We start from the raw sequence: 288358 nt of genomic DNA on the forward strand, positions 1-288358 counted from the left end.
GTATCTGTGTGACATCAATAACAGGATCAGGTGCTGCATTATCTTTAGTTACATTGATGTTATTTATTTATGGTGAAACAGTGGTAAAATATCGCTGTTGCTTTCGTATACATGTAGCGGACATACCTGAGTGGCCGCGATCTAATCCTGTTTACATAAAGTAAACCTGCTCGGGACCTGCTTACGGCTCTGTTGCTATGGCAGCAAGTCCCGGATGAGCTTCGGGGAACCGAACGACCCAAGATCACGCGAAATCGTCAGCAATCAAATCCAGCTAACTTACTTAGCGAGGTACGAAGAACGGACCCCGGGGCCCTATTTCAGGAAGCCGGTTCAGAAAACTCAGAGTGAAAAACGATACTCAGGGTTGAGTAACACCGAACTGTCCAACTCGGAATATTCGGTTTCAGAAAGGCTGATAACAATTAGTTCAATCAACGCGGAGTTGCTTTAACCCCAAGTTAAACGCGCGCACGAGGATACATAAAGCCCTGATTAGTGGAGCACAGATTAAGCGAGTCACCATGGAGACGGAGGGAAAGAAGGCGCGGTCAATGCATCTTACAGCGCTTGAGGCTGAAATTCTGATGGCAGCATATGCCGATAACATGCAAATTTTGCAGAAAAAAAGTAACACAGCCTCAGCTGCAAAAGAAAGTGAGCATGCACGGCAAAACATAGCCGACAGAGTCAATGCGTGAGTGTTAATTTAAACATTGATCTAGGGATTTCCACCCATTTAACACGTTATTTTATTATATTTTATTTTATTTTTTATTTCATACATTTTATTTTGCAATGTGATGTGAGCGCAGGTGCAACCCAACAGGCCCCAAACGTTCCTGGCAGCAAGTAAAAATGAAATATAAAAATATAGTCCAAACAGGTAAGGTGTAATTGTATTATGAGCCACAGTGCTTGGTCTGTTTGTCCGATGTAAATCAATTGCAGTTAGAGGCTACATTAATTTCCCCTCTGTAAGCACTTATTGAAATTATCTGAGCACATTACAAGTACATATTTGCTTACTCTGTATGATCAAATGTGACCCGTTATAGCCACTAGAAAAAAAGTGGAGTCCCGAAAAACAGGTGGGGGTCCTCCACCACCACCACTCACAGAGCCTGGCCACTTGGCTTCCACATTTGTGATAATGTTGGCAGCATCACATATGATCTTCACAGTGCAGAGAACACAAATTAGCATCCATTACTATAATGAGATAATTTGTTAGTTTGAAATGCTACAGGGAACTATGTACCTGTACATTAATGCTGTGGAAAGACTTCCTGTTCACATAGTCTCCTTCATTTACTGAAGGAGCAATGATTGGAATGTGAGTGCCATCTATACAGCCAATCACGCCTGGGAACCGTGAGAATAAATGTAAAATTTAAGTAGTAGTCCAAGTATCACCACATCATGAATTAAGTTTTGTTCATCCTGATACCTGCAATTTTGTGGCATCCCTCTTTGATAAATCTTGTGGGTCTATGACCGGGGAACACCACAAACGAGTACAGGAGACGTTTCAGTGCAACTGTAACATTCCTGACTGCCCGACAGACGGTAGCCTTGGAAACGTGCTCAGCGTCACCAATATTATACAGAAAGCTCCCGTTTGCAAAAAACCGAAGTGCAATACAAATAATATGTACAGAACTGAGAGAATGTCCGCGATGTGTCACATGCGTAATATATGGCCTGAGGATGTTATTCAAATAACTTATAGATTGTGCTGAAAAACGGTAACGTTCACACAGGAAATCATCAGGAAATGATAAAATGTCCGAACGCGCTCTAATCACTCTCTCCCGGTGGAGAGCTCTGCGGAGAATTTGGGCTTCAACATCTACTGGCTCTTCAAGGAAGGAGCACGCCATGTCTGACACTTCCTACAGTCAGGTTTCTGACAAAGAGGCGGAGAAGGTCAGGGTTAGTTGAAGTAAACCTGCTAGGGGGCAGGTTAGCTTCACGGAGTGTGTCGTCATAGTAACTCACTCAGTATTAATCTAAACTCGCTTTGTGAAACCGAAAACCCAGAGTTTCCGTTAACCCAGGGTGTACTTACTCAGAGTTTGCACTAAACCAGCTTCTTGAAACAGGGCCCTGGTCTGTTCTGAAAACTGGCTTTATTTTTTCAAAGTAAGGGAATATCTGTGGTGTGATACCGCGGGCTCATGGGCTAAGGACTTGGATTGACAAGTCAAGCGCAGATGATTGTGTTGTTTCTTATAAAGGCTTGTGTGTGTGTGTCTTCCTATGTGTGTCCTTGTGTCAGTGGAACTGAATCAGTGTGTTAGAGAAAGTGCTCCTCTGCTGTGCCGTCATCGTGTGGATGCTTCTTTTAAAGTTGGAACTCATGTTTTTATGATCTGCTTCATTTCATTGAACCTTTATTTCTAACCATGAAGTCCCTTTGAGGTTACAGCCTCCTGGTTAGGTTTAGGCTGTTATTGTGCTTCAGGCTGAAACATGAGGAGTAAGGAGTGGGGCTGGTTAGCCCTCATGACCCTCACCATAACACATACGTCACAGGACAGTGTTTACCACAGAAACTCCATGAAATGATCAATGAGAACTTTAGAAACCCGTCAGTGTGATGCTTCCAGTACAACAGCACCTCTGAGTGTGTGTGTTTGCCTCTCAGACTAACTCCACCCTGACATCAAGAAGATGGAGGAAGAGGATGGAGCAGGATCTGCAGCATCCAGCTGTGTGTCTGTGAGGAGTGACCGGTCCAAAGGAGAACCTCCATCGTTCAGGAATGAACCTGCAGCAACAATGTAAGAGAGCTGCTGACTCATTTATTCAGTGTAAATAATGATTTTTGATGCAATGGAGAAGAAAAATGACAAAAACAGTTTTAAAAATAAGGATTAAAATATTACAAACTATGTTTTTGAGTTTCCTGATGTAGTACAAAAATATATGAACATAACTGTATATAGGGCAGATATTTTACGGTTCTTTTAGGCAGCACCAAAAAACAAAAAGACTATTTTTAAGCTGTCTGAGGTAGTGAGTCAACATGTCACACTGGGTCAAAGGTCAGGGAGTAAAAGTATGTTTTAAAGGAGGTTTAAAAGCAGCGAGTGAAGGAGCCTGTCGAGGTAAATCGTTCCATAACTGATCAAATTCAGTTGGTGGACCTCTGTGTGAAATCAAGCATCTGGTCCACAGAGAGGATAACCCTCACATGGGCTGTACAACATTATATAGTGAGACAAAAACAGAGATTATCGTAGCCATGGCTCTCTCGCATGGACGTGGCAGTCTTGCTGTCTGCTGCGAATCCTCCCCGTACCTCCGTGACCTCGTCTGGTATCTGCTCCCTCCTCTGTAAGAGACAGTAAAGGAAAACACGTCTCTGCCTAGTCTTGAAAATCTAATCTTATCATCCATTGTTCTTCTAGGGCCTCTTCTTCTTGTGGCCTCAGCTAACTGCTAATATTTAAATGGCTAACAATAACATGTGTGCCAGCCAGGTTAACATTTGTGATGAACTATGATTAATTAACTGATGTTGAAACTGGAGCTTTACTGACCTCTGAAATTCCTCCTAAAGTGTTATTCAGTGTTGTGACAGTCAGCTGCTTCAGCTGCTGCTGGGATGGGCTGTGGCAAAGAGAGCAGAGAAAAACTCTGATTTTCTCTGCTGATGGTTTCTGGTGTTTGGGTCTGTTTTTCTGTATTTATGCAGATAAAGTGTAAACTCAGATGAATTATACCATCAAATTTTAAAGGAAAATATCAGAATGAGCCAGTTGGGATTAGTATATTGCCCAAGGATATTTGACACGCAGACTGGAGGAGCCTGGGATCGAACCATCAACCGTCCGATCAGTAGGTGACCAGCTCTACCTCCTGAGCTACAGCCACCCTGATTCATCAGATTTGAGGTGTTACCTCCTTTGACAGTATCACAGTATCAGCTTGAAGCACTTGTTGCTGCTGAGTTTGCATCTTTTGCTGTGAAGTACAGCCAGACTTTTGACCGCTTCGCCTTGGGCATTTTTAATCTGTAGCTCTGCTCTAAAAGAACGTACGTACCTGGACCCACCTACTATCCTCGGAAACGTAAAATGATTGGCTAGAATCCAAAGTGTATGACATCTCAGGAAAAAAAGCACTGAAATGTGCGCTGCTTTTTGGTCTGGTTACTACCGTTTATGTCAGAACTGGTGCCATAATGGCACCGGATACCGGTACCCATCCCCAGTTAGGAGGCAATGGTAGAGAAGGAAAGACAGGAGAGTGGAGGTGATGTATCTAAATGCATCTGAACAAAGCAGAAGTGCACACCAAACTCAACGGATAGTCAAATGTAGAATCACAGAACAGAACTGCAGGCTGAGTTTGGATGTTTGACTTTGTCTTTCACTCCTCTCTGTGGCTCACACACACAGTGACGTCAGACACATTCACACTCACTGTTTCATCTGCTTTGTGCACAAACTCACTTTCTTCCTTCAGTGATCTACATACTACGTGCTGCCCACTGAATACTTTGCAATGTATTTCATCTCGTTCACACACAAAATAGGCACCAGTGAGAGCTCTGGCCTCCTTACATATTGGTGGAGAAACCAAACGCTCAATGCCCTCAGCGGCGGAGGAAAAACCTCCTTTCAGTGGAGAAACCATCCTTAACCCTCCTTGAAAACTGGCGAAGAAACCAGACCTCCTTATGTATGTGTGTGTATATGCATGTGCTTGAATGTGTGTGTGTATTTGTGTTTGGAGGTGCGTTTGTGTGACATCCTGCTCACCAAAAGGGTAATAAAAGCAGGAAGCTTATTAACCAAGAAAACAGAACCTTCAGATAGGATGTCCCCATAATAAAATGTGAACTATGATTCACATTGGGGATGTCCCCCACCAGCAGACTGGTTGCGGAGGAAACAAAGGAATGTCTTTGATCCTGCTGCTTGAACTAAGACTTACAAATTTAAGTAACAATGACAACATTTAACAGTTTGACTCCAACAGCTGCCAGCTGGAATTGAAATGTAATTTAAATGAAGGATTGAAGGTTACTGGGTTTTTTGAATGTAGAGATCACATGAACGTATATGAATTGTATGATATGTCTCTTCTATTGTTCTATTATCGTACTCTGTTGTTGATTGTGATTGGTTTTATTTATTTCTTCAGTGGTTGTAGTGTTTTAATATTTAGTCATTTTTTCCATTATTGTAATTGTGTATAAAGTTTAATTTGAATGAAAGTTACACTCAAATGCTTTCAGTGTTGCTGTGTTGAGTGTTTGCATGTTTAATGTTTGTATGGAAGACACAGAAAGACATGTGACTAAAGAAATCTGTGCTAGAGGGACATTTCAAAAAAATAGTAGAAAACAAAACCGATGATGAATTCTTTAGACAATTTTCTAGAAATCTTTTTCTTTCTAAACAGAATTCAGAATATTGATGTTTGAGCTGGAAGCTGTTTCTACAGGATCCTGATGGACACTCAAAGGTTTTAGAAAATGTTCTCATCATTTGTTTACAGCACAATATCAACGTATGTAAATCAAAACAACAAAAATGCACAAGTGGTGTGTGAGACTACAAATTCTAGAATCAGAACTGCTGATTTCATTACTCTTAACTTTTAAAGGCAGATTTTGTATCTGAGAGCAGGGACACTTGCTGTGTTCAGTGTGACTGTAAATTCAGGCTACCCTTGATTTAGTAGTTCGATGTTTTTAAACTGTTTCATTTATAAGGCTCATTAAAAGCCATTTGAACAGAACATTTTTGTATTTATAACGAAAAGTTTTAGAATTATTTTTGTGGTCAAAAAAGGAGGAGAAACAAACGGAGGGTGTGTTGTTCAGGAAGTACAGACTGTAGCTCAGCAGGTAGAATTACTAACTGGAAGGTTGGAGGTTTGATCCCTGGCTGCTCCAGTCAGCCACGGTATCCTTGGGCAAGATATGGAACCCCGACTTGCTCTCCGATGCATCCATCATAGTGGCATTGTTAGAAAAAGAAGTGCTTGTGTGAATGAAGCACGCTGTATAAAATGCTTTGACTGCTCATATAGAAAAGCAGCTTATAAGAATTGGTTCATTTTCCAGATAATTCCACTAGTAAGACAACAGACATTTGGGAGGCTTTCTCTGAGAGTAACACTGAAAGTCTTGCTGCTCCTCCACAAAATGAACTCTTCAGTTTAGATTTGATTAAAGACACAGCTCAGCTAAACACAACTCAAACTAATCTACACTATTTTTCTTTATTACGCAGCATTTTTTATAACTATTTCCAGATGTTTCTAAAGATGAAAACAGAATTAAACTCCAGCCTGATCCGTTTCTGAGGTTCCTGACTCTGAACGTCCCTCAAACGCCTCTCTGATCGTCTCCTTCCGTTGCTTTTACTTTGGCTTTCGTGAATGTTGTGGCGCAGTTGATCGTCTCCATGTTAAGGTAATGTTAGCAGTCGGTACTATTTTCCTGGCTAACATCAGCTGTGTGCAGCTTAGTTTCAGCATAAATCTGCTTCGTTTTATGTGAGATCAGAGTCTGGGAATGAGACAGAAACAGTTAGTTGATGATCAGCAGCTCAGAGTCGATGTTACTGTGGATCCACTGACTGATGACTGTAGGCAGCTTCTCCTGCCTCCATCAGTCTGTTATGGAAGCTCGTTTCCGCCACAAAAAAGGATCCATTCTCGAAATTTCGACTTGTAACTCGAAATTTTGAGAAAAGTAGCTCGAAATTTCGAGTTAGTTCTGCCAATCAGTAATCTACGTAGAATGCGCACTCAAAACCGGATCGCAACAAATCTGCACTTTCGAGAGTACGTTTGCTGATATTAACGCCATGTGATTCAGCTAATAACAGAAGGATTTCATCATCTCTGAAGCCACACGGAAAATTATCTGCAATTTGTGCATTTATGACTGGCTGTAATTCTGGTATCTTTAGCTGTAGCATTTGTAGCTGAGGGCTTCAGCTTCCGGGTAACAAGGAAATTACGCCATTCACGTAAATTACTGATTAACAGTTAGTTTTCTCAAAATTCCAAGTTAATAATCAAATCAAATCCATTTATTTTTACAGCACTTTTCACAGGATAAAACCACAAAGTGCTTCACAGTAATATAAAACAGAAATACATAAAATAATCAAACACACAGCACAAATCTAATTAAAAGCTAATCTAAATAAATGAGTCTTAAGCTGCTTTTTAAAAGAATAAATACAGTCAAGTCAAAGTAAAGATGGAGGGAGAGCACTCCACAGCCTGGGGGCCACCGCTCTAAACATCTGTCTCCTCTGGTCTTAAAACGAGTTCGTGGGACTACCAACAGCCTTTGATGAGAAGATCTCAGGCTGCGAGAGGGAGCGTGGGGCTCTAAAAGATCAGAAATGTAAGCAGGGGCATCACAAGTCAAAGCTTTAAAAGGAGATTTTAAAATGAATTCTGAAGTGTACTGGAAGCCAGTGTAATGAGCGTAACACTGGTGTAACGTGCTCTCCTTTTGGTGTCTTAGTTAAAAGCCTTGCAGCAGCATTCTGGACTAACTGAAGAGGCTCAAGATTCCTTTTGCTCAAACACAGAAAAAGGCTGTTACAATAATCTAAGCGAGAAGAAATTAAAGCATGAATAACCATTTCTAACTCAGATTTAGACAGCAAAGTTCGCAGTTTGGAGATGTTTCTTAGCTGAAAAAGGCAGCTCCTAATTAACTGTGAGCGTGTTGTTGTAGGGACATGGCAGAACCAAAGATCACACCGAGGTACCTGAGGCTCAGCTGAACAGATGAGCCAAGAGAACCAAGATGCTGTTTGATTAGAGATATCTGGTTGTCGGGGGCAATAATTAATGTTTCTGACTTCTCAGAGTTCAACTGTAAGTAGTTGTCACCAAGCCTCTGTTCAATGGAAGCTAAACATTTAATTAAAGAGGACAGTTTATGGACTTCCATCGGCTTAAAAGAGCAATAGAGCTGAATATCATCAGCATAGAAGTGATAAGACACCTCAGGGTACTGCCTAATTATAAGTCCTAGAGGTAACATGCACAAAAGAAATAGAATAGGACCCAGAACTGAACCCTGCGGTACCCCACATGTCAGATCTTTAGAATGTGACATAAACCGATTCGCAAAAACACTAAAAGATATGTTGGAGAGGTGTGACTGAAACTACTTCAAAGCCAGACCAGACACACAGACTACGTCCCGGAGCCTGTTAATCAGGATGGTCAATGGTGTCAAAGGCAGACCAACAAAACCGTGACTGAGGATGCTCCGGAGTCAGCTGACATCATAATGTCACTAGAGACTTTAAGTAATGCGGTTTCTGTTGAGTGACTTTTACGGAAACCTGACTGAAATTTGTCATAAATTTCATGTTTTTCTAAAAAAGTGGTAAGCTGATCTGCAACTACTTTTTCCAGAATTTTGATAATAATGGAAGCTTAGAGATAGGCCTATAATTCTTAAGCTGAGTTGGATCCAAACTGCTCTTTTTTAATATCTGCTCAACCACAGCATGCTTACAGAATGTAGGGACCACACCTGTTAAAAGAGAGGCATTGCATATCTCTACAATAGAGCGGCCAATGGCAGAGAGAGCATTTTTAAACAGCCCAGCAGGTAGAATGTCATTTGCACAAGTGGTAATTTTCATTTTATCCAGCAGGAGTGAAAGGTCATGTATGGTCATTGGGTTAAACACTGACAGTAAATGAGGGGGAGGTGGCCCAGAGACACAAACAGATGGTATTGAAGAGCCAATGCTCATACAGACATTATTAACTTTATCCAGAAAGAAATTCAGAAACTCATCACTCTCAGATATGGAGGTCACTGGTACTGGGTGGACCACGGGGGAAACAATAGAGTTTATGGAGTCAAACAGTACCTTGGAATTTCTCTTGCTTGATGATATTAACTGAGAAAAATATCCTGATCTGGCTGTTTTTATGGTTTCATGTAAGGAAACCCAAAGTTCCCTAAGGTGGAGCCTGTGAACTTTGAGTTTAGTTGATTTCCAAAGGCGTTCTACTTTCCTACAGATTCTTTTGACCTTCCTTATGTCATCATTTATCCATGGATAAGCTCTATTTGAGGCAGCAATCACAGATTTCATAGGTGACACTGAATTTAAAATCTCCAAGCAGGGATTATTAAAACACTGTGTAGCAACATCAGCATCAGTACAGTCATTGATCGCATGAGGGTCCAACAAATTAGAAAACTTCAAAGCAACATCCTGATTTATGAACCGCTTATGGAACATGAGATTAGAAGGTGGTGCGTACAGAGGGAAGACTAAAAGTAACACAGGAATGGTCACTCACTTGTACGTCTTTAACACAGACATTAGTTATGTCTAAGCCAAGAGAAAACACAAGGTCCAAGGTGTGGCCTTTAACATGGGTGGGTCCAGAGACATGCTGAATAAAACTAAAAGAGTCTGTAATGGATAAAAAGTCAGAGGCCATGCTACAGCTAAGATCATCCACGTGGAGGTTGAAATCCCCAATCATTAAGACTTTCTCCAGTTTAATAATGGAAGATAAAAAGTCCGTAAAATCTTTAATGAAAACACCAGCGAGGCCGGGAGGGCGGTAAATTAAAACACAATAAAATATATCTGAAGAACCAACCTTAAGAAGTTGTGACTCAAAGGAAGGGAAAAACTCAGAGTCCATAGTCCTGCAAGTGAAATTGTTTCGGTGAACAGCGACCAGACCACCACCACGACGGTCCAAACGCGGAGTCCCAATGAAGCGACAGCCGACCGGGCAGAGCTCATTAAGGTGGATGAATTCATTCTCCCGCTGCCAAGATTCTGTGAGAAACATGAAGTCCAGACTATTACTGCTAAAAAAGTCATTCAGTACAAATGATTTGTTGGCTATGGAACGAGCGTTCAGGAGAGCGATCTGAAGCGGAGGTGACAGGCTGACGTCATCAACAGCTGATTGACGGGGAATTGACAGCAGACACCTGGAAAGAGGACGTAGTCTCCCGGTACCTCTAGCTGTGGAATTGTGGTCTTGTAGAATGATAGGCCAAAGTGAAAACATCCCGCATCTCCAGACAAGACGCCGATCCAGGTAATCGTTCTGTTCGCCCGTGATGAAAAGCCGGCTAGGTGGTAACCGATCGGCCTTATCCGCGTCCTGGAGGGGAACCGGTACCAAATACCGGAGACGTTCTCTACCATGGAGCGGAAGAAATCCCCTCTGTCGGGCGCGTTTCCTTTTAGCCTGGACACCAGACCTACAGCCCCTTCTAGACGATCTCCTTAACCTTGTTCTTGCTCCTGGGTTATTATTTGGAGCTAAGAACAGGTACCGGTAGTCGGGAGAGGGAGGAGGGCAGACAAACGGCGGAGGGAAAGCCTGGTGGTAGCTCTGCCAGCTGTCAAAAGTTTTTTCCATACATATTTTGATACTCAACAATGTATGTGAACTGTAGATCCGAGTAGCAATTAGACCTTCATGATATATCACAGATGAGATGAGAAGATAAAAAATAATATACTGAAGCAGTCGGCAAAAACACGGAGCAGCAACAGCGGCCAAGCCGAACACAGGCGCCATGTTGCAATTCCTACGAGTTACTGATGCTCGTAGGAATGGGCGTCAGTAACCTTTTTGACTGCTAATAAGTCGAAATTACGAGAAAATAACTCGAAATTTCGAGTTATGGATCCTTTTTTTAGTGATGGAAACGGTCTTCCAGTCTGTGGATGTTCATTACCTGCTGACAGTGAGACAGGGGTGGCCTAAGAGTTGCTTTTCAGAAGTCGCTGCCAACATTTCATCTATAAAATGCATTTCTCTGCTCGTTCGCTATAGTCTGCTGTCGGATTTGTATGCAGGTTATTTTCCTTTTTCAGTTTAACTGGTGATATTCATTCGTGTATTGTAGGTGAATGTGCTGATGCTAGATCATAAATTCCGCAGAGTTAGTAAACTGTCCGTTTTTGTTCAATAATTCCTGTTTCATGTTCAAACCATCAGACAGAAACTCTGCGTTTGTTTTTATGTTCTTCAGCCTGTTGTTCTTGAGGTAATCTGTGATGTGTTTAATGACCTCTGAGGGTCATTTGAAGAGAAACAGAACTTCATCTTTAGAGCATAAGTGGGTTTTTGCCCTCTGTATGCCCGCGGTCAGGCTCTGTTTATTGTAGTATAACACTCATAGGACACGGTGTCCTGCTGCACACACACTGCACACAATGACAGCTGCAGAGTTTGTGTCTGATGTATGAAGTATGAAACACTGTTGGGCTAAAATCTGGTCAGAATGAATCCAGGTGCAGGTGTGTCAGTTTAGGACCACTGGACTAACATCCAATTGAACACAATATAAAGTGTATTCTGTAGTAACATCCTGGTGTTGCAGCAACAGTCAAACTCAAAATCTCAATTTGAACAAAGTTGGTAAAATGCTTCAGAAATTAGTAAAATACTAAAAAGTGTCTTGATGCTCAATCATGCAGTAACTCCCCAAAAAGTTGATTCTGTTCATCTGGATGTTTTCAGCAGCATGGATCAGTGTGAGGACAGAGAGGAGGGAGTGCCTCCCTCTAAAGCCACTCTGTGTGGGGAACATGAGAGCCAGACCAAAGCTCAGAGTTGAGATGACCATCTCTAACTGTCCATGACTCTTCTCCATGTCACAGCTCAGCACTCACATCACTGCTCCATCATTATTCACACTCATACCTCTGTGTGTGTTGTTTTAAAGCCCAGAGCTGTGGGGCGTACCAGGCTCAGCTGGACATAACCCTGAAACTAATCCAGAACCTGGACCTGAACCCAGCTGTGTTTCCTTAAAGAGCAACATGTCGAAGGATATCCGTGTAAACTTTAACAAAAGACTGTTATGTGACAAAGAGTGAGTACATTATTTTTATGAGATTGTTCATCATGTCTTTAATTTAATATTTCCAGTTTTTCCTTTCTGTCTCATGAAGCTGTTACATTTATTGTTTTTCTTTTAGGATCAATAAGAGGCCAGAATCTCCTGGACCTGAACCCAGCTGTGTGTCTCTAAAGAGCAACGACTCGAAGGATATTCCTGTAAACTTTAAAGGATGTTCTTCTGCTGCTGAGAGGTAATGTGTGTCTAGATGTTGTTCCTGACTCTGTATTTTTGAATAAATCCTCATGTTTAATATCAGCTCAGCTCTTTTTCACACACATTTCTTTTTTTTTTTGGGCTCAGGTGGTGTGATTTATTTATTTATTTTTCAATATATTTTTATTGATTTTATAATTGAGCAGTATACAACAATCACCTTCAAAATAACACAATAGAAGGTGGACGGCAAGTCAACAAGGTGGTAATACAGCATACATGAATGTTAAGACAGAGTATATTTCACTTAAGTTTATCCATCAGGCTAATGACTGGTTGCCAAATCTTATAAAACACTCTCTCGGTTAGACAAGGTAAACCTGATTTTCTCCAGATGGAGTACATTTCCAAATTCTCTCAACCACATTTCGAAGGTAGGAGGTTTATCAGACTTCCAGCTTTCTAGCCACAAGTGTAGTCATTGACACAACCTGCGTCTCTGTCTTGTCCCTTGCCCATCCCGGTTCAGACACCCCGAACAATGTTGCAAAGGGGAACATGGGACGTTCCTGCCAATGGCTTTGGTCAGAAAATCAAACAAATGATTCCAAAAAAGCTGTAAGAGACCTGTAAGAATTAGGTACCTTCCCCCTGGACCCACAGTAACTGTGCTTTGACAGAAAGGAATATTCTTCCTGGACAAAATTGCAACCCCTCTTGCTTTAGCTCCAAAATTAGCATTGTATGCCTGACCCAACCAATTAGCACGGAGCACAGATTGAACTTTGCGCTTAGCATGCGTCTCCTGTAAAAAAATTATGTCAGGTTGCAATAGTTAAAGGTGTGCAAGAACTTTAGCCCTTTTTACAGGATTACCCAGGCCTTTCACATTCCAACTGACCAACCTCAGTGTAGTCTTATTGAATGTGTTTAACATAAATGTTACTTATCCTAATTTGACTAGCTAACCAGTAGTTATACACTCTGTACCACCATAGAACAAAAACATCCAAACATAAAACACTAAGAACAGTCCCACCAAAAATGAGGGGCCTCCCCAATTGAAGCCCTTCTCCACCCAACATATCCAATAGGAACATAGTAGTAGCTACAATCCTACCCCTTACCCATCCCGCAACCCCACACCAGCAAAGGGAGATTTATAAGACACTTTATAAAAGAAAAAGAGAAAATTCAGATAAATGAAAAACAAAAGCCGTATAAACCATATATGTGTGAGCTTTACTAGGCTCCCATACAGCAAATCAAAGAGTAAACAAAGACCCTGAGGGCTTATACTGTCCATATTGTAGGAAGTAATAACAGCAATAATACTGACCTAAGCTGTATGAGCCCACATCAACACGCCCATAAGAACAGCAAAAATAAGGCTTATGCAGAAAAAACATATACCTGAGGAAGTAAACCGTTGTGTTAAAAAGCCCTACTCATTTGTACCCACGGCCAGTTTCTGGTCCAGGAATCTTTTGGCTGCCTCCGGCTTATCAAAAGTCTGTGTGACCCCGTCCAGCGTCACCTGAAATCGAGCCGGATGACTAAAGCCGTAGCGTAGATTGGCCGCCCTGCACCGTTTGCGGATTTCTTCAAACTTCTTGCGCCGTGCCAGCACCTCCGCGGTCAGATCTGGAAAGATGAAAACTTTCGCCCCGTCGTACTGCAGCGCAGCTTTTTGTGCTGCCAGCCTCAGGATACGCTCGCGGGTTTGATAGTAGTGCAGCCTTACAATTAAAGGACGAGGCCGGTCCCCGTCAGCTGGCTTGGGGCCCAGGGCACGGTGTGCTCTATCCACCACAACCCTGCCCGTGAAGTTCTCACTCCCCAGGAGCTTAGGAATTAGCTCAGAAGCAAAGTCCAGTGGGTTTCCTTTCTCTGTCCCCTCCGCAACTCCAAGGATCCTGATATTCTGTCGTCTTGACCGCGACTCGAGGTCATCCAATTTTTTGTGATGTAAATCGTATCCTTTCTGGAGTCAGTCGCAGAGCGCCTCTAAAACGGCAATCCTCTCGTCATGCCCATTTACAGCTTCCTCAATATCATGTATCCTCCCAGTTAACGTGGAAAGAGTGGTCTCCACAGCGTTCATCGTGGTTGAAATAGCAGTTAATTTGCTATCAACCGAAGTCTCCAATCTAGCAATTGCACTCATTATGTCGGCCGACGTCGGGTTAGCTACTTGGGAAGTCACGGGGCTAATTGCACTTGGCTCCTCAGCTAGCACGTGCTCGTTAGCCACACTCGCTGGCTCACCTTCATCTTCTCCAATTTTCTCAGTCTTTTCACGGGCTTTTGAAGCTTTAGGTTTCGTCATTGTTATAAAATATATACAAACGTCAGGAATCAACAGAAAGGTGTCATAAAAAAGGAGGTTATGAGTAAAAAATTATAGGCTGGTGCGGAGCTCTTCCAAGAAACGTTGTGTTTGCTGGATGGAGGAGGACAAATAGTTTTTCCCTTCAGTGACACTTCAGCAGCTGGGGAGATGTTTGTCTTTATGAAGGTTTATGGATTATTGTTCTTACTTTGGTTAATTTTCCATCTAACATTTAAAGTAAATTTCCAGGTGAATAAAAGATCTGCATCTGCAGCCTCTGTGATGTTTCACAGTCTGAAAGTAACAAATTCAACCAGAGTTCAAACAAAGGCTTAATATACGTGTGTATTTGATATAATGCCAACAAGTACAAATAGGTGTTCTTACAGGTCTTAATCATAGAGCTCTGATAACTCTGGTGACTTTCACAGTCAGCAGTTTTGCTGCCTTTTATTTTATATTGGCCTTTTTAAAGCCCTTCAAATGCTCCCACATTCATACAGAGCTTTTAATAGCAAACTCCTTTACTGTCCGTCTCCTCTCACACACGATCACACGACTGATTTGTCTGCAGCAGCTGTGTTACTGCTAGTATTTTATTATGTGTGTAATCTCCTCATATTGTTCCTGTGGTTTAGTTTGACTTCCTCCTGCAAACTCAGCTGCTCTGTTGCTGATACACGTCTCCATGAATATGATTGATCAGATGCTGCCAACACCACGTGTTTCATGTGAACGCTCAGCTGAAACCCTGGGTTGACTTATCGAGTTAATAACAAGCTTCACGTGACTGTGAATGCTAAAGTGAATCCAGATAAAGGGAAGAGACCCTGCTAATGTTGGACTCACTTCTTAGTGTAGATCCCAGGAGGAAGTTCAACATAGCCAGCCATTCTTTGTGCTACCTCGACCAAACCTGAGACCACAGTGCAGAATAATGATTATCATCTGTCTCTGTCAAGGACATTTAAATCCACAAATAACAAAAATAATTATATTTGATCATTAAAAATCTCTTTTCACTTAAAAAAGCATGAGCACACTGGTGGATTATAAAAACATGAAAACTCGTTAACAGTAAAGTTAATTTAGGCGTAAACAAAGAGGCAAACATACTTAAGTAGAAGGACTGATGTTGGTGTTAAAATACCCTCTTATATCTGAAATGCTGATTGAACTTTCTCCAAAAGTTAATTCTGTTCATCTGGAAAATTCCCATGACCATTGATCAACAATCACTGATCAAAGCCCACTGATCAATAACCATGAGTCCCATTCACAGAGAGTTGGGGAATGGCTGCAATCACAGCATTGTAAGATGGTGACAGATGTACCCTTAGGCCCCCTCCTCTATTCAGAGATGGTCTTTCCCTTTTCACGTAAATGGCCTCCTTGACTCCGCCCTCAAACCAGCGTTCCTCCCTGTCCAGGATGTTACATCCTCATCATTGAAAGAGTGTCCACTGGCCTGTAGGTGTAAACAGACTGCAGAGTCCTGGCCTGACGAGGTGGCTCTTCTGTGTTGTAGCCAGAGGTTGTTTGGTTTCCCCGATGTATAAATCCTGACAATCCTCCTGCACTGAACAGCGTACACTATGTTACTCTGTTTGTGTCGGGGACCCGATTTGTGGGGTGGACCAGTTTTTGGGGCAGGGTGTTTTGGGTTTAAAAGACACAGAGACCCGGTGTTAGAGCTGCACGATTAATCGTTAGAAAATCGCGATCTCAATTCATACTTATGTGCGATCTCATTTCCAAATGACAACAATTTTTAAAAAAAAGAAAAAAAAGACGATGATTGTACCGCATTTTGATCCGGGACGTACTCTGCATGAAAACAAGCGCTCACTCTTCCTGCTCAACAAATGACAAGGGCGGAGCCTTATACCACGTGATACAGAAGCTGTGCCGTGTGATGCTAAAATTAGCAGGAAAAAACAACGGAGAGCACGTCAGGGATGACGAGAAAGTGACTGGAGAAAATCTGTCCCGGTCAACCACCCAAACATCAATAACAGGAACCTTATACAGCGCTTCCCTATACCCGTCGAACTCCCGCAGGCACAAAGAAATTACGGAGGCTATCACTTATCACCTGACCAAAGATATGGCTCCCATCAACACTGTGCAAAATGAGGGATTTAGGAAAATGATCAACACCTGAAGGAAACGGTTTCCAGGGCCTAATCCGTGGATCGACTTCCTTCGAGGCGTGGACGTCTATCAGCAGAGAATGTCTCTTAGTCTGTAACACAGTCAAATATATTCTCAAGTAATATTCAAGCATGCCATTCAGCGTGTTAGTACGAGCTCGGGAGCAGCTTGGGAGAACAAGAAAACAGAGACTGCTTCAGATTGTCTTCCCAAATTGACTCAACTTTATTCACAAGTACAACAGTTTATATAGAGGGTAAAATTCATGAGACAGCAGATTATCAGTTTAAACCAGTACAGACCAAGATAAGGCAGCGTCTTCCTGCCCATGGGTGAAGAAGCATCCTTTGTGTAGTTTATTAGTTCAGCTACAATTGTGATTATCTCAGCGACATATTTTCAAGGCACAAAACAAAGAGTTCTTACATTAGTGAAATCTGAAACAAACCATTTGGCCTTCAACAGGCGTCTAAAAGATTAAGAAACTAATGTAGCTGAGGGAGTGATCTCTGTGGTATTTCAACCTTGTACCAGCCTGTGATTCTCACACATCAATTCTTGGGTCAAAGAGAAAAATAACTAAAACAAAGGGGCCTTATTGAATGACAGAGTTTTCCTGCATAATGTCACTATAAAACAATATCCAGTAAATGCTACCATGGTACTAAAATACCTAACAGTTCCCCTCTTTTATTATTTTTAAAAATAATAACTCAAATAGAAAGGAAAAATCACAAATGTAATAACATAATATAAAAAGCAAATCATAAAATGTAATAGTTCACAGCCTAATGTTCAATATACACACCAGGATCATCATTGGTAACATCTGGCACATCCTCAGGATCAATTTGTGCTAATTGCAAATACATTGAAGTAGCTGTACTAGGTGGGTGTCTTGCCAAGTGGAGCATGAGGTATTGTCAGCAAAATGTGGCTTGTAGAAATGTGAACAGGGTTGCAGTTTACAATACAAAATAGTAAATAAAAATCCTAAGGTTAATGCAGTAGATATGATTAATAATCTAAATATATAAAAAAACACAGTTCTTCAGTCGTCTCCTGGCCTGGTCCCAGGTTCGAGAGACCTAAGCGTCGTGTGATGACAATGGGCATTTCATTTTTTCCATTATCAGGATGAAATGAGTCTATCTTTATCAGGTTAGACATTGTGTGGTACTCTAGGCTTTCTGTTCCTGCTGGATGTTCGAGTACCTTGTTGTTGTTCAGGTGGGGGATCAAAGGGCTTTCTGAGTCTTGGCTCTTTCAGGCGTTGTGTGTTAATCAGTGATTGTGCGTGTGTAGGTGTATTGGATCCGGGCGCTGGCTCGCCTGAGTCGTCATCTACTTGATCTGACGCCTTAGGTGGTTTGGTGGGGCTGGTCTTAACCCTGCTGGCATGAATCCACTGAGGTTGTCCGTCTGTTAGGATGCTGGTTCTCGTCACTGCAAGTACAGTCTGGGGGCTGGAACACGCGGCCTCCCCGAGTGCCCTTGGTTTTAGTGACTTTACCAACACCGCATCTCCTGGTTTCCACGGATGGGTTGGATCTATGGAAGGGAGAGGCTGAGAGAGACAAACTTTCTGATAGTTATTATTCAGTGTTTCTACCAGGTTATGAACATAGTCAGACAATGCAGTGTCTATGTCCCCTTCCAATAGCGGTGCCCCTCTGGAGGCTGACCATGGTGTTGGAAACGGTCTTCCCATGATTATTTCAAATGGAGATAATTTGGTTGCTGCGGATGGAGTCATTCTAATCTCACAGAGGACTTGAGGAAGTAATTTGATCCAGGTCATTCCTGTTTCTATCATTGCTTTAGTCAGGCGATTTTTTATGGTCCAATTCATTCTTTCTACAACTCCTGAACTCTGAGGATGGTATGGCACATGATATTTCCAGTCTATTCCTAGAGTTTTAGCACACTTTTGAATTACTTCTGATGTGAATGAAGGTCCTCTATCACTGTTAATTTGGTGAGGTATTCCAAATCTGGGTATTATTTCATTGCACAACTTTTGACAGACTACTTCTGCAGTTTCTTTTGATGTTGGGTAAGCTTCTACCCATTTACTAAATTGGTCCACTATTACCAGTAAGTACTTGATGCTTCCTTGTGCTGGCATGTGTGTAAAATCAATTTGTAATGTATGAAATGGGAAATCTGGTTGTGGTAAATGCTGATGTTTTGCTTTTGAGCTACCTACATTAGTTCGTGCACATGTTAGACAGGTTGCTAATATGCGTTTTACTGCGTGTGATGTTTTCTCGATTACAAATCTTGATTTTATTGCTCCTATTACCCCTCTTTGTCCGACATGACTCACACCGTGAAAATGGCGGACAAGGATTGGCAGTAGTGAAGATGGGAGGGCAATCAAACCCTCAAGGTTTTTGTATAAGCCGTCTCTGTTATCTAAGGTACAATTATTACTTTCCCAGTAAGTGTAATCTAAGGCAGAGGCCTGCTCTTGTATGAATTTTAGGTCAACATTTGCTTCTAAATAGTCTGGGAGTGTGACAAGTGGCAGCTGTAAAGGCAAAGATAATACTTCCTTTCTGGGTGGTTGCTGTGAGGCAGCAGCTGCTTTCGCGGTTACGTCTGCAAGAGCATTTCCCACTGCTTCGTCTGTGTCAGCCGTGCTGTGCCCCTTCGTTTTAACAACTGCAATTGCCGATGGCAGCTGTATAGCCTGCAAAAGTCTTTGAACAAGATCAGAATTAGCAATCGATTTTCCATCAGCAGATCTAAATCCTCTTTGTCTCCACAATGTGCCAAAGTCATGCACCACACCGAATGCATAACGGCTATCAGTGTAAATTGTTACCCGCTTATCCACATGGAGCTCACAGGCGCGTATTAAAGCCATGAGCTCTGCTTTTTGTGCTGAGTGAAATGGTAATGAGTGAGCCTCTAGTATGATGTCAGGCAATGTCACCACCGAATAGCCACAAAGAAATGAGTTGTCATTTGGTTTTGAACAGGACCCGTCCACATAAACAATGACTGAGTCTGGTATTGGTGTCTGCTCTAAGTCTGGGCGTGGTGCTGTGGATTCCTGTATACGTGTCATACAATCATGATCGTCAGGGTCGTCTGAACCATCCTGTCGGTCAGAGGAACACAGCATACGAATGAGTAAGTGTGCTGGCGAATTGGGTGTGCTGCTTGCTTTTATAGTGAGATTTGCTGTTGAAGTCAGTGTAGCTTCATAACCTGAGCGACGTTGTGCGGTCATGTGTTGTGTAGTTATGTTTGCTAGAATGGTCGTGACCTGGTGATTGGTGTGTAGAATAGTGTCATGTGAGAGTGTGAGCTTCTCGCAGTCCCTTATCATGATAGAGCAAGCTGCTACTGCTCTCAGGCAGGCCGGCATCCCCTGAACTACTGCTGGCAGCACCTTTGAGTAGAAGGCTACTGGACAGTAGCCACAGCCATGCTCTTGGGCCAATACGCCTGCACAGGTTGTGCCGTTCTCTGTGACGTACAGGTGGAACGGTAAGTGGTAGTCAGGCAGACCCAAACAAGGGGCGGAGGTCAGCGCTCCCTGTAATGCATTGAAAGAGGCAGTCATTTCTGTTGACCACAGTATTCGAGGAGGCTTGTCTTTTTTGCAGCATTCACGCAGAATGTGGTCATGAAAAGAACAGTCTGGTATCCACTGTCTGCAATAGTTCACCATGCCTAGGAAAGACAGCATTTCCTTCTGTGTAGTGGGCTTAGGGACAGAGGTCACAGCTTTGACCCTGTCTGTAGTCATGGAACGTTGTCCGTGAGACAGTGTAAATCCCAAATATTGAACAGAAGTCTGACAGTACTGCATTTTCTTTGCTGATGCTTTGTGGCCAGTCTGTTGGAGGTGCTGGAGTAGCATGTGTGTGGCAGTTTGACATAGTTTTTCACTTTCAGCACAGAGGAGGAGATCATCTACATACTGGATCAGAGTACAGCCCTCTGGAGGAATGAAGCCGTCCAGGGTAGCACGTACCACCATTGAGAAAGCCGCAGGGCTGTCTACCATGCCTTGGGGTAAGCGAGTCCATGTGTACTGCTTATCTCTATGTGTAAAAGCAAATATCGGCTGTGTGTCCTCATGCACAGGTACTGAGAAAAAGGCGGAGCACAAATCCACCACAGTAAAATGTGTGGCTGTTGCTGGAATAGCTGTCAGTATGCTGGGAACGTCTGGGACGAGAGGTGGCAGAGGCATAATGACTGCATTAACTTGCCTTAAGTCTTGTGTGAAACGCCATACGCCAGGTTTGTTAGGCTTTGGCACAGGATTGACAGGAGTGTTATATGGAGATACTGTGGGCTTTATTACTCCAGCTGTCAATAAATCTCCTATGATGATGTCTAAGGCTGCGGCTTTTTCAGCGGAAATGGGATATTGCTTGACATATACCGGCTTGTTGTTTTTCAGCTGAGCATGATAAGGTGTACAGTCGATAAATCCTACATCATTCTCACCTCTTGACCATAATGTCATGTTTTGATATTCAGCTGGCAATGTGACAGCAGAGATAGTACAGTGTATGGGGTAGGTTAGATCTATGTGTCGACATGGTGCAGTAATGTCATAGCCTATGTCTGAGTTATGCGACAAAACCACTGTTTGGCCTTCACTGGTGTGAGCAGTTATCATGTTGTTGAACAGTGTGAGAGAACCAAATATGTGGCTTCCAGGCATGGGGCTACCTGGTAGTGGTGTCTGTACACGTGTTTGGCACAGTGTGTGACGTGGGGTACCAGTCAGATGGATATTGAGTTCATTCTCTGCTGAGGCGTCCAGCTGACACAGAGGCTGTTCCTTCTCCATGGTGTCGGTGCATAGGGCAGAGAAAACATAGCTGTTATCAGTATCTGCAAACATTTCACCCTTTGTGTTAAATGAAATACACAAGTTCATTTTTGCCATTAAATCTCTGCCTAATAGATTCACAGGCGAGTTTGGAATAATTATGAATGGATGATATGTAATTTCGTCTGGTTTTGGGCCCCAGCGTGTCTTTAGAGAATGAGTTTTGGGGCATTGCACTAGAGTTCCGTTTATTCCCATGGTGTTGATGCACACAGAGGAAACAGGCCCACTATAGAATTTTCCAGACAGTGAACTTTTAGTGGCTCCACTGTCAACTAAAAAGGAATAAATCTTTTCACCTATCTCTATATCTAACGTGGGCAAGCTTTCTGTGTTACGGGACAATTGCAAATTGTGTGTAGTGCTTCACACTGTCCCTCGTCTTCACCTGGGCCTCCCTATGGTTGGTCCAGTCTTTCGTTATCATATGGGTGGGGATTAAAATGTGGATTATAAGGTTGCTCCCTAAGTGCAAAGGGGCCGTTTCTTTGATGTGATTCCTGTCTGCGTTGCCAGTTACCTTGTCTGTAAGAGCTCTGCTGACGCCTAGTGGCAGGAGCTGGTCCTGTGTTTTGTGGTTGAGACCTATGTGCTGCTGATTTGCATTCCCTCCTCCAGTGTCCTATTTTTCCACAATAAAAACATGCGTCTCCACTCCTATCTCTCCTTCTGAAATCTCCCTGCTGCGCTTGTTGAGGGGGCGGGGCCCCTGCATACATCATTTTTTCACTTTCCTCTGAGCCTTCAACATCAAAATTCAACATAATCTTAACACTTTTAGCCTTCGTGCTGTTGGGGAAAAGATCTGCACCAGCTTTTGTTTTGACAAGTGTGATAAAGTTCTTTATCTTCATGTCATAGAGATTATCAGTGGCAGTCAGCTTCAATAGTTGTGAACATTCTGGATGAATATTGTTTAAGAATGTTGTTATGAAAATCTGATCATTTCCTCCTTCAGGCATGCATGCCTCATTAGTCCAGCAGTGTGTGAAACGTTTCATAAACACTAGAATGGATTCATCTGGCTTTTGCTTACACATGGTTACTGCATTTAAATCAATTTTATCTCTAGACATTGTGAGCAGAAATTTCTTTAGGTTTTGAAAAAAGGCTGTGATTTTGTCATCGTTTATCCACAAAAACGAGGTGGTGTTGGCTGCTTGGTCATTTTTAGGGTCTAGTTCCTCTACTTCTTCAATAAGCTGAGATTCAGTCACACCTGGGATTCGTTGACATAATATATATCTATAATCAGGCCCACCCAAGTGGTGGTATCTGGTACTTCTCTGTAATGCAGAAACAAAGGCTGTAGGATTTTTTAGAGGATCGGGAAGTTCTTTAATGGTTGCTGCTAACTCTGAAATTTTAGGGGGTTGAATGCAACACATGTCCCCTATTATCATGAACGGGAGGGAGGTGCTGACGTCATTAAATTGTGATCCCTGCTTTTCTTTATAACGGGTGTTTTTGTGGGGGCCCTCTTGAGTTTTTTCCTCTTTTCTCTGCTTTAAGTAGTTCCTTATTAAATTTCTGGTGTTGGTTATTGCTTTTGGCACAGTCTAACCATTCGCTACTCTAGTGTGGCGCTGAACATGATTATCTATGACGGAAACGGCTTGCTGCAGTTCAGCTTCCGTACGTTCAGTTAAAGGATCTTTCATGATTTCCTCACACTCTGCCATTAACTGTTTTGTTTGCTTTTTATGTTCCTGTAACTCTCTTTCTCGTTCAGTGTATTCTCGTTCCTGTCTTTGATCTAGGTTAAACCAGTCATCTTCTTCTGATTTAGGTGTCATTTCAGTGCCTTCCTCACTCCTTTGGGATTTTGCTGTTATATCAGGATATACGCGCTGGTGACGTGCAGCCGCCGCAGCAGCTATTAATTCTGTTTTTTCATCATAAGGCGGCGGAGCCGTAGGTTGAACGGATGGGCATATAAGGCTAGTTTTTTCTGCAGTGGATTTACTAGAGCCTACACTGGCTTGATTTAAAGCATTTACGTCTGGCTCGGGTCCTTTTTTCCATAGTGGTAGCATGCGATTGGTCACATCACGACATTCTATCATATATTTTTTACAGGACTTTTTAATCAGCCTACTTTCCTTATCACAAATAGTATTTAACATTTCTACTGACCTGTTTTCTGGCGATAATCGTTCGGGATAGGGCTCCGGAAATAAATTAGGATGCATTAAACTTACGGTTCTTAAGTTTAAGACGAAATCAGTCACGTAAGCACTTCCGCATGTTCTGGATACGTAATCATGGAAGTCTTCATTGATTCACGAGCGTGGGTTAAACGTAACCGGAAGTGGGAGTCGTACTGAGCCGCTATTTTTATATTTTATTTTTTTCGGTTTTACAGTTAATTTTGAGTTTTTATCGGACCCGTCTAAGGTCTTTGAATTATTCTGACCCATGGTCAGTGATTTCCAGAGGGGTTTAGACGCTTGAAGGATTTAAGTTAGTTTTTTTTTTTTTTGCTGTGGCACACCTGAGGTTACTTGATTTTTTTTTTTTGCTAGCAATTTTATCTTTTTAGTGAGCAACTTCTCACTTTTTAACGAGCAACTTCTCGTTTTATGACCCCAGGCAACTTCCTGTGTCCTTTCTGCTGGTGAGCAACTTCTTAGTTTATGACAGTAGGCAACTTCCTGTGTCCTTTCTGCTTTTATTTACAAAACAACAGGCAACTTCCTGTGTTTCTATGTGGGCCACTAACGAAGGCTCCTCAGCGTATCCCACTTGTTACTATGTGGGCCACTGAAGAAGGCCTCGTCAGCGTATCCCGTTTCTATGTGGATCACTGAGAAAGGCATAACACAGTCTTATAAAATAAAAGACGAGTGCCTACCTTCGTCAGGATCCCACTTCTGACACCAAAATTGAAGGAAACGGCTTCCAGGGCCTAATCCGTGGATCGGCTTCCTCCGAGGCGTGGACGTCTATCAGCAGAGAATGTCCCTTAGTCTGTAACACAGTCAAATATATTCTCAAGTAATATTCAAGCATGCCATTCAGCGTGTTAGTACGAGCAGCTCGGGAGCAGCTTGGGAGAACAAGAAAACAGAGACTGCTTCAGGTTGTCTTCCCAAATTGACTCAACTTTATTCACAAGTACAACAGTTTATATAGAGGGTAAAATTCATGAGTCAGCAGATTCTCAGTTTAAACCAGTACAGACCAAGATAAGGCAGCGTCTTCCTGCCCATGGGTGAAGAAGCATCCTTTGTATAGTGTATCAGTTCAGCTACAATTGTGATTATCTCAGCGACATATTTTCAAGGCACAAAACAAAGAGTTCTTTCATTAGTGAAATCTGAAACAAACCATTTGGCCTCAACAGGCGTCTAAAAGATTAAGAAACTAATGTAGCTGAGGGAGTGATCTCTGTGGTATTTCAACCTTGTACCAGCCTGTGATTCTCACACATCAATTCTTGGGTCAAAGAGAAAAATAACTAAAACAAAAGGGGCCTTATTGAATGACAGAGTTTTCCTGCATAATGTCACTATAAAACAATATCCAGTAAATGCTACCATGGTACTAAAATACCTAACAACACCCTAGACAAACGCTACACAGTGCCAACTATTTTTCTATTGTTGCACTACCTGCTCTGTACATGCAGCGTCGAGCAACGGTGGAGACGGAATTTCAAGCAGGACAACATTTTGCAGCAACAACAAAATGTGAGACATTTGTTGTTTTTATGTTTATTTATTGTTTTTATGTTCAGTCTCAACTGTTACGAAGTTGATGTGCAGTTAATAAGTGCAATAAATATTTATACTGGAAAAGAAAATCGTGAGAAAATCGTGATCTCAATTCTAAGCCAAAAAATCGTGATTCTCATTTTATGCTAAATCGTGCAGCCCTACCTGGTGTTTAGAAAAAATGCATCTCAACTGCTCCGATACTCCTGACACGGGATCACTACAGGTTTTCTCTTGGGCAGCGGTTGTCCTTCTCTCCTGGATCGGCTGGAGCTTTCTTTAGGAGCCTTTCCAGCTTTGACAAAAGTCCAGCTGGGATAACCACATTTATGCTACGTCCAGATGAACAGAATCAACTTTTGGAGATTTACTTTCCTGGATGATTGAGAAAGCATCAAGATGTTCCTCCTAAAGTGTTATTCAGTGTTGTGACAGTCAGCTGCTTCAGCTGCTGCTGGGATGGGCCGTGGCAAAGAGAACAGAGAAAATCAAAATCAGAGTTTCTCTCTGAATTAAAAGCAAGGAAACAGCAATATATTCTACATGGTGAAACTGATGGTTTCTGGTGTTTGGGTCTGTTTTTCTGTATTTATGCAGATAAAGTGTAAACACAGATGAATTATACCATCAAATGTTAAAGGAAAATATCAGGATGAGTGTCTGTGAGCTGAGAAGGACGTGAAGCGAGCAGTTTATCCCAGAGCTGAAGCTGCTCTGTGTGCAGAGATGAGCTCAGATTCCTGCTGTGATTGATCAACAGTCACAGAAATGCAGACTTGTAGTTATTACTGCAGTATGGTCACAGCAGATACTGATAAACATGTATTATGAGGATGGATGATCAAGTTTCTCACTCTCTCCTTTAAATCTCAGTTTTTTTCTTCTTCACAGTTTATCTGTTAATTTATTAATGAATAACACTGAAAGAGTTTCTGTTATATTTCCCCTTGAACATCACCTTATTAGGGCGGCATTAGGAAATAGCCCCCCTCCAAAGAATGAATAAATGAATGATGATAATAATAAAATGATTAAAAAGCAGAGCTCAGAGTGGTAGAATGGTCAAACATGGATCCACGGGTGGTTCAACTGCATTTGGTGACGTGACTAAAGCAAATCTTTCAAATAATCCCACCATCAACGGGATGTTGTTTCCTTTACTACGGTTACTTTACTTGGTCACCGTGTGAATTTCTTTGAAATGAACCAAATTCTTTTATTTGTTGGTTGTTGCATATTTAACCTCTACAGTCAGGAAAGGAGGAGATGAGGCCTCAACAATGTTGGGTTGTAGCTGTGGTTCAGGTTAGAGTGAGTGTCCATGGAATAAATGTAAGTCAGTGAACTGGAAACATGACTGTGTTCAAACTTTGTTTTCCTTTTTGTAATGAGTCTAATCAAAGGTGGACAGAAGTATCTCCACTTTGACTTTTCTGTGTCACCATCACAGCTTCTGCACAGTGTCATCAAATCTGGATGTTTGTCACTAACAGTCAATGTTTTTAGTGATAAAGAAATGTGTTCACAGAGGGAGGACGAGGAAAAGGAGTGGTGTCTGTGAGGAGGAGCAGCTGTCCTGCTGTGCTTTGTGTCAGGACGTCCTGAAGGATCCAGTCTCTACCAGCTGTGGACACTGGTTCTGCAGACAGTGCATCCCCTCATACTGGGACCAGTCTGCTTCATCAGGAGACTCCTCCTGTCCACAGTGTGGAGAAAGATCCAGAAGCAGAGCTGGACTGCAGACAGCCAGTCAGAGCAGCTGTGTACAAAGTAAGACTGAACATCTGTCTGCTGATGGACTCATTTCTGAGAACTGGACTTCTTGTTGTTGTTCAGACATTGAAGAGTTTTCTTTCTGTTTTTCTTTCTTTCAGCAGATGTTGGTCTGCAGGAGGTTTTAGATGAACATAAGGTCAGTCTGAGGAGGAGATGTGAACGTGTGACTGAAGGAAGTGATGCAACAGGAAGTAGAACCCTCCTCAACACCATCTACACTGAGCTCTACATCACAGAGGGACAGAGTGAAGAGGTTCATAGCCAACATGAGGTGAGGCAGCTGGAGACAGCTTCCAAGATGGACGCCCTCCATGACGCTCCAATCAGGTGCCAGGACATCTTTAAAGCCTTACCTGACCAACAGAGACCCGTCAGAGTGGTTCTGACCAACGGCGTGGCTGGTGTTGGAAAAACCTTCTCAGTGCAGAAGTTCACTCTGGACTGGGCAGAGGGCTTGGAGAACCAACATGTCAGTGTGGTGGTTCTGCTTTCATTCAGGGAGCTGAACCTGATCAGAGATGAGCAGTACAGTCTTCTGGAGCTGCTCCATGTTTTCCATCCAACATTACAGAAGGTCACAGCAGAGACGCTGGCTGTCTCTCAGCTTTTGTTCATCTTTGACGGCCTGGATGAAAGCAGACTTTCATTGGATTTCACCAACAGGAAGCTGCTGTCTGATGTCACACAGAAGTCATCAGTCAGCCAGCTGCTGACAAACCTCATCCAGGGGAATCTGCTTCCCTCGGCTCTCGTCTGGATAACTTCCCGACCTGCAGCAGCCAATCAGATCCCTCCTACATGTGTTGACAGGCTAACAGAAGTACGAGGCTTCACTGACGCCCAGAAGGAGGAGTACTTCAGGAGGAGATTCAGTGATGAAGAGCTGTCCAGCAGAATCATCTCCCACATGAAGACATCCAGGAGCCTCCACATCATGTGTAGCATCCCAGTCTTCTGCTGGATCACTGCTACAGTTCTGGAGCACATGTTGACTACAGAGCAGAGAGGAGAGCTGCCCAAGACCCTGACTGACATGTACTCACACTTCCTGCTGGTTCAGACAAAGAGGAAGAAGAACAAGTACCATGAGGGACATGAGACGAGTCCACAGGAGCTGATGGAAGCTAACAGGGAAGTTCTTCTGAAGCTGGGGAGGCTGGCGTTTGAACATCTGGAGAAAGGAAACATCATGTTCTACCAAGAAGACCTGGAGCAGTGTGGTCTGGATGTGACAGAGGCCTCGGTGTACTCAGGAGTTTGTACAGAGATCTTCAAAAGAGAGTGTGTGATCTTCCAGAAACCAGTCTACTGCTTTGTTCATCTGAGCATTCAGGAGTTTCTGGCTGCTGTCTACATGTTCCACTGTCACACCAATAGGAAGACAGAGGTGCTGAAGAACTTCCTGGAAAATAATCCAGATGATCCTTACTATTACATTTCATTTTCTGATGATTTGCTTATGAGAGTCATGGAGAAATCCCTCCAGAGTAAAAATGGCCACCTGGACCTGTTTGTCCGCTTCCTTCATGGCCTCTGTCTGGAGTCCAACCAGAGACTCTTAGCAGGTCTGCTGGGTCAGACAGAGATCAGTCCAGAAACCATCCAGAGAGTCGTCAACAACCTGAAGGAGATGAACAGTGATAAAATCTCTCCTGACAGAAGCATCAACATCTTCCACTGTCTGATGGAGATGAACGACCTCTCAGTACATCAGGAGATCCAAGAGTTCCTGAAGTTAGAGAACAGATCAGAACAGGAACTCTCTGAGATCCAGTGCTCAGCTCTGGCCTTCATGCTGCAGATGTCAGAGGAGGTTCTGGATGAGTTGGACCTGCAGAAGTACAACACATCAGAGCAGGGACGACAGAGACTGATTCCTGCTGTGAGGAACTGCAGAAAGGCTGGGTGAGTCCAGATGTGATCATTAACATCATTGATCAGTGTAGGTTAGAAGTTTAATTTTGAAAATAAAATCAGATTGTAACCACAAAGTGTTTGTGTCCGTACGCTGCAACCTTCCACACCATTCCTTTATTGTACAGACTCAGCAGCAGCTCCATGGGTCCCAAATCCAAGAGTGGAGAACAGATTTGAAGTGTGTCACATCCATGCAGTCACAGCTGTTTCCACCATGTTTCCACTGATATTGATCCTGTTCAGTGACACGTTTCATATCAGTGAATATGTTCTTTAGGACGTCCACTGACATGTTTAAGTGTCCTGCTGGAAATCACTCAAATCATCCATGAAATCCATGAAAAATCCTTTTAGTGTTTCTAACTTCACCCTCTGTCCTCTCTCTCTCTCCATCCTCCTCACTGCTTCTTTCACTGATAATCACACAAACATCGTATTCAGCTACAAAATAACACAATAATATCATCTGATGATCGTTATTATAAGAGCAGGATCCATGTTTGATATCAGAGTAACACACTGCTTGGTTATGTGCAGTCATCATCAGTGACTGTGGGTCAAACAGAAGCTCTCTGATTGGTTGCTGACCTTGGTCACCTGTCCACTCTCACCTGTTTGTGTTTGCTCTCTCTTTGCTGTCTCCATCCTCTCTCTCCTTTCTCTCCCTCTCTGTCTTTGTACGTCACTCAGGTCCAATGGAAACAGTGACATTTACAAACCAATCAAAGACAAACTGATCCATGTCAGGTTATAACAATATTCAAAGTGAATACAGGCTGCTGCTGGACACAGACAGGTAACATCATTTTGACTTGCTGTCACCTGGATCTGGACTCATAAACACTGAAGCCCTGAACAGGAATACAAATCATTTTCTGCCAACTAGCGACACAGCAGCAGATAATGGCTCAGAAAGCTCAAATGAGCCAATCATTTCTGTGTTTAGTTCCCCTGAAATCAGATGTGATATCAGCAGCTGTGAGTTCATCATTATTGTCCAGTGATGAGATTTCTGCTCCGTTTGGTAGCAGTCAGCAGGTTTTTCCTGCGTGTGGACGTGAACAGTCGTACCTGACAGCAGGTAGCAAACAGAGATCATCTTTCCAGCTGGGACTCTTCACTGAGCTGAACTCATTCAAAATGTTCTGGAGTCAAAATAGGAAACAATCCAAATGTGTGTCTTCACTCTGACTCTGGATCAGATCTCAGTGACAGACTGTGGACATTATGGAAGCCTAAATGTGACACCATCTTCCTCCTTCATCTACAGATTAAAGCCAAACAAAGATTCTCATTCAAAGTCTGCAGGTCTGAGAGAGACTCAATCACTGTGTCATGTCAAACACAGTAAGAGGAGCTGAAGCACAGATGTGAAGAGCAGATTCATCAGATTATGACCTCACTCTGTTTTGTCTTCATGTACATTCAGTCTGTGTTTATAATGCAGATTTTCTGCTTTTATAATAACACATTTTATATTTTCTATCATCACAGACTGACTCACTGTGGACTCTCAGAGACTCACTGTGAAGTTGTGGCCTCAGCTCTGAAGTCCAACCCCTCCCATCTGACAGAGCTGGACATGAGCGAGAACAAGCTGCAGGATTCAGGAGTGAAGCTTCTGTGTGCTGGACTGGAGAGTCCAAACTGTCGACTGGAGACTCTGAGGTGAGTTCACTGTCTGCAGCTGTTGTAGTTTTTCTATATTTCAGGTCTTTGATTGATGTTTGAAACTTTCTTTAGTTCCTTTTTTTTTTTTTGCCTGTCCCATTTGGTTCTTTATCCGTCAGAATTGTTGTCTGAAGACCAACAAGGAGACACAATGGATTTACTTTGCCAAATGGATCATCGTGGCATTGCCGTATTGGTCCATTTGATCGACCTTTGTTTTTATTATTTATTTTATTTTATTTTCAGTTGTTACAGACGGGACAGACATGAGTGAGGGACAGGAAAGGGAGAGAGAAAGAGGAAGGAAAAGAAAAACAGAAGGGGAGAGGGACAGTGAGAAAGGGGTGGGGGGTGGGGGTGGGGGGGAAATCTCCTGGATCACCTGTTGAGAGAAAAAGAAGAGAAAACAAGCAAAAAAAACAGCAACATACTAAACACAACACCATCACGTTAATCTAGTGTAAACAGCAGTAAATACTAAATATTGAATGTTGTTGTGCAGCAAGCAGGACCGGCAGCGCACAATGTGCTTGGAAATAGCACCAATAGAGGTGTAGTTTATGTCTATGAACAGTGAACACCCGTGTGCACACCTGTGTGGATCAGCACGCTTGTATTCAAAAGGTTTCTTCATGTAATGGTCTGCTAGAGGGTGTAGAGAGCCATAGCCCCGCCCCCCAGGGCATGAAGCAGGCATGGAGGAGATCCAGGCTCCAGACATCCAGAGGCCCCAGAGTGCGAGAGCCCAAGGAGGACCACCGGAGGGGCATCCGTGCCACCCTCCTGGAACTTTCTTTAGTTCCTAAATGTTCAGGATGTGTCTGAAGACAAATGTGAAGAAGTTTGAGTGCTTTCAGAAATGTTGAGTCTTTCCAAACGACTGAACAACAGTTTTTTCTTTTGGCTCCAAACAGAAGTGACAGGCTTGAGCAGGGTTCATTTAAAGGCTGACAGAAGTGGAGTGGTGACGGGGAGATGTTTGACAGGACAGTGTTTCAGCCTCCACAGGTTCATGTTGTGCTCCATCAGTCAGTGAAGATGAAGTCAGTGCTGATGAGGCTGTAGAGTGTGTGAGGGATGTGAATGAGGATGATGACGATCTGATGATAGCAGATAAAAACAGGCTGCAGAGACTTTGAGCCATACAGGGCACACAGTGTGTGTACAGAACAGCTGAAATCATTATGGAGGCCTCACTGGAATATGGAAGCATCACAGTACAGCTTCAGTGAAGCTTTAAAGTCTCTGATATGAGATGAGAAATGAAGCAGCCAGAGCTTTTTCATGAGTGGAAACCCACTGTGACTGTGAGCTGCTGCTACAGCCTCCAGATTAGCCAGCAGCTCATCCTGCTCAACATTTCCTCACCAACTTTAATGGAAGTGTGATGTTTTCAGCTGGAGTGATGGTCAGGGTGGCCTCCCTCTCCTCTTCTTCTCCTCTTCCTCTTTCATTTGTAAAGCCACTTCTGCTGCTTTCATTCATTTGGAAGTCCTGTAGCTGAGTTTGGGAGAGACTAACAGCCTCGGCAGCAGAGGGGAGAAAGGCTGTAACACCACCACTTTACTCTGTTCTACCTGTCACATCATTTTATCAGGAAACAAATATGCTCATGTTTTTACTATGTTTGTCTTGAAGATGTAAGAAGATCACATGGTGCTTTTTATTATTGTGTTGGTTTGTTTCCTGTCTCTTGGATGGAGCCAGCTGTGCGTGGCCCCTGGGCCTGTGGTCAGAGTGTGTGCTGGATAATCCGGCCCAGGATGAGGCCAAACTGACATGGGATGAAATGTCTGTCACATAATTGAGCTTAGTGTTGTTTCATTTCTGCACAATTTAAAACCAACCAAAACTTTGCTCTGTCTTTTCTGTGTTATACTGTAGACTTTCTTTGATACTGTGTCCAAAAGGAGCAGCTTTTACTTTGAAGGGGAGCCGTCAGTTTCCTCTTCAGGTTGGATGATGGAAGCAAATGAGTGTGTGATGTTCTTTCAGTGTTGCACTTTGTAGACGCTCCCTGAGCACTGGTCTCACAGCCAGCTGCACATAGAGACCAGTGTTGTTAGTCCAGGTCAGAAGATGACTTGTTGCAATGAAAATGAGCTTGTAGTTTGTCTGCTTTAATAATGTGACTGGAAAAAGGTGTTGGACTTCAAATATGTCCGTTTCTGTCACACTTCACCTTTAAAAGTGAAGCCATGTGGTTCCTGGAAGGAAAAACACGACTTTTTCAAGTCTTTGTCCTGTTTTTATGAGAAATGTACGACTTTAATGTGAAACATTCAGAGTTTTTTCTCTTGTTGTGTTTGTTTGAAGCTGCTTCCTGTTGGCTTCAGCTGTTTGGAGTTTCCATTTTCTAAACTTCTACATTCTGAACCTTCTTCAGCTCAGAACAGATGATGAAACATTGAATGATTTCAAGCTCTTTGTCTAATAAACTTACATCTTTCATTCTTTATACAGATTGGTGAGCTGTGGTTTGTCAGAGATCAGCTGTGATTATCTGGCAGCAGCACTGAAGTCCAACCCCTCCCATCTGAGAGAGCTGGACCTGAGCTGCAACAACAAGCTGCAGGATCCAGGAGTGAAGCATCTGTGTGGTTTCCTGGAGAGTCCACGTTGTCGATTTGAAACTCTGAGGTCAGTCAGCATGTTTTAGTTGTGCTGAGATGAATATGATTGTTGTGCTGACTCTAAACTGCAGACATCAGGCTGATATTATACTGATCCACACTGAGGATCTTCATGGTAAAGTCTGTTTTCTTCTTCTCTGGTTTAGTCCATTGACTGCAGCAGAACAATGTTCACATTTCAAACAGTGAGACTCAACGTATGGCCCGCGGCCCACACGCGGCCTGCCCACCTTTCCTGATTCAGAGAGAGGGGACCCTGATTAACTGTGTAGCTTCTTCCTCACAGTTCTAAGTATCAGACACAACAATGAATCATCCACAGCTGACTGTCTTTAGCAGGTCAAAGGTCACGGCACACAGCAGACAGTGGGAAATATTCTAACTCTGATCATTTATCAGCACATATCCATATGTATAAAAACAAAGCTGACACTTTGAGACCTGATCAGAGGTGTGATCATCACAGCAGAGGCCTTTGTGTCAAAGTCACTGAGGATCAAACAGAAACACATGAAGCAGATTTTCCTGTTCTGGCTTTTTATAGCAGATAACCTTCAAAATCTTCTGCAGTCGATGAAAAACTGAAGCAAACCATGAATCAACATGTGAACATGAGCTGATGCTGCTGAAGTGAAGCAAAGTTACAGAGGTTTGATTACAGACACAGCTGAGAGTTTGTAATCTGTCATCATTTTAAAAGGTTTAAATTTCTTCAGTATTGAACAGCAGAAATGAGGCTTTGTTTTCGGAGGCTGACAGCAGTGAACACAACAGCAGACTGGTGCGTAATAAGCAGTGAATCATGCAGGAAACAGATTTCTGAAGGTAAACTGTTCTTGAAGTACACTGAGAGAGAGAGAGCTGTGCAGGAAGTAAAGGTCAAAGTCAGAGAGAATTCATGACGATGTTCATCAAACGTAAAGCAGAGTTTGGATCTTCTTCTGCTGCTGCTTCACTCAGTTTTGGTTGGAGACAGATGAAACCTGCAGCTTCAGGATCTGTGAGCTGTCCACTGTCAGCCCCGACGGCGTGTCCGTGTACGTGCCGTCGAGTGAACGATCCACGCTCTGTGTTTCCATCTTTGTGTGTTTAGCTGCTCTCATTTACTGTTTTATCTGTTTGCTTGTTGTTGAAATACTTTTGGGAGCTTTAAGCTGAGATTCTGGCAAAATACATTAATATTAAACATCGATTCAGGATTGAATGAATCAACATCGTTTTATTCAAATTAAAACCATTTAAATGGGAACATGAATTTTTTACAGCCGCCTCTAATGCTGGGTAATGTCAGCTGGTCCATGTGCAGCTGGCTGTGAGGCTCAGGGAGCGTCTACAAAGTGCAACACTGATAGAACATCATCCATAAATATTGAGTAATAACTGGACTCTCATACAGCGAGACTCAAATGCCTTTAAACATCAGCTTATCCTGCTGATCCAAGTCCAACACTGAGTTTGTAAAAACATGTTTGTCAATCATTTTGTTTGGTTTCTGAGGAAAATGATTCAATAACTTGCTGCTAATACACAACATTTCATCATATTTCCTCATAACCCTCTTTTGTCTGACCATTTGATCCCATTTGAATTTGCAATAAAGGATCCACAGAGTTTGGTGACAATGATGACAGTAGATGTTTGTGTGAAAGTGCTGGAAGCAAATGAGTGTGTGATGTTCTTTCAGTGTTGCACTTTGTAGACGCTCCCTGAGCACTGGTCTCACAGCCAGCTGCACATAGAGACCAGTGTTGTTAGTCCAGGTCAGAAGATGACTTGTTGGAATGAAAATGAGCTTGTAGTTTGTCTGCTTTAATAATGTGACTGGAAAAAGGTGTTGGACTTCAAATATGTCCGTTTCTGTCACACTTCACCTTTAAAAGTGAAGCCATGTGGTTCCTGGAAGGAAAAACACGACTTTTTCAAGTCTTTGTCCTGTTTTTATGAGAAATGTACGACTTTAATGTGAAACATTCAGAGTTTTTTCTCTTGTTGTGTTTGTTTGAAGCTGCTTCCTGTTGGCTTCAGCTGTTTGGAGTTTCCATTTTCTAAACTTCTACATTCTGAACCTTCTTCAGCTCTGAACAGATGATGAAACACTGAATGCTTTCAAGCACTTTGTCTAATAAACTTACATCTTTCATTCTTTATACAGATTGGTGAGCTGTGGTTTGTCAGAGATCAGCTGTTATTATCTGGCAGCAGCACTGAAGTCCAACCCCTCCCATCTGAGAGAGCTGGACCTGAGCTGCAACAACAAGCTGCAGGATCCAGGAGTGAAGCATCTGTGTGGTTTCCTGGAGAGTCCACGTTGTCGATTTGAAACTCTGAGGTCAGTCAGCATGTTTTAGTTGTGCTGAGATGAATATGATTGTTGTGCTGTCTCTAAACTGCAGACATCAGGCTGATATTATACTGATCCACACTGAGGATCTTCATGGTAAAGTCTGTTTTCTTCTTCTCTGGTTTAGTCCATTGACTGCAGCAGAACAATGTTCACATTTCAAACCTTCAAAGAAGAAGAAAAATCCTCCACTGGATAATTCACTGTGAAACTCTCAAACTCTTCATTCCACCTTAAAGTCTGTGTGACACTGAAATCCAAAGCAAAATGTGCGTTTGCTTTACAGACAGCAGTCCAACACAAACATACACACATCATCCAAACACAGTCCAACATCCAAATCTCCTCCACTGCCAGCATGAATGATGGGAAAGAGGAGGAGGAACACTCTGACATTCAGGGTTAGAATGAGTTTCATGAAGCAGACTGTGAAGATCAAAGCTGCATCAGAAAGCTTACATGAATGAATGAGTGGACAGAAGTGGACAGAGATCATCTGAAGCACTTCAAAGGCTTTAAATCAGCACATTTCTCTTTATTCTTTATCAACTCTGTTAGTTTCTCTCAGTTTTCTGTGGAATGAAGCTAACAGCAGGCTAATAAGATGCTGACCAATAGGTTTCTATTAAAGGTTGTAATTTGTATATGAAAAAGTGCTTTGGCTCAGCAGGGATCAGCTTACAGGTAGAATACAGCTGCTGGATGGGATTAGCATGTCATAGCTATCTACCAAACTGCTAACTGGGGGATTTCAGGCCATCTATGGATCATTTTTGCTAACTGTTTATTCAGCTTAGGCTCACAGGGCTGCAGCCTGTGCCCTAGCTGTCATAGGGCAAGAGGCGTGGTCCACCTGCACAGGTGAGGAGTCCATCACAGGGCCAACAGAGAGCGACAGAGAAGCACTCCCTCACATCCACACCTACAGCCAATGTAGAAGCACCAATGAACCTAAGCAGCATTTCATTGGACTGTGGGAGAACATCCAACCTCCACAGAAAGGCCAACAAGCTTCAACCTACAACCTTCTTGCTTTAAGGCACTAGTGCTAACCACTTTTCCCCATTTCAGCCCAAATCCTGCATCTTCCTGTTTCTGACTCCAGGCCAGCTCCACTAACACTTTCTCATCAGACACTGCCACCTAGTGGAGGAAGTCTTAGTTCCATTTGAAGCTTCAGATTACAGTTAGTTCCTTTACAAAGAGGTGGAGGTGGTGGGGCCACAGCACCATCATCACTGAGTGCCATAGGACACTTAACCTTTGTTTCCATATGCTGGGAACTTCCTGTTGTTCCAAGGAGGACTGGAAAATGTTCCTCACAGCACACTTCAATCATCTCCCTCCCACAGCATCAGGACCAGGGCTTTTTCTCTCTTTGGTCCCACTAAGAGATTTCCACACAAACACCTCATCAGTGGGACTCTCAGAGCTACCAGCCCTTTGCTACAATCACAAAGCTCTTCATTGAAATCAATGATATCAAAGCTGGAATCAAATGAGTCCAAGTCTTCTGCTGATTCAGCATCACATTCATCTTTGCTCCTTGTTCTGCATCCCCACCATGGACTTCATTCCTTTCCAAGCCAGCCTTGAGTGTCCTTTATTCAGCTCATCCTCTGCTTTACTTTTACATCTGATTTTAGCTGCTTTATCTCTCTTTCAACAAGTTTCTGTGCCTCAATCTTTTTCTTCTCTCCCTCATAACAAGACAGCTTCTTCTGCCTGAGAACATGTTGGAGTGATTTACTAATCCAGGGCTGCTTATTGGGGAAAATACTTCCTGTTTCCAAAGTAATCCCCATTTTCCCCAGAAAGAAATCTCAGTAGAAATCGATGATCTAAGTGAGAACATGAGCCTTTAAAAAGTCCCAGTGGGTGCAGTCAGAGCAGTCCCTCAGTCCCAGTATAGAGTCTTTGGTCCAGACTGGAACAACTGTGTGCCCAGTTTGAGCTCTCTTCAGTGCTGTGACCTGACAGACCCAGAGGGGCCATCACATCACATTTAGAAGCTCCCCTGATGGAGCCACAACACATGTCCAATACTTAGTCTGTCTTGTTGGACCAACTGGAAGAAATAATTCAAGGACTTAGTCACAGAACAGAGATTCAAATCTCCAAAATCCAACTGGCTGCATCAGGACATATAGTCTGAAACTCTGCACAGTTTCCTGTTTGAAGCTGCTTCCTGTTGGCTTCAGCTGTTTGGAGTTTCCATTTTCTAAACTTCTACATTCTGAATCTTCTTCAGCTCTGAACAGATGATGAAACACTGAATGCTTTCAAGCACTTTGTCTAATAAACTTACATCTTTCATTCTTTATACAGATTGAGTTTCTGTGGTTTGTCAAAGATCAGCTGTGATTATCTGGCAGCAGCACTGAAGTCCAACCCCTCCCATCTGAGAGAGCTGGACCTGAGATACAACTACATGTTTGGAAACAACCTGAAGGATCCAGATGTGAAGCAGCTGTCTGATCTTCAGCAGAGTCCAGACTACAGACTGGAGACTCTGAGGTCAGTAGAGTGATGGAGTGAGTGGGTGGTGCTGTCAGCAGTATTGTACTAAACACAGTCAGTATGAAACAAAGATCCAGTGTTTCCTGTAAAGCTGCAGCTTCTCAGTGAAGCTGTGAGAGGAGAACGGTGACAGGCTTCAGGATTGGACACAAACACTTCCTGTTTCTCACCTTTATGGTCACCATGGTAACGGCTGACACGCTCTGATCAAACACTGTCAACAGCCAATCAGCTCTCTGAACAAAGCAGCACGCAGACGAATGACTGCATTAATTTCCGAATTTAAAGCAGTGAAGAACACAGTCTGTAGGTGAGGAAGAGTTTAGTGAGAGCAGATGTTTGGCTGGTATTCCTCCAGTTAACAGCTGGAACCGTCCATCTGGATTGTTGGGGTTCCTACAGAGCTCAGAGTGGACACACCAAGGTTCTTCTAATGAATGAAAGTCCAAACTAAAACTAGGAGTCAAAAACATTTTCATCAACTTCAATAAAAATCCAAAGATTAGAGAAAGTGAAGCAACAATGAGTCCTAGTACAGTCCCAGCACTGACGTCCCTGCTGCTCTTTATACTGGATGTGCTGCATCACTGACAGCTGATGAAGAGTCTCTGGAAACACTCGTTTATCTCCTCTGCTCTTCCTTCTTCTCTCTGCAGGTGGAGGCGATGATGGTAAACAGGACGGTGTGTGTGCTGAGAGAGGAGCAGCTGTGTCCTGATGATCCAGAGAGGTTGAAGCAGCAGCAGCTTGTGTGTAGAGACGCTCTGACTGGGCCATGTTACTGGGAGGTGGAGAGGAGAGCTTCATCCAGCAGTGACTGACAGAGGAATGAAGTGCAGATGACTGTCAGTGCTGCAGAGTGAACTGCTCTGAGAACAGCTCCACTGTCAGACACAATGTAGAGTCCAGCATCATCCCTGTGTGTCCCTCTGGATCTGACAGAGGATCATCAGTGTATCTGGACTGCTCTGCTGCTGCTCTGTCCTTCTACAGTCTCTGCACAGTCTCTGTCTCACTCTGGCTTCAGACCCTCCTGGATCAAACTCACCTGGAAAGACTTTCAAACATCACTCAATAGATTTGAATACAGAACATATTTGATATATACTGTAGATGTACTGTAGAGTTGCAGTTTGTCACTTGTAAATACAGTCTGTGAGCAGCTGTGAGCTGAAAGATCTTTCTAGAAACACGAAATGTTTTCACTCTTCTGTTGCTTTTTCATATATTTCCACAACATTAATATTGATCCCACCTGTCTCACCTGTTTCATGCTTTTAGACATAAGAACAGGACACGTGTGATCTGAGCGCTGCTGTGGTTGCTGTGCTGCACGTCTTCATTTAGATAACAGAGACATCTAGTGGTTCAGAGGGAGAACTGCAGGAGGTGGAGCTGTGTTTTAGCATGGAAAACTTTTTATCTTTTAGGCGCAGATACAAATATGACAAGTATCAGTGTGAGATACAAAAGGTCACATCAGTCAGCAGAGGGAACAGTGATCACACAGCAATGTACGAATAGAAACATAACAGTGAATCTGGACATGTATACAGATGGAAGCAAACAAACAGGATGTAACACTACATTAAAGCCACAAATGGGAAGAAAACAAACCCAAAGGAAAATATATTTGATCTCAAGAATCCAAGTCAGAGGTTGTGGCCTCGTACACATACCTCGGTATTGTGGTTGATGACAGTCCTTCCTATAAGCCACACATTGAACATCTAATAAAGACACTGAGGCTGAAGTTGGGCTTCTCTTCCAGGAACAGATCATGTTTCACAGGAAAAAGCTTGTTGCTGCCACTTTTTTTCTTTTACCCGCCCTGGATTACAGTGACATGATTTATTTGAATGAGTCTGCTTGCTCTCTTCATCTGTTGGATTTTGTCCATCATGGGGCTTGCTGTATATATATATATATATATGTATATATATATATATATATATATATATATATATATATATATATATATATATATATATATATATATATATATATATATATATATATATATATATGTGTATATGTATATATATATGTATATATATGTGTGTATATATATATATATATATATATATATATATATACATATACACATATACATATACACATATATATATATATATATATATATATATATATATATATATATATATATATATATATATATATATATATATATATATATATATATATGTGTATATGTATATGTGTGTGTATATATATATATATATATATATATATATATATATATATATATATACACACATATATATACATATATATATACATATACATATACACATATATATATATATATATATATATATATATGTGTATATGTATATGTATATATATATACATATACATATACACATATATATATATATATATATATATATATATGTGTATATGTATATGTGTATATATATATATATATATATATATATACATATATATATACATATACACATATACATATACACATATATATATATATATATATATATATATATATATATATATATATATATATATATATATATATATATATATATATATATGTAAGGTTGTGTGAATGTGAGATGGGTTATTTTGGTATGTTGTTCTGCTTTAGCCACGAGTGTTTTGTTTAAGTTGTGAGTATGTAAAGTCATTTTGAATTAGTTTGTATTTATTTTGCTTTTGAGAGAATGCTTTTTGTAGCTTTATTTTTGTTTATGAACTCTGTTATTTTATGGGAAGAATGCATTTGTGTTGTGTATATGTTGCAGAAATAAATGAGCTCCGGCCTGAGCAAGACGCTAACTTCGGTGTCCTCTCTAGTTGCTCATATTTGGCTACACAGTGCTCTCTAGCCTGTGTGCCGCTTGCTGCCGGTCCAGATTCCCCTAGGTCTGGTGTCGGTAACACAATCAAGGTGTTCGGAGAGTGTACTAAAAAAACCGTGGAAGAATGAGGGGTCATCAACATTTGGACCATATATACTTACAATACCTAGCTTTTGGTTAAGTATAGATAGTTTGACCATTAGGAATCTGCCCTCTGGATCTATAACTGCATCGAGTACTGTGAAATTAATATTTTTATGTATTAGAATTGCTACTCCTCTTTGTCTAGAATTATAACAGGCTGAGAACACATGAGGAAACTCAGGTGTTAAGTTTGTTCAAACCTGTGACAGGCATGTGGGTTTCTTGTAATAAAACAACGTCTGCCTGTAATGTTTTAAGTTGGTTAAGTATTTTTAACCTTTTTTCCCTAGAGCCAGCTCCATGCACATTCCATGTGACAAATCTTAGCATGCCCATAGTTGTGTGTTTGTGGCTAAAGATGTATGCTGTGTGTCTCACTTAGACGGGTGAGGAAAATGGAAACACAACATTTTTTTTTGTAAGTAAAGAGAAGAAAATGCGCGGCAAGAAGCTCCATAGGTCTGACTATGAGTGTGCATAATAACTAATATGAGCAAATGTGTGTGGCTGTCCTATATCTGTGTGCGCTGTGTGGCTGTTGTCAATGTGTTGCCTTTAAACGCATGTGTGTGCGTGATTGTGCAGAGTGAGCATGTAGAAATAGACCGTGTTGTTTGTGGATGGATAGGGAAACAGGTGATCGACGCAGTGATAGAAAAGAGAAGCAAATAAACCAAAGAGCAAGGTGCACGACACGAGAGAGACGGGAAAAAGAAATAAAAACGGAAACATTCCAATTAAAGCGTTGGCGGAGAGTGACAGTGACGTTATACTAAAGTAGCAAACTGAAATTACATAGTTAAGCAAAAGTTAAAACAAGAGAGTGTGAGTGAAGAGGATAGTGTAGCGGATTCTTATCTGGTGTGCGGACAATACAGCCAAGGAGTGGTGCCAGGGTCACGGTAGAGCTGTCCGTCCACGTAGAGCCGGTCCACGGCGATGACAGCTTGGGAGCCTTTCTGGATAAAACTACGTCGGACTGGGAAGAGGACCCTGCGTCGTTCCAGGATCTCTCTGGGGAACTGGTCGTTCACGCTAAAATCCCTTCCTTTCAGCTCTCTGCCGCGACTCTTCACCTGCTCCTTCTGCTTGAAGTGGCCGAATTTGGCTACAATAGGACGTGGTCTCCCGCTTCCTGTCTTCGGATCCCCGATGCGATGCACTCTTTCGAACCCTATGTTTTTCACCGTGTCCTCCGGCAGCTTCAGTTGGATTTTAATGAAGCTTCTCACGGTCGTTTCCGGGTCCTCTCCGGCAGACTCTGGAATACCAGAAAACACCAGATTATCTCTCATGCTACAGGCTTGTAAATCCATAACGGTCTCTTTTATTATTTTATTTTCTATGTTTAATTGGGTCAAATTTTCGGTTAGAGATTTGACCGAGTCCCGTAGCGTGGCATTTTCCGCAGCAAGTGTTTCCACCTGCCGCTGGCTGAACTCCAGGGATTCTCTCAGAGATTTAAATTCCCGGTGTAGGATCTCCACCAGGGACAGCCTCGCATCAAAACTGGACAATCACTTATCGATTGACTCCAGGATGTCGACGATATCTTTGCCTGCAGGCGATGTTGTGCTGGGGGAGTCTGCCGGGCGATATCTTTTAGATGACGGCGTCTCAGCTTTGGCTGGGGAGGATGCGCTCTGGGCCTTCTTCATTACTAAATCTTGGAAGCACCGGTCGATGTAATCTTGGAGAGCATCTAAACTCTCCTCGTTGTCCTCCAGGGTGTTAGAGATGATAGAACAGATGTTGTTAGTTATATGACAATTGGTTAGTTTATTTGGTAATACTGAAGCTTAAAGAAACTTTATTAAATTTTACGCTACCATCCGCTTTTTTTCCGCCAAATCTCCGGCGTCTGACGTCACCTGCAACATGGGTCGCTTACCTTTTCCCGTCACTTCCGTCACTTACCTCCACACCTAAGTGACGTGCGAAACGGCTCAAAAGCTGCAACATAAATATGGAGAGTAACACCAGAATTTCAACTAGAAGAGGTTTTATTTTCAACTATGTAACAAGTTAGCTAAAATAGCTGGTACCACAAAGACGAAGACTAGTGTGGCTACCAACACAGCTCACATTAACAGTGCAGTGAATCCTGCTTGTGCCGTGACGTTCAGGACTGCAAACCGAGCAGCATCACTGACTTTCAGCTTGTTGTGTTTGTGGATACATGACTGACTTTAATTATCCACAAAATCATCACATCTCTGTAGGATTAAGGTCGACTATTGAACGCCGTATATTTGAAAGTAAAGGCTTTAAAACCAAGTTAGTACAAACGTCACTAATGTCACATAACTCTGCCGACATGTGGCCAACAGTCATGTTTTAATGTTCTTCATTATTAAACATTCGCACATAAATAAGTGACGTCATATTCAGTACTTACTTTTTAAAGGTTTGCTCTTCGGCCGCTCCGCTTCAGCCCACACCCACTGCCGTGCTATGAAGTCTGGGATATGTTGGGCCACGAAGTCTACACCGACCCATCCTTAAAATTCAGGGAAATGAAGGACGCATTTGAGGGCCGCATTTCGAGCAGCCTTTGAATTGGGACAGCCTTCGTCGCGTCGCTGTGACGTAATCGGCCTTAAAATGCGGCCTTTAAGGCTGCAGACCCTGAATCAGGAAACAGCCTGTCTCTGTGTGTTGGCCCTGCGACAGGGTGTACTCTGCCTCTTGCCCTGTGACAACTGTGATAGGCTCCAGCCAGGATAAGCAGAAGCGAATGGATGGATGGATTTTTAAGGAATAACATCTAAAATAAATAAACAAAAATGGTACAGCAAAATATTATGTAAAATATGATCATACTTAAACCCATATCTGAAAATTTATATTTAATTAATTTTGAAAAACATTTTGTCAAAGCAATTCAATAAACACTCCACGATTCAGGCTCTAAAGCATTAACTCATCATAACTCTTGAAACACAAAATATTTGAACTATTCCTGAAAGCTCAAATATTTTGTGTTTCAAGAGTTATGATGAGTCTCTTGGAAGTGTTGAAATTCTTTCAGCTGAACAAATGGTTATGGTAGTTACAGGTGTTTAAAAAAACTTTGCAAGCTATCATAACACTATGCATAGCTTCTCCAAACCCTTTCATGTCTGCCACATGTGCTCATGTGAAAAGCACAGTTGGGCTCAGTGGTGCTGGACAGTGAGCACCGGGTCCACTGTGGAGGACGTGAGGCCCTGAGACCACCCTGATGAAGTCTGTTTCTGGTTGTTTGGTCAGAGACATTCGTGCTGTGTGGATCTGGACAAACTCATCCTGCTCCTCCTTACACAAAGGAGCAAATACAGGTCTATATATAGAAATATCTATATATAGACATAAGAGGTGTCTTATTACCAAGGAGTCGCAGAATAAACATCCCATAAAAAAACTCTCTCAAGACTGTCACAACCTTATTCTTACCAAACATTGTGACGGCACTGGTTACAGAAGCATTTTTAAACTACTGAAGGTTCCACTGAGCACCGACGGAGCCACATTACAGAAGTGAAAAGAACATCAAGAAGCTCCCTCCAAGTTTTCAAGCTGAGGAGTAAAAAAGATTTATCATAAGAGCTGTCCAAGAGCAAGGGACCACTTGTGGAGAGCTACAGAGAGACTAAGAATGAAAGGAAACAATAAGTAATGCAATCAGCTGCCATGGCCTGTATGCATGCTCACCACACAAGCGCATTTAAAGTTTGCTGAACAATTTTTAGACAAGTCTGTGAAATACTGGGAGAGTATAGTCTGGTCAGATGAGACTACTAAACTCTTTGAATGCCACACCATGTTTAAAGTTCAAAAGGAGGCGGTTGGAACATCCTATTGATGGGCTCTTTTGCAACATATTGCACTGAAACTGAGCTCCAGGAGGAGGCTGGGTCGGCTGTGTTGATGCTGGAGTAATAACCTCAGGGGGTCCAGAACAAACTATATTCTCTAAAATTGTCTATGTATTCAGCACGAGCAAAGTTTCAGTCCTGGTCCTAATGTTTCCCTGCTTCGAAGGAGCAGGAAGAAAATTCTTTTAAATCCTCTGAGTTGGAGATAACGGCTCCTTTGGCATTTCACAGGAATCTTAAGCAGTGGTCCTTCCACCACTACTGTGAGCATTTATTGGTATTTGTTTTCACAGAGAAAATGATTTACAACTATCAATAACATTTAAAGTTAGACAATAATCAGTAAAGTGTTGCTATGTAAATGTTCCCAAACATTTCCTCCTCTTTGGGTTCAGTTGTTGCCCAAGGTGCAGTCAGAGATCCAACTGCCAACACTCCCATAAGAAGACAACCCCCTGATTTCAACATTGAGCCTCGAATGAACAAATAATCTCGCTAATCTCATCACACCCATTGGTGCATCAGAGAGTAACACAGGGTTAGTATCTTCCACACGGATATTCAGGATCAAGACAGGAGCAGCACCAACCTTCCTAGTAGACCTCTTGAGCTACAGCCAAAAGCCAAAAAGACTTGTTCAGCTAGGCTATGAAGTCCAGCTCAGGGTATGGGCACTATAACACACCAGCAGGCAACATTGTATCAGCTGATATCCTTCTAGGCATCTATTTGGTGTCTAATATAGAACAGATCATTTAAGCTGTTTTAGTTCCTGTGCATTTGTAAAACACCAACAGTCCGTTTGACTTAAGTACCACCTCTTTGTCACAGGATTGTGCTGCTGTTCTCCAGCTTTTGGTGTATGGACACAGGCAGTGAGAACACAGAGCCATGCCAGCAAACATAAAGTTACAATTAATGAACAATCTCGACTGTAGTGGTCATTAAACTTCCCTTTAATTTAAACCGATTCCAGAAACTCTTCCTGTTTTCTGCACAAAGCACCACATTTATGGCCTGCCATGATCTGCCGTTGTACTGGATTCTCACAGCTCTGTGTTCATCGTGAGGAGATATTTATGTGAATATGTAAAAAAACCCCAACTCCCCTAGTTTAGTACTGAGCGCTCTGACAAGTCCCAGATGTTTGGATGCTGGAGCACAATGCCTCCGTGAGACTGGGTGTGTAAATCATGTTGTGGGGAACAGAGTAGGAATCATTTCACTCCTATTTTATGGTCTGCTGAGTCCGAGTGCTGTGTAAGGTTTAAACGTCTTCTTTCAGGAGTTCTCTTAACTGAAAGTTTTTGAGTTTCTGGATTTTATTCAAAATGCTTTTTCTGTCCTGCACAATTTTGTGGGCACTATTTGAAATCATTTACATCAGGGACATTCAGTTCAATTAAGTTTTATTTAAATAGCACCAAATCACAACAGTCATCCAAGGCAGTTTTGTATTGTAAGATAAAGACCCTACAATAATACACAATAGACATACTGAGCTGGTTAAAGGTGTCGTGAGGCGACAGGAGGAATAGAGGAAGAGACAGGACATTCGCCTATTGCAGCGCTTGCACGGAGAGAACGATCCTTCATGCTGACAAACACAGCTACAGTGCATGTGGAAAGTATTCGCAGCACTTCACTTGCTCAGCCTGCTGTCATTGTCATTCCCAGGCCTGAGCGTAAACTTAGAGGAGATCGTGCTTTTGCTGTAGCAGCTCCCAAACTGTGGCACGATCTGCCTTTAGAGATCAGGAGGCCTCTCCTCTGCCTGTTTTTAAATCACTTCTGAAAACTCGTCTCTTCACCCTGGTCTCTGACACCTTGTGAGATGCTGTTTTTTAGTTTTTATGTATTTTTATTAGTTGATTCTATGTTGTTTTCTTTTAAAAATAGGGTTGTTTAAATTTCATGTATTATGTGTTTTGTTTTTTCTTCTTTGTTCTATTCTATTATTCTTAACTGATTTACTGTACAGCACTTTGATCCTGTGCTGGTTATTTTAAAGTGCTTATAAATAAAGTTGGATTGGATTGGACGCTTTGGAAAGCCACACATTTGTCTATATAAGTTCTAATAGCTGACAATACAGCTATAAGGCGGGATTAGATCATGGCACAGATCTGGGAAAGGGTAAAGAATGATTTTGGTATCACTGAAAGTCCTAATGAGTGGCCTCCATCATCTGTAAATGGAAGAAGGTTGGAACCACCAGGACTCTTCTTAGAGGGTTAAGGACCTTCTTACCCTGAGTGATCAGGGTAAGAACGTCCTTATTCAGGGAGGTGATCAAGAACGCCATGGTCACTCTAACAAAGTCCCAGTGACTTTTCTGTTGAAAGAGGAAAATCTTCCAGAATGACAGCCATTCATGTAGCACTCCACCAACAAGGTGTGTGGCAGAGTAGCCAAACAAATGAATTAAAGTTGGCAATAACGGACTTACCAAAAACATTAGATGAATTAATGAATATGTGCATCAGGTTAGACGGCTACATGCAGGAAAGTCTGGGTGTTTTTGGGCAAAGTCTCCTCTCTGGGAGTGGAGAAGCATGAGAGCGCGCAGGCAAATGAGGAGGAGCCAGTGCAGCCTGGACGGGCCCGTCTCAGCCCGTCAGGTCAGGGAAGAAGATGTTGGGCTGGTGAGAGTTTTGCCTGTGGCCAGAAAGGTCATTTTGTTGACACGTGGCCCTCACAGGGAAAAAGGTGTAGCCCATTAATACCGTTAGGGATTCTGATGGGTGCAACTTAAAATGTTTCTCCCCACCTGATCTGCTCAGTTAAATTGTCCCATCTGTTAATCACATTTACCTCCCAAGCTCTCATTGACTTGGAATGCTACTATGCAAGTAACCCAAGCGGAAAGGGTTGCATGAATATGGTTTTGTTTTGTTTTTTATTATTATTTGACATAAATATCTTTCACTTCATCATTATGGGTGGCTGTAGCTCAGGTGGCAGAGCAGGTCAGCCACTTATCAGAAGGTCGGTGGTTCGATCCCAGGCTGCCTCCTGGCTGCATGCCAAATATCCTTGGGCAAGATACTAACCCCGTGTTTGCCTACTGGTGGTGGTCAGAGGGCCCGGTGGCACCAGTGTCCGGCAGCCTCACCTCTGTCAGTGCACCCCAGGGCAGCTGTGGCTACAATGTAGCTGCCATCGCCAGTGGGTGAATGACTGAATGTAGTGTAAAGCGCTTTGGAGTCCAATGGGCTAGAAAAGCGCTATACAAATGCAGGCCATTTACCATTTATTTACCATTATGGGATATGTAGAACGACACCATATGCCTCCATCACCTGACATAGCCTACCGCCTAGCTTACCCCTAACCCTTGCTAGCAGGAGAGAAAATCTGCCACAATCATCTGTGCCCCGGCCTATGGAGCATCAGCACCTGGTTTGTAAGGTGCTGGAAAGTGGCCGAGGCTCCGAACAAGACAAATGGAAGTGTGACAAATCGGTACAAACCATATGAACTAGAGAAGGACGTTTTTTTCTTAGACTCCAGCCAAGGAAATCTGCCAGTAGCCCTTTGTTAAATCCAAGATGTGAAAAAGCGAGCTGCGCCCAACCTGTCCAGGAGCCCAACGGTGTTGAGGCAAGGGCTAAGCATCAAACTGTGACACCTCATTCACCTTGCTGTAGTTGACACAGAACCGTATAGACCCATCCCTCTTTACCACCAGAATTATGGGGCTACACCACGTGCTGTGCGACTCTTCTATTACGCGCATTTCAGCCAATTTTCTTTTTTAATCAGTCTTTTTATTGAAAGAAGTTTTTGTACAATCACAGACAAGAAATTATTAAGAAATTATACAAGCAGTAGAGCATACTTCTTATAAACTGAAACCCCACCCTCCCACTTGCCAGGGAAGAAAACAAACAAACAAACAAACAAACAAACAAACAAACAAACAAACAAACAAGAGAGAGAAGGTGTGACAAAAAAACAAAAAACTCATTTTACCAAGGTCGTTTTACCAACAATCAATTCCACGGACCAAACTGGCTTATCAAGATCAGATACTCTTTGTTCAATATTAGACGCGTCTTAAGTATAATCCATGACCCCCCTTCAACTGATACATCTGAAGCCCTACTGTCACTTGATGCTGAGAAGGCCTTCGACCGGGTGGAGTGGGACTACCTTTTTCATACTTTGAGCAAATTTGGCTTTGGCTTTAACCCATATCATGGGTTAAAACTCTCTACAATGCACCAGTGGCAGCTGTGCGTACTAATAATACGATCTCTTCTTATTTTAAACTCCATAGGGGCACTAGGCAGGGCTGCCCCCTGTCTCCACTATTGTTTGTCATTGCTATAGAGCCCTTAGCCTCAGCCATACGACAAGATACCAGTATCACAGGAGTCATCAGAGGAGGCCAAGAATACAAAGTTTCACTTTACGCAGACGATCTATTGCTTTTCATAACTGACCCCACCCTCGCCTCAAAACTACTAAGCACGCTGCAAAGATTTGGTTCAATGTGGCTACAAAATAAATCCTCAGAAAAGTGAATTCATCCCAATCAATGGAGCTGCAAAAGATATCCCATCTAATCTAATACCATTCAAAATAAACAATAAAAAGTTTAAATGCCTCAGAATCTGGATCTCCGACTGTTACAAAGATCTTATAAAGTAAACTACCTGCCAATGTTGGAGAGTCTGAAAAGGGACATCCACTGCTGGAACTTGTTATCCCTCTCTCTCTGCGGGAGGATCAATATATTAAAATGAACCTGCTGCCAAGGCTCCTTTATCTATTCCAAAACCTCCCTATATACAGTATCTGACCAAACATTTCTTCAGCTCTCTAGACAAGCTAATATCATCATTCATTTGGAACAAGAAGAACCCACGCATCCTGCAAAGGCCACGCCCACAAGGTGGACTGGCTCTGCCTAACCTTCTGTTCTATTATTGGTCAGCCAATATCAGGGTGCTGCTCCACTGGATGCATGACACTGATCATCTAGTGGTTCCAAGCTGGCTTCTCCTGGAGAGCTCGTCCTGTGGACGGGTGTCTCTGCGAGCATTGTTATGTGCCGAGATCCCTTCAGCCAGGCCAGTCTCTCATTATACTTCTAAACTCATTTTGGCCAATTTTGTCTGAACAAAATCCTGTTACAACGTGGCAACATCCGCTCTCTGGACCTGTGTGACATGGTCAACACAATGGAGGGAGGCAGGAATGGTGGAATTTAACACCTCCAGCCCCAACTCATCTATTTCCTTCACCAGGCTCACCAGAAATGTGGTTTCAGCCTCTTTCCATGCTTTAAGGAGGTTGAGATGATATACTTGTGCGACTCCTACCCTGTCTGACCTGATCACTTCATAGTCAATATCCCCCACTTGCCACTTGTTGAGTAAATTGGAACTAGAAGAATGGAGAAACACAAGCACTCTATCTCCCAACGAAAATTGCCTGAGTGTAGCCCCTCTACTGAACAGGCGCTGTTGATGTTATTGGGCCTCGAGCAAATTCTCTTGCAATAACCTCCCCAAAATGTGCAGCTTTGCTCTAAGGTCCAGGACGTACTGAATCTTTATTTTAACCGGACTGGGACCTTCCCCCCGTGGAGGCCTGGTGCACGTTCTGCACTTCAAACAACAGAGGGTATAACCCGCGATCCCAATTGTGTTTATCCTCCCACCCAGTAATTCATACAGCTCTTTCAGTGTGCGAGACATGATGTGCCCTGGTCAGTCAGTATCTATTTTCGGATGCTGACTCAGGAGATGACCCGAAACAGTGCCTGCTTTATCGCAGATATCACGTTGCATTATCCACAAGAGCTAATGTCTTGATGCTCAATCATCCAGGAAAGCAAATCTCCAAAAAGTTGATTCTGTTCATCTGGACGTAGCGTTTTGTGGGAGAAATATTTCGTCACTCATCCAAGTGACTTCTTCAGTCTCAGCTGACTGCAGGTTTCCCCAATCTTATAAACAAGAGCTAATACAAAGCGACCACGTTTAAATGGCCTGATGAAGTGAAGCAGAGGGCCGAGGCAGAGGCAGTGCACCACCTGCTGCTCCTGCATGGTCACCATGTCGACCATCATCTGAGCCAACCCCTGCGCTGGCTGAGGGTCTGCAGGTTGGTCCACTGTAGTACTTTGGCCAGCCTTTCTACCACATCACCTCAGCACACACACCAGATGAACGTGTTTTCTCTTTTGTACTTTTTCTTTTTCTTTTGTGACTGTACATTTAATTGGAGCTGTCCACTCTGCTCAGCTCTGGCCTACCCAGCACTTTCTCTGCCTTGGACCAATCCGCCTCCTCCAGGCTCCAGCACCTACTAAAATAAACAAGTCTCTTGTGAACAAAATGGATGAGCTAAAACTACAGGTGGAAGACAGTCAAGTGCAGACCCTTTGTCCTGCACTGTGAGATAGCTATTCTAGCTATTCAAGGGCATGTTCATAGCTCCCCACATAGCAAGCAGGTCTGGCCCGGATCTGGTGTCAAGCCAGCAATGCTGGCTGACTTCCAGCATTGTAAGTGGTATGTCATCCAGATATGGGCCAGGCCTGGCATAGATGGCACTGTCTATGTGATGGCATGCCACATCTGGCTTAATTGGGGTTTGGTTTATGTGGCCCTGGCTCATAGAAAACAGGTCTGGCCCAGATCTGGCATCAAGCTGGCACTTCTGACTGACCGGTGTCATGTATGTCATGTATGTCATGTATGTATGTCTGATTCCAATTCAATTTTATTTTCTTTTTAAAGGCAATCTGTTATCTTCATAGGAACGTGTCTCAGTGTTGTTAGACAACAATGGCACACAGCGCCATACAAACTACTGGGTACCATTTTCAGTTGCTGCAAAGAAATTTGAGAAAAATGGACCATCCTGCGTCTATTGTTTTCAATTTGAGTATCAGGGTGTCTGAATTTAATAATAATAATAATAATAATAATAATAATAATAATAATAATAATAATAATAATAATAACTTTATTTATAAAGCGCTTTCAAACAAAGTGCTGTACAACTAAAGAGATAAATAAAATAAAAGCGATACATAGCAATACAGGTAAAAGACACAATACAAGTTAAAAACAATACAAATGTAAAAACTAAAAGCCACAGAATTAAGACATGTAGGATGAACAAATGTGTCTTCAACTTAGCTGTAAAAACCTCCACAGAGCAGCCTGCCGAATACAGTGGGGCAAAAAAGTATTTAGTCAGCCACCGATTGTGCAAGTTCCCCCACTTAAAATGATGACAGAGGTCAGTAATTTGCACCAGAGGTACACTTCAACTGTGAGAGACAGAATGTGAAAAAAAAAATCCATGAATCCACATGGTAGGATTTGTAAAGAATTTATTCGTAAATCAGGGTGGAAAATAAGTATTTGGTCACCTCAAACAAGGAAAATCTCTGGCTCTCACAGACCTGTAACGTCTTCTGTAAGAAGCTTTTCTGTCCCTCACTCGTTACCTGTATGAATGGCACCTGTTTGAACTCATCATCTGTATAAAAGACACCTGTCCACAGCCTCAAACAGTCAGACTCCAAACTCCGCCATGGCCAAGACCAAAGAGCTTTCGAAGGACACCAGGAAAAGTATTGTAGACCTGCACCAGACTGGGAAGAGTGAATCTACAATAGGCAAGCAGCTTGGTGTGAAAAAATCAACTGTGGGAGCAATCATCAGAAAATGGAAGACATACAAGACCACTGATAATCTCCCTCCATCTGGGGCTCCACGCAAGATCTCATCCCGTGGGGTCAAAATGATCATGAGAACGGTGAGCAAAGATCCCAGAACCACACGGGGGGACCTGGTGAATGACCTGCAGAGAGCTGGGACCAAAGTAACAAAGGTCACCATCAGTAACACACTACAACGGCAGGGAATCAAATCCCGCAGTGCCAGACGTGTTCCGCTGCTGAAGCCAGTGCATGTCCAGGCCCGTCTGAAGTTTGCCAGAGAGCACATGGATGATACAGCAGAGGATTGGGAGAATGTCATGTGGTCAGATGAAACCAAAGTAGAACTTTTTGGTATAAACTCAACTCGTCGTGTTTGGAGGACGAAGAATACTGAGTTGCATCCCAAGAACACCATACCTACTGTGAAGCATGGGGGTGGAAACATCATGCTATGGGGCTGTTTTTCTGCCAAGGGGACAGGACGACTGATCCGTGTTAAGGACAGAATGAATGGGGCCATGTATCGTGAGATTTTGAGCCAAAACCTCCTTCCATCAGTGAGAACTTTGAAGATGAAACGAGGCTGGGTCTTCCAACATGACAATGATCCAAAACACACCGCCCGGGCAACAAAGGAGTGGCTCCGTAAGAAGCATTTGAAAGTCCTGGAGTGGCCTAGCCAGTCTCCAGACCTCAACCCCATAGAAAATCTGTGGCGGGAGTTGAAAGTCCGTGTTGCTCGGCGACAGCCCCAAAACATCACTGCTCTCGAGAAGATCTGCATGGAGGAATGGGCCAAAATACCAGCTACTGTGTGTGCAAACCTGGTAAAGACCTATAGTAAACGTTTGACCTCTGTTATTGCCAACAAAGGTTATGTTACAAAGTATTGAGTTGTATTTTTGTTATTGACCAAATACTTATTTTCCACCCTGATTTACCAATAAATTCTTTACAAATCCTACCATGTGGATTCATGGATTTTTTTTTCACATTCTGTCTCTCACAGTTGAAGTGTACCTCTGGTGCAAATTACTGACCTCTGTCATCATTTTAGGTGGGGGAACTTGCACAATCGGTGGCTGACTAAATACTTTTTTGCCCCACTGTATCTTGAGGGAGGTTGTTCCACAGAAACGGGCACGAAAAGGAAAAGCTCTCCAACTGTCTTTTCTTACCCCTTGGTAAACTGATCATTTTTATTTCCATCAAACAGTGTGGCATCCTTTTGTTCCTAACACATACATATCAGTACAAATATCCAGCATGATTTTTTTCCCCATTCAAATCTGATGTGTTTGTATACTTTTATGCACTCTTTGTGTCAGTTTAGGGATAATACTTGGTGCTGTTTAGGAAAGGATCGTGATCGTGAATAGAATGATCTCGATGAACAAAGATAATCTCTATATAGGTCAAATGTGATATTTGTGGGTCCTGAACATGTGCCCTGTGGTGTTGCAGTAGCTCAGGAGGAAGAGTCATCTTCTATGTCATGTCATCTACTAATCAGAAGGTTGGTGGTTCCATGATCCCATACCTAATATCCCTGGACAAGACACTGACCCCAGTTAGTCAGACATAAATGCAGATTAAGGGTTAAAACTGTTGCGCTCGTGTTGTTTCCTGGAACAAGTTGCCCCTCCCTGAACCTAGTTTAACAGGAAGTTGTTTCCGCCCAGTTTTCAAGATATAATTGAATTCTATTCAATTATTTGTGCATCGGTGCCAAAGTCAAAGACAGAATAAATCATTTTAAGTTTTAACATTTTCATTGGATGAATTTTGGGTTTCCCCCCCACACTTTTAACTGTGTGAAAGACAAAGTGCTTAGTTAACTGGTTACCTGACTGTTATCTGCTTGATGGGAAGGTCCTCAGAGTCAAGAGCCTTTACTCTTACATAGTTATAGTTTTGTTTTGCTCTGCTCTCCCTCAGGATCTTCACATCCTGTCACTGCCTTACTCAAGTAAGCCCCCCTTTTAACATATTTCCTCCTATTTTCTCCCCCCTGCCTTTTTTTTCCTGTCCTAGAGCCAAGAGAGCCAAAAAAGTGAGCACTTAAACATAAACATTTCCTTGTGCATCTGGAGCAGAAAAACATATGTTCAGCTTCACCAGGGTTCATGCTCATACGGTCACTGACCTGCACATGAACCTTTAGAGCAGTTCCCATAAATTCTGCAGTGTAGACCGACTTACTCTGACTTTCACATGTGCTTTCCATTTCCTCCCTACTGGAATAGGATATGGTCTTATCTTTGTGCGTGTGTATGAGTGTGCGATAGAGTTGATAAGAATGGTTACAGATAAAACAAAACAAAGAGTATTTTAGTAAAAACAACAACAAAAACATTCCTCTGAATGCTTCTGTTGAAAAACATCCAGATTGAATCCAACTTTAGTCAAATGTTTAGTAGTCCCACCTCGGAGCCATAGCAGTGCAGCTTACAGTGTTTACATCACAGCTTGTGTTGCAGTCCATCATCAGGAAGAAAACCAGAGAATCATATTTGGGAGCATTTTGACTTATTACTGCAATATTCCCGTTTTTCTTTGTTTTGGTTTGATGTCATAGTTTACCACAACTCTTTAAAGAAACTGAGTTATGAAAAGTTTAGGTTTAATTTTCATATTCATATTTAGGTTAAACTTTTTACTAAAAATTCAAATCCACTTTGATTTATTTATGCAAACAGTTTTTTGTTGTTTTTCTTAATAATTTATTTTATTTCATTTTCAGTATATGTTATCATAAAACTTTAAATATGAATAAAAGGAGGAAATAAAGATCATCATTCGGTTTGATTTATTTTTATTAAATACTAGCTCACCTTGTCGAAACCAAGTCCTATTCATTTTCTTCCAGAGATTTCCATCCACAAACTACATGAATATTAACACCAAACATTTCTCTTTGAACGTCACAATCAGTGAGTGTTTTCTGCTGTGGAAATTGTGTTTTTTAAAGATACCGTATAAGTTCACAGTTGGGCTGTTGTCATAACTCTATTTGTTCCTATTTGGGTTTATCATGTGTGATCTTTCAGAGTCTTATATAAACTTTACCTCTTGACTGTGTTGTTTATACTGACTACCCTGAATCCTGCCTGCAATGATTTTTGAATATCTGGATTTTGCTCTACCTCCAAGGTTTCTGCATTTGGGTTTTTGGGTCTAGTGATTATAATTATTTTTTAGTATTCAGTGATAACTGTAACTATATCAAAGACATGCAAGCGGTAAAAAAATAAAATAAACAATGAAAGCAAATCCTTTAATTCATATAAAATCATAACTGAAAGTAGGTGAAACAAATCAGAAACTGTGCAGGCAAATAAATGTAACATTTTATAACCACACATATTCACAGTTCCATTTCGGTGGCTCTTGCTTGCAAACATTATCAGTAGAAAAGTCATGTTGAGGAATTATTTGACCAGCTGATGTAACTCGTAATACTGACATATAATGTCAAATGGTAGCATATTTAACCATTAGTAAATCATGTTACCATGTAACAAAACAAAACTGTATAACTAACATTTGCCTTATTGCAATAATAGCTAGTTAGCCAGCAAGCTGTAATTTGTAGACCAGCTTAGAATAAGACATCTGGCATTGGGAGATTCATCGTGTTAGAGTCAACTTTGTTATTATACTCGTAATTAGATATAGAGTATAGACACTGGTCTTACTGTATAGGACACGTGATCTACTGTACATGCAAAGGCCTATTACAGCCTAACAGGATAGTCTCTTATGTTTCATCACCGTTTTGCATGATGCAAGCTGCAACCAAATGCAAGCTGCAATGAATGAAGGTTGTGCAAAACTCTTTTCAATACATTTGAAAAACATGACATAAACTGGGTGGTCAGGTCTAACTCCTGGTAGATGTGTAAAAAAAAGTGACTAAATGTGTCTTTAGAGAAAAATTATGAATATTATATAAAATGCTGCCTGGTGCCTTTTTTTACCTTTAGAAACAGCTTTCTTATACACTTTAATGGCCTTCATGATTATTACTTAAGGCCAAGCACGTGTGAGTTTGTCAGGCCTCAGAAGCTCCACAACATAATGCAAAAAAATTTAAATTAAATTAAAAAAATTAAAATAAATTAAATAAAAATCAGTTCCAGTCATTAAAATTCATGACTCCATCAAAGCCATGGTAGCTGAATGGCTCCAGGTTGGGGCTGCAGGTGTCACGAGTGAGGCAAGCCATCCTGTTGTGCTCACAGCTGTCCTCGCTACCTGGCTCAAAGTACACCGAATCTGCAGAGTGGATGGATGGATCCTCATCAAAGTAGTTGTGGGGCCTCAGCAGGACCCCACCCCCATTGCCCACCGTTACAGTGTTGGGGATATCCTCGGCATGAGGGATGTGGAGGAATCCGGTGGTCACCCAGGCAACAAGGTCCTGCAGACAAATCACGATTAAGTAAATAATCGAGTGCCGTTATGTTGTGTTGGTGTTTAGTTTATCAGACATACCTCGTCTTCTATGCTTTCATTGTCTTCAATGTACTTGCTGAAGTCAACAGCTGGAGTCCAGATGTTGTTCTGATTGTACAGATTGCTGCTGGTCTGCTCTACATCCTTATGCTTGGTAACAGCAACCTTATACCTGCAGGCAAACATGCGTGGACTCCATCTTAGAAAACCCCGATATTAGCTGCATGTTCAAAGTGACATTATGTCACGTTTAGTGGCAAATCTGGACCCAAAATATGACTTGCAGGCAAAGTAACAAAAAACTATCTGGTGAAAATTCCAAACAGCAAAATAAGAAACTCCAGTGATCCACATGTGGCGATTAATACTCGGGAAAACAAACAGTATGAAAAACTGATGGCTCAAAATACACATGAGGTAATTAGGGAGAGTCCCCAGAGGAGCCAGCATGCGCCCAGCACAGCCCCAGCCAATGAAACAGATGGTATTAAACATGATTTGGCTGATGTTTCTTTGGGTAAGAGGGTCTAACAGAAGAGAGATGATACAGACACATGGCATCCTTACAAAACATGATGTCATGCAGTAGATATACTTACCCCAGAGTAGCAATAATATGCAATAGATGCGAGAATGTAGTGCTAACACTGAGCAAACAAAAAAACCGCAGACTTGGATTCAAACGTGCAAAACAGAAAAACTCAAGTTCAAAGGCCAAAGCACTGGGTCATGACACATTAACTTGGGTATATATAAAAAAATAAAATCAATACTACACACCTGTCCAAGCCCACCTGTTCCATTACTCAAATGACCTGTTTCACTAGCTTTATTTCTTTAAGATAAAGTAGACATTTACAATGAGTCAAATTTAATGTGCGTGTTTCGATTTGTTGTTTTTTAATTATGCTATCATTCAGTCCTACCTGGCCCAGGACATCGCCTTCTCCTCTGTCTCACTCTCTGGAAGGTGGTCCCCAGCAAAGCTATACACCTGCAGCCTGTATGAGCGCTGATGGCCCCACCTGTTGGTCTTGTTGCTGGCAATGTGCAGGTAGCGTGGTGTCTTGGTGTCATAACGCAAGGCAGCTTCCTGCAAAGGTGTCACGGTCATTAGTCTATTTTTAAGTGAAAGCAAGTGACTCCTGGTAATCTGCTGCATGATTAGTGGTTAAGTCTGGCGTCTTCTGACTGATCCAGTACAAAGATCTTAAAGCTTATGGTCACTTTTATTTATTGACCTGATTATGCTGGGCAGACACTGTGCGATTTTTTCAGTCGCGCGATTCAGCTCCTGCTCAAACTGTACGATTGACTCGCAGGGGTGAGAAGTTCATAGGTCACGATGCAGGTCTCACACTATACGGCCCGATGCTCTGATGCGACCTGAGTCACACTGTGCGTCCATAACATGAAGGTTATAACAGAAAATCTGTCGCGCTCCCTCTCCGTCTTTCACTCACACAGACACACCACCACCATCAACTTTGCTAAATTGCTAATGAAAAACATGATCAGCTGTGATTGAGCAGCAGTGTAAATCCAACTATTTTCACGGTTGTTGTGGTCGTGATAATTTTGTGAGGCCACATCGAAAAGGCTCGGATGAGCTTTCCAAAGTTCTACAAGTTGTGCCTCCATCGCTTGTGTCCAGATCACACGCTGCACAGCCGTGCTGCGCCGTCTTTTTCGCTGACATTTGTGTTTGCGCGTGAGCAGTGTGACAAACTGTGGTGACACCCTCACGACGGTCGCGAGGACTTCAAACCGGTTTGAAATCCTCACGACCAAGCGATTGATGATCGGGAGCTCGTCGTGAGGTGTCAATCGCTTCTCGTTACCCCACGTATACTACACGATGCACGACGCACGATGAAGGCCAAAATCGGGCCGATCGCCAAAACGGTCGCACGACTCAAAAATCGGCTCAAAATGGGCCAAAAATCGCACAGTGTGAGCCCAGCATAACATGGTTTTCTAGAAAACCATAAAAAAGAGACTAAAGGAAACACTCTGCTCTAGCCTGGTTACTGACACTTGTGCTGATACCTACTGATACACCGGTTCCTTTAGAGAACTGGCCTGAAAAATGACACAACCTTACAGTATTAAACAAAGTCAGTGGAAATGAATGAATCCAGTTCCACAGTCTAAGACTTAAAGGCAACAGGCTTAAGCTGGTTAAGACTAAAGCTTCTTCACAAAGAAAGATGCCACCTAGCTCATGCACTTGGCAGAACTTAAAGGGTTGAAAAATATGGAGAAAACATGCTCATTGCCATAGTACATTCACATGAGAGTGCAGTCACAGCCCATTTCTATCCCTATATGTGCAAACCTTATCTATTTAAGTTAAACATTCACTACATTCTGACAAGTTTGCTCTGTATGCGTCTCATGTGGATGGCACAAAAGGAAGACGGTTCTGGATTCTGGATTTGAGTCTTCCTGAAACATTGTTGACTCTATGGTGGAGGCAGACGTGGGATATAGAGTGCTTAACAAGACTAAAGGCCCATTTTCAAATTTGTAATAAACATTAAAAAAAATAAAAAGGGATAAACATATATATTGTTTAAGGAACATGTTCAGAGGTTCAAGTCTGCTCATAATTATCATTATCGTTATTATTATTATCATTATTATTATTATCATTATTATTATTATTATTATCATTATTATTATCATTATTATTATTATTATCATTATTATTATTATCATTATTATTATTATTATCATCATTATTATTATTATCATTATTATCATTATTATTATTATTATTATCATTATTATTATTATTATCATTATTATTATCATTATTATTATCATTATTATTATTATTATTATTATCATTATTATTATTATCATTATTATCATTATTATTATTATTATTATTATTATTATTATTATCATTATCATTATTATCATTATTATCATTATTATTATTATTATTATTATTATTATCATTATTATTATTATTATTATTATTATTATTATTATCATTATTATTATTATCATTATTATCATTATTATTATTATTATTATTATTATTATCATTATTATTATTATCATTATTATCATTATTATTATTATTATTATTATCATTATTATCATTATTATTATTATCATTATTATTATTATTATCATTATTATCATTATTATTATTATTATCATTATTATTATTATTATCATTATTATTATCATTATTATTATTATTATTATCATTATTATTATTATCATTATTATCATTATTATTATTATTATTATCATTATTATTATTATCATTATTATTATTATCATTATTATCATTATTATTATTATTATTATTATTATCATTATTATTATTATTATTATCATTATTATTATTATTATCATTATTATTATTATCATTATTATCATTATTATTATTATTATTATTATTATTATTATTATTATCATTATTATTATTATTATTATTATTATTATTATTATCATTATTATTATTATTATTATTATTATTATCATTATTATTATTATTATCATTATTATTATTATTATTATTATTATTATTATCATTATTATTATCATTATTATTATTATCATTATTATTATTATCGTCATTATTATTATTATTATTATTATTATCATTATTATTATTATTATCATTATCATTATTATTATCATCATTATTATTATTATTATCATTATTATTATTATTATCATTATTATTATTATTATTATTATTATCATTATTATTATCATCATTATTATTATTATTATCATTATTATTATTATTATCATTATTATTATTATTATTATTATTATCATTATTATTATTATCATTATTATTATTATCATCATTATTATTATCATTATTATTATTATCATCATTATTATTATTATTATTATTATCATTATTATTATTATCATCATTATTATTATTATTATTATTATTATTATTATTATCATTATTATTATTATCATCATTATTATTATTATCATCATTATTATTATTATTATTATTATCATTATTATTATCATTATTATTATTATCATCATTATTATTATTATTATTATTATCATTATTATTATTATCATCATTATTATTATTATTATTATTATTATTATTATCATTATTATTATTATCATCATTATTATTATTATCATCATTATTATTATTATTATTATTATCATTATTATTATTATCATTATTATTATTATCATCATTATTATTATTATTATTATTATCATTATTATTATTATTATTATTATTATTATTATTATTATTATTATTATTAGTGTCTGCTGTCTTTGTAACTGTCTGTCCAACCCTGAATGAGTCTCAATCACACCTGTGTATCCTTTTGTGTTCTTTCACCTTTCTGGATCAACCCTGCTCGTTTTACACTAAGAACTACTAAGTACCTTTTTTTCACCTGTTTATTTTGTGCATAAGTCTGGAATCAGGTTGTTCCAGTGGTCCCATCATTCATCCAGTGATTCTCCAGTGGAGACTCACTGGGGTTGGCTCAACTTCAACTTCACCGAGCAGAACAAGAGCTTGTGTTGTTAATAGCAGTATAACACAGAGTCTGTGCAGGTGATGGGAAACTGTAGCAGGATGATATTTAAGTGTGGTTACACGTCCACCATAACATTTTCTTTCATTACTGGTGTTGTCTTTCCCTCTCTTTTCTCTTTAAATGAGAAAACAAAACATTAAATCTTCTAGTTTTAAGAGCGTGGAAATGTATTTCATTTGTACTATAAAAGTGTGACATGGGTTTCTCTCAGTGTGCGGTCTACAAGCATGCTTTCATACTCAATATCCACTATTTCTGGCAATGCATCTTTGAGAACTGTTGGTAAGGAAGCTAGGCATCAGCATTTCATGCACTCTGAAAAAATGTCTTTGAATTCTAAGTGCTGTAGTCTAAAACCATATTTAGCCAATCAAATACAGTCCACCAACTGCCAATAAGGATGACCGTTTAATGTAAGAAGAATGGCGTTGGAAACCCAGAGGAAACCATGGAAAGGAAATGAGATTCTAACCCAGCACCTTGTTGCCAGCTGCATCACACTGCTGCTACATTTCCTGACCCGTGTGCGCTGCTGTTTCTATTCTCTGCAGGTTATGAAAAATGCAACTGAATAAAAATGAAGAAGACCTTTTCTGTTTTGAGCTGCTTCTCCACCAGCTTAGGGATCATGGCGTAGTGATCAGGCATCCATGGCAGTGACACATTCATGTACTCCATATCTTTGGTCTGGAATACATTCTTCACACCTGCAGAGGAAATGTGGCAAAATGTTGTTTTCTTTTCTGCATTTCTATGCTTCAGTGAATGTGTGGAAGGTGGTCTTTATGTTATTTACACTCAGCGAGATGAGTGGCTGATGAATACATAGATGAGATTAAAAAGAATTACACAGGACTGGAACTGATTTCTTTAGGTAAGGATGCCTAGAAGCTTACATTGTGCATAAAAGCATCGTGGCTCCATAAGCAGCTGTAATGCTGAACATAAGCAGTAAAACACAAATTGCCTTTGGTTGCAGTAAGAAACACCAGAGGAGATCTGTTTTCACTGTGGACTCTGTGGGCAATGTGTAAGTGCTGTGGAATGTATAGTAGGATTTGTGTCTGTGTGTGTGTTCCTGCTTGGCACACTTGTGCAAACAGCTTATTGCCTGTATGGATTTATATTTACTTTTATCAAGTGTGACATATTTATTAGGAGGCTGTAAACTAAAGGCTATAATACTATACACTGCACTATATATGATTTGATTTGGTTTATTTGTTTTTCTAAAATACAGAAAATTCTAATACGAAGTTGCTGTTTTGTTTTTGTAATTTTGGGGAATCGTCCTCCACATCTGGAATGTGACATCAGCTAAACATATAACATATAGCTTTTATTAAAAAGGACTTGTACTATTATTTCTCATATTTAAGGGGCTAACATTTACTCTGACCAGCAGAGAAAGTAAAGAGGACCGTGTGGAGTGGAAAAGGGGGACTTATATCCAAATAATTTGGCCTTTGACAACAGACTTGTTTGCTTAATTTTGCAAAGCTTTACATTTACATCGGTTTTGTCAAAAAATAAATAAATAAATCACATTTAAATGTGTACGTCACTCACCAAGTACATCCAGGTCCACTTTAAAATTAATGAAGTGCGTGTGAATGTTGCCCAGGACATTTTCAGCCACCTGGTGTCCGTGTGTTTTACTCCCGGGAAGCAGGTAGGAAGAGGAGATGTAGCCGGTTGCGTGAACTTTGACCTCCACTGATCCGCTCTGGTAAAAGATGAAATCCCACATGTAGTCATAGTTCCCGATAGCCGTGATGGTCCTGAACACTAAAGCGCTGTTTGCCATTCCTCCAAAGTTGTTGTGGAAAAAGTCGGCGAAGTGCCTGCGCAGGGGCTGACCCATGTTGTGCTCAAAGATGCAGATAGAATTTCTAAACCTGACCGGGAGTGGGGCATCAATGTAGCGGTATGTGTCCACGTAGGTCGCCTGATAAGGACAATCTACTCCACGGACGAGCTCGTGGGCAAAGCGCCCAATGCCGATACTTGAATCTAGGAACTTGGTAATAATCATCCCTGGAGTCACTGAACCGTACACCGACATAGCCTCCTGTACGCTCAGTTCATACGCGATCCTTTCACCCTTGAAACGTACATCAAACACCTTCATGCCGGTGAGAGAGCTCAGTCCGAAAGCGAAGCTCCAGTCCAGGTACAGGACATGGTTGTTGCTGACGTTGTATCGCGCCCCCTCTGAGTAAAACTGCTGCGGGCCGATCTGCAGAGGCTTGCTCCTGGGCTTGAGAGAGCCATAGTCAGGCGACTCTTTATAAACGATTTTCTTAACTGACCCATTATCATATGCGCGTTGAAGTTCTTCTACAGAGTCAAAATATTTGCCGTTATAAAACAATTTCTCTATTCTCCACTGTGACATGTTTAGGCTTTCGTGGTTAAGCAGAATTTCGAAGCCCACCGGATGGATGTACATGCCACTCATATCCCTGAAGAAAGACACCCAGGTTTTTCTGTCCCCGGACCGAACTCCGCGAGGCATCTGCTCGAACGCGTTCAGCGTCTTTTTCTTGTCTACCCCAAAGCTTTCTCGAAGGAGTTTCTCTAACTTGGAGAAGATCTCGGTTTCAAAAAAACGAAAAACCAAGACGTACTCCCCAATGGTGACCGGACGCGCATTAATGGGGACATCCACCTGATACCTCTCTTTAGTCACATCTCTGTGGTATGTTGGGTTGTCGAGAGGTCCCACTACATATTCCTTGATATAGCCTTTTGCGCCGTGGAAAACCACTGCCGTCGCCTCTCTCACCGGTTTGGTGCCTTTCTCGTCCAGGTAAGCCAGCACCTCTGCTTTCTTTGGGAGCGACAGTTCTATTAAGAAGAGAAAGTTTTCAGATGGCTTTGTGATCTGGCTGGTGGATATAGCCAGGTCTTTTTGTTTGAGTAAATACTGCTGGACCTTCATATACTCCTCCCGGGTGAGGTCAGCGAACACAAGGGTGCGGTCGTCGTGTCTGCCTCGCAGCGGGTGGATGCGTTCACGGGAACATTTGGGTGCCCTGCTGGAGTGGATGCCGATGAGGACGATGTTCAGAATAAGGGAGAGAAGCCCTAAAAGGACCAGCGCCCATTTTGCCAAAGGGTTCATCTTTCCCTCTACCATCATGCGCGCTTGGAGCGAGAGCAGAGGAATGCGCTCTGGGTAGGAAGGACTGTTCACACAATCTAGAAGAGGAGAAACGACCCTCTTCAGTTTTCCCAGCCCCCTATGCACGGATCTGATTACCTCCAGCCCCTCTTTCCTTATTTCTTTGAGCTGCAATGAAACGGTTTCATCGACCTACTGTTCAAATCCTCCTACAAACAAGACTATTTTATGCACGATGTCTGAGTATTTAAAGATTTCACCATTTTACATAAAAAAAGGTTTTGTTTGCAGGTTTTGTTCTCAGTTTAATGATGAACATTGTACATAAGCTGCTAAATATGTAATTGCACACATTGAATGTGTAAGATATGAGCAATCATGTTTGCTACAGTAATGCTGTGTTTATAATTTTGTTTTGTTTTTTTAAGAAATATGCAAAATGTGTTTGTATTGGTATATTTTATGACAGTAAACATAAGAAGACCACTGCCCACTTTTTTTTAAACACATTTAAGTCAACAATCTAATTCAGCTGCCAAATAATAGAAACCAAATACTGAATTAGCTAAAACTTAAGTGAGATTAGCCAAACTCATTATTTTACTACCCCATAAAAAAGTACTGCATATTACTTAATGTGATTAGTGTAACATTTTTACATGTAGAACTATTGTGTTCACCCAAAAATGTTTAGAAGAAAACAGGAGTAATAAGTAAATCTATAGTTTCAATTATATCTGAATGAACTAAGCAGAAATACTACACCAACTCATCAAATGTAGCTAAAAATACTGTAAACCAGACGGAAAACCTGAAAACTGTTTTTTTAACCTAATTTAATACATTTAGCAATATTCAGTTTAAAAACGAAAACTCTCGATATAACAATATGTCACAGAACATGAAAACTTCTATTTAAAACATTCCTTCATTCTAGCATATATATTTGTGTGTGTGTGTATATATATATGTATATATATATATATATATATATATATATATATATATATATATATATATATATTTACATATATACACCGGGCAGCACGGTGGTTAGCACTGTTGCCGCACAGCAAGAAGGTCCTGAGTTAAATTCCAACATCAGGCCGGGGTCTTTCTGTGTGGAGTTTGCATGTTCTCCCCGTGTTTGCGTGGGTTCCCTCCGGGTACTCCGGCTTCCTCCCACCATCCAAAGACATGCAGCTTGTGGGGATAGGTTAATTGGAAAATCCAAATTGCCATTGTGTGAATGTGCGAGTGAATGTGAGTGCGAATGGTTGTCTGTCCCTGTGTGTTGGCCCTGCGACAGACTGGCGACCTGTCCAGGGTGTACCCCGCCTCTCGCCCTATGACAGCTGGGAGAGGCTCCAGCGACCCTGAAAAAAAGGATAAGCGGAAGCGGCCATTTACCATTAGAGTGTGATTAAAGTGGTGGGTGGGTTCTTTTACATTTTGAGAGAAACCAATTGAGTCTAATAACAGATTAAATGCCATGTTGAGGCTGTCATTTTTAGCATCTACATGGATGTTAAAATCACCCACGATTATTTTATCTGAGCTCAGAACTAAATCAGATAAAAAGTCTGAGAAATCAGACAGAAACTCTGTGTAAGGCCCAGGTGGACGATAGATGATAACAAGTAAGACTGGTTTCTGAGTTTCACAGCTGGGGTGGACGAGGCTAAGCATCAGCCTTGTCCACCCCAGAGCTTCAAGAGCTTCAAATAGGCTATATTTATTATAAGTATCATTACTGCTAAAGGAGGCGAAGGAGTAAATAAACATTTGACACAATGAGCAAGATGCCATGCTGCTAGCGAGTCGGCTACAAGCTAAGCTAACGAAGCCCGATGATCCAGTGAGTGAGTACTGTGACTATAAGTAGTGAGTGAATAGTCAGTGAGTAGATGAGGCACACAACGATTATACTATGAAATAAGAAGTTATCTATAGGTTTTCAATTAATTAATTGCTATGCAGATAAGCTACACAAAAACACCACATAGTGTTGGAACAGGAACATGAAATTTTACTCTACAGCAAAGAGAATGAACACCTGTGGTAATCAACTCACCTGCTTCTTATCTGATGATCAGTCAGCTCCCTTCAAATACTGAGGGCATTTCTTTAATTGACGCTTTAGTGTTAAACCAGTCGCAGAGCCTGCCCTGTTTTCCTCAAGGAAGATTTGTGTGTGAGTTGAAAAGAGAAGTCTGTTTCGCAATCAAGTTTAAAGATGGAGTCGAATCTGGCAGAGCATCGGCTTGGATACTGTATGTAGAGACTGTGCATGTTTTCCCGTTTCTGTTTCTGTAAATATTTTTGTCATATCATTATAAATAGATTTACCAAACTGCATTCTGAGTCTGCGTTTGAGTTCTGCCTGCTCTTGGAGTATGACAAAAACCTGTTACCTTAATCATATGCCATCACTGCCTTTTATTTCACTATTAAAATTCAATAGACTAGGCTAGGACAGGAATGTCTAACAAGTCCTTGTTGGTTGTGCAACTCCTCTTGGCAGAGCTCTGCCTTTTAAATTTATCTGTGACAGCAGCTGACCCGAGAACACCCTTCTCTTGTTGTCTGGGTGGCTATCATAAATATTTAAAAGTATGTTGACAGGACCAATAGAGCTGAACACAGAAATGTTTATAGGCTGCAAGATAATTAACTATAAAGTGCTTGCATATTTGACACATAGTAGTTATACAATGGCTCAGAGGCTTGGAACTTCAGCGTACTAATAAACATCCTAAACTAGTTTAGTGCTATCCAAAATGTTTTTCTCAGACTTGATATGAAGGTCACAGTCGTTATCACAAATGATTTTATTTGCACATTTTTATAACTCACATGTTAAGGCTAGGTGTACATATCCAAATACATGTAGTATTTCTGGCCATGAAAGAGAGGCGAAATCACATGACAAATGTGCCAGTTTCACTCAGATCAGAGTGCCAAAGCCTTTGACCACTGACTCATCTAAATAACACCAGACCATGTTTGTTCAGTGGTTAGTACTTTATAATATCCATCCATCCATCCATCTTCATCCGCTTTGTCCGGGGCCGGGTCGCGGGGGCAGCAGCCTAAGCAAAGAGCAAGCAAGATATTACTTTATAATAATATCACACAATTAAGCACTATTAAGAAGCTTTGTTAAGGTATTAGTAAGGCATTGGCAAGTGCTTATTTACGTATGCACAGCATGTCTTTATCCTGTCTTCCTTCTCTCACCCCAACCAATCGCAGCAGATGGCCCCGCCCCTCCCTGAGCCTGGTTCTGCTGGAGGTTTCTTCCTGTTAAAAGGGAGTTTTTCCTTCCCACTGTCGCCAAAGTGCTTGCTCATAGGGGGTCATATGATTGTTGGGTTTTTCTCTGTATGTATTATTGTAGGGTCTACTGTACAATATAAAGCACCTTGTTGTTGTCATTTGGAGCTGTATAATTAAATTAAACTGAAATGAATTGATATTTATAAATGACATTAGGAGGAGTAATGAGGCACGCGCACGCACGTACACGCACGCACAGACTCAGAACAGACCTCTGCAAATACAGTCATGTCAGAGGAGGATGTAGAAGCCTGTGGTGCCTCAGTAAAGTTTGGGGATGATCCTCAGCAGCAGTCATGTCAGCTGAGGTAAATGTGCCTGCTGCATCAGAAGAAGCTCCAAGATACATCAGTAATGCCCATGGGATGTTTATACAAAAGATAATTCTTTTTAAATGTAGGCTGGAAGAAATTACATGGGTAGATGTATCAGGTCTACACATTAACCACACAACAGAAATGCAAATCATCCGAAGATATTGATATGTCCAAATATGATCTAACAGCTGCAACTAAACATAGCTAGACATTTAACAGTTAATCTGGAAGAATTTGAGGCAATTTAGACATATCTTTGTGTTAAAACAGCAAACTAAAAAACACTTTAATGTTACCAGAAAACATTGGGTACAAGGTAACAAAAAAGCTAGCTCTTATAAATTGTAAATGCTGTTGCAGTTCTACTTAAATTTACAAGCAAATAGCAAATTCTAATGAAAAACACATTAGCTAAAATGAATATTAAATTCATCACATTCTAGCCGCTATTTATCAGGTGAAAATTATAGTGGCTCTATTCAAATGAATTTGTTCAAAATGAAAAGCCAACTCTAAGTTGCAAAACAACAACAAAAAAACAAAACAAAAAAAAAAACAAAACATGCACACAAAAATTGGCAAGTTGTTAACAGCAGCTGGACATACTACAGCAAGGCCACGCTGCAGGCCCTCATCACATCTGTTACAGGGTCCAGAAGTCCTGCCCTGCCCACCTTTCTGGCTTTCTGCAGCATCTTTTCACTCTTAGTCTGCTGCTGGATATTTAGTTCCAGTAACAAAGAAAGCCAGGTCTATACTACAGGCTTTAAAGGTGGCAGTAATTAAGCCATTACTTAAAAAGCCATGGCTTGACCCAGTTGTCTTAGATAATTGTACGCCAATCTTAAACCTTCCCTTTATCTAGAAAATTCTTGAATTGGTAGTTGTAAAATTCTCCTATACTGGCTTCTCGTCATTGTCAGCCAGCCAGCTTAACAGCTCTCCTTGTTAAATCCAGAATCACATTTAAAATCCTTCTCCTCACATACAAGGTCTTGAATAATCAGGCCCCATCTTACCTTAACAACCTTGTAGTACCATATGACCCAAATAGAGCACTTCACTCTCAGACTGTTGGCTTACTTGTGGTTCCTAGGATATTTAAAAGTTGTATGATAGCCAGAGCCTTCAGCTTCCAGGCCCCATTTCTGCAGAACCAGCTCCAGCTTGGATTTGGGAGATAGACACCCTGCCTACTTTTTAAACTATGCTTATGTGGTGGATCATAAATTTGATTAGTTTTGAAGTTGTACATCTCTGTTCCTTATATTTCATGTGATGCCCTTATTAATGTTTTATTTGTTGCTTTGACTGTTTTCGAATAGAATATGCAGTGGGAATATAGAGGGAGATAAGCAGTGAAAGTTTTGCCTGGGTTGATTGTGCGTCGATCCATTGTTAATGCCTCAGGGCTCCAGTAGGTGGGTTCGCGCGCTTCCTCCTTCACTCAATACAGACGAGTGAGAGTGAGAGCTGCGTGTCTGTGCCGTTCTTTCACCTCTCCTCACTATTTCCCCTGTTTAAGGTAACTGTCATGCACAAATCTGTAAAAATGTGTGTTACTGTTGATTATTACATTGTCATCATTGTTCATTGTAGCGGAAGATGTGAATTGCAGACTATTTTGCTGAAAAGTTCCAGTTAAACTCTGTTGCTGCGTATGCTAGTTTTCGCTATTACTCCGCCATATTGTGTGAAGATTTTTCTGTTACTATCTGTATAAGTTAACTACTGAAAGACATGCAGTACTTAAAGTATTATTTCATTGCTGTGGAAAGTTAGTGACTGTGTCAGCTAACATGTGCGAGTTAAAAATATGTTTTTGTCTAATGCTACAGTTCATGTTATCTAAAGTATTCTCATCAGCTAATGCAGCGAACAATAGTGACTTAGTTTGGATACAGTTGTCCTGAGACTGAGTGCATCCATAAGAATATTGTTTTGGTTGTATTGCTTCTGAAACTCAATACAGACGAGTGAGAGTGAGAGCTGCGTGTCTGTGCCGTTCTTTCACCTCTCCTCACTATTTCCCCTGTTTAAGGGCACAACACTTAATACTTTTCTTTTGAAAGAAAAGACAAAGCTTATAGTTGGGCTGGATCAGGTGACCCTGAATCCAACTAGGCCAATCCAAATGACAGACTGGACCAAAAGTGAGTCTGTGACACGGCAGACCCAAGCTCAGATTCTTTAACCACCAGAATTTGGAGACATTTGACTGAGTGAGGGACAGGAGGTCACTGAACAAGCTACTCTCCATCATGGACGACTCATCATACCCACTCCACTCCAAACTACCGAGGCAGCAGATCTCTTTCAGACTCATTCAACCCTGCTGGCATTAAGAATGTTTCAGAAAATTCTTCCTACTGTTCTCTGTAAAGCAGTATAATAACTCTACATATGACTCTACATATATTTCTGTATTACATAAAACCGTTTTCATTAGATTTATAGTGTAATTATTATTTATAAATGCAATTTGCACTACTCTTAAAAAATGTAAGCCTTACTTTTAGTGTTCCATCTATCCACTCGCTTATCCTTTTTCAGGGTCGCGGGGGGCTGGAGCCTATCCCAGCTGTCTTAGGGCGAGAGGCAGGGTACACCTTGGACAGGTCACCAGTCTGTCACAGGGCGAACTCATAGACAAAGACAACTATTTGCGGTCATATTCACTCCTGCATTCAAACCTATTGGCAATTTAGAGTTTCCAATTACATGTCTTTGGACTGTGGAAGGAAGTAGGAGACACCCATGCAAACACGGGTACAAACATACAAACTCCAGAAACACAAAAAGCCCCCGGCCTGATGATGGAATTGAACTAAGGACCTTGCTGTGAGGAAACAGTGCTAACCATTATGCCACCGTGCCTTTTAACGTGTTTTTTACTTGTTTTTTATCACTATTGTGTAAATAAATATTGGCTCATAAATTGAACCAGAGGTGGGGGACTGGAGCATGGCAGCTAATGTCTAGTGATCACACTGAGGGGAGAGGAGAAAGGGGTTAGTGTGGTAATGGCTGCTAAGTCCAGGAGATGGTGAATATAACTAAACTGACTGCAGGGGGAGAGAGATGAGTTTTAAGGGGAGGTGATGTCAGTCTAGGTGAGTAGAATGGTACGACAGAGCTGACCTGAGTTTAAGCAGGGTGTCAAGGCCTGTGGCTGACATCAGCTAAAGGTTGCCAGAGCAGGAAGCCTGGAACAGCAAGAAGGGGAAGAAGTGCCTGGCAAGCCGGTGGGTCGTTGACTTATTTTGTTATTACCTCCTGGGCCATTCTTTAACCTCTGTCTGGAATGCGCCCAGCTGCAGTGGTTGCATCGTATGAAGAATACCAATGTCTGGGTCACCCGGTGGTATCTTGCTTTGCTGTGTGAGTCAAGCAGGTTAGGACCCAATATGCAAGACTCAAAGGCTGAATTGAACTCAAAAAGCAGCTTTAATGTTGGCAAATATGAAATACAAGTCCAAAAAAATCTAGCCGTTCAGGAGACTAGCCACGAGGCTAGCAGTGCACACGAAGCAGTTAAGGAGGCTGGCTGCAGGGCCAGCGGTGAGATTGAGCAGTTCAGGAGGTGGGCCGCGGGGCTAGCAGCACTTCAAGGCTGACTGCCAGAGGCAACAGTACACCTCGGTCGTCTTGGTTGGCGGCGGGAACCCTCGGGTGATGAAACACGGAAATCTAGCCCAGGAACAGGCTAGAGGGTCCATGTTGGTCTCATCTGAGCAGAGCAGCTTCTTCCACATGTTTGCTGTGTCCCCCACATGGCTTGTGGCAAACTGCAAACGGGACTTCTTCTGGTTTTCTGTTAACAATGGCTTTCTTCTTGCCACTCTTCCATAAAGGCCAACTTTGTGCAGTGCACGACTAATAGTTGTCCTATGGACAGATTCCCCCACCTGAGCTGTAGATCTCTGCAGCTCGTCCAGAGTCACCGTGGGCCTCTTGGCTGCATTTCTGATCAGCGCTCTCCTTGTTCGGCCTGTGAGTTTAGGTGGACGGCCTTGTCTTGGTAGGTTTACAGTTGTGCCATACTCCTTCCATTTCTGGATGATGGCTTGAACAGTGCTCCGTGGGATGTTCAAGGCTTGGGAAATCTTTGTGTAGCCTAAGCCTGCTTTAAATTTCTCAATAACTTTATCCCTGACCTGTCTGGTGTGGTCGTTGGACTAGTGATGTGACGTTCTGTATCGAGGCTTCAAAGCTTGTGTCGAGTAATGGAGGGGGCGTTTCCGCGATGCACGTATCGAGGCTTGCTTCATTTATGGGAGGAGCTGAAAATGATGACGTCCGAAGCCTCGCTGCCCGGCTGTACCACGTGACTGGTTCATGAAGTGGTTCGAACTTTGCTGCGAGATATGACAGCGATATAAACCCTCAGACTTCATTCAAAATGTGGGTGTTTGATGGAGAGTTGCGGTTAGTGAGAGTTTGGAGGTTTATGAGAGTGAGGAGAGAAAGTTACGTGTGTGATATTTATATTTGTGCTTTGTCTTTATTGTCTTTCCTCAGGAGAACAATCTCAAATAGATGAAGACCTGGTTACCATGGTGATTGAGCCATTTAGCATTGTGGAGGACAAAGGATTTAAAAGATTTGTTAAACCATTAAATCCTAGCTATGTTCTCCCCACTAAAAGGTCATAAAAGCAGTGAAAATTTAGTTTTTACAGAATAAAATGTGAACAGGCAGGACTGACGCCTCAGTGTGTAGCTGTCCATACCTCAACGTTACAAAAGCACAACCACTGTCCACACCCCAACCACACCTCACCTCACAGTAAATGATCATTTCCATTTTAAGCATTTCCAAATGATCATTTTCCATACTGCCAGCATAAATATACACAGTGTACTGCATCACTACAATATACATGTGTTACACACTCCTTTTGTTGTTGACATTTACAGGCTGTGTGCAAAAGGCCACACACTTCAAATTCATGCCAACTAATATTTTTACGTCCAGTAGGTGTCCTGCTAGAGCAAATGAAGCTTCAAGAAGCTTTGTGCTGCGGTGAACCAATTGGAGGAAAAGCTTCAGTGCTTCATGAAGCTTCATCTGCCCATCACTAGTTTGGACTTCATGGTGTTGTTGCTCCCAATATTCTCTTAGACAACCTCTGAGGCGTCACAGAGCAGCTGTATTTGTACTGACATTAGATTACACACAGGTGCACTCTGTTTAGTCATTAGCACTCATCAGGCAACGTCTATGTGCAACTGACTGCACTCAGACCAAAGGGGGCTGAATAATTACGCACACCCCACTTTGCAGTTATCTATTTGTAAAACATGTTTGGAATCATGTCTGATTTTGGTTCCACTTCTCACGTGTGCACCACTTTGTGTTGGTCTTTCACCTGGAATTACAATTAAATTCAAGACAAAATGTGGGAAAGTTCAAGGGGGCAAAATACTTTTGCAAGCCACTGTATACCCTCACCATAGGAAAGGTGCAGGACCCCAGCTGCTGCCACCCAAGGAACAGGTACTGGTGCAGGAGATGACTGGGTCTCAGCTGCTCTTACCCTGGGAACTGGTGCAGGGACCCACCGGACACCAGCCACCTCCACTTGAAGAACGATATGGGCACAGAAGAAAACTGCACCCTGGCAACCCTGGGAGCAGAGACAGGGACTGGCTGGTCCTAGCCACCATGACCTGGGGAACTGGAATGGATGCAGGGGAAGGCTGTGTCCGAGCTGCCCAATGAGCTGGCGTGAAACATCCACTTTCATCGCTGGAGGATCAGGCGGGGCAAAAGCAGTAGTGGGATTCGGCAGCTCCGAGGACCCCTTCAGGACAGACAGGTCCACTAGAATCAGAATCAGAATCAGAATACTTTATTGATCCCTGGGGGAAATTATTTTTTGTTACAGTGCTCCATTTTAAACCAACATTAAGACAAGACAGACAATACGCTAACTATGAATAGTACAATATATACATATATATACATACATACATACATAAGTCACTTATAAATAAATATTTGGAAAAGAAACATGTGTAGCTGTAGCAGCAAACAGTGTGTTAAGTGGATGCGTTGTACAGGGAGATGGCCACAGGCAGGAATGATTTCCTGTGTCGTTCAGTGGTGCTTTTCGGTAATCTCAGTCTTTCACTGAACGTGCTCCTGTGACTGACCAACATGTCATGGAGTGGGTGGGAGGTGTTATCCAACATTGTCTTTATCTTGGACAGCATCCGCCTCTCCGACACCACCTTGAGGGAGTCCAGCTCCATCCCCACAACATTGCTGGCCTTACGGATCAGTTTATTAAGTCTGTTGGCATCTGCGACCCTCAGCCTGCTCCCCCAGCATGCAACAGCATAGAGGATCGCACTGGCCACCACAGACTCATAGAAAATCCTCAGCATTTTCTGGCAGATGTTGAAGGACCTCAGTCGCCTCAAAAAATAGAGACGACTCTGGCCCTTCCTGTAAAGTGCTGTGGTGTTTTTAGCCCAGTCCAGTTTATTGTCAATGTGAACTCCAAGGTATTTATAGTCCTCCACAATGTCAACACTGACCCCCTGGATTGAAACAGGGGTCAAGTGTTTCCTGGTCTTCCTGAAGTCCACGATCAGTTCCTTGGTCTTTGCCACGTTGAGCTGCAGATGATTCTGCTCACACCACGTGACAAAGGAGTCGACCACAGCCCGGTACTCTGTCTCATCATCCCTGCTGATGCATCCAACCACCGCAGAGTCATCAGAAAACTTCTGAAGATGGCAGGTCTCTGTGCAGTGGCTGAAGTCTGTGGTGTAGAGGGTGAAGAGGAAGGGGGAGAGGACAGTCCCCTGTGGTGCCCCTGTGTTGCTAATCACCTTGTCAGACACACACTGTGGGAGACGTACATATTGTGGTCTTCCTGTCAGGTAATCAACAATCCAGGACACCAGAGAAGCATCCACCTGCATCGCTGCTAACTTATCACCCAGGAGGGTCGGCCTGATGGTGTTGAAAGCACTGGAAAAGTCAAAAAACATGACCCTCACAGTGCTCGCCGGCTGGTCCAGATGGGTGTAGACACGATTGAGCAGGTAGATGATGGCGTCCTCTGTTCCGAGACGAGGCTGATAAGCGAATTGAAGGGGATCCAGATGTGGTCTTACTATGGGTCGCAGCTGGTCCAGGATGAGCCTTTCCAGGGTCTTCATGATGTGGGGTAACTCGTGATCTAGGGCAGGGGTTTCAAACTCCAGTCCTCGAGAGTGGGTGTCCTGAAACTTTTCCATGTGTCCCTGCTGCAGCACACCTGAATATAATTAGTAGCTCATTAGCAAGAGTATAGAACTTGACTGCAAGCTGATGGGACAACCCCTAAACTTACTCAAGAAAATTGAAGTAAATGTAAGTGTTTGGAAAAGTCTACTTCTACTTTTATTGCACCATGTTCATTCATCATGAGCTGCTGTGATAGGAATCAAATGGCTGAATTGCCACCTCAGCTTGAAGTCAAGTTCTATAGTCTTTTGTTCCGTAGAGAGTTTTCTGGACTCCACTCAAACAGACACAAAGCAAGTGGACAGCCTTATTTCGCTCTTTTGTCCATAGCAGGCCGACACGAGTCGCACGCCAGGCCGTGAAAACCAGATGAGAGACAAACCTTTGCGCCCAGGGTGGTACAAAACTCTTTCCACACACGTGAGGTGAACTGAGGTCCCCTGTCAAAGACAATATCCTCTGGGATACCAAGGAGTCTGAACACATGTGTGGTGAGCAGGCGGGCTGTTGCCAAGGCGGTCGGAAGCTTTGAGAGGGCAATAAAGCGTGCAGCCTTGGAAAGACGATCGACAATGGTTAGTACAGTTGTGTTACCTGCAGAGGGTGGCAGCGCCATGATGAAATCCAGGGTGATGTGGGCCAGGCCGGCCAGGTGTGGGAAGTAGCTGCAGTAATCCAGACAGCAGTCGGTTGAGAAGTTTATTTCAGGCGTGAGTTGAGGGATTTCGCCAGCCGGATGTATTCCAGGTTTTTGTGGTCCCTCCAGACAATAAACAGATGCTCAGTGCCCTCCAGCCAGTGCCTCCATTCCTCTAGGGTGAGTTTTATGGCTAGCATTTCTCAATCCCTGACATCACAATTTCACTCTGTAGGGGAGAGACGCTGTGAGAAAAAGGCACTTGGGTGGAGTTCACCTTCAAACCGCCGAGACAGGACCTGATTCTCCTCCTCATTCTGACACATCCACCTCTACCACAAACTGTTGACTGAGATTAGGTTGTTGGAGGATGGGAGCTGTGGCAAACCGCTCCTTTAGACTGGAAAAAACCACCTGAGCTGGCTGGTTCCACTGGAATGACTTTAGGTGAAATTAGTTTTGTGAGAGGCAGAGCAATTCTACTGAAATCTCTGAAGCCTGCAGACCAGGACCACCCGACATAGGAACAGTTTCTTTCCCCTCGCCATCTCCCTCCTAAACAGTTGACCTGTCACACTGCTCCCACTGCCAGACTGCAGCTGCACCTTATGTACATTCTGTAGTATTCATTCCACCTCATTCATTTCTGTATTTTATGTATATAAGTTTAGATTCGTTATTTATAGTTGGTTTACACAGCTTTGTGTGTGTGTGTGTGTGTGTGTGTGTGTGTGTGTGTGTGTGTGTGTGTGTGTGTGTGTGTGTGTGTGTGTGTGTGTGTGTGTGTGTGATTTATATTGCTGTGCTTGAGAGCCACCATCTACCGGAACCAAATGTGTGTGTCTGCACATATACTTGCCAATAAACACGATTCTGATTCTGATAACTCAACGGTAAAAATGAGCAAATCTGAGGAAGCGCTGGAGTTGCTGGCAATTGGGAGGTTTGGGCCAGTCCAGCACTGCTAGAACCTTCACCAGGTCGGGTTTTAGGTTACCTTGTAAACGGATACTCAAAGTGACCTAAATGGGAGTTAAACGCTGTCTTCCACTCATGGTAAGCATTACGGAGGTCGAGTTTACTGAAGATTGTCGCCCCCTGGAGCAGCTCAAACGTAGAAGCGAGGAGAGGTGGAGGATATTTGTTCCTGATGGTGATTTTATTAAGCCCACGGTAATCAATGCTTGGTCGGAGTGTTTTATTTTTTTTCTCCACAAAGAAGAACCCTGCTGCCACTGGGGAAGATGACGGTCGGATGATGCCTGCAGCTAATTTCTCAGTAATGTATTTTCCCATTGCTTCTCTCCTGGGTTGAGGGAGGCTATACAGGCGGCCTGAGGGACTCGGCACTCCCGGGAGGTGATCTATGGCTTAATCATAGGGCCGATGAGGAAGAAGCAAACATGCCTGGTCCTTTCTAAACACCCTCTGCAGATCGTGATCGGCAGAGGGAGTTGCGTTGGCGCTCCACCTGGGAGAATGGTGAACGCCCGAGCTGCATAGGTTGCTCCCCTTCCCACCTTCACTGTACTCACGTGTTGCCCGAGGTCGGGGTGAGGTCTCCATTGGCACCATTGGCTCTCGGAGAGAGCAAATTCGCATCTTCGGTGCGCCTGCAGCCAATTATCCACCTGGATCCAAAGTGTCATAATAGCATCTAGGGAAGTAGGCAGTTCACACATAATTAGTTCATCCTTTAGTTCCTCATAAACATTATTAAACAAGGCACTCTTTAACATTTCTTGTCCCCACTCTGTTTCCTCCGCCAAGGTCCAAATCTCAATGGAAAAACTGGAAATGCTGTGCTTACCTTACTTGAGGTTAAGTAGGCGGTGACCAGCTGCTTCAGCACTGGACCCCTTATCAAACACAGCTCCGAACTTAGATAAAAAAAGGCAGCATATGAAATTACAGGATTTGAGCGCACCACAGCCTGAGCCCATGTCAGAGCATGGTCCCTCAGCAACTGAATAAAACAAGCAATTATAACTCCCTCACTCGAGAATGCATGCTCCATTGCCAGAACTGAAGCTAGCACTGCATCAGGGATCCAGCTCATTTCCCCAGCTCCCCTGAGAAAGCCTCTGGTCTAGGTAGATGTTTGTGAAACGGCACAGGAATGAAAGTAGGTGATGGTGCACTTACTGTAGCTGCTGGTGATGCTTGAGGGGTTGTGCTGGAAGGTGGTCCTTCTGCTAGCGGGGTTTGCTGTGCAGCCGCCTGAGTTAGGGCCGCAACGTCTCCACTGAGCTGAACGAGCATTTGTTCGTGGCATTGTAACAACACTTCCAGAGTGACAGGGATGAGGAAAGAGGGGGATGAGTCAGCTGAGTCCATGATTTTGGCTGGACTATTCTGTCACAGCGGAACAGGATGGACTCAAGCGCAGAATCACAAGAAACATTTCTTTACTGACACAACACCGAGTGCACTGTATACAATTGGGGGAGAGGGTGTCCAGGGATCCACTGGTGTCGGGAGAACAGAGCTTTTACTCTTGCACACAGCTCCACACACTCACTGTCGATCTGCTTGCTTCTCATGGGAAACTTTCCTCCTCGCACACACCGCACTCAAAATGCCACACTCCCTTACAGGTTCCAGGAAACAATCAGTCTTTTATTTACCATGTCCAGTTGGTCCAAAGTGCAGCTGCTCATCTGCTGACTGGTACAAAATGGAAGGTGCATGTAACCCCAGTGTTGGTCTCGTTACACTGGCTTCCTGTTCCTTACAGGATCCAATTTGTTTCTTTAGTTGTTTTTGACTTCATGAACTTCTTCACAAATAAAATTTTAATCATTAGAGAAAAAATTACCGGTAATCATCCCACAAATGTAATATTATCTACAGCTACTCTTAGTACCATTGATGTTAAGTTAGACTCTTTTTCTCCAATTGATCTTTCTGAGTTAACTTCAATAATTACTTCCTCCAAACCATCAACCTGTCTTTTAGACCCCATTCCTACAAAACTGCTCAAAGAAGTCCTGCCATTAATTAATTCTTCAATCTTAAATATGATCAACCTATCTCTAATGATCGGCTATGTACCACAGACCTTCAAGCTGGCTGTAGTTAAACCTTTACTCAAAAAGCATCTCTAGACCCAGCAGTCTTAGCTAATTATAGGCCAATCTCCAACCTTCCTTTATATCAAACATCCTTGAAAGAGTAGTTGTCAAACAGCTAACAGATCATCTGCAGAGGTTTATTTGAAGAGTTTCAGTCAGGTTTCAGAGCTCATCACAGCACAGAAACAGCTTTAGTGAAGGTTACAAATGATCTTCTTATGGCCTCTGACAGTGGACTCATCTCTGTGCTTGTCCTGCTAGACCTCAGTGCAGCGTTCGATACTGTCGACCATAATATCCTATTAGAGCGATTAGAACATGCTGTAGGTATTACAGGTACTGCACTGCAGTGGTTTGTATCATATCTATCTAATAGACTCCAGTTTGTGCATGTAAATGGAGAGTCCTCTTCACACACTGAGGTTAATTATGGAGTTCCACAGGGTTCAGTGCTAGGACCAATTCTGTTTACATTATACATGCTTCCCTTAGGCAGCATCATTAGAAGACATAGCATACATTTACACTGCTATGCAGATGACACCCAGCTCTATCTGTCCATGAAGCCAGATAACACACACCAATGAGTTAAACTGCAGGAATGTCTTAAAGACATAAAGACCTGGATGGCTGCTAACTTTCTGCTTCTTAGTTCAGATCAAACTGAGGTTATTGTACTCGGCCCTGAAAAGCTTAGAAATATGGTATCTAAGCAGATTCTTACTCTGGATGGCATTACCTTGGCCTCCAGTAACGCGGTGAGGAACCTTGGAGTCATTTTTGACCAGGACATGTGCTTCAACGCACATATTAAACAAATATGTAAGACTGCTTTCTTCCATTTGTGCAACATCTCTAAAGTTAGAAATATCCTGTCTCAGAGTGACGCTGAAAAACTAGTTCATGCATTTATTACTTCCAGGCTGGACGACTGTAATTCATTATTATCAGGAAGTCCTAAAAACTCGCTGAAAAGCCTTCAGCTGATCCAAAATGCTGCAGCAAGAGTCCTGACAGGGACTAGAAAGAGAGAGCAGATTTCTCCTGTTTTGGCTTCCTGTTAAATCCAGAATTCAAAATCCTGCTCCTCACATACAAGGTCTTAAATAATCAGGCCCCATCTTATCTTAATGACCTTGTAGTACCATATCACCCTATTAGAGCACTTCGCTCTCGCTCTGCAGGCCTACTTGTTGTTCCTAGAGTATTTAAAAGTAGAATGGGAGGCAGAGCCTTCAGTTTTCAGGCCCCTCTTCTGTGGAACCAGCTTCCAGTTTGGATTCAGGAGACAGACACTATCTCTACTTTCAAGATTAGGCTTCAAACTTTCCTTTTTGCTAAAGCATATAGTTAGGGCTGGACCAGGTGACCCTGAATCCTCCCTTAGTTATGCTGCAATAGACGTAGGCTACCGGGGTTTCCCATGATGCATTGGGTGTTTCTTCTTCAGTCACTATGTGTTAACAGACCTCTCTGCACTGAATCATATCTGTTATTAACCTCTGTCTCTCTTCCACAGCATGTCTTTATCCTGTCTTCCTTCTCTCACCCCAACCGGTCGCAGCAGATGGCCCCGCCCCTCCCTGAGCCTGGTTCTGTTGGAGGTTTCTTCCTGTTAAAAAGGAAGTTTTTCCTTCCCACTGTCGCCAAAGTGCTGCTCATAGGGGGTCATATGATTGTTGGGTTTTTCTCTGTATCTATGAAGCGCCTTGAGGCGACTTATGTTGTGATTTGGCGCTATATAAATAAAATTGAATTGAATTGAATTGAATTTTTATTGCCTGACTCTATTATTCCTTCTTAGAACTTTTTTTAGAAGTCAGAATTTTTATTGTCATTGCACAGTTGCTTGCACAGTGAAATCAGGTAGCAAGACCACAAAAGTTCAAAAGTAGAGAAAACAACATACAAAAAAGGAAAAATAATATAAGAACACTATATAGGCTATATACATGATGTTTGGGCTGTCTACAAGGGCATTGTAAAAAATATAATAAATAATAAAGAAGGAAGATAGGGATGGAAATTGAACATCTGCAGAAATATTGCACAGGGAATGGCAGCAACGTAATAAATAGCAGCAACAGAATGATTGTAAGGGAGAGGTCTGCTCACACTCTTACTGTGCATCTATGGTTCTGACAGCACACTGGAAGACGCCTTTTATAATTGCTCTGGTTCTGGAGAGACATCTGGAGCTGACAATAGAGTCCACGGAGGAGAGTGGACAGCTGACCATCTTCTCTGTTCTGATGACCCTCTGGAGTCTCTTCTTATTGGCTGTTGTGCAACCAGCGTACCACACAGCGATGGTGGGCACCAGAACACTCTTGATTGACACTGGTAGGTCAGTCTTCACTAGGGCTGATGTGTTTGTGGACCAAGAGAGGTCCTTGAAAATGTGGGTGCCGAGGAATTAAAGGAGGACACCCTCTCCACATAGTCACCGTTTATGGAGAGGTGAGGGGGATCAGTTCTTGTTTTGTGGAAGTCCATGACCACTTCCTTGGTTTTCCTGGTGTTTAGGGTGAGGTGATTGTAGTTACACCATTCTGTCAGAAGCTGGACCTCATCTCTGTAGGCTGTGTCGTTATCATTGGTGATGGCCCCATCACAGTGGTGTCATCTGCAAATTTGATGATGATGTCGCAGGGATGCGAGGGGGTGCAGTCATTGGTGTAGTCGGTGTATAGGAGAGGAGTCAGCACACACCCCTGTGGGGAGTCAGTGCTGAGTGACAGGGAGGATGATCTCCGGTTGCCAACCTTGACTGATTGTGTGTGGGGCAAATTTACCAGCTTGGGTATAAGAATGTTTGGGATGATGGTATCAAAAGCCCAGCTGAAATCAATGCAGAGTCCCAGGATTCTCCAGAGCAGAGTGGAGGGCAGTGGAAATTGCACCCTCGGTGGACCTGTTTCCCTTATAGGCAAGCTGGTGGGGGTCAAAGCTGGGTGTGAGACAGTACTTCATGTGTTTATTGTCTTTTATATTTTATTGCATCATTGTTGTGCATTTTACTTGTTTTAGCTGCATTTTAGTTTGTAAAGCACTTTGAGCTGTTGGAAATGTGCATTAATAGTAAACCTACTTGACCTTGATCTAAACTTGACCTTGATTTAACTGGCAGAAATTCAGGAATACAAACAGGAGGAACACACAGAGATCGTGACACTGGGCGGAGGGAGACACAGATATACACAACAGTGAACCAGGGCGGAGAGGAAACACCTGGGGAACACAGCTGAGCATAATCTGATGGGATAAGGGAAGAACGTATCCCTGTGATGTGCCCCTCTGTCTTGTGGTGAACAGAAACTATTTTTTGGAGTGACACAAATCATTTTTGTGGCATCTTATTGTAACACCTGATTGTTCACTCATTTTAGTTTTAGTAGTTGATTTAAATGGTTGTACAAAAAAACACCTGAGGCTTTGGCTGCAGTTTTAGGTAAACAGGTGCATATATCTTTGCTGACCGCAAGGTTTGGAAACAAGTTTTTGAATTCACAATTTGTTTTTGCATGTCAAGTTATGAAAATCATTTGTTAAACATGTTTGTGGTTTTTACAGTAAAACAACCTTTTCCTCCTTGGATTTTATGATTTTTGTGAACTGTAAATTGTGAGGTGTGCTGAAAAGAAGGAATCAAGCAAGGCAAGGTAAACAGTTTAAATGTGAAACATGAAAAGGTCGAATCAAAAGTAATGAAAAACAGCCAATAAAAGTTTGGACCTCAGATCAGTTTGCAGTGGGCACGTCCCACTACGGATGTGAAAGTTTGCACCTTGATTGAAAAAATATTTTAAAATATATTAACAATAAAAACACTGCTTCATTAAAAGTGTGTAACATGGTTAACCGTCAATATCTACATGGGAATCACAAAGTTAATGGAAATTTAATGTAAGCAATTTAATGTGTTTGCGTTTCAAACATCAGCTCCTCACGTTTGCTAAGGTGCTTAGCAAAGGAAGACTAAGCTATTCATTTTCTTTTTACTGCTACCTATGTTTCATAAAGAAGAGGGAGCTTCATAAAGTGCAGATCAAACAGTGAAAACTGTTTGTGCCTTGAACTCCAGCCACAGACCAGTGCTCGCTAAATGAACTTTGATATTTTTAGATGTTATGAAAATGAGATGAAATGAATAATGACTACACTGTTTTCCTGGAGATAAATACACAAATGCATACGTGTCCTCCTTAATGTGCTGACCTCTTTGCTGTAGTAACAAGAAAACAGGATGACCCGATGATCCATGGAGAGCAGCTGAACATACAGTACAGTTGGAGAGCACCTTATATGGCCATGGCCATGTGGACCAACGTTCACATTTTTTCTTCTCCTTCTAATAACTTCAGTGTCATAGATTCATAATGATATGGCTTTAATAGGCTCTGTGAAGTTTATCAATCTTTTTCTTTGTCATGCTAGTGTAGTTTAGGGACACAGAATGCACTCTGCAATTCTCCCTGGTGCCTTTGATGCCTATGGGCCATATCGATACTTGTATCTGACCTCACATATGTGCAACTGTTACCACCTGGATTTGCAGATGTTTCTTTTTTGTATAAGAATTTTTTTAAAGCAATAACCCGGGCAAATGTAGTTGTTGGTTGTTATGACCAGTGTTGGTGAAGTTACTTGAAAATCATAATTAGTTACTAATTACTGAATACCCATTTTTTGCCTGGTGCTGCAGGGGTGGGGTGGGGGTGGTCATTTTTTTATAACTCCAATTTTCTTGCAAGTTAGTCCACAACAGAGCAGAACAGCGGTGCCACTACATCTTCACTCGTCACAGAGTCACCAATATGGCAAAAAGACCGCACAGGCCTAAGTTTGATTCTGTGCCAGTCGTTTCCTCTTCATGCTGTCCTCCCTAGTCTCGATGGTCCTTGCCAATAAACATGTCAAAATAAAAACCTTGAACTTTTTGTAAATTTGTGTTTGGTCAAAAATCTTTTACTGACCAATCAGCACCCATTCAGAGAATACTAGGGTTTTATGAGCTAAGCCAGACTCCTTGTAAGAAAACTTCAAGTTAAATATAATATTCATGCTGTATTTCAAAAAAACTAAACTAAAAAATACACACTGTAGAAAGTAAACAACAAAAGCAGCTACATGTTCATTCTGCTGCATGCTGCTCAGGCCTCAGTGTGTTTGGATGCAGTATAATATGCAGACTCTCCTGTAGCTAGGCCAACTGAATGAAAATGTGTTTATTTTTAAAGACAGTCAAGCTGTCTCTTTTGCACAATGATTGTGTCATTTTGGTCTAGTGGGAGTCATGCAGATTGCAATTTCTGACTGCAGCTACTCCAACAACAAGTGCTGCTCCTGGTGTTTACATTGATATGGCAATGATTTACCGCGATGCATCTAAGACCTCTCTTCAACAGTCTGTGCACTGCTTGGACAAATAGTGTTTATAGCACAGTGTTTACTCTTCTGGCATTCTAGCAGATGTTTGCTGCGGGAATTTGCTCCCATTCAGCCGCAGCATTAGTTATGCTGACATGCCTTTCTCATGGTCAGCATTCCAGTTCATTTCTTCCAAAAGCTGACAAGTTTTGCTTACTTCTTCCCATATAATATGGAAATTCATATATGTTATCAGATGAAAGGCAAATAAACATTTGCTACTTCTTTTAGTATATGAACCAATATTTTATGACACTGTTGACACTATAGTATATATATATATTATGACACTATACTATGTTTTCTTCCTTTTCTTTGAGCTCAAATTGCCTTAATATCTCTACACAGCTAATAAAAGGCTCTTTCTTTCCACTTCATCACATGACCTTTCCTGTTTTTTGAGTCGAGTTAATGTTCTGACGACTGGTTTGTAAGCAGTCTTCAGTCTATCAGTTAGTGGTGATGTAAGTGTTTGGGCCCCTCACATCAAAGACCAGTCTGATTTTCAGCTGGACTGTTTGACCCTATGTCCTTGGCTCAGACTCTATCACCAACATTTAAATCTAATTACTGTCTCCTTTGCACTGGTCCTCCTCACCCTGAACCAGCAGTACAAGCACAACACATCACAACAGAAATCAGGACAAGTATAGCGTTCATCCTCTAGTTCTGAAAGCTCGTATGACTTTGCTTTAAGTCGCCTTTTAGCAGAAGTGGGTGGATGGTATTAAAGGCAGTGAAAAAATTAAAAAACATGATTATCACAGTGCCACCAATACCAGGTGAAAGTGACGTATAGATAACAGCATCAACCCCTCTAAGAAGCTGGCAAACAAACTAAACAGGGTCGAGAGCATGTTTCACCTGCGGACTAAGAACCAGTCTCTCCAGCAACTTTATGACACATGATGTGAAGTCATTAAGGTCAGTGTCTCTGTACGCATCCTGCATGTTTCCAAACTGAAAGTTCAAAAGTATATGGACGGTTTTGCAGTCCACTGCTGGAAAGTTGGCACAGCAGTCAAGACCGGTATGGTTTAAATCACCAGTGATGGTGATAGTGTCATTTGCACCTACGTGCACGTCTGACAACAGTCCAAACTGACAACGTTTGATTTGAACTGTGTTTGAGAACTTTCAGAGTGGATGACCTATTTTTAAATTAACATGGCATTCATTTGTTAACAGCCGACGTGTAGTTTTCTTTTTTCAGAATCAGAATACTAAACGATGTGGTCACAGTTGCTCCAACACAGTAAGAACAGTAACTGACTAAACTAAATGAATTAATACAAAGTATTCAATAAAAGGAGATCATTAGAAAGAAATGACCATGATTTATTAATGTACAGAATTTAGATAGAGGTACTGTCATCGAGGCCAACAGCATGAGGGACAGCTTGGTGTTCTCAGGTATGTCAGAGAAGGCAGAAGAAGATGACAATAGTGAGAGAAATCACCCAAACCCACCTAACACTCACCATCTGGGAAGCAAGCATCCAGCTGCATGGAGTCCCAGACCGATCGTGGCCAAATTTGAACACTTTAAACAAAAATAGTTGTTGACAAGCTGCGGCCATGAACCGAGAGGAACGGACTTCAGCTTCCCAAGGATATCCTGGTGCGATGCAAGGTCGTGTTCCCGTTCTGACAGAAGTTCATTGAAAGAAATTTCCGAGCTGTCATTGTGGTTGATAAGCTGTAGGTCAACAGGAAGCTTCATTGCAACCAAAACATCACGCCATGGCTGCAGTGAGTCAGGTGACCTCTATCTGCACAAATGCCTTTATTCTGATTCTATTTTTTTCACTCTTCTGTCCCACTAATAGACATGTGTACTCTAATCTGTGTAGCATGTTTCTTACATTTTCTTTTTTTCTTGTTATTTGGTCACTCTGGTTGCTTTAGTTCTCTTCTCACTTTTCATATCTCTTCTCTTTCTGTTTGTATCATGTCTGCTTTGCCTTTAGTGCTGCAATTTACCACATAAACATACCAGACTCTCTCTCTCACACACACGTCAGGTTTGCTATCCTCGTGGGCACATCCCATTGACATAATGCTGTCCCCAGCCCCTAACCCCAACCATCAACAATGAATGCTTTTTTTTTTTTATTGGCCTGTCCCGTTTGGTTCTTTTGCATCAGAATTATTGTCTAAAGGCAAAGAAAGATGCCCAACAGATTTACTTTACCAAATGGACCATCCCAGCTTTGCCATATTGGTCCATTTGATTGACCTTTGTTTTTATTGTTTATTTTATTTTATTTTCACTTGCTACACACGGGACAGACGTGATTGGGGGAAGAAAGGTAGGGAAAGAAAAAGAGCGGGGAAGAGGAACGGTGATAAAGGGCACAAAACAAAAACCAACAACACAAACAGACAAAAAATACATCTATCAATCACCTGGATCACCTGTTGAGAAAGAAAAAAGAGAAAACAAGCAGAAAAAGAGAGCAATACAATAAACAACAACATCACGATGATCTATGGGAATGTAACAGTAAATACTAAATATTAAACATTATTGTGCAGCACGTAATATCGACAGCGCACAGTGTGCTTTGAGGTAGGAGCCAAAAAGGGTGTCGTTTGTGTGTGTGATCACCCGTGTGTACACCTGTGAGCGTGGACGCGCTTGTATTTAAAAGGTTCCTTCATGTAATGATCTGCTAGAGGGTGTGGGGGAAGCAGAAGCCAGAGGGGGTTGCAGTGCCCGTGAGCTCTGCCGACATCCAGCTGTGCCAGATTGAACCAAGCCCCCCAGGCCCAGAGGCCGAGGGCACCCACCCCCGAAGAGGCTCGACCGAGCCACAAGTGCCAGGTCCTGACAAGCAGCCACCAGCAGTGAGCTGGTGCATACCTGAGCACCCAGCCCCGGACACCAAGAACCACCAACGCACCGATGTCTGAGGGCGTCTGCCACTGGCAGGGGAAGTGGTGGGGGGAGATAGGCCTCCATACCTTGGAAGGCCTGAGATGTCCCCAGAGAGGTGGCGTCTGATACCCGACCTGACATATAGACACAGACATACAGGCACACACAGATACAAACATCCATTCACACCCTCATGCAAATACTCAGCACTCACCTAACGTGGACACAGCTGTATCTTGTGATTATTTGCTCCTGCTCGGTGGAGAGGAGTGTGTTTGGTCACTAATCTCTTTTCGACGTACTTTTCAGTTTATTGACCAACGTTTGGGTTTTGGTTTTGTTTCTTTAAATGGTGATAGCAGCTTGTCCGTCTCTTTTAGTTGAGTTGTTAGTAGAAACTGTAATAAAACTCTTTAATTTAACCATTTTGCCTCTGTCTCCTTTTTCAGACCTGGACCCTTTCAGGGGAAAGTAACAGATACGACTGCTTCCATTTATTAGACACACATGTGTGACAGAAAACTTTCTCTCTCATTATTATTTTTGACTGTGGATTGTGAAACCAATTTAGACTATTCACACAGACTGGAATCAGAGGTAATCAAATACTATAAGGATAAATAAATAATATAGAAATATCTTATTCGAATGATAACTTTCGTATATATGAGAGAAAATGAGAAAGACAGCGACTGCTAGGTGAGCTCCATTAATGTTTCTGTAACTCATACACCCTGTATATACTGTGCTTATGTTGTTGTACTTCCTTCTATATTGTTGTCTGTACTTTTGTACCTTTGTGGTCTTGCTACCCAATTTCGCTGTGTAAGCAACTGCATACTGATAATAAAAGTTCTAAGTTAATTCATATCAGCAGAGAGAGAGAGAGCAGCACACTGCTATAAATTGATTAAAATATCTCTGCTTTCAAGGAGAAAATTAAACAGACGCAGATTTCAGCTCTGACTCCTTCTGCTTTTTCAACTTCCAACAGAAAATGTCATTTGCTGCATTTAAGCGACTTCATCCTCACTATAACCCCTGACTCACACACTGTGCCACCATAAAGAATACATGCATACTGTAAAAAAAACCCTAGAGCAACACATTCATTAATTAGAGGTGACCTAGTTCTTATCAATTTTCATTACACTTGAGATTTTTCCTTTTTTTTTTTTTATTCCTGCTAATGGTTCTGATACTAATATCTCAAAAACGACAAGAGTTTTGTAGCTTCAGTATGACCAAAACTCCAGACTCACAGCAGTATAACATAAAAACTGTGTGAAGATACACCCTGATTTAGTATTGTTCATTACTCTGTTACATTTATGTCATTTCAGATTTTCAGATAAAAAGAAAAGAGTGAGGAAGAGACAGAGGAGGTGAAATTAAATGTAGGGACATAAATAGGACCAGAAAGACTGAAGTAAAATGAATGGCTGCTTGTGCCATGAGCCAGCTTTTAATTGCTTTAAAATCTAAATTGTGACCTTGATTTAAAGCTAGCAACAGTGCACCAACCAAACCCAACCAAACCTTGTTTCCGAAGCAAAGGTTTTGTGAAGTTACGCGATGGTATGTTTAGATAGTATGTGGAGGTGAGTCGCATCGCATAGCACTGCTGCTTTATGTGACTGGAAGGTGTGAAAACGACGCCATTCTTCGCTGGCGGAGTGAGACCTCTTCACTGACTCCTCTTCTATGACGCCGTAGCAGCCGAGCCTCTGCCGGTTCGCTCCCCTCGCTGTGCATAGCTGGCTGCGTGCTGCAAATCGCCTTCATCGGGAGACAAAGCGAGGCAGAGGTAACACAGGAGCGAAGCTACACCTGTCTGTGGATTTAAAGAGCGACGAAGAGGATTTGAAATTGTCAGTGCTGCGACAGGGATCCGCTCCACACCGCTGGTCAGATAAGAGGTAACCAGATCCGGCGAAGCCGTCTTATTACGCACCCTAAACAGATCAAAGGGCTATCATTTTACGCACAGGGGATATGGCACGTGACGTTAAATAAAACAAGAATGCTGACCTAATTGTTATCGACATGCATTATGGCGGTCAGAATAAACAGATTTTGTCTGGGATTTGGGGGGTTGTAGATCTCCCATGTTTCTGTGCTGACGACTGTTCATTGAAATCATGCAATCTCACATTAACTGATTTAGTGCGGGTTTCATATTTGCCTGCATTTTTAAATTGAATAGTATATGGATTTTGGGATGTGTGCCGTCTCCTAGACTATAATTAGCATTTATATTATTGCTATATGTGTGCATAAGTGTTTGAAAGCAATGCAGTTTGTTGGCTCAAGTCGATGTGGTGTGGCTTTCTATGTCGCTTAGTGTCTCGGTGCAGTCTCTCTGGATGGCATTTCTCCCACTCTCTCTTTCCCCCACTCTTTCTCCCACATACATACAGACATACTTTCCTTCTGCCTTGTCTGCCCCCTTTGTTCAGTACAATGAGCTATGCTGATATTTTAGGTCTTTCAGGTACATTTTTACAGGGCAAATCCCACATTCTGCTACCATTCTCCCTGTCTTGGCTTGCATTTATGCTTCTATTTGTGGAGACACACATGGCTGGTGTGCTTCTGAAGTCTGTAGAAGAGTCTCAACAGATGTTGCAGGTGAGGCTGTGAAATGCACGTCCAGCAGCTAACACAGACAGATGCCATCGCCACCCGTGATGTTTAAACCTCTTTCCTGCATATTTACACTGCCCTCTTTTTTTATTGACTCCATATTATTTGAAAAGCAGGTGTAGCAGCCAAGCGTCTGTGCGCTCAGTGTAGGTAACTTGATGGAGTTACCCCGCTCTTCATGCTCAACACTAATGTTATGGGTGTATAGCTGTGTGTGACATATGGAACACACATGCCTCACCTTGTAACAGACCCATATTTATAATATTGAAAGTTATTCATGTCTTTCTTTATTGTATTACATAATTCAGAAACAGTCCGAGTTTCTATCTCAGGCTTAGTCCAGTTCCAGTGGCACATCGATCCAGTTCATCTTATAGATTGGCAGCATAATCCAAGAAAGATGTTAGGATATTTTGTCCCACTTATGCAGAAAATGAATCACTTCTGTACATATTTTTTTAAAATTCCCTCTGTGACAAATATATGAACATTTATGTATGCATTTGTATTTGGCCTAATCATTTGCCTCTTACTTTTTTGACCTAACAGAATTTTCTACAGATTAGAGGCAGATCCATATATTTGCCCAACAGTAACACAGTGCAGGATTTCTGTAGTTTTCTGTGTTCCACTCCCCAATTGGTCATGATTTGTTTAGCTGCACTATGTGCATGGCTGTGTGAATGATGTCCAGCAAACCATGGGGGGAAACAGTCTCTGTAAAACCCGGTGTTGTTAGGAGAGACAGCATTTAGCCTACTTTGGATGGTACAGCCCTCAGTACTAGAAATCCGGCTGAATATATTAAGCCCCCAAAAATGTGACCATCCTATTTTGGACCCAGGCTGGTTTGATTTTGGTAAATTTATTCACAGCATTCTTCCTCTAACCTGATTTCCTGGTTAATGTGTGATGTCACACTGCATCATCATCTTCATCATCATCATCATCATCATGTGACTGGAAAGGACCAAAAAGCTGGCCTGAATCAGCTTTCTATCTGCACTAGTGTGGATTTCACCATTGTTTTCTTCCTGTCACGTGTCTATCATGTAGCTTTTTCTTTTACTGATTTTATTGACAGCTCTCTGTCCAGGTGAGATGTAAAAACAGTCTAGAAAAGCTCTTCAAACTTGATCATCAGTGGAGATCTGATTTAATTGATTGATTATTCCATATGACTGGTTTATATTCCTGTACTATTACAAAAATGCTCCATTGTTCTTTTTCTTCTTTTATCTGGAAATGTTCAGTCTCATCCTGGTCCAGATTACAATTTCCACAAGTTCAGTTCAGGCAAATAGAACAGAACGCAACAAGTAACCTCGCGGACGAAGATAATAATGACCAACATGTTTCATTGCAAGCAGTGAACATATATAGGAAGGCAGCAATCCCAGTATTGCCTTATATAAAACTGTAAATGAGATTTCCTCCGACTGGCCAGAGCAGGCCATCCTACCTGAGAGTATAACTCACAGTGGTGAGTGTGAAATTTTGAAAGTGATGAACCTCAGAGAAGCACAATATGCAATCAACCGTTCGAAGACATTGAGCAGAAGCATTCATATATGGAATATCTCCATAATCCAACCCTCCATACAGGATGGCAAGATCATTTAGCTTTATACTGCCACTCTACTACACAATTTAACAATGTGCTCCAGCTTCTTCTTATTTTTCGAGCTAAGAGACCCAAACCAGCAGATTAAAGAAAAAGTTAAGACAGACTCAATAAAACAAGAACAAACCATTTTCATAAAATGTTATTCACATTAAAATCACTTAGTTTCTGGTACAAATACATACGCTGGTGAGTCTTTGCACATATGGTGTCTGTATTCAATTTAAATTTCAACTTTTCATCAGCAGTGGTGCCCAGATATTTGTATTTCTCTACCACCTCAATTTCTTGACCATGAATACAAACGGGGCAGGGATGAAAATCAGTGTTTATGAAAATCAACAACCATTCCCTTTGTTTTAAACACTTTAATGTCAAGAAAGGACTGTCCACACCATGCTACAACTGGGCCACGGTCGTGGTCTGCATCATGGAGCAGAGAGACGAAACAAGTCCCAGTCGGTACAAGGAGAAACAGTTTGGATAGACTCCACTGACCACACTGGAGCCAATATTCGACAGTAGGAAAGGAAATTGTCAGAAATGCTTACCATAGGAGTTTAAATCCATTTCAAAGGAGTGAGAGGATAACTCGTTTAGTCAGGGTGACTGTTTTGTCAGGGCTGCAGCTACCGATTATTTTAGTAATTGAGCAATCTATTTCATCAGATAAGAAATACTTTGGTCTTAGTAATGAGCATAAATATTCAAAAGAAAAAAAACACGCATCTTTCAGAATGAGCTGCTCATTGGTTTCCATTTTTAAAATGGGAATGATTTAAAGTTTAACTGAGGGCATCTCTCCAAAAAAAACCCTGACTAGATCCTTTGATTGTGCGTACGTCCCATGTTGATTTTTTTTTTAAAGAAAGTATTTTCTTAAATGCAAAAATATGCAAATAATCTTAAGTACAGACAAAGTCTAATAAGAAAGTTCTATATGCAATCTAAACCAAGGGATAATGTACCTTTACTCTTGTCTTCTTGAAAGGCTTTCTGAGGTTAATAGGAGGCAGGTTTTTGTGCTGCTGAAAACAGACTTTATGTTCTGTTTTCTTAAAGTCTGTTATGAAGAGATTGGATTTAAGACAGGCTCCCCAGATTCAAGATGCTGCGGTGGTGAAGATGAAGATGCTTCACCCAACTGACTTAGAAGATGAATGCAGTTCTAAGTCAGTTGGGTGAAGCCTGTTTCACGAATGACAGAAACACACAGAGATCAGCTTGAGACAAATTTCTAGTATCCTTGAGGCAGCTGTTGATGTTATTTGGTGTTATATAAATAAAAATTTAAAGCAAGCAAAATAGAAGCTCAAAGAAGGCAGAAGATGACTCGACTAGATTAGAAGAAAACTAGAAGAACCCCAACTTTCTTTGGTGACGAAGCTCTGTTGAGCTGAATTTTCCTTTGTTCTATTTATTATTATTTATTATATTTAATTACATGTGTGATTACTTTTAATAACTAGAAAGGGAAGTGAAAGGGTAAACTTTAACCCAAACCAAGTATTTTGGATTTAAACACCATTCCTACAAGACTGCTCAAAGAAGTCCTTCCATTAATTAATGTTTCAGTCTTAAATATATGCAACCTGTCTTTAATAATATCCCATGTACCACAGGCCTGAAAGGTGGGAGGAATTAAAACACTTTTACTTAAAACGCCTCTACTAATTGAAAAGCTGTTGGTTCAATCCCTGGCTGCTCCTGTCTGCATACCAAAGTAATTTTGGATAAGATGCTGCACCCTGAGTTGATTACATCACAGCGTGAATGTTAGAGAAAAAGCACTTAGACCTTAAAAAGGGTCTTGTATGAATGGCTATGTGGGTGGATGAAGGAGACATGTTATATAAAGCATAGAAATTAGAATAGAAAAGCACTATAAATAAACTGGTGGCTTCTTAACACACTCAAGCTAATATGGAGCTCTGTCCTTAGGACAGTTCTATTTACACTTGACATGTTTCCTTATACATTATACATATTGTTAGAAACCATAGCATACATTTGCATTAGTATGCAGGTAATACCCGACATGACACACACAGCTGGATGACCTCCAGTCACCTCCAGCCCTAACCCTAACCTCCTGATTCAGATAAAACTGCGGTTATTGCACTCATAAATACTCTGGATGGGATTACCTCTCCTCCAGTAACACTGTGGGGAATCCTGGAGTCATTCTTGGATATGTCCTTCAGTGTGCGTAATAAACAAATTATTATTCAGAACTGCTGTTATCAGGTTGTTGTAAGTTTGTTGAAAAGTAGTCAGTTGACCCAGAATGTTCCAACGAGAATACTGATGGGGATTTAAAAAGCTAGCATTAAATTAGGAGGGATAAGAAAACAGAATTCACTTGACTGCAAGCTGTAATTTATTGTAATAGTGATGGTAAATTTGATTCTTTTTACTGAATCGAGTGTTAATAAGTCACTCACCAAAGTGAATTGTTTTTTTTGAGTCATTTGAGTCACTGAGTCAGTCGACCAGAGAGTGCAAAAAATGTACATTTTCACTCAAACTTAATTTGTTTCTCTTTTCATGTAAATCCTACTGCTAAGATGAGTGATTGAAAAAGAAAACAACTATTTTATAGAGCAAAAAGAGCAAAAAAAAAAATTTATAAAGGGAACATTTATATTATTTATTTTTATTTAATTTTATTAGTATTTTCCTCAAATGTGTTAAATATATATTTTCTCATCTAAATGTCCACTGAGCTGTGAGCCAGGGGGCGGTAATGCGCCTTAACATTGGTTGTCAACCAAGAAGAAGAAGCTGTGAGCCAGGAGGGAGGGGGTGAGTAACTTAAATGTGGTGTTAGCATGTTAGCAGAGCGATGCTACTGTGAACTGAGGAGCTGTTGTCTTGATGTGAGCTTCTACTCAGGGTTTTTTCTTCCATTTCAGAGCAGAAATGTTTTTGTTAAGAAACTGTCTGTTGTTTTTTCCCTCACAATTTTAATTATAAGCTAGATATATTTCTACTAATGAAATGAGTTTGCTAACAGCAACAGGGATGAGTCAGTGAGTCAGTTGGGCTTGTGAATCATGATTCACGAGTCAGTAAAGTGATTTGTTCATGATTCGCGCATCACTATACTGTAATATAATGGTGGGATTTTACACACTGTACCTTTTAAGTCATCCAGCAGACTGTTCAAATTACAAGGGGAAATTCCATTAATAAAATTATTTTTTTTCTATGTATTGCACGTGTGTAAAGTTGCAAAGTGAATGGACTGCTTAATCTTCAGTAGATTTTATTTATTTATTTATTTTTCACATTGGGTTCTTTAATTTTTCATTTCATTATCCACAGTTCCTGTTTAATGATGGAGGGCAGGTATTTTCATAGTGACAGCAGGTACCTGATTAAGAACATATTCCTATTAAGTTTAGCATAACTTAGCGGTTTACTTTTATCAATAACTAAAATAAACTTGTGACTCTGTGGGAGCCTGCACGATACACTACTTTTATCCAAATCAGTCATTTCTGTGTACTGTGTCCACTATTTGGTATTTACATCGTTTACTTTTGAATTTCACATCGACAGCGGCTTGTATCTGTTTCTTGCATGCCTTCGTAACCTGTGTGTTTATGCCTCAAGTGGTTTTGTTGGTTTCCACCTTTAGCGTGGACTCATTTGGGCTTGTCTTGCTGTTATATGCACTAAGGAATATTCATAGTGTTGCTATATCGCTGATATATTGGCCAGAGGGGCCGATGGCGCGATATGGCGATACAGTGTGTGAATGTGAGAGTGAATGAATAGTGGAATTGTAAAGCGCTTTGGGTGACTTGAAAAGCGCTATATAAATCCAATCCATTATTATTATTATTATTATTATATAATTTTTGATTACGTGGTGTCCAGTGTTGGGTAAGTTACTTTAAATTAGTAATTTAGTTACATTACTAGTTACTTCTATCAAAAGTAACTCCATTACTTCAAGTTACTCGTTACTTTCAGAGTAACTAGTTACAAGGGAATATGTCTGTGAAGGTTCTAGGGAAAGTAACTTTTGGTTTTACTCAGAATTCTGTTAATGTGTTGCTAACTGGATACCCAGCAACTGCCAGTCTTCTAGCTTGCTTACTTGCCACAAGTGCACTGTGCCACCTACCAATAGAAAAGAAAAAATAATGTGCATATTTCCACGAGAGAAATCCCACGCCAGGACCGTCGTTGTTCGCCGCCATGATTCTAGCCTACGTCATGTGCTCTTTTTGTTGTAAGATTCAGATAATTATTTTTTAAAAGCGAGACATTGTAAATGAGAATAAGAAAGAAAAGTATTTCTTTGTGCCCCCCTTTCCCTGTTAATGCCCTACCTGCCCCCTGGCAACACTTTGCTAGACCCGCCCCTGCACAGTTACCAGCTGTCAGCTACATAAAAAAAGGATCCTGGTGTTATTTGTCTCTCAGAAACAGTTCATAACTTCAACTCATCCATGTCACCTAAAAGGTAAACCTGTTTCTCCATCACCTGTTCAGCTCTGATGATTCAGTAAGGACATCTCCTGGTTTCATCTTCATGTTTCCTTCTCACCAGATATACAAACCGACATCATGACCAGCAGCTTTACAGCTGTGGCTCCAGCAAACATCAGCTGATACTGGAAATTAATATTAAATACATTCTAACAACAGCTGATCAAGCTTAAACGTGCTGCTGTTGTTTAGCGCGACATCCGCTGGTTTCCTCTTTCTGGCGCAAAGTGGGCGATAAACAAACAAGAGAGAAAAGCCATCAGCTGATCATTGATCAGTTTCACGACTGAAGTAGAAACAGGAAAAGGGAGGGGAGAGAATGAGAGAAGAAGAGGCAGCTGTGCAGCGTAACGACAGAATAACTCCAGCTTTGTGTCTTTTCCATTCTAGCTGAAGTCCGGGACAAACTGTTCCTTTTCACCTCAATAAGAAACGAGTAATATTTTCTCTGAATACGAGACGATTCCATTTTTTACAGGACTATTAATTAACCTTTTGAACAAAATAAAGTTCACTATCAGTAACATAGCACCACCCAGCTGTATAGAAACTCCGTCATGCTAGCTAGCACGCAGTACGAAAAAGTCATCACAACGAAAATAAACTCCACCTAAACTTGGTTCATATCTGACCCAGATAGACTGCAGGTCATAACTTCTTACCTGAAGTTCAGTTCACCTGACACTCGGACCAGCGCCCGCCTCGGGTCTCTCCTCCTGCCTCCCTTTTCCTTCATCCACCTGCTGGCCTCCACCACCTGCTAATGTTACTGAATCTGAGGAAGCTCCGCGATAGCCACCACACAAAGTAACGAGTAACGAGCCTATCTAAATCCCAGTAACGAGTAACGCGTTCCTGGTTTTGGCATAATAACTAGTTACCGTGCTCGTTACCACAATAATAATGTAGTTGCTGTAAAGCATTACTTAATAGTGCGTTAGTCCCAACACTGGTGGTGTCACATAAAAATTATACCGATATAACGAATGGTATGGCACTAGCTCTCATTGCATTATATCACCTCTGTCAGTGCGCCCCAGGGCAGCTGTGGCTACAATGTAGCTGCCATCACACCAGTGTGTGAGAGTGTGTGTGAATGGGTGAATGACTGAATGTAGTGTAAAGCGCTTTGGGGGCCTTAGGGACTGAGTAAAGCGCTATACAAATGCAGGCCAGGCCATTTAACTCTCATTGCATTATATGGTGACATTTTCTGTTGAATTCAAAACATAATTCTTGAATGTTCTCATATATTACACCTGTGCAGTCAACACACCTATGTTTCATATTTCTTTTCTCTTTTGTATTTGTCTGGGTCATCAGAGTCGGTGTAGATAATTCTGTCTAATATCGAGTTTTTGTTTTTTGTTAGAAGAATTAACCTGTTTATACTAAGGCAGTGTACAGTGTGGATATGGAAACTATTTTTATCTTGATTGCACAAAAGGACAAGAGTGTAATTTTGTTTAACTCTGTAGGAAACTGATACCTTTCTTGTTAATTTGATCATATTTGTAAGAATTTTATTGTCATTTTAATTTTGCTAGTTTTTATTTTATCTGTGTTGTTCAGCACTTTGGTCTGCCTGGTGTGTTTTTAAAGTGCTATACAAATAAACGATGATGATGATGATGATGCTAAAGTGCAACTGCATTATGCTGCTAACATAACTTTGCTCCTTGCAAGAAACTGCACAGATAGCATGCTAATGCTAAGCTTAAGAAATAGGATAATATCCTGCAAAGTTTAATCTGTTTAAAAATCTGGTCTGGTTTGTTTCCCCCCCCCCCTTGGTGCGGTTCATGTGATGTCACCACAATAGTCATACTTGGGTGCCAACCCAAAAACAAACAAAAAAACAAACAAAAAAAAGCACCAAGGACCTCTAATGAGGTTCATTCATGGTGTGAATATGATTCAATCTCAATCCAACCCAGCTATCAGTTTTATGTTGCAAGTTTAAGCTAAACCCCTCCCATAGCCATGTATGCTTTCCATTCAGGGATGTGGCAAGGTACCATAGATGTGCAAATGTCAGAACAGGTTAGCAACTAGCCATGTAAAGTTACCATGAGTGTACGTTTTCCACGTTCTCCCATAGAACACAGCACCTTTTTACTGTATTTACTTTTTCCTGTCACAGACACATCTAGCCAATAAGCAGACTAATCATTTCTGCATGAAAAAGAATCCAAATCATGGAGAAAAGCTACAAGTTTATAAAATAATTAACAGTTTCAGACCAGAGTAAAACTATTGGTGTGAAAATGCACTTAAAGACCGTGAAGGCTCTGTCATGGTTTAGACTGGTGGCAGCAGATGGCCCCGCCCCTCCCTGAGCCTGGAGGTTTCTTCCTGTTAAAAGGGAGTTTTTCCTTCCCACTGTCGCCAAAGTGCTTGATCATAGGGGATCACATGATTGTTGGGTTTTTCTCTGTATGTATTATTGTAGGATCTAATGTACATTATAAAGCGCCTTGAGGCGACTGTTGTTGTGATTGGGCGCAATGCTCCCGCAAAGCACCGGCCCGCCTACCTGTGCCAAAAAAGGAAAAAACCCAAGAACGCCACATGTACGCACCAGCTCCTAATAGTCTGGCCTCTCCAGAGCCTGGAACTCAGTATTAAGCAGTGTGGGATCATCTTGACAGAGAAGAAATAAAAGGCAGAAATATCCACAGAAGAGCATAGAATGTCCTTCAGGAAGCCTGGAGAATAATTCCTGAAGATACTTAAAGAAATTACAGAACGCCACCTCAGAAAGTTCAGGCTGTGTTGAAGAATACAAGTGCCATAACAAATACTGACTTTCAATATTATTAGGAATGTACAAACTCTGATTTTGCCTACATACATGGGAAATACTGCATTTCCATGTATGCTTACACACTTTACACTTTAATAAAACATTGCACCTATTTTCTATTTCCCTCATAAAAACAAAGAAATGGATGGTTCAAGACTTTTGTACAAAACTCTTTACAAGACTAAACATATTTTTCCAAGCCATCTGAATTAGTTACCTCAGTTTGAACCTGTGCTGGTACCCGTCAGTCTTGTTCAACTTATAGCAGAAGCTTGTTTTTGAGAGTATGTGCCGTGGATGATAATTGGTGTTCATCAAGCTTCCAAAATATTTTTTGCAGGACTTCAAACATGTATTTGAGCTCTGGTGGAAAGCTTAGGGCCAGACAGCAGACCATATGCCTCTGCAGTGCTAGCCATACCATTGAGGACCACCAGAGCTTGAACACTGATATCCAACTGGGCATTTTCTGGCTCCATCATGCCTCAATGTCTGTATTCTGTGTGACTGAAAACTATTATATAAGCTACTTTTACAAGACGAAATACTTCATAAGAATAGAAACATTTCAACAAACATTTGAAGGCAAGATGAAGCTTACCTGAAGATGAATTCTCAAGAATTGAACAAATTACACATTTAACAAAATGTTAATTTGTATTTTAATATAGAACACAGTCTGAATATCTTGAGCAATATAATTAATATAAAAATTGCACTGCAATAACATCCATGTGTGCAGATGGTTGACCTAAAATTGGCTGATTTAACATGAAATGACTGAGATAACTCAAATGTATTAGACCACCACCCAGTGAAGGTGTATGTTGCAGCTGACCTAAATTAACAACAAAATCATTTCTTTTTCTTTATTGGTTAATCCACCAGTACCACCACCAGTGTGCAAGCTCTTTAGTCAACATGATATTTTTAATGTTAAAATAGAATTATTGTTGTTATTCATAAAGTTTCAAATGTATTTTTTTTTAGTAAGATGCCAAATTGCAATTATTTACTTCCATCTGTGAACAGACTGTGGGATTGTGTGCCTATGAGACTGCACCTCGGGGCTCAGTTGAGTATTGGGGTCAGTTGAGAAGGCAACATCAAAGATTTGCAAAACACATAGGCTCACAAAAATATTAATGCATGCACACATACGCAGTATCTGTTTTGGTAAATTTGACCCCTCAAGCAGTAGTGATGGGAATTCCGGCTTTTTTTAGAGAACCGGCTCTTGTTTATATATAAATATATACGGTGGCCCCTAGAGACAAAGCACGTACAATCACATTGCTAGCATTAACTGAACTTCCAAAACAGAGCTACCTAGATCACTTAAATTACAAAATTGAAAGCATGTGTGTATTGTTTGTGTATTTATACACCAACAGTAATATATATTCAAATGATTAAAAAAAATGTTCATTTACCTGTTACTACCACACACCAAATCTGGTTGTTGGTACTTCCTGGCTTGTGTAGACACTAGGTAACAAAAGCTCAACACTGCCCCCTAGCATCCTGGAGCACTTCCGTTGTGCCTTGGAATTTGTATGTGTTTTGTCTCTGGGGGCCACCATAAATATACTTTTATTTATTCTCTCCACATAAAATAGAATAAATGAATCATATAATACAAGAACCAACAATTTACAGTTCAACTTTTAAATATTAAAATTTTTAGCTTTTTCCTTTTAAACAAATTTAAAGTGAAACAACACAAAACACTGCAAACCACAACACAAATAAATTAAATTAAAATATGAAAACAAAAAGAAGATGCACATTCTCTGTCATATGGGCCCGCATGAATAAACTTTCTGAATCCCGTATCATCTGCAACTGAAAATAGTTGTGGATGGTTACTATACCTTTCTAATGTGACCTTGTTGTCCCTGCCTCTCTCTCTCTCCCTCCCGCTCTGTTCCTGTGCTACTGAGTGTAACTACCGCCCCTCCCCCCTCTGCCCAGCACAAAGCACAAGGCTCGCTGTGGAGTGAAGCGGAAAAAGGGTGAGAGAAAGGAAAAAAAAAAAAACCCACCCGGCTCGCGTCGTTCACTTCAAAGATCCGGCTCTAAGAGCCATTTCGTTTGCGACCGACACATCACTACAAAGCAGCCTGTTGGGTATTAACACCTCGTGATTTATCATTATTTAAATATATTTCTGTAATTTTAATATATTTTCCATTTTATCATATTAATGTTGTTTAAAATATGACATCTGACAAATTTACGTGTGGTACAACGGTATGGTGGTTCCCATTGTTGCCTCACAGGAAGATGGTCCTGAGTTGAACTCTACCATCTGGTGTGGAGCTTGCATGATTTAGCCCTGCGACAGGCTGGCAACCTATCCAGGGTGTACCCCACCTCTCACCCTATAGTCGCTGGCTCAAGTCCCCTGAATTGAATAAGTGGAAGACAACGGTTGGATGAAACAAATTTATAATATTGTACAGGGAGTGCAGAATTATTAGGCAAGTTGTATTTTTGAGGAATAATTTTATTATTGAACAACAACCATGTTCTCAATGAACCCAAAAAACTCATTAATATCAAAGCTGAATGTTTTTGGAAGTAGTTTGTAGTTTTAGCTATTTTAGGGGGATATCTGTGTGTGCAGGTGACTATTACTGTGCAGAATTATTAGGCAACTTAACAAAAAACAAATATATGCCCATTTCAATTATTTATTTTTACCAGTGAAACCAATATAACATCTCCACATTCACAAATATACATTTCTGACATTCAAAAACAAAACAAAAACAAATCGGCGACCAATATAGCCACCTTTCTTTGCAAGGACCCTCAAAAGCCTGCCATCCATGGATTCTGTCAGTGTTTTGATCTGTTCACCATCAACATTGCGTGCAGCAGCAACCACAGCCTCCCAGACACTGTTCAGAGAGGTGTACTGTTTTCCCTCCTTGTAAATCTCACATTTGATGATGGACCACAGGTTCTCAATGGGGTTCAGATCAGGTGAACAAGGAGGCCATGTCATTAGTTTTTCTTCTTTTATACCCTTTCTTGCCAGCCACGCTGTGGAGTACTTGGACGCGTGTGATGGAGCATTGTCCTGCATGAAAATCATGTTTTTCTTGAAGGATGCAGACTTCTTCCTGTACCACTGCTTGAAGAAGGTGTCTTCCAGAAACTGGCAGTAGGACTGGGAGTTGAGCTTGACTCCATCCTCAACCCGAAAAGGCCCCACAAGCTCATCTTTGATGATACCAGCCCAAACCAGTACTCCACCTCCACCTTGCTGGCGTCTGAGTGGGACTGGAGCTCTCTGCCCTTTACCAATCCAGCCACGGGCCCATCCATCTGGCCCATCAAGACTCACTCTCATTTCATCAGTCCATAAAACCTTAGAAAAACCAGTCTTGAGATATTTCTTGGCCCAGTCTTGACGTTTCAGCTTGTGTGTCTTGTTCAGTGGTGGTCGTCTTTCAGCCTTTCTTACCTTGGCCATGTCTCTGAGTATTGCACACCTTGTGCTTTTGGGCACTCCAGTGATGTTGCAGCTCTGAAATATGGCCAAACTGGTGGCAAGTGGCATCTTGGCAGCTGCACGCTTGACTTTTCTCAGTTCATGGGCAGTTATTTTGCCCCTTGGTTTTTCCACACGCTTCTTGCGACCCTGTTGACTATTTTGAATGAAACGCTTGATTGTTCGATGATCACGCTTCAGAAGCTTTGCAATTTTGAGACTGCTGCATCCCTCTGCAAGATATCTCACTATTTTTGACTTTTCTGAGCCTGTCAAGTCCTTCTTTTGACCCATTTTGCCAAAGGAAAGGACGTTGCCTAATAATTATGCACACCAGATATAGGGTGTTGATGTCATTAGACCACACCCCTTCTCATTACAGAGATGCACATCACCTAATATGCTTAATTGGTAGTAGGCTTTCGAGCCTATACAGCTTGGAGTAAGACAACATGCATGAAGAGGATGATGTGGACAAAATACTCATTTGCCTAATAATTCTGCACTCCCTGTATTATTATTGTTCTAGTAAATTTACCAGTGTATATAGATCTTTCTTTATTAAAATATTAAATTTTGTGCTTTAGTGTACTGTAAAACTAATATATTCGGTACCATATATTTAAAACTTTTTACCATGTACACAGTGTATATCATATAAATATATTTGCAATGTTCAGCAGGATTAAGGAATTAAAGGTCATTGTAAGATTAACTCAAAATGTTTCACATTTTTACTGAGTAAACAGCTGTGGGCCTCGCAAAACCCATCTGTGTGAAATACGTATGGATACCAAATTGTAATCCATAAAACATTTATGTAATCACAATTAAAGTAAATGATGTTTTCCTTGACAATTACTGGTTTTTGGCCTAACACCAAAACAAAGACCTGTACATCTAGAAACAACTAGGCAGGGTCCACCTCTTTACATGCTTTACGTGCAGAACAAGAAAATTAGCCTTGTTCTAGTTTTGTGGTGGAATATGTCATATATCATACACTTATATCCATGAGACACAGCCTATTCATTTATGTCTTCTGTAAGTGATATTTGTCTTTGGTCTCTGTCTTTTGACTTATTTCAGCTACCCTACTAAGTCATGATGTGCTCAATAGAGGACATCCTCGTCTGTCCACTGATTCTTATGTGTTTGCGTGCCCTCTTTTAGCTCCAAAGACAGGTGAATTTTCTGTGATTCTCTATTCATGGGACAATGTTATTCTATGTCAGGGGTCCCAATCCCAGTCCACGAGGGCCGGTGTCCCTGCAGGTTTTAGATGTGTCCTTGATCCATCACAGCAGATTTAAATGGATAAATTACCTTCTCAATCACATGATTCAGGTGTGTTGACCCAGGGTGAGATCTAAAACCTGCAGGGACACCGGCCCTCGTGGACTGGGATTGGGGACCCCTGTTCTATGTTTTAGTAAAGTTCTTCCTTTCTAGCTTTCACACGCCAATGCACCCACGGGAGTGTGACTAGGTTTGGGGTTCAGAATCTTGCCAGGGAGCAGCCAGGGATTGAACAACCAACCTTCTGACCTACTCTGCCTGAAAGTCTTAGTAGAACTGTAATCCAGGAAAATGTTACGACTTAATACTGTTTTATCTGTTTCGCTGAGATCTGTCTGAAAGTTATTGTAGGCTAAATCATTCATCCTTGCAAGAAAATGAGGCTTAACTGCTGCTTTTCTCCATGCTGGAAATGAGAAATAAACTCACTCTCTTTTTATTTTGCTCTCTTTCTCTCACCAGCAGCAGAGCTTATGTTTGAATACACAGTATGAATTATGCAGGGTGACTGGCTCTAGCTTCAGTCTATTCAGTCTGTTATGGGTGGAAAGTCTAGGAATTTCTACATTTGCATGAACCTCCCAGCTGTTTGTTTAATTCCTTCCACCTGTGCACTGCTCACTCTGTGCTCTGCTTTGCACTTGGCATCAAAATACCACACAGAAAAGCAAAGCAAGGTAGGTAAATACCAAACAGTTGGAGCACTGCTTGTTCTAACTGCCAGGAGAGTAGAACATGTACCTATGCTAAATTACTTATGTCACTCTTCAATACTCTGCTGCCTCATTTGGAAAACTCTCCAGCATCATAAGACCAGGCAGCATTAATCCATTCACATGCATCTATCTAATAATCTGACCTGATATCCAGGGCGGTAAAGACCAATCCATGCTGACAAGCTCACTGTGTCATGTTTAAAGGCACGTGAGCAGAGGGTTGACAGAGGATGAACCTGGGATTCTGCTGGCTGTCTAAGTTTTATGTCAGTTTCCCATCAAGAAAATGATGTCGAAGTCCTGCTGCTGCTTGTTGCTATGGCAAACCTCGGAAGATGCTGGTGGTCCTTTCTGTTTGGTGTAAGCAGATAAGAAAGAGGGAAGAAGGAAAGTGTGATTAAAATTTTGCATATTTGCATTTAGAATCCACTCTTCATGTTGCATGCTCTGTGAGCCTCAGTGTGTGTGTGTTTGTGTGTGAGGGAGAGAAACAACTACACCAGTCTGCATGATAATAACCTGTTAGTAGCAGACATTACCTTACACAGAAACAAACTGCATTATCTTTTCCTTCCATTCTAGTATGCATTTCTCTCTATCCCCATTTCCTCCCTCCCGGTCTTCTTTCTCTACTCCTTGTCGTTTTTCAGCCTGGCTCTTATCTTTTCTTTCTTGAAGCTTAGCCTTTTCATTTTTACAGTCAAGCGTGATACACACACGCGCACACACAGAGATGGGGAGAGAGAGACACAAATAGAAAGGGGGACTGTGCATGGCCAGTGGGTGGGCACAGATACATCAAATAAAGACTAGGCCAGTCTGACAGGATAGCATGTGCACACACAAGCACACAGTAAACAATGTGTATATTCAAGAGGAACTGTGTGTGTGTGTGTGTGTGTGTGTGCGCGCAGCTTATCAGGGTTTGTAAAAGAAGTCATGGTGACAGAAAAGGAGCACAAAAAAGAAGAGGAAAATAAATTAGACTGAAGAGGAGAGGAGAGCTAAAAATGAAAAGGGACAGGAAGAAAGGAGAGAGCAGCAGAAAGGAGAGAGGTAGCCAGCAGGCAGGATTGTGTGGTGCATGTGTGTGTGCAATGGGAGTGTTAGGATGTGAAGTCATGTGTAAAGAAGTAATCATGACAAAGCCTGGCAGTGCTTAAGCTCAGCAGTGACCACATCCATCACATGGCTATAATGTTGGTGAATGTTTTTTTTCAGTTGGTTAATAAGTGTGCTCCTCATTGAAAAAAATCAAACATCATACCTGCAACAGTTTATGTATTGCTTACATGATCACAATAAACAAACAAACAAACAAACAAACAAAGTTCATTTAGCAAAGAAAAGAAGAAAAAATGCTCTGCAAAATAAAGATAATACATTTCAATATTGCTTCACCTGTTCTGCAACAGTGATCATTGAGGCTGAGGTGAACAGGTGGGGCCAGAAAGGAATAGGACAATCACCAGTTACTGGTATTTATCTTATAGCCTCGAGCTATATAAATATATACCGTATTTTCACGACCATAAGGCGCACTTAAAAGTCTTAGATTTTCTTCAAATAGTGCGGCGCGCCCTGTGTGTTGTAAGGAGGACGTAGTAGAGAACACCATGAGAACGTTAAAGGGTGAAGTGTGGGCGTTGATCGTATATACCGGGACAATCGCACATACCTGTATAAAAAAACAGGTATGTGCATTATGTGGAACATCGTTGTTTTAACAACCCTGAAAATGGCAAAGAGACACGCTTATGAAGCACAGTTTAAACTGAAGGCCATCAGCTACGCGGAGGAACATGGAAATCGAGCAGCGGCGAGAGAATTTAAGATTAACGAATCGATGGTTCGCAAATGGAGGAAGCCGGAAAACAAGCTCCGGCAGGTCAAGAAAACGCAGCTGAGTTTCCGAGTTGGAGGAAAGACTTGAGCGGTGGATCATCGAGCAAAGAACGAGCTGGAGAAGCGTTTCGACGGTCACCATTCGGCTAAAAGCAGTTTCACTAGCTGAAGAGATGAACATTGAACATTTCCTTTTTTTTTTTTTTTTTTTTTTTTTTTTTTTCTAAATGACATCAGAAACAGCAGTATGCGACATTACGTGATGGCAGAGCTTCAGTTCATCCTTTGTCATTTTTTTTTTTTTTTTTTTTTTTTTTTAATAAATAGGACAGGGGGAATGAATGAGAGAGAGAGGGGGAGAGAAAGAAAGAAAACCAAAGGGGAGAAGAGACGGTGAGAAGGGGGGGAAGAGAGACAAAAAAAAACAAAAACTCCTGGGTCACCTGTATGGAGAGAAAAAACAAACAAACAAACAAACAAACAAACAAAAACAAACAGAGGAGACAGCAAACAACAAAGAGCAACATAATAATAGAGAAAACAAAGCACCATCACAATAAACTAGCTAGTCATAGATATCAGTATTTACTAAGTAATAAACGATATTGTGCAGCACGCAAGATAGACAGCGCACAGTGTGCTTTGAGGCAGCAGCCAAGAAAGCTTTAGTCCGCGTCTGTGAATACCCATGTGTGCATACCTGTGTGGATCAGCATGCTTGCATTCCAAAGGTTTCTCCATGTAATGATCTGCTAGGGAGTGTGGGGGGGCCACAGCCCCGTCCTCCAGGGTGTGAAGCGGGTATGGAGGAGATCAAAACTCCAGACATCCAGAGGCCCCCAGAACACAAGAGACCATGGAAGACCAACAGAGGGGCAGCCGCGCCACTGTCCCAGTAAGAGCTGAGGAGAGTCCCAGATGAGGGCTCGCCCAGCAGCCGCGGAGCAGAAGTCAGGGGGAGTTGCAGTGACGCGCCCGTGAGCTCCGCCGGCCCCCAGCTGCGCCTGAGTGACCGAGCCCTAGGCCGAGAGGCCGGGGGCACCCCACCTCCAAAGGGGCCCGAGCGAGCCCCAGGCCCCAGGCCCCGATAAGCGGCCGCCAAGGAGTGAGCCGGTGTGTACCCGGACGCCCACCCCCAGACACAAAGAACCACCAACGCACCGATGTCTGAGGGGGTCCGCCACTGGCAGGGGAAGTGGTGGTGGGGGGAGATAGGCCTCCAAACCTTGGAGGGCCTGAGATGTCCCCAGAGAGGTGGCGCCTGACACCCAACCTGACATATAGACACAGACATACAGGCACACACAGACACAAACATCCATTCCCACCCTCATGCTCTCATATGCACTTACTCCACACTCAACCAACGTGGAGACAGACATAAAGAGACGCTGTACACACGATCACACTCCCCAAGCGTACTCTACAAACCGGGTCTAGGTACCCTTGCCCCTGGAGGGGGGAATTGCACCCAGACCCAGGTGGTGTTACCCTTTTCCCTGCGGTGGGGAGAGGCAGACCACCCCGACTCCGCAGCAGCAGGGAGGCCCCACACCCCAGACCGCAGTCGGACGGCTAACTCCTCCTACTAGCCCTCCCGCTCCAGCAGGCCGCAGAGAATGGGGGTGGGAGAAGACTCCAAACCTCCCTCCACCCGCTCATTGTAGTGTTGATGCATATGTGTTCTAAGGTGCAATTAAAACCCAGGAGGGCATGGAGCTACCTGCCAAGGAGCAGCAGGTAAGCGCATAGTCCCTCCTGCTAACCCTCAATGACTAAGTGTATTTAAAATTGAGAGGTGGGCAACGACGTCAGGGGTGAGGTATACACCCTGATGGTGATTTGGACTCCGTGATTGTGCCCACCCCCAAGATCCTATATGTGTGTGTAATGAGAGTGTGAATAATGTGAATGTCTAAGTTGTGGGATAAAATTGAGGCAGAGGCAGCCAGAAGGGGACAGGGGGGGGGTAGCCTCCTCTGCACCCTGGTGACATACCCCCACTCCAAGGCCCTGCATGTGTGGGTGGTTGTGGAGGAGCGGGAAGAGGGAGGCAGCTGGAGATGGGGAGGGAAGGAAGGGAGGGGCAGGTAACCCCTCCCTGGGGCCAGCTCCCCCACTGACCCCAGTAGGCACTCCCACCCTCCGCGATCCGCCAGGGAAGGGGGGCCCAGGCCCATCAGACCGGGGCCCAGTGCAGTAGCGCCCCCCGGCTCCACAGAGCCCTGGACAGTCCACCCAACCCCACCACAGAGAAAACTGCACCCACCCCACCAACCACACATCTTCCAGACTACATAAGACGGTAAACGCCCAGGCTGAGATCTTCCTCCACCTCTCCTGTATCTCCCCCTCCTGCAGAGAGTTCCTGAGAGAAGAAAGCTCCTGCAAGATGTGACCATCCCCCCCACCAGTTGAAGAGCCCCCCAGGCGGCTCGATGCACCGGCGGCACCCTGCTCCAGGGCCGGGCCCCCATGCACCCACCCGCCCACAACCCCGGCAACACACCAACCAGGACCCGAGCCCCCGAGGCCCGGCCCGGGCCCCAGCCCAGAGACGGAGCGCCCCCAGAACCTCACGCCCATCCCGGACCCACCCAGGGGCAGCCAGGTTGCCAGGTCAGTAACCCGCGTCCGTCAGCACAGACCCTCCCCTAGCCCCGCTGCACGCAGCCGCGAGGAAACAGTCACCTGAGAGCCAACAGAGCCCTCAACCGGACGTGACCGCTACCCCGGGTTGAGCCCCCCAAGGAAGATGCCTCCGGGGAACCCCCCGACGCCCTAAGCCTGTCCCTACCCCCTCACCAATCACAACAGTGAAGGCGGGACCAAACTATGACCCCCCACCCCCACTAGGTGATGGAGCTGATAAAAGGGGCCCAGAGCAATTGATCTAATGTGGTGGCAGAGGCTGTGTCAAGACTAATGTAATCTAATAGATAATTTCTATATTGGTTAGAATTAAGATTATTTTTATTTTTCCAGTTCATGAGGACTGTTTTCTTGGCTATGCATAGGGCAGTGAAGATCATATGGGCTATATTCTTTTCTGAAGTGACATTATCTAAGCTGCCCAACAAACACACTAAGGGGGAGGTTGGAATGTTACATTTCAGACATTTTGATAAGTCTTCACATATCTCGCGCCAAAACTTTTGCACTGGTGGACAGAACCAAAGAGCGTGGATGTAATTGTCTGGTGTATTGCCTTGACAGTGTGAGCAGTTGTTGGAAGATGTAAAGCCCATCTTGAACATCCGATGACCTGTATAGTGCACTCTATGAAGTATTTTGTATTGTATTAATTGCAGACTGGGATTTTTAATTAATTTAAAAGTTTTTAAGCAAATCTGAGACCAGAAGTTTTGGTCTAGGTTGACTGATAAATCTGCTTCCCACTTTGCAGTAGGAAGGGATATTGATTCATCTAATTTAGAAAGTGTTCTGTATATTTTAGATAATAATTTGGGGGATTTAAGAGTAAGAAAATGTGCCGCACTTAGTGGTGTTTGTAATTCAACTTGACTGAGGTTAAATTTCTTTTTTACTATGGATTTAATTTGTTGATATTCTAAAAACCTTGTCTTGTTGATCCCATATTGTTCAACTAGTCTGTCAAATGGAATAAATTCTGTTCCCTCTAATATATGTTCTAAGTATTTAATTCCTTTACAACTCCATTCTGGGAAATTAATCATATTATTGTTTTGTAATATGTCAGGGTTATTCCAGATAGGTGTACGTTTGCATGGGATTAATGAAGACTCCGTTATTTTTAGAAACTCCCACCATGCTGTTAGAGAAAAGCTGATGTTGATACTTTTAAAGCATTCATGTCTTTTGATGTTTGAGCTAATAAATGGTAGGTCTGAAATCTCTAGATCCTTGCATAGTGCCTGTTCAACATCTAGCCAGGGCTCATCTAAGAAGGTATGTTTTAACCATTCTGAGATGAACTGAAGCCTGTTGGCTAAGAAGTATTGGTGAAAATTAGGCAGATCTAATCCTCCTCTATCCTTGGTTCTTTGTAGCGTTTTTAAGCTAATACGCGGGGGTTTATCTTTCCAAAGGAATTTGGAAATATATGAATCCAGAGATCTGAACCAATCTTGTGATGGTTTGTTAGGGATCATCGAAAATAAGTAATTTATTTTTGGCAAGATCATCATTTTTATAGTGGCGACCCTTCCCATGAGTGATATGGGTAAAGATTTCCATCTAGTCAGATCGCCTTCTACTTTCTTTAGAAGTGTGATGTGGTTTAATTTAGTTAAGTCTGAAAGCTTAGGAGAGATATTAATACCTAAATATTTAATATTTCCGGATTGCAGTGGGGCAGAGGAAGAATTATGGAAGGAGCAGTTAATGGGGAGAACTGTAGATTTTGGCCAGTTAATTGAATAATCTGAAACTCTTGAAAACCAGTTTATTAAAGTAATTACCTCAGAGAGGTTGGTTTGTGTGTTTTGCAGAAAAAGCAACACATCATCCGCATAGAGACTGATTTTATGTTCTATGTTCTTACATTTTATGCCCTTAATTGTTGTAGCCTGTCTAAATGCTGCTGCTAGAGGTTCGATAAAAATTGCAAAAAGTGAGGGGGAGAGTGGGCATCCCTGTCTGGTGCCCCTCAGGAGACAGAAGCTGGAGGATGTCTGGTCATTTGTTCTGATACGAGCCGTTGGGGAATTGTATAATATTCTTATCCAGTTTATGAAAGAGTTTCCAAAACCAAATTTGTGTAAAGTTGCGAATAAAAATTTCCAATTAACTCTGTCAAATGCTTTTTCTGCATCTAGAGATAATATTATGGCTTCGATGTTTTTATCGTATGAGTAGTCTATTAAATTAAGTAATCTACGAGTGTTTGTTGAGGAGTGCCGACCTTTTATGAAACCAGTTTGGTCAGGATGAATTAAGAGGGGGGTCATTTTCTCTAATCTCTTTGAGAGAGCTTTGCAGATTATTTTAAGGTCTACATTTAAAAGAGAAATTGGACGATAGCTTGAGGGAAATAAAGGGTCTTTGCCTGGTTTTAGCAGGAGACTAATGTTGGCAGAATTCATATTTGGTGGTAGTCTGCCCTTTTCCTCGATTTCCTGCAACATGCTGTGGAATACTGGTGCCAAAATTGTCCAGAATTCTTTGTAGAATTCTGCAGGGAAGCCGTCTGGACCTGGAGCCTTATTATTGGGCATACTTATCAGGGCTTCCTGGAGTTCACTTGGCGTCAGTGGCGAATCCAATTCCATTGCTTGACTGTCTAGTAATTTTGGAAGAGTTACGTTGTCAAGAAACAGATCAATTTCATTTTTAGATGGGTTTATTTGTGGTGAGTATAAAGTTTCATAGAAATCCCTAAAAATGTTGTTTATTCTTCCAGGATCATATATTGTGTTCCCCGATAAATCTTTAGCAGCACATATAGTTGTTTTTTCTTTATTTATTTTTAGCTGGTTAGCTAGAAATCGACCTGATTTGTTACTGTGTTCAAAATTCTGCAAGCGAAGTCTTTGTATAAGGAATTGTGTTTTTTTATTAATAGTTTCATTTAATTCTAGTTTTGTTTTGCATATTTTGTTCAATGTTTCCTGATCTTGGTGGGACGCGTAGGCTTCTTCTAGTGATTTGATGTTTTTTTCTAATTCCTGAATATTTTTGTTTTCTTCTTTCTTTTTGTGTGATGAGAAAGAAATTATTTTACCTCTCATCACAGCTTTCCCTGCTTCCCATAGAACAGAAGCAGATATTCCGGGAGTGTCATTAAAGTCTAAATATGAAGTCCACTCTTTTTTAAAATATTTAATAAAGTCTTCATCTTTAAGTAGTGATATATTAAATCTCCAGTTTTTTCTTGGTGTAGTGTTATTCTTGTGCATTAGTGTTAAAGATACAGGAGCATGATCGCTGACAGCTATAGGATGAATCTCAGTGTCTGAAATGTCGTTCAGCATTGAGCTGCTGACCAAAAAATAATCCAGACGAGAGTAAGAGTGATGAACATGCGAGAAAAAAGTATATTCCTTACTGGTGGGGTGAAGAGAGCGCCATGCATCGCAAAGACCAAAGTCACTCATATACTGTTTGATTATATTTGTGGACTGCCAATTACGCTGAGTTCCTGTTGTGTTGAGCCTATCCATTTCTTCATTTAGTCCAAGGTTGAGGTCACCGCCAAGAATGAGTGTGCAATCAAGGTGTTCAGAGAGTGCACTAAAAAAACCGTGGAAGAATGAGGGTTCATCAACATTTGGACCATATATACTAACAATACATAGTTTTTTGTTCAATATTGATAGTTTAATAATTAGAAATCTACCCTCTGGATCTATAACTGTATCGAGTACTGTAAAATTAACATTTTTATGTATTAAAATTGCTACTCCCCGTTGTCTAGAATTATAACCGGCTGCAAACACGTTAGGAAACTCAGGTGTTTTAAGTTCATTTAAACCTGTGACAGGTCTGTGAGTTTCTTGTAATAAAACAACATCTGCCTGTAGTTTTTTAAGCTGGTTAAATATCTTTAACCTCTTTCCTCTGGTGCCAGCTCCATTTACATTCCATGTGACAAACCTCAGCATGCCCTTAATTGTGCGTGTATGTTTAATGATGTATGCTGGGTGTTTCGTTTAGACAGGTGGAGAGAATATGGAAACATCCCTTGTTTGTAAATAGAAAGAGAAAAAGAAGTGTGGTGAGAGACTCCATAAGTCTGACTATGTGTGTGAATATTCACTAATATGAACAAGCGTGGCTTGCTTATGTGTCCTGCAAGTCTGTGCGTGCTGTGAGGCTGTTGTGAATGTGCTGCCGTTGAGCTGATGTGTTTGCGTGATCGTGTTGTGAAAATATGGAGAAATAGAGGGTGTTGTTTGTAGGTGAGTGGGGAAGTAGGTGACCACAGCAGTGAAAGACAAGAGAAAGAAAGAAACCACATGAACTGTGAGCGACAACAAAAAAAAAGAGACGAAACGGAAACATTCCAATTAAAGCAATGACGGAGGGTGACGGTGTTATATCTGCTATGACATCATATTGATATTACTAGGTTAAACACATTTTAAAGGAGAAAGTGTGAATGAATAAGAAAAGAGTGTAGCGGGTTCTTATCTGGAGTGCAGTTAATATAACCACGGTGTGGTGCCGGGGTCGCGGTACAGCTGTCCGTCCACGTAGAGCCGGTCCACAGCGATGACAGCACGGGAGCCTTTCTGGATAAAGCTACGTCGAACTGGGAACAGGACCTTGCGTCGTTCCAGGATCTCTTTGGGGAACTGGTCGTTCACGCTGAAGTCCGTTCCTTTCAGCTCTCTGCCGCGACTCTTCACCTGTTCCTTCTGTTTGAATTGACTGAATTTGGCCACAATAGGCCGTGGTCTCCCGGTCCGCGACCGCGCACCCCCCAAGCGATGTACTCTATCGAAGTCGATGTTCTTTACGGTGTCCTCCGGCAGCTTCAGGTGGATTTTAATGAAGCTTTTCACCGTTGCCTCTGCGTCCTCTCCGGCAGTTTCTGGAATACCAGAAAACACAAGATTATCTCTCATGCTACGGGCTTGTAGATCGATAACGGACTCTTTTATTTTTTTATTTTCAATGTTTAGCTGGGTCACGTTATCGGTGAGAGATTTAACCGACTCCCGTAGCGTGGCATTTTCAGCGGCAAGCGTTTCCACCTGCTGCTGGCTGAATTCCAGGGATTCTCTCAGAGATTTAAATTCCCGGTGTAAGATCTCCACCAGGGACAGCCTCGCATCGAAACTGGACAATCGCTTGTCGATTGACTCCAGGATTTCTGCGATGTCTTTGCCAGCAGGCGATGTTGTACCGGGGGAGTCTGCCTGGCGACTTCTCTTCGATGACGGCGTCTCGATTTTGGCCGGGGAAGATGCACTTTGGGCCTTATGCATTACTAAATCTTGAAAACAGCGGTCGATGTAATCTTGGAGAGCGTCTAAACTCTCCCCGTTGTCCTCCAGGGTGTTAGAGATGATAAAACAGATGTTGTTAGTTATATGACAATTGATTAGTATATTTGGTAATACTGAAGCTTGGAAAACCTTTGTTAAACTCTATGCTACCATTTGCTTTTTCTCCGCCAAAATCTCCGGCGTCTGACGTCACCTACAACATCACTTCCGTCACTTACCTCACTTCCGTCCGTCACTTACCTCCACAGGCCTCCAACATTGAACATTTCCAAGGAGGTCCGTCTTGGTAGCGCAGCAACTTCCAGCGGATTATAAGGAAAAGCTGGCCATCTTCCGCTCCTACTGCAGCAAACACATCGGCGACAAAAACATCCAGCCCAGCCACATCACAAACATGGACGAGGTCCCGCTCACTTTTGACATCCCGGTGAGTCACACTGTAGAGAAGAAGGGGACCAGCACGGTAGCGATACGCACAACGGGGTATGAAAAGTCTTCTTTTACTGTTGTGCTTGGCTGCCATGCTAATGGACAGAAACTGCCGCCTATGGTGATTTTTAAGCGAAAGACTTTGCCTAAAGAGAAGTTTCCAGCAGAAATCATCATTAAGGCAAATGAGAAGGGCTGGATGGATGAGGAAATGATGAAAGAGTGGCTGAGGGAGGTGTATGTAAGGAGACCAGGTGGTTTTTTCCACGCAGTTTCACTAAGAGTGGAAGGCAGCGCCGGGCGAGTTACGCCACAATTTGCCAATGGATTGTAGATGCTTGGGCTAACATGTCTGCTGGCACTGTTGTTTGAGCTTTCGCAAAAGCCGGCATCGTTTCCGAGGAGCCGCACGGCACGGAAAGTGACTCTGACAGTGAAGAAAGTGAACCTGGCATGTTTGATGGAGATTTAGCGCAGCTGTTCAATTCAGACACAGAGGATGAGGACTTCCATGGGTTTGATTGATGATAAAAGTGTGAGTACCAAACTTTGTTTTGCTCCTGCTTTATTTTTAAATACGCACACTTGTATGCTTGTGTGTTGTTGATGATGACGATTATTGGTAATAGAAATGTGAGTAAGGTACCGAACTCAGGTTTGCTCCCGCTTTATTTTTAAATACGCATACGGTACTTGTATGCGCCCTATGATCCAGTGCGCCTTATGTGTGTGTTAAATACAGTAATGGCACACATAACTGAGACTGCGCCTTTTAGTACAGTGCGCCTTATGTGTGTGTTAAATACAGTAATGGCACACATAACTGAGACTGCACCTTTTAGTACAGTGCGTCTTATGTGTGTGTTAAATACAGTAATGGCACACATAACTGAGACTGCGCCTTTTAGTACAGTGCGCCTTATGTGTGTGTTAAATACAGTAATGGCACACATAACTGAGACTGCACCTTTTAGTACAGTGCGTCTTATGGTCGTGAAAATACGGTACATATATAGCTCGAGGCTATAAGACCACACCAACCCATGCACTGCCTAATTGACTAAAGACAGGCATTGTGTGACTCAATGCCTCACACATGGATTCTGGAATGCCTAAAACTGTTCAAGACCAACAGGACCCTAAAGGCCTTCAATTCAGTGGGAAAGGGGAAGACAACACTAAAGGCCAATTTCAAGGCAATTGCACAAATCACCGTCAAGTGCGGGATTTGCCATGATGATGCTCTGTCCCCACTGCTGTTCAGCATAGGCCTGAACCCCCTCAACCTGATCATTAACAAGACTGGATACCAGCTATGGAAAAGAGCAAATGTCAGGCACCTCCTCTACATGGACATCACGTTGTATGTAAAGAGTCAACAAGACATTGATTCACTGATCCATATCACTAGAAAAATAAATGTTGTCACTTAAATGTTCTCTGTGCTGCTCTGCGTCCTGCATTTGAGTCCAAGCTAGTTTTCCCGCTGTCCCTGGTTCCGGCCCGATTTGCTCCCTGGTGCGCCCTTGCCAACGAGCCGGTTATATAACATCTAAGTCAGAGTGTGCCGCGATGGAAAAGTACATTAAGGAGTCACTAGCAGCTGGTATCATACGTCCGTCGTCATCTCCTGTGTGAGCTGTTTTTTTTCTTTGTAGACAAGAAGGATGGCTCTTGCCGGCGGTTCATTGATTTCAGAGGCTTAAATTACATTACTACCAAGAACAAGTATCCCTTGCCACTCATTAGCTCCGCTTTTGAATCACTACAGGGCGCTACAATATTCACTAAGTTAGATCTCCGCAACGCTTGTCACTTAGTGCGAATCCGTCAAGGAGATGAGTGGAAGACAGCTTTCAACACCCCCCTTGGTCATTTCGAGCATCTTCTCATGCCTTTTGGTTTGGCAAACACACCAGCCGTGTTACAAGCCCTAATAAACAACGTTCTGCAGGATTTCCTCGACCGGTTTGTATTTGTCTATCTAGATGACATTGTCATTATTTCTAAGACTCTGGAAGAGCATTGTTCACATGTCCGAGCTGTCCTTCAATGCCTCATGGAGAACAAACTAACGGCTACAGTGAAAGCGGTCACAGACTGGCCTGTACCCTCCACTCAGAAACGACTCGAGAGTAGGGCTGCTCAATTAATCGAATTTTAATCACGATTACGATCTGGGCTTTCAACGATCATTAAAAATGACTGAGCCGATTATTAGCCCCTCCCTCATTTATCCGCAACACCTTAAAGGCCGGTCCGTGAAAATATTGTCGGGCATAAACCGTCCGTGGCGCAAAAAAGGTTGGAGACCGCTGATTAAGAGGACCCGAGGGAAGCTCGGAAAGCTAAGCAGAAGTTATTTGGAGAGGAGAGTGACTGCCGTTGGTTGAAAAGAGAGGTAAAAAAACTTCAGTGGTGTTGCACACTATGTTATATTATTTTTTTTAAAGTCATTGTTAACCCTTTAAAGCCGGTCAGAGCAGCACGCTCCGTTTTGCGTAACTATTTTTAAATCCCTGTAGAACCGGAACCGCGTAAGCTAGCGCAATAATTTGTTTTGCATATGAAACCGGAGGAGTTGTACTTACATCTGATGCCATCAGCTTGTCCTCGGTCACGGTTTCGTTCCACATATAGCTTTGCAAAAATTGCATAAAAAGCGCTTGCAGGAACAAAAACATAATATTCCAGAAACACGCTTTACCGATCCGATCAGCTGTTCGTAACACTTCCCACAGTGAAATGATGCACCTGCTGTTTTCTTTGCAAATTTGCATCATAGGATTGTTTTTTGTTTTTCCTGCAGTATATAAAAATTGCTGTATCTCCGAAATAAAACTATGAAGACACTCAAAATAAATTTCCTGTGGTGGGAAACTATTTTTTGCAACTTTATTGTATTTAAAGTTTTGAGGGATAAGCCTCTTAAATTTCTCCAAGTAGAAATATATGTAAACAAAACAAAAACGATTTTCAATTTTTTTTGTAGTTTATTGCACTTTTTTGCAATTTATGTAATTACTATGGACTTAATGCATACATATTATTAAAATATGGGCTATAACAGTTGTATTGATGTATAGCAACTTGAAATGCTCCCACAAATGGCACTACAGCATGTAAAAAAAAAAAAATATATATATATATATATATAAGCTCTGGTGGACTTGGTTCTATAGTAGGTCTTAAAGGGTTAAATAAAGGGTGCTTCTCCAACAGCATCACCATCAACACAGGAGCACCTCAGGGATGTGTCCTCTCGCCACTGCTCTACTCCCTCTACACTTCAGACTGTGTGGCCACCCATGGCTCCAACACCATTGTGAAGTTTGCTGACGACACAGTGGTGTTGGGTGCCATCTCCAACAACGATGAGGCGGCCTACATGGATGAAGTGAAGAATCTGGCATCGTGGTGCCAGGACAACCACCTCCAGCTGAACGTCAGCAAGACCAAGGAGCTGGTGGTGGACTTCAGAAGGGGTCAGCACAGAGACTACAAGCCCATCATCATCAATGGAGCTCCAGTGGAGAGGGTGCAGTCCTTCAAGTATCTTGGTGTCCACATCTCCTCAGACCTGACATGGGCTGCCCACATTCAGGTCCAGACCAAAAAGGCTAGGCAGCGCCTGTATCACCTACGACAACTGAGGAAGTTCAGGGTTTCTCCAAAGATCCTCAGGATTTTCTATACAGGCGCTGTGGAGAGCATCCTCACACAGAACATGACATCGTGGTTTGGGAACAGCTGTGTGAAGGACCAAAAAGCTCTCCAGAGAGTGATCCGTACAGCAGAACGCTGCTGCAGGATTGCTCTCCCCCCGCTTCAGGACACCTACACCAGGAGATGCCGGACTAGAGCAGCGCAGATACTGAAGGACCCGTCCCATCCTGGCAACAAACTGTTCCAACTTCTGCAATCTGGTAGAAGGTTCCGCATCTTCCGGGCAAGGACAGAGAGACTCAAGAGGAGCTTCTATCCCCAAGCCATCCGTGCCCTAAACACACACACCCGCCCTCTCACATCATCTATAATTGACTGAGACAGGACTCTTCCAGACACTAAACCAAGGCACAATGTACATTTCAATTCCTTTAATTTTAAATATGTTTATATTGTCTATCCTGTAAAATAGTCAGATATCTATTCATATTAATGTACAGAATTCACCTGCTTGCTGCTACTACTGCACATTCACCCAGTGTATATACTATATGTCTGTATATATATATATATAATGTTCTTCCCCTACACCCCCCCCCCCCCCCCCCCAATTTTTGCACATGTCGAGGAGTGTGTCAGGCTACATTTCACTGTGTGTTATACTTGTATAACTATGCATGTGACAAATAAAGAACCTTGAACCTTGAACCTTGAAATATCGTCAAATAATCGTGATCTCAATTTCAGTGAAAATAATCGTGATTATCATTTTTGCCATAATCGAGCAGCCCTACTCGAGAGGTTTTTGGGATTCGCCAATTTCCAACGCCGATTCATAAGAAACTAGTCAGGTAGCAGCTCCACTTACACACCTCACTTCCACTAAACTTCCATTCATCTGGTCCAATGAAGCAGATAGCACGTTCACTAGACTGAAACATCTATTTGCAACAGCGCCCATCCTCATTCTGCCTGACCCAGACTTTTATTGTCGAGATGGATGCTTCTGTTGTGGGGTTGGGGCAGTACTGTCCCTCTTGTAAGCATACCGGTCGGGCACCTTTTTTTGCATCGGCTTTTGCCAGCGGAAATGAATTATGATGTAGGGACCGGGAACTGCTTGCCCTTAAGTTTGCATTGGAGGAGTGGCGATCATTTGAAGGGCGCTGAGAAACCGTTCCTAGTGTGGACGTACCACAAGAACTTAATGTACAGTACTTATGCAGTGCTAAGAGACTGAATGCATGCCAAGCTTGATGGTCACTGTTTTTCCCCCCTTTTTAACTTTTCTATTTCTTATTGCCCAGGCTCCAGAAATGTAAAACCGGATGCCCTTTCTTGGCAGTTTGACTCTGAAACAGCACAATCAGAATCTTCCCCCATACTTCCAGCCAGCTGCAAGGTTGGAGCTGTCACTGTCACGCCATTAACCAGGCTCTCCAGACAGAACTGGGGCTGCCCGACTGGCGTTTTGTTCCTGCAGCCGCTCGCTCCAAGATGCTGGAGTGGGTGCATGCTTCTAAGTTTGTGTGCCACCCAGCAGAGATAGGATGGTTTACTCTAATTAAAAGACATTTTTGATGGGACATGCTAGATAAGGACATTAGGGAGTATGTGGCTGCGTGCTCAGTATGTGCCAGGAATAAATCACATAATGAACATCCTGCAGGGCTGCTACAGCCCATGTTCCCTCTAATTTTTCATGTGTCTGAGCAAACACACAAACTCCCTGAGCATCCCTTGGACCACTGTGAGCAACAGTAGACGTGTGCACTGTGGTCACGCCAGCATCTAATCCATCCAAGTCACATGGTTTATTAAAATAATCAAATTACAGCATTTACATTTATTTATTTACTTTTAATTAACTGCTTTAGCCCACTTACAATGAAAATTTAAATAAGTCTTGTTCATGACCTGTGTAGTATGTTAAGTCTATTGGAAGTAAAAATAACTTGGAACGCCAATTTTGAAAACACAACTTTCTCATTGCCTCATTGTTCTGACACACACAACAAAACTATTGACTACACTACACACTAACTACACACTAACTACACAAGATTTATGCTAAATGTCACAAATCTCTCACATCTCAATCTCCGCCGTCACTCCTAAAACTACCCCCTTCCTAAACAACTAAATGCCATGTTGCCATATCATTTTTTGATTGGTCGACATGGTACATTTTTCCACCAATAGGAAAGGGTGGGGTTTTCTTTGGTTTTGTTTTTGTTCACAGGCTTTCGAGCGTTTTCCTTATAAGACGCCGTTTTTACCGTTTCTTCCTGCAGTAAATATAAACAACGACAGTATTCAGGAAGAAAACCAAACACGCCGCTTTGCTAGCTAAAACACCGGTGTCGGCACATTAGAGGGAACATTGGCCACGCTTCATCACCCTTGTCCCACATTGCCCTGGATTTTGTAACAGGACTCCCGGTTTCGGCAGGAAAGACTACCATACTCACAGTCATAGATCGGTTTTCTAAGGCAGCACACTTTATAGCTTTAGAGAAACTGCCCACAGCAGCAGAAACGTCTAGGCTACTAATTGAACATGTTTTCAGGCTTCATGGCATTCCAGTAGAAATAGTTTCAGACAGAGGTCCACAATTCTTGTCCCAAGTCTGGAGATCTTTTTACACCGCTTTAGGGGCCAAGCCTTGCCTGAGCTCTGGGTACCACCTGCAGACTAATGGCCAGACAGGATGTTTGAATTGGGAGCTCAAGGCCACACTCCACTGCATAACCTGTCAACTTTGGCCACTTATCTACCATGGGTGGAATATGCACACAACACGTTAACAACATCCGCTACCAGGTTGTCACCATTTGAAGCCTCATTGGGATATCAACCACCACTGTTTCCTGAGCAGGAGGCTGATCTCGCTGTCCCCAGCAGTGCTGCTGTCGGGTCTGGACTCGTAAATGGGAGGCACTATTATGTACAGTAGCCCATCAACGTCGCTATGCCAACTGGCGACGGTCACCAGCACCAACATACTCACCAGGACAGAAGGTGTGGCTGACTGCTAAGGACATCCCTCTCAGAGCGTCCTCCTGGAAAAATGTCCCCTCAATTCATTGGTCCCTATACAGTGGATAGCCCCACAGCTGTCAAGCTCTGTTTACCTCCAGCCTTACAGATTCACCCTGTTTTTCATGTCTCCCAGGTGAAACCGGTACTGTCTAGCCTCCTTTGCCCGCCTCCTGACCCCCCGCCTCCCACCTTGCTCATCGACAGACACCCAGCCTTCACCGTCTGGCGTATCCTGGATGTGCGGTGGCGGGGTAGAGGGCAGCAGTTTTTGGTGGACTGGGAGGGTTACAGGCCGGAGGAATGTTCTTGGGTACCTCGATCGTTGATACTTGACCCTGTGATGATCTCTGACTTTTTCAGGTAAGCCGCGGGGCGGATTCTGGTCGGCCGCCAGGAGGCATCCATTGGGGGGGGGCAGTTCCACCTCTGGGAGGAAGCACCATGCTCCTGCTCATTGCTGGCACCTGTGGGTAATTAAGCCGTGGATTTATAAGGCCAGCGCGCTCAACCTCTCTTCGCTAGATTCTCAGCTAACCACAGTTGCTGCAGGCCAGCTCTGTGTTTTGTACACATCTTAGCAAACTACCTTGTCTCACCTTGTATCTCTCTTTCATAGCTACACACCAGATTACCAGAAGCAAATCTCTGCCATAGAACCCCCATCCGGACGCTGGACCTCCCGACAGTCTCACAGTTTTACTCACTCCACGCACCTGCCTGCCTCCCTGCCTCAATGTCAGGAATTTCGGATTACTTACCACTCACCTGGACCACTCTCCCCTGCATGCTACTGATCCACCCGCGGCAAGTAGGCAGTGCAAAGGACTATTCAGAACAAATAGCTGCCAGTATTCCTCCGGAACCATACCTAAATAAATGTACTCTAGTTTCAGTGACTCTGACCCCTTCCCAGGACCCAGCCATCCAGTCTGACTCTCCCTTTGGCCCAAACCACAGAACTGCAGTTTCCACAGTTGAAAAATCACTGATTGTTTACATAGCTCAGGTCGCATAAGCGCCCCTTAGTTTTGGTGTTTGTTCTTAGCACAAGTTAAAGACACGACTCAGTTTTCTAGTTTTGTTCGCTTACACTTTTTGTGAATCATAAACGTTGTCACTTAAACGTTCTCTGCGTCATGCATTTCAGTTTGTTTTTTTTTAGTCAGCCTCGGCCGTGACAGGATGGAAGCCACTGACACGAAGACAAGAAAGCTCCTTACCATGCATGGAGGGTTTCACCCCAAGTCCAGCAGCCTCGGACTGTATGGTAACTGGAAGGAGGAAGCAGAGGACTACTGAGTGTCATAACCACTATGTAGGATGAAACAATAAGATCCCCAAGTACAGTAGTTTAATCTACGAATAATACATTTTTGGAATTGGTCTTTATTTTTTAAAAGCCATATGTGTTTGGATTTTTTATAAGCATTCAAACTGAACATTTTACTTCTTTGCGTCTTTAAATTAAAAGAAATTGGTACTTTTTGGGAGGTTGGTGGGGGTATATTATCATGGAGTTTCAGCCTTGTTCAGATTAAGTTTGAGAGTATTTTGACACCTGCCATGTTTGGTCTGTTTAAATCATACTTTGTTTTGTTTTACCCATTGTTGTGTTTGTTTTGGTCACCATCCATGTGTGATTATTGTTTTCACATCTGCACATAGACCTTCTGGAGGAGGTGGTCATGGCATGGTTCCAAATGATCTCCAGAGCAGTTCATTTATGGTGTGAGCGTAAGCCAACCCTGATCTAAACCAAGTAAAAGGTGTACAAACAGTTTGAGAGGGTGAGACAGGGCATGAGGAAGTGGTCTATATAGACAAAGTCTGAGGAAGAAGAGAGAAAGTGATAATGAGAGAAATGATAGAGCAGGCAGCATGATTAGGTGTTTGTAGATGCCGAGTGAAGGGAAAGGAAATGAGAGATAGAGATATACTGTTAAGTGCGACGTTGTCACCCATTTATGGTGATCATGTCAAATACTAAGCTTCTCTCTCTGTCACTCGGTCTCTGTGTGTGTGTGGTTCTTTGACTGACATGGAGGAAAACTAGAAAGCTTGTCTTTCCCTTTTACAATCACATGTTCACTCTTATCCCTCTTGTTATCTCCTTCCTGCTCAGTTCGTTCTTCTTTCTCATGCTCTTACTTCTCACTGCTCTGGTTGTTTACTCTCCTTTTTCTTTCTACTCATTGTTAATTATACCCGCCATCTTTGATTCTTGTCTTCCCTACATTCTCCACCAGCACTCCTGGTGCTGAAAATCACACATAAAATCAATGTGTGTTTTAGATTCAGTTTATATTGTTAGCCCTTGACATTGTTTCAGAAGCTAATGATATGTTTTCCCTGGTAAAAAGCCAGACTTAGTTTCCACAGTATTTGATTTTGTATTAGCTAAAAGTCAACTGAAAAACAAAATTTAGAGATAAACAAAAACCAACACCTCAATGATCCTAGGACCTTGAAAAGAAAGGCAACTGGACTTCAAGTTACTTGAAGATGTTTCACCTCTCATCCGAGAAGCTTCTTCTGTTCAATTTATTTACTTTATTTTATTTAGAAAGAGGGGCAATACATGCTAATGAACATTTTAACAAATGTAAATATCCCAGATTATAGTCTTGGACTAATTTCCACCTGCAGACACTCTGGCAGGTTGGTGTTACACACAAGTTAGTAAAAACATACAGAGACACTATTTAGTCATGTGACAAGGACAAAAACAGTGATCACACTGTACTAGAACAAACAATAACACGAAGCGTGGACACAGAGGACAATATAAATAACAATAACCAAATACTGGAGATTCCCAGATATTTAGTGGGAGCAGCAATGGGATTTGTCCCTTAAGACGGCCCTTGACATACAAGGTGTGAAAAAGGTTGTTGTCATTATCAGCAAAGCTTTCCGGTGAAGCCATTGTGAGACTTGCCTCTCTCTATCATGTGATCTATTGAGATCAACTGACACAAGCTGTGAGTGGGCGTTCAGGCGCCTGGGGAAAGATCTCAAAACTAGATTGTAGGTGGCAGACAGTTGGTGTCATAAACCGCCCCTTCTATTCAAGAATGATCGTTCACAGTAGACAGAAGTAGGCTTCTGTCACTCTTCTTTCATGCTATCTAAAATGAGAACAATGGTGTCCTCAAAAGAGTGACCTTGTGCATCTGAGTCTTGTCCCGTCGAGGTGGCTCTTCTACTACGTTGTTTAGTTTGTTTTTTGGAGTTTTGGGATAAACCAGTTTTGTCTCAGTGTGTAGCTAGGCTTGGAGTGCACTGGGATGTCATGCTTGGAGAATATTTGCCCGAGTTTCTCTGAAAAAACTTGCCCCATAAGGGATGACAGTGTTGTTTCGTTTGCCATTCTGTTTCTACTTAATTGGTGTCTCAGCTTCTTTACTGTGCATCTTTGCTAATTTGATGGAAGCCTAATTGGGATAAACATGCTTTAAGAGCTTTCTTTATGTGTTTGTTCCTTTTCCTTCCCTTCTGGATTAGAAGGAACATTTCTACCCAGTGTTGCAGATTCCTGATTACTCCACGTTCCAGAGGGTGGTTGGAAGCAAAGAGATGGTATTGGTCTGTGTATGTGGGCTTCCAGTAAACTTCACTGTTGAGGTTTCCATTTTCCTCAATGTGCACAGCACAGTCCAGAAACGGCAAACTATTATCCTTTGTATTTTCCCTGGTGAACTTTGTTTCTATCCACTGAGTTGATGTGAACAGTGAAAGCTTATATTTCTTTGGTTTTGATTTGGCCCAGGTGTTATTAACATATCTGTACCAGTGAATAGGTTCTCTCTTTGAAAGAGCCAAGAGCTTTAGTTTCCACTTTCACATTGGGAAGCCCATGGCACATCTATGTTTTTGTCTATAGAAACCCTCATTGGGTATAGGATTGGGCCTATAGGATTTTGGAGTTAGAGTTAGAGGTACATGGGAGGCCAAGCGGAATGCAACTCGGACAGTGGCTCAAAAAAAACTTTGATGTGGGATGAGTTCGGTGGGGCCATGGAAAAAGACTTTTAACTGCTTCAAGGTGATTCCAGAAAACAATCAATTCAATTCAATTTTATTTATATAGCGCCAAATCACAACAAAAGACGCCTCAAGGCGCTTCATAGATACAGAGAAAAACCCAACAATCATATGACCCCCTATGAACAAGCACTTTGGCAACAGTGGGAAGGAAAAACTCCCTTTTAACAGGAAGAAACCTCCAGCAGAACCAGGCTCAGGGAGGGGCGGGGCCAACTGCTGTGATTGGTTGGGGTGAGAGAAGGAAGACAGGATAAAGACATGCTGTGGAAGAGAGACAGAGGTTAATAACAGATATGATTCAATGCAGAGAGGTCTGTTAATACATAGTGAGTGAGAAAGGTGACTGGAAAGGAAAAACTCAGTGCATCATGGGAATCCCCAGCAGCCTACGTCTATTGCAGCATAACTAAGGGAGGATTCAGGGTCACCTGGTCCAGCCCTAACTATATGCTTTAGCAAAAAGGAAAGTTTGAAGCCTAATCTTGAAAGTAGAGATAGTGTCTGTCTCCTGAATCCAAACTGGAAGCTGGTTCCACAGAAGAGGGGCCTGAAAACTGAAGGCTCTGCCTCCCATTCTACTTTTAAATACTCTAGGAACAACAAGCTCCCTCGCACAATGCAATCTGGATTTGCCGCTTATCTGTATTCTAATTTTAATAACTGTACAGTACTCTGCTTTGGTAACTATTGTCCATGATGTAAATATGTAAAAATTGTGTTTCTGTTCTGTTTTATGTGTGGGGTTTTTTTGTTTTTGTTTTTTTTTTCTTTTTTGCTGCTGATACAACCAAATTTCCCCTTGTGGGACAATTAAAGGATTATTCTATTCTATTCTATTCTATTCTATTCTATTCTATTCTATTCTATTCTAAGTAAGCCTGCAGTGTGAGAGCTAAGTACTCTAATAGGGTGATAAGGTACTATAAATAAAGATGAATATGCATGGCAAGACATACATTATTCATTGTCTAATAAAACAATAACCATAACCTCAGAGCCAAAATAACAACGGAATAGCTTTGGGACCACTCTGTGAATGTCTTTGACAGGTCCAGCCAGAGCCAAGACTTTATCCCAATTAACCATCTCTGGAGAGCTTTGAAAATTCAGTTCAATTTTATTTATACAGCACCAAATCTCAACTGCAGTTGCCTCAAGGCACTTTATATTGTAAAGTAGACCCTGATACTTAGCTCACCCGCCACCGCTCTCTCCAACCATGTCCACCACATCTCACAGGATGGGCGAGGTGGATGACCCACAGAACCACTGCAGAACCACTGCTGCTGCTTCTGTAACTGTCATCTGGAGACAGGGAACGAGGTTTTTGAGTCATTGCCTATACTGGAGCTAGTGGTCCTTGAGCAGATGATGAGGCTCCTGGTGACTGGAGTGGATTTGGTGTGTTGGAGAGGGCCGTGACCTTTCCAGAGGACCACTTAGCAGCATGGTGGCCTGGCACAGAAGAAGAAACATCCGACCCCCACAATCTGGCATAGATGCCTCACACTAACACTCTCCCCACTGTTTTTCTCCTCAGATCTCAGTGGGAACAGGTGTTGCTCCTGACTCACGTGAATTTGTGCAAACATCCGCGCAGGAGAGCTGGAAGTGCACGCAGCCCGAACTCTTCTGCAGGGAGTGTCAGCTCATAGAGGTGGGATCCTTGTGGCCGGCCCAGACTGGAAGGACGTACAAAGTTCTGGTGAGGTGCCAGGGTGTGGTACACAATAGGCTATGGTGGACTCTACCAAACCCTGCTTCAGCCTGGGTTGTTGTTGGGTGGGAATTAGGTGTGTACATAGTGACTTTCACAAATATCCAGTGGTGTTAGGTTAAAATGTATAGAGTTGGGGCAGTGGTTAGCTCCTTTCTTGGTCACCCCTTATTTCTTGGGATGGATTGGGCTGAGTTTAATAAGCTGGTGGGGCAGCGCTTATGACTGGGAACGACTTGTGGTATCTGTGCTGAGGCTGTCCAACACTGCTACCAGGGAGGAGAAATCCACAGGGCATTTTCAGGAGACCCTGCCACTTCCTGTGATTAAATCCAAGGAATATTTTCCATTGGAGCAGTCCTTTGGTGACACTCTACACTCAACGTTGGTTTAAGAAATAAACATTAAGGGTCACATGGTGTGTGCTGAGGCAGAACAGTCCTTTGTGATAATTAGGCACAGGCTAGTATGACACACTGGAGAGAGAAACTGAGTCATTTGTGCTGAAAAGGCATCTCACAGGCAGCTTATTTTAACCTAACGGTCAGCCACATGAGGGCTGATATTATTTGTTGGTGGTACCCCTGTGCAGCAATTTTGCAGGAAGTCTGGCACAGGCACTGTTTCAGATCATCTCCCGAGTTAGCATGCGTAAAAGATATTGACCAGAACACCTTATTCAATACTTGCACATTAAAGGAGCTGCATGAATTACTGGTTCTTTAGGGAATTCAGACTAGCACCTCAGTACTAGTCTGAAAGGCATGGGAATGATTGGGGATGTGGGGATGCAAGAAGCTGTGATTGACAGCCAAGAAGTGGCAGTGTTCTGGTGACAGCCATAGTTAGAGCAACTTTGCCATAAAGCCGAGGGCCACGTCTTTGAAGCTGGGAAGTGAAGTGTGCAAAGCAAAATAAAAAACCTGTGTAAACTGAAACTGCTGTGTCAGACTGTGTATGTTGGACACACACAGTAGCTTTCGTGTTACAATGTTGTTTGACTGAGGAGACAGCTGCTTCTTTCTTGAGAGAGAAACAATGGAGTTTTATATCTGAGAGAAACCGCAAAAGGTAGCTGAAAAGTTCATATGAGTGTATTCTATTCATGGAAGGAGGATACAACATAGGACTACCTTTCCATTTAATCACTGGATTGTGGTGAAATGGAAATGGAAAGAGTTTATATTAATCTTTGCTCGTTGTGCCCCATAGAAAGCTTTCCAAAGAGCTCTGGGCCTTTCTCAGAAATTATATCTACTGAAAGTCTGTTACTGAGAAAGACATGTTGGACCAATACATGAGCTCTGGCAACACTTTGCTAGACCCGCCCCTGCACAGTTACCAGCTGTCAGCTGCTTAGAAAAGGATCCTGGTGTTATTTGTCTCTCAGAAACTGTTCATAACTTCAACTCATCCATGTCACCTAAAAGGTAAACCTGTTTCTCCATCACAGCTCTGATGGTCCAGTAAGGACATCTCCTGGTTTCATCTTCATGTTTCCCTCTCACCACATATCCAAACCGACATCATGACCAGCAGCTTTACAGCTGTGGCTCCAGCAAACATCAGCTGATACTGGAAATTAATATTAAATACATTCTAACAACAGCTGATCAAACGTGCTGCTGTTGTTTAGCGCGACATCCACTGGTTTCCTCTTTCTGGCGCAAAGTGGGCGATAAATAAACAAGAGAGCCGATCAGCTGATCATTGATCAGTTTCATGATTGAAGTAGCAACAGGAGAGGGAGGGGGAGAGAATGAGAGAAGAAGAGGCAGCTGTGCAGCAAAGACACAGAATAACTCCAGCTTTGTGTCTTTTTCATTGTAGCTAAAGTCCGGGACAAACTGTGTTCCTTTTCACCTCAACACGAAACGCGTAATATTTTCTCTGAATACGAGACGATTCCGTCTTTTTACAGGACGGTTGGAAACTCTACTAACTAACCTTGTGAATTAAATAAAGTTCACTATCAGTAACATCATAGCACCACCCAGCTGTATAGAAACTCCGTCATGCTAGCTAGCACGCAGTACGAGTTATTGTAACTGACTGTAAAAAGTCAGCACAACAAAGTCAAAGGAGCTTGTAAAGAAAAACGTTTGGACTTCTGTAAGTTGCTTGAAGACGTTTCACCTCTCATCCGAGAAGCTTCTTCAGTTCTAAGGTCAAATGGTGGAGAGTCCCAGATATAAACCTAGTGGGAGTAACCCCCCAAAGAGGGACAAAAGGACCCCCTGATGATCCTCTAATCGCCTGAGCCAAGGTGTGAAACTGGGTGTGGGTCCCAATCAGCCAGAGTTTTGGGTGAGCTCATTGTGAAAGCTGGACCCACCTTAATCATGCGAATTCCTGAGATCAGATGGCCCATGGTATGCCCAATGGCCAGTCCAGCTATGGTCGTGCCATCAGTTAACCCTTCGCGTACCAACTGTGGCACGCGTGCCTAGGGTTGCCGACCCCTGGTGTAGACGTTAACTATATTAACAATAATTCACTGTCCAACCTTAAATCCTCTCAGGTCTGTGGCTCAGAGTTTTACTGGCCCATATACATTTTTATTGGCTTGTGAAAAAAGTTGTAATTTTTATATTTTTAAATATCAATGTAATTTAATTGAGACGCCAGGCCCCCCTTTAGACTCACCCCTGTTCACTTATAAAATAGGATGACTGCTGTCAGCCATTACTAAGCTGTATAAGTTAAACATAGTATCAGACGAAGTTAAGAGTTCATCTGCATATTTTAATGCAAGTTCTGGAGACTTGCTGCAGACTTTTTGCTGGTAAAACAAACAGCAGAGTATGGAGCAACTACAAGGTTTGTTGATCAGGTGCTTTGATGAAGGACTGCCGCTAGCTTTTCCCAGTAATTATTTTAATAGTGATTAAAGGAAAGCGCTGCTGTTTTGAATGCTAGAAACACATTTTCTTTCACTTTCCCTGCACTCACCATCTGAGTAAGGGCTCTGTCTCTTCCTCTTCAGCCCCTTTTCCATTAGTACCTACTTGGATCGACTCGGCATGGTTTGCCACGGCTTTCAGGGTTTTCTATTAGGTCATACTATTATTTTACTCTGGCGCAGTTCCAAGCAGGTATTAAAATGTGAAGTCATCAGACTGCATGCCACCAGTTGGGTACCACAACGGCTGAAGTGGGGCAAATCGAATAGATTGGAAGTGGTATAGTCAAATGGACACAATCTACGGGCACTGACTGGCGAGCATCAGGAGGCAGAGTGGCCCCGACTTGGACACGGCATTTTTAGAAACTATGGTGAAGGACGGTGAGTGCTTCGTGTGTTCAAACATAATAGTACTTGTCGCGTGTTGAGTTCACTTTGAACAAGCCTGGACATTTTTTAATAACGCCATTGTCTACTTGCTGCAATAAAAACTCCATGCTCTGCATGTTGTTTTGTGCTAGCTGTGCATTAACTTCCTCTTCTGAGGGGTCATTGTAAAGCCATATGAGCAACATCTGATGAACACTACTAGTATTAATACGGGTTCATTTTTTCATTTATGTTGTAATGTCATGTCGTGTGTGTCCTTATGCTATGCATGTCTTATGTTTCAGAAATGCTTTCTACATGTGAGGGTTTTTCGTCCACCACCATTAGTCTTGACCTCCCTTGTCTGTGATTCAGTTCTGGTTGACGGCGTCGACAGCTACACCTTTTGGCATGACACAGAAACTGCTCAAATCAAATCAAATCAAATCAAATCACTTTTTATTGTCACATCACATGTGCAGGCACACTGGCACAGCACATGCGAGTGAAATTCTTGTGTGCGAGCCCCACAAGCAACAGAGATGTGCAAACACAACAACACAAACGAGCAAAATACAAGAATGGCCAACCTGAAACTAATAAATATATGTACAATATATAATAGTGTATGCATTTCTGGATGTGTATACTAAATATTTTCCCACGTGTGTGTGTGTGTGTGTGTGTGTGTGTGTGTGTGTGTGTGTGTGTGTGTGTGTGTGTGTGTGTGTATACACATTTTTACAAATTAAATAGTAAAAAAATAAAATAAAATAATAATAATAATAATAATAATAAAATATATAAAATATACAGAGTTGAATATGTGCAAAACAAGTGGCATTTATATACAGTGTGGAGTGCATAATGTTAAAGTTCCAGTAGTGAAGCTGAGGTGTCTATGACGTGTTCAGCAGTCTGATGGCCTGATGGAAAAAGCTGTCTCTCAGTCTGCTGGTACGGGACCGGATGCTGCAGAACCTCCTTCCTGATGGAAGCAGTCTGAACAGTTTATGGCTGGGGTGACTGGAGTCCTTGATGATCCTCCCCGCTTTCCTCAGGCACCGCTTCCTGTAGATGTCTTGGAGGGAGGGAAGCTCACCTCCAATTATCCGTTCAGAGCACCGCACTACTCGCTGGAGAGCTTTGCAGTTGTAGGCGGTGCTGTTGCCATACCAGGTGGTGATGCATCCAGTGAGGATGCTCTCAATGGCACAGTGATAGAAGGTCCTGAGGATGCGGGGGCTCATGCCGAATCTTTTCAGTCTCCTGAGAAAGAAGAGGCGCTGCTGCGCCTTCTTCACTGTTTTGTTTGTGTGTACTGACCACGTAAGATCCTCAGCCAGATGTACACCAAGGAACCGGAAGCTGCTCACTCTCTCCACAGCAGCGCCGTTGATGGTGATGGGGGTGTGTACTTCTCTGCACCTCCGGAAGTCCACTATCAACTCCTTTGTCTTTGCGACGTTGAGGGTGAGATGGTTGTCTTGACACCAGTGGGTCAGGGCGCTGACCTCCTCCCTGTAAGCCGTCTCATCACCGTTGGTGATAAGACCCACCACTGTAGTGTCGTCCGCAAACTTCACGATGATGTTGGAGCTGTTAGTGGCTGTGCAGTCGTAGGTGTAGAGTGAGTACAGGAGAGGGCTCAGTACACACCCCTGTGGAGCACCAGTGTTCAGTGTGATGGGGGATGAGGTGATGCTGCCCAGTCTGACCACCTGGCGTCTGTCAGACTGGAAGCTAAGGATCCAGCTGCAGAGGGAGCTGCTCAGTCCTAGATCCTGCAGTTTCCTGTCCAGCTTCGAGGGAACGATGGTATTGAATACTGAGCTGTAATCTACAAACAGCATCCTCACATACGTGTCTCTCTTCTCCAGGTGTGACAGGGCAGTGTGTAGTGTCAGGGCTATGGCATCATCAGTGGACCTGTTGTGGCGGTATGCAAACTGTAGAGGGTCCAGTGAGTCGGGTAGTGCAGAGCAGATGAAGTCCCTGACCAGCTTCTCGAAGCATTTGCTTACGATGGGGGTCAGGGCTACAGGTCGCCAGTCGTTCAATGAGGAGATGGTGGAGGATTTGGGTACAGGGACGATGGTGGCCATTTTGAAGCAGGCTGGGACTACAGACAGAGAGAGGGAAAGGTTGAAGATGTGCGTGAACACTCCAGCCAGCTGAGCCGCGCATGACCTGAGGACGCGGCCGGGAATCCCGTCCGGACCAGTAGCTTTGCGTCCGTTCACCTTCCTGAAGCACCTCCGCACATCCTCCTCAGACACAGTGTGCGCACTGACGTCATCCGCGGTGCGCACACTGTCCGGTCTCATGGTGTTCGCTGTGTCGAATCTAGCGTAGAATATGTTTAGATCCTCACACAGAGAGGCCGTGGTCTGCGGTGTGCTGGTTTTCCCTCTAAAGTCTGTGATCGTGTTTAGTCCCTGCCACATACTCCGAGGGTTGTCAAACTGTTGCTCCACCCTGTCCCTGTACTCACGTTTGGCTGCTTTGATCGTCTTCCGGAGTTGGTAATGTGCGTGTTTGTAGTCCGATGTGTTCGCGGAGGCAAAGGCGGTGTTCCGTGCCGCCAGTGCCGCGCGAACATCTCCGTTAATCCAGGGTTTTTGATTTGGGAAGGATTTGACTGTTCTGGATGGGACGACATCTCATCGCTGGTAGGACACGATGATAGGTTTCATACTATAGAGAAAGAAGTCCAAACCTGACCTCACAAGTGTTCCCATGGAGATGCAGGCAGATGGAGATGTGTTAAACCAAGATCAGTGGGAACACCACATCCAGCTGCCGCTCAATGAGGCACGGGAGCAGGAAGTTGCCCTGCGAAGGGAGGAAATGGCACAGGCCACAGTCTTCAACCAGGCATTCCTCAGTGTGCTTTGCAGCCTCACACGAGCAATGGATGGCCACTCAAGTTTCACCTCACCCCTAAACTTTCCACATTGGAGATTAAAAAAACAAATTTATACTTTATATAGGTTTGTACCCCTCTGTTCCAGGAGAGTCTTACCAAAAACTTAGCTGTTGCAAATAATAATAATCACTAATTTGTACATATTTTCAAATGTTGCTGCATTTAATAAAGTATTTCAAGCCTATAATGTGTGTGCATCACGGTTTGTTGTATTTAAGCAGTCATTACTAAATGACATTTTTCACCAAACTTTTGTTGCCCAGTAATAAACGCTGTGTCTTTGTCGTGTGATGTCACCACACAAAAATGTGGTGTGTCCATAATTCTGTAAAGTGATTTACACTACAGGAGATTTATCCCACAGCCGGACAACTGTTAGCATTTCAGTGATGTGAAAAATGTAACAGCCCACATGAAAACACAGAATAACCGCAAAAGTAAACAAACTTTATCATTTCTATTTCATTTGGCATCTAACAGCAGTATTCCTGTAAGCACATGACAAGGGGTGAGAATAATATCATTAACTGGAGCACAAGAAGTGAAGCAGAGCGTCTCGTACATGCACGTTTAGCTCCTCCTCTGTACCACCCTGTCCTACAGCTACCACAGGCTCTTGTCCTGCAGTGGCAGGTACATCCCATTGTCATCATCTTCATTCATTGTCTTTGAAAAGCAAGAGGAGATGAACAGATCCAGTAAATGCACTTTTATCTGGTATCGTTTGGTATCGTAATCTGTCTTAATCTATTTCTATTTCAATGTTGTGTTCTGTGTTTTTTTTATTTATTATATGGGGGAAAAGTTCTGTCATCCTTGTGCTGAGAGGTCTGTGGTCATCCACCTGTTTTGTTCTAGTAAACCCAACTTTCAGGAACACCCTTTAGAGCTGTTCAGTTTTAGCACCACTGAGAGTCAACAAGTCTGGTCTCAAGTCACTTTATATTGTAAGGTAAAGACCCTACAGTGTTAATTTATGACAAATGTTCACTCAGATTCATCAATGAAGTAAAACTGACTGTATGCATATACAGGATATTTGGATATTAAAGGATATTGTATCATGGGTGAACAGACCAGAATGAAAGCCACATCTTAAGCATTTGACTGAGGCACAACAATCAAAAGGCAATGATTGCAGCTTAAATGTACTCTGGATAATCTTAAATGTGCAAATATTGTTACAGTTTTGTGTTTTTCAGGTGTCCTGTTTGAAGAAAACACTTTAAAGTCACTTTAATACATGCATATTTAAAGAAAAAAGAAAAATGCTCCACCTCCATGTATTAGCTGTTAAGTAATTTTATGATGAGGATGGATGCTGTCATTGTTTTTCAGTATAGTTTTGAAAATTAAAGGATATTTAACATTAAATGTACCAATGTTGTTGTTTACTAAACACGGATTAATTTAAGTTTAAATTTAAAAACTTTTGAACAAATGGTGTACGAGGTTTTCTGTTTGTCTATGCATTTTCCTTTTTGCACTGTACAACACTTTCAGTAAGACAACAACTGTAAATCGACCCCCCCCCCCCCCCCCCCCCCGTCTAATCCATTATTGTAAAGTTAAATGCTATTAAGAAATGATCAGAAAAAAGAGGGTTTTCAAGAATTACTGTTCTGCTCCATTTTATGCCATTCGTCGGAACAAGAGCTAGAGTGTGATTAAAGTGGTGCGTAGGTTCTTTGATTATTTGTCTTGTCATATTTAGACAGTTGAGTCTAATAATAGATTAAATGCTAACTGTCAGCATTTAATAGATTAAATGCTGACAGTTAGTGTAACTCAGGGGGGTTGATTCATTTAAACTAACATAATCATCCTGTTGTAACCAAGTTTTTGTATAGCACGGTAAATTTTTTTGTTGATCAGTTATTATTCATGGATTTACAGGGTCTTAGAAGAGAGAGACCTAATGTTTAATAATCCACATTTCATTGTGTTACTCTTTGGTGCAGATGTGGATGCTGTATTGTTCTTTCTTTGTGATTTTTTTTATTGGTAATGTTTCAGTTGGGTTTTTTTTGCAGATTTTTGGTGTGTTTTGTGGTGGTTTAGAAGCAGACACAGTCCAAAGGGGATGGGTGTTGGGAACAAAAAACATGCTGTGGAAGAGAGCCAGAGAATAATAATAAGTAATGATTCAATGCAGAGAGGTGTATAAACATATGGTGAGTGAGAAAAGTGACTAAAGAAGTACTACTCAGTGTATCGTGGGAATCCCCAGCAGCCTACACCTATCGCAGCCTAACTAAGAGAGGATTCAGGGTCACCAGCCCTAACTATATGCTTTAGCAAAAGGTTTTAAGCCTAATCTTAAAAGTAGAGAAAGAACATCACAGCACAGAGTTACAAAGAGAGTTACATGTCTTTGGAATGGGTTGATTCTGTGTTCTGACTTCACTGACCTTTATTAAGTAATTCTTGGTACCAGTTTACGAAAACAGAGAACAGCTTTGGTCAGGTCCTGGCAGACGCATCATGATAGACCTATTTATTTCTTCTAGACTGAACCACTGTAATTCATTATTTTTGGGCTGTCCTAAAAACTTCCTGAAAAGCTTTTACCCCATCTGTTCAAGGATTGGCTTGTGCCACCATTTGTCTGCCACCTAAAAATCCAGTTTTAAGATCCAATCCCAGACACTTGACACAGTGGTTATCAGAGGCATCGTAACATTTTATCACTCATCCATGACACTGGAGAGTACTGAAAAAGTCACTTGGATGAGTAATCAATTGTTTTTTTAAATGTTTCTATATGTTTTGTAAAAGAATTACAAAATGAACTTGTAAATTAATTTATTAATGCAGATTTTATTTCACAATTCATTATTGAGCACAAAAGGCTTTATGTTGATGCGTGTGACTCTTCTGGTCCTCCATAACCAGCAGCCTAGGCCTATTGCTGCACAACTAAGGTCAGCTGATGCAGCCCGAACTATATGCTTTGTCAAAAGTTTTAGGCATGATCTTAAAAGTAGAAAGGGTGTCTGTCTCCTGAAACCTGATTCCACAGAAGAAGGATCTGAAAGCTGAAGGCCCGGCCTCTCATTCTAGTTTCAATCAACTACAATCAACTGAAGGCTTTTCGCAGAGTTTTAGGACAGCCAAAAAATAGTGAATTACAGTACTACAGCCTAGCCCTCCGGTTTTGTGCACCCCCACCCCCCTTACTTTAGTGTTCCCAATCAAAATTGACTGGTCCTTGTTAGCTGCTATTAAATTAGCACAAAAAACACTTTTCACCACCAAATTCTTTATTCAACATTCTTTAGCTGTGAACAATGTCTCAAAGTAGTGTTTAACTTGAATACATAGAATTAGACATAACATAACTGCAGTAAAAATACAAATAGGCACTGAAAATGTATTACAAAATGAACATGTAATGTAAAAAACAAATTAAAGACCAAACTCAACATGAAGCTGTGAGTACAGGACACATTCTGCTTGGCCTCCATTGCCTGTCTCCGAAGTCCCACAGGGTTAACCAAACCCGATAGGATTCCTTCTTCAGCCTGATTGCTCTGTTCACCTCAAGTGTCCAACGTCTGGTTCAGGGGTTACCATCAAGACAGGCAGCTCATTGCAGCAGCTCATTGCAGCAGTTTCCACAATGGAAGTGCTGAATATGCTCCATTCGGACTTAATGTCCCCAGTCTCCCTCAGAATGCTGTCAAAGTTCTGGCAAAGGTTGGAGGCCTCTGTTAGGCATTCCCAGAGTGTCCTCACAATACATTTAGTTGTGCCAGGTTTATCCAGCATTCTCCCTCACCACCTGATCCAACTCACCACCAGGTGGTGATCAGTTGATAGCTCATCCCTCTCTTCACCTGAGTGTCCAGAACAAATTGCTGCAGATCCGATGATACGATTACAAAATCAATAATCAACCTGCAGCCTAGAGTGTCCTGGTGCACTTGTAAATAACCTTATGTTCAAACATGTTGTCTGTTATGGACCAACAGTGGTTTTCACAGTAACAGAACACCCCACAGATCAGGCAAGCCATTCTTCCTAATCTCACCCCTCCAAGTATCACTGTCATTACCCGCATGAGCATTGAAGTCTCCCAGAAGGATGACAGAGTCTCCAGGGGGAACACCCTCGAGCACCCCACCTAGGGACTCGAAGAGGGCTGTGCACTATGAAAGTTCATTAAACACATAATTGTAGATGACAGTCATGGTCAGGCACAGGGAACAAATCCTCTTGTCCACTGGGAAAAACTTTAAAATACAGGAAGTGACCAAGGAGAAACTAAGATACCTACCCCAGCCCACCACCTCACACCGAGGGCCACACCAGACTGGGCCAGAGACCAGCCCCTTTACAGGAGACTGGTTCCAGAGCTCAGGCCATGCGTTGAGGTGAGCCCAGCTATATCTAATCAATACTGCTCAACCTCACGCACTATGCTAAGGCTTCTTCCCCATCACAGAGGTGACATTCTGTGTCTCAATTGCAAGCCATGATAGCTAGGCATTGGTCCACAAGGGTCTCTGGCCCTGGCCGCCGCCTGGCACACACTGCAGCCGACCCTATGGGGACTCCTGTGGGTGGTAAGGCCTACAGGAGGGTGGGTCCATGTCTCTTCTTCGTGATGATCTGGCCAGTCCCCATGGACGAAGGCCTAGCCACCAGGTGCTCTCCCTCTGGTATCTTCCCCAGGACTTGAGACACATTTTGTAGACCATCAGCTGGGACTGAACTAGCTAATATTAATTTGCACTAAGTGGCAGGATTGCTTTCTAAATGCTGATAGATTTCAACTTGTGTCTTGACTCTCTGTGCCTCTTGGACCTCTCTACTTCATTTGTTCAATACGTTTTACCTGTGTCATATCTCATGATTACAAATAACTTAATCTTTTGACATCTATGGTACGATTTCTTTGTATGTGTGTATAGGATTGGTTGTTACTGACATCTGGTGAGACTTTCATGTCAATAGCACCTTTACAAATATTACTTAGAAAATAAGTAATATGATCAATATTTATTTTCACCTGTTGCATACAAAGAAGGATTAGTTATGGTTTAAACAATGTTTAACACATTATGAATTTTTTAATAATTTAGATATTTTTTGTGTATTTTAGGACATATTGTACATGCATTTATGTACAAGAAGGTTCAATTTGATGGGACCCCCAAAATTTTAAATGAATGTTAAATGTTTTAGGGGTCTCATTTTAATCCAAACTGCCATGTGGTGCTGAAAAAGGTGTCTAGTGTCCAGTCTCATTTGAAGAGTACAGTAAAATGGAGAGGGAGTGTGTGATGATTTTTTTTTTCATTCCATCTTTTCTCAAAAAGCTTTTCAGCACATCAAAAAACCCACATTTGTTTTAACAGGAAACATTTCTCCTCACACATTCACATGCATTAATATCTTGACCAAAGATATTTAGCCTGCAGACCGGAGCAGAGGGGGATCAAACCACCATCCAGTGGATGATGAGAGTCAAACCTTAAATACTGATCTGTATGCGTAGGTTTACGGTACACATCAGCTTTTAGATGTCCCCCATTACTGATGGAAATCTCATAGTCTAAGAAGGCTAACCTGCCACTTTTCATATCCTCCCTTGTGAATTTGATGTGTTGGTCCACCGAGTTAATGTGACCCGTGAATTGTGGTAGGTCCTGAGATTAAATTTTCACCCAGGTGTCATACACATATCTGAACCAATGACTAGGTGGTATTCCAGGATAGGATAACAAAGCCCTCTTTTCCACTTCCTCCATGTACAAATTGGCCACAATGGGTGAAACTGGGGAACCCACTCCCATGTTTCTCCCTGTAGGACTGACCCTTGTATGTGAAATAGGTGGAATTAAGACACAGTTCAAACACACTTGGTCGGTGCTGATAGTGGTCTTGTTGCTGAGGTTGGGGTCATCCTGTAATCTCTTACAAACTACCTCCAACACTTCAGTGACTGGAACATGAGTGAAGACAGATGTAACATCGTACAAGACCATGGTTTCATCTGCCTCCATAATGACATCGCTCACCTTCTCAACACAATCCAAGGTGTTCTGGATGCGGTGAGTTGATCATACAGACAATTGGTCTTAAAGGTGCACTCTGTTTATGTTCTTTGGTAAACCATACAGACTTGGTATAGATTCCGCTGGGTATAGCCTGTGGTATGAGGTACGGTCAATAGCCTTGTCTTGTTCTAACTGCTTCAGACAGTCTATCACCGTCTTCCTGTAACCACTTCCTGGGTCTCGTTTCAGGGGCTCATAAGTATTTTTGTCACTGAGCAGTGACAAAATTTTTTCATCATAGCCTTTTTGGTTTAGCGACACAGAGCACCTACCCTTGCCTGCTGGAAGGATAATGATGTTGTTGTCATGACTAACTGATGGGATTGCCTTCCTCTTCTCCATGCTGATGTTGGACGCTGGGGGCTTTGCATTGCTGAGACAGGCTGAAACTTTCATCCATAGTTGCTCTGCTTCCACGTCTGCAATGTTGTTGTATCGAATTGCAGTTTCGGTGGCTGTGATCAGTTCCACTAGAGGGATTTGCCTCAGTGTCACAGCAAAATTCTATCCTTTTGCAAGGATGTTTTTCTCTGTTTTGGTAAGCTGTTTGTGAGACAAACTCTTCACCCACTTGTCCACATCCTCGGTGTGGCATCCTTCTCTCTTCTGGCCACTGAGGACACTCTCCGTATTTTGAGCTAACATTGTGAAACATTAATAACATTTTTATTTCACACTTTTTTCTTTTACTACATACTGTTCATTCATAGTTTTGATGCCTTCAGTGAGAATTTATGAAAATAAAGAAAAAACATTAAATGTGAAGGTGTGTCCAAACTTTTGATTGGTCATGTGTGTGTGTGTGTGTGTGTGTGTGTGTGTGTGTGTGTGTGTGTGTGTGTGTGTGTGTGTTACTGCTGGAGTCTCTGAGACCGTATCGTTGGGAGGTTGACTCTCGACTAGGGCATCTGTATCCAGTAAAGGTCCTAAGGCTAGTCCCCCCCCCCCCCCCCCCCCCCCCAATGCCAACCAAGCCTACCTCAGACAGGAGGTCATATAAGCTCGGATGTTGCTCGGCTTAAGAAGGTCCGCATCTGGTGTTGAGGACACACTGATGAGAAGTCAGTTACCGGAACAAGCAGGCATAAGTGGGCAAGAGATGAAAACAAGGCGCTAATGGATTGGTACAGTGCAAATATCCCAGCAGAAGGGGTTACATGAAAGGAAAGTTGTGGACCTATGGAATGTTTGATACCCAACACCCAGACTGATGGTGAAGCAACTAGTAGCGGCTGACTTGAAAGATAGGATCATGGTGAAGATGGAAACCTGGACCCTCTGTGGCCAATTACCAAGACTGCATCAAGTACCATCTGAAGGTCTACTAAAAATGTAAATGCAGCATTATGCATAATCCCTACAATTGACTACAAGACAGCCTATGACTCAATGCCCCACACATGGATCCTGGAATGCCTAGAACCATACAAGGAACTCATTAGGAACTCAATGGGGAATTAGTGAACAACAATAGAGGCCAACTTCAAGCCAATTGCACAAGTCACTTTTAAGTGCGGGATCTACTAAGGAGTTACCCTGTCCCCACTGCTGGTCTGCATAGGCCTGAAACCCCCCACAGTGAGATCACTGACATGACTGACTATGGATACAGATTACGGAATGACACAATTATCAGCCACCTCCTCTACTTGGATGACATCAAGCTGTAGTAGTAGAAATGTAGTTGGGTGGTAACAAAGAGAGGGAAGACTGTCAGAACTGAGGGGATCGCGCTAGCAGAATGCAACATTGCAGACACTGAGGATGGCTGCAATTGCCTACAAATACATTGGTACATACATAATACAAGTACATTGGTTCCCATTTGCTTAGAATCCACTTGAACACAATCATGTATGCTGCTGGGATAATAAACTGGGATAAGGAGGAGATTGAAGCCATTGGCATCAAGCCAAGGAAGGTCATCACCATGCATAGAGGGATCAACCCCAAATCGAGGACCCTGAAACTGTACACTAAGCGAAAGGTACGAGGCCAAGGACTAGTGAGTGTCAGAACCACTGTCCAGGATGGGACAACAAACATCCATGGGTACATCAGAAATATGGCCACAGTCGACCGAAAGTGCTTAGTGATTATCTAATGAAGTAGAGACTGAAGAAGGTGGAGCAAGAGGAGGAACCATCATGCAAGGACAGGCCCCTACATGATATGTACCACCGGCAGATAGAGGACGTGGCTGATACCCAGAAATCCTACCAGTGGCTGTACGCAGCTGAACCGAAAGACAGCACAGAGGCACTAATCATGGTAGCACAGGAGCAAGCTCTGAGCACAAGATCCATCGAGGTTGGGGTCTATCACACCAGGAAAGACCCCAGGTGCAGTCTGTGTGAAGATGCCTCTGAGACTGGATATGCCCCTTATAAATCTGGGCCATCATCATCTTCAGAGTTATGCTGTAACCCATATGATCATTGTTACTGTACATGCACAACAAAATTGTAGGTTCCTCACACCAACTCTGCCAGAATAAACTATAAATAGGACACAACAGGAATGAATGGCAAAGAGGAGAAATACATAGAATCACGCGGAATATATACAAAACAAGAGAAATATATGCAACAACAATAGAAAGGCACACAATAGAGAAGAAGTTGTAAAGTGCTTGGACTCAGACTGTGGCTCGATAAGTTGGTTGGGTGTGAATGGGTGGGATGTGGGGAGGTTGGTGGATGTTTGTTTACTGTCCGAATGGCCCAGGGGAATAAGCTGTTTGTGAGAATGAAGTGTAGGACCTGATTGATGTGAGGCGCTGACCAGAGGGCTGGTAGTGGGTGGGGTACAAGGGGTCACTTGCGATTTCCCAGGCTAGTCGGACTAGAGGATTAATCTTGAATCTTTTTTCAGACCTAATGATTCCTGTATTCTCCTGCAGGTGAGAGGTCAGTGAAAGCAGCAGTACCAGTGGATGGAGATGATGTCCATGCAAAGTAAGTATTCTGTCACCATAGCACCCAGCTCTGGCCTAAGTTCATTGCGGTAGTAATAGCTGTGGGAGGAAAACAGGTGGTTCTTGGAAGAAGTATCTGCATCATTAGAAGAAAAAAGTAAAAGCAGTAGCAACATGAGTTGAAATAGGAGTAGTATCTGATACAAGCAACAGTAGCAGTGATTAGTAGTAGTAGTCTTGTAATAGTACAAGCAGTATATTGCTGCTTTTGTCATTCATTTATCTATAAAGGAATGCCACTTCTTTAGTAAAAAACGTGGAATTATTAGGACTACCAGCAGCAAAAATCACAGTTACAGTACTTACAAAACAAGCATTAATGGTAGCTGTAGTGGTAGCAATACCAGAATCATTTTAGTAGTTTAGTGCAAATAGCAGTATTTTCAACAGCAGAGGAAGTAGCAGCACTGGCATTAGTTGCTGAATAAGTAGCAGTAGTAGAAGGAACACTAGTGGTAGTACTGAGTGGTAGCATTTAGTATGAAGTTCAGTGTTTAATCCTAGCAGGAAACGTAGAAGTTATAATGAGATGTGGTAATTGCATTAGAAGTAGTATATACTCTAGCAATAACACCAGTACCATCTTTAACCCTCTCAAGGCAGGCGTTGCCGATTTGCAACAGTTAAAAACTAACAACCTGATTACCCCACATACATATTTTATGAGTTTTTTTTACTCAGAAGTACCACTGCAGGACTTGGTTGTGCATTAGCAACAAAAAGTTTAATTTGAGCTTGAGAGGGTTAAAGGTAATGCTACCAATAAAAGGTTGTACTTGTCACAGAAAGATTTGAAGAATTGGTAGTAGTTTAGTAATAGTACTATTCCAAAAATGGTAGAATTAGCAGCACTACATGCAGTTAGACCATTCAGTGAGCTGTGTGAGGCTACTCACTGAAGAGTCTTAGTGCAGCTTGACCTCACCCAGGCTCTATGGCCAGCAGCCCACAAGCTCAAGCTGTGCCCAATAGAAATGGAAGAATGCAGCGACTGGGTTATTCTGTCAGAAACAAGACTTTTTTTTCTGAAGCAATGTTTGAAAAACATACTAACTAGTTATACAGAGGAAAGTTTTGCTAGACGATTGTTTAAGCCATTTAACCTTCCTGCCTTCTTGGGACCTTTTTGTGCCACTGCTATGTGTTAAATGGCTGCCATTTCCACTGTGTTCAGTGGAATATAACCAAACTTGCCACAGGATAGTTTTTACCTGTCAATGTTAATATTCCAGTGTGAATTCCTTAAATCAGCCTAAAATGGCTGAGCAGCAGAAATCCCCACACCCATCACCCTGGGGACCATTTTCTGCCCATTGACTTCCATTATAAACGCTATTTTTCAACCCCAAATTATCATCATATGATTTTATTTTTTCTTCTTTTCTTGGATGTCAATGAAGACTCAGGGCCTTGAAGTTTTAATTTTTAAATTGCAAAAAAAATGCAAAAAAAATAATGGCAGGTCAAAATGTATGTTGGTGCCAATCTTTGGTCCATCTAAAGGCCTACTTATAATGACAATCACATATTACTTCAACTGGTTTTTTGTGGAAATATTTAGTTTCGTTTTTTGGTTTTTGGGGCTTATAACACAGGGCGCTCATGTAATAACACTGGGATTTGAAGGGTTAAAACAACGAAAATATAATTAAAACTTTACATGAATATTTCAGGGAGAAGTAGTTTTACAAGGTTGGCTAATTTAAAGTGGAATAAAATATGGATATATGGTCTTTTTATGGCGTGGCTGAGAATGGTCCCTAGGGTGATGGGTGTGAGTTTTTTAAAGGATGGCAGGAGGGTTAACTACCGATTCGTCTGGTTGTATACTTTGCATTCTTAAAACTGTTTACTTTTTCAACTTTTCAGAAAGTCCTAAAAGCAAACTTCCTTGTTGAGTAAAAATGCGGATTGTGGTACAAAAAGTTGCATGTGCTGGTAATGGCATGAGAAAAATGTTGGAGTAAAGTAGGTAACATTAGCTATACCAGCTTCTAAAAACCCTTGAAAGTCAGACCTGTGTGCATCATAAACAATGACAACAAAAACAAAAAACTCTATAAAACATTTTTTGTTTTATTGTGTTAAGTCTGTGAGAAATTACTATAAGGAAAGGCTTGCACTGAGGTTAACCGCTAGGTCCAGACTTTCATTAGCTGCAGGTGTGCAACCAATGTACCACTTTACAATAGTTGCAGTAGATATTACTGGTTGCAGTAGATGTGTGTTGTTTTCTGCAGTGAGTGAGGCAGACAGCGTGGTGAAGGTGGCAGAGTGGCAGCAGACTTACTATGCCACAGACTCTGGCATCCAATCGGGAGCTACCACAGTGCAGGACGACGAGAGCAGCACTGAGTATAGTGGCAACAAGAAGTACACAAACAGTACTACAACCGGCACTGGCTCTGTACCTGTTAAGGCCACAGTGGGGGGAGGTGGAGACTCAGCATTCAGTGGAGTAGATAGCCCAACAGGTAACACTTTCTGATCAAAATCATTTGATTTTCTTTTTTGTTTGTGCTTTCTGTTTGCTTCCTTTAATAACAGCAGCTTTCGGTCTTTATTGATCTGCATTTTGTGGCTCTTTTTTGTGTCTGGTAACATCATATAATATATTGGTTCATCTTCTTTTTCATAAATGGAATTGAATGCAGGATTTGATTCACATGATTCAGTATCAAATACCACTGGACAGATCACAAGTAAACAAACAAACAAAAAAACAATTACTGCAGCTTTAATGCTAATGAAAATGGTGAAATAGCAGCACACTGACATGCACAGGTTATTGTAAGCAGCTGCAGATAACAGCTTGTTTTCCATTTCCTGTGATTCATCTGTCTTCAATATGAAATAAATCTTCATGGTGCAAGATAATGCATCATGGTAAGTATTAAGAAACTTTGTGTTTTATCTTCATTTCGCTCTGTTTTGCTCTGCTTCAGTCATCTGACAGTCAGGGGAAGAAATAAAAGTCTGCTACATTTTTTAAAAATTCACGCATCATCACACCTGTGCTGTTTGTAGACAGCTGGCCATTTCAAGCTCAGTTTGACATTGTGGTGCTTTGAAAATTCTATTCACATATGACATGTGAAGTAAAATGTCAAATGTAGACACAAGCTAGCTAAATAGAAAACTTAGCTGCAGGTTGTAAATGTACTTTTATTTCTCCACTGCATGCATGAAAGTTTAAAGTACATATCTAATAATTTAATTCGTTTTAGGCTACTTTGCAGCCCCAGCAAATTCCATGAAAATCAGAAATAAATACTTGCAGTTACTTTGGATTGTGGTTGTCCTCTGTCGCTTCATTCAGGAGCACTGCCTGTTTCCTTTGACCACTTTTCACATAATCTAGAAAATGTTTAAAATAACACTACAGGTAATTGAACTTATACACTAGTTCATCTCTGCTTTCTTTCAGCATGCCACCCAAATCTTTGTTGTTAAAGTCATTTGGTGTGCTTTCATTTGGGTTTTAAAATCACACTAATTCAATTGAGTGTTTTTCCCCCTTTCCTTTTCTTGAACACTGAACATGGCATGTTCATGGCACATGTAAACCAGCCCATCCTGCCCTCTGCATGTTTCAAACACACCTCCACCAACATACAGTCATTTGGGATTCAGGAGACTCACTAACTACATCTCATGATTCAAAAGCTCACATCCTCCTGTTTCTGTAATTCAAGGATGAAATTATTGTTTTACAATAATGTATATGTCTTTGTTTCATCCCAGCTGAATTCTTGCAGATACCTGTTAACAGATGTAAATCATTCATTTGAATTTACACAAAACTTGATATCCTTGGACAACAACCGGCTCACTAGATCAGACGGGTGTCTTTACTGCTTTATGGCACCTAACCTTTGGAATGGTCTGCCTAATCAAAAGAGATTAACTTTTTGACAAACTTCTATTACTTAAGTCTACGTAAATGTATATCATGCACAAGTATTCTTTCCTTGGGCCAACTTGCTGACTGACCTCACTAGCATGTTCTCTGTGCTTCTGTGTGTGAAGCTGACAAAGTATTTGTGTTAAAAGTGGAACACAGTTATAACACAGGATTTTCAATTCTACATTGCTTTTTCAAAAATGTTAGCATTTATAAAGGAGAACACTAGAAGTTCAAAATATCTCTTTAAGGGAAAGGTAATGATGATATTTTGTTGGGGGGGGGGGGGGGGGGGGGGGTTTGTTTGTTTGTTTTTCTTCGCCTGTCCCGTTTGGTTCTTTTGCCATCAGAATTATTGCCAAAAGGCGAAGAAAGATGCCCAACAGATTTACTTTACCAAACGGACCATCCCAGCCTTGCCGTATTGGTCCAATTGATTCACCTTTTCTTTTATTGTCTATTTTATTTTATTTTCACCAGCTAAACATGGGACAGACTTGACTGCAGAAAAGAAAAGGTAGAAAGAACGAGGGGAAGAAAAAACAATGATAAAGGGCAAAAAACAAAAACCAACAAAACAAACAGACAAAAAATACATCTATCAATCACCTGGATCACCTGTTGAGAAAGAAAAAAGAGAAAACAAGCAAAAAAAGAGAGCAATACAATAAACAACATCATTGCGATGATCTATGTGAATATAACAGTCAATACTAAATATTAAACATTATTGTGCAGCACGTAAGATCGACAGAACACAGTGTGCTTTGAGGTAGGAGCCAAAAAGGGTGTAGTTTGTGGGTGTGATCACCCGTGTGTACACCTGTGAGCATGGACGCGCTTGTTTTTAAAAGGTTCCTTCATGTAATGATCTGCTAGGGAGTGTGGGGGGGCCACAGCCCCGTCCTCCAGGGCATGAAGCAGGTATGGAGGAGATCAAGACTCCAGACATCCAGAGGCCCCCAGAACACAAGAGACCAAGGAAGACCAACAGAGGGGCAGCCGCGCCACTGTCCCAGAAAGAGCTGAGGAGAGTCCCAGATGAGGGCTCACCCAGCAGCCAGGGAGCAGAAGCCGGGGGGGGGAGGGTTGCAGTGACGCGCCCGTGAGCTCCGCCAGCAGCCAACTGTGCCAGAGTGACCGAGCCCCAGGCCGAGAGGCCGAGGGCACCCCAGCCTCGAATTGGCCCAAGTGAACCCCAGGCTCCAGGCCCCGACAAGCAGCCACCAGGAGTGAGCCGGTGGGTACCTGGACGCCCATCCCCAGACACAAAGAACCACCAATGCAGGGTGGGTGTCTGCCACCGGCAGGGGGAGTGGTGGGGGTGGATAGGCCTCCATACCTTGGAGGGCCTGAGATGTCCCTAAAGAGGTGGCGTCTGATACTCGACCTGACATATAGACACAGACATACAGGCACACACAGATACAAACATCCATTCCCACCCTCATGCTCTCATATGCACTTACTCCACACTCACCCAACGTGGAGACAGACATAGAGAGACACTGTACACACGATCACACTCCCCAAGCGTACTCTACGAAACGGGTCTAGGTACCCTTGCCCCTGGAGGGGGGAACTGCACCCAGACCCAGGTGGTGTTACCCTTTTCCCTGCAGTGGGGAGAGGCAGACCGCCCCGACTCCACAGCAGCAGGGAGGCCCCACATTCCAGACCGCAGTCGGACAGCCAACTCCTCCTCCCAGCCCCCCACCCCAACAGGCAACAGAGAATGGGGGTGTGTGAAGACTCCAAACCTCCCTCCACCCGCTCATTGTAGTGTTGATGCATGTGTGTTCTAAGGTGCATTTAAAACCCAGGAGGGCATGGAGCTACCTGCCAGAGAGCAGCAGGTAAGCACATAGCCCCTCCTGATAGCCCTCAATGTAATGGGGAGGGAAGGAAGGCAGGGGCAAGTGGCCCCTCCCTGGGGCCAGCTCCCCCGCTGACCCCAGTAGGCACCCCCATATCCTGCAACCCACCAGGGAAAGGGGGCCCAGGCCCATCCAGACCGGGGCCCAGTTCAGCAGCCCCACCGGGCCCCACAGATTCCGGGACAGCCCACCAGAACCCACCACAGAGAAAACTGCACCCACCCCGTCATCCACTCATCTCCCAGACAACACAAGACAATAGACACCCAGGCTGAGTTCTTTCTCCACCTCTCTTATATCTCCCCCACCTGCAGAGTGAGTTCCTGGAGAGAGGAGACCTCCTGCAAGATGTAACAGCCTCCCCCACCAGTTGAAGAGCCCCCCAGGTGGCTCGATGCACTGGCGGCACCCTGCGCCAGGGCTGGGCCTCCATACACCCACCTGCCCACGACCCCGGCGACACACCAACCAAGACCCAAGCCCCCAAGGCTCAGCCAGGGCCCCAGCCCAGAGACGGTGCACCCCCAGAACCCCCCCCCCCCCCCCCCCCCCCCCCCCGATCCACCCAGGGGCAGCAAGGCTACCAGGTCAGTAACCCACGTCCATCAGCACAGACCCTCCCCTAGCCCCGCTGCACGCAGCCACGAGGAAACCGTCACCTAAGAGCCAACAGAGCCCTTAACAGGCCATGACCGCTACCCCGGGTTGAGTCCTCCAAGGAAGATGCCTCCGGGGAATCCCCCAACGCCCCAAGCCTGTCCCTACCCCCACACCAATCACAACAGCAAAGGTGGGACCAAACTATGACCCCCCACCCCCACTAGGTGATGGATGATCTGATGTGGTGGCAGAGGCTGTATCAAGACTAATGTCATCTAATAGATAATTTCTATATTGGTTAGAATTAAGATTGTTTTTATTTTTCCAGTTCATGAGGACTGTTTTCTTGGCTATGCATAGGGCAGTGAAAACCATGTGGGCGATATTCTTTTCTGTAGTGACATTATCTAAGCTGCCCAACAAACACACTAAGGGGGAAGTTGGAATGTTACATTTCAGACACTTTGATAAGTCTTCACATATCTTGACATATCTGTCAGTGCGCCCCAGGGCAGCTGTGGCTACAATGTAGCTGCCATCACCAGTGTGTGAATGTGTGTGTGAATGGGTGAATGACTGAATGTAGTGTGAAGCACTTTGGGGTCCTTAGGGACTAGAAAAGCGATATACAAATGCAGGCCATTTACCATTTACCATATCTCGCGCCAAAACTCCTGAACTGGTGGACAGAACCAAAGAGCGTGGATATAATTGTCCGGTGAATTGGTTTGGCAGTGTGAGCAGTTGTTGGTAGACCTAAAGCCCATCTTGAACATCCGATGACCTGTATAGTGCGCTCTATGTAATATTTTGTATTGAATTAATTGAAGACTGGGATTTCTAATTAGATGAAAGGTTTTTAAGCAAATCTGAGACCAGAAGTTTAGGTCTAAGTTAACTGATAAATCCGCTTCCCATTTTGCAATAGGAAGTGATGTTGATTCATCTGTTTTAGAAAGCATTCTGTATATTTTGGATAGTAATTTGGGGGTTTTAAGAGTAAGAAATTGACCCACACTTGGTGGTGTTTGTAGTTCAACTTGACCCGGTTTAAATTTCTTTTTTACTATGGATTTAATTTGTTGATATTCTAAAAATCTTTTCTTGTTGATCCCATATTGTGTAACTAGTCCGTCAAATGAAATAAATTCTGTTCCTTCTAGTATATGTTCTAAATATTTGATTCCTTTATCACTCCAATCTGAAAAGTTTATCATATTATTGTTTTGTAATATGTCAGGGTTGTTCCAGATAGGTGTACGTTTGCATGGGATTAATGAAGACGCCGTCAATTTTAGAAACTCCCACCATGCTGTCAGAGAAGAGCTGATGTTGATGCTTTTAAAGCATTCATGTCGTTGGGTGTTTGAGCTGATAAATGGTAGGTCTGAGATCTCTAGATTATTGCAGAGTGCTTGTTCTACATCTAGCCAAGGTTCATCTAAGAGGGTGTGTTTTAGCCATCCTGAGATAAACTGAAGCCTGTTGGCTAAGAAGTAGTGCTGAAAGTTAGGCAGTTCTAGTCCTCCTTTATCCTTGGTCTTTTGTAGTGTTTTTAAGCTTATACGTGGGGGTTTATTTTTCCAAAGGAATTTGGACATACATGAATCTAGAGATCTGAACCAATCTTGTGGCGGTTTAGTTGGGATCATTGAGAATAAATAATTTATTTTTGGTAAGACCATCATTTTTATAGCGGCAACCCTTCCCATGAGTGATATGGGTAGACATTTCCATCTAGCCAGATCATCTTCTACACCTTCTTTAAAAGTGGGATATGGTTTAATTTAGTTAGATCTGCAAGCTTGGGAGAAACATTAATACCTAAATATTTTATATTTCCCGATTGCAGTGGTGTAGAAGAGGAATTATGGAGGGAACAATTAATCGGTAGGACTGTAGATTTTGACCAGTTAATTGAGTAATCTGATATTCTTGCAAAAGAGTTTATCAATGCAATCACCCCAGAGATATTGGTTTGTGAATTTTGGAGAAAGAGTAACACATCATCCGCATAAAGGCTGATTTTATGTTCCACGTTCTTGCATTTTATGCCCTTAATTACTGAATTCTGTCTAATTGCTGCTGCTAGTGGTTCAATAAAAATTGCAAACAGTGAAGGGGAGAGTGGGCGTCCCTGCCTGGTGCCCCTCAGGAGGCAGAAGCTGGAGGATGTTTGGTCATTTGTTCTAACACAAGCTGTTGGGGAATTATATAATATTTTTAACCAGTTTATGAAAGAGGATCCAAAACCAAATTTGTGTAAAGTTGCAAATAGAAATTTCCAGTTAACTCTGTCAAATGCTTTTTCTGCGTCTAAAGAGAATATTGTAGTTTCTAGGTTTTTACTGTATGAGTAGTCCATCAAATTAAGTAATCTACGTGTATTTGTTGATGAGTGCCTACCTTTTATGAAACCAGTTTGGTCAGGATGAATTAAGAGGGGGGTTATTTTCTCCAGTCTCTTTGAGAGAGCTTTGCAGATTATTTTAAGGTCTACATTTATAAGGGATATTGGACGATAGCTTGAGGGATATACAGGGTCTTTGCCTGGTTTTAGCAGGAGATTAATGTTTGCGGAACTCATATTTGATGGAAGTCTGCCATTTTCTTTAATTTCCAACAACGTTCTGTAGAAAACTGGTGCTAGAATCGACCAGAATTCTTTGTAGAATTCTGCAGGAAAGCCGTCTGGACCTGGAGCCTTATTATTGGGCATACTTATCAGGGCTTCCTGGAGTTCACCTGATGTCAGTGCCATTGCTTGAGTGTCCAATAATTTTGGAAGAGTTATGTTGTCCAAAAACTGATCAATTTCTTTTTTAGATGGGTTTATTTGTGGTGAACACAACGTTTTATAGAAATCCCTGAAAATGTTGTTTATTTGTTTTGGGTCATATATTGTGTTCCCAGATGAATCTTGAACAGCACATATAGTTGTTTTTTCTTTATTTATTTTTAGCTGGTTTGCTAGAAATTGACTGGATTTATTACCATGTTCATAATTTTGTAGGCGTAGTCTTTGTACTAAGAATTTTGTTTTTTTTATCAATTATCTCATTTAATTCTAGTTTCATTATATAATTTTTCAAGGGATCTTATATGTGTTTTCACTCTTGTATGCTTTTCATACAAGTTTCATACAAGACAGATAAAAACTTTATAAGATTTATATATATCTTTTCCATATGGGTTGTCTTGTATGGTGTATTGATAGTCATGTGCTTTTTGTATGCGCTGAGGTGTTTTTTTCTGTTCTCAAACTGATCTCCCTGTCGGAGCTCAGTCTGGGGGGAGTTCTTTTTTCTCCTCTTCTTTCCTCATGTTGTGTATTTTCCATTGTTATACCTCTTACCTGTCTTCCCCATGTGATGTTTGTGTAATGTATCTATGGTCGGAAGGGTAAGATGGCGCTGGCACGGCTGACAGCCTTAACCCAATTTCCCTCGGGATGAATAAAGTATGATCAATCAATCAATCAATCAATCAATCAATCAATCAATCAATCAATCAATCAATCAATCAATTAAATCTCCAGTTTTTACTTGGTGTAGTATTATTCTTGTGTATTAGTTTTAAAGATACAGGAGCATGATCGCTGACTAGTGATGGGTTGGTCCTCACATACAAGGTCTTAAATAATCAGGCCCCATCTTATCTTAATGACCTTGTAGTACCATATCACCCTATTAGAGCACTTCGCTCTCGCTCTGCAGGCCTACTTGTTGTTCCTAGAGTATTTAAAAGTAGAATGGGAGGCAGAGCCTTCAGTTTTCAGGCCCCTCTTCTGTGGAACCAGCTTCCAGTTTGGATTCAGGAGACACTGGAAGCTGGTTCCACAGAAGCTGGTTCCTAATCTTAAAAAACATTTTAAGATTAGGCTTCAAACTTTCCTCTTTGCTAAAGCATATAGTTAGGGCTGGTGACCCTGAATCCTCCCTTAGTTATGCTGCAATAGGTGTAGGCTGCTAGGGGATTCCCATGATGCACTGGGTGTTTCTTCTTCAGTCATTCCTTTTCACTCACTGTGTGTGTAAATTATTAGTTCTTATTCATCTTTGGCTCGCTTCCACAGCGTGTCTTTATCCTGTCATCCTCCCAACCGGTCACGGCAGATGGCTGCCCCTGCCTTAACCTGCTTGAGGTACTTACAATGAATGGCATTGCTTGCAGTAACACTGTAAAGAATCTTGGAATAATTTTTGACCAGGAAATATCCTTCAGTTTGGATATTAAACAAATATGTGGGACTGCTTTCTTGCAATTACACAGTATATCTAAAATTAAAAATATCATGTCTCAGAGTGATGCTGACAAACTAGTTAATGTTTTTATTACTTTATTACTAGGCTGAACTACTGTAATTCATTATTATCGGGTTGTTCTTAAAGCTTATTCTGAGTTTGACTCCACTATTTGGCTGGGGGAGTTCTGTGTGTCGTGTGCATGCTATTCCCAAGTCTGTCTCTCCAGGTCACAGTCCAAAGACATGCAGTTAGGAGGGCTAGGTTATTTGGTAATTCTAAATTGCTCATAGGTGTGAATGTAAGTGCAAATGGTTGTCTGTCTCTCTGTGTTTGCACTGCAACAGACAGGATGTATCCTGCCTCTGCCCTATGGTAGCTGGGATGGGTTCCCAGTCCATGTATGCTCGTAAAGTTGTAATTTTCAAAGTAGTGACTGATTACTAGGTAGGCAGAACACTATGCTACCATGCACTGTGCCAATAACCTATATATATATATGTGTGTTGATTAAGATGACTAGCTCATCAGGAAAATGTTCTCAAATGTAACAAAGTGTTGAGTAAGTAAGTATTAAGTAAGTATGAATTGTGTTTAAGTACTCATGTTGCAGGGAAATGATTAAGGTTTCTATGGAGTTAGTGAGTTAATTTGTTGGGTACAACTTTCAAAACCATTACAGTGTTGCATATACTAAGGATTTCTTGCGTATTACCTTCCAAAGCTGAGATGGCTGTGTCATCTGTTTTATGATTATTAAGTAATCTATCTAGCAATTATTCCTTTTCCTTGACTACAAAGTACCTTTAATGATGATGCAACCTGAGGCTCCATAATTAATATCATCTACCACCCATTTAGGGCATTTTAAAAATTGGTCTCCAGCTTCAGCAGCAGATGCTTCTATTCTACTTAGTTAATCGCAGCATTTATTCTGCCGTAAAGAGTTTAAATAAACGCATGCGTACTTATAATCCTAATGACTGCATGAACTTCTGGAAATGAAGGTATCAAATTGCATTTTAGGGGTTCAGTTCTTAAATCATCCGGATGGTGAGCAGTGGAACAGCAACAAGTGTTTGTTTGACAGTTGAAAAAGTGCAGGCTGTACACAGTAATCTCTGCGCAGAATAGCTGACTACTTTAGTGGGATCTGCATCCTTAATCACATATTTTCTTTCTAACCTGTGCACAGTAAGTCAGGTGGTGGAGGCACAATTGAGCTGATTTGTGTGTTTGTGTGTTGGACCATCATTTTCTTTTTTTACTGTCAGTTTTGCTATTTTTATTTTGATCAGTTTTTAAACACAGAATAATATGGTTAAGATTCAAAAAGATCACAAATTGGCTTTTCTTTTTATAAGATTAACAATGTGAGAAGCTTTTTTCGGGATTGCCACCACGACAAATCCTACTATATCGAATATGACTGTTTAAAAACTAGCAAAAGTAGGGAAAACTACTTTTCTATAACTGGCAAAGATACACTAATTGCATAACTATTTGTTAAAAACAAGAAACAAATGTAAGCCAGGAGAAAACAAGTTACATGACAAGGGAAATTAATTCCCAAGTACAGTTTTAGATTCAAAGGTTTCTAGACAATGTTGCCAATATCAGTGGCATACACTAAGGTTAAATTAAATGTGGATTTTTACACATTGGCTTGTTCTCTAAGTCCCTGTTTGTAAATTATATTAGGCTCAATCAACATATTATTCTGCCTTACACAAAATGTTAGTTTAAATGAATCAATACCAGTCACACTGACTGTCAGAATTCTCACCTTTGACACCTTTATACATCTTAACTGGAGCTAAACTCTACTCCCACAGCTGATTATCCTGTTAATAGTGTTGAATTATTATGTAGCTCCTCTGAAAAATAAATCCTCGAATCACTTCAGTCAAGTACTTGACCTCATAGTATAATTCTCAAACGCACATCTTAAAGTACATGACACGTGACCTGGAGAGGAAATAGCTTCTTATTTAGAGGGTCTTCATTTGACTTGGAAAATACTTTGTTACCCTATTAACCAAAGGCTGTCCATAAAGCAGGAGCATTTTATTACTTGTCACTGATTGAGGAAAACAGGAACAACCCCGGGTTTCTTCTCAACAGTACCACCAGGCTGCAAAAGAGTCAGAGCTCTGTTAAGTATTCCTTTAACATGACTTTGTGAATTTCTTGACAGAAAAAATTGTAACTATTAGAGTTTTGTTTTTGTTTTGTTTTTACATCTGTGCCACAGATTAAGTACAACAACTCTAATAGCTGCTGATATTTACTTAAATTATTTCTCTCTGATTGATCTTTCTGAATTGACTTTAATTGAATTGACTTTACTTTATTGACTCTTATGGCCTCTGACAGTGCACTCATCTCTGTGCTTGTTCTGTTAAACAGTATTCAATACCAGTGAGTGAAAAATTTGACCACATAGATCAGATTACACCATGGGCATCAACAGAACTGCACTGCAGTGGTTTGGATCATATTCATCTAAAATATTCCTGTTGGTGCATGTAAATGAAAGTACTTTGTACATTATATACAGTATGCTTTCCTAAGACATTATCATTAGAAACACTCCGTACATTTTCAGTGCTATGCAGATGACACCCAGCGTTATTTATCGATTCAGGCAGATGACACAAATTAATTAATTAAACTACAGGAAGGTCCTAAATATATAAAGGCCTGGAAATCTGTAATTTCCTACTAAGGTTATTGAACTCAGTCCTAAAAAAATCTTAGACATTTTGGTAAAAATTATTATGTTAGAGTGGGTCATACAGTCACATTTTCCACCTTATATTTATAAATATAACAATTTGATAAATTTTTTGTGGCATTTTTCTTGTTTGATTATAGAGTCACAAATCCAGAAATAAGATTGGGATGCAGTGTAAGATAGATATGCTAATACACTCAGATGAACTCCAAAGCTCATGAACCCATATTTTATACAGAGGACAATAGAGACCTTCAGAGGCTTCGTTAACACTCTTTAGTATGCCTTCTTTCTTCTTCTTTATTAACAGACTTTTAGGAGAGGAATGCCATCCCCTTGTTTTATTATTTTAATTCATTCCAAATGTTTATAGATGGTGAAAGGTCTGGATTGCAGGTTGTTAGGTTCAGCACATGGACTCTTTTACTATGAAGCCATGGTGTAACAGCTATAGTGTGGCTCGGGAGGTAGAGCAGGTCATCTTTTTGATCGGAAGGTTAGTGGTTTGATTCCTGGCTCCCGCAGGTTGCATGTCAAGTATCCTTGGGCAAGATACTAACCCCCAAGTTGCTCTCTGATGCATCCATCAGAATATGAATGTTAGTTAGAATTCAACTTTATTGTCATTGCACATGTCACAGGTACAAGGCAACGAAATGCAGTTTGCATCCATTAGCTATATCTACCATTAGATATAGATATATTACAAATATATATTAACAATAATATAGATATGTAAGTATATTACAGAAATGGGTCTATTATGGTATGTTATAATGTACACGGTATGAAGTATGTTGTGAATATTCTATAACTATAAGTATGTACAGGCTGTAGTGAGTACAAGCTATGTACAGGATATGAACAGGATATAAATATGAAAAACTATACAGAATATGAAATAAAAAACTTTACAGAATCTGAGATATACAGCTATACAGAAATGGGAACTATGCAAGTTGTAAACAGTTGTAGGGTTAAAAATTATCGTATGTACAGAATGATTATTTACACAGAGCTATACAGTAGTGCACATGTTCTTCACGCCACACTGTGCCATCTTTCGCTGTCTCAGTCCCCAAACAAGCTCTCTTTTTCAGTGTGCCCCGCTGGGCACTGGGTGTGCCCCGCTAAGCGGGGTACTGTGACGGGGCACACCCAGTGCTCTATGATTGGTGCACAATCATCTCTATGATTGTGCACCAATCAGAGCACTGGGTGTTTTTTGTACTGGGTATATATATGACACAATCTCACTGCACTTAGCCTAACCCTTCATTGCCCTGAAGAATTCTGTGGTGTACGGACCTCCTCTCCAAGGAAAGAAAATGCAGAGAAGACTCACTACTCAGCAGGCGTTGGAAATGATCCTGACGGAAGTCGACCCTTGTGACTCGGATGGAGAAGACCTAGAAGTTCAGCCGGATTCGGACTCAGAGCTGTCTGATCAGTCTTCCGGTTAGTTTCATTTCATGTTATTTCCTTTTTCATTTCAAACAAGTAAGTGGATGTAGTTAGTAAGTTTGTTTGACCTTCCCATTGCTCACAATTTGAATTTGTTCACACTGCAGATGAGGAGACTGCTTCTCCACCGAAAAAGAGAGCTTGTTTGGGAACTGAGACAGCGAAAGATGGCACAGTGTGGCGTGAAGAACATGTGGGGACCCGTCTCCCTTTCACCCCAATAGAAGCGTACGCTGCAGATGGAGAGCCAACGGCTAAGGCCAGGAGAAGTATCTCGAGTCGCCTTCAGAGCTTCCTGTGTTTCATCACTCTTGACATGCTTCATAGCATTCAAGAATGGACTATTCAACATGCACAGCAAACGGAGCATGTTCATTGGTTCATGGACCTCCCTGAACTAATGGCATTTATTGCAATTGTCATCTTGCGGGGGGTTTACAGGATTCCATCGGTAAATGACTGCTGGTCAGCAAACCTGGGAAACCCACAGATAATTGGAACTATGGCACGAAACCGCTTCCAAGACATCATGCAACACCTACGCTTTGATGACAAGTCCACCCGCAGTGATCGAGCAAAGACTGATAAGTTCGCTGCAATTTCCAGTGTATGGGGATCATTTGTCACCAACTGCATCATTTGCTACAACCCTGGTCTACATATCACCGTTGATGAACAGCTTTTCCCATCAAAGACTCGGTGCTGTTTCCTGCAGTATATTGCAAGTAAACCGGACAAGTTTGGGATCAAGTTTTGGGTGGCCTGCGACCTAAAATCCAAGTACATTTGCAATGTCTTCCCATATCTTGGCAAGGACCCCAATCGTCCCACTGGGGAGAGACTTTCTGAAAATGTAGTAATGAGGCTGATGGAACCATTCCTAGACAAGGGCAGAAATGTTACCACGGACAATTTCTTCACATCGCTTTCACTTGCGCAAAAACTTCTTGGACGGAAAACCACCATCCTCGGCACAGTCAACAAGATTCGCAGGGAAATTCCTCAATCCACTAGACAGACAGATCGCAATGAATTCACCACTCAGGTATGTTGCAGGTCTTTTGTGGTTCTATGTTTATGTGTTTCATTGTGTGTAAAAGGGCTATGGAAATAACAATTTATCTTATTTCTTAGGTGTTTTCAACCTCTGCTGCCACGCTGACGGCGTATGCGGCCAAACGGAAGAAGACAGTCTATATTCTTAGCAGCATGCACAGCGTGGTTCAGACTGATAACACTACCAAAAGGAAGCCAAACACTGTCACCCTTTACAACAAAACAAAGTGTGGCGTGGATGTGATGGACCAGATGGTTCGGGAGTACACTGTCCGCAAAGGAACACGGCGCTGGCCAGTCGCCGTGTTTTATAACATGATTGACATGGCAGCACTGAATGCACATGTGCTGTATCAAGCATGCACCGGGACGAAGGAAAGACGGGTGGACTTCCTGGTGGAGCTTGCAAGGGAGTTGGCTCGCTCTCATGTAGCTGCGAAGAAGGCAAGAAAAGATCAGTTGCTTCGGACACAACCCTCCACACCGAGCCCTGGAAAAAGGGCCACGTGTCAGGTCAAACACAGATGCAAAAAAAATCAGGCCACTGTGCGATGTGTTCACTGCTACAGGTACACATGTGGTAAATGCAGACGACAGATACCGTGGCAGTGCCAGGATTGTGAGTGATTGCTGAAAATGTTGAAATAAAATAAAGCATATAGAAATAAATTGACTGATATTATAAGAACGAGCAAACAACTTTATTATAGAAGAAGATTATATGAAAATAAAAACAATATAAAAGGAACTTGGGATGTGTTAAACAACTTAATTAAACAAGGATCTTCTGGAACATCATATCCTGAATATTTTACTGATGCAAATGGTGAAAATCACAACATGAGTAATATTGTCGATGGGTTCAATAAATTCTTCATAAATGTTGGCCCCGAACTAGCAGCAGACATCCCGTGTCATAAAAATGAAAATATCAGTAATATAAAATCAAATCCCTTTTCACTGTTCCTCTCAGCTACAAATGAGCAAGAAGTAATAAATATCACATTAAAATGTAAAAGTAAGTCTTCAATGGATTATCATGACATAAATATGTCTGTAGTTAAACAGGTTATTCTGAATATTGCTAGTCCCTTAACATATATCTGTAATTTATCATTTCAGTCCGGTTGTTTTCCAAAAAAAATGAAAATTGCGAAAGTAATACCACTATATAAAAGTAATGACAAACACAGTTTTACCAATTATAGGCCTATTTCTCTACTGCCTCAATTCTCAAAAATTCTAGAAAAACTTTTTAATTCAAGATTAGAAAAATTCCTTGAAAAACATCAAATAATTAATGTTGGTCAGTATGGTTTCAGAACGCAAAGAACCACTTCAATGGCGATAATTGAGGCAGTAGAAGAAATTACTGATACACTGGATAAAAATAAATATGCAGTTGGTATTTTTGTTGACCTCAAAAAGGCCTTCGACACAATCAATCACTCAATTTTACTGGATAAATTGGAAAGATATGGTATTCGAGGGAAAGCTGGTAACTGGTTAAAAAGTTACCTAACAGGTCGGGAACAATATGTTAGCATAGGGCATTACCATTCAGAGAAACTTGGTATTACATGTGGTGTTCCCCAAGGGTCAGTGTTGGGACCAAAACTTTTCAATGTATACATAAATGATATTTTTGATGTTTCTCAAGTACTTAAACTCATACTGTTCGCAGATGACACCAACATATTTTTCAGTAGCGATGATTATACTGATCTTGTAATGACTGTAAACAGGGAGCTAAAATTAATAAAAAAATGGATGGACATAAATAAATTATCATTAAATATAAATAAAACTAAAGCAATGTTTTTTGGTAATTTAAAATATAATATAGAATTACCAATTATCATTGAAGGTGTACCAATTGATAATGTGAGTGAAAACAAATTTTTGGGAGTCATAATTGATAACAAAATTTCATGGAAACCCCACGTCAGACACATAAAAACCAAAATTTCCAGAAGCCTCGCAGTTTTGAACAAAGTGAAGCAATTCCTTGATAAAGATGCACTTCGTACTCTGTACTGTACCCTGGTTCTTCCATATCTTACATATTGTGTGGAAGTGTGGGGAAACACATATAAAAATACAACTAATCCATTAGTCACAGTACAGAAACGAGCACTGCGTATTATTCACAAGGCTGGTTATCTAGATCATACTCACAAACTCTTTCTTCAGGCAAAGTTACTTAAATTCCAGGATCTGGTTAATTACAATACATCCATAATTTTGTATAAAGCTTTTACTAAACTTTTACCGGCAAATTTACAAACTAGATTTGAAATTCGAGAAAAGGTTTATAATGTGAGAGGCTTTGGAGAATTCAAATTACCCAGAACTCGAACAACCCGTAAAGGTTTTTGTGTGTCTGTATGTGGTGTGAGAATCTGGAACAGTCTGAGTTTACAATTGAAACAATGCAAAAATATTCATAGATTTAAATTTCTCTACAAACAGTTGGTCTGGTCACAGTATACTCAATGATGCTTTTAGTGTGCTCTGTAATGTCTGTTCTCTTACCATTGCTGGTATGGATTCCAAAATAAAAAATAAAAAATAAAGTGTGCGTATGTATGTACATATATGTACTTGTGTGTGTAGATATATATGTATGTATATGTATGTGTGTCTGTTACTTGTAGTTATTACTGCCTGTTACCTGTGGTAATGCAATTTATAATTTATATATTCTGTATTCAGTTATGAAGGCTCTAATTGTTGGTTGCGAGCTGCCGCTTAGATGCTTGTATCTGCCCGGGGCTGTTGATGGGTCTGTATGCAATGATGGGCGTAGCTGCGGGAAGTTTATTGTTTTTTTTTGTTGATGAGTGAGTATAGGGGTGGGATTTAATAAGTTTTCTTCGTCCCACTCCTTTTTCAGGCAAGTTTTGTTTTTTGTTTTGTGTATTTTATGTTCAATATAGGTATTTGTTGTGCCTGAAAATGAATAAATAAATGAATGAATGAAATGAAATGTACTCACTCACTTTTTATCATTATTTGTAAATATGTGTACAAATGGTTGGTTTTTTGTACTGTTTTCATCAATAAATGTCAGCAACAAAGGACATACAAAGGACATGTGTTGATTTCTCCCTAAGATGGCAAACTGAAACACTCCACTCCCCCACCCCCTCAATCACTCACCCCCACTCCCCTCCCTCCAGAATTCCTAGGTAACGACCTAATCTACATATGAATGACTAGCCAATTTAGCTTCCACTTCCAGCATTTGACTGCTCTCCGGCTTTTAAAGGTAGAACGGTAGAAGCCTGGCAATCCCAGTGTTAAGATAAATGAGGGTGTGGATAGTTTCTACAGAGGCTGTATAAAGTGCTGGTGGTTGTGAGTGGTGTTTCAGTCCATGTTATTATTGTGTGTTTGAGGGTACAGTTGTCCAGTGTGTGTGTGTGTGTGTGTGTGTGTGTGTGTGTGTGTGTGTGTGTGTGTGTGTGTAGGTGGTTGTGGGTTTTTGTATCTCCAGTCCATGAGTTTAACGTGGGTCAGATGTCAGGAGGCAGAGTTCAGGAGTCTGACAGCTGTGGGGAAGAAGCTGTTCCGGTACCTGGAGGTCTTAGTCCGGAGGCTCCTGTAGCGCCTCCCAGAGGGCAGGAGGGTGAAGAGTCCATGTGATGGGTGACTGGGGTCTTTGATGATTTTCCCAGCTCTTTTCAGACACCGCTTCCTGTAGATGTCTTTTATGGCAGGAAGTGGTGCTCTGGCGATGCGCTGGGCAGTTTTCACGACCCTCTGCAACGCCTTCCGGTCCGAGGCAGAGCAGTTCCCGTACCAGACTGTTATACAGTTGGTCAGGATGCTCTCGATGGTGCAGCGATAGAAGTTCACCAGGATGTCTGAGGACAGGTGGTTCTTCCTCAGAGTCCTCAAGAAGAAGAGGCGCTGGTGAGCCTTCTTGACCAGCTTGGAGCAGTTGGTCGTCCAGGTGAGATCCTCGGAGATGTGGACTCCCAGGAACTTGAAGCTGCTCACACGCTCCACAGCCGTCCCCTTAATGTGGATGGGTGGATGTGGGTCAGCATTCCTCCTGTAGTCCACGATGAGCTCCTTGGTCTTCTCGGTGTTAAGCAGCAGGTTGTTTGTGTCACACCACTCAGCCAGACGATCCACCTCCTCCCTGTAGGCGGCCTCATCGTTGTCACTGAGGAGGCCAATCACCGTGGTGTCATCTGCAAACTTAATGATGGTGTTGGAACCATCAGCAGGTCTGCAGTCGTGGGTGAAGAGGGAGTAGAGGAAAGGGCTCATCACACAGCCTTGTGGTACACCGGTGTTCATTGTGATTGTAGATGAGCAGCGGTTATCCAGCCGGACATGTTGGGGGCGGTTGGTCAGGAAGTCCAGTAACCATTTGCAGATGAGGGAACTGATGCCCAGGTCTGTCAGTTTCCTGATGAGTTGTGAGGGGTGGATTGTATTGAATGCTGAACTGAAGTCTATAAACAGCATTCTGGCGTAGGTGTTGTTGTTGTCCAGGTGTGAGAGGACAGAGTGCAGTGCGATGGAGACTGCATCCTCTGTGCTCCTGTTCTGGCGGTATGCGAATTGGTGGGGGTCCAGGGTGGGGGGGAGACAGGATTTGAAGTGTGCTAGGACCAGCTGCTCTAAGCACTTAGTGATGATGGGGGTGAGTGCTACTGGGCGGTAGTCATTGAGGCAAGATGGGTTGGCGTTTTTGGGTATCGGGACGATGGAGGTGGATTTGAAGCAGGCCGGTACCACAGCATGGGCCAAGGACAGATTGAATATGTCTGTCAGCACTCCTGCAAGCTCCCCAGAACACGCTCTGAGAACACGCCCGGGGATGCCATCAGGACCTGCAGCCTTGTGGACATTGATCCTGCTCAGCACCGCTCCTACATCGGTGGGGGAGAGAGTCAGAGGTTGGTGGTCTGGCGTCACGTCTGCTTTGGTTGTGGTTGTGGGGTTCCCTCGCTCAAAACGAGCATAAAAGTTGTTGAGCTCGTTGAGGAAGGAGACATCAGAGGATGCGGGGGAGGGTTTGGTGGTCCTGTAGTCTGTGATGGTCTGGAGTCCTTGCCACATGCGTCGGGGGTTGGAGTTGGAGAAGTGTTCTTCTACCTTCTTTTTGTAATGTGTTTGGCTTTTTTGATGCCCTTCTTTAGCTTAGCTTTGGCTGTACTGTAGGCGTGTGCATCTCCTGACCTAAAGGCAATGTTGCGGGCCTTCAGGAGGAGACGAACATCCCGGTTCATCCAAGGCTTCTGGTTGGGGTACATGGATCCGTTTCTGGGTGGTGACACTGTCTGTGGTTTCGGAGATGTACTCCAGTACAGATGAGGCGTACTGGTCCAGGTCTGTGTGGGTGAACATATTCCAGTCTGTGTTTTTAAATCTGTCCTGGAGCACTGCGTCTGTCCCCTCTGGCCACACTTTAATTGTCCTCACAGCAGGTTTCACACGTTGGATGAGTGGTGAATAGGGCTTTGGAGTTGACGTCACACCGCAATGCATTATGGGAGCGCAGCGCCATTTTCGGGGTCTACGAATCAAACCAAACACACTGTGTTGGAACAACGACTACAAGAAAGATGCTTAAAAGCAGCTCAAAAGAGAATGAACTGTATAGAGACCGATTTCATTCAGAGGCGAAGCAGCGGTACTTGCAGAAAATAGCGTGCATTGGAAATGTGAACCCGTATGAAATAAGGCCGTGGAGTAGAAACCCTGAAGACCAACCGCTATTGACGTAGCCTGACATATTCTCGTACCTTGTCTGTGGAGTCAGCGCGTACAAGTCGTCATTCAAGCAAAGGTAAGTCAGCTCGAGTACTGCGAGTGAAATGCGTTTGATTTCCCTGCAAACATTCAGATTAGTGCAGCATAAATTCATTCATGAGGGGAAATGACAGTGAGAACATGTGGAGGCTGTTAGGTGGATAACATAATGAGTTCAGTGCACTGATGTGACACTGTCCTGAAGGATTGTTATTCTTTATGGTTAAAGAAATTGCACTAATTTATTAATGTTTATTATAAATAATCCTTATTATACATCTTGCTTCCATGTTTGTATCTTGTGTCACTAAAAATACATTTTATTTTAATTTTATATATTGATCAATGACCTGCAGAATCTCCTTATCATATTAAGTGATTCATAATTGTCACTTTATGCTTTCTCCATCTCTAAAGTGATGACATCCTTGCATTACATCCTTTAGGTTCATTTTCTGCAGGCAGGTTTCTGACAGAGAACAGGCAGATTTAGAATATAACATGCAGCGTTCTATAGATGGACACATAAAAAAATGAAAAATTACATGTATGTGCTAACTTTCTAAACACTTTGTTACATTTATGATAAAGTAGATTAAACACATTTACGTCGGCCTTGGCTCATTAGTTCTTGTCTTTAAATGAACTTTGTCTGTGTGTGTTTCAGGTCCTGCACTCTCAAAGACTGAATGAACCAGCATTGCAGCCATGGGTCACTGTGAGCATCACAGGGAAGGTTGAAGCCGCCCGCTGCACCTGTAAGGCCGGAGTCGCAGAGACCTGCAGCCATGTCGCTGCTCTTCTGTTTAATGTAGAAGCAACAGTGTTGATCTGTGGCACAAGGACTGTTACAGATGAACCTGCATACTGGGTTTTTCTGGGTAATATGACCAAGATACAGCCAGAGGTTGGCCATAAGATAGACTTCTCCTCTTCAGCTGCCCAAAAAAAAGGCTCTTGATCAAAACATAAACAGACCATCTGTAGTGACAGGTAAAAGGAGGGGTCCTCAAAACAGAAAAATCCCACCTGCTACTTTGGAGGAGTTGTCACTGCTATTGGATACTTTGCTGGAACACAGTAAAGCTGTGGGTTGTGGGAATGACCCATAATGTTTTATCTAGGGGTCTAGATTTATGCCTGTAGTGCACTGTCATGTAAATAATTTGCATTTACTGAATATATACTGACTGAGTCCCACTGTTCAAAAGTTGAATAAAGAAACAAACTAATTTTTGCCTCTTTTTTTTTTTTATTGAAACCACCTTATAGAACATCACATCAGTTACAATGTAGAATCCATGTCATTTATAGTTTACAAATGACAAAATGTTTACACAAAATCATGAGTGTTTACATGACATCACCCACTACTAACATTATTTACTGTATCTTTTGAAAAAATACAGCAATTTTAACAGCACAATACTTAAGAATATTTAACAGGAGCAGGTTTCATTCTTCCCTGGTTTTATTATCACACTGTTCATCAAAACGGCAGCAAACCTTCACCATCTTATCATATATATCATATTTCATATTTCACCATCTTATCCAGAAGGGTCACCTCTTCACCCTCACATGGAAGAAGTAATCTGATTGGCATGGTGGTATGTTTGCAGCAGGTCTGTTCTGCCCTCGCACTTAACTAGGCAGACAGACAACCATCATCCCATGTAGAAAAACCACACCGTTGTTCCTTTCTGGTGGATTTATTTGATTGGATGCATAGCATGGCTTTGTCGAAATACATGAATGGATGAATGGTAAAAAGACTGTGCTGGCTTAAGAGGTAGCATAGGCAGGCACAGGAGTAGCAAACTGTCCTTCTCCCGTTAGACAGGAAGTAATGAGAAGTAGCACTTCCGGTAGAATGTCAAAATAAAATGAACAGTGTGCCAGAAACGAATAAAGATTGCATGAACTTGTATAACACTACATAACATGAGTGGTGACTCTTAAGGAGCCAGAACACTCCCCGCCTGACATCGGTAAGATGTCACACTTGTACCCAAACTAAACTTGTTGCACAGCAGCTGATACAAGAAGAACAACGTCTGTGACTGGCCTAAAGTAAACTTTGGCTTTACCATCTTTCACCACCTTGACTTCTACCTTCCTGACAAGTCCGTCACTACTAGGATGAACCTTTGCAATCACCCCCATGGGCCACTGATTTCTCTTCACGAGAGGATCTTTCAGGAGGACCACATCCCCCTGCTGCAGGTTTGGTCTGGTGGAATGCCACTTGCGGCGGCATTGCAGTGTTGATAAGTACTCCTTACGCCAGCGATGGCAGAAAGAGTTGGCCAGACTCTGAACTCTTTTCCACTGTTGCCTGTAGAGGTCCTTCTCCCCGAAGTCACCTAAGGGTGTTGGAGGTGCACCAACTTTTTGCGTGAGGAGTGTGGCGGGAGTAAGGATGCACGGAACATCGGGATCACTTGACACTGGAACCAGCGGCCGTGCGTTGATGATGGCGGCCACCTCTGCCATGAAGGTGATCAGGACGTCGTGCGTGAGGGGCCTGGAACCAAGTTGAGCGAGCTGGGAGTCTAATATCTTACGTGCCACTCCTATCATCCGCTCCCAACTGCCCCCCATGTGAGAAGAGTAGGGAGGGTTGAAGACCCAACTACATCCATGATCATTTAAGAAGGATTTAACACGTGGGTCACAAGGAATCCTTTTGTCAAACCCTAGCTCCCTGGAGGCTCCTGTGAAGTTAGTTCCACAATCCGATCTCAATTGCTTTGCAGGTCCTCTGACTGAAAAGAACCTGCGGAGAGCGTTAATGAAGCTAGACGTGTCCATCCCCTCTATGATCTCAAGGTGAACTGCCCTTGTGCTCATGCAGGTGAACATCACTGCCCATCGTTTGCTGCTGGCAAGTCCGCCCCGAGTACGACGAGAGGCAACCGACCATGGCCCGAACACATCTATGCCTACGTAAGAGAATGGAGGCTCAGCACTAAGGCGTTCTGCAGGAAGATCTGACATTTTTTGGAACTGTGTTACTCCCCTTAGCTTGCGACAAACTACGCATGAGTAAATGAGGCTGCTGATCTGGCGTTTACCTCCTAAGACCCAGTAACCTGCGGATCTTAAAGCACCCTCTGTAAGATGACGCCCCTGGTGCCTGACCCTTTCATGGTAATAGCGGACTAACAGGTTAGTTACATGGTGTTTGTGCGGCATAATCAAGGGGTGTTTTTCTGCGGACTCAAGGTCAGAATGAAGAAGGCGTCCGCCAAGCCTCAGGAGGCCTGATTTGTCAAGGTAGGGAGAAAGCTTTAAGAGAGGGCTTTTCTTTGGGATGTCCTTCCTTGACTCTATTTGTTTGAGCTCCTCTGGGAAGCTTTCTTGTTGGACTGCTTTTATAACCGTCTCTCTTGCTTGCTCAAAATCTGAGGTAGTGAGTTCATGACATATATGCCATCCCTTACATTGTCCGCCTGATTGCTTTACCTCAAAGGTGCGTGCAATGTGTGCCAAACGTGCAACTGCCCTGGTAAGGGACTGCCAGCTGGAGAAAGATTCTAAGTTTGCAGTCTTTAAACAGGGGTATGATGTTTGAATGGTGGCAGTGATCAAGGGACGAACTTCAATGTCTGAGTCGGGGTTTTGAAGTTGGAATGTACCTGATGAGTTGCTCTGTAAGGGCTTTAAGGGAAACTCCGGCCCTTTCAACCATGTGCTGGACAACAGTTTTTCGGCAGGTAGAGATCTGGATCCGTGATCGGCCGGGTTGTGCACCGAGGGTACATAGCCCCACTGAGTTGGTACTGTTGCTCGTCTGATGCGTTGCACCCGGTTGTTCACGAAAACGTGAAATCTTCTTGCCTCATTGTAGATATAGCCAAGAACGACTTTGCTGTCGGAGAAGAAGCGCATGTTACTAATCTGAATGTCCATTTCATCTCTGATTAGTTCCCCAACTTCCACCGCTAACACCGATGCACACAGCTCGAGCCTGGGAATGGTAAGATCGGGCTTGGGGGCAAGTTTGGCTTTCCCGAATATGAACGCAAACTCTGTCTCACCATTTTTGTTCGTTAACTTCAGGTAAGCCACGGCTGCAATAGCCTGGGTTGATGCATCACAGAAGACACAGATTTCTCTGTGCTTCGCACCAAGAAAGGAGAAGGAGCAGTATGGCCTTGGGATACGGATTTGCTCGAGTTGTTTGAGAGCATTCTTCCATTCTGACCACTCCTTAAACATGCCCTCTGGAAGAGTCTCATCCCACCCACAAGTCTCTTTTGTCAGCTCCCGCAACAGTGCCCTCCCCTTGATGCTCACTGGCACTGCAAACCCCAGCGGGTCAAAAAAGCTGTTGATAGTGGACAGAACACCTCTTTTCGTGTAAGGCTTTTCGGCTTGAGAGACTCTGAATGTGAAGGTGTCGCCTTCAATGTCCCAACATACTCCTAAGCTTCTCTGCATTGGAGGAAACTCTGTGTTGAAATCTATGTCCTTGAGCCCGCTTGCCAAGTCTACAGTAGAGAATGCTTTCATGACATTTGGGCTGTTTGAAGCTATTTTGTGGAGCCTCAGGTTGGACGCAGCGAGCAGCTCCTGTGTGTCTTTGAGGAGCTTAATTGCCTCTGACTCAGTAGGGAGGGATTTGAGTCCATCGTCGACATAGAAATGTCTTTGAACAAACTGTTTGGCCTCAGAATAGTGCTGTGTGTCGAACAGGTGTGCTGCCTTTCTCAGACCGAAAATTGCCACCGCTGGAGAGGGGCTGTTGCCGAACACGTGCACTTTCATTCTGTACTCGACAACTGGCTCTCTTGGGTCATTGTTGCGGTACCAAAGGAACCGGAGGAAGTTCCTGTGGTCTTCTCGCACCTGAAAGCAGTGGAACATTTGTTGTATGTCCGCTGTGACAGACACCGTTTCTTCTCTGAAACGGATGAGCACCCCAATCAGACTGTTATTCATATTTGGACCTTTGAGCAGCACATCATTTAAGGACACTCCCTGAAACTTAGCACTTGAGTCAAATACCACCCTGATGTTCCCGGGCTTCTGCGGGTGATAAACGCCAAAGAAGGGCAGATACCAGCATTCTTCTCCTTCTTCGAGAGCTGGTGCTGGTTCGGCGTGATCCCTGTCAAACAACCCCTGCATAAAATCCATAAAATGTCTCTCCATCTCAGGGCGTTTATTTAATGTGCGGCGCAACGACTCTAAGCGGCTGAGTGCTTGGTTTCTGTTGTTTGGGAGGTGGGTTCTCGGTGTACGGAAAGGAAGTGGAGCTGTCCAGCTATTTGCATCGTCTTGGTAAAAGTCTCTTTCCATAATTTCCAGAAAGGCTTGGTCCTCAAAGGAAGGGGCTAGCTCTTCGTCCTTTTCACTTTGCTGGAATATGTGTTTCCCTATTTGACATGAACTGTGAGTGTTCCAGGATTTGTTGTGTGACTGCTCTTTGACATGAAAGCTGTTTTGACAGGGTGTTAGGAGACTTGGACGCCCGTTCTCTAGAACACTCGTTCTGTATGTGCCTATGATGGCTGGCTTATGGGCTCCTCCTAGGCATACATCACCTACAATAACCCACCCAAGTGCAAGTCTCTGGGCAAATGGAGCATTGACTGATCCATTCACTCGTTCATACACTTTGTGCACTTGTATTATGTCTCGGCCTAACAGCAACATAATGTCAGCCTCAGGGTCTAGGGGCTGCATATGATCTGCTAGGTGTTTGAGGTGTTGATGGGCTAGGGCAATCTCTTGCGTTGGTATTTCATTCTTGTTGTCTGGGAGTCACACTCGAGCAAAGAAGGCAGAGGAGAGCTGAACTGGCCATCAACAGACTGTATAAAGAGGTTCTCAGCTAAGCGGCCATTTGTAGTGGAAACCCCTGTACATGTCTTAAGTGTGTATGGCGCTAGGTTGCTCATTGGGATGCCAAAGGTGTCGAAAAGATTTGACTTCGCTAATGACCTATTGCTCTGGTCATCTATGATAGCGTAAACCTTGACCTTTTTGTCTGGATGCCCCTTTGGATAAATGTAGGCTTGACATATTTTGGAGCAGGAACGCCCCCCACCTAAGTCCCCACAAACTTGAGTGCATGCTGAGCTAGTCTCCAAGTCTAGGCTACTCTCCCCGCCATGCTCCTCCCTGTCCTGGTCTGGGGCAATGTTTTGAGCTTTTGTGTTTTGTGTCCATGGAGCTGGACCTGCATGCAGCGCTGCAACGTGTTTGTTGCTGTTGCACTCTAGGCAAGTAATCTCTTCCTTACAGTCTTTAGCTTGGTGAGCTGAGGAATTGCAGCACCTAAAACAGATGTTGTGTTCCCTGAGGTATGCCTTACGCTCATCTAGTGTCTTTTCCCTGAAACCTCTACACTTCTTTAACGGGTGCGGTTTCTTGTGGATGGGACACAGTTTGTTTGTGAACTCACTCGTGCTGCCTAAGTTTGGTTTGTGAGTTTTGTTTACCTCTGTTTTGTGGACGGCAACAGGCGGTCTTGACTTGGCAAATCTTGTATAGTGGTTGTCGTGAGTTGTTGGATAGGATGTGGGACCTGATACAGTAGACTTAAAACTGGGGTCGTTTCTCATTTTCGCTTCATCTTGTATGAAGCGACAGAAGAATGAGAATGGAGGGAAATATACATCATGTCTCTGCTTGTATTTAGTCCCCTCTGACATCCACCTGTCTTGAAGATTTGTTGGCAACTTATCAACTATCGGGGCAATGCCACGTGATGTGTCCAAATACACTAGCCCAGGTAAAGAGCCGTCTGATTTGGCTGCATCAATTTCAGAAAGTAGGTCGCCAAGTTCTCTGAGATTCTGAGGGTCTTTGTTTGACACTCTAGGAAAGCGTTCAAGTCTGTCAAGGAGCGACTTCTCAATAGCCTCTGGGGTGCCATAACATTCTTGTAGCCGTGTCCAAACTCTGCTGGATTGTTGAGATTGACAGAGCGTATACGTTTGGCATGCTTAGACGACTCTTCTCCAAGCCACCGGGTGAGCAAATCTAACTGTTCGCTAGGCTTTAAGCTTAACCCTTCAATAGCGTTACAGAAAGAAGCTCTCCATGCCCAGTAGTCCTCTGCTCTGTTCGTAAACTTTGTCAGACCGTCTGCCACCAATTCTCTTTTTGCCAGAAACTTAGCGAGATTAGCAAAGTCACTGTTCCCGTTGTTGATTTGCGTTGGCTGGAAAGGTGGAGTGTAAGGGGAAAAGCTCATAGGTTGCGGTGTGGTACTTACATACCTTTGGCCACATTTTTCTTGGGTATCAGCAGCTGGTGTCAGATGGCTGCCAATCTCATATTTGATGTCCTGTTGATTTACCTGTGGGACATATTGAGGTGAAGTGGCTGGATCGGGGATTGGACTGATGTCACATTGTTTTATCGGCGTAAAGTGTTTGGGGTCCGGCAAGTCTTCTCTGCGATGCTCTGGTGAAGAATATCCAAGATAACTCTGTAGTCTGTATGACTGGGTTGAAGCTGGAAGCTGGAGTAGAGCGTGAGAGTTCAGCGCTGGTTGTGAGTTCTCTTGACCCTGTCGTGATTCCCCATATTGTTTTTCTGACACACGAGATGACCACATTTCCCCGCTTACCTCCTCTGCTATTGCTGCTTCAAATACATTGGCTTCAGCGAGCGCAGCTTCTGCTTCCTTTTCTTCTTTTAGTGCTTTTAATGTAGCACTTAACTCTGCTTGCCTCATTTTCACCTCAATCTCCCGTCGTGTAAACTCTGCTCTGGCGCGTGCTGCTTCGGCCTTTGCCCGTGCTTCGACTGCTGCTTTGGCGAGTGAGCTGCGGGATCTGGATGTAGATCCAGAGCAGGTGGACCGTACCTCCAGCTGCTCCTCCTCTGCTGACAGCATAGTGGCGTCTGGGTCAGATGTCTGGAAGACTGCCTCCTGAAGTAGCCGTTTCGCCACTCTTTTTACTGTTCTGCCCTCGCACTTAACTAGGCAGACAGACAACCATCATCCCATGTAGAAAAACCACACCGTTGTTCCTTTCTGGTGGATTTATTTGATTGGATGCATAGCATGGCTTTGTCGAAATACATGAATGGATGAATGGTAAAAAGACTGTGCTGGCTTAAGAGGTAGCATAGGCAGGCACAGGAGTAGCAAACTGTCCTTCTCCCGTTAGACAGGAAGTAATGAGAAGTAGCACTTCCGGTAGAATGTCAAAATAAAATGAACAGTGTGCCAGAAACGAATAAAGATTGCATGAACTTGTATAACACTACATAACATGAGTGGTGACTCTTAAGGAGCCAGAACAAGGTCCCTTGTGTAGCACTGGAACCCAGTCACGATGTTTCATCCATTTCATAGGCTGGTTTGCTGCAATAATGCCAAATAATTAGCATCTGTATAGATAGAAGATAGTTCTGCAAAATCACTCAGTAGGATGTTTGTTCTAATTTGCTATGACCTCAGAGCGCATCGAAAATAAAACTAATAGGCTATAAAGAGTGATATGAACATATTTAGAACTTACCGGAATGAAAATGTCTGGAGCACCAACAGATATCTGGAGATGGAAGAGAACTGGATATCAGCTCGTCTCACAGCTGCTATCCAGGCTAGACGCCTTCGTTTGGTAACATCAATACACGAGCTGCCTCATGTTGCTTCCAGGTTGGGAAAGAATGAAAAGATAAACCATTTTCAACCTTATTCTCTTGCCGGTGTTGTGTGTGACTTCGCTCCCTTTTCACTTGCGCTAGACCCCCAAAATGGCGGATCGGGCCAAAATCCTTTCCACGCCCACCCCCCGTGACATCACGCTCCAAAGCCCTATACCTAGGTGTGAGGAACAGGGAGAGATGGTCCGATTGTCCAATGTGGGGGAGGGGTGTGGCTTTGTAGGCTCCAGCCAGGTTGGAATAAACATGGTCTAAAGTCTTGTCCCCTCTGGTGTGGCAGGAGACATGTTGGTGGAATCTGGGGAGGACTGTCTTTAAGTTGGTGTGGTTGAAGTCGCCAGCAACAATAAAAGCAGCCTCGGGGTGTTTATTCTGGTGTTTGTTAATGGCTGCAGAAAGTTCTTTCATGGCCAACCTAGCATTAGCGTCGGGGGGGATATACACGGCAGTGAGTATGATAGAAGTGAGTTCTCTGGGGAGATAATAAGGTCTGCATTTGACCATTAAAAACTCCGCATTAGGTGAGCAGTGACTCTCAGTAGTAGTGGAGTTCATGCACCAAGCATTGTTAATATAAATGCACAAACCTCCACCTCTGGTCTTGCCGGAGTCATCTGCTAGCCGGTCGGCTCGGTGTGTGTGGCGTCCTACTAACTCGATAGCATTGTCCGGACAGCTTTTGTTCAGCCATGTTTCGGTGAAAAACATGACATTTGAGTCCATAATCCGTCTGTTGTTAGTGATGGAGAGCCGTATCTCATCCATTTTGTTTGCCAGAGAACGGACGTTGGTGAGGAAAATACTGGGTAAAGGCAGCCGGTGTGGTGTTAGCTTTAGCTTAGCCCGTAGCCCTCCGCGCCTACCTCGCCTTTGTTTACGATCTCGGTGCCGTCTGTGTGCACTTCCACCCGGCCGGGGAGAGTGGGCAGCCTCCGGTGTTCTGGAGATCTCTGGGATGAGTCAGAGATCGGCGATAAAACTGTTGGAGTTATGAGTCCAGATGTCCAGAAGCTCTTGTCTGCTGTAGGTCAGCAATTCTGGATGAATAATCTGATGAAAAGTAGATAAAAAACCGCTAAATAGCAGATTCTGGAGAGACACTGAGCCTCACGTTGTTCACGCGCCACCATCTTGGTCACCAGTAGTTAGTGAGCACTTAAAAGCATAGAAGGAAGTGCTTGTGTGAATGGGTTTTCATGGGTGAATGTGGTGAATTGCTCTTCGAGTGCTCCAGGAAAGTAGAAAAGCACTATACAAAAATCAGTCCAGTTGCCATTTAGTCCAGTATGTGGTTTAGCATTGTCCTGCTCTAATATGTCTTGATGAAAGCATATGGTGTTCTAAAATTTATATATACCTTTAAATAATATAATAATATATATAATATAATAATTTTATATATACCTTTGAGCATCGATGGTGCCTTTCCAAACAAACTGGTAATTGCATATACACTAATGCAACCCCTTACCACAATGGAGGCAGACTTTGAACTGATTGCTGATGGACCTTCTCTTCTTTAGTCCAGAGGATCTTTTCCATAAAATAATTACAATTTTTGATTCGTCTGACCATAGAAAAGTTTTTGAAGAGCAAGGAGGTCCTGTGTTAAACTCTTTTTTAAAATCCTGTAAATGCGATAAGTTGATTGATACCACAGGCACGTCTGCTAGAAGGGTAAGGGGTAACACAGGCGGTTGCCAGTATTTTCCAGCCTTCTGTTGTGCCTGTGCCAACTTCTTTGAGATGTGTTCTTGTCACCAAGTTCAAAATGAGCTCATGTTTTTCCTGAAATAAAATGTTGTAGCTTGAGCATTTGATTTGCTTTTTTAAATTCTTCTACTGATGGCATATGGGTTTATGAGATTTGCAGTTTACACACACTGTACCATAACTCTTGTTGCCATCTCCCTCCAACAGATTTAGAAGCTCAGTACTCTCTTACCCGGGCTCAGCGGGTCAGGGCTGCCATGTTTCCAGAGACTCTGGTAGAAGGGGAGGCAGCCATGCCTGTCCAGTCAGATCCCTCACAGCAGAGCAATGTGCAACGACTGGCTGAACCTTCTCGGCTGCTAAAGACAGCTCTCGTCCACCTGATAAACTACCAAGATGATGCTGAACTGGCCACCAGGGCAGTGCCAGAACTCACCAAGTTGTTGGGAGACGAGGATCCGGTACAGAGCTCACACAATCAATTACTAAGGATTAGCTTGTTGAACACCAAGGAAACAGTGTTTTTTTAGATGGCTAGCTTCTTTATTTTCTAGGTTGTCGTGAACAAGGCGGCCATGATTGTCAACCAGCTAACCCGTAAGGAGGCCAGTCTCCGCGTGCTGGTGCAGTCTCCAGCCATGGTGGCATCCGTGGTGTGTGCCATGACGACAACAACTGACATGGAGACGGCACGTTGCACAGCCAGTGTGCTTCACAGCCTATCGCACCAGAGGGAGGGACTGCTGGCCATATTCAAGGCTGGAGGGATACCAGCACTGGTCCGAATGCTAAGGTACAAATACTTAGATTGTTGTTATTAGAATTATGTTCAATGATTTTGCCTTGTCAGCACTTAGGCTAAAACATTATGCCAAACTGCCTTCTATACACCAGAGGCTTTGCTATACTTGGTAGCAGAATCTGGCAAATTGTGTCCTGTTATCTGGACGTAGTGATTATGCTCATTGTCAACGTGGTTTGGCAACGTTACCTTGAATCTAAACCTTGTACATCTGTTGCAAGCAGGACTTTAAAGTATTGAACATTTCAGTGCTTGAAATATGTTTTAAGGGCTTTGCAGAAAAAATGGCTGGGAATGACGTTCATGAAATGAAGTACATAAAGATGAAATAATAATGAACATTTCTAGTACTATAATTGATACAAATAAAAAATAACAATTTGTACAATTATAAATAAGGCAAGCATATGGCAACTTAAAATACTTACATACTGAAAAGCAAAACACAGAGGAAGGCCATTACAAATGCTCTAAATATGAATCTTTGACTTATTAATGTCCAGTCCAAGATGTAAAAAAAAACCCAAACAAACTGCTGGTCATTTTGAATACAGCACTTACTAAGAATGCAACCACCAACTTTCTTTTACACTTTTCACTGATTGTCTATTTGTCTCTAAACAGAAAATAGTTAAGAAAAAGGCAACATCAATGCTAAACCCCAACACCGTACAAAATATGGGACAGCCAGGAGCAAGGAAAGAAAAAACTAAGGAAAAACAAAGCTCAGACACACACATGCATGAGGAATGGGGGAGGCCAGAGCAAAGAACTCAGACAAACTGAGGGAATAAATAAACAAACTGCTGAGGGCAACAGGAGAGGACATTTGTACCTAACTGGGATGTAAAATTAAATAAAAAGCACAAGAGACAAAGGTCTAACAAAATAAAACAGGAAGTAAGTGAACTTGGAACAGTAATGTGGACTTGAGAACAAAGGTAGAGCAGGCATGCACACGTTCGGACAACAATGTTAATTGTACTAGACCGTCCTTTCTGTAGAAATACAAGTAAAGTTTTCTGGCAGAAATCAGACGTCTAGATGTTTGAAAGGCTGACAAAGTCCACACACAGCCAGGTCCTGTACTGTACTGTCATTTGAAAGACTGAGGTTTGTGTCTTTTATGAAACTATTGAAATATAATTGCTAGATTCATTTGAGTGGTTTTCATTTAATTACATTTAGCTAGACAGCAGAAATATCTGCTCAAGTTAAATATTCAGTTTAACATTATCCACCTTAACGTGGCTATGGTTATGGGAAGATCAGTCACTGTGCAACCGCAGTGAGAGCTTGGTCCCCATTTAGGCAATACGTTGGACCCATTCCACCCATTCACAACAACAGTCACCTCTAGCTGAACCAGGTTTAGGGAGGGGCAGCCATCTGCCGCTACCGGTTCAGGGTAATTGGAAGAAGGCAGATTAAAGCTCTGACTGTTGAGGAGAGTCAGAGATTAATTATAATTAAGTATTAAGCATTAAATACAGAGTGGTGTATAAATACAAAGTGAAAAACAACACTCGGTGCATCATGGAAAGCTCACAGCAGCTTAAACCTATTGCACCAAAATTAACGGTGATTCACGGTCCACTGATCTGCTCCTAAACTATATGCTTTATCAAAAATGATAGTTTTAAGCCTAATCATAAAAGAAGAAAGGGTCCCTGTCTTCCAAATCCAAACTGGAAGCTGGTTCGGCAGAAGAGGGACTCTGAAGCTGAAGGCTCTGCCTCCCATTCGATATTTACAGTAAATATGCTAGGAACCACAAGTGAACAGCAGTCTGAGAGCAAAGTGCTCTATTGGAGTGTTATGGCACTATGAGGTCTTTAAAATAAGCATGGGAGGAACAGGGGAAGAACACATGCTGCTAGTGATTTCACTATGAGCTAAGTTTTTGTAGCAAATCCCTAATGACAAAGTTAGTATTATGATTCAGCAGGGTGTAGAAGATTATTCCATGAAATGAGTTATTATAAAAGGAAAAAAATAGATAAGCTACACAAAAAAACTTTTGGCCAGTGGAACAGGAACAGGAAATAATACCACACCACAGAGAGAGCCAACACCAAGTAGGGGCGGAACCACCAATTCCTGTGGTTTGGCATCATCAGTTGGAGACCTCCAGCTTGCAATGGGGCATTTTGCTGCTGAGTGTAATACAGCGGGAATGAGAAACAATTGTTCCAAGTCGGATGCCAAGATTCTCAGGTGAAAAAGGGTAGAGTGCTAACGTCAAGGCAGAAATGAGTTGCTGCCCCAAACGAAGGAATTCAAGTATCTCGGGTTCTTGTTTACGTGCAAGGTGCAAGTGAAGCGGGAGACCGACAAATGAGTTGTTGTGGCATCAGCAGTGATGGACCTCTGTATCGCTCTGTGGAAATGAAGAGAGAGCTGAGTGTGGAAGTGCCCTGTTTTACTTAGGGTCACAAGCCCTGGGTAGTAAGAATAAGATTGCAGATACAAACGGCAGAAGTAAGTATATATACACTTTAATAATGAAGTGCATTCATGAATAATATAAAGTTTGCAAAAAATTGTTTCCAGGGGTTAAAGGGATAGTACTTATTTAAAAGTCCTTAGAGTACTTATATGCTTAAGATTTTCTCCACCTTCTTTACATTTTTATATGTGAGTGTTTACTGCATGTTGCCTCCTTGATATAGATACCCTGTAGCCCATATCCTCTTTACCAACATACCCAGTGGAACAAGGAGCTTAACAAAGTTTATCAACAGACAATTGTAGCAGATGTTGCTAACAGGCTAGCAGTACTGATTATGGGAACTATTCCAACCTTCAGGAAGGGCTGCTAAATAATTCCATACACTCAGGCTTAACAGAAGAGGATATTTCACACTCATAATTGATGTGGGAGCTTAATTTGTACAGAAAATGAAAGAAAATTGAATTTAAAGAAGAGAAAATGAAAAAGAGCTTGACAGAGAGAGCCCTGTTTGGTGCATCAATGCTATCAACATGCAGATTTCCTTTCTATGTCCTCTTTACTTCTGCCTTTTAATACAAACTCAACCAACATTACCCTCGCTCCATTCTTTCCCATGCAAATCTGACCTATTCATATGTATTATATAAGTTTTTCAAAAACTATTTTAGATATTTTGGACAGTATTGTGATCCACGATAAAATAGCATGCATTATTTTCAAGCTAACTTTTGATTCATCTTTTACACATGTTTATTACATTTTTAGCATTAACAACATATTTTTTTAGGTGTTTTGCACGAGTGTTTCCAGGTCATCATCACATTTCTTGAACCTTTCTTTGATCAATGATTGTATTAAATAGAAATAATAATAATAATAATAAAATAATAATTACACACTTTTAAAGTTTGCTTTAATATGTTATTAATGTGTTATTGAATAGAAGCAGGCAGTTTTGCATTTTGCAGCGCTGACTCCTGCTTATTACCCAGAAACTGCCAAACATACATAATTGCATTTAACAAGCCTGAACAATAAACACAATATTTACATCATTGATTTTAAGCAAAGCAGAATGCTGGAAACCTAAGTTAGGATTAATTTAATCACTTTATTATTATGCTAAAACATCAGCAAATGTAACCTCATTATTATGAGGCTATTACCATTTAAAGCCTTCTTACAAAAAAACAAAGAAAAGAAAAGTCTAATGCACAGATATTACCTTTTTATTGCTAGCAGGTTATCATATTGTTACCAATGTATTCTGCAACTATTACTAACTGGTTTTGCCTCATTGCCGAAGCTTTTTTCCACATTATTACCCCGTGTTGTTGGACCCTTTTTGTCCAATTAAATTAATTTCAGACTAGCAACTGCAAAAACGTCTGCTTGAGCAAAGCGGCCATACTGTCATGGTCCTGGGTCGTGTGACCCAGTGTGTTATGCTTAACCTATTTTGATGTTTATTGTTTGCTTAGGTTCTTTAAGGTAGTCCAGCCCTTTTTGTAATTATGTTACCCTTGCATTACGTCTCCCTTGCCCTTCGTGTGTTTATGTCTGTGTGTCTTGTACTGTCAAGTTCATGCTGTCAGTTATGTCACCTCCCCCTGTACTACGTCTCCCCGGTTCATGTCTCATGTTTCTTGTTTTACTTTGAAGGCCTGCATTCACTGTCTGTGTATTCAGTTTCACTCCTCCTGTCCTGTCGTTAAGTTCATGTGTGTCAGCTGCGTTCCCATGTGTGGCCACTTCCCCTGATCATCCCTCATGTGTATTTAGTCTCTGTGTTTCTTACAGTCTGTGTCGCGTCGTCTGTGTTATCTCCCCTACCCCTTGTCATAGTTCCCCAGCCTTAACTAGTCCTAGTTTGTACTTTGTTTAGCCATAGTTTTCCCAGTCTATGTTCAGGTTTTCCCTCAGCCTTGTTCCTTAAGTTTTCGGCCCTAAATAAAGGCTCGCCTTCTGTTAAGTCCGGTTTTGTGTCCTCACCTCTGTTTGCTCTTGGGTCCTCCACTCACTCCACACGGTCTGCCCTGGCGGTCCGTGACAGTACGACGCGACCAGTATGGACCCAGCGACACAGAGAAGGGAGGTCGTTCAGGCAGTGGAAGCACTATGCTGTCAGTGGATGCAGCGTTCCGGGGAGGAGGATACGGAGGAGTTGCTTCACCCATTGCGGGTGAGCGTAACCGTGTTCCCCTGGCTATGGGAGGCGCTACCCCCCCTGATTTCTGGTTACCTCCGCACCATCCTCCAACCCCATCCTCAGGAGCAGGCGCCCAGCGCACGGGCTGCGTCACCACCGTTCCGCTGTCACGCAACTTCCCCATCACCGCCTCCACCATCTTGCGGCTCCGGGGTGATTAAGGTTGGCTCACTGAGACTCGGGCGCAACCTGGGGTCGCTACCATCCATTCCTTCGTACACGAGCCGCTCACCCTCGCCGTTTCGTTCGGACTTCGCTTCTCCAGCCTCCTTTCTGGCACGGATGTGGTCGGAGGATGAGGAGCCAGCCGTCACAGCTATCAATGTTGTGTCAACAGTCGCTGCTAGGAGGAAGCGGCGCCCTCGTCGCCGCCGCACGTCAGCGCAGCCAGAGTCCGGGGTGTCGTCAGAGCAGTCGCCTGGGCTGGAACCGCTGGCCGAAGTCGCCTCCGAGTCCGTGTCAGCAGTGATTTTCGGCTCTGAGGAGATGTCCCCACAAATCACTGCCCAGGACATTGCTGAACGGGAGCAGGTGGTTCTCGCGGAGCTGGAGGAGAAGCTCCGGTGGAAGCCGTGGCTGACCCCCGACTATGAGCAAGTCTTTCGGGGAACGCGCCTGGCTCTTGGGGGCCCGCGGAGCTGCCAGGGCCTGCCCCCTTTCACTTCCCCTGCAACCGGAGCTTCCGTCACCGCGTCGCCTTCAGGGAAGAGGCGACGGCGACGTCACCGTGGCGCCGCTCGGCAGCTGGAGGTTGGGGAGGGTCTCGTTTCATCTCGTGCCCCTTCCGAAATGGAGGTGAGTGACTGTGCTTTTGCTCCACGTGTCTTTTCCATGGGCGAGATTATGCCCACTACTGAACTGCTGCCTTGCGGGCTCAGCCATAAGAGAGGCGATCGTATCAAAGAGCCAGAGTCCGTGCAAACATCTGTTTTACCGGCCAAGACTAAAGAGACTGTAAATGGACCAGCTGATAGTAATACTACGAGCAGCACGACTGAAATTAAACAGCTAGAGAGGCCCCCCAAGGGTTGTAGAGTGTCTCAACATGAATGTTTAGCGTTTCCATGTGTGACCTGTGTTAACCACCACTCAATCACTGATGATGAGTCTGGGGGCATTCTTGTTGCTGGAAATGTGAGCAACACTGAGCGTGAACCATTAAGTGGGGTTTCCAGGAATTTTGATGTAGAAGCTCTTCATGTGGCCGTACAAGCGCCAACAGAAACCCTGCCAGTGTCATGTAGCGAGGATGGCAGGGCTGTGTCTACCTGTTCTGAGGGAGCAGATAAGGAAATTCGATACCATGTTAATGATTTAGAGAAACCAGAGACTGTTTCCTGTGTGGCTTATATAACTGAGCCTTTTGACTCCCAGTTGAATGCGTCTGAGAATTGTGACCATGAACCCACTCTAGTTGGTGAGGACGCCACTGTGAATTCTAGGCATGGGAACTTAGACCCAGTAATTAACCCTCCTCCATTCCGTGAGGGCAGGGCACCTGTTTCCACCTCTGCCAGGAATAATTCAGTCCAGGACCTGAGACCAGGTGGCGAACTGATAAACAGTGAGTACATGGGCACGTTAGCCAAGAAGGTGTATTGTGTGTCTGAACATGCTCGGCCTGAGAAAGTCATGACTCATGCTAGAGGGTCTATGGATAACCTGGACTGTGTTCTGGATGCTGTGAGAGATGAGCAAACTGTGTTAGCTGACCTGACTTTTTCCCTGAGCGACACTCTGTCGAAGTCATGTTATGAGTCAGAAGAAACTGTGTTTAGCTCCACAGCGAGGGCAGCCAAGGGCAGCAGAAGCCACGTTAATGGCTTAAAAGGACAAGGTTCTGTTTCAGGTGTTGCTCCCTCAGCCACACCCCATGAAGCTAATGTTCCCAAGGCTGAGATTGAAGTGCAGTCTACTTTGGTTTTCTGTGACATGACGAATAACATTGTATGTGTTACTGATCTTGACACTGGAAACGTACCCCTAGGCAATATTTCCACTAGCAGCCATGTGAATGTCGTCCATGTGACCAAGTTTTCTCACATCAAGCCTGAGACAATGAACTCTGAGTTTAAAGATTCTAAGACTGTTGACTCAGGAGACATCGTGTTCTCAGAGTCTAACGCCGGTACTGTGAACATTAAAAGCGTTCACTTTCTTGACCCCTGTTTGAAGATTGCGGGTGCTAAGGACAGTTCTTCACCTGCCCTCTCAGAGCGTGGAGTTATGTCCCAGCGGTCTGTTTCGCCACAGGCTTCAGCCCGGCTACCTGCTCAGCTTCCAGGCCGGCACCCCGCAGCGACTCCGCTGCTTCCTGCCACGTCAGCTGGGGGTTCAGGAGAACCGCACCAGCCCCATGCCACGTCAGCTGGAGGGCCCGAGGAGCCCATCCGGCCTCACGCCACGTCGGCTGGAGGGCCCGAGGAGCCCATCCGGCCTCACGCCACGTCGGCTGGAGGGCCCGAGGAGCCCATCCGGCCTCAAGCCACGTCAGCTGGAGGGCCCGAGGAGCCCGTCCAGCAACCTTCCTTGTCAGCTGGGGGTTCAGGAGAACCGCACCAGCCTCATGCCACGTCAGCTGGAGGGCCCGAGGAGCCCGTCCAGCACCATGCCACGTCTGCTGGGGGGCCCGAGCCGCCCATCCAGCCATCTTCTGCTTCTGCTTCGCCTGATCCGGCTTTGGCTTCTGCTTCTGCTTCGCCTGATCCGGCTTCTGCTCCTGCTTCGCCTGGTCCAGCTTCAGCTCCTGCTTCGCCGTTGCCTGGTCCAACCTCTGCGTCAGCTCCTGCTTCGCCGTCGTCTGGTCCTGCCTCGACTGGTCCTGTGCCCACCGGGCCTCGGCCAGTGCGCCTGACACTGGAGAGCCACCGCTGCCTTCCGCGCGGTCGGCCCCCTGAGCTGCTCCGCCGTCCCCTTCGCCGCCGCCGTTGCCACCCACACGGCTGGCCTCCTGACCGGCTCTGTCACCTGTGGCGCCCGCCTGGTCGGCCCCCCGACCGTATGACCCTTGAACTCTTGTGCCCGCGGGCTCCGGGTCGGCCTCCCGAACCGCACTGCCACTGCCTCTCACATGGACGGCCTCCTGATGGGAGATGGCGTGGCCTGTTGGGTTGCCAACCCCCGGGTCGGCCGCCTGAACTCGTAAACTGTGGGCTGGTGTGTTGCCGCCCTCCGGGCCGACCCCCTGAACTATGTCTGGCCTATTGTCACGTGCTCCAGTGTTTTCTGTTGGCTTTTTTTTTTCTCTTGTTCTGGTCCCTCCGTCCTGGTCCCCCGCCGCCCGCCCGGGCTCGGTGGTCTGTTTCTTTTGGTTTGGGCTGTCTGGAGCCAGCCCTTGGTGGGGGGGTGGTGTCATGGTCCTGGGTCGTGTGACCCAGTGTGTTATGCTTAACCTATTTTGATGTTTATTGTTTGCTTAGGTTCTTTAAGGTAGTCCAGCCCTTTTTGTAATTATGTTACCCTTGCATTACGTCTCCCTTGCCCTTCGTGTGTTTATGTCTGTGTGTCTTGTACTGTCAAGTTCATGCTGTCAGTTATGTCACCTCCCCCTGTACTACGTCTCCCCGGTTCATGTCTCATGTTTCTTGTTTTACTTTGAAGGCCTGCATTCACTGTCTGTGTATTCAGCTCACTCCTCCTGTCCTGTCGTTAAGTTCATGTGTGTCAGCTGCGTTCCCATGTGTGGCCACTTCCCCTGATCATCCCTCATGTGTATTTAGTCTCTGTGTTTCTTACAGTCTGTGTCGCGTCGTCTGTGTTATCTCCCCTACCCCTTGTCATAGTTCCCCAGCCTTAACTAGTCCTAGTTTGTACTTTGTTTAGCCATAGTTTTCCCAGTCTATGTTCAGGTTTTCCCTCAGTTGCTTTGCTGCCTTGTTCCTTAAGTTTTCGGCCCTAAATAAAGGCTCGCCTTCTGTTAAGTCCGGTTTTGTGTCCTCACCTCTGTTTGCTCTTGGGTCCTCCGTGACACATACTTTGTGCTGCTGATGGTTCTGAAGTCTTGGTGGATTTAGATATTTACATTCAACAGTATAAAAACAGATATCAAAGTAGCCATCAGGGCTGTTTTTATATGCATGTACTATAAAGTTAGAACATGCAAGTGTGGCACCTAAAGAACATCATCAGTTAATTTCTAGAAGCTTCTAGAAACAAGGCCTGATACTCAGCAGCCATATTAACACATCTGAGCACCTTTACGCACAGAGTTTTTCGGGGCACTACCTTATTTTGCATTTTCATCCAAAAGTGGTATTCTACCATCGTTTTTGCTGTTGCAGAATTCACCAATAGCAGATGCTTCATGAAGGGAGTGGTGCTGCTATCAAGTCATGGACACTGGAAAAAAAGTCTTGAACTCAAGTCTCAGGGATTTCTTTTGAATGAGTTATCTGTGTCTGATAGAAGTCAGTTAAGGTCATAAACTGTCTAATGTGCCTTGAAATCTATTAATTTTATGGGATCTCTATCCTTTTCCATTTTTCATTGTGCAGTTCACCAGTAGAATCAGTCCTATTTTACGGAATTACCACTCTTCACAACCTGCTGCTGCATCAAGAGGGAGCAAAGATGGCTGTGCGTCTTGCTGATGGCCTGCAGAGAATAGTTCCCTTATTGAAAAAGAGCAACCCAAAGTTTTTAGCCATTACTACAGATTGTCTGCAACTCCTGTCCTACGGAAACCAGGAAAGCAAGGTGAGAAGAGGACCCTGGAGCTGGAAAGGAGACTATTGGTCTACTTATTTTCTTTAATACCTAATCAACACTTCCTACTTCCTGTTTCTTGTCAGCTGATTATTCTAGCCAATGGGGGTCCAGAGTGTTTGGTTTTCATCATGAGAAACTATAACTATGAGAAGCTGCTTTGGACGACAAGCCGTGTCCTTAAAGTGCTGTCTGTCTGCCCCAGCAACAAACCAGCTATAGTCGAAGCTGGTATGTAACTACTGCTGAATATACTGTGGGCTTAGCGCAACATGCTACATGTTCTGTAACCATATGTTCACATGTGTGCTCAGGAGGCATGCAGGCTTTGGGGCAGCATCTTACAGGGTCTAGCCAGCGTCTGATCCAGAACTGTCTGTGGACACTCCGTAATCTGTCAGACGCAGCAACCAAACAGGTACAGTGATGACATGAAGTCACTCGTGTGTATGTAAAGATAAAGAAGCCAAAACAAATGATCGCTGGTCATTAGTTATACTGATGACTTTATATAAGCTGGTTCATGCAATATCAAGCGCATAGACAAAATATCCCATCAACACATCCCCTTAAAACCCAGAACCCTAAATGGTGCAATCTTGGCCTTGTGGATGATTTTCATTTTTTACAAAATCCTAACGGTAACTTCTAGATATGCAACACTTTGAGTGCTCAGAATAGAAAAGGTATGTAAGTATCATTTCATTTGCAAGTCACTTCAGTTAGTGCAGTTCAACAGTTGCTCTTAACTTGCTAGCTATGACATTCACACCACTGACACACAATCCTCAAGCACCATGTAATAAATTTCCATCAAAATATCAGTTAGCAAACTAGCTCATTCAGCGGATTGGAACAGGAAAAGTACTTTGATGTTCCACAATTGCCTTCACAACTGCTTCATGGAGCAATAATCATGATGATCAACAATTAGGAGAAAAATAATCCATTTGGATTTTCAGAATATACTAAATATGACATGAGAAGGAGGAGAAGATTACTATATTTATATAAGTTTTAATAACATCACGACTGTCAACTGATGCCTAGAAAAAAACCTAGTGATACTTGTTTGGTTAGACATCCTGCTCCATAAAATGTATAGAAATGTATTTATCCCAGGACATTTTGTACTTTAACTTTGTTCCAATACATCTCTGCTGTGATTGATCCTTTCTTTATCTCTATTGGTTCTGCTCTGTAGGAGGGATTAGATGGTCTGCTGCAGATACTGGTCACTCAGCTGGGCTCAGATGATGTGAACATGTTAACCTGTGCCACCGGCATTCTGTCCAACCTGACATGCAATAACTCACGCAACAAGGTAACCATGATGAGATGGCAGACACACAACTTTCAAGACTACATGGAACTAACATGTAAACAAGTACAATTTTAATGTCTTAAGGTACACAAACACTCACATACACATCCAGTATGTTGGCCTGTCCAGATTGTAAGCTGGACAGGCTCTAGCCCTAACGCAACGCTGAACTGGAGTAAAAGAAAAATCTATGATGTCACCATTTCTGTCAGGAGTACTTTCCACCACTTACAAGTGTTGTAACAGTAAAGGATTTCTAGAACGCTGCAAGTTCCAACAAAAAGGTGCGATCCTGTGTAAAATGTAAATAAAAACAGAATGCATGAACTCATATTTTTTATTATAACCACAACACAGAAAACATATCAAATGTTTAAACTGGGACATTTCACTATTTCTTAAAAAGTATTGGCTAATTTTGAATTTGATGGCAACAACATCTCTCAAAAGTTGGGACAGGGCAACAAAAGACTGGGGTGGTAAGAAACAGCAAGAAAAATGTTTTGAAAATAATTATGTTATTTGAGAAGAGGTTAGTAACACAAGTGTAAACCAATAAATAAAAATGTGCAGCGTTTTCCCTTCCCACTGTTGCCAAAGCGCTAGCTCATAGGCAGAGATGGGAAGTAGCAAAGTACAAATACTTTATACTTAACTGTACAGATACCTGAAAACTGTATCTGTAATTTACTTGAGTAGTTTTTTCCTGGCTACTTTTTACTTTTACTTCCTACATTTTTAAACAAATATCTGCACTTTCTACTTCTTACATTTTCAAAACAGGCTTGTTACTTTTGCTTTAGCACATTTGGGGAAAGTTATTATTTTGTTACTGTGAGCCTCCAAACATCAACACGATTTAGGACTAAACAGATGAAGAGCAATTCAGTTTGTTTATTAATCACCAGAGGATGTCACACAAAAAGAGATGGTGTGTGCTAAAGTCATGGGTTAAAAGTGGTGTTTTTTTTTTTTTTTTTGCCACAACACCAGAATGTGGTACTTCGGCATCTAGCAAGTCCAACTAAAGAGGAGTGATCATAAAGGGAGTGACTTTTTTGCAATGTTTCTATCAGCTCAACAGACATCAGCAAACACACAAACTGTCTTTAAGTAAATAAAAGTACGTGTGACTGGTGCACAGTGGCTGTGGTTTCATGAGTCAGAGTGAGGTTACATCAAATATAGGAGAGATTCATATGAATTTGATGATCCTTAGATCCACTGACTAATTCCACCTTCATACCAACTTTATACCATCTGGGAAAAAGACATCATAAACAGCGTAGTGTCAGTATAGAGGATGGAAATCACCCAGGAGAACTCGTGAAACATCTGCTGACATCTTGTTGAATTCAGTTCCCATCTGATATTATTTAATTTTATTTTATTTAATGTTAATATAGCACAAGGTTCAGTTAGCTTTGCACAAAAATGTCTCCAAATGTCTTTGAGTACATTTCAGAGCCTCTACTTTGTAACTTTTACTTGAGTATTCTTACTTCAGTACAGAATATCTGTACCTTTTCCAACTCTGCTAATAGTGGCTTATATGATTGTTAGAGTTTTCTCTATTTTCTTTGTGTTGTTGTAGGGTCTATCGTACAATATGAAGCACCTTGAGGCAACTGTTGTGATTTGGTGCTGTATAAATGAGTGAATTGAATTGGATAGGCTGTCCACACTAGTCTACACTAGTGTGGACAGCCTATCCAATTCACTTCACTTATTAAACAAGACTACTCTTGTTTAACAGAAGTTTAACAGAAGTTACCAACTGGCTCTCTAGGAATGATCTTGTTTTAAACACCAACAACATTGAGACCATGGTTGTAGCTCCTCCTGAAATATATCTTAGAAACATTCAGGCTCTTGCTTTTGTTTGTTCAACTAAGTTCAGCATTCGAAGTCTTGGTGTAATACGACTCACATCTTTCAGTTAGGAACATTTCTAAGTTGTGACATATGGTCTCATCAGCCAACCTGGAAAAAATTATCCATGCATTTATGTCATTGCATTTAAATAATGGTAATGCCCGGCTTGGACTAATCGTTTCTTTCACGCCTTCAAGCTATAGAAAGTGCTGCAGCCAGACTATTAACACGTTGTAGCAAGCTCACATTACTTCTTTTTTATATTCTTTACACTGGCTCCAAATAGTTTTTAGGATTTGTTTTAAAATTCAGTATACAGAACAAGCTCCAGATTTCATTTCTCAACTTCTTAAAAAAGACACTGCTGTCTTTGTTCACAGGCTCAGAGTTTATTAGTTGTTCTCCGTATTGTGGGGCGGCGCAATGATTGGTGATTAGCACTGTTACCTCACAGTAGGAAGGTTCTGAGTTCCAACATTAGACCAGGGTCTTTCTGTGTGGAGTTTGCATGTTCTCCCTGTGTTTGCGTGGGTTGATCTCTCCGGATACTCCGGCTTCCTCCCACAGTCCACAGACATGCAGTCAAGTTTTAAAATACACAAAACACACTGCTGGCAAATATCATTTTCTAAATGAGCAGAAGCTTGTGCATATTGTACAATATACACAAGCTTAGGTGCGATGTTCTGGGCTTTTATAAATCCATTTTTACGCATGCTGGCGTAGTATGAAGACATACTACTATGAATATTTCCTGAAATTCTTAAGTTCTTATTGCCAACCAAAGTCATTAAAAATATCAGATTAAATAAACGGCCAACAGATTTTATTTGTTCATGTGTGATTGTGTCACAGTGGTCATGAACACCTCAGCTGTGTACACATTTCAATTCTAAAGAACGTCAGTTTAACAAAGCGATGTAACTTAATGTTTACTTGTCTTTGTTTTGATGTGTGGATTCACATTTGTATTTCATGGTGAAAAACCCAGATTTCTGTTCCCCATGTGTTCCTACAGACGCTGGTGACTCAGTATGGTGGAGTGGAGGCATTGATCCATGCTGTGCTTCGTGCTGGCGAGAAGGAGGATGTTGCTGAACCTGCGGTCTGCGCCCTGCGGCATCTCACCTCCCGCCACCAAGATGCCGAGCTAGCCCAGAATGCCGTGCGTCTGCACTATGGTGTCCCAGCTATTGTTAAACTACTGGGCCAGCCCCACTACTGGCCTGTAGTAAAGGTAAGGACAGACAGTGATGTATACTATTAGAGATAACATGCATTGGAGCTGGTAACTAAATTAGCCTCTGTGGGTCAAAAGAATTGGAAGAAAGGAAAGAAAAGGACGGGAACAGAAAGGAAAAGAGAAAAGCACCTTTGATACTTAACCAACCCTTCATTGGTCCAGCTTTCCATTCATAAAACTTCATGTTACTGCATATGTTGAACGCATTCATGATGTTCAACATATTAAAACGGAAGCCAGCCTGAGGCAGGTAAGCCAAGGGTATTGCAGTGTCTCCTCAGCATAGCAGAAAATGCAACAGCTTCCTTCCTTTTTGGATTTATATGTGCCGTGTCTTTTTGTATCAACAGTCCCTTGCACCATTGTCCTCTGGAGAGCTGCACTACATATCTTTATGAGAGGTTTACACAGGGTCCTTCTCCACCCCTAGTAATGACCTTTATCCCAACACAAAAAACTACCTTTACTCCTGGATATGGGCCAAACATGCTTTGGCCCATGCTTGCTTGTGGTTTCCTCTGGTATAAAGAAGTAGAATGGCAAGCACAGCTTTTAGCTTTCAACATAGTCTTTTACAGAACATATTCCCAGTTTGTATTCAGGAGTCACCCCCTCTACTTTTAAGATTAGGCTTAAAACTTTCCTGTTTGATAAAGCTTATAGTAAGGATTGGATCACGTGACCCTGAGCCATGCATTAATTAGCTGCAATAGGCCTAGGCTGCTGGGGGCTTTCCATGATGCTGGAGCGTTTCTTCTTCACCTCTTTTCACTCTCAGTTTATACATCACTCTGCATTTCATCATTAGTTAACTTTCATCTCTGGCTCTCTTCCCCAGTGTTTTTTTTTTCGCTGTTTCCCTCCCCTTAACCTCATTCCAGAGTCTAGTTCTTCCAGAAATTGCTTCCCATTGTTGCCAAATGCTTGCTCCTAAGCTACAGGAGGTAGAGCAGGTCCCAGCTGGTAATGGTAAAACCATCATATTTTACATTTTGGCCAGTGGACCTTTGTGGAAGAAGCTGAAGCATCAGTACATCAGTATATGTTGACAAGTTCACTGTGCTTTTAATTGCTTCTGGAAAAGTTCAACCTGTGAGACCCAAAGGCAAGCAGAGGAAATTACTTTTCCAAGTCATTATGCAAGAAGATGGAGCAGGATTGATACATAAATGAAGTCTGGAGGGAATAATGGACAATGTGGGTAAGAATGTTGTTGTAGAAAGCTAGTTGGCCCTTCATCTGATCATTTAAACCCTGGAGAAATACTCCTTGTAATGCATTATCTGGCCAGCTCGCTGTGGCGGCCACAGTTTGAAACTTAACTAAGAACTCAGCTATGCTGCGGATGCCCTGGCATAGATCAAACAATCTTTTAGCTAAACTGCCCTCAGATATAGGTGAGCAAATTTCTTTCTCAGCTCATTCATATGGGAAGGTAGAAATGGAATGATAAATGAAAAAACCTCAGCCCACGCCAGCGCTTTCCCCCTGATTGCATTGGACAGCTTAGTGGCATCATTAGGGAAAGAGCAGGACGAGCAACCCAAAGCTAGCGCACATTGTAACAAAAAACCCCAGCTAGGTGAGTTCTCCAACTCCTTTTAGATTTCCCGTAGCCTGTGGGTTCGCATCAGCAGCAGGAAACAGGTGAATAGCAATAGGTTGCAGACCAGCTCCTGAAATCTGAGTAATGAGCAGAACATGCTACGTTCAGTACGTTCAGTTTGGTGGGTGTGTGGGTGTGCAAAGAGTCTGACAGTTTAGTGGCCCGGCTCAGTTTAAAATGTGTAACAGACTACGAGTCACTGGTACCTCTCGTTAACAAACACAGCTTGGACAATGTGCCACTATGGTACCAACATCTTCTCATGAGGCTCCTGGGATTCAGTCCAGTATTGGAGCATGTCCTGGGAAATACTCTTATCATTGCAGACACCCTGTCACATAGCCCGTAGCTAACACTTTCACAGAGACTGGAACACACAGTGATGTGGCATGCTATGTTGCTAGTGGTAGATTCCTGTGTCCACCAGCAAATCAGAATGGCAACAGAGCCAACACGGAACTGCAGTCTTTCATGAAACTCCCCAAAACAGCATAGACTTAACACATAAGCAAAGTACTGTCATATACTGGGTTGCCTGAGTCGAGCGGGTGGGCGTTGCGGCTTTACGTCACCATGACATGCTTTGCGGCAGGGCTGTCTATGTGCAGTTCTTCTCTTAGCTGCCACACCCATTGTTGTGCTGTTATAACCCATGCTGGATACACCTTCAATAAAGCAGCATCATAAGAAAGCTACCGAGTGCTCATTCTACATGATGTCAGAAGTGACCCGGACCATCGCCGGAATAACGCCATAAGGGAGAAAACAACAGAATGGCTAAGTTTAATCCCCCGTCAAGCTTCCCTTTCGATAAGCCGACGGAATGGCCCGACTGGAAACAGCGTTTCGAGCGCTACAGGATCGCAACGAAACTCCACAAAGACGAAGGACAAGTACAGGTGAGCTGCCTAATCTATGTGATGGGAAATGAAGCAGAGAACATTTACAAGTCACTCACCTTCGCCGCCGATGAAAGACGTGACGACTTCGCTGTCGTAATGAGGAAGTTCGACGAGTATTTTTTCCCGCAGAGGAACATTATACATGAGAGAGCATGTTTTCACCAGCGTGTCCAGCGGCCAGGTGAAACGGCGGAGAGTTTTATCCGAGCCCTGTATGACCTCTCAGAGCACTGTGAGTTTGGTGCATGTAAAGAGGAAAATATCCGCGATCGTATTGTGGTCGGGATACAAGACAAGGACCTCTCCCGCAGGCTACAGCTGATGAAGGACCTCACGTTGGCGCAAACGACCCAGATTGTCAGACAGTCAGAGGAGGTCGCAGCGCAGGTCAGCTTGCAGGGAGATGCGGGAGGCTCAGTACAGGAGGAGAGCTGTTATGTCTCGGCTACTTCAAATTCAAATTTTATTTGTCACGTACACAGTCATACACAGTACGATATGTAGTGAAATGCTTGGACAACTGCTCGTGACCTACTTAAAGGCCACAATAAGTTATGAAGGCAAAGACTACCTATCCAAGGTGTATGTGGTTCGTGGACGCAGAGTTAGCAACCTTCTCAGCCGCTCCTTGTCAGTGCAGATGAACCTGGTGAGAAGAATTGATGAAGCAACGATCACACCCACCAGGAACCAACCACTTTACGGTGAACACGGAACACTAAAAACTGAGCCAGTCAAAATTCAGTTAAGGGACGATGCTGTGCCATACGCAGTGTATACGGCACGCCGTGTGCCTTTCCCCATGCTGCAGAAAGTGAAGGAGGAACTACAAAGAATGGTGTCATTGAGAGGGTGACCCAACCTACCGAATGGTGTGCCCCAATGGTGCCTGTCTTGAAGAAGAACACAGCAAGGGCCAGGATCTGCGTCGATCTGACAAAACTGAATAAGTCTGTCAAAAGAGAGCGCTATATCTTGCCTACCCCTGAGGCAACCATGTCCAGGTTGAGTGGGGCAACGGTCTTCTCCTCGCTGGATGCAGCCAGTGGATTTTGGCAGCTCCCATTGCATCACGAGAGTTGCAAACTAACGACATTCATCATGCCATTTGGCAGGTATTGCCAAATAGGCTGCCCTTTGGGATAACAAGTGCACCAGAGATCTTTCAGCGAAAGATGTTGGAGACCTTAGAGGGGCTAGAAGGTGTGGAGGTCTTTATGGATGACATCCTGGTCTATGGGGCCACCATGGAACAACACGACACCCGACTTGAGAAGGTGCTGCAGCGCATTGAGTTAGCCGGATTGAAGCTCTCAAGGAGAGAAGTGCTCCTTCAGACAGAGCCAGCTTCGCTTCCTAGGGCACCTGATCGACTATTCTGGGGTCAGGCCAGACCCTAAGAAAGTGAACGCCATTCTTCAGCTGCCGTCACCAGAAAATGTGCAAGAGCTTAAACGGATCCTAGGAATGGTTAATTACCTGGGCAGATATATTCCTGCTCTTGCCACAGTATGCCAGCCACTGTACGAGTTGCTTAAAAGCAAAAACAGTTGGACCTGGGATCACCCACAGCAGGCAGCCTTCGAGAACATAAAGAGAGCGCTTACATCAGCACCTGTTCTTGCCTTCTATGACGTCAACAGACTCACAGCCGTATCTGCCGATGCCAGTAGCTACGGGCTTGGGGCTGTGCTGCTTCAGCTTCATGGTGCAGAGTGGAAACCTGTTGCCTACTGCTCTAGACGCCTCACGGAGGCTGAAACACGCTACGCACAAATCGAAAAGGAGTGTTTGGCAAGTGTTTGGGCCTGTGAGAAGTTTGATAAGTATCTATGTGGCTTAGATCGCTTCAGGCTTGAGACCGACCATAGACCTTTGGTGCCCCTGGTCAATAGCCGGGACCTTGACAATGTTCCATTGAGGTGTCAACGCCTCCTGATGAGGCTCATGAGGTACAAGCCGGAGGCCATCTATGTCCCTGGCAAAACGCTTGTCATCGCCGATACGTTGTCACGAAGTCCACAGACTCGGGCTGAGGATGACACTAGCACTCACAGTGAAGTGGACTGCTACATAGCCACCGTGTTACAGGGCATTCCAGCGTCCCCAAGCCGAATGGAAAGCATTAAAGCAGCCACTGCAACGGATGTTGAACTACAGACTGTCATTACGTACATACGCAGGGGTTGGCCTGCATACGGAGCTAGTGTGCCATTGAACATTAAAGCGTACATGAAAGTGAAAAACGAGCTATTAGAGGCTGACGGCCTGGTTATACGAGGCTGCAGAATCGTCATTCCAAAGTCACAGAGAACAGCCATTCTACACAAACTACATGAAGGGCACCAAGGCCTCGCCAAGTGTAGGGATAGGGCTAATTCATCTGTGTGGTGGCCGGGGCTCTCCACTGAGCTAAAGAATGCAGTGCTGCAGTGCCACACATGTCTGGCACAGAGGCCAACACAGACAAGGGAGCCGCTCATCTCCACACCTTTGCCGGATCGTCCATGGCAAAGGATAGCCCTGGATCTCTGTGAACACAAGCGGAATAATTACCTTGTTGTGTCGGACTACTACTCACGTTTTCTGGAAATACTGCACCTACCAGTGGCCAAGTTGTTCAGAAACTGAAGTCGACCTTTGCTAGGTTTGGGATCCCTGACGAGGTGGTGAGTGACAATGGCCCTCAGTTCTCCAGCTCTGAGTTCCAGGCCTTCGCGAGAGAGATGGATTTTGCCCACAGAATGTCTAGTCCCCACCACCCACAGGGAAATGGTCACGCGGAGAGGGCAGTACAGACTGCAAAGAAAATCCTCTGGCACAATGACCCACTGATAGTACTAATGTGCTTTAGGTCTACTCCCTATACCACTACAGGCTTCAGCCCAGCGGAACTTATTATGGGGAGGAAGATCAGGACAACCCTGCCTACCTTGGAGAAGAATCTTCAACCTAAATGGCCCAACAAAAGAGAGGTTAAACGAAGGGATGCTGGTCAGAAGGCCAAGCAGGCGTTCTACTACGACCGCCGCCATGGTACTAAGCCCCTACCTCCACTCCATCCAGGGGATGCTGTCCTAACTAAGCTGGACCAGGAGAAGGCTTGGGCAATGCCGGCCATCATCTCCTAGGAGAGCGTCTCTCCGACATCCTATCTCGTTGCCACACCCCAAGGTGCGGTGCTGCGATGGAACCGCCGCCATCTTCGCCTCGAACCATCTCCACGGGCTATGCCACAGCCCCTTCCAACACCCACTGTGGACACTGAGGAGCTGCCTTCTCAGTGCGCTGGTGTGTCCACTCCAGAGACCCCACCTTTGGCCCCTAGTCTGGCCCCAACGCTTGCACCCACTCACGGCGACGTACCGGATCAGTTACGCAGGAGGTGCGGCCGGGTACGCAAGCCAGTCAACAGGCTGGATCTGTAGACACTGGGGTAATGGGAGAGAAGGAAGGACCGGGGAGTGGGAATGCTGTATTGTTGCTGTTTTGCACTTGTGTTTTGAGCTGCAACCAATACTGCTGCTACCTGGTTGAGTTAATTACCTTAAAGGTTTACCATGTTTAATAAGTCCTGTTTTGTGGACACTGCCCTTCAGGCCGACAGTAAGCCAATTGTGCTCGGGTCCTTAAGAGAACCGCCCAGAGGCTATTATAGTGTCACATGTTATCATTGTGTCGTTGCTGTTCTATTTGGGGTTTGTTATTGGAAATAACATGAAAAGGGGGGGAGATGTCATATACTGGGTTGCCTGTGTCGAGCGGGTGGGCGTTGCGGCTTTACGCCACCATGACATGCTTTGCGGCAGGGCTGTCTATGTGCAGTTCTTCTCTTAGCTGCCACACCCATTGTTGTGCTGTTATAACCCATGCTGGATACACGTTCAACAAAGCAGCATCATAAGAAAGCTACCGAGTGCTCATTCTACAAGTACCAGTGGAAGTGAGTGCTTTTGTTTTGTTCAAGTGAAATCAGAGCCGTCTGAATGTGATGGACATGTCCTAAGTAGCGCCAAGGTCAGTAGGAGTTGAAATCATTCATCATTTCATGAGACACAATTGCCTGACTAAATGCAGAGACATATCCACGGCCTTATTGAGCAATAGGACTACTCCCTGCTCAACCACAAGTGTTAGCTCAGCACAAGCGAATAGAATAGCTACTTTATTCTCATTTATAACACACACCAGTTAGTGCACATCAGAATGTGATTTTGTGCATTGATTTGCCATCTGAGTAATACAATATAAATAAATTAATCTAAATCTAAAAGTAAAAAATCTAAAAAAGAAATTAAATATATATGTAAGTATATAAAAGGAGGTCATGGTTGATGGCAGCAGTTGTCCCAGAAGAGGGCGTCTCTTCAAGGTCCATCACAACACAGCAAAGGACTCTGCTATGTCTGAATTGTCGTCACCTGCAACCTGGGCAGATACTCCAGGCCTGCAGCAACTGATGAGAATACAATGACTGAGACTCTGACAAAACAGCTATATCAGAGACTGTCACTCAGAGTGGGACTTCTATCATGACTAGTGTTGGTCAAGTTACTTGAAAAAAGTAATCAGTAACTAATTACTGATTACTTCCCCCCAAAAGTAATCCTGTTACTTTACTGATTAGTTATTTTCAAAAGTAATTAATTACTTAGTTACTTAGTTACTTTTTAAAAACATGATTTACAACCTGAATAGGTGATAAAGCGATAGATCTTTCAGACCAATTCTATTTTTTCTGCATAATCCATCATACAAATTTTTTTTGCCATAGTAAACCCTTACTTTACTCGTTACTTGAAAAAAGTAATCAGATTACGCGTTACTGTAACGCGTTACTGCCCATCTCTGATCATGACCCCACTTTATAAACAGCTTGTGATCAGATCTGGATGCCTGTAGACTGGTGCTGCACCTCTGGAATGAGAGAAGCAGAAGGAAGACAAAAGTGAGTTGAAAAATAAAATGTTTTTATTTGTTATTATTTTTTAACCTGTCCTGTCCAGCAAGCAGAATTATGGTCTGAATTCTTTGTAGTGTACACTTTTATTTATTTACTGTATTTTATTATTTATATTATTGTGTAGTGGATAGCAGATGGGGTAAAGGCCAGATTGGCAAAAAATAAGAAGAAAGTGAGAAATAGGAAAAAGAGAGAGAAAAGAATGGAGGTGGGGGGAAAGTCGAGGGTGAAGTAAACAGACATGCTGGGTCTCCATCTGCTGCCTTGTAATAAAGTGCACTCAAATGATATACAGCACCAAAAAGACAAATTATAGAGCGCTACACAAGCAGATATACAATTTTGGTGTGTGTGTGTGTGTGTGTGTGTGTGTGTGTGTGTGTGTGTGTGTGTGTGTGTGTGTGTGTGAGAGAGAGAAAGTATTTGTCATAGAATGTAATATGGACAGGCATACAAGACCACATAACATGCATATCGTTCTCAATGGAATTGCCCGTGCGGTGGGTGCATATTTTTGTGTCTGCAAGACCCATTAGGAGCATCCTTTGTCCTGTATCGTGTATTCTGTGGAGATTTTTGTATTGTATGAGTTGTAAGTTGGGGTTCTAAGTCATTTTGAAACTACTCAAACATTTGTGTCTAGAAGTTTTGATCTGGATTGATGGAAAGATTTCACTCCCACTTTGTGGTTTGGAGGGAGAATTATTGATTTTTAATAATAACTTTTACATTTTGATAACAACTTAGGGGTGCTGAAATTTAAAAACTCTGTTACCCTAGTAGGTATTTCCAAAGTTCAGTTCACTGAGATTCACTGTCTTCACTGTCTAGAAATTTTGGTTTGATCATTTTTGAAACATGTAGCAATCTTTAGATAAGAAATAGGAATGAAAATTTGGTAGTCCATAAAAATGGACTGTAATACTGTACTGCTATGGTAGCCAACGTTTCAAATGGTCAGAGGGCCCGGTGGCGCCAGTGTCCGGCAGCCTCGCCTCTGTCAGTGCACCCCAGGGCAGCTGTGGCTACAACGTAGCTGCCATCACCAGTGTGTGAATGTGTGTGTGAATGGGTGGATGACTGAATGTAGTGTAAAGTGCTTTGGGGTCCTTAGGGACTGAGTAAAGCGCTATACAAATGCAGGCCATTTACCAAATGCAGGTTTGACAGGTTTGTAAGTGTACACTTTATATAGATATAGATAGATATTTTAAGCCAAAATAAAAGAGAAGAAAAGAGAGATGATGGGAGAGATTAAAGCAAAGAAAAGATGCGAGAGGTAAAGAACAGAGAAGGAGCACAGGAGTGGTAAGAAAAAAGGTTAAGGATGTAAATGACACCCCTCTTTACATAGTGTCAGGTTGAGTTTTTGATAGACATAAGGTAATAGTACTACCACCACCTTTGTAGCTACACCACAAGCAAACACACACATCATGACATACACCTCCCATTACCCACTTCCCTAAAATAGTTCATCTGTGACAACTCCTAGTGGTGCATAATGTCCCTGGAAGACAGACAGCTGGATAAGAGAAAGAGAGACACTAAAAGCTCGAGCAAGAAGGCTGTTTGCTTTGTTTCTTAGTGAGGAAAAGACAAAGGGAAGGATTGATTCTTAAAAAGTGGGAGAGAGAGCACTCATTGTACCAGGGTCCTATTTACTGAAGTAAAAATTGAAAAGAAAGACAATTTAAAAGCCTGCAAGGTGATTCATCAGTGAACAGAGGTGCACAAGAACAACATATTGATATGTGTTCTTGACTTGGTATTGACTTGGTATTTGCAGAGGCCTTTTGCCTGCATAATAATTGCAGTAATCATTCAGTAAACTGGTAACATTGGTAAAACTACCTGTTCAGTTCAGTTTAGTTATTATAAGTATATACATGCACTGTATTTAGCAGGAAGATCTTCACCTTCTTTTAGAATCCTGAATATAACACAGTTCAGTAATGCAACCTCTTCATGTTGCTTCTTTTTGTCTGAACAGCAATAGTATACACAGCATAGCAACATGCATTAGACATTGCTGTGTTGTACTATGTAAGACTACTATTATTCCAATCTAGACTTCCCTGCTGTTTTGAGCTTACATTGTACTTATTGTTTTTCACATAATTGTTTCACTCCACAGGTAGAGCAGGTCATCTACTGATTGGAAGGTTGGTAGTTCGATCCCCGGCTACCCCTAGATATCCCCAAGGATATCCTGCCAAATATCTTGTATAAGTTGTATAGTTTTAATGTTTTATTTGGGAACAGAATGGTGTGTATGTGTAAGTTTGGTGATGGAGTTTTTATTATGAATGAATGATGAATTTTTATGAATTATTATGTCTATTTTTATGCTTAAGGACAACAGATGGAAATTAGCCCTTGGCTATAATCTGGTATGTTTACATTCATGTAATTTTTTTTTTTTACATTTATGTTCGTTAACATGCACTGTCCTAAATAAATAAATAAATGAATCTATGGGCAAGATACTAACCCCCAGTTGCTCTCTGATGCATCCATTTGAATATGAATGTGTATGAATGGTAGTTAGAAAGCACTTAAAAGCATAGAAGACAGTGCTTGTGTGAATGTGGATGTGGCATGTTGTATAGAGTACTCCAGGAGAGTAGAAAAGCGCTTTATATAAGAATCAGTCCATTTACCATTAAACTGAAACACACACATTTCATCACAAGGTGACTATTTGTGTTTAAAAAAGCTCTATTGTGACTGTTTATATTCTCATTGCAGAATCTTTAAGGTTTTTTGTTCTATATATAAATAAATCATTTCAAACACCCATAGAGTTTAAAGACCCGTGTCCTATGTCAGTTGTTTTTTTCTTGGTACAAAGACCAGACCTACACCAAACTACACTGCTTTGTTGATCCATGCCCCACTTCTCTACCAAATTACATTAAATTTGGCCATCTATTTTTTTTGTTTTTTGTTTTGTTTCTTTATTTCTTAGTTTTATTAATCCCCTTGACAGGCTAAACACACTGACATTTCTAAGCCCATTTCTAAGCTAAGTACTTTTCTTGATATAAAAATAAATGTAAGTTACTGTTGAAGCAGATACCAATAAGAAAATTCTGGAACAATAAAAATAGTTGTTTAAATATCACATCCAAAAGAAAATGAATTTATTAATTAATAATTATATCATAATTATATGGTTCTCAGCCATATGGAATGTGGTCAATGCAGTGAGCTAAACTGATGCCACTATTTTCCCTCTCCTAGTTACCATGCAACTGTACTTCTGCAGTCCGAAGGACATTCTGATGTCGTTGCTGTAGATCCCAGTGGTATGGACCAGTGAATCGATGTGATTCACTCATGGCATACAGCTTGATGTAGAGGAGGTGGCTGACAATTGCTCCAGTAGCCAAGTTGTTAATTTGGCTGTGGGGGTTCAGACCTATAACAGCAGCGGGGACAGAGCATCTTCTTGGTAAATCCCGCATTTGATAGTAATTTGTGCTGTTGGCCTTCAGTTAGTCTCTAATGTTGTTTGCCACATCCCCATTGAATTCCTGATGTATGGTCTTGGGGTCCTGTTGATCCTGTACAGTTATCCCAGGATTCCTGAGCAGCTAGGAAAACAGGATGGTTGAGTAAGGGTGCAGAGAAAGCCCCCAGCAAACTACCATCCAATTGACATCTGTAATTATTTTTCCATACCTACTGAGGAACAAACTATGATTATTGGCAATTATGTTTTAAGACATGTGAAGCACCTGCAGACCACTTATGTGCACCCCTGACTATAGTCCTTACATTCCACAACTTCCTCTGGCAGGGAATCCTCTCCACAAGTCTGATGTTGCTACCTACATGTGTCTCTGTAGGCACATAATCATGTTCTTCTCACAAAACCTTCATCATCTTCTTCCTGTCTTTTTCCCCAAACAATTTTATACCAGGAGATTCTATTTTTAGAAACACTCCCTTTCTTAAATGCAGTCATATGCTGTTTCTCAGGCGTCAGGGGCCATCTCCTGGATAAGCTCCCCAGCCTTCGCCAATGACTTCCATTCAAACAGGAGTCCTGTTTGAGCTTCCTTTAATGGTTGTTAACTTTAAAGTTGATTAAAAGTCAAAAATACAAATCTTACAAGTGTAGATCTTCTTTTACTGTATGCCTTTGGATTGAACCTGAGGTCCATAAGTCGTCTCTGATTGTCTGATAGTTTTGTTTTTTTTAGCCAAGGGTGGCAACCCTTGCATGCCTTGTCATTTCTCTGACTTGCTTATCGAGTTTGAGCAAGCTATCCAGCAATACACCTAAGTTACTGACATAGTCACAGGAAGAGCTAGCAAAGGGACCCAAAGCAGCACGAAGTTGGACACGAGGGATTTTACTGTCGAACACCACAATCTCAGTCTTCTTATCGTTTAAGACAAGGGAATTACTCAGGAACCATTCTTTGACCTCACGCATGCATTCTCGAAAGTAATGCAGAGACACAGCAAGCTCATTAGTAAGTTCAAAATAGATCTGTATGTCATCTGCGTAACAGTGAAAGGCAATATTGTATTTTTCAAAGATTGCGCCTAGAGGGAGCAAATACAATGAGAAAAGAATAGGGCCTAAAACTGATCCTTGAGGATCAGTTTTCTCATGTTTTATATGATCCCTTTACCTTTCTCAATCTGACATTGAGTTCCACTTGTATGTAAGAGGCAGTGCTGCGCAAGTTACTTTGAAAAAGTAATTAATTATAGTTACTAGTTACTTCTTCACAAAAGTAACTGAGTTACAAGATTCTAAAAGTAATTAATTACTTGAAAAGTAACTATTGTGTTACTTTAAAAAAAAAAGTTTAACCATGGGGTCCAGGGTATAATTGGCCATTTTTAACTACTTTTGATTTTCCCTCTGCATTTCACCTTTAAAAACTATTTACTTTGCCTTGTTTGGCATCATCCTTTTCAGCACAACCTCACGTGTCTGAATTTACAGTTATGTTTTCATTTTGACAGACTGTATTAACACAATTGATCTAAAATCAGACAAAAAAACATAAAATCCGAGTACAAAAAAATATTTTTTTTACTGTAACAGCCACAAACATGTTTATTGAATCATATTTATAACTTTAAATGCAAATATAAATTGTTGATTTTAATATCATATGCACAAGTTTTGCAAACAACAAAGTTATTTGCAGCCATTTACCTTTTACCTTGATTTTTTAAATAACCATTTCAAACTATTTAGATAACAATCAGGTGTTCTGCATTCAATAAGATGCCACACAAATTATTTGTTCCTCTCCAAAAAAATTATTTCTGTCTACTATAAACGAGAACATCACAGCCTGATACCTGCGGGCCTGACAGCATCACTCCTGTTTTCATTCAGCAGTCGCCTCATTGTTCTGACACACAACACACACTAACTACACAAGACAACACACTCCAAAAACTTCCCCCTCTTCTTAAACAACCAAATGTCATGTTGCCGTATCATTTTTTGATTGGTCGGCATGTTGCATTTTTCCACCAACACAAACGGGCTGGTTTTTGTTTTGTTTTTGTTTTGTTTTGCTCATAAGCAGAGAGGTCTCGCTGAAAAAATGTCGCGTATATATTGTTTATCATGACTCTGGTTTTACGTGGCCTATCAACACAATTTAAAAACTGGCACCTTGTTGCTTTGTCATCTTAAAGTGGTCGTGTGATTGGCTTACCACAACTACTTTATTCTTCCTCAGTTAAACAGCAGCACTCGTGCGATCGTTTTGCCCCCTTAGCTCCAGGTGTTGTGCCAGAAAGTGATCGTCTGTGATTGCCGTCCACGCGAGCGCGCGCAGCTGCTTAAAGCTGTAGTGTCCAGATTACTTACATAAACAGCTACTTCCATACAACTGATATAAGATGCGGTAAGCGGAAGACGGCTTCTGTTTGTTGAAAAATAGTAATGCGACCGCACCACATTTTCTTCTTGGTAATGGTAACGGCGTTGTAACAATAGAAATAGTAATTAGTTCGATTACTCGTTATTGAAGAAAGTAACGCCGTTATTAACGCCGTTATTCCCATCACTGGTAAGAGGTCACACTGGATTGCAAAATTGCTTTCTACTGCAACACAACACAAATGCCCACTGATTATAAATGCTGCAACAGCAGACTGAGCATTTTTAGGTGTATCTAAAGAAGGTGCCAGTCAAAAAGTGAAAACAAAAAAAAATTGTAACCAATTGAAAATCAGTGTGGAGTCCTAATACGTGATAAAAACAGTAAGTTATAACAGTGAACAGTAACAGTGAAGTATATTTTACTATTAGATTTTCATCTATGCCACCAGTGGGAATGCTGATATTAGAATTGATCTCAAATCACCACTGCACCTGAACACACACTCAAAGATCAATATTTTCAGGAATTCCATAAAACAGTCGGATATAAGAATACAAATAAATAAACAAGGTAATATATTGCATAACTGTTCACGGCACTATTTGGACTGTTTTCTACAATCAATCCACATTTCACGTGATAGTGAGTATTTCCGGTAGCAAGCACACTCACAGTGCAGCAGTGGGGCTTTTGGATGTCACAGCTTTAATACCCAAATAATAGTGGTACACACATTATTCGGTACACAGAGAAACACACACATACACACAAGCAAAGAAGTGCTGGTTGCACTTCTGATGCTCAGTCAGACAGCATTGCCAACTCAATTCAGGCTTATTTTTAGGAAGTGAGGTATGTGATCTGTGTCTGGATACTGGAAGTCTAGATCGGCTCCCTGTGTAAAAAGTGCATTCTCTGATCCTGAGTACTGCCCAATAAGCAGTGGAGAGCTCTAACTGACCGAATTCAAAATGCTGTGATTCTCCAAATTTCAGCTACTGCCTACTATGATAAAATATGAAGGTAAATATGTTGCAAAATTTTAGACTGCCAAGTAAAAGAAATCAACTTATCTTAAATGCATGTATTCATTCATATAAACAAAATTTCTATTTTTGTTTGGTGTAATAAGGCTATATACCATGACAATACAATTGAACCTAATATTAACTGTCAAATGTTTATCAATAAATAATTTTGTCAACATTTAAATAATTAATAATGACAGGGGAACAACTGTTTTTAAACGGTTTTTATTCAGGAACAAAATGTGTTCAACTGTCCTGGGGTTTCTTTCAGAGGAGTACAGATGAGGCATAAGAACTCCACAGCAAGTTTGTACAAGTTGGCATAAATCTTATGTTGCCCCTTCCAAACTGAAGTGGGTCCTCCATTCTGGGAATGTTTGCTTCTGCCAACTATCTTTGGACTTCCACTGTGGTATCAGCAATGATGTGGTTTCTCTGGGTCTCCTTTACTGTGGCATCTAAATAACCAAAGTTTGTTTCCTGAGAAGCATAAACAGATTGTGTAAGGCACATAAGTAATCTAGACTGGCTGCAAAACAAAGTAAAAATAATTACCAGGTCTGTCAGCTACGGCATCCTGTAATAATGTTGATGCTGACGCTGCTGCTGGAGTTGACCGGGACATCAAAACAGTAGTACATTCAGATGTTAGTCCTTTGACAGCCTCACTGGCCATTCTGGGGCTAAAGAAACCAATTTGTTTAAAGCGAGGATCCAGCGAGGTGGCCAGCAGCATGATGATCGTGCTTTGCAGGTTTTGAAACTTTTCTCTTAGGAGCCTGATGAAGTGCTCACCCAGTTCCTGTGTCAGTAGGACTGTTGACTGCTTTGCCTACTCCAGCATCTGCTCTACCATTTGTCATAATACTTGATACCTGATATGCTTTTTTCCTCTGACAACTCCACAGTGGCTTCATTAAAGGGTGAGAGAATGGACTAGAGACAGGCAAGTATAAATGGGCAGGTAACAGGTAGACATCACTGTTAACGGATGTCCACATATCTGCCTTAATCTAACTGCTGCTACATTGTTGACCGCAGTTTTACAATAGCTAACAATGGGTGTCTGTGAAAATTGACTAGATTTTGGGATGACCCTCAAGTGACAACTCCAGCAGTGCACTTTTTGGCATCATATTGGCTGAACCTGAAGTTCCACCACACAAAAATTGACACACACACACACACACACACACACACACACATATATATATATATATATGGTTTGCAAAGATTGCTATGGTCCTGGGGATGATTGGACCTAATAGTAGTGTGGTGGACTGGGAACTTTGAACGTTCATATAAATATAACATGTATCTACTTTTGAAGGAGGAAATACTCCCTCTGAAATATCAGCAAGCCTGCATGTAGTGCTTGAAAACTACAGAGCGTTAATAGTGGTAGCAAAACAGAACTGAGCTGTCACTGATGTCAGGATGCTTAACCTCAGCCCAACTTTATCAATGAGCAGCAGCAGAAAACTTTTTCTCTCATCCTTGTGGTTTCCTTAGATATGTAGCACCACACTCTGGTCAGCAAACTTTAGTGCAGATGAGTGAATGCTCAAACAGTAACAGGATGTACCATTTGGATTTGCTACATGTATAACCTTCAGAAACAAGTCTTGATCTCTCTTCTGTGTCCAGGCCACAGTTGGACTCATCCGGAATCTCGCACTGTGCCCAGCTAATCAGGCATCACTGAGAGAGGCAGGTGCAATTCCACGACTGGTGAACCTGCTGCTCAAAGCTCACCAGGATACACAAAGACATGCCTCCTCTACACAGCACACATACCAGGTATGGAGAGCGCACACACACACACACACACACACACATGGAAATTCAGCCACCAATCTTCACATAAGTAAGGAAATGAGGGTAGGTAGAAAGAAGATAACAGGAATGCATTGACAGGTTTCATCTGTGATGCGGGGTTGGAATTTAGACATGCATGAGTAGTACAAGTACAAAGACACATTCGCTGTGTGCGCACAAACAGAGCAGAGTATAAAATGTGAAATAAAGCAGAAATGTTGAACCTGGAGTGAGCCGCTCTCTTTGGTATCATTTAGTACTGCAGGACCCACTACTGATGCACAAACATTGAATCTCAACAAGTTATTTAATGTTTATTGCTCACAGGTGAGCTGTGACATTGATTTAATAATCTAAGTTTAGATTTCAGTTTTTTTGAGCCTAGACTTCTGCAGTTGATGGTGACGGTTTAAGGCAAGGCCAGTTCAGAGCTATTCTAAACATATATGAGGACTAGATGGTTCATCTTCTGTTTTTCATATTAATCTTTGTTTTATTCCATTAGGTTTATAATTTGTGACTTTTTTGTCAGTGAAAGTTATAAAAGCTGTTTTATTATAATAATATTAACAATAATAATAATACATTTTATTTATAGGTGCCTTTAAAGACCCTCAAGGTCACCTCGCATTAGTACGAAAAAATAAAAAAAAATAAGGTATATGAAAAATAAAAAACAAGTACGAAAGTATAAAAGCTAAAAAAGGTAATAAAAAATTGACTAAAACGGAATCATGATGAAGGGTATGCAATTTTGAATAGATGGGTTTTGAGATGTGATTTAAAAGTAGAGAGAGAGTTTGCAGTCCGGGGATCTGGGGGAAGTGCATCCAAAATCTTGGGGGAGAACAGCTAAAGGTTCTGAGTCCCATGGAAGTCAGGTGAGCAGGTGGAAGAGACAGAAGGGAAGCTGAAGAAGAGCGGAGTGCACGAGGGCAGCTTTAAGTTGCTGAAGTTCAGATGAAAACTACGGGGCAGAGAGAGAAGCAAACGTTCTAAAAGTAATTGTGCAGTTTTGCTTATTTTTGTACAGTGGGAGACTAACGCTGAATAAAACTACAACAGCATGTTGATGTTTGAGATCAACTATTTGATCATGAGCAGTGACATTGTTGGAACCCTCTGACACTTGGCTGGGAATCCTTGGCATCACAGTATTTATGTTGCTTTTCTCCAAGCACCTACTAACAATGATGTGTCAAAAAATAAAATAAAACAAAAGGTCTAATAATAATTCTTCTACTGTATTTAGAGGTCCTCTGCTTTGTTTCTTTGCTTGATGGTTGTATGCATGACTTTCTTCACTTTTCCTGGTTTCAGGATGGCGTTCGCATGGAGGAAATAGTAGAGGGCTGCACAGGAGCGCTTCATATTTTGGCCAGAGACCCTATAAACAGAGGAGAGATTGCCAGCATGCAGACCATACCACTGTTTGTACAGGTACATTCACATGCATGCATATTCAATTCAATTTTATTTATAAACTGCCAAATGGTGGTGGCTGTAGCTCAGGTGGTAGAGCAGGTCCGATGGTTCGATCCATGCATGCCAAATATCCTTGGGCAAGACACTAACCCCATGTTGCTCTCCGATGCATCCATCGGAGTGTGAATGTGTGTGAATGTCAGACAGTAAGCACTAAACAGTTTTAAAAAGGTGCTTGTGTGAATGGATGTGATTGGGTGAATGAGTTCGTTGTATAAAGCACTTTGAGTGCTCAAGTAGAGTAGAAAAGCGCTATATAAGAACCACTCCATTTACCAAATCACAACAATAGTCACATCAAGGCAGACATGTCATTAAGATTACAGGCTCCTACAGAAACTGCTGACTTTCTTGCTAAAAACATTTGGTTCCCATACCACTAAATACACACTGTGGAGTTTAAAGCCAGTAGGATTTCATATATTTCCATCCTAAATATAAATGTCCAGCTAAAGTTGTTCTAGTAGATTTGAACATCAGTTTTTCTGTGACAGACTGATGTTTCTAGACAAAGTATTTCAACTTCATCTTTCATGAATATTAAATGACTAAATGCAAAAGATTATACAAGTACCTAAAACTACTAGATAAAACAGAGATAATGTGAGTCCTGCTCAGAGCCCTCATAGCTGAGTTCTTCGTCTTTCATTCAATGAATACCTCTAGGATGATAGTGTCATTCCAAAAATTAAAGTGAACATGTGTAACTGTGGAGCATAGACCACAGTTGGTAGGGCCATCCACATGGCCTTCCTGGCTGTGATGTGCAGCCATCTGTCCCTCCTTTTTATTACACTACAGTCATTACATTTCATGACACATAACCATACACAAAGGACCTTTGGGGGCAGGTTTGTTACCCAGTGGTTAATGGGCAGAGCTGCCAAGGCAGTCCTAATCACGTCTTCACTGGTATCTGCCTCTCAATTTTACATGCACCTTAGACATGGAGGGTTTGGGGGGAGACGTGTAGATGAGCACTCTTGACCAGGGTCTCATGCTTGTGTCCCCTCAGTTTTAATAGCACTCGAGTTATACTATAAGTCATACTCACTATTTACAGCTCATATACTCACGTACACCAACACATGCACCCAAGAGGCCAATTTAATTAGAAGGCTGGTAATTGGAATGGCTGCTCCAGTCCACATGACAGATATCCTTGAAGGGCACACATTTAAGGGATATTTTCCTGTTAAATAACCTAAAAAATGACTGACTGTTCCTTTAAAACATTCAAATGTGTCAGAAAAAATAATACCCAAGTACAGTACAGATACTTAAAAATTATACTTCATTACAGTGACAAAATATTTGTACTTAGTTGCTTCTCACCTCTGAAACTCACACAGGGAAAACATGCAACCCAAAAAAGAATGCTACTAGCTAGCCAGTAGATTCAAACTCAGAACCTTCGTTTTGTGATCCAACAGTAACCACAACATCACTGTCTTGTGTCAAAAAACACTCTAGTCGGGCAAACAGAACTTGCTGGCATGGCAAACATGAATTAAGTGCATCTTGTCTTCTTTGTGATTTAGTAAGACTTGCAAAAACACACAAAGTATACTCAGTAAAGAAAACACCTCTGACGGTGAACGTTTCCTGCTGTGTGCGTCACACAAAAAAGCCAACTTTAAAAATTCTGACAATTCAGATTCGGATTCTCACGACACTGGCATCAGTGTGTAAGTGGACTCTTACTTATATAGAGCTTTTCTAATGTAACTTAGCACTAAAATGATTTTTACTACAAGCCTCAATCACCTATACAAAGCATCTGCACTGATTTAGGTACTAATGTTTTTGGTAATAAGGATAGCCAAAAAAGTAATGTGTGTTGGGAAATGTCAGGATTTATGTATCTATGTGTCTGTGTGTGTCTGTCCAGCTGCTGTATTCGTATGTGGAGAATGTGAAAAGAGTGTCTGCAGGAGTACTGTGTGAGCTAGCCCTGGACAAACACTCTGCAGAGCTCATAGATGCAGAAGGAGCATCAGCACCACTCATGGAGCTGCTGCACTCAAACAACGAGGGAATTGGTAGGTTCTGAAAATTTAGCAGGAGAAAAACTTGTTGCTTGAAACAACAAAATTCATCCGACACCAAAGACGTTATGTTCAATTTTTATTTCCACTATGGCTTTTTATTCTTTTGTAAGTTAAGAAAAAAGAAGCTCAAGGCTTTTTGATAGTAAAACGATGAATGTGGGAAAAACCTGTCAGTGTATCATGAGTGCTATTTGCTGCATTTAATAATGGGTGAAACTGGAAATGTAGCTTATGAGTCATTTAGTAGGCCATGCCAATTGTGCCCGTTAAAATACCTCAGATATATCTATAGCTCCCTCCCACCACTTTGACTATTTTGGACTTACCTTCCACATCTGCTACAGATATTCCTTCAGCCCCTTGTTCTTCTGGATTATTTTATGCTCCTTAAAATAATAATAAAAAAGGAAAAGAAAGAAAAGAAAAGGTAAAGTGGAATTGTAAATGAGGCAGCATGGTGGTGCTGGTTAGCACTGTTGCCTCACATCAAGAATGTTCTGCTGAATGGATGCAAAGACAGGAACGTTGATGCAGACTAAATGGGTGGATTTGTAAAGGGAAAGAACAGCAGACATACAGGATAACTACAAATACCTGGGTCTCCCACATGCCAATATGAACTATGATGACAATGTGCAAATCTCAGTAACAGCCAAATGGCTCCAGAAGATGAGACAGGTTTTGAGAACCCAGATAAATGCTATGAAGAAAATCCAAGCCATGAATACATAGACCCTACTAGTCATCACATACTCAGCAGGAATAATTAGATGACCATAGGAGGTGCATTGAGGTCTCCACCCAAAGTCCAGCACCTTGAGCCATGAGGATTAGTGAACGTCAGAGCCAGGATGAGTCCAGGATGAAACATTTAGAATCCACCAATCTGCTCCAAAAATGCCTCAGGCAGCTGAAAACAGAAGGTGAGGAAGAGCAGCAGTTATGGACGGCCAAGCACCTACATGCTATGGGTCATTGACAGAGTAAGTAGCAGACATCAAGAAATCCTACCAGCGGTTATTAAAGCCTGAACTAAAAGCAAAAAGGTTCCGATCATGGCAGCACAAGAACAGGTCATAAGCACCAGATGCACAGAGTTGGAGTCTAACACACCTGTTAGGACCCAGGCTGTGCATAGGTGCCCTGGAGGCTATCCAACTAATGGTAGCATGATGTAACACTCAAGCTGGGACCTTATACACTGAGAAGCACAACCAAATGTCTGGGGTAGTATATAGGAACACTTGTGCAGCATATGGACAAGAACACACCAAGATACTACCAATGGTTGCTGAGATGAACAGGATTAAGGTCCTGTGGGATTACAAGTTCCAGACAAAAAAGCAGCTGTAGGCCAATGAACTAGACAAGGAGCAGAAAACCACAGTTGTGATAGATGTGGCAATCCTATCCAACAACAGCTGGACTAGTTCTGGTAAATGGACTGGTTCTTGTGTAGTGCTGTTCTACTCTACCTGAGCACTCAAAGCACTTTATTCATACAGAACTTCTATACATTCCTAAGTGCTTTCTATCTAACATTCACACACATTAAAGCTCCAATAGATGGATCGGAGAGCAACCTGGGGTTAGCATCTTGCCCAAGGATATCTGGCGTGCAGACTGGAACAGTCATCGATTTAAACACTAAACTTCCACTAAACATTACACCAACTACCACGAAATCCAAAAGTGCCCTCTGCTGAAGGAATATCTGGAGCAGATGTGGAAGGTAAAGTCCAAAGTGGTCCCAGTGGTAGACTTGAAGAGTGGCTCCGGCAGATTTAAGGAACAAGATTGGAGGTCTGTATCCAAAAGAGTGCAGTCAAGATATTGTGCAGAGCTCTCAACATCCCAGGCCCCATCCAGAGGTTTAGGAACACAGTCCATCATGGATCTATATGCATATACACTTCTGTAACACAGAAGCTTCCTTACACTCAAAATATGTTCATTCGTGAAAGGACTTGATAATTAATTCTGTTTGTAAATAACTGATGCTGCCATCTCCCTGCAGCTACCTATGCCGCAGCAGTGTTGTTCCGCATTTCAGAAGACAAGAGTTCCGACTACAGGAAGAGAGTGTCAGTGGAGCTTACACATTCGCTGTTCAAGCATGACCCTGCTGCCTGGGAAATGGTAAAATACCTATGTTTGTGGATGTCTGTGTGCTTTTGTGTGCAGAGGTGTTGGCACAAAAGCCACACCCACTCTTAAAGAGTGTTAACCTCATTTCGGTTTGTCTTAATCATCTGCGGACTAACTTCCAACCTGCTCTTTCTTAAAATTTGGCAAAGGCAGATAATTACTAGTTGACTTGACAGATTCAGAAACTTAGCATGCCTGTCTCCTTTTAGATCTACTAATATTATTTACTTGCTGTGGTATAACTGGAAGTCATCAGGTTCAATTATTAATTAATTTTATTATTTGACTGTGGCCTAAGGTTTATACTGTTAAAGGCTAATTATGTGATAATACATCTCAGGCCATATTATGCAGTGATTCCTCTGGGGAATAACTAAGTGATGTAATGTATTACATTTAAATAATAGGTAATGTTTTACTTTTTTCGAGTAAAATGTATTATTGTATTTATGTCTAACAATGTCTTCACAGGCCCATACTGCAGTTCCTTTGGAGCCTACGTATCTTCCAGATGGTAAGTACTTTGGTAAGTAAATTGTGTTTCAGAGCACATTGTGTTTTCCAAAACTTCAAAGTAGGATTTTGTATCTTACACTGTTTGTTTACTTTTGGTGATAAAATATCGATTGGTGTGAACTGAGATGCAAGCTCTTGTTCTATTAAAATCCAGTCTATATCAGTCTTCCCTGCCCAATGTTTGCCTAATCAAGCCATTTCAACTCAATTCAATTTTATTTATATAGCGCCAAATCACAACTGCCGGCTGCCCCAGGCTGCTGTGGGCCCCGGTCCAGATGAGCCTGGGCCCCATAGCCTTGATGGGGCCCAGGCCTGCTGGGGTCAGCGGGGAAGCTGGCCCCTATCAAAAGCCTTCTGTGCATCTAAAGATATAGCCAACACAGGATTTGTGTTATTTCTGTTTAGCCACAGCAGGAGTAGTAATCTCCTCATATTATCCTTATATTATATTCTTGACAAACCCTACTTGATCTTTATGAATATTTTTTGGTAGTACAACCTCCAGCCTTGCTGCTAATACTTTGGATAGAATTGTGCAATCCACATTGGTTAAACCTATCACTCTGTAAATACCTGGATCAGTTAAATCGCCTTTTGGAGTTAGTGATATTACTGCCTAAATACAACTTACAGGAAGCAGTCCATATCCAAAAGCTTCATGTTATACTTAAGTTAAAAATTAACATAGCAAATCTATAAATTTGTGATAAAACTGCTGAGAAGCTGAGCTGAGATTCCCGGTGTCCTTCTGGTTTTCATTGCATGGATAGCTTCCTTTACATCTGTCTCTGTTAGGGGAATTTCCCATGTGTCCCTACCCCCTGTGAAATTTGTGGTATTGTCATTTTATCAAAGAACGTGTTCAGCAGGTCCATACTTACTTTGTTATCAGACGTGTATAAGTCTTGATAAAATATTTTAAAAAATCATGCTGATCTCCAAAGAGGATATAACTAATTTATCATCCTTTTTAATTGCCGTGATAACATTCTGGTTGTCTATTTGCTTAAGTTGTCTGGCTAATAGTCTGCCTGTCTTCTCACCATTCGCATACAAATTTGTTTTAAGATGAAAGATTGCATGCTCCGCATTTCTGTTATAAATTTCATGAAGGTTACCCTTAAGCCAACAAATCTCTTTAAATGTATTATCATCAAATTTCCCTGCTAATTGTCTTTCCATTTACCTATCTTTTCCTCCAAAATGTGCATCTTTTGCTTATTTTCTTTATTTTTCTTAGTGCTATAACACTTTCCACTAATAAATACCTTCAGTGGCCGACCTGTCCGTAGATCCAACATTCACCTCTGTTTCTCTCAAATGTGCTGTAGTCACACCACCACTCAAAAGAAAGGACATAGATCACAGGAGCCAACAATGTGACTTCAATACTGGGGGAATATGGTCAGATTTTTGCATACAAGAACTCTGACTGCTACGTATTGAATGAACATCAGGATTTGGATAATCCTGCAAACAGACCTGCTTGATATGAATACATGGACCAATATCTTATAGTCAGTTTGAGACTAGAATTTTCTAACCTTTCTAACCTAACCATATATTTGTAAGTGAAGGAGAGTAATTGTGGTGACCTTTTTTGATGTAACTATTAAAACTCTCCAAAATGATGCCAAGGTTGTTGACTTGTTTCAGAGACAGGGGTAGTATATATGAGCAGTTTGTCAGTCTCTAACATTTTGGACCAACAGCAAATATTTCTGTCTCTGTTTAATTCCCAAAAGTTTTGAGGCATCCAACAAATTAATGTCATCGGCGCACCTCATTAGTTTGTGAACAGAGGTTCAATCATCAGAAGAAAAAAAATATTAGCACAATTGTATATCATCAACATAAGATTGGCTAGATGATTGTTTGTGAGAGTAGTAAGAAGAAGCATGTAAAGGTTAAAGAATAATAAACAAAAAATAGACCCTTGAGGAACCACTGAGAAAATATTTATATATAGGTCTAAAACTGCTAATTAAAACAGAGATTTTGATATGATATGATTCGATGTGATATGATGAAAAACAACTGAGAACTGGACCTGTTAAACCAACTGAGTCACGAAGTCTTTGAATGAAATTGTCATGATCAACAGTGTTGAAGGCAGCAGTGAAATAGTAGAACTAAAACTGAAAGTCTCTGTGAGTCACTGATGACTTTAGTGAGAGCTGTTTCTGTGCTCTTTATCACTACGGCCGTCTTCAGGGGATGATGAAGAGGGGATGGTTGAAAAAATATGATTGCTAAGAAAAGCAGGGGGGAAATGGAAGCTAAAAAAGTTTCCTCTGTCTATATCAGGGGTCAGCAACCCTGAGCACACGTGCCACAGCTGGCACGCGAAGGGTTAACTGATGACACGACCATAGCTGGACTGGCCATCAGGCATACCGGTGGGTCGATGGTGATTTTTATGGGCCGATGTTATTAAATTTATTGCTAATGCAATCATATGGCACACTGACTTCTGAGGAAATTTTAGATGGCACTTATTAAATCCAGTTCTTTGTATTCTTCACGGCAAAGAAAGACACGGCTCAAAGTGGTCAAAGCTCAAACAAATGATCTTTATTTTACATTCCCGGGAACGGAGACCTGAACACACGAACACACAAGCTCAGGTCTGAAAGCAGCAGTGCCAGCCTGGTTATATATATATGTCCGCTGCACGTCACACACATTTTAAGTTTTGATCAAAACACTGCTTACTTTCACTTTCTGTCTTCACCTCATAAGCTCTGCAAAAGCATGCAGTTTCCTGTCAGCCTGCGACCTGGTTTACACTCAAAGTTGGCCCTCTCCTATTAAAATACATAAAACAATATAATCAAATAAGCACTAAGTATATATATTTAAATTCCAACACACTCATCATCAGAAAGGTTGCCTACCCCTGGTCTATATACTTCCCTCCATCATACAATCTGATACAATGAAACTGTAACAGTATGTATCCATGTTTGTGTGGGGATGGCATTTAAAATTTCCAAAACAAATTTAAAATTAAGAGCCATAATGGAGGTGAACTGAAGGTTTTAATTTGATAGTGCTGACAGAAAATCCTCATTGTAACTCTAGGAGCAGTGTTTTTAATTTTGAATAGTTTGAAAAATACAAACCACCAGTCACTCAGGTTATGTCTGTCTGCATCTCAGAGTTAGATGGCTCTTACCCCCCATATGGCTATGCTGATCTGCCACTGGACACCCTGCCGCTAGACCCCGACCTCCATGAGCCCTACATTCCTGACATGACTTATGATCCAAGACAGACCTACCCTGAGCCACTCTAACAGGTAATCATACCGATGATGTTTACTTTCTGTCCAGGTTAAAGTGTTATTGTGAATGCACACACAGTTGCTAGTGGTCAGACCAAATATATAGCCATATAAGAAGCTCACTGTAAATGAGAAGAAGGTTATGCCCAGTATGTGTTCACCCACTGGTTTCTGGATTTTGCATTTTGAGACCTCAGTGTTATCATGTTAGACTGCCATGTTGTTGTCTTTTTAACCAGAAATTAGCGGATAACTTCCATAACTAACATCCATAAATTGTACAACCCAAATGAACCCAAATGCAGACACAGGAAGGCAGGTGGAAGTTAACAAAAGGCTAGCCCTTTATTCAGCCGATGCAAAAAGCCATAGGCCAACAGGATTATAAGGACAAAACTAACTCAACTAACTCTTGGCAAGGAACCACACGGAAACTAAGACCAGGGAACTGAACAGTATGCACTGACCAAGGGGAGACAAAGATATATTGCAGTATTTAGAAAATCCCCTCTCACCCCTGCAGGGTACCCTTTATCCTTCAAGCTTGCATTGTCTGCCAGAGGCCTTGGAGCTTGAAGGTCCTGTGCAGTATCTTTGCTGTGCCAGGACTGCGCTCTTCTGGACAGAGATCTCAGATGTTGCTCCTGGGTTCTGCCGGAGCCACTCAACTCCACATCTTCTTGAGTACTTCTCTGAGCCCTTAGTTCTTCTCAGTGAGAGCAGTTTTTTCTTCTGAATGTTGGAACACTGAGCTACTGGTTGTTTTGCAATCAATCTGGATGCTGGGTAGCGAAGAATCCATAGGTCCCTCATCCTATTTATGTAACCCCTTCCGCTGGGGTTACTTGCATAGTAGCATTCCAACAATTCCAAAAGCGCCCTATTTTAATCTCTTGCCCACCTGTGCCTTCTTGTTCCAGTAGCCCACTTCTCATCAGTGTGTTTCAACAACCCCAAACACACCTCCAAAAAGACCAGTGCCTTGCTAAATAAAGTAACTTGAGTGGCCAAGCATGTCTACAGACTTAAACCCTATTGAGCAGCTGTGGGGCATCCTCAAATGGAAGGTGCAGGAGCACAAGGTCTCTAACATCCACCAGCTCCATGACGTCATCAAGGAGGAGTGGAAGAGGACTCCAGTGACAGCCTGTGACGCTCTAGTGAACTCCATGGCCAACAGAGGCAGAGTTGGAAAATAATGGCTGACACACAAAATTGACACTCTGGGCACAAGTTAGGCGTGGACTCACTTTTGTTGCCAGCAGTTTAGACATTAATGACTGTATGCTGAGTTATTTTGAGGTCACAGCAAATTTACACTGTTATACAAGCTGTACACTGACTACTTTGCATTGTATTAAAGTGTCATATCTTCAGTGTTGTCCCATAAAAAGATATAATAAAATATTTACAGAAATGTGAGGTCGTGTATATACGTTAGGATATCATATATGGACAATCTAAATATCACATTATAGTTTGCATCAATATATCCAATATATCGTGTCACATTTAACCTCTGATCTCACTTTTACATTTCACATGTGCCATTTTTCAAATTGGCACACGGTAACTAAATGAATATATACAAAATACAATAGTATCACCTTAAAATTACATACTGCCCATAAAGTGAGCTGCACTGCTGGAGATTTGCACTCCTAGTACTTCTCATTACTGTACCTTTTACTGTATTATGATAATACAGATAATATATTTTTTGTAATAATAACACTCAGTTTATCATTCTTGAACATTTGCTCTTTTGTGTTGCAGAAAAAAACACGCTGACAGAAAAAGAGAGCACTAATAAATCACAGGAAGAAAGCCTGAGCGTTGGATGGAAGATTGGAGGTTTTCATCACAAAAGGAATCAACCTTTTCCAGCACGGGAAAAAATCCCATTTGGAAATCAAGAACTATTGAAATTGGTTGGTTATCTAAACAATGTTTATTGTTGTTGTAAATGAAATAAATCTAACTTTATTATAATGTTTTACTGTTGGGGCAACATGGAGGATATCTGATGTTTTCAGGCATTGTTACTTGGGTAACTTTTTGAAGCTCTTAGATAGGTCAAAGTGCTTTACAATGACAGTTGAGACATGTGAGACAACCTCAGCTGAGAATCCTTACCAAATGGTTTCATCTGCAAAGATCTAGAAACAAGTCAGAAAACTTTAATCGGCTGAACTTTATCACATGAGTGCTAAAATGTGATGCAATGTCTGACAGCTCATTGCTTTAGATTTCTCTCCCCATGTGTATTGCATAAGAAAAATATATGTTCCATTCGCCTCTTCAAAATAACAAAACAACATGCTGCTAGGGTAAGGGTTAGGTTCTATGCTTGTATAGTGACTATGCACTTATTTCGGACATCCAAATTAAAATCATATCACAGATGAAGTGTTGGTCAAAAATTCATATGCAGTGGAGATAAAGTCCGGTTATTGAAAGTATGCTAGTTTACGTCTTAAATCTAACTTAACCCTAACCATACCATACATGGTTCACTGGTGAAACTGCAGGTGGTTCAAATTTATACTTAACTCTGACCCAGAATACTGATTCAACAGCATTACTCATCATGAAAAATTTGAGGTCTTGTGAATACCAAACATTTAATAGAAAACATTTTCCTCCTGTTGGCGGTATTGCTGCCAAATGCTACCCGTGTATCCTAGCCCTAAGCTGCTGTCCAGTAGATGTCTCCTGCGTGTATTTGAACAGTGCACATGTCTAAGGGTGTCCATGTGTGGTTGTTGCATGGTAATATATTGTGTACTCATTGAAACAGTCCTCACCTTTACAAACAGTGATTTGAAAAACAAACAACACACACACACACACATCTGGGTTTAACAAACAATTTTGACCACGCCAACAATTTGCAAAACTTGTGAAGGACAAAACCAACCATGGTCCCAGCTTTACTTTCAGTAAGAAGATACTCTTGTCAGGTATCTACAGGAAGTTAATTGCAAATTCCCTCCGCTTCAGTGTCAGACAACAAAGCTCACTTTTACAAATTACCTTTGTAGCAAGGGGCATGTCCAATATTTCAGTGTTTTCAATATGAAACTTGTCTAAGTGTATGTCTTTGGAAATGGCGACAGGTGGTGGTGGTGTTGCAGAGTGTGATCATACAGTTGTAGGTAGAATTTTACATTTCTTCATCATTTTTGGCTTGATTTCTTTGAACTGTTTTTTTTTTTCAAGTTTGGAATGAATTGTAAATTTTTCTTTCCAAGCTCCTTAGACAATAAATTGTAAAGCATAAATCTTTAATGACTTTAAAGAAGAAGAATTGGATGAGCAGGTTTGAATTTATTTTTTTATTTTCTCTAATCCACAACAGGGTTAAAGGTACACAAGCAGGGCAAAAATATACATACATTCACTTAAATCTTTTAATAATTTGGAAGTTTCTTGTTGCCCATATAAAACGATTTTTTTGACATTGAACTGACCAGTACTCAGAAAAATGGGAGCTCAGTAACTACCTTAGAAAGAGAATTGTAGATTTACATAAAACATGTACATGTAACTGGAAAGGTTTCTGACGTGTCATCACTTTGCCATGGTCTGGGAAATTACCCAAAGTTTCACCCTTGGATCACACAAAATTGTTCAGACGTTCAAAAATAACTCAGGAACCACCAAAGCTGAAGCCTGCCATGAACAGGGAACTATTGGCTTTACATTGCTATGGACAGAGAATGCTGACCAAGACCCCTGCTCCAAAATCAGCACCTTCAAGCTCAACTGAAATTTGAAGCAGCCTACATGGACAGACCGAATGCATCTGATCATAAAAGTTATGATCAGATGAGATGCAGATTGAGCTTTTTGGCTGCAATGATAAGTGGTAGAGTTCTGTTCAAAAATTTGCATACACTAATTATAGGAATGAAGGTCATGGTAATTTGAGGTTTTTAATTACATCTTTGAACTACCCTTTTTCTAAAGTGGAATGATTGTTCAGCATGAATCTTTAATGAATTCAAAAAGCAAGAAAAGTTTGACTTTATTTTTGATTCGTCTTTAATCCATCAACAGTTAGGTCCAGTTTGGACAGAGATGAATTTTACATGAAACAACTCAACAATGAAACACAACAGCAGGTGAAGTGCAGACTTTCAGCTTTAATTTAGTGGGTTGAACAAAAACATTGTGTAAAAATGTCAGGAACTAAAACATTTTTAACACAACCCCTTCATTTCAGGGGCTCAAAAGTAATTGGACAAACTAAATAACTGAAAATAAACTCTTCATTTCTGCCACTTGGATGAAACCCCTGTTTTGGCAATGACAGCCTGAAGTCTATAGACTTTGATATGAATACTCCTACCTCCTGGAAAGTGTTGGTTGGCTGTTTTGAAGGAGTTTCTCGTCACTGTGGAAACCATTCTGCAATCATCCACCACTTTCTTTCTTTCTTTCTCAGGATGTGCCAAACTCTAGATTTTGCCACTCCTAATATTGCAGGACTTTCTCGGATAGTTTTTTTTTTCTGCTTTCACAGCTTAAGGACGGCATGTTTCACCTGCATAGAGAGCTACTTTGACCGCATGTTTTCTGTCCACAGCAAAATCTTCTCAATTCTCTCTTACATTTTGATTACATTTTTTGATCAAGAATTTAATTATTAGATTTACTATTAGCAAACCCATACAATTAAACTCTGTTTTAGCACTCCTTATCACTTTTAACATAAAAAGCTAGATGTAAAGTCCTTTAACCCTCTCTCAGATGTAATGAGACATAAGCCAGGGGACAATCTTTTTTCTCTAATTCCACCTCTCTCAACAGGCTCAAATATATAAACAGACTCCCACTTTAACTGTTTTAATAAGTGATACTGGAGTTTGTACAATGTCTTTTAACTCTGCAAGACCAGGGCCTATAAACTTCTCATTAATTATGAGTTACTGGTAATTTTTCTTTGTCAGCAAAAAAGAAAAACTTTTTAAAAGCACTTACGGGTTTGACAGTACTCAGAACAATGTGAAAGTCCAAGAGCTCCATGAGGATCTAAGTAGAGAAACTTGAAGCCATTTCTAAACGACAGAATATTTCAAGATCATGAGTTAAAACAAGTGCTGTAAGCGTTAATCTCGATAAAATGACGTTAATGCCATAACCACATTAACGCGTCAAATCTCCGTTACTGAGCTACCGCGGATCACCCCATGCGTAGGGCTGCACGGCGCTAACGCATTAACAAGCTAACCGTGCTAATGCCTTGACGCCATGAAGCCCCACGCACGTCATTTTAACGAGATTAACGCTGAGAACACTAGTTAAAACACTAAAATTAACTAGTCAAATGTGTTACCACTTTGCCAGCATATCGAAGATGTCTGAAATTGTCACACTCAGATAACAGACATATTTAGAGTCATCAAGTTTCTCTTTGCTACATAATTCCATATCTTTGCTTCATATATTTGATGTCTTCAGTTTGTATCTACAATGTAGAAAGTAGTAAAAATAAAGAAAAACTTTGAATGAGAAGGTGTGTCCAAACGCTTGACTGGTAGTGTGTTTTTTATCCTGTTTGCATCAGAGATAATACAAAATTTGTATTATCCCTTGTGCACCCAATACTGTTTTTTTAAGTCATTAAAGAAATATGGTGTACAATCATTCCACCCTGGAAAAGAAACAGTTCCAAGAAAACAGTTAAAGCCTGAAATTAGCCTGACATTCATGTTCATATCGGTGTATATAAACGCGGGACCATTACCAGGAGTGGTAATGGTTTCAAACCCAAGAACACTGTACAAATCTTTAGCATGGTGGTGGTAGCATCATGCTCCGGGGTCATTTTGCTGCCAGTGGTAGTGGTAAATGGAAGACTGTTAGTGGATGGAATAATGGAGGAGGATTAATTCCAAAGTTCCAAACACATATCAGAAGTTGTTTTGAAATGGATGAACCAGGTTAAAGTAAGCTTCTGGAATACCCTTGCCACAGACTGGCACCCTGTTGAGTGTCTGTCCTATGAAGGCTGGGTTAGTCCCCCGCCTACCACCCAACCTTGAATTGGATAAGTGGAAGAGTGTAGGATGGATGGATGGATGAAGGAGCCTTCCCACAGCCCCCACCTTAACTATATTGAAAATTTGTGGATTATGTTTAAAAGCCAGGTCCGTACCTGGAAACCAACCAATTTACATGAACTCTACTAATTTGGCCAAGAATATTGGTCAATTATTCAGCCAGAATTATGCCAGAAGCTTGTTGATGACTAGCATCTTGTCAACTTCCTAAGGGATATTTCACCAAATATTAGTGGGGTACATGTATATATTTGAGCATATGTGTATACTTTTTATCCTGTGTGGATTAAAGAAAATCCAAAATAAATTCAAACTTGTGTACCCAATTCTTGTTTTGTGAAGTCATTAAATATTTATTTTGTACAATCTTGCCACCCTGGAGAAAGTCAGGAGCATGTTAAGAGTTTTGGTTTACAGCCAGCTGGAGAAGAGACATTTCAACATATTTACAACATGTTTTAAGCACACTCAGTAATAAAATGATTAGGCTGAATTAAAATTGTTATTTTTACAGCTCTGTGTGCTGAACCCCAAAATTAATGCATTAATACACTCAACAAAAATATAAACGCAACACCTTTGTTACTGCTCCCATTCCCCATGGGATGGACGTAGAGACCTAAAATTCATTCCAGATACACAATATAACCATCCCTCCCAAACAGTGGTCACAAATCAGTCCAAATGTGTGGTAGTGGGCACATCTGCTATATTGAGATAATCCATCCCACCTCACAGGTGTGCCACATCAGGATGCTGATCTGACATCATGAGTAGTGCACAGGTGTACCTCAGACTGCCCACAACAAAAGGCCACCCTGGAATGTGCAGTTTTGTCTCACAGCAAAATGCCACAGATGCCACAAGCAATGAGGGAGCGTGCAATTGGCATGCTGACAGCAGGAATGTCAACCAGATCTGTCGCCCGTGCATTGAATGTTCATTTCTCAACCATAAGCCGTCTCCACAGGCGTGTCAGAGAATATGGCAGCACATCCAACCGGCCTCACAACCGCAGACCTCGTGTAACCACACCAGCCCAGGACCTCCACATCCAGCAGGTTCACCTCCAAGATCGTCTGAGACCAGCCACCCAGACAGCTGCTGGAACAATTGGTTTGCACAACCAAACGATTTCTGCACAAACTGTCAGAAACCGTCTCAGGGACGCTCAACTGCATGCCCGTCATCCTCATCGGGGTCTTGACCTGACTCCAGCTCGTCGCCGTAACAGACTTGTGTGGGCAAATGCTCACATTCGATGGCGTCTGGCACGTTGGAGAGGTGTGCGCTTCACGGATGAATCATGGTTCACATTGTTCAGGGCAGATGGCAGCTGAGAATGTCCCAGTTCTTGCATGGCCAGCATACTCACCGGACATGTCACCCATTGAGCATGTTCGGGATGTGCTTGACCGGCGTATACGACAGCGTGTACCAGTTCCCACGAATACCCAACAACCTCGCACAGCCATTGAAGTGGAGTGGACCAACGTTCCACAGGCCACAATTGACAATCTGATAGACTCCATGCGACGATGTGTTGCACTGCATGAGGCAAATGGTGGTCACACCAGATACTGACCGGTTCTGGGTCCCCAGACCCCCAATAGCGCAAAAAACTGCACATTCCAGGGTGGCCTTTTGTTGTGGGCAGTCTGAGGTACACCTGTGCACTACTCATGATGTCAGATCAGCATCCTGATGTGGCACACCTGTGAGGTGGGATGGATTATCTCAATATAGCAGATGTGCCCACTACCACACATTTGGACTGATTTGTGACCACTGTTTGGGAGGGATGGTTATATTGTGTATCTGGAATGAATTTTAGGTCTCTACGTCCATCCCATGGGGAATGGGAGCAGTAACAAAGGTGTTGCGTTTATATTTTTGTTGAGTGTATGTTATCTTATTTGAAACAGTGATTTACTCTATAAACTTTTTAACAATATCACCTGATTTAAGACAGTCTTTGATTTGAGTAAGCAAAACTCACAGGGATCATTTTGTGCGGCTGGAGGGTGTGACAAGAATGACGACCCCCCACACACACGCACTTTGCTATGGGTTGTATTGCTTATAGGTTTTTACAAACTCTCTGTCTGAGCAGCTTTCCAGCTGCCACACCACACTCCCTTTGGTCCCGGCAACATCCTTTACAGGGGAGACGGGATTGGATGATGGAGGTCACCACACCCTGAAACATCTGCTCCAACACAAACCACACCCTGCCACTGAGGGATATGATCATGACTTTTCTTTCGCAAAACTTGAAATATCCCTTTTTATATGTGCGTGTGTGCAACAGAACCAGAAGGTCCACCTTATCAGAGAAATTATTCTTTACTAACTCTCAAACCGTTAAAACACCCCAGGGGTGCAAATGACAAAAACGCTAAAACTATCATTATTGAACCTTGGTGAATTTATCAGACTATAATGTGTTTTAATGACAGATCTGTAAGAAGGTTGTAAACGTACAACATCAGGGTTTTTCCATCTTTCCTTCCTGGCTTTACATAATCTAAAAACTGGTTGTGTTTTTACACTAAATGCAGGATTTAAAACCTAGGTTAAGCCAAAGAGCACAGAATGTAAGGAATATAAGAGCTCAGAAGCCATAGGCCTCATAAATCACAGTAAAACAAGCCCAGAAAAACCATTCAATTCTAATAGCAATAGAAAGTGGAAGTCCAAGATCCAGGACCATGATACAACCACCTTCGTGTGACCACTTACCCTGACTGATTAGAGTAAGGAGTAAGGAAAAGAATAAGGAACGAGGGGAAAATACTCTGTGTTTGATGAACTTGCTTCAACTACTGAAGTGTTTACTGCAGTGACGAGAGCAAGCGAGCCAAGGGATGTGTCTGTTTAGGTTCTCAGTCATCCAGGTCATGGTAGTCTTAAGAGCTTGAAAAGAAGGTAAATTGACTTCTTTAAATGTTATTAAAGGCTTCTCATCTAGGAGGCTTCTTATTATGTGTTAATTTCATTTGTTCTGGTCTGCATTTATTCCACTTGCATGGAGGATCATCAGGTTTTATGAAACATCTAGAATTCCAAGAAAGAACAAAACTGAAAAAAGGCATGATATTGTTTGTTTTCCTTTTTCATGTGTGCATTAATGTCCTGATTAAAAGAAAACTTTACCTGAAAGGCCAGCTATTTATAATCTTTACAGATTCTTTGAAGTGCTTTGCATTTAGTTTGGGTAAGTCTATGATGCCCTGAAATGCACTCTTTCTTTTTGTTTTCTATGATATCTTTTCATTTTAATGTGGTGTGGAACATTGTCGGCATGTTGACCAAGAGTGACATGTTTAGCCACATTCTCCTTGCTGGCTGCCTGAGTGGTGTCCAAAAAACGATGTTGACCTCTGTCAGGTAGGACAAATCAACAGGTGGATGCCATCTCTGACCTTCACTGACTTCTGTCTGGTGCTTTTCGTTACCTAGCTGAACTGAACACACTTTTACATTTATATGGGCTGATGACCCTGCGTCAGCAGAGAGATACTTGACAGGTTTTACTTCAGTCACCTCTTCCAATGTACCTAAGACTGTTCTTTTGGAGAGAAAAATGTCATGTTTGGTAGGATTCTGAATGGGAATCTTAACAATTTTTGTCAACCCACTGGGGACATCTACCAAAGCTGGGAACAACTCCAAACCCTCAGGGCAGCTGCTCTCTAGATCTGGTTGGAAGAGTCGTGGGCCACCTCTTGGCCATTCTCTGACTCTACACTTTACTTCACAAATCTGTCCTGCAGGAATCATTACACCTTTTTTTCCTGTTCTCACACTGCACTCAGGATCTATTTCATCAGGGGTGAGCATCTGAAGTGCTGAAACTAGAGCATCTACTGCACTGCTGCTGACACTTAACGCTTCTTTGAGGAGCGCAGAAAGGTCAGCCCCACCTTTCTGTTCTTTATTGGTTTTTAGGATTTCAGCTATTACATTGCTGCCTAAAATAGGACAGTTAAGGTTGTGCTGACTGATAAGCACTGGCACTTGTATGGCGACATGCCCATAGTTCACACTCTGAATTTGAAGTTCCGTGTCTGCCCAACCATCAAATGGAACGTCTGTACCATTAGCTGCCGCTATTTCCAGGGGCTTGTCTGAAAGGAGGGACTCGAGTGGCTTGATCTTAATGTGGGGGATGTTTTTCTCTATCCACGCTCTTGATACCATAGTCACTTGGGCCCCTGAATCAAGCAGCATCTTAAGTGGTACTCCATTGATGGCACATGAGACCATACATCTGTTCCCAATAAGCTGTGCAGTGGGTTTCGCTGGTGGTGCAGGACTGGGTGCATTTGATCTCACCACACTTGAAGTCTTAGCAAAACTGGTGTGTGCTGGGGACTCCTCGGATTGTTCGGTCACTGGCAGCCCCTCTCCAGTGACCTCACCCCGTTTCCCGACACCTTACGCCGCAGGCAGCCAATAGCCCGGTCTCCTGGCTGGCTACGCGCAAAGCAGTGGGGGCAGCTCACTTTGCCTTGCTGTACACAATCACCACATCTGCCCCGGTTCTCAGCTGGAGGTGTTGGAGGGTGGTTCAGGGGTGAGCAGGAGTCTCCAGATGTCACACTATCAGTCTGGCTCACCACTTTAGTTAGCTGTCTGGTCAGTGAAGACACTTGGGCAGTCAGTTCTCTAATAGCTGCACGGTTAGCCTGTAGCTCAGTGTCAACCTTCGCTTGCTCAGTCAAGTCCGTGTTAGCAAGCTGAGCGGCTAACACTGACTGAGCTTACAGTCACAGGTCTGATTTTAGATGCTGTACCCAGTCGCCTCAGTCTCTCAGCTTCCTCACTGGTGGACTTTGTAATCTGTTCAAGCAAAAAGTCGTCACTAACCTGCAAGTCATTAAGAAAAGGTTTGAGGTCTTGTCTCACATAGTTGTTTTTTTTTTCATTGAACCCTTGATAAAGTGTGTGAAGAAATGTGCCCTGCACAAGCTTTTTGTCATAGCTAAAGTCTGCACCAGGCTGTCGTGACTCAAATAGTACACGCTGTTTTAACCCTATAATTCTGTACAAAAACTGCTGTGCACTCTCTTTGTCTTGCTGCTTAGCATTACTTAGCTCTTGAAAGAGTTCAGCGCTATTCTTGTCTCGAATATGAGAGCGGAGAAGTTTCTTCAAACCATCAACTGTCAAATCATCTTTGTTGGTTAACATTTCCTTGAGAGTACCAGGCTTCATTATCTTTAGCACGGTTCTGATTATTTCACACTCAGTAAACCCTTCTTGTAACCCCTCATCAATTTGTTTGCACAGACTACTGTAGGACATATCCGAGCCAAGATCTGAAATTTGTCCACCATGCAACTTGAATTCTCTGCGTGGAAACAAAGCTGCCACATCACTGAGACTCAAAACTTGGTCATATCCTCTGGACGGACGACTCGTCCTGCCAGGGGAAACCCCAGCGACACTAGGCGCCGGTGACACTGAAGCTGGGATGTTGAAGTTCTTGGTGGGCGTATCAGTGTCTCTTAGCATGGATGAGGGAAAGGTGGAGATGTCTCTGTCCTGTGGTAGAATGGGCTGTGTGTGAGAGTCTGTGTTAGGGTGTGATGGTGGAGTGGGGATGTGGTCAGCTGGCATAGCCTCATTTATTTCTCCACATATACACAATACAAATCACACTAGACCAGGCATGGGCGAACTACGGCCCGGGGGCCATGTGCGGCCCGTTAAACGTTTTGATCCGGCCCGCCAAACTTGAAAAAAATTTAATAAATTAACCTTGTTAATGTTTTATTTCCCCTGCAATTCTGATGTTTCCTCACTAGATGGCGCACTCTAGATATATTGGCTTTGTTGAGGTGAAGCGGCGTAGGCCTATTACTCCACGTTTGCACTTTACCCTGTGACCTACCGCCCCTCTATGAAGATGAGCGGACCCAAGAAAAGGAAAGTGGACAGAGAATGTCGAGTGTTCAAAAAGGAGTGGACAACTAAATATTTTTTCACTGAACACCGATCATCTGCTGTTTGCCTGATATGCCAAGAAACTGTGGCGGTTTTTAAAGAGTATAATATTAGCCGTCACTTTGCCACAAAGCACGCAAATTATGCTAGCAAGCTCTCAACAAAAGAACGGGAATCTGCTGCTGAGAAGTTGGCAGCTAATTTGAAGGCTCAGCAAAGTTTTTTTCACCGTCAAACTGCCATTCAAGAGTCAAGTACCAAGGCCAGTTTTATGCTTTCATTCAAAATAGCAAAGGCCAGCAAACCACTGTCAGAGGGCGAGTTTTTAAAAGAATGTATGGTAGAGACAGCAGGTATTTTGTGCCCGGAGACCAAAGACAAATTTGAGAAAATCAGTTTATCACGGCGGACAGTGACTCGCCGTGTAGAACTAATAGATGAAGATATCACCAGCATATTAAACAAAAAGGCGAAGTCATTCACTTTTTATTCTTTAGCACTGGATGAAAGCAACGATGTCAAAGACACTGCTCAGCTCCTCATTTTTATCCGAGGAATCAACGAAACCTTTGAAATAACGGAGGAGTTTTTGACAATGGAGTCTCTGAAAGGACAAACACGGGGAGAGGACTTGTTTGAACGAGTGTCTGCTGCCATCGAAAACATGAAGCTTCCCTGGAGTAAGCTTGTTAACGTCACCACAGATGGATCTCCAAATTTAACGGGAAAAAACGTTGGCCTGCTGAGGAGAATCCAGAATAAAGTGAAAGATGAAAACCCTGACCAGGATGTGATTTTCCTCCACTGCATCATCCACCAGGAATCTCTATGTAAATTGGTGTTACAGCTGAATCATGTTGTGAATCCTGTGGTGAAACTTGTCAACTTCATACGCGCACGGGGACTTCAGCACCGTCAGTTCATTGAGTTCCTGGAGGAAACTGATGCGGATCACCAGGACCTGCTTTATCACTCCCGTGTCCGCTGGTTGAGTTTGGGCAAAGTGTTTCAACGAGTGTGGGAGCTCAAAGAGGAGATTGGCGTGTTTTTGGAGCGGCAGGGGAAGACTGATGAATTTCCTGAGCTGAGCAACAAGAGCTGGATGTGTGACTTTGCGTTTGCTACAGACGTATTTTCACACTTGAATGAGCTCAATGTGAAACTGCAGGGGAAGGAGCTGTTTGTGCATGACATGCACACAAACGTGAAAGCCTTCAAATCCAAGCTGGCTTTATTCTCCAGGCAGATTTTGAACAAGTCATTCACTCATTTTCCTACACTAGCCACGCTGAAAGAGGCCGGAGCAAAAGTAAAGAAATACAGTAAGTCACTGGATGCACTGCACGGAGAATTCTGCCGTCGGTTTTTGGATTTCGATAAAATTGACAAGTCACTTCAATTGGTGGCCTTTCCTCTGTCACAAGACCCCGAAACAGCTCCAGAGGAGCTTCAGCTCGAACTCATCGACCTTCAGTCCGACCCTGCCTTAAAAGAGAAGTTCAGCTCTCTGAAACTAAATGACTTCTATGCTTCACTCAATGATGCCGCGTTTCCAAATCTAAGGCGAAAAGCGCAGATGATGTTGGCTTTGTTCGGCTCTACCTTCGTGTGTGAACAGACATTCAGCGTCATGAACATCAACAAAGCCAGCCACAGATCCAAGTTAACAGACCTACACCTCAGATCAATCCTGAGAATCGCCACAACAAAACTAACTCCAGACTTTAATGCGCTGGCTAAAAAAGGAGACCAACAACACTGCTCCCATTAAAATGTGTGTCTCTCCGTGATACGCACGTTGTTAAAATGAACAGTGCGCGCAGATCAAATATAACGCTTCACAGACTGACTTGCTGCAACTTGCACTGGTCGTTGTTGACTTTTGGCACCGGGGAAACAAATTGAACAGGACAAGTACATCTGCATCTCCTACCGTTTTTGGAAAAAAAAAAAAAAGAGTTAGGAGGAGAGTGATGTGATATCCTGAAGGATAACAGAACTTTCAGTGCTTTAAAATAAAATATTCATTTATTTGATTTTCAGTGTTTAAAGACTCATTTCGAAGTCAGAGATTTTATTGTAATGCTTTTCTTCATTTTCATTGGAAATTAAAGCACATGTTTTCTCCATATCCCAAGATGTGTATTTTTCCCCCAATGAGGTGATGTTTTCAAAGCATGCCATCTATCTACTCCTGTTCCGGCCCCTTTGTCAAATGTTAGAACTCAATGTGGCCCACGAATCAAAAAGTTTGCCCACCCCTGCACTAGACCATGCATTCTTCCCATAAAATAACAGAGTTCATAAACAAAAATAAAGTTACAAAAAGCATTCTCTCAAAAGCAAAATAAATACAAACTAATTCAAAATGACTTTACATACAACTTAAACAAAACACTCGTGGCTATAGCCGCGAGTGTGAGATGTTAGATGGAAATAACCCATCTCACATTCACACAACCTTTCCCCACATTCGCGCCATATACGCTATTACTTTTGAACATGGCGTCCCCTGAACGCAACACAACATGGCGGCAGACGACTGCAAACGTTGTTTCACCAACAAAAAGCTTTCCCCTTAATACATGTACTCAGTACTGCTTGGCTAACACTAAAACAAACACAACACATTTTCTGAAGTCGCAGGTTGCCACTGTCATAGCATATACTTATAGTGCTACGTAGCATTATAGCATTATGCCGATGATACACTAATACTCATTACAAAATACCACAAAACAACATCATCACGCTCATCTCAAAATATAGCCGAACAGTTGTTACTCAACTTCCATGACATTTAGAACCAGTTCGGTAACATAAAAGTTTGTTTGTCAGTACCTGTGGATTAATAGAGAGGACACCGAAGTTAGCGTCTTGCTCAGGACGGAACTCATTTATTTCTGAGCTGCGCATGGGCAGAGCCTATAGCTAGTCTCTCTGGTAGTTCCACAGCAGTGCAAGAGCACCATCTATTGGCATAATGAAATATAACCATGGTCTGGCAACACATAACAATGTCAAAATAAGTCACAATACTAAACAAAAAATAAGGGGGTAATTGGTTTTCTTACAAAGATAAACATGTAGCTTTTTCAACCTGCTACATACAGCTTCAGGTGAATAGACTATAGTGGGGTTTTTTGTGTGGTTTTCTTTTGGTCCACCGCTGCTGGTAAGTCGTTAATATTTGAGCCGGCCTCAGTGTGCATCCCTGAACCTGTGCAAACGTTGTTGTTTTAATTACATTTCAATTCTAAAGTTCATATTTTCTGGGGGCTAGAAATCCCCCCCCAGGTGGCGTTGTCATTTTATTACTTCTTTTATAACACCGCCAACCACTTGGTCACATACTTGGCGTTGGTCAACAGGATGCACATTTGAGGTAGACGTTTGGTCTTGTAAATTGTTTTATTTTTGTAGAGAACATAGTTTACCTGTTTGAAGGTTCTATTTTTTTTTAAGTGTGATTATAGACAAGACAGCAGTATCCAGGTTTAGGAGGAAGAGTAATAGGATTTTAGCACCTTGCTGATTTAATTTTCCCTGTTTTTTGGTCTAAATTTATTATGGAGGAAGAATTGCAGCAACTTAGAGACTTGGTAGCAGGCCCCATTCACTCCCAGCTTTACTCTGCGCACCCCTACCACCTCTAGTTAATAATGTTAAAGATAACATAATTGTTACTCAATCGCTACGCATTGTAAATCAGTTTAAAAAACATCTGGGTATTCAGAGTATTTCTATTCACTCTCCAATAATACGTAACCATCTGTTTCAACCATCCTTAGTGGACAATGGCTTCAAAATTTGGTAGACAGGGGCATTCACAGTATTGAGGATTTGTATATTAATGATATGTTTGCTAGCTTTGAACATCTATCTTGAAAATTTGGTCTGACTAATAACCATTTCTTGCGATACTTGCCAATCAGAGATTTTATACGTAAAAAGGTTGCTAATTTTCCTACTCTCCCCCCTCCTTCCTGTTTGGATTCTATACTAAGGGTCAATGAGATGAAAAAAGGCAGAATATCATTTATTTACTCACATATTATGGATAGTTGTAACCTGTCTATTTCATACATTCGAAAACAGTGGGAGAATGATTTGGGTGCCCAGCTGTCTGACGAAGAGTGGGGTATGGCTCTTACCAGGGTCCATTCGTCTTCTGTGTGTTCAAGACACTCCCTGATACAATAGTGTTACACAGGTTACATTTTTCAAAAGCTAAATTAGCAAAAATATTTCCGAACATAGACCCATCGTGTGATAGATGCAAACAGACTCCTGCTACTTCCCTTCATATGTTTTGGTCCTGTCTGAAAATTATTCCTTTCTGGTCATCATTTTTTGAAGTCATCTCTAAAGCCTATGCCTATAACATCTCGCCTTGCCCCTTTTTTTGGTTGTTTCTCTGGTATCGTGACTTCTGTTCCCCCTGCCCATTTACAGAGCAGTCATTGCCTTTTTGTCATTATTAGCGAGACGCCTGATTTTATTTAAATGGAAGTCTACTACTGCTCCATCACACCACCACTGGATAAGGGATGTTATGCAAAATGTCAAACTGGAAAAAATCAGATGTACTCTCAACGGATCCATCAGCAAATTCCACACAACATGGGACCCTCTGTTAACATACGTCAACAATCTACCTGGTCGGGAACTGGAATCTTGAATGTTTTTGTTTGCCCTGGAACAGTCCTGTAAAAACAATTGAGAGGTGCACCGCCCCCTTTTTCTTTCTCCCCTGTTGTTGTTGTGGTTTTTTTTGTTTTGTTTTGTTTTTTGTTGTTTGTTTGTTTCCCTTTCCCTATCTTGGTATTATCTGTCTTTGTTATCTGTGGGGATTGTTGTTTTGTGGTTATCTGTAAAATAATAAGAATGCTATGTATGATAATTGAAAAACTACAAATAAAGTGTTAAAAAAAAACTTACTACCGGTTAAGTTTAACCTGCAGGCAAGGGTTTACTGGTAGTTTCCCTGATTCCTGTCTATACCAGAACCATTTGTGGTATCTAGGCGGTAACGAACTTAACACCCCGCCTAGGGGGTCCAATCTGAGGTAAGTGGGTTTAGACTCAGTATAACGGGTGGGGTGCTACATTTGCATCATAGATTGTTTAGAAATATTTCTAGAGAAACCGAGTAGATTGCTACAATTTGACCTCAAGGTTCTATTTGTTTCATCTCCTCTGGATGGGGAGGTCGCACAAGTGGCAAGTTTATTACAGAACAAAGAAATTTTTTATCTCATTTGCTCCCAGGTGATGTAGTTTTAGCAGACAGGGGTTTCCTGGTCAAAGATTCCATTCGGAGATGCCAAGCAGAATTAAAGATTCCAGCATTTACTTGTGGAAAGAAACAGTTAGATCCTGTTGATTTGGAGAATCAACTAGGATACCCACCCCAGCCCGCCGCCTCCCACCAAGGGCAACTCCAGACTTAAACAGAGTCCAGCCCCTCTCCAGGAGACTGGTTCCAGAGCCCAAACCGTGCGTTCAGGTGAGCTCGACTATATATATATATATATAGCCGGTACCTCTAAGCCTCATACAATAACTCAGGTTCCTTACCCACCAAAGAGGTGACATTCCATGTCCCAATTGCTCGTTTAGATAGCAGGGGATCACCTCTGCTCCTGGCCGTCACCTGGTATACCTTGCACCCAAACCCCACAGCGCCTCTAGTGGGTGGTGGGCCTGCAGGAGGATGGTTCCGTGTCCCTTTTTCTGGCTGTGCCCGGCCGGGCCCATGGACTAAAGTCCAGCCATCAGATTCCCGCCCTCAGACACCCTCCTATCCCGGGCAGTGGAAACTGTTCACTTGAGCTTGAACTCATACGGGTCATAAGAATCCAGTTAAGGAAGTTAAATGGAAAACAGTGGACCTGGTTTTGGAATTGGGAAAATGGACCAGTATTGCATATACATATATGACACAGGATGGTAAGCCAAACAAAGACCAAGAATCTCAGCTGTGCACAAAAAAAACAAGCTATGGATCTGATCTGAGGCACCCATTCAGGTCGCATTGGCCAGGGGGCCAGTCAGCTGAGCAAAGTTTAGCGTGAACCTGTACCGAGCCAGCCCCAAGAATTCACTCACCTCTGTTTTTGTTATTAAAACCCCTGGGGGGTCTTAGAAAAATGCATACACTATCGGACCTAGAGCCACAAATCGACCACGCCCAAAAAAGTGCTATAAAAAAATTATATATTAATATTTTATTCCACTTTAAATTAGCCAATCTTTTAGACCTACTTCTCCTTGAAATATTCATGTCAAGTTTTAATTACATTTCGCGGATTTTAACCCTTTATATCCCGGTTTCGTCACATGAGCGCACTGCTTTTTTTGCCCCAAAAACATAAAACATAAAACATAAAATATTTTCCAAAAAAAAACATTTGAAGTAATATTTTATTGTTATTATAATTAGGCCTTTAGATGGACAAAAGATTGGCACCAACATTCATTTCGATCCGTTTTTAATTTTTTTTGCAGAAGCCGAAAATGTCCCCAGGCGGCGCTGCTGCTCCTGCTCCCCCGGGGAGGAGTGCCTCTGCCGCGGGTGTGTTTCGCGCAGCGCCGGAGCATATGGTTCGGTTCCCGTGTCTGCAGCACACACTTCCGCTACCACGTGAAAACAAATACGTCATTTCCTGTTGATTAAAAAAAATAAATGCACCCTCAAACGGTCCTAGGGACCAAAAATGGTCCCGCCCGATCAGCGGGCGAAGCCGCTGCTGCACGCCGGAAATGAGGCTTCATTTCCCGCAGGTCTGTCAAAGCAGCCCGCTGTTGCTCTTGCTGTTTTCCAGCCCCGGGTCAAATGTGGAGCAAGGGCGCCACCCGGTGGACAAATAAAAAAATTACAATTCTAAGGCCCTGAGTCCAGAATGAAAGTGAAACTTAAGCCATCGCCACTACGTTAATGGTAATAATTGTACAGTGAAAAATAGCGTTTATAATGGGTTTCAATGGGGCACAAATCGACCACTAGGACCGATAGTGTAAGTTTGTCTGTAGCTTAGCCACTGAAGCTAATTGAAGGAAGTCAGACTTGAATTTTGAAATAAAATCATATCAAACTTTTTTTTGGAGAATTTGGCTATAGTCCATTCAACACTGTGCAAATGGCATGTAATCAAAATTTGAAAATAGCCACAAATCGACCCAAGACCCCCCAGGGGTTTTAATAATAAGACTTTCATTTTCACTGTGGCCTTGTCACAGAGGTATATGACTTTACACAATTATAATTTGTCAGTCTATTTTCACTGTTCAGTGAACTGCAGATATAAAGATATATGATAAACTGATCTTGACAAATCTTTGCTATTTGAATGTGATATTTCAGCCCTTAGTTTGCACAGCTCTTCTGCTACTAGCTAGTGTGGGGTTTTAATTCCCTCTGCATTAAGTATGAATCTTAACAGAAGGTTCATTCTGGTAGCAGTATTGTGCTGTCTCACAAACATTTATTTCTGTCTCAGAAAGTAGCTAACGTGCATCCACAACACCAACGAGACGCATAGTTCAAAAATAGGCTAGAGAGAGTGGTATGAAGAAAATGGTGTTTGGCTTGTTGTTATTAAAAACCACTTTTGTGTTCATTTGCACATTTTAGCTGTTTTTATAATGACTCAGAGTACTTAGACCAAAGAATAAAAGTATAAAATCAACAGATGCTGCCTTCACTGTTTGTCTGTCAGGACGGTGGATAAGAGGTCACAATCATGGACTGTATGAAAGAAAAATATGCACTGCTTGTTAGGATGCCTGGGTCGTCGACCCAGGGTTTTTGAGTTTATGATATTATTTATACTTTCTAGTTTTTGGTTTCTTTGAGTTCTGTCTTATGGTTTATGTCTCTGTCTTCTTTAGTTGCTCTGTCTCCCCTATCACCTGCATCCCCTTGTCTAGTTCGCGTCTATGTGTATCTTAAGTTCCTATATCCCCGTGTTCAGTCAGTGTTTGTGTCTGCCCTGTTCCCACGTCTCTGTTCCCTCTGTAGTGCCTGCATGTGAGTCTGTGTTATGCGTTTCCTGTTTTACTTTGAAGGTCTGTGTCTTATCTCAGTGTGTTCAGTTTACGCTTCTTTGGTCTCGTCAGCTCTGATTTGTCCCAGCTGTGTTTCCCTCCTGTTACTCATTCCCTGATTGCTCCCTCTGTGTATTTAAGCCCAGTGTTTCTCTGTGTCTGTGTCGTGATCTACTGTTTATTTTGCTGTGTGTTTTGCCTGTCCACTGGTGTTAGTTTATTTTTGACATTTTCCAGTTATGTCATGTTTGCGTTCAGCATTAAAGCTGTTTTTGTTTAAGTTCTGTCTCTGGAGTCTGCACCTTGGGTCCTATTCCTGTCTGCACACAGCCACACCTAACACTGCTAATGTTAGAGTATGGGCAGTCTGGATGTTACATTGGCTGACTATACCATCTTGTGGTATAAAGAGGCATTACAATTACAAGAGGAACTTACAGTGAGGTAAAGTGATACAGCGGTTGGACTGATTAAATAAAGTCACCATATCTGTCTTTATACTAGTCTAAATAAACTGGAACAAACATGGACTAAAAGACAGGCAAACCTTTTGGAAACTGAAATCATGATGCAGTCTTAGAATTTCTTTTCCTTTTTGACATCCTAGCTTTGTGTCTCTGTTTTGCAGGAAGCACCACGTTTGCTTATTTTTAATTTGACACAACATTGTTGGAAGATTAGTAAATTACTGCATCTTCTCACGCATTTAGCTGATTAAACTTGTCATATCGTTCAGAAAACTCATGCATGGTTCACCACCAGTCTTGATGCATGTGTCCAAACTGCTAAACCACCAGCCACCAGAAAAATCATGTCTTGATCAGTCTAGTCCTTGTTCAGGTTTTGGGGTTTTAGCTCTTCTTCCTGTGTGGCTGGTTGTGGGGTCACCACAACAAATGCTTTACTTCTGTCTCCAACATCCTGCCTCACACCAACCAGCTGCATGTCCTACATCCATGAATCTTCCTGGAAGATGGCAGCTACTTCTTTAACATCCTTTGTCTTTGTTTGCCACTATCCCTCCTCTACACATGTCCTAATCATCTCAGCCTTACCTCTCTAACATTTATCTCTAAACCTCAAACCTGAGCTGTCCCTCTGATGTACTTTTTAGTCCTGCTCACTCCGAATGAAAAACGCAGCCTCTTGTCAGTGTCAACCATACATCACAGCAAGTTTCACAACCATCTTGTAAACTTTCTCTTTTACTCTTGTTGCTATCGTATCACAAATCGCCCCTAACATTCATCCACCCTGCCTGCACTCTCTTCATCTATTTTTGTGCACTGTCTGCTGCTTTGGACCTTTGAAATTCGAAGTCGTATGCCTTCACTATCTCTACCTCTTGCATGTTGACTTTTAAACCTGTCACCTTCACATTCACACACATATCCTGACTTGCTCATACTAAATTTCATTGCTCTACTCTCCAGAGCATACCTCCACCTTTCCAGGCTCTCTTCCAACTGCTCCACGCTCTCACTAGATCACAAATCACAATGTGGCCTGCAGTCATCGTAGTCCACAGAGACTCCTGCACGACTTCATGGATGAATCCATCATTACTGCAAATATGAGCCATTCCTGATGTAATCCCACTCCCACCTTGGACCCATCTGTCACTCCTACCGCATACCTCACCACTTTGTCGTCCTCATACAGGTCCTGCACCACAGATACAAACACAGTAAAGTTCCTTCTGACCTTTTCTATGCTTCTCTATCAACGTTCTCAAGGCAAATATCACAACAGTAATACTCTCAGCACAAAGTCAAACCGCTGCTTGCTGATTGTCACTTTTATTCTTACCCTAGCTTCAACAACTCTCTTCCATATCTTCATGTTATGAATCTTCATGTTAATCCATCTGTGCTACTACAGCTCTGCACATCACGCTTGTTCTTGGAAATTGGTACCAGTACACTACTGCATTCCTCAGGCATCCTCTCTCTCGCCAAGATTCTCTGCATTCTCGCCTACGCATCTTCATACTTTCACAGCTCATCTACGTCACCTTTCCATTCTTGTTTTTGCAACTGCATAACTTTATTTCCTGACATCAAAGTCAAATACCTCAAGTCTGGGAATGTTAACTGTAATGTCTGAACAAGCACAAAGTAGTAACTTACTGAACAGAGACATTCACTGAAATTCATCATGTTCCTCTGTATGATTCACCTCATTGACTCAATATCAACTCAATTTATTTGAATCTTTATATGTGGATCTGATCTGATATTTCCAAATAGCATAATTTTTATTCAAATATAATCATAATTTGTTTATATTAAGCCAAATCTTCAATTTAATTATTTCTGTAACCATCTCTAGGGCTGCAGTGATGGATTATTTTAGTAATCGAGTATTCTGTTGATTATTCCATCAATTAATACAGTAATTGGATAAGAAATGCTTTAATACTTTAATGAACGCCTCATTTGTTTGCATTTTAGAAATTGCAAGCTGTTTAAAGTAAAAGATGGAAAACTATTACACAAGTTCATTACCAGTTAAAAGCAAGTCTCTAACTAACTGTGTGTGCGCAAAATCAAGGAACGGCTATAAATAAATGTTACTGACACTGACATACTGCCGCCCTTAAATTATGGCTCAGTGCAGAGACAGTATAATCAGCTTAGAAAGGTCTGTCCTGGCAGGGACCACAAATTCTCTCTACCCCTCCCTTGTATGTATGTATGTATGTATGTATGTGTGTGTATATATATATATATATATATATATGTATATATATATATATATATATAAAACACCCAGCACGCCCCTGCGGGCGGTTTATCCTTCAAGCTCGGGTCCTCTACCAGAGGCCTGGGAGCTTGAGGGTCCTGCGCAGTATCTTAGCTGTTCCCAGGACTGCGCTCTTCTGGACAGAGATCTCCGATGTTATTCCCGGGATCTGCTGGAGCCACTCGCCTAGCTTGGGAGTCACCGCACCTAGTGCTCCGATTACCACGGGGACCACCGTTACCTTCACCCTCCACATCCTCTCGAGCTCTTCTCTGAGCCCTTGGTATTTCTCCAGCTTCTCGTGTTCCTTCTTCCTGATATTGCTGTCATTCGGAACCGCTACATCGATCACTACGGCCGTCTTCTTCTGTTTGTCTACCACCACTATGTCCGGTTGGTTAGCCACCACCATTTTGTCCGTCTGTATCTGGAAGTCCCACAGGATCTTAGCTCGGTCATTCTCCACCACCCTTGGGGGCATCTCCCATTTTGACCTCGGGACTTCCAGGTTATACTCGGCACAGATGTTCCTGTACACTATGCCGGCCACTTGGTTATGGCGTTCCATGTATGCCTTGCCTGCTAGCATCTTGCACCCTGCTGTTATGTGCTGGATTGTCTCTGGGGCATCTTTACACAGCCTGCACCTGGGGTCTTGCCTGGTGTGATAGACCCCAGCCTCTATGGATCTTGTACTCAGAGCTTGTTCTTGTGCTGCCATGATTAGTGCCTCTGTGCTGTCTTTCAGTCCAGCTTTGTCCAGCCACTGGTAGGATTTCTGGATATCAGCCACCTCCTCTATCTGCCGGTGGTACATACCGTGCAGGGGCCTGTCCTTCCATGATGGTTCCTCGTCTCCCTCCTCTTTCTTGGGTTTCTGCTGCCTGAGGTATTCACTGAGCACTCGGTCAGTTGGGGCCATCTTCCCAATGTATTCTTGGATGTTCGTTGTCTCATCCTGGACTGTGGTGCTGACACTCACCAGTCCCCGGCCCCCTTCCTTCCGCTTAGCGTACAGCCTCAAGGTGCTGGACTTGGGGTGAAACCCTCCATGCATGGTAAGGAGCTTTCTTGTCTTTATGTCAGTGGCTTCTATCTCCTCCTTTGGCCAGCCTATTACCCCAGCAGGGTACCTGATCACGGGCAGGGCGTACCTGTTGATGGCCCGGATCTTGTTCTTACCATTCAGCTGACTCCTCAGGACTTGCCTGACCCTCTGCAGGTACTTGGTGGTTGCAGCCTTTCTAGCGGCCTCTTCATGTTTCCCATTTGCCTGCGGGATCCCCAGGTACTTGTAACTGTCCTCTATGTCTGCAATGTTGCCTTCTGGTAGTTCAATCCCCTCAGTTCTGACTACCTTCCCTCTCTTTGTTACCATCCGACTACACTTCTCCAGTCCGAACGACATTCCAATGTCATTGCTGTATAGCCTGGTAGTGTGGATCAGTGAATCGATGTCTCGTTCACTCTTGGCATACAGCTTGATGTCATCCATGTACAGGAGGTGGCTGACAACTGCTCCGTTCCGTAGTCGGTATCCGTAGCCAGTCTTGTTAATGATCTCACTGAGGGGGTTCAGGCCTATGCAGAACAGCAGTGGGGACAGAGCATCTCCTTGGTAGATCCCGCACTTGATGGTGACTTGTGCTACGGGCTTGGAGTTGGCCTCTAGTGTTGTACGCCACATCCCCATTGAGTTCCTGATGAAGGCTCTTAGGGTCCCATTGATCTTGTACAATTCTAGGCATTCCAGTATCCAGCTGTGGGGCATTGAGTCATAGGCCTTCTTGTAATCAATCCAGGCAGTGCACAGGTTGGTCAGTCTGGTCTTGCAGTCTCGGCTGATTGTTCTGTCTACCAGTAGCTGGTGTTTTGCACCTCTGGTATTCTTGCCAATTCCTTTCTGTGTCCCGCTCATGTATTGAGCCATGTGCCTGTTCATCTTAGCCGATATGATGCCTGACAGGAGCTTCCATGTAGTACTGAGGCAGGTTATTGGTCGGTAGTTGGAGGGGACCGGTCCCTTCTTGGGGTCCTTGGGGATCAGGACCGTCCGACCTTCGGTTAGCCATTCCGGGTGTCTCTCGTTAACTAGCAGCTGGTTTATTTGTGCTGCCAGACGCTCGTGGAGTGCAGTCAGCTTCTTTAGCCAGTAAGAAGATGGCTGAGTATCAAAATAATCCAGCACTCCTGCAAAGTCCCATATTTGAGCACACATTAAAAAAAAAAACATCAAATTACAAAAACCTTATTGTGCAAATATCACACATGTTACCCCAAAACTTTTTTAAAGAATATATATATGTGTTATGAAACATATTTGATATATGAAGCCACCATTTCATTATAAATATCCAGATTCTGGGCCTTCATGCAAAGATGGTGTGCAACTCACCCTCTCAGAATAAAATGCTGCAGCCTGAAGCCCTCGAACCAAAATGAACAGACAGCTGCTTTTTACTCTATTAAAACTAATGAGTGTGTCAGTGGTAGAAGATATGGCTCGGGTAAATAAGCATTTCCAGCGTACCAGTGCTGTACTATGGGTTTCATAGGTTTGGAAAAGGACGTTGTGTGGCTTAACATATGTACTGGTATTTATAGAGCACATTTCTAGTCCAACTGGCCACTGAAAGCACTTTAGACTTTAAGCCACACTTACCCATACGGGGCTTTATTCCATTCAGCACTTTATCTTACTTACACACATGGCCAGTCTAGGTTAATCACTAATGCTTATCTTTGGACTGTGTAAGGAGCCGGAGCAGAGAAAACCCATGCAGGCGGAGGAAGAACATACAAACTCCAGACAGAGAAGCTACCTGCGGTGTCTAACATCAACATGGTAACAGCACTTCCTGTTTCCTGGATAAAATGTGCACATGTTTGAGAGTGTGAACCACAGCCCACAGCAAACATGCTTACTGTACAGCTGGGTTTAGTTGGGGGTTAGTGGGTGTAAGATCATGTAACACAGCTTATAGTCAAAGAGAACTTTGTGGCATATTTTGGAGCATTGTTCTCCTGAAAAACTAATCTTTTGATACTTTTTAAAGTCAGTCAAAACTCCATTGTTTAACAAGGCTGACGTCGCAGGAATGTGGTTCACTTACTACCAACACTGTGCATCAAGGTAAACACAGGCTGCTAAATTTAAAATATGAATCGTGATTTACTTTGTTACCGATTTATTTTCTCACAACAGGAATGTGTAGATTCATAGTTTAGATTTGTTTAAGCCGCTTCGTGAACAAACTCTTGCTGTTTATCCTTTGACTTGTTCGGCATGTTTCCTCTCATAACATTACAGGCTTCTGAATAAACTGACTGAACTCACTGGGCCATCTGTTGCTCACACACACATATACATATGAAGATCCAATTCACGTCTACTGTTTTTGTCATTACATCATCACCCAGAGTCCTGAACAGCTGGTTCCCACATGGGAAATATTGACTGAGCATAATCCCGACCATCTTTTTCTGGACAGCTGGTGAGCAGAGAGTCAGCTCTCACAGAACTGCTCTGCAGACTCTTCCACTCAGTGTGCAGGGGATGAGCAGTGGTTTTAAATGCTTAAATGGACTGCTACTTATATAGCACTACTCTCCCGGAGTGCTCAAAGCGCTGTCTCTCTCCTCGATTTGAGCACTTGAAGCATCGACTTGACTACAAGTCTCAATAACCTCTCTCTCACACACACAGTGCTTTTACATATATATATAGTCATATTAGTAAGCAGCCCCCCTCCTGTGGTACCACCTGAACCACATGTCCTGTTTCAAACCACATTTTTAGGCATCTGTTTTCTGATCCTTAAAACAACAATGATCCAGGCTCACATGCAGTAGAATAAGTTACTTGAGTTGCAAGTGTCATCATGTAGATATGTGAAGGTTCTCAGTGATCCAGCTCATCGTAGTCTGAGGAGCTTTGAAAGAAAAGCATCAGGACTTCTTTAAGTTTCTTGAAAACGTTTCATCCAAGAAGCTTCTTCATTTCTAAGGTCAAATGGAGGAGAGTCCCAGATTTTTTTTAACCCTTATAGGAGTGTCCCCCAAGGGGGTCATGGACCCCCTGTTGATCCTCACACGAGCCTAATTTATTACCTAATCACACGAGCCAAGGTGTGAAAATGGGTGTAGGTCACAATCAGCCAAGGTTTCGTGTGAATCCATAATTAAACCTAGCCCCACCCTATCACGTGATTGCCTGAGGTCAAATGGCCCAGGATGTGAGTGGGCGTTAAAGCTCCGCCCTCTGTTCAAGGATGGTTGTTCACAGTGGACATAGGCTGTATCCCGATTCAGGGTCTGCAGCCTTAAAGGCTGCATTTTAAGGCCGACTACGTCACAGCGACGCGACGAAGGCTGTCCCAATACAAAGGCTGCTCGAAATGCGTCCTTTATTTCCCTGAATTTTAAGGATGTGGCAGTGTAGACTTCATGGCCCAACATATCCCAGAATGCATAGTAAACTTTTAACAGTAAGTACTGAATATGATGTCAGTTATTTATGTGCGAATGTTTAATAACGAAGAACATTAAAACATTAATGTTGGCCACATGTCGGCAAAGTTATGTGACATTAGTGATGTGTACAACTAACTTAGTTTTAAAGCCTTTACTTTAAAATATATATATATAGTCGACCTTAATCTGACAGAGATTGTGATGATTTTGTGGATAATTAAAGTCAGTCATATATCCACAAACACAACAAGCTGAAAGTCAGTGATGCTGCTCGGTTTGCAGTCCTGAACATCACGGCACAAGCAGGATTCACTGCACTGTTAATGTTAGCTGTGTTATATTGCTGCCTCTGTTCGGTGGTGTCGAGCCAAACGCACTTTAACGTGTGTTTGAACGAGCTGACGGTTCACTCGTTAAGCTGAAAGAAAGATGCTTTAATCACAGCAGTCACACATGTGTCCACTGCACCATCTGGAACTCTTCTTGTTTACACTCGTAATAACACAAACACTAAATCCTGCTTCTCTGTGCTGTTGTGTAGCAGTGTGTACACCTGAGACTGTCACCTGTCTGTCTGTCCTGCACTCTCTCTCTGTTTCTTTCTCTCTGATTGTGGAATAAAAGTATGAACATGTGTTTATAAGTTACACTTGTGTTTGAATCCTGCAGCTTATCACACATTTGATTTCCATGTGTGACGACTGCAAGTGTCCAGAGTGAGGACAGACTGAGGGACCCACTGCTGCACATCATCTGTGAGGCTTTGCAGCCCTGATGATCCACCAGGACAAACTCAGCAGTGTGTGAGGAAGAGGAGGAGGAAGAGCCAGCAGCAGCTGACAGATGGAGAGAATAGACAGACTGTTCCCTGTTTGTGAAGGACTGCTAGGAAAGTTTAACATAACTGTCTGTGCTGAATCAGTCTTATTAGGTAATGTTCAAATAATGTGATCATCCCAGTGTTTCCAGTGTGGGAGAAAGTACTCAGGGCCTTCAAGTTACACACCATGAAAGGCAGCAACAAGTTTAATGTTCAGAAACCTAAAGTCTGTATCAGCAGCAGAATGGAGCTAAAATAAATGTTGGTTTCAGTTCTATGAAGCTTTGAGTATTTTGGATCAGTAGCTGCTGTGTTTGTTGCATCATATTGCTGTAACTGTTTATATATGATCTATATGTAACGCGCGGCGACACTAAAGCGGTCGCGCCAGAATGTCACGCTAAAAAGAAAGATTCTTTAAAATACAAGGGGGTACAAGCGAGTCAGATACCACGGGCACAGAGAGGAAGCAGGTCGGATCAGAAACAGTTTATTACTGGGCCAGGGAGCACAAATAAAAACACCCTTAAAATGTACGTAATAAAATGTTGTCAATCTACTAAAACAATTCTAAAACCTGTAAAACTACCATTTTCTACATTCACTAAACAACAGTAGACAACAGTAGAGGCCCTGCTCACAAATGCAGGCAGAGGTAAACCTCTGCCCTGCTGCCAATCACAGCGTCGTCTCTTACTGTTGCCGTTCCATGAGGTCAGGACTGGGTCGCCGCGTCACGCTGGCCATCTCGCATTAACCTTCCAGTCTGGGGCCTCCCTCCTTCAGTGCTCAGCTAGCCTGTTTTTAAAAGGTCTTTACACAGCTGATAGGCCACCTCTGGACACACCCCTGCCTCAGCAGGTGGTCCCTATCAGCTAATTTGTCCCATGTGCAGCCAGTCCACAGTGGATAAAAACCATGTTACATAAAACATTAAAAACCATGCAATAGAAACAGAATAAAACCATGCAAATAAAACGACACTCATAAATAAACACTAAAAATCAGAATAAAAACAATATACAAGATAAATACAAATTTCCACTGTGTGACATATATGTTACATCATATTCTATAAGGATGTTATGTGTTTGTAGACTTTCTGCCCAGTTTGACCCATTTAGCAGACGTCAGCCTGTTTAAGGCTCTGATGTCTATTCTGTGTGACTTACAGCAGTTATGACATGGTCTGATTTTCTCACCCAATAAAGGAATATTTCATATATCAGTCTACTCTTCATTCTATCAGACACAGTTATCACAGCTCCTACATTTGCTTTTTACACATGTATGTAAGCATTGAGCCACATTTAGTAATGACAACATATTAAACGAACAATATTTGTCTCTTATATATAATACATCTGTATACACACTGTCACAGATACTTGTCTTTAAGTGAAGATTTAAGGTGATAGGAAATATAAATAAATGCAACTTGAATCTTTACTGAGGCTCAGTATTTGACACAGAGTTCATGTTCACTGCTGTAATAACTGATAATGATTAATATAATAACTATAATATTGGCCATATTATATTTACATCACCACAGTGAGATGACTTTAGTCTCATGAACAACATCTAATTGTTATTTACTAACTGATCTTAAAATGACTGTTCAGCACAGAAATGAAGCCCAACAATCATGTTTTACAGTCCTGTGGTCTCAGCCTCAGATACTTATCAAATCACACAGAGCTCATGTAGAAACAAACAAACAAATGAACAAAATATGTTCTCCTTCATTTCTGTCAAACAAAGCTGTATGAAACGTTTCCAGCTGTTAGTATCATGGTTGCTAGGCAACCTGGGCGGCACGACGGAGGCCAGACCGTCACATTTCACGAGCCTACAAGCCTCGCACTTCCAGCCTCTTTGAGTGCGGCCCTTGAGGACCGGTAAGGCTGCAGACCCTGAATTGGGATACAGCCACTGATGCTCTTTGAAACCATCTGTCTTCTCTGTCCAAAATGTGAATGCTGGCATCCTCAAAGAGTGACCTTTGACCTTTAGATGCAGATGGACAGCTGAGGTGGGTCTTGCATATAGATGGCAGCATTTTTGTGTGTGTTTGTTTGTTATTGTCTGTCTGCGAAGAAACCCGATGCTGTGATCCTCGGGCTTTAATGTATCCAATTCTTCATCTAAGTGTTGACTTGTCTCCCTGCCCGTGAAACAGTAGCAACACTAGTGCAGCTGCAGTGTTTGTCATGGTTGCATTGCCTGCAGGGAATGTGCCAGGTATCTAGACCAGCCTGTTTGTGACACCTGATGGCTGGGTGTGGACCAGCACGTTTACGTCAGTGCAGCTGCTCTTCCTGCTATGACTGTGTACACAGACAGCTGGCAGCAGGGAATACAAACCATAGAATGGGAGTGCTGGTGTACCAGTTTCTGTCATATGTACACAAGAAGTCATCTTGTGTGCTTGCTTGTGTTCAGCTAACAAAACCTCCAGATAAGCCAACGTGAATTTCATTTGAAATTCTGATTGAGTGGGCACAGCAGGTTTGATCAGGGATTTAAATGCCAGGGGCTGGGGGTTTGAATTTCATTTGAAATTCACGTTCACTTTGGGAAGTTGGAGCGCATGGAGGAAACCCACGCAGGCAAAGGAGGACATGCAAACTGCACACAGCAGATAACAAGGTTTGAACCAGGAAACGACCGGGTCCCTGTGCCAGCTACAAACCAAATCCATTATTTGATACCCAAGCAGCAGCTCACTTTATTTGTTCAATAAAGATGCCAAAGAAGGTGTGAGCAGCCTTGTAGGATAAGCTGACTCCCCATGGGCATGCAGTTCGATCAGTAGCCTGAAGTATGCACATCCTCCTCATGTTTCACATTCAAGAAGAGCTTGTAACACTGAGGTGATTTCTTTGAATAGCATTTCCTTTTTCAACCTGTGGATTAACCTTGCAAGTCACACCTGAAGTCACACACGCCCTGTGCACACGCATACATGAAGTATGCGTGTGCACAGGGAATCATGCTATTTACTTTTTGCTCCGACAGCTGAGGTGCAGCAGGGGGGAGCCTCCAATCAGGATAATTGCATTGACTGAGGAGCTGACTGAGTGGGCACAGCAGGCTTTTAATACCAGGGGGGTTAAGCTTTGTCTAAACTCCTCGTGGGATGGCTGAAGAATGCCTTTCCACTTTGGAATATCTGTATGGACTATTGTTAGTAATTCATCAGTGATGATAATAACTCATGGTCATTCACACCCAGAGGATCTGCTGCCAACCATCCCTAGCTGGGGCCTTCCTGGGTGGAGTCTGCATGGGTTCCTTCCCACAGTCCAAAGACATGCACAGTATATATGGTGAGTCCCTGGCTTCCATTCAGACGTGCTCGTATGTATTCACTGGTCTTGAAATCAGAGCCAGAATAATGGTGTTAAACAGGAATGAGTGTTTGGTATTTAGACAGCTATGTGGGTGTGTTTCACATTCCTGTGTGAAGCTTCGCTGCGTGAATTTCAGAGGCTGCCAACAGAATCGTAAAACACCGAGTCCATCCATCACAGCAAAAAGCACAAGTTTTATTAGGATTCAGTTCAACTCAGCTTTAGTTATAGAGTACCAAATCACACGTGTGTGTTCAATCTGTAGTACTGTAAAGCTCAAAGATGGCACCACACCTCCGCTGTGTGCACATCGCATTGGTGTTTTCATGCAACTCATTTTACACAACTTCAGGAGAATTAAGTTTATACATATCGAGCTGTACAGGGTGTGACAGCCGAGAAAGACTTCAGCAAACCATGAGCCTGATTTAAATAATTACAAGACAAAAAACAGAACATCATTAAATTAATATGGCATTAAATAAACATCTTAATATTCACTGAGGAGATGCAGACATGTGTTAGGGTTAGGCTAACAACATCAGCAGACTCCCGCGTCTGCATGGATACTACTGAGGTTAGTGGGGCTGGGTGAACTGGTGACCCGTCCAGGTGTACCCCGCTTCTGTGGCAGCTGGGACAGGCTCCCAGGGCACGATGAATAAAACAATGTTCTCAGGGAAACAATGCTAACGTTGCTCAATTTATTCATATTTTACAAAACAGTATGAAGCCATTGTAAAAACTTGTCTGAACTTAACAATCCAGAAACATCCAGCTGTGAGGAGCAAAGCCCGGTGAGAGTGACAGCGATATGCTCGGGCAGATTCAAACACAGGAAGTTCCTGTGGGTGCACAGAAGTGTTGCTCAGTCTGAGGCAGGGTGAAGATTTAGGTGATCGGGTGTAACACGGGCCGTCTGCACCAGTAACCGAACATCCTTCGGCGTTAGTGCGTGCTTCAGTGAGTGTTTGCCAGCAGCGCGGTCACTCCCTCCGCAGAGCTCTGTGGTCCTCTGAGAGTTAAAGACAATGAGAAGCAGTTTCAAAGGTCCAAATGTCTCCAGGAACAGAGTCTACACTTGGTTGGAAACACTGCACCTGATCCACAGGACTGACCAGCTTCTTTCTGGTTTCCCACATTCACCAAGTTCCCCGAGTGTCACAGACACAAGTGCTCACAAATTGACCTGCACCCCTTTATTTCCATCAGCTTTTCTTCTTGCTTTGTCGGAGCATCCTCTTCCTCTTCACAATCATCTCATAGAGTTTCTCCAGGCCGGGCTGCAGACCCTGACCATTCAGTGCTGAGCAGCCCTCCGTGTGGTGCAGGGTGGAGGAGCTCAGCTCGTGGAGGCCCAGCACCTTTTCCACCTTAAACGAGAAAAGTGAGGTTAGTCCCAACAGCGTCATAGGAAGCAATAAGCTACGAACTCTGAGTGTGAAAGTCGCTTTCAGAAGCAGGTCCTAAAGGATGACGTACGCATGTTTCTGCAGGAGTGATGAGGCTAAACAAAGCACACACCATTAACCGCACTATCCTCTAAACAAAAGGACAGACCAACAAAAACAACATTTTTTCACTTTACAGTTGTGCTGATGCTGCAGTTTACGGAGGTCACCCTGCAGCGACGGCACATCTGTCGCTTCATGTGTGACTCTGTGCTGTTGCCATCTCTGCTGGCTCAGGTGTAGGGCGAAGAAAATAATGTGTTCATCCACAAAACTGGAACTTCATGCACATGATGCACCCACATCATGCTGAACTCCTGCTACATGCAAACCTGTTGCTCCAGCCCACTCAGTGCCTCCCACAGCTACACTGTGTTTGTGCTGGCAGGGTAGCCTCAAATGTGCACATCCATGTATTCTTTTAATAACAAACATCACAATGTATGTGCGTCTGCCCTCTGAGGGCTCAGCGAGGCTGAAACACAAACTGTTATGACCCATGTCATCATTTTGTGAGCTGTTTTTGCTCCTCCAGCCTGAGAGTGGTGGTGTTCTTTTTCTCTCCTGTTTTTGCTAATGCAAGTTCCAGGTGGAGGCTGACGGCTGCAAGACTGAATGGGGCTGGCTATAAACTGGGACACATCAAGACTGGCATGGCCCTGCCTACTTCCTGCTTCCAAATACGTTTAACCCTGTACTTTGTATTAAGTTGTGTACTGTGTGTGGTGAGGTTCCTGTGGCTAGATGAGCTAGACTCGTTGTTTTTGTATATACTTTATAGACCTTTGTTGACTGACCTGGCAGCTGTAGGGTGTTTAGGTTAGAGACAGGTCGGAGGCTTTATCACTCCCACCCCGACATTTCCTTTCTCTAACCATAAATATAATATTCAGTTGTTGGCAGCGTTGGACGTTCCTATCTTTCTCGTGTTGCGCTCTGTAGGCTGGGCCAGAAAAATACAAATACATAATCAGCTGCTGCTCCAGCACTGAGAAGTACTCGCCCACCCGGTGACTTCTGCCTTGGCCCGACACTGCCTACGGTCCCTGCTCTACTCTGCCACCTCTGTGAGCACAGCCGAGGACAGCGACACATCTAACCAGCCTTTCACACAGAGCATTACTCTATGCACTTTAAAGGATTTTACTGACCTCACATCCAAAGCCAGCCTAAAATCACCAACCTACCTAACATGCTACGAAGGAAGTCCCCACGCAAACTGATGGGTGGAAGTGTACTGCAAGTGTAGAGTGACTATACCTCCAACCACAGCCACAGAGCTAAAAAAGAACAATAAGAAGTAGATGCTGTGCCCAGAGCAATAATGCCGGCCATTCATATTTGATAATTACCTCTGTAGATGACAGCGCTCCATCCAGGTCTTGTTTGTTTGCCAGAACCAGCACAGGAATCCCCTGGTTTTCAGCTGACCGGGTGATCCGGTGGAGCTCCACCTTGGCCTCCTCCATGCGCTCCATCTCCGCTGCGTCCACCACGAACACCAGCCCGTCCATCCTCCGAGTGTACGACTTCCAGAGGGGCCTCAGCTTTTCCTGACCACCAACGTCCCACACTTGGAAAGTTGTGGTGTTGGCTTTGGAGTGTCCGATTTGCACTTTAATCCTTTCCATGTTGAATCCCTTGGTGGGGCTGGTCTCAACAAACTCCCTCAGCTTGAGTCTGTAGAGCAGGGAGGTCTTCCCTGCAGAGTCCAAACCAATCACCACCACATGCAGTGACTGAAAGTTGGGGAGGAATGGGCTGTTAGGGGCCGTGCCTGTTAGCTGGTTCCCCATGTTTGTGCCCTGTGATGGAGTGGCCGCTCTTAATGAATAAAGCAGATCTGGTTATCTCCTCTGGCTTGTTACTATTCTGCTTTTTACTTGTGTCCAGGGTCAGCTTGCTTTCTGCATCCTTGGCAGCGAGAGTGTGTGTCAGGGGGCTCTGAAGGTGTTTGAAGAGTTTACTTGGTTGGAAAATACTTCACACCCTGGCCTCACTTCAAAGGTTACGGGGGAGGGCAGGCTGCCTGGCTGCAGTCACTGAGGACCTGAAGACAAAAGAACAGACAGATGAAAACTCGAGTCAGCGTTTAACAAACGGCCCTGCCTCCGTGAGCATCTTCAGCAACACCAGTGGAGTTTCTATTTCCAGTCTTTTCCAGCTGTGCCCAAAACAGAGCTGGAAAAACCAGGCTCGGGAAGGGAAACCGGAGGAATCCTGCACTACCTGTTCTGGTTTCTGCGCACTTAGTATCATGTCTCACAGTTGGCCCTCTGAAGCAGTGCTACAGACAAAGTAACGACAACAGAATCAAACAAACTATGTTTATATCAAAGCACAAACTAGTGTCAACTGTGACTTCCCCAATAAAAGCTCTTATTTACTTTGAAGACTCGCATATTCCACACAAAAAGGTCACAGTCACGCGCGCACACACAAGCCTTTGTCTCTAGAGAACGAGGAGGAGCCGGAATCCCAGAGGAGGACTAAGCCGACAGCCGCCGTGTGCGCTCCCGGCACACACGGCGGCTGTCGGCGCAGCTCTCGGGTCAGCCAGCGCGCTTCTGCTGGTGGACAAAGATGAACATGTCTCACCTGCCGGTCTTTCCATGCCTGTTCCCGCAGTCAGCGCAGTCATCCTGGGACAAGTCCACCACACAGGGAATCCTCGTAGCTTCGTTTCAAAGGCGCTCCGCGAAGACGTGACCGGTTCGATCCTGAACCGGAGAAGAGTGAACGTGAGAGAGGAGCTCCGGAAACACCCCGCAATCCCGCTGCTGACGTATCAACGGAGGGAGGAGGAGCCTCCTCCTTTTCCCCCCTCCCTCTTCGGCTGTTGCTACTGCTCCTTTAGGAGTCGCTACAGCGGCTCATCCGCCCACAGCATCCTCTGTCACACCAGCCCCTGCACTGCACCCACGAGTCCTCTGTGGGGTCTTCCTGTCTTCCATCGTCAGTGTCCTCTGTCAGAACTAAAATGCTTCTTCTGCCAGCTGAGTGAGTCGGGTGTCAGTGAACACTGAAGAATTGCTGGCTGTGATGAAAAATTGACTGACTGTAGTAAAATGTCCTTGATGTAAGGGCGAGATGGACAGCAGTGTATGTGTTGTTGGTGTTAAAAGGGGCGTGATCAAACGAGGAAATGGGTTTTAAAAGGAAGTTGTACAGCTTTCACAACTTGTGAAAATCATCTACGTATAGATTTTTTTTTCTCCCATCCAGAGGAGGGGTGGGTGAGGGGGTGTTGACACTGGCACCAACTGATTATTTGTAGCACGTGCTTGCTGGAGCTTGAATCTGATGTGGGGAGAAAAAAAGCTGGGAAAGAGAAGGCGTCATGCATTCCTGCATTCTTGCTTTATTAAAGGTAGTGCCTGTGGGCTCGGCTGTCTTTGTTGAACACTCTTCTAAAGAAATCGTGGCTTATTAATTGTTCTTTGTTTTGTTTCATGCATGCATGAGCTCCTATCGTGATCACACATTCCTCATGTTGCATCTCTAGCGTATGGGTGTGGTTTTAATCCCTTTCAGGCCTGATGGAAACCTCTGGTGGCTCTGGCACCAGGGTGCCCCGCCCTCTCCTCCCTGTGCCACAAGCAGCAGGCGCACCTCGCAAACGGAGGGCGCCCTTACTCCCAGCAAAGGGGCGATAAAAAACCGATCGGTGCCTGTGCCATTCCCAATACGCGCTGGCTGATGTCGGGGCAGCATGAGTACGAGCATTATTTTTGTTTGTTTTGTTTTTTTCTTTGCCGATGCCCGTGATGCCGCCCCCCCCACCACGATGCCGCCCGTGTCGCCATATCAAAAACCGCTACTGCCTGTACTTTCCACTCCTAACAATAATAAACGGGCTTGTTACTTCTGCTTTAACCACTTTGTCGGGATTTATTATCTGACGTCACCACAAACCTTCAAACATTCTTTCATTAATCTTTATTTAACCAGCAAAAAAATCTCCATTGAGATTAGAAAACGTCTTTTACACGGATGTCCTGGCCACGATGAGAAGCAGCAAAGTGCAAAACAATGTACAAGTGCAAGAAAAACATCCAAGTGATTTGAGCCTAAGCAGTGAGGCGTGTCTGTGTAATAATCACCAGGAGATGTGGCATAAGAGAGATACCATGTGCCATAGTCAGGGATAAAAGTGGCCCCACTTTTTTCCCACAACACCAGAATGACTGCAGGTGCCATCAGATCTTGATCTTGATTGATTATATCAAGTGAAGCAGACATTCATATAAATTTACCTGATGATGCTGAGATTCATCGACTGAATTCCACCTTCATACCAACTATGCAGGCATAAGAAAATCCATTAGACCAAAGTTTGTATTCCCATTTTCTAATATGTTATTATTACATTAAATAGCACAAGGTTCAGCTAGCTTTGAACAAAAGCAGCTGGCAGAAACATCCTCCAAAGAGCTAGGTTTGACTTTCTTACTTTGAGCCTGTGCTTTTTGACTTTTACTCGAGTAAATAAGTTGAACCACTGCTTTAGCTTTTACTGGAGTGTGTTTTTTAACACTAGTACAGTCCACTTGACCACTTGAAAAATGTAAAATAAATAAATAAATCATGTTTTGCATAGTTGGATCTTAACGAGGTTCCAAGTAGAGCTTCAACATGCAACAAGAAGAAATGGGAGTGAGACAAAACATATTTTGAGAAATTTATCGAAAACAACGCTTAAACTGAAACCGGCTGTTTTACACTTGATCTAAGTGTAGCCTCGCTCTCTCACCGCGGTAAAGTGAGCCGTCATTTGTGAGCCGCGGTCAAGCCAGCCGCCTCCTATCCGCCGCATAAATTTCCTTGCGCTTTTACACCAGTCTTTACGGTAGCGCCTTTTCGCTTTATGTGCCGATTGAAAGCCTATACCCGCGCACACGTGCGCGCGCGCGAACAGTCGCACGCACATGCGTGCACACAAATTACAATGAAACAGCCCGATACAGTCAATACAATTATGGAAATGTCAGAAATTCATTAAAAGTCATCCTGAGTAGTTGAGGTACAACTTTCAACACATTCCTCCTCTGGGACACCTAATTGGGTGAATGTGACATGTTGTATAGAGCACTTTGAGTAATATGGGTGAGTAAAAAAGTGCTGTATAAGAATCAGTCCATTCACTGTCTGAACAGAGTTTCGTCATGTTACTTTTGCACTATTATGTTCCAGCACATGTTGTTATTACATGGCTTACATGGCTAAGGTACACATTAGGCTGACATCTGGGGCCAGAGCTGAAACTGTTCTGGGCCAGCACAGGGCCAGCAGTGTGTCTGCAACTGGCCTTGTGCTGGCGCATGTGTGGGCCACCTCTGGTAAACCAGATCTGGGCCACCATAGGGCCGTCATTCTTTGCGGTACGCAGGCCATGTGTAAGCACATTGTGTGGGACAGATCCAGGCCATACCAATTTTGCTATGTGGGAGGAATTATGTAAAAATAGAAACATCATAAAAATGAAAATGAACATAAAGTAAAATGTACTGAAAAGAACATCAGCATGGCCATCATTATCTGCTTGGAAAGTCTAAAGTTCCATGGCTTTGAACAGCCAGAGAACGCAATGCCCAGCTTAGAGCGACTAAAAGTAACTTCTTTTAACATTCTGTCATTCTGCTTCTATATCAAACATCCACTAAAAATAGTCATTTGAAAAAAAATATTCGCCACTTTTCATCAGTTTGGGTTCCTCTGTTTATAGCAATTTTTAGAAAAGAACCCAATACCTTTGTCACTATACAGTTGTACAGTGAGATACAGAGCATCTCCTACTCATTGCAAACATGCTGGGAGGGTGGCTCTATCCGCCTTAGTGCAGCTGCCGTACCATACTGTGATGCAGTAAGTTAGTAGGCTCTCAATGGGCGAGTGGTGGAAGGGTGAGCTGTAGTCCACAAAGAGCATTCTGGCGTAGCTCTGCCGCTGTTCTAGGTGACTCAGCACCGAGTGGAGGGTGATGGCATCTTCTGTGAATCTGTTTGCACGGTATGCAAACTGGTGGGGGTCGAATTCTGGGGGGAGGTAATCCTTGGTGTGCTGAAGGACTAGTTTCATGATTACCGGTGTGAGGGCCACAGGGCAATAATAGTTCAGGCTGGTGATGGGAGACTTCTTTGGTACTAGGATGATTGTGGCTGATTTTAGACAGGATGGGATGGCTGCTTCATCCAGTGAGAGGTTGAAGCTTCTGGTGGAGATGAGGGTGAGCTGGTGGGCACATGGTCTTAGCACTTTACCACGTATTCCGTCTGGACCGGCCGCCTTCCTGGGGTTCACTGCTAGGAACACACATCTGACATCGTGCTCCGTTACAGTGAGTGGAGCGGTGCAGGAACCAGGTGAGGATGAGGATGGGAGCAGGGCTGAGGCAGATGAATGCTGCTGTTGTGGTGTTTCAAAGCGGGCGAAGAAGCTGTTTATGTCCTCTGCTAGCTGCACACTCAGGTTTTCTGTTTTCACAGTTCTGCCTCTGTGGTTTATGATGTCTATTATTCCATGCCATGTGTTGTTGCTGGACAGGTGGGACCCCTTTTCAAGTCAGCTCGAGCAGACCTGTACAGAGCTCTGTCAACAGACCTACAGGGAGTGCAGAATTATTAGGCAAGTTGTATTTTTGAGGAATAATTTTATTATTGAACAACAACCATGTTCTCAATGAACCCAAAAAACTCATTAATATCAAAGCTGAATGTTTTTGGAAGTAGTTTTTAGTTTTAGCTGTTTTAGGGGGATATCTGTGTGTGCAGGTGACTATTACTGTGCAGAATTATTAGGCAACTTAACAAAAAACAAATATATACCCATTTCAATGATTTATTTTTACCAGTGAAACCAATATAACATCTCCACATTCACAAATATACATTTCTGACATTCAAAAACAAAACAAAAAGAAATCAGCGATCAATATAGCCACCTTTCTTTGCAAGGACACTCAAAAGCCTGCCATCCATGGATTCTGTCAGTGTTTTGATCTGTTCACCATCAACATTGCGTGCAGCAGCAACCACAGCCTCCCAGACACTGTTCAGAGAGGTGTACTGTTTTCCCTCCTTGTAAATCTCACATTTGATGATGGACCACAGGTTCTCAATGGGGTTCAGATCAGGTGAACAAGGAGGCCATGTCATTAGTTTTTCTTCTTTTATACCCTTTCTTGCAGCCACGCTGTGGAGTACTTGGACGCGTGTGATGGAGCATTGTCCTGCATGGAAATCATGTTTTTCTTGAAGGATGCAGACTTCTTCCTGTACCACTGCTTGAAGAAGGTGTCTTCCAGAAACTGGCAGTAGGACTGGGAGTTGAGCTTGACTCCATCCTCAACCCGAAAAGGCCCCACAAGCTCATCTTTGATGATACCAGCCCAAACCAGTACTCCACCTCCACCTTGCTGGCGTCTGAGTGGGACTGGAGCTCTCTGCCCTTTACCAATCCAGCCACGGGCCCATCCATCTGGCCCATCAAGACTCACTCTCATTCATCAGTCCATAAAACCTTAGAAAAACCAGTCTTGAGATATTTCTTGGCCCAGTCTTGACGTTTCAGCTTGTGTGTCTTGTTCAGTGGTGGTCGTCTTTCAGCCTTTCTTGAACTGAACATAAGTTCCCTGCAATTTCTGAGGAATTCTACAGTAAATCTGGCTGAAACTTGGCCCAGACGTACAGCAGGTTTCCTGGAGGAGGGATGTGTTGAAAGTTGGACCTCAACTACTCAGGATGATTTTTAATGAATTTCTGAAATTTCCATAATTGTAGTGTATTGACTGTATTGCACTGAATATGAGTTTACTGTGATTTCTGAGTAATATTACAGTAAATCTGGGTAAAACCTGGCCCAGAGGTAAAGTAGGACTCATCCAGGCTGGAGAAACTGATCAGGAGGGCTAGCTCTGTGGTCGGCATGAAGCTGGACACTCTGGTGACAGTGGCAGAGAAAAGGACATTAAAGAAACTGATGGACATTATGGACAATGCTGGGCATCCTCTGCACACGGCCATAAACAACCAGAAGAGTCTGTTCAGTGACAGGTTGCTTCTCCCCAAGACAAGAACTAACAGACTTAAAAACTCCTTTGTCCCACACGCCATCAAACTGTTTAACTCCTCTCTGGAGGGGAGAGGGAGGGGAAACAGGAGGACAAAGGAGGGAACAACTAAGCTGTAGTGCCTCTTCACCTCACTGTACAATACCTTGTGCAATACTTTTTGTAAATAGTCAACAGTGCAATAGACCTCAATACTTGAAATGTGCAATTCACTTGTATTTTTATTTTTTATTCCTATTTATTCTATTTATCCCCTTCGTATATTTTATTTATATTGTCTCTGTATTATATATATATGTGTGTGTGTGTGTGTGTGTGTGTGTGTGTGTGTGTGTGTGTATATAAGATAAGATAAGATAACCTTTATTAGTCCCACACGTGGGAAATTTGTTTTATATAATATTCTGTAACTCTGTAACTTCGGTCGTTGCTGTGCTTTTTTGGAAATCGAATTTCCCAGAGGAACCCACCCGAGGGATTAATAAAGTTCTCTCTTATCTTATCTTATCTTAAGTAGGTGTCCGAGAAGAGGCTTGTGTTGAAAGCTTGGCATCAACTTTTAAGAATGATTTTTAATGAATTTTTGAATATGCAACCAGACTGTCACGATGGCTGTATTGGGCTGTTCCATTGTAATTTGTGTGTGCGCGCGTGTGACTGTTCGCGCGCGCGCGCACGTGTGCGCGAGTCTAGGCTTTCAATCAGGATATAAAGCGAAAAGGCGCTACCGTAAAGACTGGTGTAAAAGCGCAAGGAAATTTATGCGGCGGATAGGAGGCGGCTGGCTTGACCGCGGCTCACAAATGACGGCTCACTTTACCGCGGTGCTCTCTCCTGCGCTCGCTCTCGGCTGCGTAACTAGGTTAATTGTGAATCCACCTGCATATTGATTGTTTTATACCGTTTAGGACAACTATAGAAATTTACTAAAATACTCATTGATGAAAACTTATCAAACTTTCAGTATTTACCTTTGTCATAGTTTTCGATTCTTTGGTATCCTTTTGTCCTCCAGGTTCTCAAACACCGGGGAGACGCAAGGCGGTGCAATCTGCTCCTCCCTCTTTTTAAACGAGCCAATAGGAGCTGCTCACATTAAAAACAACTTTATTTAAAAAGTCATTTTACACCTGATACAAACATTTTAAAAGTCAAACAATACACAAGTTTAAAAGAAAAAAAAATATTTTAAAGAGTTTTTAATCATATATATGAATATACAATATCTGTCAAATAATTGTCACCCAAATCAACATCATAATAAAAATATAATTAATAAAATATATAATAATGATAAGAAGAATAACAACAACAGAAACAGTTTACCTAAAAGCTCTTCTAACATTAGACTGCTTTTGAAAAGTTTCAATAGTGTCAATACACCATAGGGACAAGGGAGTTACACAGTTGAAGTGTGACTGCTTGAAAGACCCCATTCCCTCTCCTTTCCACTAGTTCAAAGAAAATATAAATTATTTCTGGTTATATAATTTGAGGGCACAAGTTTGAAGAGTAACATTTTAACAGATCGGTAATATACTTCAGGAGCTTTACTGGATCTGATTAACCAAAACTTCCATCTTCCATGTAGCTAACTGTCTTTTCTCTAATACAGTAGAGTGTATCTGATCTACTAAAAATCCTCAACTGCATGTTTGCTCAAGTAAATAGTCTTAATTGTTTGAACAACCAGTAATCCTTAATTTGCAAATGCCAAATCTGGATTTTGTCTGTGTAATTCACTTTTATCTTAGGTTTTTTATTCGTATTTTTTGCTTTTCTTTTTTCTACTCTTGTGTCCGTTTTAATCACTTATTATTGCCGCTGTGACAAGTGAATTTACCTAAGAAGAATCATGAAGTCTTTATTTATCTTATCTGAGCCTCACCATGCAGCCTACCATGCAGAGTTCACATTAAGTACATAAAATGAAATCTAAAATTAAAAAGTAACCAGTTTCAAACCAGTTATTTGGAATAGTGTGCAGAGTGTTTTGAGTAACATTGAATGTTCAAAAACACCAAAGTTCCTATAGTCTCACTTGACAGCTGGGTTGTAGTGTCTGATAACACATAACATCTTGAGGTCTCAATGTGGACTTTGAGTACATTTGCTAGCCAAGGCTAAATACTGAGAGGGTCAAAAATGAAGGGTCAAGAACATCTGACTGTACGTAAGGGTAGCAAAAGTGATAGACTGAGGTTGTGCCAAATATGTTAAAGTTAGGGTGATTTCTTAGAGAATGGTACCCCATGGGTGCCGTCTGCAGGTTATAAAAGAGAGTTATGTTCATACTTTCTTTTGAGTTTCTTTTTACAATTTGACTTTCAGAACTCCCTGGGTTGTGTGCAATCTGTGATGGGCTTGTTTGGAATAAATCCTCCTTTATTCAAATAACACTTTCTCTGGCTCTTCACAGAAGAAGAATCCTCACATAAGCATGTGCTACCATTTTGAACCAATGTACACATTTACCATCACTGACCCAACTAGGACCTACATTGGATGCCCACCCATATGGATTTAATGTGAGAAACCCAAGTGGGTCCCATATATACTAAACAATCTTGAGCCCATGTAAAATATATGCCCATATTAACTTAACATAACCCATATGGGGCCCACATAGACATGTTTTCAGGGTCTGACTTGCATTTTCCCACGTGTGACACATATAGTTTGACCAGGTGGGCCCCACCTGTGTCATCAGTGCTAAAAAAAAATACATTGATTACCTCACTTTGCCCCACCTGGGGCACACAGCAACAGCCTATCCTTAAATGACTGTGTTTGCCCATGTCTATCCCAGGTGGAAAACCCAAGTGGGTCCTACATGTGTTTCCCATTTTGGACCAAGTTAAGTGTTTCCCATGTTTGACCCAGCTAGGACCTACTAAAAGTGCCCACTTGGGATTGCCCATATGGGTTTAATGTGAAGAACGCAAGTAGGCCCCATACAAAAAGCCCAGTTTGAGCCCATGCCCACATGGTACCCATCCAGCCCAAGCAAAAACCAGGTGGGGCCCATATATACATGTTGGCTGGGATCGTGGTGGAAGCAAAACAGCAAAGGTCAAAGGGAATTCATGACGATGTTTATGTGAAGCGTAGTTTGGATCTTCTTTTGCTGCTGGTTCGGTCAATGTTGTTTGGAGAGAGATAAAACCTGCAGCTTCAGAATCAGCGCAAAAAGGGCGTGAACAACCGTTCCGTGCCGCCGGGTGAGAAAGGCGACATCTCACTGGTTCTGATCCGTCGGCGGGTCCGCGCTTTGTGTTTACGTCTTTGTGCAGAATCCGTGTTGGTCTTATTAAACCCGATTCTTTGATCCCCATGATAGAACAGAGAAAACCCGACTCAGAGCGGTCAAAACATTTATAATTCTTTATTCAATCATCTTCTGGAAGAGAGAGAGAGCCCTGCACAGCCCAAAGCCAGTTGTAGAATCTCTGACATTAGAAGCTAAACATGTGTCTCATATCGGTGTTATTGGTCCTTTACACGTCAGACATAGTTTGGATACAAACACTCCTTATATGTTACTAGTTCCTCTTTTTGTCTGGTTTCCTGTTTTTATTTATATGCTTGTACAGCTCTACACTGACTTCCTGTTTTTCAGTCTGGCTGAGCACTTAGTTTATGAGTCAAAAGTGGCCTTGCTTTACAAGCCTTTATTACTAAAATACATAAAACAATATAATCAGAAAATAAGCACTAAGAATATATGTTTATTCCTCAACAGCCTCTGTTTAAATTAAGGTGGATGAGTTGACCTGTGTTTGGTCACTTTGCATCAACCAAGAGCCAACAACAGCAAACTAAAACTGCTCTGAAAGCTTTTATAGACTTTAATGAACAGATAATACTTTAAGAAACAGCAATAAAAAAATGTTTATCTCAGGGTCGGGCTCAGGTCACTGCAGGGTCTTAGACTCCCTCCTCTCCAGGCTGTATTCTCTGTAAATGTCTCCAAAAGCTCAGTTTGCTTTGCTCACAGGCTTTGATGTTGATCACTCTCCTCTGATTCTGTCCTTCAGAGCAGCTGGGAGACGACGTTTCTGTTCACTACTGCCAGGAGAGCTTCCTGCCAACCACATGACTCAGCTGGTCTTCTAACAATGGAAATCCACTTGTTTTCAGGGTATAAAATAACCAGGGGTAGGGTTCTGTTGGTTGCCAAGTTCCACTTTCATGTTTAGTTACTTATTATGGTATTTCCACCACAATAACATCTTAGCACTGCAAAACCTGATGTGACAGCCTTGAGTTCATTTGCTTAGCCATGGTCTCTGTGGCCAGTTCAGCATCACCAGATGTTACTTTTCTCTCTCTTTTTTTAGCTAACCGTTTAATAGAAAACATCCAACTTGTATAGAAAGAACTGGAAAAGAAAGCTCACTTTCTCTGGTGTGATGGCTGGATTAACACGTGAAAGTAAAAATATGAAGAATTGGTGCAGAAACCTCTTTCAGAGTTCATTCTGGATCCATGCCACCACGCTGTCCGCTGGCGCTCTCTCTGATTGGAAATGCTCGTCCAATGTTCGTTTCCAATCACACACTCAGTGTTCCCACACAAGCGTGGTGGCGATGTGCTCAGACCGGTCCTTTCTGTGCCTCAGTGTTTCCTGCCGGTGCTTCAGTGTCCTCAAAGCATGCTTGTTAGTTTAAGCACTCACTCCTCTTTTCTTTTAATGCCACATTTTAATCATCAGCACTTTTCGATGCATTCAGATCACTTCATGTGGCTCACATCCATGGTCACAGCAGAATCAGAGTTCAGCTTGCAGTTTATTTTTTACATGTTGTCTGTATTTCAAACGGTGAGATCTCTGCAAGCATTCGGTCTTAGATTGAGAGAATACATGAATGAAATGTTTTCCCCTAAACAACACCTGAGCCTGTCTACATTTACCTTTAATGGCAAACTCTTCTGTAACAAACCTCCTGACTGACTTTCTTCACTTCCTGTCTGCTCCATTTAATGTTTTGTGACATATGCAGCAGAGTTCAAAGGTCTGTGACCCCCAGCCTCACCTAACAAGGACTTCTTCTTATCCAGGTCTCCTAACTAGCATCTTTTAAGACCTTCAGTGAAAGTTGGTGTATTTAAAATGAACACAGAAGCTTAACAGCACACAGCCATGTCAGGGTGGGACCATTGTTAGTGAACCATGGAGGGTGGAGGCAGCAGATTTACCCACAATCCCCCGCCAATCTGTTCCTCTGTAACAAAGCAGCCCAGCGTTATGTTGCCTGGAGGCTCTCCTTATCGAGGTCAGAGTGACACTGACACTTCAGCAGTGCTCAGCCCAGCCTGTACAGCTGCTTTGTCTCCTGAGTACAAGTCAGGTGAGTAAAACTCTCATTTGCTCATTAAGACCACTGCGACTGTCTGCGCTGATATTCATTCACACACGTAATCTTTAACAGCTAAAAGTCCAGGAATCCAGAAGAAAAGAGTTCAAATTAATCATGTCTTCATTCATTAAGAGTGTGGAAACATGATCCAAAATCTGGGTGTTCCTTTGTCATTACACAAAGTCTGAATCTCTATATCATATGTGTGTAACATGATATTTTCCATAGCTTCAAACTCTGACAGTGTGAATCAGTATTCGAGATGTGTGGTATCATTTAAATGTTGTGTTCATTTTAAGCGTACAGGGCTCACACTGAGAGCAGGTGAGACAGGACCCAGCACAGTAATCAGAGTAGCTGGTGGCAGTGGTTGGGTGCTGTATCATGTAGCTGCTGTGAGATAAAGCACAGTGTTTGTAATCCAATCCTCCCCAGCACCAGCACATGCTGCTCGAGTCAGTTTGAATCGTGAAAATGAGAGAATGTGAGGATGATAAAGAGAGGAGACATACCTGTGGAGGTGTCAAGAAGTGGACTCCTGTGCTTGGTGTGTGACAGGATGTCTGAGGAGTGGAAAAGTGTACTGATGCTCGTTATCCGTAACAAAGGTGAGAGCTGTAGTAACTAAGGGCTGAAGCTGAAGAGACACCATGAAAGTACCAGAGAGAGTTGTTGAAGAAAAGCACTGCAGACGTGACGATGCTGGATTGTGCTGATGGAGGAGGACAGATGGAGCTTCACTGTGTCTTTGTGGATCAGAGGAAGCAGATGAGATGCTGCCAAGAGAGGAACTGTGGTGCTGCATGAGGAAGTCATGAGAGGGTGGTGAGGTGTGAGTGGACAGATGGGTTCAGATGAGCAGCATACATTGGTCAGGTCTTCTTCCTCTCTCCATCCATGAGGTGTAGAGGCTTCAGATGTTCTGCTCCTGACACTGACCATCTCTCTATTTCCAAAGCAATCTGCATCCTGGCTTTGATGTCATGTAACATCATGCATAAATGAAGATGATAAGGGAACGGGTTTCCATGGCAACTGAACTTCCCATGTCCTCCAAACTTCACACCTTCATCTCTACATTTACCCCAGTTCTCTTTTTATGTACTTCCCAAAGTGACCTTCGGTGCAGGCACACCACAGAGGTTTACAGTGTCTACGTCTCCGTAGCCCAGACTCACTCGAGATGTCAGCTATGCACTGGGAGGCCAGGCGACGGCAGACTGCTCTGGACCGCAGGATGGCCCGAGACAAGCAGCCGGTGAGCAAGCAGCTATCTGCTTTCTAATAAGGAACCAGACATAAATGTTCACTTATGAAACTTTCAGTGTTTTTAAATATGAAATGACATCAAGTGTAACCAGAATCTGAACATTTTTCATTACGTTGGCAACATCTCCAGATTGTATATACTCGGGAAACTAATTAGATCCTATCACAAACCATCCATCCTCTTCCACTTATCATCAGGGTCACAGGAGGGCTGCAGCCTTTCCCAGCTACCACAGAGCGAGAGGCACAGACGACCATTCACACCCACAATTTACAATCACCAATGGACCTAAACCCACTAACTGCATGTCTTTCACCATACAGGTCTTTCATTAAGTTTCAGTGCTCGTAATAGTGCCAATCCAAGTTTGTCAAGGCTTCAAGTCAGGAGCTGTCACACTTTTAGTTGGAAGTTAGAGAACTTCAAATCATTTCTCCAACTCTCTGGCTCATCCATTACCCTCCCTGTAACACATTGTTCTGATGATCTGAGCACTGAAGGCAGACTTTCCTCAAACTGTGACATATTCTTTAAACTGCAGATGAGTACAGAGTTGGCTATTGTGTCCATCTTTCTCTTCACAGTTGGTGCACATGAGAAGCTGTGCTGACACCAATGCAACCAAATCAAATGCAACACAAGAAGAACGAGGTAGGACCAGGCTTTTAACTATCACAATCCTCGAAGTACAGCTCGGGGGGTTGGTGGGGTGGGGCAGCGATCCTCTATATTATCTACTTCCACTTATTGATCACCCAAACACCCAGATTGAGTTTTAGTTCATTTGAAAGCCTGATGCTTAGTCTTGTCCAGCCAAGCTGGAAAACTGAAAAAACAGTTTTATTTGTTATCATCTCTAAGCCTAATCCTTACTCTGAGTTTTTGTCTGATTTCTCAGACTTCTTATCTGATTTATTGCTCATGGAACAAAACACTGGGAGAAAAACATGTAAACAGGAAGGTGAGACGAGACAACACGGAGACAGAAATATAACTAAACATAGCAGCCATAACCAAGTTTAACTCAATACTAACTAATAGAAAACTAAAACATTATAACACAGAAAAAAAACACCATAAACTCAAAAGCTGGGTCAAATGACCCAGAACCACGACAGTTATTAGACTCAATTGGCTTCTCTCAAAATGTAAAAGAACCCACCCACCACTTTAATCACACTCTAGATCTTGTTTTAACATATGGCATAGAAACTGAACATTTAACAGTGTTTCCTGAAAACCCTCTCCTGTCTGATCATTTCCTGATAACATTTACATTTACAATAATTGATTACACAGCGGTGGAGAGTAGACTTTATCACAGTAGATGTCTTTCTGAAAGCGCTGTAACTAAGTTTAAGAATATAATCCACCCACTGTTATCATCTCCAATGCCCTGTACCAACACAGAGCAGAGCAGCTATCTGAACGCTACCCCAACAGAGGTCGATCATCTTGTTAATAATTTCACCTCCTCACTACGTACGACTCTGGATACTGTAGCTCCAGTGAAAACTAAGGTCTCTAATCAGAAGTACCTGACTCCGTGGTATAATTCTCAAACACGTACCCTAAAGCAGATGACTCGTAATCTGGAGAGGAAATGGCGTGTCACAAATTTAGAGGATCATCATTTAGCCTGGAGAAATAGTTTGCTGCTTTATAAGAAAGCCCTCCGCAAAGCCAGAACATCTTACTATTCATCACTGATTGAAGAAAATAAGAACAACCCCAGGTTTCTCTTCAGCTCTGTAGCCAGGCTGACAAACAGTCAGAGCTCTGTTGAGCCAACCATCCCTTTAACGTTAACTAGTAATGACTTCATGAACTTCTTCACAAATAAAAATTTTATCATTAGAGAAAAAATTACCAATAATCATCCCACAGATGTAATATTATCTACAGCTACTCTTAGTACCATTGATGTTAAGTTAGACTCTTTTTCTCTAATTGATCTTTCTGAGTTAACTTCAATAATTACTTCCTCCAAACCATCAACGTGTCTTTTAGACCCCATTCCTACAAAACTGCTCAAAGAAGTCCTGCCATTAATTAACCTTCCTGCCTTCTTGGGACCTTTTTGTGCCACTGCTATGTGTTAAATGGCTGCCATTTCCACTGTGTTCAGTGGAATATAACCAAACTTGCCACAGGATAGTTTTTACCTGTCAATGTTAATATTCCAGTGTGAATTCCTTAAATCAGCCTAAAATGGCTGAGCAGCAGAAATCCCCACACCCATCACCCTGGGGACCATTTTCTGCCCATTGACTTCCATTATAAACGCTATTTTTCAACCCCAAATTATCATCATATGATTTTATTTTTTCTTCTTTTCTTGGATGTCAATGAAGACTCAGGGCCTTGAAGTTTTAATTTTTAAATTGCAAAAAAAATGCAAAAAAATAATGGCAGGTCAAAATGTATGTTGGTGCCAATCTTTGGTCCATCTAAAGGCCTACTTATAATGACAATCACATATTACTTCAACTGGTTTTTTGTGGAAATATTTAGTTTCGTTTTTTGGTTTTTGGGGCTTATAACACAGGGCGCTCATGTAATAACACTGGGATTTGAAGGGTTAAAACAACGAAAATATAATTAAAACTTTACATGAATATTTCAGGGAGAAGTAGTTTTACAAGGTTGGCTAATTTAAAGTGGAATAAAATATGGATATATGGTCTTTTTATGGCGTGGCTGAGAATGGTCCCTAGGGTGATGGGTGTGAGTTTTTTAAAGGATGGCAGGAGGGTTAATGCTTCGATCTTAAATATGATCAACCTATCTCTAATGATCGGCTATGTACCACAGGCCTTCAAGCTAGCTGTAGTTAAACCTTTACTCAAAAAGCATCTCTAGACCCAGCAGTCTTAGCTAATTATAGGCCAATCTCCAACCTTCCTTTATATCAAACATCCTTGAAAGAGTAGTTGTCAAACAGCTAACAGATCATCTGCAGAGGTTTATTTGAAGAGTTTCAGTCAGGTTTCAGAGCTCATCACAGCACAGAAACAGCTTTAGTGAAGGTTACAAATGATCTTCTTATGGCCTCTGACAGTGGACTCATCTCTGTGCTTGTCCTGCTAGACCTCAGTGCAGCGTTCGATACTGTCGACCATAATATCCTATTAGAGCGATTAGAACATGCTGTAGGTATTACAGGTACTGCACTGCAGTGGTTTGTATCATATCTATCTAATAGACTCCAGTTTGTGCATGTAAATGGAGAGTCCTCTTCACACACTGAGGTTAATTATGGAGTTCCACAGGGTTCAGTGCTAGGACCAATTCTGTTTACATTATACATGCTTCCCTTAGGCAGCATCATTAGAAGACATAGCATACATTTACACTGCTATGCAGATGACACCCAGCTCTATCTGTCCATGAAGCCAGATAACACACACCAATGAGTTAAACTGCAGGAATGTCTTAAAGACATAAAGACCTGGATTGGCCGCTAACTTTTTGCTTCTTAATTCAGATCAAACTGAGGTTATTGTACTCGGCCCTGAAAAGCCTAGAAATATGGTATCTAAGCAGATCCTTACTCTGGATGGCATTACCTTGGCCTCCAGTAACGCTGTGAGGAACCTTGGAGTCATTTTTGACCAGGACATGTCCTTCAACGCACATATTAAACAAATATGTAAGACTGCTTTCTTCCATTTGTGCAACATCTCTAAAATTAGAAATATCCTGTCTCAGACTGACGCTGAAAAACTAGTTCATGCATTTATTACTTCCAGGCTGGACGACTGTAATTCATTATTATCAGGAAGTCCTAAAAACTCGCTGAAAAGCCTTCAGCTGATCCAAAATGCTGCAGCAAGAGTCCTGACAGGGACTAGAAAGAGAGAGCAGATTTCTCCTGTTTTGGCTTCCCTTCATTGGCTTCCTGTTAAATCCAGAATTCAAAATCCTGCTCCTCACATACAAGGTCTTAAATAATCAGGCCCCATCTTATCTTAATGACCTTGTAGTACCATATCACCCTATTAGAGCACTTCGCTCTCGCTCTGCAGGCCTACTTGTTGTTCCTAGAGTATTTAAAAGTAGAATGGGAGGCAGAGCCTTCAGTTTTCAGGCCCCTCTTCTGTGGAACCAGTTAAAGGGAGTTTTTCCTTCCCACTGTCGCCAAAGTGCTGCTCATAGGGGGTCATTTGATTGCTGGGTTCTTCACTGTATGTATTATTGTAGGATCTACTGTACAACATAAAGCACCTTGAGGCGACTGTTGTTGTGATTTGGCGCTGTGTAAATAAAACTGAATTGAATTATCTGGCATCTGAATGATTTATGACAGGCCACACACAGGCTGCTCTACACTCTCACATATCAGAACCCATTGATGTAATGCTTTCTTGGCAGTGGATAACAAAGGATTCATCATTCACTGCCTCATTCTCTCCCTTGTCAGCCATTCGTTTGGCTGAGATCATTCTAAGGGCAGCAGCAGCAAGTTAGCCATGTGGTCAGCTAGAAGCACACATCATTTTTTCAGAAGGTTCACTGTCCCTACAGCATCTCCCTCACCGATGCCACAGCTACAGGTTACACACAGAACAAATCAAATCATTTAGTGAACACACCTTAAATATCAGCGTAACAGCTCTGTCCATTCAGTTTGATTGATTTGGCTCTCGTGCAAATCACTCACATTAGTGATGAGTGGGATCAGTCTTAAGGTGGTAATCAGGTCTCCTGCTCCTTGTGGTCTGACCTTGTTTCCTTGTGTTAGAGCTCTCAACAAGCTTGTGTTTCAGTTCAGTTTATGTTTTCATATGGCACCAGCGCATAACAACAGTTTCCTCGAAGAGGATTACGCTGCAAAGTAATCTGAAGAAGACCTCTGCTAGGCTTAGGGAGGGGCAGCCTAATGGGATGAGAGGTAAACAAGAGAGGTAACATTTCCATGTGCTGTTTGTAGCCGGAAGTCAGCATCACTGTGAAGGTGACCTGAAGATGGATGACGATCACAACCCCAAGATTCCCAACAGGTTCTCAGTAGGTATCATTGAATTCCTGTGATAAGGCTTGGCCTGTCATTGTAGACTGGCTATGACTCATTTTCATTATGTTTATCAGTCGTCTTAGTAACGGCCCATCTATTACAAATATTGATCTATTATCCATTTATCTTCCAGTCTCTGCAGTACACCCAGCAGTGGTGAGGAAAGGGAAAGCCTCAACTCTCATGACTATTGCAGCATGTGTGGAAGCAGCTGTTTCTGCATCTATCAGATAATAAATGAAAACGACTCCGTCCATGTGTCTGTTACTGGAGTTACAGAAGGACCCTCAGACAGTTTGACACATATGCACACTGTACAGCGAAGGCAGCAAAACTCTGATGAAGCTTCAGTGCTTGGTCTCTCTCACATACACATGCTCAAACACACAAACAGGTGTGGGTGTCTGACAATGCATGTGTAACACACTGAACACAAAAAGGAGAGATCAGGGTCATTATTACCATCACAGTGATTTATTCAAACAGCCTTGGCACAGGGCAACTGTGTGCTTTGCAAAGGGAGGAGAGAGAAATTTAAGGCATGAAACACAGATGCACATAAAATCATGAGAAACTCTAACAATGCAGGTTATTAAGAAGCTGCCTTCTTGTGTAAACTGGTCCTCCCACCTTAACTTTGCTCTTTGTTTAGCCTTTTCTGTGCTGACTCTCTCTAGTGTCTCCAGTCCTTCCCATATTTTCCAGTTCTGCCTTCTATCCAGCAGGGGGCGTAACAAACACTTTGTTACTGTGCTTACAGTTTTTTCTGATTGCTTAAGCCCTTTTTTTTGTAACTATTGGCTAATTTTGCAAAACTCTTCACACAAATAAGAAAACCTGTCACCCAATCATCAAAACATTGTAGTTCTCTTGCAAAAGCAAACACAGCTAGATTAACTCTTCACACCTCCTCAGCATCTGTACACCTGAAGAGAAAAGAAAGGCTCCAACAGCTCAAATCTACAAAGGATTCATGAAGTTTCATCCAACAATAACATGTTTGCCTTCCACACTTCTATTATTCATGATCACAAACACAAAGAACTTGTGCAGCCCTGATATCAGCCCTAATATATCAGTGTTTGCCCAAAGACTGAAACAGCATCAACATGACAGCTGTAAGAAATCTTCTCTCAGCCTTGTTTGGCAGAAGATCCCTGCAACAAAGATTGTAGCTGAAAGATGACGTGTGTAAAGTTTGCTCTGTGGGAGGGTTGAGGCTGTTTTTAGACCTTTGATAGTTTCCAATCCAGTTCTGACAGACAGGAATAAAAACAACATCATTAAGATCAGATCATGGAGCTGGACTTGTTCTCCTCTTCTTCTCCTAATGACACCATTTCTGCTTCATATTAAATTCAATAAAGATGCTGACATGTTTCTGTAGGAACAACATCATTGAATCTAGAACAACTGGAGCCAAACCAGTGGCTCTGCTGGGATCACTGGTGAGCCAACACTTCCTTGTTGATGCAGATTTCAGGGCTTCCTTTTGCTCCTCCGTTATAACTGTTCTCTCTTCTCAACACATGATGACACAAAGGAATCAGCAGTGACAAAGATGATGCTGAAGAGAAGCACACACTTCACACATATAACAGACCAGTGCAGTTACACACACCTCTGCTCGACATCAGGCCTCAAACAAAGACACAAAACACTAACTTGACTCTAAACAGAAGAAACGAGCAGCTGTTTCTGTTCTGTGCTTATTTATATTTGACACACATGCTTCTCTTTGTGCAAACACACATCGCACTATAAGGGTAACCTCGCACACAATGATTGGACAGCACAGTGATGATGCTGGGAGATCCTATACGCAGCAACACAGAAACACTGAGAACTTTAAACATTGATTATATTGAGATCAGCAGCCGACCCAGTCTAGATAAAGGCGAGCAGCTGGGACCGCTGCTGCACCAAAAACAGGTTTCAGTGTTTCCATGTGTGTGTTTGTGTGTGTTTGTGTGTGTGTCTTTACTTATACTGGTCAATAGACTTTAGTCAACACATTATTGAAAGGTGTTACACATGAAATAAAAACAGTGTTTATTCCTCTGAAGCAGCTGCATTATAACCAATCTGCTCCTTTGTGGCCGTTTAAAACAGCCACAAATAACTGTTGTTATATTTGTTGCAGCTTCTGCTCCTCTTGGACAGACGACTCTTGAAAAGACGTTTTTGAATTTCAACTTTTAACTGGATAAATATCGGATATATAAACGTCTGCAGCAAACTGATTCCAGCGTCTACCTCATGATAGGAATGTTTTTGTGGCTCAAGATGACCTGATATCTTTCATAATGGAGACGTTTGACACATGTTTCACATATTATAGACCAACAACTGATTCACAGTGGGGTTGAAAAGCACCTCTGTGATCAGTCTGGGTCATCCTTCACCACTGCAGGTCAGCTTAAAACACACAAACGAGTCCACACAGGAGAGAAACCACACAAGTGCAGACACTGTGAGAGAAGCTTCTCACATTCACATAATCGTAACAGGCATGAACGTGCACACATGGAAGGAAACTACAGCTGTGACCAGTGTGACAAGAGCTTCAGGAATCTCAGTTCATACTCTGCACACAAACGATCCCACGTTACTAATAAACTGTTTCACTGTTACCAATGTGCCCAAACATTCACCTCATTGTCTGCTCTGTGCAAACATCAGCGCGATCACTCAGGGCTGAAATCACTCCCATCACTGGATCACAGTGAATCTGAAGACACAGAAAGATCCTCTGGTTTCTGTGTCAGACTCAAAAAGCTTGAGATCAGGCTCCACAGAGTTCAGATAGAATCTCCTGTAAAAATCTGATGAGGCAGCTGTGAATCAAACTCTTCCCCTAGTTCCATTTTAAGCTTTCAAAACTGTCCTACTGTAGTGTTCATGTCGAGTGGTTAGCTTTCTATTCATCAGTTGGTTGAAAACTCTGTTTCCTATTATAAAGTTTTTGTTTTAATGTATTTTGATCCACATAAATGTTTTATTGTTCGGGTTCTTTATGTTATTGAATCTTGGAAATGTTAAATAAAAAATTCAAATGTTAAATAAAGAAAGATTTTAATGACAACGATTTGAGCCATGATGTCATTTCCTGTGTTTCAGAGTAAAAAATGAAGTGACAAATGGAAACATGTTTACAGTCACAGTTAGATGAACTGTTTTCAGTGTGTTACAAAATTAATATATTATTAGTGCTTATTTAGTGAATATTGTCACTTGTTTAAACAGGTACATGGAGTTGTTTGCAGTGAAAGTTATTTTTGAACACAGTCAATATTCCTTCTCCTGTACCTGACATCCTTGGAGCATTAAGAAATGAGCCGTCAGAGGGTAACAGTCCAGAAATAATGCTAGACTCACCAACTCTCATCTGTGTCTCAGTCACAAAAAGGAGATCCAATCCATTGGAGGAAAAATAATTTATAATGGAGCTTTATTTGCTAAGGACCACGCATTTGTTAGAGCCATCTTCATTGGAGCTGGAGCCTGGGTAGAAGTTGTCGGTGAAGCCCAAGTTAATGGGACCAAATTCAAAAAGTTTATTCCATGACTCCCACAATGCAAAAAACAGTGGTGAGCAGGGTTATGGACACCCAAGCCCACAACAGTAACCAGACAGGAGATAACAGGATCCAGGAGACGCCTTGGGATGTGGCGGAACGGACCATAACCAGCTGGAGCGGCCGCTGAAGAAAAGATAAGTCAAGCTTTAAACTTCACCAGCCGACCGGCACGTTTACCCCGGTGTCTGTGGCGGTGTGTCGGAGCAGGTGGTGGCACTTTATGTAGCAAGTAATCAGGAACATCAGCCAGGAGCAGAGGATACCCTGTTTGTTTCTTCTGATTAGAGCTCTGAAAGCTGATGGCAAAAAACTGAAGATCCAAAGGTTTTTGGTGTTCCCCAGTTTTGAGTTGATTTCAGTGACAAGAATCATCAGAAACAGAACAAACAGTAAGAAAACTGACAGAGGTAAACAGCAAGCACACACACTGGAGCCATCTTACCCCTTAGTTTAATTATGTAAATTACAATTATGTAATCTGATCATCTACAAACTGAAATAATCTCAACATAAGCTGACGGAAGAAGAAGAAATTGAGGAAGAAGTTCAGGCCGTGTACTGAAAACATATTTTTACTTGTTATCATAAGACATTTGGTGTGACTACTTCTACTACTCAGTTTTTGGTTTTGCTGAAGTAAAGTTTACACTCTGAGGAGTCACAGTGTTGATATTGGACACAAAGAGAAAAGTTCCTGTAATGTAAAATGTAAAAGTTAAAGCTAGAATTTTAAAATGGAACCTAAATCTGATTGGTAGCCAGTGCACCGACTTTAAAACAGGGTCATATGAGCTCCCTTGTTCGAGCGGGTCAGTAGCCTTGCTGTCAGTTTTGAACAACCTGTAGACGAGCTAGCCCTTTCTTGTTTAGACAAGTAAACAGGCTGTTGCAGTAGTCAAGTCTTGTAGAGACAAAAGCATGTATTATCATCTCAAGTTCACTTGTTGACACGATGGATCTAAGTTTAGAAATGTTCCTCAAGTGAAAAAAGCAGGTTCTTACTGTCTGATTTAAATGTCCCTCCAAAGAAAAAGCTTCATCGAAAATAACACCCAGGTTTCTAAGGTTATGTTTCTGTGAGGAACCTCAGTCACCCAGTCGCCGTTTAATATCAGGCACTGTCTGCTGCAATAATCAAAGTTTCTGCCGGGTTTATCTGTAAGCAATTATTGTTCAACCATTGTTTAATGTTGGTTAAACAGTCAATCAGATTGGAGAGCTTATGAGCTTCAGCAGGCTTAAAAGAATAATATAGCTGAATATTGTCAGCAAAGAAATGATAAGATACTTCAGGAAACTGCTGTATTATCTGGCTTAAAGGAAAATTGTATATTAAAAACAGAATAGGTCCCAGCACAGAGCCCTGAGGAACTCCACACAACAACTCTGTAGATTCCGACGTGATCTGGTTTGCAGACACACTAAAACTCCTTTCAGATATATCAAAAGAAAACCAGTGAACAGAGCAGACGTCCCAACCAGGTCTCTCAGTCTGTTTATCAGGATGGTATGGTTGACTGTATCAAAGGCTGAGGTAAGGTCTAACAAGACTAGGACTGTGTATTCTCCAGAGTCTGCTGACATCATAATATCATTAGTAACTTTCAGTAGTGCTGTCTCAGTGGAATGCAATTTACAGAACCCAGACTGAAAACGCTCATTGAAGTTATAGTTCTCCAAGTATGCTGTGAGGTGGACAGCTACTGCCTTCTCAAGGAGTTTTGACATAAATGGGAGTTTGGAGATTACATTTTAAAGTAGTGTTGGATCCAGGTTGGGTTTTTTGAGTCTTGGTTCCACAATGGCATGTTTAAAAAAGCTGGGGAACACCCCAGTCTGAAGAGAAACATTAAAAAGGTTCCCAACCCAAGGACCAATGGTGTCAAAAGCATTGATGAAGAGCTTAGTGGGGACAATGTCTTAGGGGCTTGTAGGTGGCTTCATTTTGTCCACCAGGGCTGCTATTTCAATATATATTTTGCATTTGTAAAAGTTGACCAGGAGTACAAAGGGAGTGCCTGACTCGGAGAACAAGAAAGCTTTGGGGAGATTTCAGCATTGATTTCTTTAATCATGTCAACAAAAAATTGTTTACTACTATCTACTTTAAAGTGTACATCTAAAGGTACCACATCTGGGGAGACAATATCACTAATTTTGTCAAAAAGAAACTTGGGATTTCTCTTGTTTTTTGATATGAGTCTAGAAAAATATTTGATCTAACAGTTTTCATTTGTCATTTAAGGAGTTTGCTTTTCTTCCATAGTCGTCCCGTTTTGCGGCATATTCTCCTTAAGTTTAAGATAGACTCTTTTATCCAAGGGCATGTCTTCTTTTGTAAAGCCGAGCTTGTTTTAATAGCTGTAAACAGCTTTTACAGCTTTGATATTCTTTGACACTAGATATCAGGTGAAGGGATTAAATGTAAAGGTTTCTGTGTCCCATTTACACTAACCAGTATGTGAGATAGTCAGACTCAAATGTCAAGGAAGGTGGTGGGAAGCAGACTACGCAGACATTTCAGGTTTCCAAAGGTGAGCAATTTATTTACAGTGAACTTAATTTAATGTGAAACTTCCCCCAAATCAACTGTATTAACAAAACTCAACAGACCATGGCTCTGGTAACACAGCTCACCTCTCCTCTCTCTTGGATCTGGTAGAGACTGGCTTTAAATAGGGCCATCAATTTCCCTCCAATTGCCCCGCCAGTACCACTCACTCAAACTGAGGCATCTAAAACTCTACACAGATGATCTAAAACACAAAACCTCTTCACACTTCTAACATGCACATTTACACAACTAAATGGCAGTATTGATGAAAAGAAACACATTCAACAAATCCCTTTAAACCTTAACACAAACAAAAGGAAGCATCTCTATGGACAAACAAACCCCTCCACTTGGTTTGACCTGCTGATGTCATGTGTGTCAATAAAGATCTAACAGAATCAATCATGGCATCGTTAATGATAAAATGTTCTCAAATATTTGCAGTGATTTAAGTTAAAAATAAATACATTAAGGAGGCATCCTTGTCAGATGCCCTGGGGCGCACTTGCATAAGCGAGGCTGCCATATCGCACCATCGGCCCTTCTGGCCAACACCGGTAGGTGAAGCGTCTCGCCCAAGGACACAACAACCGAGACTGTCCGAGCCGGGGCTCCAACCGGCAACCTTCCGATTACAAGACGAGCTGCCAACTCTTGAGCCACGATCGCCTCGTGTTTAATTTGGCCACCAGAGGGGAGTAAAACATAATTACAAGATATTCTGCTACTGGGCATATATCTATATTGGTCATTTCATCAAGTCCCATCTAGTATATAATGTTAAAAAATGTAAATAAGATGGAATTCACAGCTGGAAATTGTAAATTATTTCTGAGCAGTAGAATATTAAAATTATCTATATAAATTAAGAAGCTGTAATTTGAAAATGCTGAGAATTTTGACTTAGACTTTTTGACCACATGAGAACTAAAATGAACAAGAAATATATAATTATTACAACTAAAACGTAAAAATGATTCATGATGTATCATGATTTTGCCTCTATATGATCTTATGACCTGTACACTAAATTTGGATTTGACCTAGCTAGTAACAGGAAATTTGCAACACTGAAAGCATGGTTACATGTTTTAAGCTGCAGCTCACAAAGCTCAGCTGCTGCCCCAGTTATGAGTTTAAATAAATCGTTAATCATGATCTTTTCCCTCTCAGCACTTTCACTTGGCCTTGGGCTGTTTTGACTGAGCTACACAGTATGTTTCAAATGTTGTAAATAACCAAAGTCTTGAACTGGGAGTGATTTGGTTGTATTATTGGTTTGTTTGTTGGTGATATATTTCCATGTAGATGAATGAAGACAGATTCATTCTTACCTTTTCCAAATGACTGTGAGGTCCAGCACGTCTGTGCTTTTCTGCCTCTTCCTGCGATCACCCCAGTGATTTTCCCTCGGTCTGAAATCTCACCTAATCTTGTGTAATTGTGAGTCATCTGGCAGCTAACCACTCTTACTAGACTGGATCACATCATCTCAACAAGAACTGAGACTTGTTAAGTAGTTAAGTTTCATGCAGATCGTATACAGGGAGTGCAGAATTATTAGGCAAATGAGTATTTTGTCCACATCATCCTCTTCATGCATGTTGTCTTACTCCAAGCTGTATAGGCTCGAAAGCCTACTACCAATTAAGCATATTAGGTGATGTGCATCTCTGTAATGAGAAGGGGTGTGGTCTAATGACATCAACACCCTATATCAGGTGTGCATAATTATTAGGCAACGTCCTTTCCTTTGGCAAAATGGGTCAAAAGAAGGACTTGACGGGCTCAGAAAAGTCAAAAATAGTGAGATATCTTGCAGAGGGATGCAGCAGTCTCAAAATTGCAAAGCTTCTGAAGCGTGATCATCGAACAATCAAGCGTTTCATTCAAAATAGTCAACAGGGTCGCAAGAGGCGTGTGGAAAAACCAAGGCGCAAAATAACTGCCCATGAACTGAGAAAAGTCAAGCGTGCAGCTGCCAAGATGCCACTTGCCACCAGTTTGGCCATATTTCAGAGCTGCAACATCACTGGAGTGCCCAAAAGCACAAGGTGTGCAATACTCAGAGACATGGCCAAGGTAAGAAAGGCTGAAAGACGACCACCACTGAACAAGACACACAAGCTGAAACGTCAAGACTGGGCCAAGAAATATCTCAAGACTGGTTTTTCTAAGGTTTTATGGACTGATGAAATGAGAGTGAGTCTTGGTGGGCCAGATGGATGGGCCCGTGGCTGGATTGGTAAAGGGCAGAGAGCTCCAGTCCGACTCATACGCCAGCAAGGTGGAGGTGGAGTACTGGTTTGGGCTGGTATCATCAAAGATGAGCTTGTGGGGCCTTTTCGGGTTGAGGATGGAGTCAAGCTCAACTCCCAGTCCTACTGCCAGTTTCTGGAAGACGCCTTCTTCAAGCAGTGGTACAGGAAGAAGTCTGCATCCTTCAAGAAAAACATGATGTTCATGCAGGACAATGCTCCATCACACGCGTCCAAGTACTCCACAGCGTGGCTGCAAGAAAGGGTATAAAAGAAGAAAAACTAATGACATGGCCTCCTTGTTCACCTGATCTGAACCCCATTGAGAACCTGTGGTCCATCATCACCTACACCAGGAGATGCCGGACTAGAGCAGCGCAGATACTGAAGGACCCGTCCCATCCTGGCAACAAACTGTTCCAACTTCTGCAATCTGGTAGAAGGTTCCGCATCTTCCGGGCAAGGACAGAGAGACTCAAGAGGAGCTTCTATCCCCAAGCCATCCGTGCTCTAAACACACACACCCGCCCTCTCACATCATCTATAATTGACTGAGACAGGACTCTTCCAGACACTAAACCAAGGCACAATGTACATTTCAATTCCTTTAATTTTAAATATGTTTATATTGTCTATCCTGTAAAATAGTCAGATGTCTATTCATATTAATGTACAGAATTCACCTGCTTGCTGCTACTACTGCACATTCACCCAGTGTATATACTATATGTATATATATAATGTTCTTCCTCTACACCCCCCCCCCCCCCCCCCCAATTTTTGCACATGTCGAGGAGCGTGTCAGGCTACATTTCACTGTGTGTTATACTTGTATAACTATGCATGTGACAAATAAAGAACCTTGAACCTTGAAAAAAAAAATCAAATGTGAGATTTACAAGGAGGGAAAACAGTACACCTCTCTGAACAGTGTCTGGGAGGCTGTGGTTGCTGCTGCACGCAATGTTGATGGTGAACAGATCAAAACACTGACAGAATCCATGGATGGCAGGCTTTTGAGTGTCCTTGCAAAGAAAGGTGGCTATATTGGTCGCTGATTTGTTTTTGTTTTGTTTTTGAATGTCAGAAATGTATATTTGTGAATGTGGAGATGTTATATTGGTTTCACTGGTAAAAATAAATAATTGAAATGGGTATATATTTGTTTTTTGTTAAGTTGCCTAATAATTATGCACAGTAATAGTCACCTGCACACACAGATATCCCCCTAAAATAGCTAAAACTAAAAACAAACTAAAAACTACTTCCACAAACATTCAGCTTTGATATTAATGAGTTTTTTGGGTTCATTGAGAACATGGTTGTTGTTCAATAATAACATTATTCCTCAAAAATACAACTTGCCTAATAATTCTGCACTCCCTGTATGATTTAATTATGTTCATTTCAGAAACATGTTTTCTTCAAACTCCTGTAAATGTAACAGGCATCCAGTTTCTCTTTTTTGAGTGAGTGATTAAGAACAAACAGATGTTTCTATATGGAAACACTCTGATTGTTCTTCAGTCCATCGTCTGATTAACCTGACGTTCATATTTCTGAGTGGAACTAAATGATTCCTCCATCATTTCTGTTCTCTCTGTATTCAAGTGCAACATTTGGACTTCTGTTGTTTCTGTTTGATAACTTTAAGTATTAAAAAACAAACCCAGTCTTCCACGTGTCACTTTACACCTGATCCCAGTGATATTTCATTCATTTCTGATAAAGTCCAATGGTGTTCATTTATCTGTGCTTAGAGAATTAAAGGCAAACAGTGTTCTGTAAACTTCATTTATAACTTTAATTCTGTGCCAGTAGCTCCTTAATATGACTTTAGTTTGATCAACCTGCAGCAGGTTTCTGCTCAGACTCTGCCACACACACATGTTCTGACCCTGCTGATTCCTGCAGGTCATTTAAAGGAGAGCAGCCTGTGAGTTTAAAGAAAAAAGAACATTTCGGGTCAGATTTACTAACGTCTGCAGCAGCACAAAGACTTCTTTAGATGGTAAAAAGCTGACGGATTTACTGACGAGGCTCAGAGTCAGTTTGGGACTGAAAGCTGTGGACACGAGGATTTTTGTGTCCTTATGTGTTTGTAAGAGTTTCACTTTCAGGAGGAGAAGATTTAAACGAGTCACACAAATGTGAACTACAATGTCTGTGACACACAATTTATGCAAACTGCATGAAATCTGACCTGAAGAAATCCAGTCTTCTGCCTGTTGTGGTTCTTACTAGGGATGGGTATCGAAAACCGGTTCTTGTTGAGAGCCGGTTCCCACTGTTTCAATTCCTTGGAATTGTTTGCCATTTTTGCAAACGATTCTCTTATCGAGTCCAGTCGCCCCGAATGACGTCACCGCGTTGCGGAGCGTCATTTACCTGGCAGGAAACATGGCGGCTCAAACGCTCAAAAGTTTGGTCATACTTTACGAGAACGGATGAAAACAGGGCAACTTGCAATACTTGCAAAGTAGATGTTTCATTTAAGGGAGGAAACACTACGAATATGCAAAAGCATTTGCTCACAAAACACGCGATGACCTTAAATGAATGTCGTGTTTTTAATTCCGCTCCGGTCTCGTGAATCTCAACCCAGCAGCAGCGGTAACGTTTGCACGTCCTCGCCCGTTAATGCGGCAGGTAAATAATCAACTAACAGTGCATATTATGTTAGCGCGATCTGCCTTATTACAAACCTGCCATTACTGTGCATTTAGTGACCATGATGAGAGACAGAGGCTGGCTCAGATGCTGGCAGTTCTTGCTGCAGTCTAGCGGTAGCGTCTCCTTTCAGGCAGGATAGACGAATGTCACCGAGCAGTGACTAAGTTTGTGGTCAAAGGTTTGCACCCATTTGCCACAGCAGATGATTTTCAGTAAGTGAATGTGTTTAATTGTAGGCAGGGACATTACTGGATATTCTTGTGTAATTGCTGCAGAATAATTTATGTTATACTTTGTTGTTGCTACAGAAGAATATTTATTTTATTATTTTACATTTACATTTTTTTTCCTGGGGACCCTGTGACACCCCATTGAAGAGCCGTAGGCTGTGAATCTCTTAAGATCTCCCTGTTGGGTTTGTAAGGCCATGTTACTCCTAAATTTCTATCTTGTTCAAAGAGAAGATATAAAACAAAGTTCTAAGCTAATCGACCTTAGTGTTCTCCTTTTTTAAAAAGAATCGATAAAGAATCGATAAAGAATCGAATCGTTAAACAGAATCGAAAGTGGAATCGGAATCGTAAAAATCTTATCAATACCCATCCCTAGTTGTTACAGCTGCTCGTAGGAGAGTTTGTTTGTAGGAGGTGGAGATGTTCTCAGATCAAGTGCGTAATCGTCTCTTTGTGTAGACGCTAAAATCTGTGAGCCAAAACTCTCTGCTCTGAAACTCTTCACTCAGTCCTCACGCTGAGAGTTTAGAGGCTGAACTTCTTGTTCCTCCATAACACTTTTCATGAAACAGCAGAAATGAGCTTGTGTTTCTCAGCAGTGCGCACACAGAGAACCGATCCTCTCTGCTCAGTCTGAACAAATCAAAGTGAAACGTCAGTGAAAACACAGCTGCTGATCAAACTGTGTCAGATTAATGCCTCAATGTTTCACTGTGAGGTTAAAAAATACATAAAAATGATTTAAAGAAGTAGGAGGCAGATTTTCACAATAAGAGCACTTTGTTTTTAATTCAGTTAATGTCAAACTGTCATCAACACCTCTGTGTTGTCTCCGTCTCTGAGCAGATTCAGGCATTACTCAAATAATAAAGGCTTTTTTTCACTATTATACTTTTCATTAGTCTCCAGGTTGATGATTATAAACAGAATTATTAAAGTTTTTATCATTTCAGGCTGAAAATCAACATGAATTTGGTTTTAATCAAAGAAGCTCCTTTAATGTGTGTCATTAAAATCCTCACACAGACTTAAAAAGGCGACATTAACATTAAACTAAATGAAAGAAGCTTCAGCTGAGAGCTTCATGCAGTCATCAGCAGCAGCTCATAGCAGTCACAGCTCTTTATTACGCAGCTTTGCAGGAATTAAAGTGGCTGAAGTGTCAGAGTTTGTGTGAGAAGCTGCTTCATGGACAGCTGTACACACGTCTTTATTATTTCTTCATAAATCAAACACACAGGTTTGTCTCTAGATGATTTAAAGTGTGTCGTTGTGCAGTTAAAGCTGTTGGTGTGACGCCCTGACCTCCTGTGAATGAAACAGCCAATCAGATCCATCAGAGAGAGAGCAGGAAGTGTTGTGTGTTTGTGACAGAACAAGGAAACAGTGATGATGATGAACATAAAGATCCTCTGATGACGTGCTTGTGTTTCCTGTTACAGTAACGCTTGTTCATCTGTTGCTCTCCTACACTTTCCTATTGTTGAGATTATTCTGTTATCATATGTTACCTTATATATGTAATCAAAGTAGTTGAATTATGATACTGCTGTAGATCATATTATACCCTTTAATATAGAGTGTGTGATCAGTATGTAGTTTAGTCCTCATTATACTTTTGAGTTAAAAGAACATAATCATTTTGTAGTTCATTAGATAAATGTGCATCACTCTGTATCCTTGATCGGCTGTGAATGTCTTATACTGTTTTCTTGACATGCTTTACTGCTGAATCATCAAGAGAAGGTTGTAAGCAGGAGACTTGGTGTCTAGGGAGATAGACAACATTCCATACCCCCACCTTTGCAGGGAGCAGAGAAGACAGGGAGCCGAGGTCATAATTTAGGCGCCGTAAGAGAGAAAGAATGTGAATGTTTAGGCTTTTACGACTAGGTGGGGGCCACTAGAGAGTATAAAAAGCTGAGTAACCCGTCACCATTTTGAGACATGCTGCTGACCCTCTGCAGGCATCTCTCCCGTCCGGACGTTGTAATGCTCTTATGTGTTGAATTGTATGGAAATAAATGATTGTTGATTGAGCATTTATACACCGAGTATTGTCCTTCCTTCAGCCCAAAGATTCAAAGAATTGGGATTTTTAACACTATAAATAAAGGAGAAAAAGTCCGTTTAGTTTCATTTCCTAGAGCTCAGAGTTACACTTCACATTCCTGCAGTCACATCAAAAAGCTTCACTTTGGTCCAACATCTACATGTTAACATGAAACACAGACAGACTCAGAACATCTGGAACATCTGCACTTTGACCCAAACTGTTATAGCAGGATATTTTCTGCATATTTCTTATGTTGGACCTGTTTGAACTGTAAATGACCTGTAATCATCTGTAAATGGTGTGAGACACACTGAGGCCACCTACAGGGCAGCTGGGGAACAGCAGGGATCTGAAATCATATGAGACGTTAGTGAGTGAGAAGAACAAACGGACTTAAGATGGCTCGAAGTGATCAAAGTTGATCTAAAACAGAAGATAAATCCACTGATTCTTTGTAAAGTTCATCTGCTGCTCACATGAATCCTGTGATGAAAGATTTATTTCACTGATGTTTCTTCAAAGCTCATTTCAACCTGTTGAAGTCATGAATGAAAGTGCAGACTGAGAGTGGATCACATGATGTTTAAGGTTTGTCATGTGACATGTTCAGTATTGTCACACATGTCTAGATTGTCCCTGATATCATAACTGCTCAAACACTGATGATTATATTTGAAGAATTATTCCTGATGGCAGCAAAGTTTGAATGGAGCTCTCTGTCTGTGCTGATTTGTCGCCCTCTGGAGGTCAAAGCACAAACCTACAGGGCAGGTGAGGAACAGCAGGGATCTTAAATCATACGAGATGTTAGTGAGAAGTTAGAACAAACGGACTTAAGATGGGTCGAAGTGATCAAAGTTGATCTAAAACAGAAGATAAATCCAAAGCAGCATCAGATGAATGTTACCATTTCCAGTTACGGTGCCCTTCATCTAATATGGAAATGTGTTGTTGTTTTTTTAGCCGTGTTGTTGTTCTTCCTATTGTGTTTAGGCCAGAGATGCTCTTCAAACAGCTGACAGACATGACCACATTACAAGAACATGGTGTGAGTCTGATTTGATATTCCAGTCAATGCTGAGAGACCTTAACCAGGAAGTCAGAGGTCAGCTGATGCTGCGAGCAGGAAGTGAACCAAGGGAAAGGTCCACTCTACTCAATCTCAAAGAAAATATGCTGGTGTTTGTTGATGTTGATGGTACAATAAAAATATATAATATAATAAATAATAAAATATCATGTGATGATGAGATGTGTTGTTGGTGTTTGTATTTTCTGTAAATGTCTTTTTTAATGTAAATGCTTTGTTCCAGACGGACAGGGAATCAGTTGCTGTACGATGACATCATCTTGATGTTGACGAGGAGGGCGAGAAAAACTAGTTTTGTCCTGCAGATGGCGATCTTGCACCGTGTTCAGAGAGCCGACACTTTGATGGTGCTGCTCTACTCAGCTTACTTTAGCCTGGGTTGGACTCTATATGAGCAGCTTCCACTCTGGTTTCACTCTTAAACACACTTGTTTGATTTCACTTGTAAAAGTTGAAGAATAAATATTTTATTACAAAATTATTTGTTGATGCATTTTTTAGGGTCAAATATCTTGTTTGATTTGAGGAATGAACTGTTAGGGTGGAAAAAGTGAATCAGGTTAAAATAGTGGTGCTTTATATCAGTGAAGATGTATAATGTAATTTAAAATGTTGATGATGGGTTGTAGTGGGCTTGTACTTACAAAACTGCCTCATTTTATTGGAACGATCCACAGTTGCATCCATTCACGGATGACATCTGACATCATTTGACATCTGGTCTGAACACGTTTGTACTCAAGATGCCTCAGTTCTGGATGTTCCCACAGACTCCTCTGTGCACCTAAAGAAAAGGTCAAGGGTCAGCAGCACATGTAGTTGGGACAATTCTTCAGTCGCATAAACTACACAATGATTTTCCTCCAATGACGACTTTTCACTTGCAGAAATGGTCCTGTGTGATTTCCAGGCTGTGATATAAAAACTAGTTCCTAATGGCAGCGACTCACTCAGTAAACATGTGTTTCCTTCACCAACCTCACACACAGATCCAATAAGATCAGGAAGTGGGCAGTATAGTACAATATGTGTTATTCTGTGCTGCACTGCCCAAACTAAAGATCTGCTGAAGTGTTGGAAATGATCCAGATGTTTATTTTGGACGATACAGCAGAAGATCAGACATGAAAGTGGAGATAACACAGAAGACCTGCAGCAAAGGTCAGAGGTCAGACTGGGCCCTGGATTCAACAATGAGCCAATGATCATCAAGCAGTGACTAAAGCAGAGCCCTGACGTTCTGACATTCATCACACAGTCAGAACAAATGTCTGCTGATGACTTCATCTCATGAAACGACTGATAGATGTCAGTTCATTGATCAGCTGAGCTGCTGATCTTCATCGTCACAGAAACATTCAGCTTGTTTCAATCAGTAAATAACTCCCACTACTCCCAGTTTGAACTGTTCCCACTCAAAATGCTGTGAGAACAATGATCATTGTAGAACTTCACAAACATCACGTGTTGTTTTCCACATGTAAGATCAGCAAACACACAGAAACTTCCTGTTGCCACACACGGCCTCTAAAATCTCTTCCACGCTTTCTGTCTGAAGTCCACTCTCTGTGTCGGATCCACAGGAAACAACAAGGTCTTATTAACATGGTTTTCAATGTGTCTCCTTCCAAAAAGTCCAACCAATGAACAAATGTGTGTATTTGTGGAGGCCGAACAAAAGCATGACACATTTCTCTGTTTCTATAAACTGGAGTCAAACACAAACATGAAGAGTTTCACTGACAGACTCCAAAATGCCCCCACAGTGGATCAAAGGGAAATCCTACAGTGTGGCCAGAGACTCTTAATGGCTCCAACATCAACACATCCACAATGTTGGATCCAGTTCTGCCTCACAGAGTTACTAAGACACACCCTCTGCAGCATCACAACAGCTCCACCTGCTTCACCTGCCTCCTCAGCATCTGTACACCTGAAGAGAAAAGAAAGGCTCCAACAGCTCAAATCTACAAAGGATTCATGAAGTTTCATCCAACAATAACATGTTTGCCTTCCACAGTGTGCTGTTAGACACCACTGTACCTCTGCCATTTCAAAAAGAGCAGCTTGGGAACATTTTGGCTCCAAACACTTTGTGTTTAAGTTCTTTGTTTTCTTTGTGAAGCCGACAACATCTGGAGCTTTGTGACTCATAGAAACATCATTTTGTTCTTTAGATGACAGCAGATTGGGACTGAATAATCAATCACTATCAAACCAATAAAGACAAACATGCTGATTTTACAGGAACTTTGTTGGAGAAGCTGCAAAGACATGAAACTGGTGGAGATCCCAAACCAGTTGATAGTGCTGGTTATTCCAAATAAAGCTGTTTCCCTTTGAGATGAAATGACTTTGTGTCCTGATATATAATAAAGATGTTGTTGTTTTTGAGCCCCTGTATTAAAAGTAGCTTAAAGTCAGCTTGAGTTTGATGTCTTTATGTCAAAGCTGCTCATGATGTTGAGCTGCTGATGGAATAAAAACAATATAAAAGCATGTAGTCCAGACTTAAATGTAGCCTGTTGTTAGCTGAGGTCCACACACAGTGTTTGACAGTGTAAAGTGTGTGAAAGGGCTGCTGGTGGAGCTCACTAGGATGAGCAGGTGACCATGTGCCACGAGGTGGAGAGCAGCTGGCCTGGCTTTGACCCGGGCCACGCCCCCTTTCTCTCTGCTTTGCTGTCACTTATCTTCACTGCTCTGTCCAATAAAGCTGAAAAAGGCCCCGAATCAAAGAAATCTGCTGCAGCCTCTGAAATGTCTTCTGTTTCCTTCCCGACGGCTTTTTCACCGTCAGCCCATCAGACAGTCCAGCAGCATTTATGATGATGTCATGATGTTGAAGAGGCTGCTACGGTGGCCTCCCATGACCCCCAGCCTCATCACAGCTGAGATGCAGACAATGGAAAACATTCAGCAGACAACTGAATAACAGTCCAACACAACAGTCTGTGTGCAGACACACACTGACCTTTCATATAGTCAAACACAGCTGGTTGAGTCATTTCTCTGTGAGTCTAAAGTGAATCTAGTATTTGAAAGTCCACTTCCTGTATTTGTTGTTGAAGACTTCTTCAGCTTCTTCTCAAGGACATCAGCTGCTTGTTTGGCAGCAGAGGCAGTTAAGAAGCTTCCTGAAAAACACTGAACAGTGAGTTCACTGTGGCATATGACAGATTCAGCTTTCTGTGTGCAAATGTGTCTGTGTCGACCTTTCAAATGCTGTTGAATCCAAAACATCAGCGGCTCCTCGGCTGCTCACTTCATGCACTTCTGTCTGTGTGACAGTCCAATGACATCACAGCTGTTTCCAGCCCCAGTGTCTCAGGACTGGACACCTTTAAACATGTCGAGGATCAAACAGCGTCCAGCTAAACACACATGAAACTATCAGAGCTGACAATCATTCCAATAACATCTAATGGTTCATGTATGTAGACACAGGACTACAAGGAAATGGCTCTCAGCATCTGGCTGTGGGAACACATGAGTCCCTGTTTGTGTTCAGATTGTGTGCATGTTTTAGACGTGTGTCACATGTAGAAACACAACAATCCCACAATGACACACAGATGTGTTTGACACAGCTGTGCAGCTGTAAGTTGTTTCTAATGATTCATTGAAGCTCTTCTAACATTCTGGAGACGATCAGTACATGAATCTGTTCAACACGACAACAATTTGACTTCAGTGTGAACGTTTGCATTAAATAACCTTCTTCATCCAGCTGACAGCATCTTCATCCTATGATGTGAACAGTTCCTCCTGTTGATGACAAACCTCTGACAGGATCTGCTTGAGGAGCTTTTTCATGTGCAGCTCTCTGAGCTCAGGGCTGAGCTGCTGTTTCATCTTTAAGAGCTGCTGCCTCCTCGCCGGACTTGTTCTCCTCTTCTTCTCCTAATGACACCATTTCTGCTTCATATTAAATTCAATAAAGATGCTGACATGTATCTGTAGCAACAACATCATTGAATCTAGAACAACTGGAGCCAAACCAGTGGCTCTGCTGGGATCACTGGTGAGCCAACACTTCCTTGTTGATGCAGATTTCAGGGCTTCCTTTTGCTCCTCCGTTATAACTGTTCTCTCTTCTCAACACATGATGACACAAAGGAATCAGCAGTGACAAAGATGATGCTGAAGAGAAGCACACACTTCACACATATAACAGAGCAGTGCAGTTACACACACCTCTGCTCGACATCAGGCCTCAAACAAAGACACAAAACACTAACTTGACTCTAAACAGAAGAAACGAGCAGCTGTTTCTGTTCTGTGCTTATTTATATTTGACACACATGCTTCTCTTTGTGCAAACACACATCGCACTATAAGGGTAACCTCGCACACAATGATTGGACAGCACAGTGATGATGCTGGGAGATCCTATACGCAGCAACACAGAAACACTGAGAACTTTAAACAATGATGGAAAGTGTTATAAATGACTTGTTGGCCTCTGATCTGTCACAAACAGCTGAAACGTGTCTCTCATGAGTCACATGAAGGTTTTTGACAGAAAGGACAAAAAGTAGCTGCAGTCAGTTTGTGTCATTTTTATATTTATTCATCTGGGAGAAAAATCTGAGGGACATTAAAATGTGTTTTCAACAGAGACAAGAACATGAATATAACAGAACAGGTAAATGAACATGTTTCAAGTAAACAGCTGGACTGATCAGGTCCAAACACAGAGTGATAAACTTGTCAAACAGCTGTCATATCTTTATATAGAAGCTCTTTATAAATGCTGCTCACTGCAGTCTGTTTACTAATAATGTCAAAGTGTTAGAAACACAGAAACATCAGAATGGTCTTTGTTCACAGAAACCTGTCTGGGATCCTTTGTTGTTCTTTTGATGCAGAGTTACATTATAAATATAAAGAGTTATTTCAGAGTCTCATCAGTTTTCCTGCATGTCTTTATTTAACACATCAGCAGGGCTGAAGCTCTCATGTTAAACACACACTGATCTATGGACACGTTCATGTGTTTCTAACAGAACCAGGCTGTTATCAGCCTGCACTAACATTATGTCACACACACTGAATGTAACAGTGACAGTTTACATCATCACACAATCAGCTGTGATTGTTTCACTGTCATCAAACGAGTCAACAGGAAGTAGAATCAATAGAAACCAATCATTTACTGACAGCATGTCTGATGGAAATAAGTGCAGATTATGTATGAAGTCTAACTGCACACAGTAACTGTGTTACAATAAGGACTTAACAGCGCCCTCTGCTGGAGTGTTTCAGTACTGCGTTAACTAGAATACACCACCTCCTCCTCACACCACCTGCTACAGCTCTACTCTTCTATGACTACAGTCATCCACAGCACTGATGTGAGGTCACATGGTTCATATGTAAGGAGCACAGCTGACCTCAGGTCAGTTTAATGACTGTGAGCAGCAGCTGTGTTATTGTCACTGTGACAGGGAGACACTCTCAGACACAGCGCTCATGTCAGCTTGTTCTCATGCAGGAGGATCAGGAGCTCCATGTTTGTCTTTCTGTTTGAATCATGATGTGTTTGTGCCATCAGAGTCTGTCATGAGTACTCAGGGTTTCACAGCAGCTCTTCTGGATGCTGACGAGGACTCCAACCTCATGTTTCACCTCTCTGAGCTTCTGATGTCTGTGAACACTCGTGTTTCTTCTCTGGGCTCATCTGGACAAAAACACCTTTCTGTGTTTGGCTGCAGCCTCATTCTGACTGACAGGAAGTGTGTTATCCATGAGCTGCACTTCTGTGAGGAAGTTTCCTGCTGTGTTTCCTGTCTGTGGACAAACACGAGTGTTCCAGCTGAGGACTTGGTTCCTTCCACCTGTCCATACAGGACATCACGCTGTCTGCAGCTCTGTAAATGCAGCTCCAGGTCCTTCCACGTGCTGCTCTGTATTTGTGCAGTTTGTAGTGTGTCCTGGGAAACGTAGCACACATGGTGTTCTTCTGCTGTTTCCTCCTTTCACTGAGTGTGAAACACTGACGCTGTGCTGTTGTTCACAGAGGGGAGCTGATTCTAGCTGCAGCTGGACTCTGTCATCTAACTGAATGTGTTGGTGCTGATCACGGGGCTCTGAGGGGGGAGCAGCAGGAGGACTCTGGATGCTGACGTCAGTGTATCTGTGGAAGCTCCCACAGCGTGTCTGTCATTCAATATTGTGCTGTATATTGTATCTATGCAAAGATGAACAGACTGTGTGTTCACTGGTCTCTGTGCTGCAGCTCTGATGTCATCATCACTCCCTCCTCCACCCTCAGCAGTCCCAGCATGCTGCTGTGGTGCACCCCACCCTCACTCTACACCTGAGCCACAGACCACACCCTCCACCTCAATATACACCACAGTTTTCTCTGCTGTGGAAATGAGA

The 288358-nt window shown here is 42.3% G+C and overlaps 5 protein-coding genes and 2 long non-coding RNA genes across 9 annotated transcripts in view; 5 read left to right on the top strand and 2 right to left on the bottom strand.

Annotated features, from left to right (window-relative positions):
- The window catches only part of LOC146670758 (NACHT, LRR and PYD domains-containing protein 12-like), a 266232-nt gene extending 226342 nt beyond the window's left edge, over window positions 1–39890 (top strand). For all 3 annotated transcript variants that reach the window (XM_085402824.1, XM_085402823.1, XM_085402825.1), the window contains 4 exons: window positions 32952–33128; window positions 35274–35450; window positions 37791–37979; window positions 38639–39890. In XM_085402824.1, coding sequence (XP_085258950.1) covers window positions 32952–33128; window positions 35274–35450; window positions 37791–37979; window positions 38639–38651 — 556 coding nt within the window. In that variant the 3' untranslated portion in view covers window positions 38652–39890. The remainder of the gene's footprint in view (window positions 1–32951; window positions 33129–35273; window positions 35451–37790; window positions 37980–38638) is intronic.
- Window positions 39891–55777: 15887 nt separating this feature from the next.
- aoc2 (amine oxidase copper containing 2) lies at window positions 55778–64719 on the bottom strand. The gene is made up of 5 exons (XM_085402831.1): window positions 63103–64719; window positions 62122–62240; window positions 57898–58064; window positions 57011–57143; window positions 55778–56936 (listed from the first exon to the last, which is right to left on the bottom strand). The coding sequence occupies exons 1-5, from the start codon at window positions 64676–64678 to the stop codon at window positions 56646–56648; spliced, it is 2286 nt and encodes a 761-aa protein (XP_085258957.1). The 5' UTR covers window positions 64679–64719; the 3' UTR covers window positions 55778–56645.
- Window positions 64720–89263: 24544 nt separating this feature from the next.
- LOC146670762 (junction plakoglobin a-like) lies at window positions 89264–214912 on the top strand. The gene is made up of 17 exons (XM_085402832.1): window positions 89264–89499; window positions 127184–127348; window positions 142531–142585; window positions 144846–145079; window positions 174817–175070; window positions 175164–175402; window positions 184569–184770; window positions 184866–185010; window positions 185094–185197; window positions 185984–186103; window positions 188997–189215; window positions 205238–205390; window positions 206729–206848; window positions 208785–208935; window positions 210962–211083; window positions 211564–211606; window positions 214773–214912. Exons 3-17 carry the CDS (start codon window positions 142564–142566, stop codon window positions 214907–214909), a joined length of 2265 nt encoding a protein of 754 aa, XP_085258958.1. The 5' UTR covers window positions 89264–89499; window positions 127184–127348; window positions 142531–142563; the 3' UTR covers window positions 214910–214912.
- A 998-nt stretch (window positions 214913–215910) lies between these two features.
- Window positions 215911–228688, top strand: LOC146670763 (general transcription factor II-I repeat domain-containing protein 2A-like). Its single transcript, XM_085405025.1, has 2 exons — window positions 215911–216079; window positions 227415–228688. The coding sequence occupies exons 1-2, from the start codon at window positions 215911–215913 to the stop codon at window positions 228686–228688; spliced, it is 1443 nt and encodes a 480-aa protein (XP_085261151.1).
- A 17851-nt stretch (window positions 228689–246539) lies between these two features.
- LOC146670764 (ADP-ribosylation factor-like protein 4D) lies at window positions 246540–250733 on the bottom strand. The gene is made up of 3 exons (XM_085402833.1): window positions 250410–250733; window positions 249164–249861; window positions 246540–247733 (listed from the first exon to the last, which is right to left on the bottom strand). The coding sequence occupies exons 2-3, from the start codon at window positions 249605–249607 to the stop codon at window positions 247569–247571; spliced, it is 609 nt and encodes a 202-aa protein (XP_085258959.1). The 5' UTR covers window positions 249608–249861; window positions 250410–250733; the 3' UTR covers window positions 246540–247568.
- A 5638-nt stretch (window positions 250734–256371) lies between these two features.
- The window catches only part of LOC146670765 (uncharacterized), a 428660-nt gene continuing 396673 nt past the window's right edge, over window positions 256372–288358 (top strand). The window contains exons 1-2 of the long non-coding RNA XR_014911368.1: window positions 256372–256538; window positions 256573–256703. This is a non-coding gene — a long non-coding RNA (uncharacterized LOC146670765). The remainder of the gene's footprint in view (window positions 256539–256572; window positions 256704–288358) is intronic.
- LOC146670766 (uncharacterized) lies at window positions 262381–267716 on the top strand. Its single transcript, XR_014911572.1, has 4 exons — window positions 262381–262497; window positions 263094–263160; window positions 267443–267519; window positions 267660–267716. It is a non-coding gene; the product is annotated as an uncharacterized LOC146670766 (long non-coding RNA).

Source organism: Rhamphochromis longiceps, linkage group LG4 (genome assembly GCF_057381845.1).
Source record: "Rhamphochromis longiceps isolate RC_006_pf linkage group LG4, R_longiceps_female_GT1.1, whole genome shotgun sequence".
NCBI classification, from domain to species: domain Eukaryota; kingdom Metazoa; phylum Chordata; class Actinopteri; order Cichliformes; family Cichlidae; genus Rhamphochromis; species Rhamphochromis longiceps.

Bases quoted from the DNA above. Each gene is read 5' to 3' on its own strand.
- aoc2 (XM_085402831.1), bottom strand. From the start codon at position 64,678: ATGATGGTAGAGGGAAAGATGAACCCTTTGGCAAAATGGGCGCTGGTC. The intron at 62,241-63,102 runs GTGAGTGACGTA...TTTCCTCTGCAG, and splicing joins AGTGGACCTGGATGTACTTG to GTGTGAAGAATGTATTCCAG. The intron at 56,937-57,010 runs GTATGTCTGATA...ATTTGTCTGCAG, and splicing joins ATGAAAGCATAGAAGACGAG to GACCTTGTTGCCTGGGTGAC.
- LOC146670762 (XM_085402832.1), top strand. From the start codon at position 142,564: ATGGAGATGATGTCCATGCAAA. The intron at 175,403-184,568 runs GTACAAATACTT...TTCATTGTGCAG, and splicing joins GCACTGGTCCGAATGCTAAG to TTCACCAGTAGAATCAGTCC. The intron at 211,607-214,772 runs GTAAGTACTTTG...TCTGCATCTCAG, and splicing joins GCCTACGTATCTTCCAGATG to AGTTAGATGGCTCTTACCCC.
- LOC146670763 (XM_085405025.1), top strand. From the start codon at position 215,911: ATGTCTACAGACTTAAACCCTATTGAGCAGCTGTGGGGCATCCTCAAA. The intron at 216,080-227,414 runs GCAGAGTTGGAA...TTTATTCTTTAG, and splicing joins GAACTCCATGGCCAACAGAG to CACTGGATGAAAGCAACGAT.
- LOC146670764 (XM_085402833.1), bottom strand. From the start codon at position 249,607: ATGGGGAACCAGCTAACAGGCACGGCCCCTAACAGCCCATTCCTCCCC. The intron at 247,734-249,163 runs GTAATTATCAAA...TTCTCGTTTAAG, and splicing joins GAGCGCTGTCATCTACAGAG to GTGGAAAAGGTGCTGGGCCT.